Source organism: Mustelus asterias, chromosome 24 (genome assembly GCF_964213995.1).
Source record: "Mustelus asterias chromosome 24, sMusAst1.hap1.1, whole genome shotgun sequence".
In the NCBI taxonomy this organism is placed as follows: Eukaryota; Metazoa; Chordata; class Chondrichthyes; order Carcharhiniformes; family Triakidae; genus Mustelus; species Mustelus asterias.
In genome coordinates this window covers 17,585,388-17,873,745 of record NC_135824.1, presented here as the reverse complement: position 1 = coordinate 17,873,745, position 288,358 = coordinate 17,585,388, and the positions used below count along the sequence as shown (strand labels likewise).

Genomic DNA, 288,358 nt, shown 5'->3' with positions numbered 1-288,358 from the left:
TGTCTGCGTGGGTTTCCTCCAGGTGCTCCGGTTTCCTCCCACACTCCAAAAGATGTGCAGGTTAGGTTGATTGGACATGCTAAATTGCCCCTTAGTGTCAGGGTAAGTAGGGTTATGGGGATTGGGCCTGGGTGGGATTGTGACCGGTGCAGACTCAATGGGCCAAATGGCCTCCTTCTGCACTGTAGGGGTTCTATGTTACTTGCTGCTTTTCACATAGTGGGCATTGTAAAGGCTCTGGAAAAATTTCAGTGCAGGTCCACTGGGTTGATAGCGACTTTAGAAGTCCTAAGTGTCAAGAAGGTTAGAGAATTCAGCCTTTATATCCTTGAAAAGTTCAGATGTGAAGAGATTTTATTGAATATTTAAATTAATGAAGGGACTGGATCCTGTCAATGTGGATACACTATTTGAATTAGATACATTAGGTTAATGGGGGTGATATGCATGTAAATTATGTAAGCATAAACCTGGGTTTGATGTCAGGCTAATGTTCTTTTTGTAGAGTGTCATCAATTTTGGAAGAAGTTTCTGGTTTGTGCAAGTGATTATGAATTTGTTACAAGCGTTCAAAAGAAATCTGAATGAATTCCTGGCCGAGCTGACTTCACTCCTGTGATGATACTGTGCCTTTATAAAATGTATTTTAATCCTGTTTCTCTGATGGTTATTCAAGCAGGTCCAAGTATTTTATTGGCACAGTTTTGTCTGTAACCAGTGTCCTCTAATTGTTACTGAACAGTATAATGGACATCATAGGTGGGATTTTATGGTCTCGCTCATGCCGAAACTGTAAAAGCCCGCCCGAGGTCAACGGACCTTCCCATTGTCCGCCCCTTGCCCGTTCCGATTCCCATGGCGGGCAGGGTGTTAAAATTCCAGTACGTGTTTATTTTTAATCTGAACTAATGCAGTGTCCTGAGGTTTTATGATCCTTTGGGGATTGCTGAGTGGGGTTTGATGTGGGATGACTGACCAGTCAGGTGATGTCTGGGGACAGTTTTTTCCACAGAAAGGACCAAGGCTTTAGTTTCATTTTTCTCAGGTGTTGTTTGGACTTGAGACAGAAAGCAATGTCTCTGTCTGTCTCTCTCTCTCCAGAGGCATGCTGTAAGTTCCAGGACTGGGAAGCCTCAGAGATTTAATCCAACATTGAAAGGATCAGTTCACAGCAGATGTTAAAAATCTGAAAACCCAGCATCACATGAGAATACTTACTTTTTGTGTCAAGTCTAGAAGGAGGTGTATATTTGTGGAATGTTGTTGACTTGGAACATCATAGATAGCGAGCTGTTAAGGTTTATACTGTATTATGTTTGAATCTTGTAATTGGCAAAAGTTATGCTAAATCTTATTATATTTTAACTGTGTTCTTAAATAAACTTTGTTTGATAAAAGCTCTCTAGTGGGTCATTTGAATCATACCCGGAGTGATACACCTTATGCCAAAATCAAATGTAAATCTTAGTGTCTCGGCTAATTTCATAAAACACCTTGGAATTTCTGGCTTGAGTCGTAACACTCCGTACAGAAGGTAATTGGGACACTGGCCAATGACCCTTATTGCCATTGCAATGTCCTGAAACTTGTTCTGATCCTGTCACCTTTTGGGGGGTCAAATAGAAATATCCTACCACCATCCACTCTCTCTCAAGATTGGATCTTGTCCAATCTCCTACCTCACAGTCAGCCACTCCCTCACAGACTGGCTACAATCCCCTGATCAACCACCTTGTAGACGTACGGTGAGTGAGAGACCTATAGAGAAAGATTATTTCTGGGATTTTTGACTTCAAAACCGCCCCCCCCCCCCCAACCCCCAACCCACCCCACCCCCTCCAACCCGACCCCATGGCTCCACCTGTCATCAAACTAATAGCATCACAGAGTCATAGAATCTCTGCAGTGCAGAAAAAGGCCATTCGGCCCATCGAGTCCACACCGACAACAATCCTACCCAGGCCCTATCCCCATAACCCCATGTATTTACCCTGCTAATCCCCCTGACACTAAGAGGCAATTTTAGCATGGCCAAAGAAAAATCTGGAATTAAGAATCTACTGATGACCATGAAACCATTGTCGAATGTCAGAAAAACCCATCTGGTTCACTAATGTCCTTTAGGGAAGGAAATCTGACGTCCTTACCTGGTCTGGCCCACATGTGACTCCAGATCCACAGCGATGTGGTTGACTCTCAACTGCCCTCGAGCAACTAGGGATAGGCAATAAATGCTGGTCAGCCAGCAATGCCCATGTCCCACGAATGAATAAAAAAGATCAACCTAACCTGCACATCTTTGGACTGTGGGAGGAAACTAGAGCACCCGGAGGAAACCCACGCAGACTCCACATAGATAGTTACCCAAGGCTGCAATTGAACCGATGTCTCTGGCGCTGTGAGACAGCAGTGCTAACCACTGTGCCACCCACCGGCCTCATATATCTATCGCTGATTGTTTGAAAATGACCTGAAAACCACCTGTTGATTTCCTCAAACACTGAATTGAGGTAATCACTCAGATTAAAATGTTTCATTTTTGGTCAACGTAACCTTGATATTCTTTCCTCACCCTGATTCTTCCATGGCAATAGGACTAAACACTCTATCTGTCCAGTCCTCCATAACCCTGTCCCATTGCTGCAGGTCAGATATGCCCCAGATTAAGATCCAATGTCAGGCAGGGATCTGTACTGAAACTGGGGATGAAAACAGGGAGCCACCGACCTCAGGTCAGGGTGACAGAGTAGGTGAACAAGGAAGAATGAATTGACTAGTTTAGGATGAGATATTGTAATAAGTCCTCAGAGGCAGAAATCCCTTCACCAAAATCCCTTTATTTACAAGTCTGGCAACAGCATACAGAGTGCTTTCAGTTAGCTGTCTACACTCGGAATCACAGAGGAACTGACACTCATGGTTAAGTACAAAGCAAGAGGCTCCCTGATTGGTCTATCAATTTAGCCCCTAATCAGGGAGTTCATATTCTAACAGGCCCACCTCAATGGCCTGATTAAAGTCGCTACAGATATCTATCAGTTGCAATATTTTATGCAAGTTGGAGTTTGAGAAGGTTGAATAATGTGAGGCCATTGGGGATGCTATTGATGCTACTCAATCTCCCCATTCTTCATTCTCATTTCCAATAACAAGTGTAAAAGTTTCATGGGCTTCTGAAGATTGATATTATCAGTGCAGCTCCTTCCCCTTACTGCTCTCTCTAGATCTCCACCCTGTCCACCTCCCACTCCAGCCTGGGATCTACTCACACTCTACAGATTATGTGCATCGCCCCCCCCCCCCCCCCACCCCCACCCCACCCCCCACCATTGCTCATCTCTTTCATGAACCTCACGTCTTGCTGCCTTGACCCACAACTCTCGATCATTCAACTCCCTTCCAATGGCCCCTGGCAAATTGGCACAATGGCTGTCTTTCCTCGGACCCCTTTCCTGTCACTTTCAGAATTACCGTTGTTATCCCAAAGCTCAAATAGCCCACTCTCAACTCATTTGTGTTCCCCAAATGCAAATCCATCCATTTCCTTTTTTTCATTCATTTGTGGGACATGGCCGTTGCTGGCTGGCCAGCATTTATTGCCCATCCGTAGGGAAGGTGGTGGTGAGCTGCCTTCTTGAATCACTGTAGTCCATGTTCTGTGGGTTGATCCACAATGCCATGAGGGAGGGAATTGCAGGATTTTGACCCAGTGACTGCGAAGGAACAGCGATATATTTCCAAGTCAGGATGGTGCGAGACTTGGAGGGGAACTTGCAGGTGGTGGTGTTCCCATGTGTCTGCTGCCTTGTCCTTCTAGATGGAAGTGGTCATGGGTTTGGAAGGTGCTGTCTAAGGAACTTTGGTGAATTGCTGCAGTGCATCTTGTAGATAGTACACGCTGCTGCTACTGAGCGTCGGTGGTGGAGGGAATGGAAGTTTGTGGATGGGATACCAATCAAGCGGGGCTGCTTTGACCTGGATGGTGCCAAGCTTCTTGAGTGTTGTTGGAGCTGCACCCATCCAGGCAAGTGGGGAGCATTCCATCACGCTCCTCTTCAAAGCAAGGCTGGGGGATCTTTCTCATCCACCTGAGAAAGCAGATGAAGCTTTAATTTAAGGCCTGGTCCAAACGGCAGCACCTCCGACAGCACGGTGCACCCTCAGTACCCCATTTGTGCTGAAGTCCTCGAGTGAGACTTGCACCCTCAATCCTCTGATTCTGAGTCACGAACCGAATCACAGCTAACCCTCAGAAGTAAAGTAAAGACTGCAAAAGCATTCATTGTTTACCGGGGCTGTGTGTGTGGAGGTTACATAACTGAAACAACTGCTTTTGATGCTAGATAATCAGTCCCGAGTAATTTCAATAAAAAGGAAGTGAGTTGATAAGAGCAGCATTTTGGCTGGTTTCTCAGCCTGAACGGTAATAAAGGTCCTGATTACTAAAAGCTTTAACGTTTTGAGTTCCCATTTATTTACACAGACTTTTATCTGGCTGCTTTTAACTCCCAATTCCCAAAGAAATTAATTTACACACGTTGCCATGGTTATTGCTCAGATTGTGTGCAAAAAGCAACTGCCCGACAATTACACTGTGCAAAGCTGTAAGATGGTTCACTTCAGGGCTTTAGACAAACTGATATCTCAGATTCCTGTTTGATTCTCCAAGTTATAGTTTAGACTTGCTTGTGTTTTCTTACTCTGTGCTGTTTAGGGTGGTGCCAATATCTGATTCCCAGTGTTCTCGCCTTGTCAAGTCGTACAGTTCCCCCTTCGATATCTCATTCTGTGACTTGTGATATGATTTACAAACATCACATTAGAGTGGACTTAGTGTCCTCCCGGCTGTCGGACAAAAGCGTCAGTTAACTCGGAGAGAATTTCAGTTGGAACAGATAACTTATTTGAGATGCTGAGATGTGCCATGAAGGAGAAATTGCCCCGGGTTGTTGTTGGGGGGGAGGTGGGGGAGGAGGGGTGGTGACATTGGATCTTCTGCTTTCTTGCCCAATCTCCTTCCCTCACCCTCCTCTGCCGCTTCTGTGCTTTCAGGTATTGGAACCATGATGCGGAGATGCCGGCGTTGGACTGGGGTGGGCACAGCAAGAAGTCTCCCAACACCAGGTTGAAGTCCAACAGGTTTATTTGGATTCACGAGCTTTCGGAGCGCTGCACCTTTTATCAGGTGAGTGAAGGAGCGGTGCTCCGAAAGTTTGTGATTCCAAATAAACCTGTTGGACTTTAACCTGGTGTTGGGAGACTTCTTACAGATATTGGAGCATTGCTGGCTACTTAGTCTCTGCAGCATCATACTGAGAGCAGAGGGAGCGATGAGGAAAGGCAACATCACTCCATCCAAACAGCTGGCGGCTCGGATACAGGCACGGTGAGAACATTAGAGCCCTTTTTTTAGTGTCGCCAGAGTTTCAAGCAGGCCAGGAGGGTGTTTCGGTTCTCGTGCATACTCAGAAGCTGGGGTCGCAGTCCAGTTCTGCTACAGGGGACTTGGGTGAGGACCTCACTGGGGCAGACTATCGGAAAACATTGATGAACTTGTATAGCAAGGTGCTTGGTGCATTGGCAAACCTGCCACACAACCTCCAGCCAAAGATTATGAGCATGGAGTAGTCTGACTCCAATGTGACACTGGGAATCGTACAGAGACTGGAGCACATCATGGAATTGGTGAGCAGCTCCGTGACTGTAATGTCTGGCTGACCCAGGAAGGAGCATCTCTGGGCACTATCTCCACTGCAGCACAGATTGAAGCTACCTGGTGTATCAATGCTCCACTAGCAGCCCAGATAGAGGAAGTGGGATCCTGGTTTGCTGGCATCCAGGCAGACACAGTTTCCCTTGTGGATGTGGATCTCAAAGCTCACCAGGCCACCCCTGGCTCCCGCAGTCATTGTCGGGCAGGCAAAGGCACTCACAAGGCAGCATAATGGGGATGTCCATGGTGATTAGTTCTGTTCGGCAGTAGGGGTGGCACGGTGGCACAGTGGTTAGCAATGCTGCCTCAGAGCACCAGGGACCCGGGTTCGATTCCCGGCTTGGGTCACTGTCTGTGTGGAGTTTGCACATTCGCCTCGTGTCTGCATGTGTTTCCTCCGGGTGCTCCGCTTTCCTCCCACAGTCCAAAGATAGAAACATAGATGTGCAGGTTAGGTGGATTGGCCAATGCTAAATTCTCCCCCAGTGTACCCGAACAGGCACCGCAGTGTGGCGACTAGGGGGTTTTCACAGTAACTTCATTGCAGTGTTAATGTAAGTATACTTGTGACTAATAAATAAACTTTATTTTTATTTTCTCTATTATTAATGCAGTTCTGGATAAAATGCGAAATGTAGAAGGTTTTTGATGTTGGATTTTATTGTTGACCCAGGGCACTTTGTGATGAGAATCATCACAGAATCCTAAAGTGCAGAAGGAGGCCATTCGGCCCATCGAGTCTGTACCGACCACAATCCCACCCAGAACCGATCCCCATAACCCATGCATTTACCCTAGCCAGTCCCCCTGACACTAAGGGTCAATTTAGTATGGCCAATCCACCTAACCCACACATCTTTGGTCTGTGGGAGGAAACCGGAGCACCCGGGGAAGCTGAAAAGCAGCTAACGCATTGGTGGATCAATGTTGGGGTGGAGCAGTTCATTTTAATTGAAGTGAAGCCTCTCTATAAGGCCTCTTCCCTCCATCCTTCTCTTGCTCCTGAGGCGACCTGCAGATTCCTGGAGGTCGGGACTGGGCCCTCAGAATTGTGAGGTTGCGGAGGACGCTACACACCTCCACAGTCATGGAGGACCCCCTCAGGGTAGGACCTTCTTCTGAGGGCCTCCTTTTGCTGTCTTCATGGAGCTTCCTCTCCCTGCATCCTTCTCTTCATGCCCTTCTCATGTTGCACAGCAAGCAATACTGCAGGAGGCAGCGGCACAGTGGAATTATCATTGGACTACCAATCCAGGACCCAGGGTAATGCGCTGGGTTTGAATCCCACCACGGCAGTAATGAAATTTGAATTCAATAAAAATCTAGAGTTAAAAGTCTACTGATGACCATGAGACCATTGTCAATTGTTGGAAAAACCCATCTGGTTCATTAATCTTCTTTAGGGAAGGAAATCTGCCATCCTTAGCTGGTCTGGCCTACATGTGACTCCAGATTCACAGCAATGTGGTTGACTCTCAAATGCTCTCTGAAATGGAGGGCAGTTAGGGATGGACAATAAATGCTGGCCCAGCCAGTGACATCCACATCTCGTAAAAATGAATAAATAAGTTAAATGTTGCTGTATCATGCAACCTATGCAAGGCAATGCAACCATTTGCCTTTTGTGGTCAACACTTCAGCACTCCTCCAGCAGCTCACCACAAAGCGTGCATCAAATCCGCTGAGCACAAGTTAGTGAAAGTCACTACTTGTTGAGTGGGCTTGCAAAAAAACCCCCCGGAACTGGGCTCACCTTGCTTTCTAACACACCTTGATTCTGGAGTGAATAAGGCACATTCACCGACCATGTTTATTATCTGGGTGTTGCTTCAGCCCGTTCACAGCTGAAATGTTGTGATCCCGTTCTTTCGACCTCTTCACAGGTGGACACGGGGGAATGTCCTACACGGTGTCACTAACATTCACCTCACCCCACACAGGCCGCAGCCTGCATTGCCCCTCGGGTTTCAACTCTGCAAACGTAACCTGAATGAGTGCCTGGAACGAGCTGCCAGTGGCAGTGGAGGAGGTGGGTACAATTTTGTCTTTTAAAAAGCATTTAGACAGTTACATGGGTAAAATGGGTATCGAGGGATATGGGCCAAATGCGGGCAGTTGGGACTAGCTTAGTGGTAAAGACTGGGCGGCATGGACAAGTTGGGCTGAAGAGCCTGTTTCCATGCTGTAAACCTCTATGACTAATTAATTGGGTGGCCAGTGATTCTTAACTAAGTTTAAAGTGTCTGCAACATTCCTTAACCTTTTCAAATAATGATCAGTTGGTTCCCCACTCTTTTATTTTCTTGAATAGGATAGGAATAGAGGGATATGGTCCCCGGAAGGGTAGGGGGTTTTAGTTCAGTCGGGCAGCATGGTTGGTGCAGGCTTGGAGGGCTGAAGGGCTGTGCTGTGCTGTAATATTCTTTGTTCTTTGTTCTTTAAATTAGAAATAGATTTGTCTTGTGTTCTCCCTCCACAGATTTATCCATGACTTTCAATCTTTACATCGTCAACCAGGCTCCATGTGAAGGCACGGTGGCACAGTGGTTAGCACTGCAGCCTCGCAGCGCCAGGGACCCGGGTTTGATTCCAATCTCAGGTGACTGTCTGTGTGGAGTTTGCACGTTCTCCCCCCGTGTCTGTGTGGATTTCCTCCGGGTGCTCCGGTTTCCTCCTACAGTCCAAAAGACGTGTGGGTTAGTTGGCTTGGCCATGCTAAATTGCCCCTTAGTGTCCCAAGAGGTGTAGGTTAGGGGGATTAATGGGGTAAGTCTGTGGAGTTACAGGGGTGGGGGGCTAGGGGTGGGGGGGGGGTAGGCCTGGTTAAGATGTTGGAGAGTCGGTACAGTCTGGATGGGCCAAATGGCCTCCTTCTGCGCTGTAGTGATTCCATGATAAGAGAAATCAACCACTTCACCAATGATCAAGTCAGGTTTCCTTAAGTCCTCTCCTTTCTTTGAAACATCTGGATAAAAATTCATCCATCTTATGAAGAATGTTTTTTTCTACCTGTGCTGTGTTGTGTCTTGAACGGCAATGAAGCTAACACAGTCATTTTGTTTTTTTGACCGTAGTTCGACCGCATTTGACAACATGCAATGTAATCCGCTGAGGCCAACGGTAGCTTTTCAAAAAAAAAATTGCTTGGTCTCTTTATTTTTGCACAAAGCTTCCAACAAGCCACAGAGCCTCAGCGCTGATTATAAAACTGGGTCAATCTGGGTGCTTTTGCAGTGCACGCGGGTGGCCTATTTTAACAAATAATCAGTCAGAACAATGAAGAGACTTACAATTATATATTCACATCTGAAATGTTGTGATCTTGCTCTTTCAACCTCTCCAGCCGTACGCAGGGGACTCTGCTACACGGTGTCACTAACATCCACCTCACCCCACACCGGAAAATATCATTATAAACTGGGTCGTTTAGCATGAGGTAAAGGCGCTAGCAAAACCACTTTTGGTATATTTGAAATAGAGGATTTGTTGGATCTGTGGCAAGCAAAAGCGACAACTAAAACACTTAGAACCATAGAGAACCGTAGAAAATTACAGCTCAGAAACAGGCCTTTTGGCCCTTCTTGTCTGTGCCGAACCATTTTTTGCCGAGTCCCACTGACCTGCACTTGGACCATATCCCTCCATACCCCTCTCATCCATGAACCCGTCCAAGTTTTTCTTAAATGTTAAAAGTGAGGAGGGGGGGAGAGAGAGGAGGGGGGGAGAGGAGGGGGGGGAGAGAGAGAGGGGGGGGAGAGAGAGGGGGGGGAGAGAGAGGGGGGGGGAGAGAGAGGGGGGGGAGAGAGAGGGGGGGGGAGAGAGAGGGGGGGAGAGAGAGGAGGGGGGGAGAGAGAGGAGGGGGGGAGAGAGAGGGGGGGGGAGAGAGAGGGGGGGGAGAGAGAGGGGGGGAGAGAGAGAGGAGGGGGGGAGAGAGAGACCACTTTATCCGGCAGCTCATTCCACACTCCCACCACTCTCTGCGTGAAGAAGCCCCCCCTAATATTCCCTTTAAACTTTTCTCCTTTCACCCTTAACCCATGCCCTCTGGTTTTTTTCTCCCCAGCCTCAGCGGAAAAAGCCTGCTTGCATTCACTCTATCAGTACCCATCAAAATCTTATACACCTCTATCAAATCTCCCCTCAATCTTCTACGCTCCAGGGAATAAAGTCCCAACCTATTCAATCTCTCTCTGAACTCAGCTTCTCAAGTCACGGCAACATCCTTGTGAACCTTCTCTGCACTCTTTCAACCTTATTTACATCCTTCCTGTAACTAGGTGACCAAAACTGTACACGATACTCCAAATTCGGCCTCACCAATGCCTTATATAACCTTACCATAACACTCCAACTTTTATACTCGATACTCCGAATAGAACCTTATACTCGATACTCCGAATTGTTGTTTTCTACTTTCATAGAACATTTGCTATTTAACCTCAGCCCAATCACTTTAACCTCAAATGGCAATCCGGGTTTGACTGAGAGAAACTAGATGGCAACTGAGGGAGAAAATAGCATTTAGAATCCACACGCCGGAATTTTACCGACCCGTCCGTCACGGGAATGAGAGGGGGCGAGGGGCGGACCATAGAAAGGTCCATTGACCTCGGGTGGGGTTTTACAGTTTCGGGACGAGCGAGGCCGTAAACCCCCTGCCCATACGCCGGAATTTTACCACCCCGCCCACCACGGAATCGGAGTGGGCAAGGGGCAGACAACAGAAGTGTCCGTTTACTTAGGGAGGAAATTTTCGGTCCAGCACGGAAACAGGCACTTTGGCCCGGGTTTCCAAAACTGAACTAGTCCCATTTGCCTGCATTAGGCCCGTATCCCCCTAAACCTTTCCCATCCATGTATCTGTCCCAAGGTTTTTTAAGTGTTGTAATTGTACCCGCCTCTACCACCTCCTCTGGCAGCTCATTCCATACATGCACCACACTCTGCGCGAAAAAGTTGCCCCTCGGGTCCCTTTTAAATCTTTCCCTTCTCACCTTAAACCCTCTAGTTTTGGACTCCCCTACCCTGGGGAAAAGACCTTGGCTATTCCCCTTTTCAATGCCCCTCATGATTTTATAAACCTCTATAAGGTCACCCCTCATCCTCCTACGCTCCAGGGAAAAAAGTCCCTGCCTATCCAACCTGAATAGAAATTCAAACTATGTCTATTCAGATTCTAGTCAGATTTCATGGGCAGAAATCCACTAGTGCTGTAAGCCCCCCAGTCAGTGGATGAGATTGCCACTTTATGCACCTGGGTTCTGGTTTTCATCTTCTTTCCTTTTACCCTGAGATTCTGTTAGCCTACAGGAAGCGTGGCAAGGTGGAACTTTTGCCAGAACATTGGAATTAGGAGCAGAAGTCGGCAAATTCAACCCTTCGAGCCTGCTCCACCATTCAATCAGATCATGGCTGATCTCTCCCTGGTCTCAAATCCACCTCACCACCTGTTCCCCATAGCCCCTTATCCCTTTTTTGTATTAGAAATATATCTATCTCCTTCTTGAAACCATTAATGATTCAGGCTCCACCGAGCTGTGGGGCAGCGAGTTCCACAAATTCACCACCCTCTGCGAGAAGTAGTTCCTCCCCAATACAGTGTTAAATCTACCGCCTCTCAACCTATACCTGTGGCCTCTTGTTCCAGATTGCCCCACAAGAGGAAACATTTGGTCGACATTTACTTTATCAATCCCTTTTAAAATTTTATATACTTCGATCAGATCCCCTCTCATCCTTCTAAACTCCAGTGAGCACAAGCCCAAACTGTTTATCTCTCCTCATACATCAACCCCTTCATCCCCGGAATCAATCTGGTGAATCTCCTCTGGACTGCCTCCAATGCCACCACATCCTTCCTCAAATATGGAGACCAAAGCTCGACACGATTCTCCAGTCGTGGTCTCACCAACACCCTATACAATTGCAACAACACTTCTCTGCTCTACAATGTCTCCACATTGACCTTGTCTCAAATCCCGGGGATGAAGGTCAATTGTGTAAAGGAGACGAGCTCCTATCCCAGTTACAGAGCACTGCGGTGCTCCCAGGAATTTTGGAACACCGTTTTCAGTTCGGTGCCCCATGCGTAAAGCTTTCACTTTGGCACTGGGTCTAGCAATGGTGTCAAGGTAATGTATACACCACGGGCTGCAAGAAAGGGAGAAGACATCAGATGTCTGGCCAATGATGTAACCCATTGGTCCCACCTCTTCCGGTAATTTTAAAAACATTCACATCTCAGGATGCGAACATCACGGGAAATGTTGACATTTATTCTCCATCCCTAATTACCTTGAGAAGTTGGGGGTGGGTCATCTTTTTGAATTACCATTGTGGTTTGATGCATCTGTATGGCTAGCTTGCCATTTTAATCCATGAGACAGCCATGTTAGAATGAGATTAGAGTTTCCATGTAAGCACAGAAGATCTCTTTCCTTAAAGGGTATCAGTGAACCAACTGGGTTTTTATGACAACCCAACAGCTTCATGGTCACTTCCATTGGTACGAGCTTTTTATTTCCACATTTATTTTTTTGTTAATTCACCTTCTCAAACTGCCTTGATGCTAAGATTTTCCACCATGCTCTCAGGCTAAGTATCTCCATTGGGTAAGTGTTTACGGATATTAAAATGTTCCTGTCCTTTGAATGACTTTTTAAAATTTGTTCATGGGGTATGGGTGTCACTTGCTGGACCAGCATTTATTCTGCAGGGCAGTTGCGAGACAACCACATTGCTGTGGCTCTGGAGTCACATGTAGGCCAGGACCAGGTAAAGACAGCAGGTTTCCTTCCCTAAAGAGCATTAGTGAACCAGATGGGTTTTTACAACAATTGACAATGGTTTCATGGTCATCAGTAGATTCTTAATTCCAAATATTTTTTTACTGAGTTCAAATTTCATCATCTGCCATGGTGGTATTCGAACCCGGGTCCCCAGAGCATTATCTTGGGTCTCTGGATTACTAGTCCAGTGGCAATATCACTACACTACTGCCTCCCCTAGGTGTTCCACACCTAGGCCTCTCCTCCATAGAGAAAATGGCGGACGTGCCCAGAAATTCAAAGTTCCGCTCCGAGCAGGACACCTACCATGTGTGTGGGGGCAGAAATGGATCTGGGTTGGTGTTTGCACATGCTCTGTTCACACGGAGGCAGTTACTCATGTAAATCTGCAGCTGCCTTCACTTGAGTTGGAGTTTGGTCTCAGACGTGTCTGAATCACGACTTAGAACTGGTAGGAGCAGGCCCGAACCTTGCACGTTTCTTTGGATAGCTAGGGTACCCTCTTTGGAGAGGTATATGTGGAATTTGCATTAAACTTTCGGATGGACAATGAACGATACAAGGAGTATCTCACCGTTTGAGCCTTTGAACTCTGGATTCTTATGCGACAGACCGGAGAAGGAAGAAGCCTTCCAAAGCCTCACAACTATGGTCACACCTTTGATCCTGATGACTTTAGCTCAAGATGGACCTCAGCATGCACACCTTCATTATCGCTGGTAAGATAATGCCCTTCATAATATTAACATTCTTTTGGATTTTTCTGTAGTGTACAAACATACACCAAGTCATCTACAAGTGTATTGTAAAATGTTGGGTGTGGTTTGGTGGATCTTATTAAAGTATTTATTAACCACTAGAAACATCTATACATAGGTACAGTAACGGCCCAAGCTAGGAGCTGTCTCCGTGCTTGCTTCTACACACAGCTCTGTCCAATACTACACTGACCCCTACATGCGGATCGTGCGCTTTCTTACATCACTATGTGGTGGTACTGTACTGAATCCTGTGTTAACCCTTGAAGTGTCAGACCCTTGTACAACAGACATGACTTGGCGTAGGACAGGGTATGGGCAGCAGAGATTTTAACCTCTTATTTTGAAACCTAATTCTAGATTCGCCCACGAGGGAAAACATCTTCTCAGCATCTACCCTGTCAAGCCCCCCTCAGAATCTTATACGTTTCAATAAGATTACCTTTCATTCTTCTGAGCTCCAATGAGTATCGGCCCAAAATACTCAAGCTTTCCTCATAAGACAACCCTTTCATCCCAGGAAGCAGTCTAGTCAATCTTCGTTGAACTGCCTCTGATGCAAATTTGTCCCTCCTTAAGGCATCATGGTAAGGCCATGTGCCAAAAGTACAAAAAGTGTCTTCTTCCTAAATTTCTTTCCCATCTTCTGCCATTGATCTAATGCTTATGCGAGATGGCATTCACGATGAATCATCTTCATTCGGGCATTGTAGTAATGGCTGCTGTTGAAGGACCCTGAGCTCCAAAGATTTCTGCTGCTCTTTACGCTGCTTCATGGGGCAGCACAGATTAAAGGAGCAGGTCAACCCCCAGCCCTCATTGTAAAGGCACAGAGCACTTCATTCTGTAGCACAGCCTTAAAAGAATGATAAGCAGCCTTGCAGGAACTGATAGCATTGACCAGATATCCTGCTCAATGTACGCACACCAGACACCGACAGGAAGTAGCCTGATGATGTTCAAATGAGCTGACCTTGCAAAATGAAGCAAAGCTAGCTCCTTCTGTTACCATCTCATTGAAAGTCAGAAGTACATTTATCCCATTTGCACTGCAGCCAGGCTACATAATCAGTCCCATGGAAATCACCCAGGGGTGAACCTAGTGCCACCTAAAGCAGGTCAAAAAAACCTCATGTTGAAGACTTACCTTTGGTGATGATCAAATTTCACATTCAGAGGTACATATCACATGGGCAGTGAGCCCTTGGCACAGATAACTCCATAGCAATCCCTCACCTGTGCCAATACACAGATATCTATCGATGCCCCATACTACATCCGACCGGTTCAGCTGTGACTGGTCACAATCCTCAGCTTCTAGTCATTCAGCGCGGAAGCTTCAAAGCGGAAAATCACCAGGAACCCGACAATCATTGAAAACAGAAGAGTTTTCACAGCCTCAGGAAACCCCACAGCCAATGAGACACGTTTGGAAATGCAGTCACTGTTCCATTGTAGGGATATTGCTGAATCTTAACACCTGTAAGTGGGTGGGTTGAGGTTGTGTCAAAGGTCAAAATACAAAAATTCTGGAACAAGAGTGGAACTTGTCGATTGGTAGATTTTACGTTTTTTACCTCACAAATTGGGATGCCCCATTCTCCCCTTCCTCTGCCCCCCCCCGTCCCCCTTCCTCTGCCCCCCCTGTCCCCCTTCCTCTGCCCCCCTGTCCCCCTTCCTCTGTCCCCCCAGTCCTCCCAGCCCCCCTTCCTCTGCCTCCCCAGCCCCCCATCTTCTGCCCCCCAACCCCCCCTTCCTCTGCCCCAGCCCCCTTTCTCCGCCCCCCAGTCCTCCCAGCTCCCCCTTCCTCTGCCCCCCTGTCCCCCTTCCCCTGCCCCCTTCCTCTACCCCCACTCCTCCCAGCCCCCCTTCTTCTGCCCCCCCAGTCCTCCCAGCCCCCTTTCCTCTTCCCCCCCAACCCCCTTCCTCTGCCTCCCCAGTCCTCCCAGCCCCCCTTCCTCTGCCCCCCCCCACCCCTTCCTTTACCCCCCTGCCCCCCTTCCTCTGCCCCCATGTCCTCCAGGTTGATTCCGGAGATGAGGGGGTTAGCTTATGAGGAGAGATTGAGTAGACTGGGCCTGTACTCATTGGAGTTTAGAAGGTTGAGGGGAGATCTTGTAGAGACATATAAGATAATGAAGGAGCTCGACAGGTTAGAAGCAGCGAGGTTATTTCCACTTACAATGGAACAAGAACTAGGGGGCATAGCCTCAAAATACGGGGGAGTCAATTTAGAACAGAGTTGAGGAGGAACTTCTTCTCCCAGAGGGTAGTGAATCTTTGGAATTATCTGCCCAATGAAGCAGTAGAGGCTATCTCGTTAAATGTGTTTAAGTCACAGATAGATAGATTTTTAACCATTAAGGGAATTAAGGGTTATGGGGAGCGGGCGGGTAAGTGGAACTGAACCCACGATCAGATCAGCCATGATCTTGTTGAATGGCGGAGCAGGCTTGAGGGGCTAGATGGCCTACTCCTGCTCCTATTTCTTATGTTCTTATGTTCTCCCAGCTCCCCCTTCCTCTGCCCCCAATCCTCCCAGCTCCCCCTTCCTCTGCCCACCAAACCCCCTCCCTCACTCCCCCCAGTCCCCCTTCTCTGTGCCCCCAGCCCCCTCCCTGCTCCCCCCCACTCCCTCCTCTCCGTGCTCCCTGCTTCCTCTCCTCCAGTCCTCCCTCCCTACTCCCCCCAGCTCCCCTGCTCCCCCCCCCCACCGCCGTCCCCGTCCCCTTCTATGATTCCATCATGGTTTGTGGCTGAATCGGATGGGTTTGTGACTCAGGATTTCTCTTACACAGGTGTTCAATTCCACTTTGAGCCTGAACTGCACAAAGGGCAGCAACACCTGGCTGCTTTCCACCCACTTCATCGAACTGGCTTCATCAGTAACTTTCCTTATTAAAATTCAAAGTGTGTCTTAGTGTAAATTACAACGGAAATCAGGCCAAAGAAATCTACGGGAATATCATAAAGTAGCCAAATGTGAGGCCAGTGGATTTGGTTTTTTAAAAATCATTTTTAGGATGTAGTAATGAGATCAGATCACTAGATGGCAATCTCACCCTAACTCAGTCTCCAAAGCAGTGACATGAGGGACATTAGGGATGTGAGGGTGGCGGGAACCAAGGTTATGGTCAGGGGAGCTTAGCAGTGGGCCATGGGGTAAGAAGGGGCGGGCGGGGGGTGGTTGATGGGGTGGGGGGTTTGTTGGACATAAGCAAATTTTAAAAATGTCATTTATGGGTTACAGCTATCAAGGGCTTGATTTTCAGCACTATTTTAAAATGGAAAGTCACTAACTGGGGACGAAGGTGAGCATCCAGTTAGTGAGGTCGGGTGTTACACGGATACGGGAACCAGCTCTGGATTGCAACGCTCAAGGGCCAGACAGCAGCCAAGACAGGGCCTTGCCCCTTCCAAAATGGGGCAGGCGGATCAGAGGACCAGTAGCCTCAAGGTTCAGGCATGTGACCAAGTGGTCAGTCAGAAGGTATTTGGCCCATTCTGTTTGAATCACCTTATTTCCCCATTACTTCTATTCATCAGCCACATCAAGATAATGGCTCCCCGCATTGATTCCAACGGGCCGGTGACTGCTGGGCACTTGCTGCAGCAAACTGCTCACAATTCCCAGCCTACACTTTGAAGATCTCCTCCTGGTCTGGTCCTCCCCCAGCTATTTAACAAGCTCTTCAAAGAGCTTTCCTGGCTGTGAATTGGAGGTGAGCGGGTTGCTGGCGCCCCGTCCCTCTTCCTTTGTCCTGAAAATAGCAATGCCTTCCAGAGGCATGGTCAGGCCTTTTACACAGTGAGCCCACATCCAACCCCATCTCTCCGAGGCTGTTCGAAAGTCAAGCCCCAAATGTAAGTGTCATCCCACTCTCTAACAGTGAGTCACTACAGCTTGATACACCTAGAATCACCTCCAACATTGCTGCATGCACTCATATTTATATAGTATCCAAGACTAAAAATGTACAGGTTAGGTGGATTGGCCATGGGAATTGTGTGGGTTTATAGGGATAGGGCGAGGGACAGCACCTGGGTAAGATACTCTGTTGGAGAATCGGTGCAGATTTGATGGGCCGAATGGCCTCTTCTGTGCTGTAGGGATTCTATGATATGCTATGAAAAGCAAGGGAATTGTCGTTTGTGTTTTTTTTCCAAATTGATTTTAAATGTTAATTTTTTATTTCCTTAAAGAATCCTTTAAAAATATTCTTGTAAAAAAACAGGTTGGCAATAACACCATCAACTGGAACTTCCCCTCTAAGCTGCTCACCATCCTGACTTGGGAATATATTTCAACGTCACTGGGTCAAAATCCTGGAACTCCCTTCCGAACAGCACATTGGGTGTACCTACATTACATGGACTCCAGTAGTTCAGGAGGTCGGCTCACCACCACTTTCTCAGGGGCAATTAGGGAGAGGCAATAAATGCTGGCCTAGGAATGGGCGGGTTGTCTTATGAAGAAAGGTTGGAGAGGTTTGGTTTGTATCCACTAGAGTTTCAAAGACGAAGAAATGACTTGATTGAAATCTGTAAGATCCTAAGGCGCATTGACAGGGTGGATGTGGAGAGGATATTTCCTCTACTTTTTCAGAACACGAAGGAAATTTGGCACGTCCGCTATGACTCTCACTAATTTTTACAGGTGCATCACAGAAAGCATTCTTTCTGGTCGTGTCACAGCTTGATATGGTTCCTGCTCTGCCCAAGACCGCAAGAAGCTACAAAGGATCGTGAATGAAGCCCAGTCCGTCACCAGCCTCCCATCCATTGACTCTGTCTATATTTCCTGCTGCCTCGGAAAAGCAGCCAGCATAATCAAGGACCCCATGCACCCCGGGCATTCTCTCAAAGAACAAAGAACAGTACAGCACAGGAAACAGGCCCTTCGGCCCTCCAAGCCTGTGCCGCTCATTGGTCCAACTAGACCATTCGTTTGTATCCCTCCATTCCCAAACTGCTCATGTGACTATCCAGGTAAGTCTTGAACGATGCCAGCGTGTCTGCCTCCACCACTCTACTTGGCAGCGCTCCCTTCCATCTTCCTCCAAGATAAAAAGATACAAAGGTCTGACATCATGTACCAACCGACTGAAGAACAGCTTCCTCCCTGCTGCCATCAGACTTTTGAATGGACTTACCTCACACTAAGCTGATCTTTCTCTACACTCTAGCTCTGACTGTAACACTACATTCTGCACTCTCTCCTTTCCTTCTCTATGAACAGTATGCTTTGTCTGTATCGCGCGCAAGAAACAATACTTTTCACTGTATATTAATACATGTGACAATAATAAATCAAATCAAATCAAAATCTTATGGGAGAATCTAGAACTAGGGGTCACTGTTTAAAAATAAGGGGTCACTCATTTACGACAGAGGTGAGGAGAATATTCCTCTCTCAGAGGGTGGTGAGTCTTTGGAACTCTCTTCCTCAAAAGGCAGTGGAAGCAGAGTCCTTGAATACGTTTAAGGCAGAGGTGGAGAGATTCTAGATCAACAGAAGGGGTGAAAGGTCATCGAAGCAACAGGAATGTGGGATTGAGGTTACAATCAGATCAGCCAAGATCTTATTGAATGGCAGAGCAGGCTCAAGGGGCCGAGTGGCCTACTCCTGCTCTTGGTTCATATGTTCGTATGTTTGTATGATTGTATGTTTGCATGATTGTATGTTTGCATGATTGTATGTTTGTATGATTGTATGATTGTATGTTTGCATGATTGTATGTTTGTATGATTGTATGTTTGTATGATTGTATGTTTGTATGATTGTATGTTTGCATGATTGGATGTTTGTATGTTTGTATGATTGTATGTTTGTATGTGTGTATGATTGTATGATTGTATGTTTGTATGTGTGTATGATTGTATGTTTGTATGATTGTATGTTTGTATGTTTGCATGATTGTATGTTCAAAGCCAACAACATCCACATCCCATTCATGAATTTTTTAAAAAGCACCAAGAACAACAGCAACTGTCATTTATATAGTGCCTTTATGTCATAAAACCTCCCACAATGCTTCACAGGAAGGTTATCATGCAAAATTTGACATTGAGCCCAATAAGGAGATACTAAAACATGTGACCTAAAGCTTGGTCAAAGAGGTAAGCCTCAAAGAGGGAATGGGTCGTGAGGTGGAGTGTTTGGGAGGGAATTTGCATTGTCATAGAATCCCTACAGTGCAGAAGGAGGCCTTTCAGCCCATTGAGTCTGCACCCACTCTCTTATCCAGGCCCTTTCCCCTACCCTATCCCCATAACCCCATCCATTTACCTCACTAATTCCCCTAATCTACACATCTTGGAACACTAAGGGGCAATTTAGCATGGCCAATCCATCTAACCTAGACATCTTTGGAGTGTGGGAGGAAACTGGAGCACACAGAGGAAACCTGCGCAGGCACGGGAAGAATGTGCAAACTCCACACAGACAGTCACCCAAGGCCAGAATCGAACCCGGGTTCCTGGCGTTGTGAGGCAGCAGTGCTAACCACTGTGCCACCGTGCCACCCATAAGTCCAGAGTTTAGGGCCCAGGCAGCAGAATACACTAACTCGTGGTGGAGTGATTAAATTTAAGGATGCTTGGGGGGCCAGGATTGGAGCAGCATAGAAATCTCAGAGGATTACAGGGTTGGGAGGGATTAGAGAAATATGGGGGAGCGAGGGCATGGAGGGATTTGCAAACAAGGAGAAGAATTTTAAAATCCAAGCTTTGCTTGTTGGGGGTGGGGGGGGCAGTGGGGGGCAGTGTAAGTCACAGAGCATGGGCTGGTGGATGAACAAGACCTGGTGCGAGTTAGGACATGGATGATGCTGCGTTTACAGAGGGTGGAATGGGGAAGGCCACGCCAGGAGTGGAGTGGAATAGTTAAGTCTGGAGATACCCATAGGAAAAATTGAGAATTTTAGCAGCTAATAAGTGGAGGCAGGGGTATAGTCAAGAAATATAACACAAATGGGGATGGGCAGTCAAAGTGCTGATGCAGGGATGTGGCCATTTTGTTCCTCAAAGTTACAGCACAGATGGAGGCCATTTGGCCCATCTTGGCCATGTCAGCCTGAGGGCACCCAGGTGCCCTTTCTAATTCTACCTTCCTGCACCTGGCCCATAGCCCTGTAGCTTACAGCACTTAAGGTGCAGATCCAGGTACTTTTTAAAAGAGTTTAGGGCCTCTGTCTCCACCACCATCTTGGGCAGCCAATTCCAGACACCCACCACCCTCTGCGTAAAAAATAGTTCTTCCTCTGCACCGACTGCCACTCATCTCAATGTCTAAGACTTTAAGGTTAAGAACATTTGGTTCAGACTCAGATGATTGCTGGGGGAAGGGATGGAATCAGAAACTAGGGAAAGGAGGTTAAAGTGGGGACTGAAGACAATGGGCGGGAATTTACAACCTCACTCATCCCGAAACTGTAAAATCCCGCCCGAGGTCAACGGACCTTCCCATGTTCCGCCCCTCGCCCGCTCTGATTCCCGTGGCAGACGGGGCGGTAAAATTCCTGCCAATTACCTTGTTTTTCCCATATGAAGTTGGAGAAAATTTCTGTTCCTCGAATATACTGAATGATGGGGGAACAGTTTGAGTCGGAGCAGGGGAATGAGGGACATGTTGGTGAATCAGAGCTGGATGTCATCAGGAACTGAAACAGTTTACAAATGATACTGCCGAGGTGTGCTCCCTTCACCGGTGTGAAGCCTTATTCTCTTGTCCAATTGCAATGGGTTCACCTTGACTGAACTCTGTGGGTTTACTGTTAGAAACATAGAAAAACTACAGCACAAACAGGCCCTTCGGCCCACAAGTTGTGCCGAACACATCCCTACCTTCTAGACCTACCTATAACCCTCCATCCTATTACGCTCCATGTACTCATCCAGGAGTCTCTTAAAAGACCCTATTGAGTTCGCCTCCACCACCACTGACGGCAGCCGTTTCCACTCGTCCACCACCCTGTTGTTGCATTTGAAATGATAAAACCTACACTCTCTTAACACATTGAAACAAGACGTCTAACTCTACCCATTTACAATAACTGCCACTGGTGACTGGAGTTGACAAGCTAATTTTGCACAGTGTGACTGGTTTGACAGCTCATAACTGCCCTTCCCCTTCCATTCCACTCACACTCCCTACTGTATCCTGTTCCAGTTGCTATGCGACTCCCGGTGCTGTGTTAAACTTGGGATCACGTCTGGTGTTGAAACTAAGCACTGAGGGCTTTGGGTCAACACTGCTCTCTAAACTGACACTCCATCCTCCACACTCTACAAATCTCAGCTCACCCAAAACATTTTCACTAGTTTCCTACCAGTCACCAAAGAGTCTAGTTCTGGCTAACCTACATAGAACTCCAGGACCCCTTGCCTTAAATTTAAACGTCTCATCCTCATGTTAAAAAGCCCTTCGTGACTTTGGTTCTCCCTGTTTTTGTATCCGTCTCCCGCTCCGTGCACGACCCCAGCACCTTCCTGCCCTGAAATCCATTTGTCTGATGAACCCCCTTCTCTTCCTTTACGACCCTCCCTAAAACACCAGCTTTTGGCCACATTTCCTGATAGCCAGAATTTTACCGGCATGCCAGCCCCAGAGTTGGATCTTGCAGAATGGCATTCTCCGTTGGCCTCGGGCGGGATCTTACAAGCCTCGGGTGGGCGAGGTGGTAAAATTCCAACCGATACTTCCTTGCTTGTGTCTTTAAGACTATTTTTTTCTCGTACCATTCCACTTCTGAGAAGTTCCCTCGGCAGCATTAACTTGTTAAATTTGTGGAATTATTTCCAAATGTGCTTATTATACTGATTATATTTCTAATAGCAATAAAAACTAATAGGTTAAATAGGTCATGCGCATTTCCAAAAATGTTCAGTCTATTCCAGTTCATCTATCCAGTCTCCAAATCATTGCATCCGCTATTTAACGATTCCAGGGATTTGACTGGTTTTCATTAAAGTTGTTGTTCTGTTTGAACTTGATCAGTTTTCACACAATTTGAAAGCAATTTAAACCAAAAATACCTCATTTAAATTCACACCACATTAATCACAGCAGGAGCCATCAGAATTTTGCTCTGTTGCAAATCTTGACAGTTTCTCCATAGTTTCTTATAACATCCAAAATACAGCTTGACAATAACGTATAGGGGAAAACGGTGGCACAGTGGTTAGCACTGCTGTCTCACAGTGCCAGGAATCCGGGTTCGATTCCGGCCTTGGGTGATTGTCTGTGCGGAGTTTGCACGTTCTCCCCATGTCTGCGTGGGTTTCCTCTGGGTGCTCCGGGTTTCCTCCCACAGTCCAAAGATGTGAAGGTTAGGTGGATTGGGTTGCGGGGATAGGGTGGGGGAGTGAGTCAAGGTAGAGTGCTCTTTTGGAGGGTCCGTGCAGACTCGATGGGCCGAATGGCCTCCCTCTGCACTGTAGGGATGCAGCGGGTTAGGTTGATTGGCCAGGTTAAAAAAAATGTCCCTGAGATGTGTAGTTAGCGGGTAAATATGTGGGGGTAGGGCCTGGGTGGGATTGTGGTCGGTGCAGACTTGATGGGCCGAATGGCCTCCTTCTGCACTGTAGGGATGCTATGAAAACCAGGTGGTGCAGTAACTAGACAATGATTTGCTGTCTGCTGATTTTGACTATCTTGGTGCTGCAGAAAGAGATTTTAAAAAGAACTCAACCCGGTACTGTTGTCTCCAGAAGAATAGATAAACCATCCACTCCATCACCTTGAAGCTTCCCGCTGTAGTGGAGCTAACCTACCGGACAAGCGGGAAACTTTTCAACCTCTGACACCTCCAGGCCAGAACCAAGCCCACTTCAACTACTGTCATGGAACTGCAGAATGCAGACGCCGCCCGTGTGTGCACGCACACTCAAAGCCAAACTACAAACCATCGTCGATGCATTCACCAAGACATATAGGCCTCAGACTAAACATCTGGAAAACAAAAGTTCTCTACCATCCAGGGAGTCAGACACTTTAGGAACATTTAAGCGGTTATTGGTTACAGAGAGAGATTAAATAGGTTGGGACTTTATTCCCTGGAGCGTAGAAGATTGAGGGGAGATTTGATAGAGGTGTATAAGATTTTGATGGGTACTGATAGAGTGAGTGCAAGCAGGCTTTTTCCGCTGAGGCTAGGGGAGAAAAAAACCAGAGGGCATGGGTTAAGGGTGAAAGGAGAAAAGTTTAAAGGGAATATTAGGGGGGGCTTCTTCACGTAGAGAGTGGTGGGAGTGTGGAATGAGCTGCCGGATAAAGTGGTAAATGTGGGGTCACTTTTAACATTTAAGAAAAACTTGGACGGGTTCATGGATGAGAGGGGTGTGGAGGGATATGGTCCAAGTGCAGGTCAGTGGGACTAGGCATAAAATGGTTCGGCACAGACAAGAAGGGCCAAAAGGCCTGTTTCTGAGCTGTAATTTTCTATGGTTCTATGGTTCTATGGATAGGCACATGGAGCACACCAGGATGATAGGGAGTGGGATAGCTTGATCTTGGTTTCAGATAAAGCTCGGCACAACATCGTGGGCCGAAGGGCCTGTTCTGTGCTGTACTGTTCTACGTTCTATGTTCTATCTACACCTTTTATCTGCTAAATGCAGCAAAACCACTGGGTTCAGCTTGAAGAGACCCAAGTTGCCAACCTGCAAGGGCCATACACCCCTCTAGTTTTACTGGACTCTAAGTTGTTTAATCTATCCTCCCACTCTGCCATTTATTTGTATGTGAAATTTGAGCATGTGTGTGTGTTTGTTTTAAAGTTTATTTATTAATCACAAGTAGGCTTACATTCATACTGCCATGAACATAGAACATAGAAAGCCACAGCACAAACAGGCCCTTCGGCCCACAAGTTGCGCCGATCACATCCCCACCTCTAGGCCTATCTATAGCCCTCAATCCCATTAAATCCCATGTACTCATCCAGAAGTCTCTTAAAAGACCCCAACGAGTTTGCCTCCACCACCACCGACGACAGCCGATTCCACTCACCCACCACCCTCTGAGTGAAAAACTTACCCCTGACATCTCCTCTGTACCTACCCCCCAGCACCTTAAACCTGTGTCCTCTCGTAGCAACCATTTCAGCCCTTGGAAATAGCCTCTGAGAGTCTACCCTATCCAGACCTCTCAACATCTTGTAAACCTCTATCAGGTCACCTCTCATCCTTCGTCTCTCCAGGGAGAAGAGACCAAGCTCCCTCAACCTATCCTCATAAGGCATGCCCCCCAATCCAGGCAACATCCTTGTAAATCTCCTCTGCACCCTTTCAATGGCTTCAACATCTTTCCTGTAATGAGGTGACCAGAACTGCGCGCAGTACTCCAAGTGGGGTCTAACCAGGGTCCTATAAAGCTGCAGCATTATCTCCCGACTCCTAAACTCAATCCCTCGATTAATGAAGGCCAGTACGCCGTACGCCTTCTTGACCGCATCCTCCACCTGCGAGGCCGATTTAAGAGTCCTATGGACCCGGACCCCAAGGTCCTTCTGATCCTCTACACTGCTAAGAATGGTACCCTTCATATTATACTGCTGCTTCATCCCATTGGATCTGCCAAAATGGATCACCACACACTTATCCGGGTTGAAGTCCATCTGCCACTTCTCCGCCCAGTCTTGCATTCTATCTATGTCTCGCTGCAACTTCTGACATCCCTCCAAACTATCCACAACACCACCTACCTTGGTGTCGTCAGCAAACTTACCAACCCATCCCTCCACTTCCTCATCCAGGTCATTTATGAAAATGACAAACAGCAAGGGTCCCAGAACAGATCCCTGGGGCACTCCACTGGTCACTGACCTCCATGCAGAGAAAGACCCCTCCACAGCCACTCTCTGCCTTCTGCAGGCAAGCCAGTTCTGGATCCACAAGGCAACAGCCCCTTGGATCCCATGCCCTCTCACTTTCTCAAGAAGTCTTGCATGGGGGACCTTATCGAACGCCTTGCTGAAGTCCATATAGACCACATCCACCGCTCTTCCTTCGTCAATGTGTTTGGTCACATTTTCAAAGAACTCAACCAGGCTCGTAAGGCACGACCTGCCCTTGACAAAGCCGTGCTGACTACTTTTGATCATACTAAACTTCTCTAGATGATCATAAATCCTGTCTCTCAGGATCCTCTCCATCAACTTACCAACCACTGAGGTTAGACTCACCGGTCGGTAATTTCCCGGGCTGTCCCTGTTCCCTTTCTTGAATATAGGGACCACATCTGCAATCCTCCAATCCTCCGGAACCTCTCCCGTCTCCATCGACGATGCAAAGATCATCGCCAAAGGCTCCGCAATCTCCTCCCTCGCCTCCCACAGTAACCTGGGGTACATCCCATCCGGTCCCGGCGACTTACCAACCTTGATGCCATTCAATAGTTCCAACACATCCTCTTTCTTTATGTCCACATGCTCGATCCTTTCTGTCCACCGCAAACCAGCAGTACAACCACCCAGATCCCTTTCCACCGTGAATACCGAGGTAAAGTATTCATTAAGCAGCTCCGCCATTTCTAACGGTTCCGCACAAACTTTTCTCCCTTCACCTTTTAAGGGTCCTATGCCTTCACATCTCATCCTTTTACTCTTGACATATTTGTAGAAAGCCTTGGGATTCTCCTTAATCTTACCCGCCAAGGCCTTCTCATGACCCCTTCTCGCTCTCCTAATTTCCTTCTTAAGCTCCTTCCTACATCCCGTATACTCCTCTAAATCCTTAACACCTCCTAGCTCTCTGAACCTTCTGTACGCCTCTCTTTTCTTATTCACCAGGTTCATCACAACCTTCGTGCACCACGGTTCCCGTACCCTACCAACACCCCCCTGTCTCATCGGAACGTTGTCATGCAGAGCTCCAGACAAACATTCCTTGAAAATCCTCCACTTTCCTTCGGTACTTTTCCCCAAGAATGCCTCCTTCCAATTTACCCGTCTAATTTCCTCCCTGATGACACTGTATTTCCCTTTACTCCAGAGAAACACTTTCCTAGCCTGCCTGATCCTATCTCTTTCCAATGCCATCGTGAAGGAGATAGAATTATGATCGCTATCCCCAAGATGCTCACCCACCGAGAGATCCTCGACCTGTCCAGGTTCATTAGCCAGCACCATAAGACCATAAGACCATAAGACATAGGAGCGGAAGTAAGGCCATTCGGCCCATCGAGTCCACTCCACCATTCAATCATGGTTGATTTCAACTCCATTTACCCGCTCTCTCCCCATAGCCCTTAATTCCTCGAGAAATCAAGAATATAAGAAAAATTTAATTCAGATTCCACCATCTGCCGTGGCAGGATTTGAACCCAGGTCCCCAGAGCATTACTCTGGATTATTAGTCCAGCGAGGAACCACTGCGCCAACACCTGATCAAGTACAGCCTCTCCTCTAGTAGGCTTATCCACATACTGTGTCAGGAAACTCTCCTGGACACACCTAACAAACTCCTCTCCATCCAAACCCCTAGCCCTAGGGATATTCCAATCTATGTTTGGGAAATTAAAATCTCCCATCACGACAACTCTGTTATTCCTACATCTCTCCAGGATCTGTTTCCCCATCTGCTCCTCAACATCTCTGTTACTATTGGGCGGCCTATAGAAAACACCCAGCAACGTTACCGACCCCTTCCTGTTCCTAACCTCCACCCACAGAGACTCCGTAGTCAATCCCTCCACGGCGTCCACCTTCTCTACAGCCGTGACACTATCCCTGATCAACAGTGCCACTCCCCCCCCTCTCTTGCCTCCCTCCCTGTCCTTCCTGAAACATCTAAAACCCGGCACCTGAAGCACCCAGTCCTGTCCCTGAGACATCCAAGTCTCCGTAATGGCCACCACATCACAATTCGAAGCAGCAATCCACGCTCTAAGCTCATCCACTTTATTCACTACACTCCTGGCATTAAAATAGACACATCTCAGACCTTCAGCCTGAGCACTTCCCTTCTCCATCACTCGTCTAACCTCCCTCTTACCCTGTTTACATTCCTTATCTATTTGCGAGCTAACCTCCTCGCTCTCAGTCCCCTCATTTCGATTCCCTCCCCCCAACCTTTCTAGTTTAAAGTCTCTCCAGTAGCCTTAGCCAACTTTCCCGCCAGGATATTGGTCCCCCTGGGATTCAAGTGCCACCCGTCTTTTTTAAACAGGTCACACCTGCCCCTAAAGAGGTCCCAATGATCCAAGTACCCAAATCCTTGTCCCTTGCTCCAGTCCCTCAGCCACACATTCATTCTCCACCGATTCCTGTTCTCATTCTCCCGCGGCACAGGCAGCAATCCCGAGATTACTACCTCTGCATTCCTCTTTCTCAGCTGTCTACCTAACTCCCTATATTCTCTTTTCATGACCCCTTCCCTCTTCCTACCTATGTCAGCAGTACCTATATGCATCACGACCTTCGGCTCCTCTCCCTCCCCCTTCAGGATTTCTGGGACTCGACCAGAGACATCCCGGACCCCTGCACCAGGGAGACAAACCACCATCCGAGAGTCCCGTCTGTGTCCGCAAAAACGCCTATCTGACCCCCTCACCGTAGAGTCCCCAATTAGCACTACCCTCCTTTCCTTACCCTTTTGCACTACTGGGCCAGGCTCAGCTCCAGAGACACTGCCACCGCTGCTTCCCCCAGGTGGGCTGTCCACCCCAGTAGTACTCAGACAGGAGTACTTATTATTAAGGGGCACATCCACCGGGGTGCTCACCATTAACTGAGCTTTCTCCTTCCTCACTGTTACCCAGTTACCCTCCTCCCGTGGTCCCGGTGTGACCACCTGCTGATAGCTCCTGTCAATGACCTCCTCACTATCCCTAACCCGGCGAAGGTCCTCGAGCTGCAATTCCAGTTCCCTAACATGGTCCCTTAGGAACCGCAGCTCAACACACCCAGCACAGATATGGTCGTCCGGGAGGCTAGGAGCCTCCAGGACCTCCCACATCCTACATTGGGAACAACATACTGGCCTCACACTCATAATTGCCCCTTTAAACACACAGGGAAAAAAAAAGTGAATGAAAATTTTAAACTTACCTTTCCTCCTCCTGTTTTCTCCAAAGCCCTGCTCTCACTGGGTCTTTTTTTTTTAGGTTAGAGGAGGAGGGAGGGTGGGATACTCTACAAGTGTAGAGTATCGGGATTCCTCTCTGTTCCAATTTATTGGGGAAAAAAAAAAATCTCTCTCTCCCAGACCTCCCTGCGCGACCACTTCCGGGTTTAGATATTTTTAAAGAAAAAACCCGCGAAAAAGTAAGTTAAAAATAACAGCGCTTACCCGCAGCACTCCTCTCGCGAATCTCTCCCTCTCTGCTGCACTTCCAAGACGCAATGAAGTTACTGTGAAAATCCCCCAGTCACCACACTCCGATGCCTGTTCGGGTACACTGAGGGAGAATTTAGCATGGCCATTGCACTTAACCAGCGGATCTTTCGGACTGTGGGAGGAAACTGGAGCACCCGGAGGAAGCCCACGCAGACATGGGGAGAATGTGCAGACTCAGCACAGGCAGTGACCCAAGCCGGGGGAATCGAACCCGGGTCCCTGACGTTGTGAGGCTGTAGTGTTAACCACTGCGCCATCGTGATGCCCGGTGTGTATTTGTCTGTGTGACAGAGAGAGTATTTTTATCATTTCACTTAGACCTGGTTAAGTGCAATAAAAACTATCCCCTTTTCTTAGTGCAGCTCGGTAGCACAGTGGTTAGCACTGCTGCTTCACAGCGCCAGGGTTTGATTCCTGGCTTGGGTCACTGTCTGTGTGGAGTTTGCACGTTCTCCTCCGTGTCTGCGTGGGTTTCCTCCGGGTGCTCCAGTTTCCTCCCACAGTCTGAAAGACGTGCTGGTTAGGGTGCATTGACCCGAACAGGCGCCAGAGTGTGGCGGCTAGGGGAATTTCACAGTAACTTCATTGCAGCCTTACTTGTGACTAATAAATTAACTTTAACTTTTTATAAACTCAGGGAAACCTGTCTGCATGTGTCTTAAACAGTCATAGCAGATAAGCATCGAAATAATCACTGAATTGGCTCACGTATCCTTTAATGTGAAAAGAGGCAAGCCATTCAGCCCCTCATCATCTGATCAGAACAGGGACTAAGGAGCATACGGTCCAGGGGGGTACATGTGCAGAGGTCATTGAAGGTGGCAGGGCAGTTAATAAACTAACAGCATCGTAGGTTTTATCAATAGAGGCATAAAGTACAAAAGCAAGGCAGTAATGTTCAACTTGTTTAGGACCCCGGTTCAGTCTCAGTTGGAGCATGTGATGACATTAGAGAGGGTGCAGAAAAGATCTCATGAAAACAGTTCCAGAGATGAGGAACTTCAGCTCCATAACTATGTTTGGGATTGACATTCTCGGAAGACAGGAGCTATGATAGAGGTATAAAGAAAAGATGAGGGGATGGAATAGATAGGGAAAAGTCTTTCCAATTGATGGGAGGAGGATCGAGAACATGAAGTGCGCAGATTTAGGGTAACTGGCAAAAGAAGCAATGGAAGCATGAGGAAAACTATTTCACAGAGGGAGTGTTGGGATCTGGAATGCGCTGCCCAAGAGTATGGAGGAGGCAGGGTCAGTCGAGGAGGGAATTGGATTGTTGACTGAAAGGGAAGAATGCGCAGGGTTACGGGGAGAAGACCCTGAAGTGGCATGAGGTAAATCGCTTCTTCGGAGAGCCAGCAGAGACACGATGGGCCAAATAGCCTCCCTCTGTGCTGTAACCATTTTATGATTTCTTCAGAAAAGTGTTTTTGCTGATCTAACTGACCAAAACAATTGCTGGGAGAAACACAAACTCCCAAGTTGAACACGATGTGACTTGATAGAAGAAATTTGGCGGGGGGGGGGGGGGGGGGGGGGGCCTCAGTTCTTGCATATCTTTGTAAATACAAAAGGGCTGTTGTGAAGTGTTCCAAAGTTGCTCTTTGCTCTACTATTTATCAATATGAAAGAAGCCCGTGCCTTCACTAAGCGCCTACACAGGGGCTCAGAAACTTGCAGTATTCACCCAGAGAGCTTTAGAATGAACAAAAAGTATGATTATACTTGGTTGTTTATATAGAAAGCTGCAAATTCTTTGGCACTAAATTCTTTTCTCTGGTATTTATTTGAAATGGGTGATTCGAAGATATGTCCCACACACGCTGCCACTGATTAACACACTCAACAGAGAAAGCAAAGGCAAAATGAACAGGCAGTGAGTAAAGCTTAGATGAAGAGGCACATTCTCACTTTCATCGGGTGCTGAAGGTCACTAACAAGAGAAGGATGGCATTTTCTGAGCACAATTAATAGAAGTCTAACGAACAATTATAACGATACTCTCTCTGTCAGTAACCAGGGGTTGGTTTCACAATAGAGAACACAAGTGACATTATACATTTCTGGGTAAAAGACTGAGCAATAACGTTGGCAGCAAGTTGGATGGTAATTACATGCCAGCAGAATCTGTGCCTCATGCACATAGCTGCAGAAGTCCAGATACTCCATTTTCTTGTCTCTGCAACCCATCTACTGACATCAAGAAGGTAGACCACTCTCAGAGATATTGTGCCCAATAGTCCTCAAAATAGACTGATTCGAGAATTACAGTTCCTCACGGATCAGAGAGCCCAACTGAAGACATTCGATTTGGAACTTAATACTGGAAGTCAAATTAAGTTTTTAAGTTTATCTATTAGTGTCACAAGTAGGCTTATGTTAACACTGCACTGAAGAGGGCGGCACAGTGACACAATGGTCAGCACTGCTGCCTCACAGCTCCAGGGACCCGGGTTCGATTCCCGGCTTGGGTCACTGTCCGTGTGGAGTTTTCTCATTCTCCCCATGTTTGCGCGGGGGTGCTCCGGTTTCCTCCCACAGTCCAAAGATGTGTGGGTTAGGTTGATTGATCATGCTAAATTGCCCCTTAGTGTCCCAGGATGCATAGGTTAGAGGGATTAGTGGGGTAAATATGTGGCGTTACAGGGATAGGGCCTGGGTGGGATTGTTGTCGGTGCAGGCTTGATGGGCCGAATGGCCTCCTTCTGCACTGATTCTATGAAGTTACTGTGAAAATCCCCTAGTCGCCACACTCTGGCGCCTGTTCGGGTGTGCGGAGGGAGAATTTAGCAATGCATCTAACCAGCACGTTATTCGGACTGTGGGAGGAAACGGGAGCACCCGGAGGAAACCCATGCGGACACGGGGGACATATGCAGACTCCACACAGACAGTGACCCAAGCCGGGAATCAAACCCATGTTCCTGGCGCTGTGAAGCACCATGCTAACCACTCTTCCACCGTGCTGCCCCTCATTAATAATAAGTGATAATGTGAGGCTAGATTATTTCTGCATTGATATTGCAGGGGTACAAAACCGATATGATACACCAACCTATAATTTTTAAAAATCATTCATGGGACATGGGCATCACTGGCTGGCCAGCATTTATTGCCCATCCCTACTTGTCTGAGAGCATTTGAGAGTTAACCACATTGCTGTGGCTCTGGAATCACATGTCGGCCAGCCCAGGTAAGGACGGCAGATTTCCTTCCCTAAAAGACATGAATGAACCAGATGGGTTTCTCCGACAATCGACAATGGTGTCATGATCATCAGTAAATTCTTAATTCCAGATTTTAAAAATTGAATTCAAATTCCACCATCTGCCATGACAGGATTTGAACCCGGGTCCCCAGAACATTAGCTGAGTTTCTGGATTAATAGTCTACCAATAATACCACTCGGCCATTGTCTCCCAGTGGCAATTTGGGGTCGATAAATCTCCCCAAATCACCGGGCGGCACGGTGGCACAGTGGTTAGCACTGCTGCCTCACAGTGCCAGGGACCCAGGTTCAATTCTGGCCATGGGTCACTGGTGTGGCACATTTTCCCCGTGTCTGCGTGGGTTTCCTCTGGGTGCTCCGGTTCCCTCCCACAGTCCAAAGATGTGTGAGTTAGGTAGATTGACCATGCTAAATTGACCCTTAGTGTCAGGGGATTAGCAAGGTAAATAAGTGGGGGTTACGGTAATAGGGCCTGGGTGGGATTGTGGTTGGTGCAGAACTGGCCTCCTTCTGCACTGTAGGGATTCTAGGAGATTGTTTATGGTCTATTTAAAATGTCAGCTTTGTCAGTATTTCATCTGCTGGCCAATCTGTAGCATTATTGGTGTGGAGATGCCGGCATTGGACTGGGGTGGGCACAGTAAGAAGTCTCACAAGACTAGGTTAAAGTCCAACAGGTTTATTTGGTATGACGAGCTTTCGGAGCGCTGCTCCTTCATCAGGTGGGTATAGAATTCACTTGATGAAGGAGCGGCGCTGCGAAAGCTCGTGATACCAAATAAGCCTGTTGGACTTTAACCTGCTGTTGTGAGACTTCTTACTGTAGTATTATTGCATGAGGCTAAAGACTGGGGAAAGAGAAGGCTGTCGTTTAGTATTTGGCATACCAAAGGTCGCACCGATTGTGCTGATTTAGGCGGAGGGGCCAAGAGAAACTGCATAAATGCTTTATTGGGAGATTTATTTTGAATCAAAATATTTTCCATTTGAACTTGGAAGGATTGATATTGCTGAAGAGCTATCAGTCCCTCAGAATCAGGCGCCCATGGTGCAAATAAACTATTATCCCAGCAGAATGATGAGGGAATGAGTGACATTTGATTTCACAGACCATTATTACTGGAGCACTCCAATGTGTGCTAAAGATTACCAAAAAGCTGAAAGCACTGTTGTATACAAGAGCAATAGTCACAATAAAAGCCAGGCAGGTCAAAATAACAGTAAGCACTCCGCCTGAAGATAATTATTTCTATTTTTTACAGATCAGCAAGGCTCAACCAGCGAAAGCCATCAGCACATTTATCTTTAGGCTCGTTCAGTAACTAGTGCAATGACAAATCTCACTTCAAGTTGGTGTAAATTCTGTCAGCAAATGTCATCAGGCCTTAAAAAACATCACCATTTTGTTGCTTGCAATGTGATGATAGCTGGGCCTTCTGGGATGTTTCCTGAAATGGTAACATTCGTTGAACCAAAGATCCATCTTTAGAAAGAAGTTTTTGACTTTCAGGAAGCCAGTTTTTTTGCACTGGGTCAAAGCCGAGAACAATATTCTTGTATTTTTTTTCTTTTGGATTGCTTTTAATCTACTCTACGTTGTGCGGTAATCTGCAGGGTAAATGGCCACAACACACAAAGCAAGGAGGACAGTGTGGTATCTTAGCAGTTTCCAGTTGCACTTGGTAATTAGTTAACTTGCCAATAATTAGAGTCATAGAATCATAGAATCCCCACAGTGCGGAAGGAGGCCATTCAGCCCATCGGGTCTGCATCGGCCACAATCCCACCCAGGCCCCATTCCTGTAACCCCTCATATTTACCCTGCTAATCTCCCTGACACTAGGGTTAATTTAGCATGGCCAATCAACCTAACCCACACACCTTTGGAGTGTGGGAGGAAACCAGAGCACCTGGAGGAAACCCACGCAGACACAGGGAGAACCTGCAAACTCCACACAGGAAGTCTCTTCCACGAATGTTAATGGAAAGGTCAGCATGTATTTATTCAGCTTTTACCTAACGCTGACTTTGTCACTGACATTAGAGAAAAATATACAAAAATATACACCAAGTGGTTGATGCAGAATGCCATTCATGATTCAGAACTCTTCCTACTTACAGTGGAATGTCAACTCTGCTTGAATATACTCCCTATCATGACATCTCGCTCTTTTGACCATCCAGAGCCTTCAAGCTTGCAACCCCCTGCCTCCTCACACCAAGAGTAGATGAAGAGACTCTTTGCTACTCAATTGGATGATGAAAGAATTGGTAGAGGTCTTACAATGTCCTTGTTCCACTGACAACCATTTACATTTGCTGTTGGCGCTGCTTATGGACCATCCTTATGGGCTTCTCTTTACTAACTCTGTGTCATTTATACCATGGCCCTGATAGCAATCACTGCACTGAGGGTTGAAGGGTACACAGCTTACAGTTGAGGCATTATTTTCTCCACAGAGACTGTCCATTTAACCGATGTTGAAGATATAACTGCAGCCCCCATAGCACTTACAGCCGTAGCAATTTTTTCTTCCGAGCCGGACTACCTTGACAAAATGCTTTCTTCCATTTCTCCACATTTGTATATTTAGCTTTGTTTCAGCATCTCTGCTGCTAAAAATCCTCATCCAAGACTTTGCTAGCTCTGGACTCTCCTATTCCCAGCCACTGTTGGCTTTTTTTCCCACATTCCACCCTCCATAAACTTGAGATTATCCGGGGAGGCAGTGGCCCAGTCGTATTGTCACAGGACTGATAATCCAGAGACCAGAGTAATCCCATGGGAAAGATCTGGGGATCCAGGTTCAAATCCCACCATGGCAGATGGTGAAATTTGAATTAAATAAAAATCTGGAATTAAAAGTCTAATAATGACCATGAAATCATTGTTGATTGTTGTAAAAATCCACCTGGATTTAGGGAAGGAAATCTGCCGTCCTTACCTGGTCTGGCCTACATGCGACTCCAGAGCCACAGCAATGTGGTTGACTTTCAACTGTCCTCAGGGGTGGGCAACAAATGTTGGCCATGCTAGTGATACCCACATCCCACAAACAAATAAATATATATATTCTATTGACCATATCTTAGTTCCCTGTGAGTCCTGTTCACTTATCATCCATATGTTCCGCCGGTTAAGAAACATCTGGATTTTAAAATTTCATCTTGTTTTCGAAACATGAATGAAGTTAAATGCACTCCATACAACAGGGCTGCACTCACGTCCAACAAACCTAACTCCTGAGCTCTGATATTGCGCAAAGACACAAAGACAATCACACAACTGCACTACCCGATTTAGCACAGATGGAATTGGCACAGCAAAGCTGGACGCTGGGAAAGCTGCCCATCGCTTTGGAAAGCAGAAGTCAGTAAATGGAAATTGCCTCTGTCAGGAAAAATACAGTAGCACCCATATAATTAACTCATTCGATGAGAATTCACTGTGGAATGAAATGTCCACCAGTTAGCTTTCTATAAATCAATTAATATCAGAACCCACACTCTGATAGGCTTTTCACCTCTCATTTAGTCTGCCAAATGAACCAGGAACTGAGTAGGAAGAAGGACTGAGGAAGTTGACATCATGTCCTAAAAGATCAATTAGTGTTATTGAACAAGATGCCACCAGCTAAAGGTTTCAATGGTCAGTAACTTGTCTTTTGCTATTGTGCTGCTAAATTGGAAGTTGCTGATTAGCAAACATTTTTTAAAAATTATTTACGGGATCGTCGCTGGTTTGGCCGGCATTTATTGCTAGTTGCCCTTGAGAGGTTGGCGGTGAGCTGCCTCCTTGAACCGCTACAGGCCCTGAGGTGTAGGTATGCCCACAGTGCCGTTAGGGAGAGAGTTCCAAGATTTTGACCTAGGCACAGTGACTGAATGATGATACATTTCCAAGGCAGTATGGTGAGTGATTTAGAAGGAAATGTCCAGGTGGTGGTGTTCCCAGGTATCTGCGACCCTTGTCCTTCTAGATGGGAGCGGTTGAGGGTTTAGGAGGTGCTGTCAAAGGAGCCTTGGTGAGTTGCTGCAGGGCATCTTGTAGATGGTACACGCTGCTGCCAGTTTTGTCGGTGGTGGAGGGAGTGGATGTTTGTGGAAAGGGTATCAGCCCAGCAGGCTTTGTCCTGGATGGTGCCGAGCTTCTTGAGTGTTGTTGGAGCTGCACTCATCCAGGCAAGTAGCGAGTTTTCCATCATACTCCTGACTTGTGCCTTGTAGATGGTGGACAGGCTTTGGAGAGTCAGGAGGTGAGTTACTCACTGCAGCATTCCTAGCCTCTGACCTGCTCTTGTAGCCACTGTGTTTATATGGCTAGTCCAGTTGAGTTTCTGGTCAATGGCAACCCTCAGGATAGAATCACAGAATCACAGAAATCTTACAGTGCAGAAGGAGGCCATTTGGCTCATCCAGCTTACTCCAAGAACAATCCAACCCAGACCCTATCTCTGTAACCCCACCCATTTACCCTGCTAGTCCCCCTGACACTAATGGTCAACTTAGCATGGTCAATCAACCTAACCCGCACATCTTAGGAAACCGGAGCACCCGGAGGAAATCCACGCAGACACAGGGAGAACGTGCAAACTCCACACAGAGAGTGACCCGAGGCTGGAATTGAACCTGGGTCCCCGGCGCTGTGAGGCAGCAGTGCTAACCCACTGTGCCATCGAGCTGCCCATTGTTGATAACAAACAAAATTATAAACTGCATATTAAGTACACTGGGTATTATTCCTCTTACGATATTATTTAGCTTTGATTCATATAAGATAATGTGCCATAAAATTCTAACCAAGCTGGGTACTTCAAAGCTTTGAGCAACAGCCATTAGTTTGAGACCTGCCTGAGGTCATTTGTACATTTTTAATGTTTTGCGTCTCTATCCCACATGGGAACTCTAACACAACATGGGAATCAAGTGGAGTTAATCATGCTGGAAGTTGACCAGATTCATATGAAACACAGCCACTCGAATAGCTCATAAGGAAAGACATTTGGATCAGGTTAAGGATCGTATGAGTGGAACTATTATGTTCTTTTTAGACAGACTCAGTGTGGATCAATTGGAAAACTTTCCTATCCTTGCCGCCCCTGTATATTGGCCTCTTTACCAGCTCGTAGCTTGCAATGTGCTTCTTTTTACTCCCAATGTGTTGGATTCACAGTAAAGCAGTGTTAATGCTGAGCATTGCAACAATCCGTACCCAGCTGTAGGACCATCTGTTTGTGTGAACACAGCAATCAGTACATCCTTATATATCATGATGGAGTTATGCATCCAGTATGTACTACATGACGCAGACTTACTTTAGGAAGTTCATGGAACCTTATTGGTTCTCATTTCCCTTATAATCTCTTCAAAATGAAAAATTATTTGCCCATGAAAATTACTACTGATTTCAAGTAGTACTTGGCCAAATCATTTCACATAGAAAGTAGCACACAGAAACAGAAGCATTTGGCTCAATTAGTCCATGCTTATCTTGATGTTCCACACATGCCCCATCTCAGCTTATTTCGGTTCGCCCCATCACAGGTAGCAGGTATAATTTTTTTCATTTGTGGGACATGGGTGTCACTGACTGTCCAGCATTTATTGCCCATCCCTTGTTGCCCTTGAAACTGAATGGCTTGCTAGACCATTTCAGAGGGCAGTTGAGAGTCAACCACATTGTTGTGCCTCTGGAGTCACTTGTAGTCCAGACCAGGTAAGGACGGCAGATTTCCTTCCCTAAAGGACGTTAGTGAACCGTATGGGATTTTCCAACAATCGACAATGGTTTCATGGTCATCAGTTGATTTTTAGTTCCAGATTTTTAAAAATTGAATGCTAATTTCACCGGGATTCGAACCCGGGTCCCCAGAACATTAGTTGAGTTTCTGGATTAAAGTTTATTTATCAGTGTCTCAAGTAGGCTTACATTAACGCTGCAATGAAGTTATTGTGAAAATCCCCTCGTCGCCACATTCTGGCGCCTGTTTGGGTACACTGAGGGAGAATTTAGCATGGCCAATGCGCCTAATAAGCAGATCTTTCGGACTGTGGGAGGAAACCAGAGCACCCGGAGGAAACCAATGCAGACACGGGGAGAACGTGCAAACTTTGCACAGTCATCCAAGGCCAGACTTGAACCCAGATTCCTGATGCTATGAGGCAGCAGTGCTAACCACTGTGCCACTGTGCCACCCAACACTTTGACACTGAAAAGAATGGACTCCAATCTCTGTGCAAAGCCCTGTGCCATGTTACATAAGAACATACGAATAAGGAGCAGGAGTAGGCCATTCAGCCCTCGAACCTGCTCCACCATTTAATAACAATGTGGCTGATCAAATCTGCATCCCGCCTGTCCCCAATAACCCTATCACCCGCTTATTTACTAAGAATCTCTCCACCTCTGCCTTAAAAATATTCAAAAACTCTGCTTCAAGCCCCTCTTCAGAAAGAGAGTTCCAGAGACTCACAACCTTCTGAGAGAAAAAAATTCTCCTTATTTCCTTATTCTGCTTATAAAAATTTCTCCTTATTTTTAAATGGGAGACCCATTATTTTTAAACAATGACTCCTTGTTCTGGATTCTCCGATCAAAGGAAACATCCTCCCTATATTCACCCTCTCAAGACCCCTCAGGATCCTATCATAGAATCATAGAATTTCTACAGTGCAGAAAGTGGCCATTCGGCCCATCGGGCCTGCACCGACCACAATCCCACCCAGGTCCTATCCCCGTAACTCTACACATTTACCCTGCTAATCCGCCTGACATTAAGGGGCAATTTAGCATGGCCAATCGACCTGACCCGCACATCTTTGGACAGTGGGGGGGAAACTGGAGCACCCGGAGGAAACCCACGCAGACACGGGGAGAACGTGCAAACTCCACACAGACAGTAACCCGAGACCAGAATTGAACCTGGGTCCCTGACGCTGTGAGACAGCAGTGCTAACCACTGTGCTACCGTATATGTTTCAATCACGTCACCTCTTACTCTTCTAAACTTTAGCGGATACAAGCCTAGCCTGTCAATCCTTCCTTCATAAGGCAAGTTGGTGCTCGGCTCTTCCTCATTGACACTGACCTTCTGGTAGGTTTCCCAATACCCATCAGTCTTGTTCAGTGTACTCCCCAACTGAATTGCCCATCTGACTTCTCTGCAGCAGAATTTGTCTGCAACTGCACGCTCTGGTGAGGTGGCATTTATGTTATCCTTATCTTCTTCACTGATTGAGGTTGGGTGGCACGGTAGCACAGTGGTTAGCACTGCTGCTTCACAGCTCCAGGGACCTGGGTTCGATTCCCGGCTTGGGTCACTGTGGAGTTTGCACATTCTCCTCGTGTCTGCGTAGGTTTCCTCCGGGTGCTCCGGTTTCCTCCCACTGTCCAAAGATGTGCGGGTTAGGTTGATTGGCCGTGCTAAAATTGCCCCTTAGTGTCCTGATATAGGTAGGAAATTAGGGATTAGCGGGTAAATATGTTGGGATATGGGGTAGGGCCTGGGTGGGATTGTGGTCGGTGCAGACTTGATGGGCCAAATGGCCTCTTTCTGCACTGTAGGCTTTCTATGATTCTATGACTTGTGCCTGGTCTCTTACCATGTGCAGATCTGGCCTCTTGTCTATCTTTAAAATGGCTCACATGATCAGCATCTGAGCTGTTGGCTGTAAGTATGAATTCAAATGATTGTGCAGTGTCTTCAGCATCGCTCTCTGCTGTTCCTCCACTGTCCGACCAAGTTGCACTTCTTGGTAGCTGTCAAGAGAAAGGCACAGTGATGTGGGGAGGATGCCAGGGAGGATGTTTACATCTTCTGCAACTCGTAAATCAAAAAAGAGCATGGGCTGATGGGTATGTGGGGTCATGAGTACGTGAGGTGTTCGAATCTCGCCACGGCAGCTGGTGGAATTTGAATTCAATCAAAAATATCTGGAATTAAAAATCTACTGAACCATTGTCGATTGTTGGAAAAACCCATCTGGTTCACTAATTTCCTTTAGGGAAGTAAATCTGCCATCCTTACCTGGTCTGGCCTACATGTGACTCCAGAGCCACAGCAATGTGGTTGACTCTCAACTGTCCTCTGAAATGGCCTAACAAGCCACTCAGTTTCAAGGATAGTTAGGGATGGGCAATAAATGCTGGCCAGCCAGCGACGCCCATGTCCCACGAATGAATAAAAAAGCAAGGAAGGAGGATTAACTATGGGGATACTGCCAATCTTGACTGTTTCAGTGCCTCTGCTGGCCACCAACTCAGCAATGGACATCCCAATAACGGTCAGCCTTGCCAGTGGTCAGGATATGCAGGTGCAGCTGTCTCCAGCTGGTTAGTTCCTGCTGCCTCCCATTGTGCGCCATCTTACTCTGCAAGAGAGACAGATGTGCCAGTGATTGTGGCCCAATCGCCTTGGCTGATGTGGCTGTCATAGTTAAATAGCTGGTGGCGTGTGAAAGTTGACAAGTAGGCTAAGGGCATGCAGAAGGGCTAAGTGCGTGAGGGCATGGTGCAACATATGAATGTCAAGTGTGGGCCTTGTGTTGGCCGGTGAGCAACAAGATTATGGTGAAGTGAAGTGTGTGAGGCTGATGGTGCAGATGGTGGAAGATGGCATTTGAATCAATCACTGACCTTGGCCATTCATGCAAGGTAATTGAGCCTCCTGCAGCACCGGATCCTTGGGTTTAAACTCCCAGTCAGGAGGGTTTAAAACATCTGCATGGCTGGATCAAGCTCGCATTAAATTAAATCTACTTGTAGCATATGATACCGTAATTAATTATTCAAGAAGCATTTGTTTTGTTCTCTTTAGATAATGATCTTAAGCGTTAGATTAACCTCTTGCATTGAAAGATCCTCAGTGGCAGCTCAATGGTCATTTTACAGAATCACTTGGATCTCACTCATGTTTGCTCAGTTTATTATCTTCGCACTCTAATGGATAAAGACACACCAGTGAAAAAGGTACGTGTAATCCTTTACAGAATTTCCATCTGCTCATTTATATGTTTTCTGAACTGTTGTGAAGCGAATGTTTAAAATGAAAGGATTGTTTCCTGTACAGTTACGCTATTGCAGATCACACAAATCCCTGGCTTTTCATTACTACGAGAAACTGAGATGTGTTTTTCTTCCACTCATATTTGGGTAGAGTACAAGTATATCACTGAAGAAGAGGCAGACACCACAAGAGTATAGGACAGCACATTGGCACAGTTGTTAACACTGCTGCCTCAGAGCACCAGCAACCTGGGTTCAATTCCGGCTTTGGGTGACTGTGTGGAGTTTGTATGTTCTCCCCGCGTCTGCATGGGTTTCCTCCGGACGCTACGGTTTCCTTCCACTGTCCAAAGATCTGCAGATTAGATTAATTGGCCATGCTAAATTGCCCCTTAATGTTAGGGGGATTAGCAGGATAAATACTTAAGGTTGCGGGAATAGGGCCTGGGTGGGATTAGAGTCATAGAGATATACAGCACGGAAACAGGCCCTTCAGTCCAACTCATCCATACCGACCAGACTTCCTAAACTTAACTAGTCCCATTTGCCTGCGTTTGGCCCTTTTCTCTCAATCTTTCCTATCCATTTACCTGTCTTTTAAATGTTGCAATTATACCCGCCTCTACCATCTCCTCTGGCAGCTCATTCCACACACGCACCACCCTCTGTGTGAAAAAGTTGTTCCTTGGGTCCCTTTAAAACTTTCCCCTCTCACCTTTAACCTATGCCCTCTAGTTTTGGACTCCCCTACCCTGGGGAAAAGACCTTGGCTGTTCACCTTATCGATGGCCCTCGTGATTTTATAAACCTCTATAAGGGCATCCCTCATCCTCCTACGCTCCAGGGAAAAATGTCTCCATTTTGCCTCTCTTTATAATTCAAAGCTTCCGGTCTCAGTAACATTCTTGTAAATCTCTTTTGCACCCTTTCCAGTTAAGTAACATCCTCCCTAAAGCAGGGTGACCAGAATTGTACTCAGTACTCCAAATGTGGCCTTACCAATGTCTTGTACAGTTGTAACATAACGTCCCAACTCCTGTACTCAATGCCCTGACTGATGAAGGCAAGTGTGCCAAATGCCTTCTTCACCAATCTGTCTACCTGTGACACTACTTTCAAGGAACTATCTACCTGCACTCCTAGATCTCTCTATTTGTCTCAGGGTCCTACCATTAACTGTGTAATTCCTGCCTTGGTTTGTCTTACCAAAATGCAACACCTCGCATTTATCTGAATTAAACTCCATCTGCCATTGCGTGGCCCTCTGGCCCAGTTGATCACGATCCCATTGTAGTCTTAGATGACCTTCTTCACTGTCCACTATACCACCAATTTTGGTGACAACCTCAAACTTACAAACCATGCCTTCTACATTTTCATCCAGATTGTTTACATAAATGACAAACAACGGTGGGCTTAGCACTGATCCCTGTGGCACACCGCTGGTCACAGGCCTCCAGCCTGAAAAATAACCCTTTACTACTACCCTCTACCTCCCACCGACTAGCCAATTTTGTATCGAATTGGCTCGTTCTGTTATTGTGGGTCCAGGCTTGATGGGCCGAATGGCCTCTTTCTGCACTGTAGGGATTCTGTGATTCTGTGAACGATACTGGAATAGTAAAGAAGAGCATGTTAAATCTATAATAGCCTCCCTCTCACTTCAATAGAAGTTACTTGAACCATGATACAGATTCTCTCTTCATCATGATATTTTTTAATATTGGAGAAATTGTTTAAATTTCACTGATGAAGTTGCAAAAGTGATGTTAAAAGGTTGTGCCTCAGTGGGTAGGGCTTTCGCCTCTGAATCACAAGATTTTTGGTTTGAATCTCACTCCAAGGCTTAAGCACAAAAACTTACCCTGGCATTCCAGTGCAGTACTGGGGGAGTGCTATATTGTTAAAGAAGTCATCTTTTGTGTTAAATATTAAGGTCCCCATCTCCTTGCTCAGTGAACATAAAAAGACTGCACGCCACTATTCTGAAGAAGAGCAGGAAAGTCCTCCCTTGTTGTCCTGGACAATATTTATCGCTCAATCACTGTCACAACCAAACTAATTATCTGGTCATTATCACATGTGGGAGCTTGCTGTGTTCAAGGTGGCTGCCACGTTCTCTACATGGGTGGCACAGTGTGTGGTGAACCACTGTTACTACATGTATGTGCCTGGACACACCCATGCTGCACCTGGCCCGAGACTCCTCCCTTCCCACCTGAGACTCCTCCCTTTCCACCCAGAGTGGGGTATAAAGGTGATGGTCCCTCCTCCTCGCCTCAGTCTAGACCAGGTCAGCTACAAGGGCGTACTCCTGTTCTCTGTGAATAAAAGCCTATTAGTTTCCCTCACTCACAGGAGTCTTCGTGTCATAATTGATAGTGCATCACAGTGGCACAGTGGTTAGCGCTGCTGCCTCACAGTGCCACAGACCTGGCTTCGATTCCAGCCTCGGGTGACTGTATGGAGTTTGCACGTTCCCCCCGTGTCTGCGTGGGTTTCCTCCCACACTCCAAAGATGTGTGGGTTAGGGTGATTGGCCATGGTAAATTGACCCTTAGTGTCAGGGGGATTAGCAGGGTAAACACATGGGGTGACGGGGATAGGGCTTGTGTAGAATTGTTGTCAGTTCTGGCTCGATGGGCCAAATGGCCTTCTTCTGAACTGTATGGATTCTATCGTTACAACAGTGGCCACACTTCAAAAGTCCTTCACTGACTGTAAAGCACTTCTGACATGACCGGTAATTGTAGAAAGTGGTAGACCAAAGCATGTCTTTCTTCTTTATTCGTACCTGCTCTCAAAGCTTCTCCAAGATAATACTCTGCCCAAACATGTATTGAGAATGTTAATTAAGGGTTTTTTTTAACATAAAGCACTGTCAGCTCTGTCAGCCATTGATAAGATTTGATTGAGTTTCTTCAGAGAAAGCCACGGATCCACAATACAAAGGGGACATTGATTTTGCATTTCACTTGCATTCTGCACAAACACTGGGCCAAAGGTTTATTTTAAGCTGATTATTAAAGGGTTGCTAAATTGCTGGCACTTTTGCTTATTTTAGTAGAACACACAAAGCAGCTTTTGGATTTCAGGGCCATGGAGTAAGAAAGGATTGTGGCCTGTGTAGGTTGCGGCCTGTTTAGTATGTATTCAAAATTACATAGCAATTGAATGAAGTGTCCCTAATAGAGCTTTGTAAAAACTACAAAATGTCAAAACATTTTTGTATAAATGTTACTCAGTATGTAAAAATGTTGAGCTGTCTAATTTCTGTGTGTAGCTCACTACCTTTTTAATAGGCTGTGTCATACACAGGCGGCACATTGGCACAGTGGTTAGCACTGCTGCCTCACAGCGCCAGGGCCCCAGGTTCAATTCTGGCCTCGGGTCACTGTTGGTGTGGAGTTTGCACGTTCTCCCAGGGTCTGTATGGTTTCCTCCGGGTGCTCCGGTTTCCTCCTACAGTCCAAAGATGTGCGGGTTAGGTTGATGGACCATGCTAAATTGTCCCTTAGTGTCAGGGGGATTAGTAGGGTAAATGCATGAGGTGATGGGAATAGGGCCTGGGTGGGATTGTGGTTGGTGCAGACTTGATGGGCCAAATGGCCTCCTCCTGTGCTGTAGGGAGTCTGTGATTCCATGATACTGGCTCTGTCTCATATAGCGTTTAGCGATGAGGTTCTATGATATATATCTTTGGATGTAAGCACTGCCCTTCTAATGGCTAATTTTCAGTCTAGAAACCAATGAGTGGTAATGCCAAACATTTAATCATAGAATCTTGCAGCACAGGGGTGCATTAGTCAGTTCTCCTAAGTCATTGCAAGTAGCAGAACAGGTAGAGAGCGCGGTTAACAAAACATACAGCATTCTCGGCATTAGGTGCCATTATGAGCAGCATGGTGGCACAGTGGTTAGCACTGCTGCCTCACAGCGCCAGAGACCTGGGTTCAATTCCCGGCTTGGGTGACTGTGCGGAGTTTGCATGTTCTCCCCATGTCTGCGTGGGTTTCCTCCGGGTGCTCCAGTTTCCTCCCACAATCCAAAGATGTGCGGATTAGGTTGATTGGCCATGCTGAATTGCCCCTTAGTGTCCCTGGGTGTGTACGTTAGAGGGATTAGCAGGATAAATATGTGGGGTTACGGGGATAGGGCCTGGGTGGGATTGTTGTTGGTGGGAATGGCCTCCTTCTGCACTGTAGAGATTCTGTGATTCTTGTAACTCTCAGGATGGCGACGCCAGTCTGTCGCTGTCGCTATCCTTAAAATTCTCCTCTAAGCGTTGGGGGGGTGGTTGGGCGTGTGGAGAAGCGTATCAAACTAAAATGTTGCACGATCTGCATCTGACACATTCGCAGAAATGACGGAGAAACGTGCCACGGCCAATGCATGCACAGAGATGAGTTAGAAACAAAGAAACATAGAAAACTACAGCACAAAACAGGCCCTTCGGCCCCACAAGTTGTGCTGAACATATCCCTACCTTTTAGGCCTACCTATAACCCTCCATCCTATTAAGTCCCATGTACTCATCCAGGAGTCTCTTAAAAGACCCTATTTAGTTTGCCTCCACCACCACTGACGGCAGCCGATTCCACTCGCCCACCACCCTCTGTGTGAAAAACTTCCCCCTAACATTTCCCCTGTACCTACCCCCCAGCACCTTAAACCTGTGTCCTCGCGTAGCAGCCATTTCCACCCTGGGAAAAAGCCTCTGAGAGTCCACCCGATCTATGCCTCTCAACATCTTATACACCTCTATTAGGTCTCCTCTCATCCTACGTCTCTCCAAGGAGAAAAGTTAGAGCACAAATTGGGGACAAAATCCACCCTGGGAAGATCTGACCACAGGACATGGGACAAAAACTCATGTTCTGGGTCGATCCTGGGGAATCTGGGTCAGTTGGTCACCCTGCATGCAGCGTACATGGTTCACAGCAGCCCAAAATCAGGGCTGCAATAAAGGAAGTCAATAGAGGGCCAGCTCCATTCTAAAATATCTTAATAAGTCTTCAGCAACCTTTGAGAGACTAAGAGAGAAGAAAATACTGGGTGCTTGCAGAACAGTTTATAGAATGATTATCGCAACGATAGCAGGAAAGTCTAAATTGAAATTGTCTGTAATGTGATATATCGTATTCAACTGAGCAGCCTGTTCTGTCAACAGTCAGGGCCTCATGGTCTATTTACCCACAGTATTTTTTTGCCATTAAGTATTTTAACAAGATATATGAGAACTTTGCATTTCTTGTTTGATGTTATGCAAGTTGCCTGAACATCTTTGTCGTCTCTCTCTCTCACACCTACCACCCATTTCTCCTCATCTCAAGGATGTGACCAATCAGCCTTGCTTGATCTGCTTTAGCTGGGGCAACTTCAACCTCAATTTCATTGAAACCTACAGAATACTGAAAGGACTGGATCGAGTGGACGGCGGGGGGGGGGAAGATGTTTCCATTAACGGGAGAGACTAGGATCCGAGGGCGCGGCCTCAGAGTAAAGGGACGACCCTGAAACGAGGGGGAATTTCTTCAGCCAGAGGGTGGCGAATCTGTGGAATTCATTGCCACAAAAGGCTGTGGAGGCCGGCTCATTGAGTGTATTTAAGACAGCGATAGATAGGTTCTTGATTGGTAAGGGGATCAAAGCTTATGGGGAGAAGGCAGGAGAATGGGGTCGTGAAACCTATCAGCCATGATTGAATGGCGGAGCCGTCTTGATGGGCCGAATGGCCTAATTCTGTTCCTGCATCTTATGATCTTATAATCTAACTCCAACTAGAACCAATGTGAAACTCTTCCAGTAGCGGATCCTTTGGAAGGTTGTGGCAGGAGTTCCTCTGCGCACCTCGAAGATGCAAATCTATTTCCTTCTCTAGGAAGTTAGTCACCTTAGCATTGCATTCAGGTGCAACCTTCTACTGAACCCATACCCAATCTGAGTGACCCTCAGCTAAATTTTAGATACATGTAAATGCGTCATCATTTATTTCACTCCGTTACCTTGCCTTGGGCTCCTCATGTCATGCGTCATCAAAACTGTTCAATCTCTTAACAGTTGAATAGAATTGTCCCATTATCTTTAAGAGCAAAGTTCAGTGTACATCACTATTGTTTGTATTTCCGCTTCTTTCACAGTTTAGTCTTGTGAATTCCACAGTGAGAAATCCCTGTCTGTACATAATATTGTGTCTACATGTAACAAATGTCGACTATAATCTTAACCTTTAGCCTGCCCCGTACAGATTTATCCTGTGCCACCCAAATAGATCTCCTAAATCATAAATCCTTTACAAAGGTCACTTCTCAAATAATGTGCAGACTTCATCCACGTGTTGCAATTTTATTAAAGGTCTTGTTCACGTTTATCGAAAAGTAACATTTTATACAAATGGATGGAACTTGGCTGCTTTGAAGAAGTGTTTCTCCAATTCGACAGTAGTGCGTTGTGTTGTATCAAGTCGACAGCACAGAGGTGTCATTTTGCCCGTTTGGCCAATGCTGCCATTTTGGCTGTGTACCAGCCTCCTCATACCCATCTTCATCTGATCCCAGCTGCGATTATTTACATTCATATGAAGACTCAAGACTCAACCTCTGTCCCATTCCCACCTCCCCCCAACATCTCCATCTGTCGCAGCTTACAGCTTCTCTGCCGTTTGGCCATTCACACCCTTTATTCTCTCCGTGGACAGCCATTAGCAGTCTTTTCCCCTGGTTTCTATGGCTATGACTCATCTTTCATTCCATCCCTGCAGTATAAATATCTCCCACTTTCTATGACTTTTAGCTTTGACAAAGGGTCATCTCGACTCGAAACGTCAGCTCTTTTCTCTCCTTACAGATGCTGCCGGACCTGCTGAGATTTTCCGGCGTTTTCTCTTTTGGTTTCAGATTCCAGCATCCGCAGTAATTTGCTTTTATTTACATTAAAGACTCAAGACATGTGTCCGGAATCCTCCCAAAAAAATTCTAAATGTCTAACTCATGAGAAAACTGCAATAATTCACGCTGTTTTTTTCAGTGGGAGTTCAGAGAAGAATCTCCCACACTCTGTGCACTGCAGAGTGCGCTAGCATGAATATCATTAAAATTCAGTGGGTGAGTCTATTCCTGCTGGAGAGGCTGGCAGCAGAGCGCTGAGTGGGCCACTGCGCATGCGGCAATCTGTCAGCGCCGAGATCGGCGCATGCGCAGTAGCCCCGCACTGTCAGTCTCCCAATTGCTGGCCAGCCCCACAACCTTCACAACGCAGGCACTCCGCACACCGCTCCCGCCCCCCCCCCCCCCATGCCTTCCTCCCCCCCACCACCGCCCCCCCGACCAACAGCCCGATCGCTGCCCCCCCAACCATGTAAGAAGTTTAACAACACCAGGTTAAAGTCCAACAGGTTTATTTGGTAGCAAAAGCCACACAAGCTTTCGAGGCTCTGAGCCCCTTCTCTTCTGAAGAAGGGGCTCAGAGCCTCGAAAGCTTGTGTGGCTTTTGCTACCAAATAAACCTGTTGGACTTTAACCTGGTGTTGTTAAACTTCTTACTGTGTTTACCCCAGTCCAACGCCGGCATCTCCACATCATGACCCCCAACCATTCCCAGGCCAGCCCCAAACAACCCCTTCCCGGACCGCCCAATCTCCAGCCCCCCATTCCCCACCCCCGCAGTCCCGACCACCCCACCCACAGTTCCAACCCCCCCCCCCCCCCACAGTCCAAATCCCCCCCCGCCCCGCAGTCCTGACCTCCCCAGCAGGCTGACCCTCCCCCCACACCCTCCAGCCCGCCCCGATCACTGACCTCCCTCTTTCCTCTATCGATTCTGTCTGCAGAGTGGCAGCAGGACCCCCTACCTCCACCGATTGCCCCACAAGGTCATGTCCCCATCAGGCCCTGCCCCTAGGTCACGCCCCATCAGGCCCTGCCTCCTAGCCCCCCCAGGACCCGCCCCATAGGCCCCACTCCATTGGCACTGCCCCATGCCCGATGGAACTGCCAAGATGCCAATGCCCAGGTGCCACACCATTCCCTGCCGCCTGACCCTCTAGGGGGCCCTGATTGCCCCCCCTTCACTCCAGCAGGGGCAGGCCGCCATCTGCCCGAAAGTGAGGAGCTACTGTACATCCCGCTGGGGTGAAATACTCCTGGCAGAGTGGGAAATGCTAGCAGGCCCGGAGACTTCAGTCCTAGGCCCGCTAATCACATTTAAATGATATTACAATGACCATTTAACTGGTCTTTGAGCCTCCCTGCCAATTTCCAGCATAGAGCTGACGCCGCTGGAAATCCGTCCCTGGGAGATGCTAGCGGGGTTCGAACCCACGCGCGAACCCCGCCATCTCACAGGTCTCTTCATTACCAACATCCTGTCCACATTAATTCTTGCAATTGTTTTATATCTGCTTTTCCACACACATATACTTCAGCTCTGTATTCTGAGAGGAAAGGTGACATTTTAGGTCAATGATCTACCATCAGAAGTGGAAAAAGTTAAGAGCTGTAGCAAGTGGGCGGCACGGTGGCACAGTGGTTAGCACTGCTGCCTCACAGCGCCGGGGACACGGGTTCAATTCCCGGCTTGAGCCATTGTCTGTGTGGAGTTTGCACGTTCTCCTCCGGGTGCTCCGGTTTCCTCCCACAGTCTGAAAGGCGTGCTGGTTAGGTGCATTGGCCATGCTAAATTCTCCCTCAGTGTACCCGAACAGGCGTCGGAGTGTGGCGACTCGGGGATTTTCACAGTAACATCATTGCAGTGTTAACGTAAGCCTACTTGTGACACTAATAAATAAACTAATAAATAAACGTAGAACTGTTCACAGTATTCCAGGTGTGGACTTCCATAGAATACATCAAACTGATCCTAGAGTTGTACAATTTGCTTGGCTTCCACAGAACAACAGCTCAATCCTTTAACCTGGATCTGCGGAGGGGACAATTGGAGACCACAGCAGCTCTTGCAGGAAATACCCACCCACCCCCAAACCTCTGGAGCTACCCCTGATGATGTGGAGATGCCGGTATTGGACTGGGGTAAACACAGTATAAGTCTTACAACACCAGGTTAAAGTCCAACAGGTTTATTTGGTAGTACAAGCCACTAGCTTTCGGAACGCTGCCCCTTGGCAGCGCTCTGAAAGCTAGTGGCTTGGGCTACCAAATAAACCTGTTGGACTTTAACCTGGTGTTGTGAGACTTCTTACTGTATCGACTCCTGATCACCAGAGGAAAAGCACAATACGATGAAGGGATACTGCAGGACAGCATTGGGGATGTAATGAGGGTGTTACAGCAGCTGTGATCACAATAGTTTAACGTTTATTTATTAGTGCCACGAGTAGGCTTACATTAACACTGCAATGAAGTTACTGTGAAAATCCCCTAGTCGCCACACTCCGGCGCCTGTTCGGGTACACTGAGGGAGAATTTAGCACGGCCAATGCACCTAACCAGCACGTCTTTCGGACTGTGGGAGGAAACCGGGGCACCCGGAGGAAACCCACGCAGACATAGGGAGAACGCGCAGACTCTGCACAGACAGTGACCCAAGCCGGTAATCGAGCCCAGGTCCCTGGCGCTGTGAGGCAGCAGTGCTAACCACCGTGCCACCCTGTCGCCCAGGATATTAACAGAGTTGTAGCAGTAACAGGGGGACTGCAAGATAAATTGAGAAATGCAATGGGACAATATAAGGAATATAGAGGGATATGATTGGGGAATATCCTAGAATATTACCCCTGTGTGTGCGTGGGTTTCCTCCGGGTGCTCTGGTTTCCTCCCACAGTCCAAAGATGTGCAGGTTAGGTGGATTGACCATGGGAAATGTGTGTGGGGATACGGGGTGCAGGGGTGGTGGGGGACGGTGCGGGGGCGGGGGGGGAAGCCTAAGATACTCTGCCAGAGAGTCGGTGCAGACTCGATGGACTGAATGGCCTCCTTATGCACTCCAGGGAATTGTAGCGAGCGAGACAACACCAGGCAAAGGTCCATTGACCTCGGGTGGGATTTTACGGTCTTGGGGCGAGCGTGGCTGGAAAAACCCACCCTCTATGATCCTATGATTACCAGGTTTAGAACAGAATAACCAGGGGTACTGGAGGACATCCCGAGGAAGAGAATGGGTTATGACTGGAGATACAGGAGCACATTATCAGGGACTTGCTTCTTGTTAATTTGCATCAAATTCTTTATTTCAGAGAAAGGAAAGAACAAATGCCTCATTCCTGTGATTGGAAGTTGTGGAAGTCTAATTTGTCGCTGTGGCAATACATTGCACAATCTGACTCTGGTTGTCTTGTAAATTTTAGATGTTAGTCACTCCCTTGTCCACTGAAAGTCATGTTTGGAACTCTTGTGCATGGGACATGAATGAAATGAATATGATTAACCTCGCAAGCAGCCAGAGAATTGGAAAGGGCAAAACATGTAAATCAGGCATCAGTCAAAACCCATAAAATTCTCTGCTATCAGAGGGTTGAACATTGGGCGAGTTGGAGAGTTCCGGAAGTGTTTCTTCAGTCTGAGGGTGATTTTGGAGGGATTGATCAGCCTGGGAGGGAATCCAATCTCCCTGATCTCCCCACCCCACCCCCACCCCAACCCCAGGGGGCATTGAAAGATGACTTTGCAGACAGGACCGCAGAGCTCAGTGAAGTGGACTGTTTTCCATTTGGGAGTCTTGTTGCTCACTCTGTTAAACTGCGCTGCGCTGCTCTACCTCTTTGTAGGGTCCAGCAGCCTGAGGTCCCAGCTGGAAGAGGTGCAGGACCGCCTGCAGGAGCTCTCTGACTCTGGGACCTGGCCTGTGGACCTCCTCCAGAGCCTGTCCCAGGACCAGACCGAGCTGAGCGAGCAGAGGAACCGCAACAAGCGAAGCCACCTGGAGTCGAAGAGCCGGGAGGAGGCTGAGGACACCATCATGATGATGACTTACTCCAGAATCCCGGTAAGCACAGTGACATTTTAATCACATTGACCGCGCTCCCCCCACCATCCCCAGCCCCTTCAGAAAGAAAGTAGAGTTAACCAAATAAACCAGAAATGCAGAAAACAAGTAGCTGTGAAAAAGGCAGCATATTAGCTCTGAGCAAGAATCATTCTAACTCGAAACGTTGGCTCTATTCTCTCTCAGTAAGAAGTTTAACAACACCAGGTTAAAGTCCAACAGGTTTATTTGGTAGCAAAAGCCACACAAGCTTTCGGAGCTGCAAGCCCCTTCTTCAGGTGAGTGGGAATTCTCACTCACCTGAAGAAGGGGCTTGCAGCTCCGAAAGCTTGTGTGGCTTTTGCTACCAAATAAACCTGTTGGACTTTAACCTGGTGTTGTTAAACTTCTTACTGTGTTTACCCCAGTCCAACGCCGGCATCTCCACATCTATTCTCTCTCCACAGAGGCTGAGGTTTTACAGCATTTCTATTTTTGTTTCAGATTCTCGCAATAATTTGCTTTGAGCAGATTATGTGATAACTGAGGAAATGGAAACGCTAAATTCTTACCCCCAATGTTTATTTTTACTGTATTCTTTAATGGAATGAGTGTCCCAGGTATTTGTTGAACATCTCTAATTGCCCTGCTGGATCACTTCAGAGGGCAGTTAAGAATCACAGAATCCCTACAGTGCAGATGGAGGCCATTCGGCCCATCGAGTCTGCACCGACTCTCTGACACAGTAGCCAGAATTTGAAGTTTTTAAAAGTTTTTTTTTAAAGTTTATTTATTAGTGTCATAAGTCTGCTTGCATTAACACTACAATGAAGTTACTGTGAAACTCCCCTAGTCGGCACACTCCGGCACCTGTTTGGGTACGCTGAGGGAGAATTTAGCATGGCCAATGCACCCAACCAGCACGTCTTTCAGACTGTGGGTGGAAACCGGAGCACCCGGAGGAAACCCACGCAGACCCGGGGAGAATGTGCAGACTCCGCACAGACAGTGACCCAAGCCGGGAATTGAACCCGGGTCCCTGGCGCTGTGAGACGGCAGTGCTAATCACTGCGCCACCCTGCCGCCCATTTACCGTCCCGCCTGCCGCTGGAAGTGTAGCAGGCGGGACGCGGACCATGGAAAGGTCCATTGACCTCGGGCGGAATTTTACAGTTTTGGGGTGAGCGAGGCCGTAAAGGTTTTGCCCTGTGTCTTACCCAGGCCCTTTCCTGCACCCTATCCCTGTAACCCCACACATTTGACCATGGCCAATGCACCTAACCTACCCATTTTTGGAGTGTAGGAGGAAACCGGAGCGCCCAGAGGAAACCCACACAGATACATGGAGAACGTGCGGATTCCACACAGACAGTAACCTGAGTCCGGAATTGAACCCGGGTCCCTAGCGCTGTGAGGCAGCAGTGCCAACCACAGTGCCACCGTGCCGACCTTTGGTATATGAAATAGACAGAGCAAATTTCCTCTTGCTTAATTATCTCGTGAACATTTATGATTTTACATCCCTTACTCTCTCTGTTCCGTTGCCCAACATTCTCATCTGCCCATCACAAGCAGCTGTTAACACTGAGTCAGCTACACTCAATAGCTGAATATATTCCATATGTGGATATTCAAGGCCACATTTAGCAGCTGATTGTTTAACATTGGTACAGTAACGCCGCAGTATAAAAATAATCCAACAATTGTTTGCCTAAACTCCTGAAACAAAACCTGTAACCCGGAATGTTCCGGCCATTTTTGCCGGTGGAATCTTCCAGTCCCGTCGCAGGAGAATTCCCGCCGCGGGTTTCCCGGCAGCAGGCGTTGCATAAAATGGGGAAACCCCATTGACAGCGGCGGGACCAGAAGATCCCGCTGCGGCCAATGACGGGCCGCGTGGAAAATCCCATCCTCAGGCTTTGAGCTGCAGCTGAAAAATCTCATTAAAAGGTCCGAGGATATTGATCACAAATCATAACTAGCATCATCGTGAATTTTACAGAATTGTTACAGCACAGAAGGAGACCATTCGGCCCATCATGTCTGTCCCAGCTCTCCAGCTGTGCATTATGACTTAGTGCCAATCCCCTGCCTTTTCCCCGGACCCCTGCACATTGCTTCAATTCATCATCTAACTCCCTCTTGAATGCCTTGATTGAACCTGCTTCCAACACACTTCCAGACAGTATTGCCGGAATATTACCGGCACGCCCGCCCCGGCATTCTCCGTTGGCCTCGGGCAGGATCTTACAAGTCTCGGGTGGGCGAGGAGGTAAAATTTCAGCATATATTGTAATCCTGAACCACTCATTGTGTGAATTTTTTCTCACACTTCAGATTTGATTCTTTTGCAAAGCATCTTAAATCTGTGCCTTCTCGTTCTTGATCCTTTTACAAGAGGGAATAGTTTCTCCCTATCCACTCTCTCCAGCCCCCTCATGACTTTGAACATTTCTATAAAAATTCCTCTTAGCCTTCTTCTCTCCAAGGTGAACAGTTCCAATCGCTCCAATCTATCCTCATCACTGAAGTTTCTCATCCCTGGAAGTGTTCTTGTAACCCTCTTCTGCACTCTCTCCAATGGGTTCACATCGGAGCTGCATGGTGGCACAGTGGTTAGCGCTGCTGCCTCACAGTGCCAGGGACCTGGGTTCAATTCCTGGATGGGGTCACTGTCTGTGTGGAGTTTGCACATTCTCTCCGTGTCTGCGTGGGTTTCCTCCGGGTGCTCTGGTTTCCTCTCACAGTTCCAAAGACGTGCTGGTTAGGTGCATTGACCTGAACAGGTGCCGGAGTGTGGCCACTAGGGGAATTTCACAGTAACTTCATTGCAGTGTTAATGTAAGCCTTACTTGTGACTAATAAACTTTACTTTATCCTTCCTATAGTGCGGCGTCCAGAACTGTACTCAATACTCCAGCTGAGGTGTAATTAATATCTTATGTAAGTTCAGCATAACCTCCTTGCTCTTGTACCTTATGCTCTTATTAATAAAGCCCAGTATACTGTATGCTTTAATAACTGCTCTCTCCACCTGTCCTGCCAACTTCAATGACCTATGCACAGATACACCCAGTTCCCTCTGCTCCTGCACTCCCTTATTTTATATTGTGTCTCCACGTTCTTCCTACCAAAATGCATCACCTCACATTTCTCCACATTGAGAGTTGGCTAGTGTTTTGAATATTAGAGTAAGAGTTTTAACAACACCAGGTTAAAGTCCAACAGGTTTATTTGGTAGCAAATACCATTAGCTTTCGGAGCGCTGCTCCTTCGTCAGATGGAGTGGAAATCCATCTGACGAAGGAGCAGCGCTCTGAAAGCTAATGGCATTTGCCACCAAATAAACCTGTTGGACTTTAACCTGGTGTTGTTAAACCTCTTACTGTGTTTACCCCAGTCCAACGCCGGCATCTCCACATCTTGAATATTAGATGCAGGAGGTAATTAAGGGTGGGGTTAGTACAGAGCTGAGGGCAGCATATTTAAGGCACTGAGATGGGGCCAGACTTTGCTGAATTGATAATGTTTGAACACTGTATGCCACTATTAATTCCCAAATTGTCTAGTAGCCTGTGACAGGCCAGCATTGCTCCTGAACTGTCCCACATTGCCAGACACTTTCTGCTGCCTTGCTGCTAGCTTTGTGAAAACGGAATCTGACACTTAACCTTGCCGCAATATTCGCAAAATTGCTGTATTTGCATATTAATTGTATTTTAAACGTATCACAGAAACTCAGTAATTATCAGTGTGAGTAACCTTTCAGTCAGTGATTATAGGGGACATTCACTCATCTTATTTTCCTAATATACTAATTACTGTGTTCCTCACCACAATCATTGATGCAATATGATTTCAGTTGGGTATACTTTGGAACAGAGATTGTAAAGAAGAGTGCTTCAAGGAGTTGTAAATGCTGCCTAACAATCTGTTAAATATTCCTCCCAGCTGAAGCACGGTATATTTCAATGTATACCAATCAGAAAATAACCAGTATGTTTTATTAATAAAAAGTGCCTGACACGTCTCATTCAGTTTGAGACATTGACACGAGATGCGCTTTGACACAACGCCAATCATAAACAAAACGGAAGCATTAAATAATTGCGACTGCCTGCAACAAAGTTCACTGAAAGTAGGAAGGGCTGAAGATTTTCAGAATCTGCAGTATTTTGCTTTTAGAACATAGAACATAGAACAGTACAGCACAGAACAGGCCCTTCGGCCCACGGTGTTGTGCCGAGCTTTATCTGAAACCAAGATCAAGCTATCCCACTCCCTATCATCCTGGTGTGCTCCATGTGCCTATCCAATAACCGCTTAAATGTTCCTAAAGTGTCTGACTCCACTATCACTGCAGGCAGTCCATTCCACACCCCAACCACTCTCTGCGTAAAGAACCTACCTCTGATATCCTTCCTATATCTCCCACCATGAACCCTACAGTTATGCCCCCTTGTAATAGCTCCATCCACCCGAGGAAATAGTCTCTGAAGGTTCACTCTATCTATCCCCCTCATCATCTTATAAACCTCTATCAAGTCTCCCCTCAGCCTCCTCCGCTCCAGAGAGAACAGCCCTAGCTCCCTCAACCTTTCCTCATAAGACCTACCCTCCAAACCAGGCAGCATCCTGGTAAATCTCCTCTGCACTCTTTCCAGCGCTTCCACATCCTTCTTATAGTGAGGTGACCAGAACTGCACACAATATTCCAAATGTGGTCTCACCAAGGTCCTGTACAGTTGCAGCATAACCCCACGGCTCTTAAACTCCAACCCCCTGTTAATAAAAGCTAACACACTATAGGCCTTCTTCACAGCTCTATCCACTTGAGTGGCAACCTTTAGAGATCTGTGGATATGGACCCCAAGATCTCTCTGTTCCTCCACAGTCTTCAGAACCCTACCTTTGACCCTGTAATCCACATTTAAATTAGTCCTACCAAAATGAATCACCTCATATTTATCAGGGTTAAACTCCATTTGCCATTTTTCAGCCCAGCTTTGCATCCTATCTATGTCTCTTTGCAACCTACAACAGCCCTCCACCTCATCCACTACTCCACCAATCTTGGTGTCATCAGCAAATTTACTGATCCACCCTTCAGCCCCCTCCTCTAAGTCATTAATAAAAATCACAAAGAGCAGAGGACCAAGCACTGATCCCTGTGGCACTCCGCTAGCAACCTGCCTCCAATCCGAAAATTTTCCATCCACCACCACCCTCTGTCTTCGATCAGATAGCCAGTTACCTATCCAATCGGCCAACTTTCCCTCTATCCCACACCTCCTTACTTTCATCATAAGCCGACCATGGGGGACCTTATCAAACGCCTTACTAAAATCCATGTATATGACATCAACTGCCCTACCTTCATCAACACACTTAGTTACCTCCTCAAAAAATTCAATCAAATTTGTGAGGCACGACTTGCCCTTCATGAATCCGTGCTGACTATCCCGGATTAATCCGCATCTTTCTAAATGGTCGTAAATCCCATCCCTAAGGACCTTTTCCATCAATTTACCAACCACCGAGGTAAGACTAACCGGTCTATAATTACCAGGGTCATTTCTATTCCCTTTCTTAAACAGAGGAACAACAGTCGCCACTCTCCAGTCCTCTGGCACCATCCCCGAGGACAGCGAGGACTCAAAGATCAAAGCCAAAGGCTCTGCAATCTCATTCCTTGCCTCCCAAAGAATCCTAGGATATATTTCATCAGGCCCAGGGGACTTATCGACCTTCAGTTTATTCAAAACTGCCAGGACATCCTCCCTCCGAACATCTATTTCCTCCAGCCTATTAGCCTGTAACACCTTCTCTTCCTCAAAAACATGGCCTCTCTCCTTGGTGAACACTGAAGAAAAGTATTCATTCATCACCTCGCCTATCTCTACTGACTCCATACACAAGTTCCCACTACTGTCCTTGACCGGCCCTAACCTCACCCTGGTCATTCTTTTATTCCTCACATAAGAGTAAAAAGCCTTGGGGTTTTCCTTGATCCGACCCGCCAAGGACTTCTCATGTCCCCTCCTAGCTCTCCTCAGCCCCTTTTTCAGCTCATTCCTTGCTAACTTGTAACCCTCAATCGAGCCATCTGAACCTTGTTTCCTCATCCCTACATAAGCTTCCCTCTTCCTTTTCACAAGACATTCCACCTCTTTCGTGAACCATGGTTCCCTCACTCGGCCATTTCCTCCCTGCCTGACAGGGACATACCTATCAAGGACACACAGTATTTGTTCCTTGAAAAAGTTCCACTTTTAATTGACGGGCAAATGTGTTCATTTCCATCAGTAATATAATTTGAATTTGAAAGTGGAATTAACAGGTTAATTTATGAAGTATAAAATCTGTGATGATTCTGGGTTGTTAGATGTACATTCTTATGTGCACTTTATTTGGGAGTGTATATTATAATCAATTGTTCAAGGCAAGGCACCAAATTTTCAGAAGGATGCAAAGGCATTAGCAGGATAAATTCAACATAATTCTTTGCTTGTGTACCCTCTGCCCCTATTAATAAATCCCAGAACACTATATACTTTATTAACTGCTCTCTCCACCTGTCCTGCTGCCTTCATTGATCTATGCACAGATACACCCAGTTCCCTCTGCTCCTGCACCCGTTTAAGAATTTTACCCCTTATTTTTAGGGTGGCACAATGACACAGTGGATAACACTGCAGCCACATAGCGCCAAGGACCTGGGTTCAATTCCGGCCTGAGTGACTGTGCGGAGTATGCACGTTCTCCCCGTGTCTGCACGGGTTTCCTCCGGGTGCTCCGGTTTCCTCCCCCAGTCCAAAGATGTGCAGATCAAGTGGATTGGCCATGCTGAATTACCCCTTAGGGGAGAAAATTTCCCATTCTGTCTGCCATGGGAGGAACCGTAGCTGGGGGGGTGGGGGAGGAGGACCCCGCTCTTAGTGCCCCAAGATGTGTTAGTTAGATGGATTCGCTGTGGGAAATGCATGAGATTACAGGGATAGGGTTGGGGAAGAGCCAGGGTAAAGGTCAGAAAGAGTCAGTGCAGACTCAATGGGCCGAATGGCCTCCTTCTGCACTGTAAGGATTCTATGATGTGAAACAACGTATTGTGGAGAGATGGGAGAAGCTGAGTTTATCCTCCTCTGCACAAAGGAGCTTAAAGGAAGATTTTAACAGAGATGTTCAAAATCGTGTTCCATTTTGATAGAGCAAATAAGGTGGCTCAGTGGTTAGCATTGCTGCCTCACAGCACCAAGGACCCAGGTTCGATTCCCGGCTTGGGTCACTCTCTGTGCGGAGTCTGCACGTTCTCCCCGTGTCTGTGTGCGTTTCCTCCGGGTGCTCCGGTTTCCTCCCACAGTCTGAAAGATGTCCTGGTTAGGTGGATTTGGCCATGCTACATTTTCCCTCAGTGTACCCGAACAGCGCCGGAGTGTGGCGACTAGGGGATTTTCACAGTAACTTCATTGCAGTGTTAATGTAAGCCTACTTGTGACACTAATAAAAAAATTTTTTAAATCCCAGGCAACATCCTGGTGAATCTCCTCTGTGGGGGTGGAGGCAGTGAGGTGCGGCATCAGAAATGAGCAAGATTTTTTTATTTTCTCCTAATAGTTATCTATGAACCTATATTGGACATTGCTTGAAGGAGAATTTGGCTTAGCTGTATATACACCCAGTCTCAATAACCTGCTAACATGTGGGGCAGAATTCTCTGGCTGCGCTGGTCTAAAAGCCGGAAATTCTTGTCCGACCGTCAATGGCGTTTCATATTCTCCACAATCCGCCCACGAAAATTCCAGTGGCGTGTGGGATGGGAGAATTCCGGTCAAGGAGTGACCACTGAGGTGCCAGTGGGTTCTGGACACTTTAGATTTGTTTCTCATTCAGAGTCAGTGCCTGTAGACATCGGCGGGACTGGAACATTCCACCAGCCGCCAATGATGACATCCCCCTGCTGCTGGAAAAATCGCTGTGGGATGGCCGGTAAATCCGGCCCATGATGTTCCAAATAACTGGATCATTACAGAAGGATTCACTCTGGATATTATGCTGCTGTTTCTGTCCGAGATTGGCTTCCTTGATACTTCAGCAGATGTTCTGACAGGATGTTGTCTTTATGATCATGCCATTCGTCACATTTCAAAGTGGATACTTTCAGATTTAGCACCAGTTAATCTTCTTCAGGTCGCGTCATAGAGCCATGGAGTCATAGAGGTTTTCAACATGGAAACAGGCCCTTCAGCCCAACTTGTCCATGCCACCCAGTTTTTAACCACTAAGCTAGTCCCAATTGCCCGCATTTGGTCCATATCCCTCTATACCCATCTTACCCATGTAGCTGTCTAAATGCTTTTTAAAACACAAAATTGTACCCACCTCTACTGCTACCTCTGGCAGCTCGTTCCAGACACTCACCATCCTCTGAGTGTACCTCATGTAGTCGAAAGAACTGCTCCCAAGTCTGGCTATCTATTCTAAATTCCTGTCCGAACGCCAATGGCGTTTCATATTCTCCACAATCAGCCCACGAAAATTCCAGTGGCGTGTGGGATGGGAGAATTCCGGCCATGGAAATTGCCCCTCTGGACCGTTTTGTATCTCTCCCCTCTCACCTTAAACCTATGCCCATATTTCCACTCCCCTTTGTGTGGAAACAAGCTTCCTCAAATCACCCCTGAAGAGCTGAGCTCAAATTTGAATGTCACCCTTCCTTTTTCTGGGCGTGTAAAGAGAAAATAATTTCTCTCCACCTGTCCTACCAAATCCTTTAATTATCTTAAACACCTTATTAGCAGTCCACATTGCACCCTTTCCTTTATGTCATGTTGCCTCAGCTACAGATAGAATAGATAGCCAGACTTGGGAGCAGTTCTTTAGACTACATGAGGTACAGATTCCCACTGGATATCCTGTTGACTTGCCTCCTCTCAGCCCACCATTTCTTGCCTTGGTTAATCTGAGGGATGTCAAGTCGGAGTTCAGTCTGTGACTTTGCTATGGGATAGAGTGAGGAGGCATCTGCCAAGTCTCCCGCAACCAGAACAGCGATTGAACCCTCTGCTTTATTCTCAACCACAAGCTCAGCCATCTAACCATCTGAGCTAACTGGCTGCGCACTTAATAATAACCAACAAATACACTACCTTAGAGGTGGTCTTGTGGTGCAGTGGGTGATGTTCCTACCTCTGACCCTGAAGCTGTGGGTCCGAGTCCCACCCCAAGACTTGATGGCCCAGGGAGGTGCGTTCATAACATGGCTGAACAGGTTAAGTGTGTCAGCTCCAAATCCTTCCAACACACCAATGGCTGGCGGTACAACTAGGAGAGACTCCTGGTCAGCCACACTAGCTGTGGAGTGGCGCCCTTCAAGCTATAAGCCCCTGGCGACAGACTTGTGACCTGTTCCGGGAATGACTAGCTATGGAAATAGAAGAAATCTGTCTTACTGCGCCACTGGGTGCGGGAAGGGAATTGGAATTGGAACATTACCTTAGACAAAATATAACTTCCGTATGGAAAATCATACTTCCTGCTTAGATTGCCAAAGAAAGCAAAGTCACAGGCTGAAATGAACGGGATAGATTTTAGTTTTCACTGGTTGATGGTAATCAAAAGGGGGGAGAGGCAATGGTCTCGTGGTGTTATCGCTAGATTATTAATCCAGAAACTCAGCTAATGTTCTGGGGACCTGGGTTCGAATCCCATTCTATCCCATAGCAAAGTCATAGGCTGAAGTTAAGGTTCAAAATCTGTGTGGATGTTGTTAAAATAGAAAAATTCAATCATTATCCTTGTTTGTTATGTTGGACCCACATTTCTAGCTTTCTTTAAGCAATTAAATATTACTACTGAACTTCTCCTCACTACTATCAACCACCATACTCAAATGTAGAACCAATCTTTGATAATGCCATGTGGAGTGAAGATCGGGTGGACTGTAGAAAGGGCAGGCGATCTGCCCTATTTGATTTTTTTTCATTCATTTGTGGAACATGGGCATTGCTGGTTGGCCAGCATTTATTGCCCATCCCGATTTGCCCTTGTGCAGAGGGCAGTTGAGAGTTGACCACATTGCTGTGGCTCTGGAGTCACATGTGGGCCAGACCAGGTAAGGAAGGCAGATTTCCTTCCATAAAGGACATTAGCGAACCAGATGGGTTTTTCTGACAATCGACAATGGTTTTGTGGTCATCAGTAGATTCTTGATTCCAGATATTTTTTATTGAATTCAAATTCCACCATCTGCCGTGGTGGAATTCGAACCCAGGTCCCCAGAACATTAGCTGAGTTTCTGGATTAATAATCTAGCGATAACACCACGAGACCATTGCCCCCCTCCCCCCTTTTGATTACCATCAACCAGTGAAAACTAAAATCTATCCCATTCATTTTAAAGAGACAGTGAGGCAGTAAAAAGAGAGAAAGAAAGGCTTATATTTATATCATTCATTAAATAACCTCAGGAAATGGCTAAATGCTTTACAACCAAGTAAGTGAAATAAAATGGATTTTGCCATAGTCCCAGGTGACCATAGGCTGCTTTGAGGGGGAGAGCTGATTGGTGGTGATTTAACCTGAAGGATCACCACACCTCAGGCAAGGGGCAAGGTTGAGAGGGCAAGGTTCATGAATAACCTCAGCTGGTACTGGAGTTGAACCCACGCTGTTGGCATTTCTCTGCATCACTAAGCTCGGGGGGGCGGGGGTGGGGGGCGGGGCGTGGCCTAGTGGTATTACCACTAGACTATTAATCCAGAAACTCAACCAATGTTCTGGGGACCAGGGTTCGAATCCAGCCACGGCAGGTGGTGGAATTTGAATTCAATAAAAAAAGAATGGAATTAAAAATCTACCGATGACCATGAAACCATTGTCGATTGTCGGAAAAACTCATCTGGTTCACTAATGTCCTTTTGAGAAGGAAATCTGCCGTCCTTACCTGGTCTGGCCTACATGTGACTCCAGGGCTACAGCAATGTGGTTGACCCTCAACTGCCCTCCAAGGGCAACTGGAGATGGGCAATAAATGTTGGCCAGCCAGCAACACCCATGTCCCACAAATGAATAAAAAAAAGTAACCAGCCAACTGAGCTAACCTACCCCCAGGGCCGAACTTTCCCGTCATGGGAAACGTAGCAGCCGGGACAGAAAATTCGGCGGACCATGCAAAAGTCCATTGACCTCGGGTGGGAATTTCTGGTCTTGGGAGGAGCGCGGTGGAAAATCCTGCCCGTAATGTCTTTGGAAGTGTAGTTTCTGTTGTAATACCATAGGCAATTTGTGCAGGGCATGGTCTCACAAATAACTGGGAGATAAATGATTAGCTAATCTGTTGGATTTGATATTGGAGTTTGCAAAACATTGGGAAAGCGTGCATTTATAAATTTGGAAAATATATCTATTCAGCATTGAAATTCTTCCCCCAAGTTTGTCATTCTTAATGCACTTCAGTGGTTTCTGGATACAAAACAAATGTTACTGCCAGCAAAACAAGTCAGAATGTAACCCTGGCACATGGAAATATTTGTGCATTTTTTAGCTATTCAAACTACAACTTTTGTTTGCAATTATAATGATGATTCAGGCCAGGATTATACTTTTAACAGGAGCCACAAGAAGCAAATGCCCCGTAACAAGCTGTTTCGTCAACACACATTGGAATTGAAATGGCACTGTGATATTTTAACACAAAACCATTGGTTTTACTCAATGAGCATTATTGCTCTTATGTTAATAACAGTTCTGTTCTCCCCAAACATCTTTCTGTGGGTGAAGCGCACAGAACCAACTTTTCATATGCTTGAACTAAGCTTTTAATTGTCAATATAACACAGATGCAAATTCCACTGGTTAATAAGAGAAATAAAACCAACGCATTAGCACCATTTTAACCTGACCAATTTGGCTAGTTTTGAATTCTCGTCAATTACCTTACCAGATGCTCCTGCTTAACCCACCACCAAATGACCACTGAATGCCTGAAGAGGTTTAAAAACCAGATTATCACACCAAAAAGCTGTATTTTATAACTGATTTAAATACTGATACTTCAGATCCAAGGAAAAGGAAATATTCGGAGGTGTAATTGAGAAAAGTACCATTTTCATAGAATCCCTACAGTGCAGAAGGAGGCCATTCAGCCCATCAGGTCTGTACCGACCACAATCCCACACAGGCCCTATTTCTGCAATCCCCTTGACACTAGGTTCAATTTTGCATGGCCAATCAACCTAACCCGCACATCTTTGGACTGTGAGAGGAAACCAGAGCATCCGGACGAAACCCACACAGACACAGGGAGAACGTGCAAACTCCACACAGACAGTCACCCGAGAATGGGATTGAACCTGGGTCCCTGGCGCTGTGAGGCAGCAGTGCTAACCACTGTGCCACCATGCTGCCCTTAACATGTAGTAATCAAGGACACATAAGAGGGAGCCACAAGTATGACTAGATCTCAATGTTTAAGGTACATTTTGTATTGTCACAATGGAATAAGAACTAAATATTATCAATGTAAATATTAACCGATGTTTTGCATCTTTGTCAATAATGAATATTAAACATCGCAAGCTGATATAGAAATTAATGATGTGGAGATGCCAGCGTTGGACTGGGATGGGCACAGTAAGTAGCCTCACAACACCAGGTTAAAGTCCAACAGGTTTATTTGGTAGCACGAGCTTTCGGAGCGCTGCTCCTTCATCAGGTGAGTGGGAGTTGGGTTCACAAACAGGGCATATATAGACCTCTTTAACCTGTGATTAAACCTTTCTCCACTCGCATTGTCTATACCTGTAAAGACTTGATTACCTGTTAAGACTCGCATTCCATCCATTATCTTGTAATTGAGTTTGTGTCAATATATGCCCTGTTTGTGAACCCAACTCCCACTTACCTGATGAAGGGGCAGCGCTCAGAAAGCTCGTGCTACCAAATAAACCTGTTGGACTTTAACCTAGTATTGTGAGACTTCTTACTATAAAAATTAACATATTGCAAAGCGTGACTGTTGGTTTATGGCATAAACCAAGCAGTAAATGAGCAAATATAACTTGTTTAAAAGTGACTAGGATTAAAATGCTGTGGAGCTGGAGCTTCGCTGTACACTGAAGTTTAATGTCTGTTGAGGAGAAACTTCTCAAAAGTTCATTGATGCACCAATTTGTGGCTGTGTTCTTTCACTTTGATATTTAACTGGGTGTCAATGTCACATTTATTGTACAAAGCAAATTCTAAATACCACCAAATGTTAATTAACCCTGCAACAACAGATCTTCCACGTCATTTATAGACCACTGCCTTTAATGTCTGTTTAAGAATAGCATTAACACTCAATTTCCAATTGCCTGATACACAAAATGTTTTCTTCCTCTAAGCTTCCCTTGTCACACGGCAGAAACGATATTCTTATGACGATGAATTGATTCTGATTGCTCGTGTGTCTTCCAATATCTTACCTCAGGAAATATTTTCCCAAAGGCAGTGGAACGCTGAAACTCTTCTTCCCACAGTGGCGCATGGCGGCACAGTGGTTAGCACTGCTGCCTCATAGCACTAGGGACCCGGGTTCAATTCCCATCTTGAGTCACTGTCTGTGTGGAGTTTGCATGTCTTCCGTGTGTCTGCGTGGGTTTCCTCCGGGTGTTCCGGTTTCCTCCCACAGTCCAAAGACGTGCGGGTTAGGTTGATTGATTGGCCATGCTAAATTGTCCCTTAGTGTCAGCTAGGGTAAATGCATGGGGTTATGGGTGGGATTGTGGTCGTTGCAAACTTGATGGGCCAAATGGCCTTCTTCTGCACTGTAGCATTCTATGATCGTATAAAAATGCTGAAAATTTCAAAACCGATTAATACATTTTTGTTGGGAAGTTTGTTTTATTAGGAATGGCGATGGAACCAAGACAGGTAGATTTAATTCCTGATTACAGGAATTGGGACGTCTTGTTGAAGTTGTACAAGACATTGGTAAGGCCTCACTTGGAATACCGTGTGCAGTTCTGGTCACCCTATTATAGAAAGGATATTATTAAACTAGAAAGAGTGCAGAAAAGATTTACTAGGATGCTACCGGGACTTGATGGATTGAGTATAAGGAGAGGCTGGATAGACTGCAACTTTTTTCTCTGGAGCGTAGAAGGCTGAGGGGTGACCTTATAGAGGTCTATAAAACAATGAGGGGCACAGATCAGCTAGGTAGTCAATATCTTTTCCCAAAAGTATGGGAGTCTAAAACTAGAGGGCATAGGTTTAAGGTGAGAGGGGAGAGATACAAAAGTGTCCAGAGAGGCAATTTTTTCACACAGAGGGTGGTGAGTGTCTGGAACAAGCTGCCAGAGGTAGTAGTAGAGGTGGGTACAATGTTGTCTTTCAAAAAGCATTTAGATAGTTATCATCGGTAAGATGGGTATAGAGGGATATGGGCCAAATGCAGGCAATTGGGACTGGCTTAGGGGTTTAAAAAAAAGGGAGGCATGGACAAGCTGGGCCGAAGGGCCTGTTTCCATGCTGTAAACCTCTATGACTCTATGGCTGTAATTAAAATATAGATCTAATTGAATTAGAGGGGCTGAATGGCCTGAGCCAGTGCTTGTGTTCCTATTTGCTAATCGCCAATAGTTGAGATTTACGGTATGATGAGGAGGAATAACCTTTAGATAACTTGATGAACATAACAGCGAACAAGTGAAAATTGGAGGGAAATATGTCTCAGAATTAAATAATAGATGATACTTAGGGGGGAGTTTTTCCGTCCCGCCCACCACGGGAATCGTAGCAGGCAGGGGGCAGACGATGCAAAGGTCCGTTGATCTCGGGCGGGATTTTCCAGTTTTGGGACGAGCGCGACTGGAAAATCCCACCCTTAGTGTAGAAACATAGAGGATAGGAGCAGGAGGAGGCCATTTGGCCCTTCGAGCCTGCTCCGCCATTCATTATGATCATGGCTGATCGTCCAACTCAGTAGCCTATTTGATTTGATTTAATTTGATTTATTATTGTCACATGTCTTAACATTCAGTGAACAGTATTGTTTCTTGTGCGCTATACAGACAAAACATACCATTCATAGAGAAGGAAACGAGAGAATGTAGTGTTACAGTCATAGCTAGGGTGTAGAGAAAGATGAACTTAATGCGAGGTAAGTCCATTCAAAAGTCTGATGGCAGCAGGGAAGAAGCTGTTCTTGAGTCGGTCGGTACGTGACCTCAGACTTTTGTATCTTTTTCCCCGAAGGAAGAAGGTGGAAGGGAGAATATCCGGGGTGCATGGGGTCCTTGATCATGCTGGCTGCTTTGCCGAGGCAGCGGGAAGTGTAGGCAGAGTCAATGGATGGGAGGCTGGTTTGCGTGATGGATTGGGCTTCATTCACAACCTTTTGTAGTTCCTTGCAGTCTTGGGCACAGCAGGAGCCCATACCAAGCTGTGATACAACCAGAAAGAATGCTTTCTATGGTGCATCTGTAAAAGTTGGTGAGATTCGTAGCTGACACGCCAAATCCTGCTTTCTCCCCATAACCTTTGATCCCGTTCACCCCAAGTGTTGTATCTAGAATAAAACTGACTGGACCCAGTTAGTCACAGACTAGCAAATTTAAACTGGGCAAAGCCATCCCTAAAAGGAAACTAAAATAAACCTAACAAACAATTCAACACTCACCTTTCTGGCAATTTCTGTAAATGAATGCAAGAAGAGTCCTGAGAAAACTGGAGAAACCCTAATTGCAATACTGTTACCCAGGAATGAACACAGGGCCAAGATACAATTGAACCATAAAACATACTGTGCATTATTTTGACATTCATCTGTCTGCTTAATATCAGTGCTTCTTTTAATTGCCTCAAATTCACATTACTTAATGGGTTAACAAAGCTGATAACATTATAGAAGTGCAGTGGTTCCCTTGGTGTAGTTGAAACATCAGATCCAGAGCTGATGGTTGGAAGGAGGGAGAAAGACTTTCAATTTGTCTTCACACTTTGGCATCAACTTATGTTTCTATGCGTCGAGATCGCGCTGCTGTTCACGCTGACGGGGTCTTATGGTTCTGTCGATGGTGCAGCCCAGCCCCGGAGGCGAGGGGAGGGGTGAACTCAAAGGGAAACCCCGTTAACAACGGCGAGACTGTAAGACCCCGCCACCAGTGAGCGGCGCACTGGCGCTCGCCACCGCGAAACGCGCCGCGGAGAGCGAGGAAAATCCCACCCGTTGTGTTGTCTTGCATTTAAAAAAAAGATTTAAACTTGATGTGAAAGGGGCTGCAGAGTCACATTCTTAACTTAAATCGTAGAATCATAGAAGCCCTACAGTGCAGAAGGAGACCATTCGGCCCATCGAGTCTGCACCGACCACAATCCCACCCAGACCCTATCCCCATAACCCCACATAGTTACCCGCTAATCCCTCTAACCTACACATCTCGGGACACTAAGAGGCAATTTAGCACGGCCAATGCACCTAATCCGCACATTAACACTGCAATGAAGTTGCTGTGAAATTCCCCTAGTCACCACACTCTGGCATCTGTTCGGGTCAATGCGCGTCTTTCTGACTGTGGAAGGAAACCGGAGCACCCGGAGGAAACCCACACAGACACAGGAAGAACGTGCAGACTCCACACAGACAGTGACCCCATCCAGGAATCGGACCCAGGTCCCTGGTGCCGTGAGGCAGCAGCGCTGACCACTGTGCTACCGTGCCGCTATGTATTGTGGAAATCTGAAATACAAAGAGAAAATGTCAGATAAACTCAGCAGGTCTGGCAGCGCCTGTGCACTTGCTGCATTGGTTAAATTTCACTTTGAAGGAAGAAGGCAGCAATTTCCTTCCCATTCCCAAATCTCACCGTCATTTTCATTTTGTCTTTGGGCAGAATCGTTGCAATTTAGTGAGTATTTTACACACCACTCATCTAATTGTCGATCGATGCCTCCAGTAGGCCCTTGCGGTGAATCAGCGGAGCGCTGAGCAGCTGCTGATATTGTTAAAGGCACCCACTCATTCCCACACACAAACACTCTGCTGTTCAACTGCTGAACACCGCCTGACTGTTAATGGCAGCTTTTATCAGAAGGGAAGATTGTTATTGAGGATGTATTTAGGGGCTGGCTACTTGAATCAAAGCCATTGTGGTATCTCAGACAAATCTTAGCCGTTGGAGACGAGGCAATTCTGAAAGCGCTTTAATGTTTTTGTGACATTTTTATTTCAGATTCGAATATTCACGGATTTGTGTAACAGCTCCAAGGGAATATGTTTAACAGGTATGTCTCTGGAGGGATTTTCACTTTGTGTGGAATATTACAGATGAAAAATGAATTAGATTGAGTTTTTACAATCTCCGAGTTACTTTTTATTGTTATAAATCGAGCGAGTCATCGTTAAGAGTTGTGTTGTGTGTTGATAATTTTTTCAGGAATTGTATTGAGGCTAAATTCAGGCTTCACAAGTTACCTGTGGCATTTCTTCAGCCGATACACATCATTTCATTGGTTTTAGTCTGAGAAGCTTAATGGGATTGCTGTGTGGCAGTGGGCACACTCATCCTTGCACACCCACCCCCGCACACTCACCCTTGCACACGCAACCTTGCACACTCAACCTTGCACACTCACCCCCACCCACTCACCCCCGCACATTCACCCTCGCACACCCACCCCCGCACACCCATCCTCGTATACTCACACTCGCACACCCACCCCCGCACACCCACCCTCACAATACTCACCCTCGCACACTCACCCCCACCCACTCACCCTTGCACACTCACCCTCACACACTCACCCCCACACACTCACCCCTGCACACCCACCCTCGCACACCCACCCCTGCGCACCCACCCTCGTGCACTCACCCTCACCCTCACACACTCACCCTCGCACACTCACCCTCGCACACTCACCCTCACACACTCACCCTCGCACACTCACCCCCGCACACTCACCCTCGCACACTCACCCTCGCACACTCATCCTCGCACACTCAACCTCACACACTCAACCTCGCACACTCAACCTCGCACACTCAACCTCGCACACCCACCCCTGCACACCCACCCTCACAATAAGCTCCCTCGCACACTCACCCCGCAAACTCACCCTTGCACACTCAGCCTCGCACACCCACCCTCGCACACCCACCCTTGCACACTCATCCCCGCACACTCATTCCCGCACACTCATCCTTGTACACTCACCCTCGCACACTCACCCCGCATACTCATCCTCGCACACTCACCATCGCACACTCACCCCTGCACACACATCCCTGCACACTCACCCCGCATACTCATCCTCGCACACTCACCACCGTACACTCACCCTTGCACACTCAGCCTTGTACACTCATCTTCGCACACTCACTCTCGCACACTCATCCCTGCACATTCACCCTCACATGCTCACCATCCCTCAAACACTGATCCTCCCCCGCACACTCACCCCCACACATTCATCCCTGCACATTCGCCCTCGCAAACACACCCTCCCTCACACACACACCCCTGCACACTCACCCTCGCACACTCATCCCTGCACACTCACCTTCCCACACTCACCATCGCACACTCATCCCTGCACATTCACCCTCGCATACTCATCCTCCCCCGCGCACTCACCCTCCCTCGCACACTCAACCCGCACACTCACTCTCGCACATTCACCCCCGCACACTCACCCTAGCACACTCGGCCCCGCACACTCACCCCTGCACTTTCACCCTCCCCTGCACACTTACCTCCAACACATCCTTGCACACTCACCCTCGCACACTGACCCCCGCACACTCACCCCCAAGACATCCTTGCACACTCATCCTTGCACACTCACACCAAACACTCACCCTTGCACACTCATCCCCAGCACACCCTTGCACAATCATCCTTGCACACTCGCCCCCGCACACTCACCCCTGCACACTCATCCCCGCACACTCATCTTCACACACCCATCCTCACACACTTGCCCCTGCACACTCATCCTTGCACACTCACCATTGCACACCCACCCTTGCACACTCACACCCACACACACCCGCACACTCAACCTCGCACACCCACCCCTGCACACACACCCTCGCACACTCACCCTCGCACACTCACCCCTGCACACTCACCCCTGCACACTCACCCCCGCACACTCACCCCGCACACTCACCCCCGCACACTCACCCCCACACACTCATCTTCACGCACCCATCCTCACACACTTGCCCCTGCACACCCACCCTTGCACACTCACCATTGCACACCCACCCTTGCACACTCACACCCACACCCGCACACTCAACCTCGCACACCCACCCCTGCACACACACCCTCGCACACTCACCCTCGCACACTCACCCCTGCACACTCACCCCTGCACACTCACCCCCGCACACTCACCCCCGCATACTCACCCCCACACACTCACCCTTGCACACTCACCCCCACACACTCACCCTTGCACACTCAGCGGTGTACACTCATCTTCGCACACTCACCCTCGCAGACTCATTCCTGCACATTCACCCTCGCACACTCACCCTCCCCCGCACACTCATCCTCCCTCGCACAGTCACCCTAGCACACCCAGGCCCGCGCACTCACCCTCGCACACTCACCCCCGCACTCTCACCTCCGCACACTCACCCTAGCACACTCGGGCCTGTACACTCACCCCCGTACACTCACCCTTGCACACTCGGGTCCGCACACTCAACCCTGCACTCTCACCCTCCCCCGCACACTCACGCCCGCACACTCACCCGAGCACACTCAGGCCCGCACACTCAACCCTGCACTCTCACCCTCCCCCGCCTACTCACCCTCACACACTCACCCATGCACGCTCATCCCCGCCCACTCACCCTCACACACACACCCCCAACACACCCCTGCACATTCACCCTTGCACACTCACTCTTGCACGCTCACCCTCGCACACTCACTTACCCCGGCACACTCATCCCTTCACTCTCACCCTCCCCCGCACACTCACCCCCTCACTCACCCTAACAAACTCAGGCCCGCACACTCACCCTCCTCCGCACACTCATACCACCCACTCACCACCGCACACTCACCCTCGCATACACCCCCAACACACCACTGCACACTCACCCTTGCACACTCACCCTTGCACGCTCACTCTCGCACACTCAACCCGGCACAGTCAACCTGGAACACTCTACGTGGCACACTCACCCTTGCACACTCACCCTTGCACGCTCACCCTCGCACACTCAACCTGGCACACTCAACCTGGAACACTCAACCTGGCACACTCACCCTTGCACACTCATCCTGGCACACTCGCCTTCACACACTGACACTCGCACACTTACCCCCGCACACTCACCCTTACACACTCACACCAACACCCCCCCGCACACACGCCCACACACTCACCCCTGCACAGTCACCCCTGTAGATTCACCCTCGCACACACACCCTCGCACACTTACCCCTGCACACTCACCCTTGCACACTCACACCCACACCCCCCCCGCACTCACCCCCGCACAATCACCCCTGTACATTCACCCTCGCACACTCACCCACGCACACTCACCCCTACACACTCACCCTCCCTCACACACTCACCCTTGCACACTCACCCTCCCTCGCACACTCACGCCCACACACTCACCCCACACTCACCCCTGCACACTCACACCTGCACACTCACCCCCACACACTCACCCTCACACTCTCACTCCTGCACACTCACCCTGTACAGTCACCCCCGCACACTCACCCCCGCACACTCACCCTCCCTCACACACACACCCTTGCACACTCATCCCCGCACACTCAACCTCACACACGCCCCCTCACCCCCGCACACTCACCCTCGCACACTCACCCTCGCACACTCACACCCGCACACTCACACCTGCACACTCACCCCCGCACACTCACACCCGCACACTCACCTGCACACTCACACCCGCACACTCACCCCTGCACACTCACCCTTGCAGGCACACCCCCGCACACTCACCCCCGCACACTCACCCCCGCACACTCACCCCCGCACACTCACCCCCGCACACTCACCCCCGCACACTCACACCTGCACACTCACCTGCACACTCACACCCACACACTCACCCCTGCACACTCACCCTTGCAGGCACACCCCTGCTCACTCACCCGTGCACACTCACCCTTGCACACTCACACCTGCATACTCACCCCGCACACTCACACCTGCACACTCACCCTTGCACACTCACCCTTGCACACTCACCTTCGTACACTCACCCTTGTACACTCACACCTGCACACTTGCACCTGCACTCACCCTCACACACTCAGCCTTGTACATTCACCTTTGCACACTCACCCTCGCACACACAGCCTCATACACTCACCTTCGCACACGCACCCTTGCACACTCAACTCCGCACACTCATCCCTGCACATTCACCCTCGCATACTCACCCTCCCCCGCACACTCACCCTCCCTCGCACTCACCCCTGCACACTCACCCTAGCACACTCAGCCCCGCACACTCACCCCCACACATTCACCACCGCACACTCACCCCCAACACAGCCCTGCACACTCACCCTTGCACACTCACCCATGCACGCTCAACCTCGCACACTCACCCTCCTCTGCGCACTCACCCCCGCACACTCACACCTGCAAACTCACCCCTGCACACACCCTCGCACACTGACCCCCGCACACTCACCCATGCACGCTCATCCCACCCACTCGCCACCGCACACTCACCCTCGCACACTCACCCCCAACACACCCCTGCACACTCACCCTTGCACACTCACCCTCGCACACTCACCCTCGCATACTCAACCTGGCACACTCAACCTGGCACACTCACCCTTGCACACGCATCCCCGCACACTGACCCTTGCACACTTGCCCCTGCACAGTCACCCCCCCACACACCCCGCACTCACGCCCGCACACTCAACCCCGCACAATCACCTCTGTACATTCACCCTCGCACACTCACCCACGCACACTCACCCCTACACACTCACCCTCCCTCACACACCCACCCTTGCACACTCACCCTCCCTCGCACACTCACGCCCACACACTCACCCCGCACTCACCTCTGCACACTCACACCTGCACACTCACCCCCACACACTCACCCTCACACTCTCACTCCTGCACACTCACCCTGTACAGTCACCCTCCCTCACACACACACCCTTGCACACTCACCCCCGCACACTCACCCCCGCACACTCACCCTGTACAGTCACCCTCCCTTACACACACACCCTTGCACACTCACCCCCGCACACTCACCCCCGCACACTCATCCTGTACAGTCACCCTCCCTCACACACACACCCTTGCACACTCATCCCCGCACACTCACCCTCACACACGCCCCCTCACCCCCACACACTCACCCTCGCACACTCACCCGCGTACACTCACACCCGCACACTCACACCCGCACACTCACCCCCGCACTCACCCCCGCACACTCACACCCGCACACTCACACCCGCACACTCACACCCGCACACTCACCCCCGCACACTCACACCCGCACACACACCCCCGCACACTCACACCCGCACACACACGCCCGCACACACACACCTGCACACACACCCCCGCACACTCACCCGCGCACACACGCCCGCACACACACACCTGCACACTCACACCCGCACACTCACACCCGCACACTCACACCCGCACACTCACCCCCGCACACTCACACCCGCACACACACCCCCGCACACTCACACCCGCGCACACACGCCCGCACACACACCCCCGCACACTCACCCGCGCACACACGCCCGCACACACACACCTGCACACTCACCCGTGCACACTCACACCTGCATACTCACCCCCGCTCACACACCCCCGCACACTCACACCCGCACACACACACACCTGCACACTCACACCCGCACACTCACCCCTGCACACTCACCTGTGCACACTCACCCTTGCACACTCACCCTCGCACACTAAACCTGGCACACTCAACCTGGCACACTGACCTTCGCACACTTGCCCCTGCACAGTCACCCCCCACACACCCCGCACTCACGCCCGCACACTCAACCCCGCACAGTCACCCCTGTACATTCACCCTTGCACACTCACCCTCGCATACTCACCTCGCTCACTCACCCCTGCACACTCGCCCTTGCACACTCACCCCTGCACACTCACCCTTGAACACCACCCTTGTACACCCACCCTTGCACACACACACACTCCTGCACAATCACACCCACACACACCCCTGCACACTCACCCCCGCACACTCATCCCCGCACACACATCCCCGCACACTCATCCCCGCACACTCACCCTCGCACACCCATCCTCGCACACCCACTCTTGCACACTGATCCTTGCACACTTACCCTTGCACAATCACCCTCCCTCACACACTCACCCTTGCACACTCACCCCCGCACACTCATCCCCGCACACTCATCCCCGCACACACATCCCCACACACTCATCCCCGCACACTCATCCCTGCACACCCACCCTCGCACACCCACCCTCGCACACCCACTCTCGCACACTCATCCTTGCACACTTACCCTCGCACAATCACCCTCCCTCGCACACTCACCCTCGCACACTCACCCTTGCACACTCATCCCCGCACACTCACCCTCGCACACTCACCCTCCCTCACACACTCACCCTCGCACACTCATCCCTGCATACTCACCCTCACACACTCACCCCCCTCATGCACCCACCTGCCCTCATGCACTCATCGCCTCACACACTCACCCCCCTCACACCTACACATAGCGTAGAGCTGAGTGGGGTCACTGCGTATGCGCCGATCTGTCAGAGCGGAGATTAGCGCAGTGGCCTCGCTCTGCAAGCCGCCTGATCGCTGGCCAACCCCGTGACTCTGTGACCCCCCCTCCCACTCCCCGATCGCCGGCCTCCCGGACCTCTCCGGTACAGGCCTGATATTCCGCCCTCACTGGCTAGTCCCGATCTGCTCTTCTCTTCCTCTGCATACGATCCTCTGGCAGAGTTGCAGCGGGAACCCCACCCCCACCGACCAGCCCTCCCCGACAGACCCCCCTCTGTCCCCATATTGGCACTGCCCGATGCCTGGTGGGCAGTGCCAGGGGGCCAGGTTGGCATTGCTCAAGGGGCACCCCCCTTACCCTCGACCTCCTGGAGGGTGGGCTCTCTGGCTTCTGTTCCCTCCAGCGGCGTTGGCCGCCTGTTCCCGTTAATGGGGAGCAGGAATAAACCCATTGGAGTGAAAAACTCCTGGTTGGGGGGGGGGGGGGGGGGGGGGGGGGCGGGGGTGGGTGGGGGGGGGGGTGGGGGATGGGGGGGGGGGCGGGAGGGCGGGGTGAGATGCTAGCAGACCCAGAGACTTCAGTCCCAGGCCCGCTAATGAAATGGTATTGGGAATTTCAATATTTAAATCAGAAATCGACACAGAGCTGATTACTCCAAAAATCTTGGAGCCGGAGACATGGGGAGGCCATGACGTCCAGAGGGAAGCCCGCTAAATGGCCTCCGCTGACATCTCCTGGCCCATTGCACTGCGAGAGCTTGCAGGAACTGGCAGGTGGTGGTGTTCTCATGTATCTGCTGCACTTGTCCTTCTAGATGGCTGAGATCCACTATTTATTTTGTGGTTAGTTTAAACTGCTAAGTTATCCTTTATTAGGAAGCACCTGGATGCTCTGGTGTACTTACATTTAATACACTTTAACCTTTCTTTAATTAACTATGTCTAAATTCTCTAAAATAGGACCACCAGGACCAGCTGGACCACCAGGTAAGAGTTACTAACAATTTCCATCAATGTCATTCTTTAGGAGAGCTCTGGTGGCACAGTGGGTAGCATTCCTATCCCTGGACCAGAAGCTTTGGGTTCAAGTCCCACTCCAGGACTTGATGGTCATGGATGTTGTGTTCATAACATGGCCAAACAGGCCAATTATCACCCTGTAAATCTTTCCAATACGCCTGACGGCAGGCGGTAAGAACGGGAGAGATTCCTGGTCAGCCATACTGCAGAAGGCAACGGCAAACCGCTGCACTGCTTTGCCAAGCGTAATCATGGACCAATCCAATCAAAATCCATGGTTGCCAATGTCCTCTTAGAGCCATAGGCCGGAGTTTTACCGGCATACTCACCCCGATTCTGGGGGCGGGCGAGGCTCGGAGAACGGCATTCTCCGTTGGCTTTGGGCGAGATCGTACGAACCTCGGGCGGACGTGCCAGTAAAATTCCACCCATAGAATCGTACAGCACTTTAAAGGCCCTTCAGCCCATCGAGCCTGCACCGACAATATCTACCATTTTCCTGCACTTGTCCCGTATCCTTGAATAGTATGATGTTTCAAATGCTCATCCAAATACTTTTTAAAGGTTGTAAGGTTTCCGACCTCCACTACCTTCCCAGGCAGTGCATTCCAGATTCCCACCACCCTCTGAGTGAACTTTTTGTTCTCAAATCCCCTCTGAATCTCCTGCCTCTCACCCTAAAACAAGGCCCCCTCGTGATTAACCCCTCAATCACGGGGAACAGCTGCTTCCAGTTCATCCTGTCCATACTCATCATAATCTTATACTCCTTCGCCCCCCTCAGCCTTCTCTGCTCCAAAGAAAACAATCCAAGCCTATCCAGTCTCTCCTTATATCTCAAACGCTCCGTCCCAGGCAACATCCTGGTGAATCTCCTCTGTACGCCCTCTAGTGCAATCACATCCTTCCTACAGTGAGGTGACCAGAACTGCACACAGTACTCCAGCTGTGGCCTAGCCAATGTTCTGTACAGCTCCAACATTATCTTCTTGCTCGTGTAAGGTCTGCCACAACTGATAAGAGCAAAGGTCTCATCTGCCTTCTTAACTACCCTATCCTCCTGTTCTGCCACCTTCAGGGATCTGTGAATAAGTACCTCATCTGCCTCCCAGTGTCCTGCCATTCATGGGAACACTACCTGGAGGAGGAGGATTATTCTGTAAAACATCTTAGAAATTTTGGCCAGCCTTTGTTACTAAGGGCGGGATTTTCCGGTCCTGACTGTCCCGGGACTGGAAATCCCTGCCTAAGGTTAATGAACCATCCAATGGTCTGTCAAATTGTCCGTTGCACCCACGACAATTCCCGTGGTGGTAAAGCTGGAAATCTACCCTTATATAGATTTGTGATCTTATGTATGTGAGAGATGGATGCATTTAATTGATTTCTCTCTCAGGTTCTCCAGGGTTAGATGGATTACCTGGGCTGAATGGCTCAGATGGGCCGATTGGACTTCCCGGACCACCTGGAAAGGAGGGCAAACGGGCGCGAAAGGGTAATGAATCTTCCGAGTGACTGCAGAATTCAATAGCCTGTCACAGAGGCAATCTTCTTCCTCATTTACAACGTGTAAACTTCGCTGAGAAAAGGTTGGACAATGGAAGCATGTGGAACATTGTTCTAAGCATTTAGAATAGAATAGAATAGAATCCCTACAGTGCAGAAGGAGGCCATTCCGTCCATCGAGCCTGCACCACCAACAATCCCACCCAGGACCAGACCCTATCCCCATATTTACTCTGCTAGTCCCCTTGACGCCAAGGGGCAATTTACCATGGCCAATCAACCTAACTCCAAAGGTGTGCGGGTTAGGTTGATTGGCCATGCTAAATTGCCCCTTAGCATCAGGGGATTAGCAGGGTAAATATGTGGGTTTACAGGAATAGGGCCTGGGTGGGATTGTGGTCAATGCAGACTTGATGGGCTGAATGGCCTTCTTCCGCACTGTAGGGATTCGACGATAACTCGCACATCTTTGGAATGTGGGGGAAACCGGAGCACCCAGAGGAAACCCACGCAGACACGGGGAGAATGTGCAAAATCCACACAGACAGTGACCCAAGGCCACTGTGCCATCCTTTGTTAGTTATTATCCTGAAAACTAAATTCCAGCCTCATAGAGTCCCTACAGTGCAGAAGGAGGCCATTCGGCCCATCAAGTCTGCACCGTCCACAATCCCACCCAGGCCCTATCCCTATAACCCCATCATTTACCCTAGCTAATTCTTCTGACACTAAGGGGCAACTTTGCATGACCAATCCATCTAACCTGCACATCTTTGGACTATGAGAGGAAACCCACGCAGACACAGGGAGAATGTGCAAACTCCACACAGTCACCCGAGGCCGGATTTGAACTCGGGTCCCTGGCATGGTGAGGCAGCAGTGCTAACCACTGCCTCACCTTTCCTATTTGAAGTATTTGTTCACGTGAAGTTCTTGAAATGATCTCGTGCGTAAATAAGAAACTTGCTGATGGCGGGTATCAATAGTTTGATCAGCAACAAAACATTTGATAGGCTACTTAGTTTAATATTCCGAATGGCGGGTTAAGTTTAATCATCAGTCAGACGTTAGTCACTCAGGGCACCGGCTGAGAACGCTTTGGGTTTTGCGAGCGTAAAGCATTATTATTCACACGTTATTTACTATTATTAGCATCCATATTCAAAACAAATTTCCTTTTCACATCACAGCTGCCCCAGGACAAAAAGGGGAACCTGGAGATTTGGGACCAAAAGGAGACAAGGGGGACCCAGGCCCTGGTTCAGATGGGCTCCCAGGTCCGAAAGGTGAACCTGGCCCAAAAGGCGACCGAGGAGAACCTTACAATGAGATCATTTTAGAAGGTAAATAATCAAGTTGTTTGGATATGAGCTTGAAGCTTCACTGCTGGGTGTGAGATAGACAGAATCTCTCCTTAAATGTTATCCCCTTATCTGTAGTAATTACACTTATGAAAATCTGTTAGCGGAACTCCCTTCCAGTTGGATCTGTCCAAGACAAGGTGTTGCAGAATAATTACAGTACCACATTGCAGAATGGGTCTGAACCGCTTCCCTGCTCACCTGGTAAATGAATGGCCACCCATTTCGAATTGGCTGAGCGTCCAATTCTCTGTCCACACTGGCAGAGGTGGTGGGGTGAGAACGGCTGGAAAATGTCTGCCGGTGTGATTTCCGGCTGGGGCGTGACCACTCGCCACTTCCCGGAATTGGCCAGCTCTAGCGGGCACCTGCTCACTTCATCAGTGCCATGTTAATGAGCTCCAGGTCTTCACACTGGCACCGCAGGGGGAGGGAGGTGGGGGGAGGGTGGGGTGGGGGTTGCTGGGTAGTGTGGCAGGTGGGTGGGGACATAGAGACATAGAAAACAGGAGCAGGAGGAGGCCATTCGGCCCTTCGAGCCTGCTCCGCCATTCATTATGATCATGGATGATCATCCAACTCAATAGCCTGATCCCTCCTCTCCCCCCTCCCCGTATCCTTTGATCCCCTTCACCTCAAGTGCTATATCTAATTCCTTCTTGAATACATACAATGTTTTGACCTCAGTTGCTTTCTGTGGTAGTGAATTCCACACGCTGACCACTCTCTGGGTGAAGAAATTTCTCCTCATCTCTGTCCTAAACCGCCTACCCTGTATCCTCAGACTGTGACCCGCAGGTTTTGGACACCCCCACCATCAGGAACATCCTTCCTGCACCTCGCACTCCCTTAACTTTCCACTCGCTTTGGTCACTACTTGAAAATAACCCCAGAGCACCGATGAAAGTTACTTTAATAGCTTAGCAATCAAGAATTCTTCACTGGTTAGTTTTTATGGTGTAGAATTTTACATGGCGGGGGTGTGTATTAGAGATTCCAGCAGGGGGCAGCTTGTCATAGAATCATAGATTCCCTACAGTGCAGAAGGAGGTCATTCAGCCCATCGAGTCTGCACCGACCTCAATCCCACCCAGGCCCTATTCCCGTAACCTCATATATTTACCCTGCTAATCCCCCTGACACTAAGGGGCAATTTAGCATGGCCAATCAACCTAACCAGAACATCTTTGGACTGTGGGAGAAAAACGGAGCACCCGGAGGAAACCCACGCAGACACAGAGAACATGGATAGTGTTCTGAGGCCAGAATTGAACCCACTGTGAGGCAGCAATGCCACCCCATTGCCAGTTGCCACTGGGAACATTCCACGGTGACAGAAAGATGTCAGGTTCCCTCCCAAAAACCTTCCGATGTTATTTTACCAAAACCTATCCACCTTGGTAAAATCCTAGGCATTCATTTGCTGCAAGGATAATAATATATTTTCTGATATTTCCAGAATTTAAGAAGCACATGAACTAGTAACCATTATGTGAAAACAGGCCTTTGAGGCAGGACTAAGTAGAAAGTGTGTTAATGCTTGAATGTGAAAGGTCTCCTCACTTCAACAGTGGGAGACTTGAAGTAGTTAGCGTCTTTGTTAAAACAGCGGACAGAGATCTAATGGCTGCTAATGATGCACAGTGTGAACCCTGCAAATGAAGAAAGAACTCTTGCAATTATATCACACCTTTTACACTCTCAGGTTCAAGAGCACTTTGGAGTTGATGAATTAATTAGATTTGCTGGTTAGGTGCATTGGCCGTGCTACATTCTCCCTCAGTGTACCCGAACAGGTGCTGGAGTGTGGCAACTAGGAGAATTTCACAGTGACTTCATTGCAGTGTTAATGTAAGCCGACTTGTGACTAATAAATAAACTTTTACTTTATAATTTTCAAGTGTAGTCACTGTTGCTGTGTAGACAAAGGCTGCAATTAATTTTCCATGGAGTTCCCCACCTGGATATTGGTAAAAGCCTTAGCGAGAAGGCCTAAATGGCCGTTTCCCTAGATTTCCACCAACATTCTCCCAAAAGTGCGACAGGAGACTGGGAGAACCCCACAGTAAATCTTCCCTTTTGCGTTTAAGTGTCACATTTCAAGCTCATCGACTTATCAGTTTGAGGTACCGTTATGGTATTATTTACTGCTTGGTGATCATCTGAACTCGGGCAATACGATGTCAGCAAGGTACTAATGGCTCAGGGATTGATTCAGTAATCTTACCGCTATATTTATGCTGTCTGTCTGTCAGAATGACTTAAAGGGGTTTATCGCAGGATCCCAGTCAGAAAAAAACAATCTCTGAAATCTTGCTGCCATTCACACTGGCGGGATAAGACCATAAGACATAGGAGCAGAATTAGGCCACTCGGCCCATCGAATCTGCTCTGCCATTCAATCATGGCTAATATTTTTCTCATCCTCATTCTCCTGCCTTTTCCCCATAATCCTTGATCCCCTTATTAATCAAGAGCCTATCTATCTCTGTCTTAAAGACACTCAATGACCCGGCCTCCACAGCCTTCTGCGGCAAAGAGTCCCACAGATTCACCACTCTCTGGCTGAAGAAATTCCTCCTCATCTCAGTTTTAAAGGATCATCCCTTCAGCCTGAGGTTGTGCCCTCTGGTTCTGGGTCATAGAATCATAGAAACTCTACAGTACAGAAGGAGGCCATTCAGCCCATCGAGTCTGTACCGGCAACAATCCCACCCAGGCTCTATCCCTGTAGTCCCACATATTTACCCTACTAATCCCTCCAACCTACACATCCCAGGACACTAAGGGGCAATTTAGCATGGTCAATGCACCTAACCTGCACATCTTTGGACTGTGGGAGAAAACTGGAGCACCCGGAGGAAACCCACGCAGACATGGGGAGAATGTGCAAACTCCGCACAGACGGTGACCCGAGCCGGGAATCGAACCCGGGTCCCTGACACTGTGAGACAGCAGTGCTAAACACTGCGCCACCGTGCCGCCTGGATCTTAAAGTCCTGCCAATGATGCACCTCCGTCGTGGATTTCCTGGTGGTGAGGGGATGTTGAACAAGAATCCCCGTTGACAATGGCGGGACCAGCGAGCAGTGTGCCGTCCCCCGCCACCGTGAAACACACCACATAGGGGGAGGAAAATCCCAGCCAGTAAAACAGGGAAATCAGAATGCTGGTCTGAACTGGTCTTGTATATTTTAAAATGAAACGCCAATAAAACGGGGAAACAAGAACACTGGTCTGAACTGCTTGGTTCCTTCTGGGATAGCTCACGTATCCATAGGTTTCAGTCAATAGATGTAAATTAGAATCCTACAATATATATAGGACCCTGATTGTCATGCAGGTGGGAGTGTACACTACCTACTTCACTGGCAGCACAACCAGAGAGGACCGAAAAAGGTACCTTTTAAATTAGGTTCACTGCAGTCTTTCCCTGGGCTACACAAAAATCAATGTGGTGGCTGGCACCCCGCACTGTCCTGAGTATTGTGCTAGCCCGAATCTGGCCTATTTGGGCAGGCGGCTCACAGTTCTATTTAAACAAAGAGGCCCTGACCTCTTTGCTGCCAGATCAGGCCAGTAAGACTCTCATTCAGCTGCCTGGAAGCTGGGATCTCAGCTGTGGTTCCATTGATTGTGGGTTCAGGATGAAATTCCATTTCAGGAATTTGACGAGGGGGGTGGAATCTAAGCCAACTCCTGCACTGCAATGCCTAGGAAGCCCTGAACAGTGGAACTCCCCCTCTTTAACATGAAACAGGAGACTGACACCACCTGACCTCAAAGATTCCACAAAACTGTTTCAACAGGGGACGCGATGGCCTAGTGGAATTATTGCTAGACTATCAATCCAGAAACTCAGCTAATATCCTGGGGGATCCAGGTTCAAATCCCGCCATTGCAGATGGTGGAATTTTAATTCAAAAAAAAAAATTGGAATTAAGAATCTACTGATGACCGTGAAACCATTGTTGGAAAAACCCATCTGGTTCACTGATGCCTTTTAAGGAAGAAAATCTGCCGTCCTTACCTGGTCTGGCCTACATGTGACTCCAGAGCCACAGCAATGTGGTTGACTCTCAACTGCCCTCTGAAATGGCCTAGCAAGCCACTCCATTGCATCAATCGCTCAACAAGGCAGCTCACCACCATCTTCTCAAGGGCAACTAGGAATGGGCAATAAATGCTGGCCAGCCAGTGACGCCCATGTCCCGCAAATGAATAAAATAAAGGAGGCAGGATTCTCCCCGATCTCCTGGGCAGTACTTATCCCCCAATCAATATCACAGGAAACAAGTATCATGATCACATTGCTATCTGTGGGAGTTTGCTGTGGCAAACTGGCTACTGTACTTCCTGTATTACAACAGTGACTACACTTGAAAGATACTCCAGCAGGCTGCCATGTGCTTTGGGATGTGCTCAGGTGGTGAAAAGCACAGTCTAAATGCAAGATATCTCTCCCCATGTGTGAGTGACCGTACCAGGTTCAAATGCAGCATCTTTCGTGGATTCAACAATGCAGTCTCCATTCACAGCTCCAGTGATGACAAACACCAGTAAACAGATTGTGGTTATCTTTCACATCAATTAGTATGGTATCCACAGTCATTATCTTCCTACTTTGATTTAATTTATTATTGTCACATGTATTAACATACAGTGAAAAGTATTGTTTCTTGCGCGCTATACAAAGCATACGGTTCATAGAGAAGGAAAGGAGAGAGTGCAGAATGTAATGTTACAGTCATAGCTAGGGTGGAGAGAAAGATCAACTTAATGCAAGATAAGTCCATTCAAAAGTCTGACGGCAGCAGGGAAGAAGCTGTTCTTGAGTCAGTTGGTACGTGACCTCAGACTTTTGTATCTTTTTTCCGACTGAAGAAGGTGGAAGAGAGAATGTCTGGGGTGCGTGGGGTCCTTGATTATGCTGGCTGCTTTTTTGAGGCAGTGGGAAGTGTAGACAGAGTCAATGGGTGGAAGGCTGGTTTGCGTGATGGATTGGGCCACATTTACAACCCTTTGTAGTTTCTTGAGGTCTTGGACAGAGTAGGAGCCGTACCAAGCTGTGATACAACCAGAAAGAATGCTTTCTATGGTACATCTGTAAAAGTTGGTGAGAGTCGTGGCGGACATGCCAAATCTCCTTAGTCTTCTGAGAAAGTAGAGGCGTTGATGGACTTTCTTAACTATGTAGTGTTGAGCTCCTGTAGATCATTAGTGAAACTTTACTGAATGGATTGACATTTTGAAATGCAATTTTCTCTTCAGGTCAGAGAGGCCCTCCGGGTGCCCCCGGACCAAGTGGGCCTCCGGGTTCTCCCGGTCCAATGGGACCCCCTGGCCCACCTGGTTCCAAAGGAAAATCCCGAAATCATCAGAACACTGTCAGTTACGGTAATGTATCTCCAAATATAAATCCTCAGCAGAAGTATGACTTTTGATATTTGATAAGAATGCCATTATCAGGTCAAACCTGTGTTTAATTATTAATTGTATTTAAATTTAGATGAGGCCCACGCTGTCCCGAATGATGACAGTTTAATCAGAAGGACGTCTGCACAAAAAGCGCTGAGTTCCTTTTCGAAGAAATTTGGTACTGTTTCATTCCAATTCTGCCTTAATTTTGAGATTGAATTTTGTAGTCATTATTATTAATTAAGCATTTTAGGTGGACTAACCAGGCAAGGGAATACACAATGAATGGTAGGATGCTACAAAGTACAGAGGAGCAAAAAGACCTTGGGGTGCATGTCCATAGATCCCTGAAGGTAGCAGAACAGGTAGATAAGGTGGTTAGGAAGGCATATGGGGTACTCGCCTTTATTAATTGAGGCAAAGAATATAAGATCAGGGAGGTTGCGATGGAGCTGTATAAAATGCTCGTAAGGCCACAGCTAGAGCACTTTGTGCAGTTCTGGTCGCCACATTATAGAAAGGATTTGATTGCACTAGAAAGGGCTTAAAGGAGATTCACCAGGATGTTGCCTGGGTTTGAGCATTTCAGCTATGAAGAGAGGCTGTTAGGCTGGGATTGTTTTTCTTGGAGCAGAGAAGGATGAGGGGGGCGGGGGGGGGGGGGGGGAGAGCCTGACTGCGATGTGCAAAATGATGAGGGACATAGATAGGGTAGATAGCAAGGAACTTTTACCCTTAATACAGGGGTCAATAATCAGGGGGCAGGAGATTTAGAGGGTATTCGAGGAGACACTTTTTCACCCAGAGGGTGGTGGAAATCTGGAACTCACCGCCTGAAAAGGTGGTAGAGGCAGGAACCCTCACAACATTTAAGAAGCATTTAGCATACACAACTATGGACCAAATGCTGGAAAATGGGATTAGAATGGATAGGTGCTTGATGGCTGGTGCAGGCACAATGGGCTGAAGGGCCTCTGTAAAACCCCATAACTCTGACACATTGTGAATGGAGGATATATGAGAGAAATGGTTTGATGTGCGCCTGATATAATGTAAAACCCGATGACTCTATAAACAATATCCTTTTTTAGGACGTATCGTAAAATCAGTGGATGGCCCTGACAGTGTGACAAAGATAGAAAACACATTCGGAGCATGGATGAAGGACCCGGCCTCGAAGAACAATGAACAGATTTGGGTTGTCGAGCACTTTTCAGGTTTGTTACGAATATCCAAACGCAAACAATTGGGACTAGCTTAGTGGTTAAATAAAAGGGCAGCATGGACAAGTTGGGCCGAAGGGCCCATTTCCATGCTGTAAACCTCTATGACCCTGGATGACGCTTCGTCAGAGCTCTCTCCACAGATGCTGTCAGACCTGCTGAGTTTTTCCAGCATTTTCTGTTTTTGTAATCAAAATGAGTTCTGGAAATCAGTGACTATGAGATATAGTATATACCCAACTTTCCACACGACTTTTGTGTGCACTGTTAACAACTGCGCAATGCGTGTCCAGCTCCTTTTTGAACTTTCTATGGACAACACGGTGGCACAGTGGTTAGCACTGCTGCCTCACAGCACCAGGGACCTGGGTTCAATTTGACCTTAGGTCACTGTCTGTGTGGAGTTTGCACGTTCTCCCCGTGTCTACGTGGGTTTCCTCCCACACTCCAAAGATATCCAAAAAAAATCGGACCTCTCAGGGACAAAAGTGGGGACTTATGCTTGGAGCCCAAAGAAGTAGGGGAGATCCTAAATGAATACTTTGCGTCGGTATTCACAAAGGAGAGGGATGTGTTGACTGGGAGTGTCTCGGAGGGGAGTGTTGAACCGTTGGAGAAAATCTCCATTACAAAGGAGGAAGTGTTAGGTTTGAGAATATAAAGACTGACAAATCCCCAGGGCCTGATGGAATCTATCCAAGGCTGCTCAGGGAGACGAGAGGTGAAATCATTGGGCCTCTGACGCAAATCTTTGTCTCGTCACTGGACGCAGGTGAGGTCCCAGAGGATTGGAGGATAGCTAATGTGGTCCCGTTATTTAAGAAGGGTAGGAAGGATAACCCGGGTAATTATAGGCCGGTGAGCTTGACGTCCGTGGTGGGGAAGTTGTTGGAGAAGATTCTTAGAGATAGGATGTATGCGCATTTAGAAAGGAATAAACTCATTAACGATAGTCAGCATGGTTTTGTGAGAGGGAGGTCATGCCTCACTAACCTGGTGGTGTTTTTTGAAGAAGTGACCAGAATGGTTGACGAAGGAAGGGCCGTGGATGTTGTCTATATGGACTTTAGTAAAGCGTTTGACAAAGTCCCTCATGGTAGGCTAGTGAAAAAGGTTGGATCTCATCGGATAAAGGGGGAGGTGGCTAGATGGGTGGAGAACTGGCTTGGTCATAGAAGACAGAGGGTTTTTCCGGCTGGAGGCCTGTGACTAGTGGTGTTCCGCAGGGCTCTGTATTGGGACCTCTGCTGTTTGTGATTTATATAAATGATCTGGAAGGAGGAGTATCTGGGGTGATCAGTAAGTTTGCGGACGACACAAAACTGGCAGGACTTGCAGATAGTGAGGAACATTGTCAGAGGCTACAGAAGGATATAGATAGGCTGGAAATTTGGGCAAAGAAATGGCAGATGGAGTTCAATCCTGATAAATGCGAAGTGATGCATTTTGGTGGGAATAATGTAGGGAGGAGCTACACAATAAATGGAAGAACCATAAAGGGTGTAGAGACGCAGAGGGACCTGGGTGTGCAAGTCCACAGATCTTTGAAGGTGACGTCACAGGTGGAGAAGGTGGTGAAGAAGGCATATGGCATGCTTGCCTTTATAGGACGGGGCATAGAGTATAAAAGTTGGGGTCTGATGTTGCAGATGTATAGAACGTTGGTTCGGCCGCATTTGGAATACTGCGTCCAGTTCTGGTCGCCACACTACCAGAAGGAGGTGGAGGCTTTGGAGAGAGTACAGAGGAGGTTTACCAGGATGTTGCCTGGTATGGAGGGGCTTGGTTATGAGGAGAGATTGGGGAAACTGGGGTTGTTCTCCTTGGAAAGATGGAGGATGAGGGGAGACTTAATAGAGGTGTATAAAATTATGAAAGGCATAGATAGGGTGAACGGTGGGAAGCTTTTCCCCGGGTCGGTGGTGACGTTCACGAGGGGTCATAGGTTCAAGGTGAAGGGGGGGAGGTTTAACACAGATATCAGAAGGACATATTTTACACAGAGGGTTGTGGGGGCCTGGAATGTGTTGCCGGGCAAGGTGGTGGAGGCGGACTCACTGGGAACGTTTAAGACTTATCTAGACAGCTATATGAACGGAGTGGGAATGGAGGGATACAAAAGAGTGGTCTAGTTTGGACCAGGGAGCGGCGCGGGCTAATTGTTCTTTGTTTCTCGTTTCAAGGCTTCATTCTATGATCATCTTGCTGGTGCCAGTACAGAGCGAGACTGCGGATAGTTGGGAACCTGTCTCGGGGGCAGGGAATTCAGATGGTGTTCGTAAAGCAGAAGTGGAAATGAATAGGGTTGGGAAGCATTTTCTGATCAGGGCCAGTGTGATCTCCTGGACTCGTTTCGATCGCCACAGGGGGTCGGAGAGGAATTTCCCAGATTTTTTTTCCCCATATTGGCCCTGGGGTTTTCACTCTGGGTTTTCGCCTCTCCCTGGAGATCACATGGTCTGGAATGGGGGGGTGGGGGTGAGTTAATAGGTTGTGATGAACAAAGCATCGTAGCTGTGAGGGACAGCTCGGTGGATAGGATATTAGGATGTAGATAGGCTGGAAAATTGGGCGGGGATCCTGGATTCAGGATTCAATCCTGGACCGGGGAGCGGCGCGGGCTTGGAGGGCCGAAGGGCCTGTTCCTGTGCTGTATTGTTCTTTGTTCTTTGTATATGTAGGTTAGGTGAATTGGCTATGCTAAATTGTCTCTTAGTATCCCTAGATGTACAGGGTAGATGGATTAGTCATGGTAAATGTATGTGGGATTATAGGGATAGGGCGGAGGAGAGGTACTCTAAGAGAGTCAGTGCAGATCTCATGGGCTGTATGGCTTCTTCTGCACTGTATGGATTCTATAACTATAATATTGGTCCAGTATTATCACTAAAAGATAGTGAAATTCGTCTCTACAATCTATTGTGTGTCCATATCTATGTGACTGAAACTGAAGACAGCATTCTTACCTTTTAGTTTTACATTGTCTGTGACTTCCCTACAACGTACAGCATTTTGATTTTGTCTACGATTAGTTTACTTCCGAGCCACACTGCTTTACTGACTTTCTTCTGAAGGCTTGTTATCAATTCTTAAATTTTACAGGACTAACAGTTAAAGAATATGAAAACCTCGCAGCACTTAAACTTGGGAGCGACTTCAAGACGATAACGTTGGCACACTTTTTTCATGGCTGCGGACACGCCGTGTACAATGGTTCAATCTATTATCACAAAGGAGGATCTGATAATATTATAAAGTAAGTTTATTATTTTGCACTGTTTCTTATTGAACAATGTTGGGTATAAGCTGAGCATTAATGGCCTTCATTGGTTGGACAATGTCAGGTATTCCAGCTGCCTGCAGCCAATGGAATTCCATTGAAGATGAACTGGACATCATCTTCATTTCACCTGAGCTGTATTAACCAACTCCGAGTGCAGTTTTGTGACTTATGTTTTTAATATATATAGATTATAAATTAATGTGTTCTGTGAAAAGTCATTGTTGTTCCTTTACAATTTTTAATGAGGATAAATGAATTTGCTTGAATAATTTCTACAGATAAAAGTCATCAATTTTAGTTTAGTTTATTTATTAGTGTCACAAGTAGGCTTACATTAACACTGCAATGAAGTTACTGTGAAAATCCCCTAGCCGCCACACTCTGGCACCCGTTTGGGTACACTGAGGGAGAGTTTAGCACGGCCAATGCACCTAACCAGCACGTCTTTCGGACTGTGGGAGGAAACCAGAACACCCGGAGGAAACCCACGCAGACGCGGGGAGAACGTGCAGACTCCACACAAGATCTTATTGAATGGCGGAGCAGGTTCGAGGGGCCGACTCCTGCTGCAAATTGGTATGTTTGTGATTGCAGCAAAGCACACTCATGTACTTGTTTTCCCTGTTTGCTTTAGATTTCCACTTGATGGGAAACAACCCCAGCGCATGAAAGTAGAAAATGCTTTGCACAACAATCGCAATTACCTCTTCCAAAACGCAAAGACTTATTTTGACTTGACTGCAGACAAAGATGGACTTTGGGTAATCTATGCTTCGAGTTATGATGAAAACATAATCGTTGGCCAAATTGAAATCAACGAAGAATCGTTCTCCATTGTTCAGAATATTAACACCACATACCCCAAATCCAAGGCCGGCAATGCATTCATAGCGCGAGGGATTCTCTACCTCACAGATACTAAAGACATCAAAGTAGTTTTTGCATTTGATTTGTTGAAAGAGAAACAGCTTGAAGTAAGTTTTGATTTACGATCATCAAATGATACACTTACAATGCTGTCCTATGATCCACACGATCGCACTTTGTATACATGGGAAAATGGCAACTTAAAGAAATATGGTCTATATTTCTTACCAGTTGAATAAATGCGAATGATTTCACAATAGAGGGCGGTTACTCACGCACGTGTAACTGGTACAGCTACTAATTTGCAATGTGCTCATCAGAAGAAATTATTTTTTTCTGTAATGCAATATTGGCATTTTTATTTGAAATTACATTTGCACAGAACATGTCTAACATTTAAAATAATACATGCAACTTCTGTAATGCATTATATTGCATTTTATTTTATTACCTTTTCCTTTCTTTTAAGATTGAGATCTAGTTAGCATCAAATTGGATTTAAGCAAATTTCTTAAATTAGATATGGGTTATATGACAATATGTGCCTGTTTACAATATAATGTAAAAGTGCTCAGCAGAGTAAGGGTTAATGTGCGACTGGAGAGTAGCACCACCCACAGTGTGATGGATGCAGTCACAGGGTCAGAGAACAGTCTAGAAGAACATACTGTCAGCAGCTAAACTGCATGGTGGAAACAACACCATACCTGGAATGTAAATAGTTAAAGCCTACCAATAAACGTCTCAACACAGAAGCCTCAAGATCTCATCAATGAGTCACCACCACTGCAACATAAAGAACCAATATTATGACAGGTTACATTTATACTATAGTTTTGATGCCACTGTCAAAATAACTTCCATTTTGTCGTGACACAAGTGCAATTCTGGGTTCAGGTCCTATCAGACTCTGGAGAGGAATAGTGACAGATCTCTGCCCACTGCCACAACATGGTGTGGCACAGTGGTTAGCACTGCTGCCTCACAGCACCGGGACCCGGGTTCAATTCCCAGATTGGGTCACTGTCTGTGCAGAGTCTGCATGTTCTCTCCATGTCTGCGTGGGTTTCCTCTGGGTGCTCTGGTTTCCTCCCGCAGTCTGAAAGACGTGCTGGTTAGGTGCATTGGCTATGCTAAAATTCTCCCTCTGTGTAGCTGAACAGGTGCCGGAGTGTGACAGCAAGAGAACTTTCACAGTAACTTCATTGCAGTGTTAATGTAAGCCTACTTGTGACTAATAAATAAACTTATAAAACTTAGAAACACCACATGCCACTATGTGAAGGCAGTCTTGCAACTCCAGTGCAGTGTCAAATTTCATTTATAAAGTGCTAAATGGGATCCCTTTGACCACTCCACTCTTCGAATTCCCCAGACCGCAATTAAATACAACGCGCAGACACGCCCACACTCTTAAGAATCATAGAATCCCTACAGTACAGAAAGAGGCCATTCGGCCCATCGAGTCAGTACCGACTACAATCCCACCCAGGCCCTATCCCCATAACCCCACACATTTACCCTGCTAATCACCCTGACCCTAGGGACAATTTTAGCATGGCCAATCAACCTAACCCGCACATCTTTGGATTACTGGCAGCCATGTTATAAATGAACCCATACATAAATACCAAACAATTCACCTACATCTAAAGAAACTACCAGTATAAAAATCTTTGGAGTATATTGCGGTTGCGTAATCTTACATGCACATGGGACAGAAGTATATTTACATATACACTTGCTAAGGAACGTACATTCGCACACAGGAACTGTTCAAGTCTTGTGCCTTTTTTGAATTTGGGGAGCCTAGTTTCCCATTGCTTTCTCCCTGGCAATGCCTCAGCCAATCAGAGTCAACTCGCCAACCAATCAGCACTGTTTTCTCCAGTAGTATAAATTGTGGAGATCGTTTGAAATTTGGCATTCTTGCATTTGTCCTGATAAACATAAGGATATAAGAACTAGGAGCAGGAGTAGGCAATTCAGCCCCTCAAGCCTGTTCCACCATTCAACACGATCATGGCTGATCTCATCTCAGCCTCACCTCCACTGTTCTGCCTTCATCCTGCTACTAATTAAAAACCTATCTAACTCCTCCTAAATTTATTTAGTGTTCTCACGGTCCACTGCACTCTGGGGTAGAGAATTACACAAATTCATGATCCTTTGAGTGAAGTAATTCCTCCTCATTTCTGTTTTAAATCTGCTACCTCTTAGCCTGAAATTATGGTCTCTTGTTCTAGAATGTCCAACGAGAAACACCCACTCTACGTCTACCTGGTCAATCCCTTTTAGCATCTTATACACCTCAATTAGATCGCCTCTCCTTTTTCTATATTCCAGCAACTCAATCTCTCTTCATCAGACAAGTTTTTCATCCCTGGAATCAATCTAGTGAACCTTCTCTGAACTGCCTCTAGTGCATTTATATCCTTCCTTAAGTAAGGGGACCAAAACTGCGCGCAGTACTCCAGATGCAGTATCATCAATACAGTTGCAACGGCACCTCCCTAATTTTATACTCGAGTCTTTTCCATTAGCAATGAATGCCAAAATTCTATTTGCCTTCTTTATTACCTGCTGCACCTGCATACTAACTTTCTGCCATTCATGCACAAGGACACCCAGATCCCTCTGTACCAAAGCATTTTGAAGTTTCTCTCCACTTCGATAACAAGTTGCCTTTTTATTCCTCCAACCAAAATGGATAATTTCAGACTTATCCATGTTAAATTCCATCTGCCAAATTTTGGCCCACTCGCCTAACTTTTCCATATGTAAATTTATTTTCTCATTGCAGCTTGCTTTCCCATCTACTTTAGTGTCATCTGCAAATTTATCTATAACACATTCTATTCTTGCATCCAAGTCATTAACAAAGCTTATAAGTAGTTGGGGCCTGAGTCCCGAACCCTGTGGCACACCGCGAGTTACAGCTTGCCAACTGGAGAAATATCCATCCCAACTCTCTGCTTTCCATTGTTTAGCCAATCCTCTATCCAAGCTAATATATTATCCCCAACCTTATGTATTAACATTTTGTATGGCACCTTATCAAATACCTTCTGGAAGTCCAGATACAATACATCTATAGGACCTCCATTATCCACTTTGCTTGTTACATCTTTGAAGAACTCCAGCAAATAAATCAAACATGATTTACCCTTCATAAAACCATGCTGACTCTGATGGATTGCATTTTGACTTTCCAAATATCCCATTACTTAATTTCAAGTGGTTGTCCTCATAGAATCCCTACAGCGCAGAAGAGGCCATTCTACACATCGAGTCTGCACCAACTCCCTGACAGAATATCCCACCCAGGCCCACTTCCCTGCCCTATCCCTGCAAATTTCCCTATGGCTAATCCATCTAACCTACATTGGGACACAAAGGGGCAATTTAGCATGGCCACTAGATTGGCCAATCAACCTAACCTGCACATCTTTGGACTGTGGGAGGAAACTGGAGCACCCGGAGGAAACCCATGCACACACAAGCAGAAGGTGAAAATGCCACACAGTATCCCAAGGCCAGAATTGAACCTGGATCTCTGGTGCAGTGTGGCAGCAGTGCTAACCACTGTGTCACCATTTTCCCCCAGACGTTATTATCAAGCTGTATTTTGGTCGTTATAAGAAACTGTAGAGTAGCTGTCAAGATTTGCAACAGAGAAAAATTCTGATGGCTCCTGCTGTGATTAATGTGGTGTGAATTTAAATGAGGTATTTTTGGTTTAAATTGCTTTCAAATTGTGTGAAAACTGATCAAGTTCAAATAGAACAACAACTTTAATGAAAATCAGTCAAATCCCTGGAATCATTAAATAGCGGATGCGATGATTTGGAGACTGGATAGATGAACTGGAATAGACTGAACATTTTTGTAAGTGTACATGACCTATTTAATCTATTAGTTTTTATTGCTATTAGAAATATAATGAGTATACTAAGCACATTTGGAAATAATTCCACAAATTCAATAACTTAATGCTGCCCCTACTGCTTTCTTAACAATGGATTCCAACAGTTTCCCAACCAGAAATGTTAAACTAACTGGTCTATAGTTTTCTACTTTCTGCCTTTTTGAATGTGGGCGTTACATTAGCCTTTTTCCAATCCACTGGAACCTTTTCAGAATCCAGGGAATTTTGGAATATTATAACCAATGCCTCCACTATCTCTGCTGCCATTTCCTTTAAGACCCAAGGAAGTAGGCCATCAGTGCTCAGTATATGTTCCCTAGTGATTGTTTAAAGTTCCTCCTTTTCAACAACCTCTGCATTATCTGTTACTATTCAGATGGTTCTAGTGTCCTCTGAGACTGAGGCAAAATATTGATTTAGTGCCTCTGCCATTTTTGTATTCCCATTATTAACTCCAGTTTCATCCTCTAAGGGACCAACAGTGACTTTAGCTACTCTCTTCCTTTTTATATACTAGTAGAATTTACTTATAATAAGTTAATAAATTAACCTTTTTAGTAACCCTCTGTTGGTCTTAAGTCTGTAAGAGTTTTAACAACATCAGGTTAAAGTCCAACAGGTTTATTTGGTAGCAAATGCCATTAGCTTTCGGAGCGCTGCTCCTTCGTCAGATGGAGTGGATATCTGCTCACAAACAAGGCACACAGAGACACAGGTCTTAAGTCTCCCATTTCTCCAGCCTGCCATTGGCCTTTGCAATATGGCATGCCTTCGTTTTTGCCTTTATGTTATCTTTTGCATAAAGCTTAGCAACAGATGCATTTCCCCCGCTTACAATCTTCTATCCTCGCTGGAATATATTTCAGATGGGAGGAATTGAATATCTCCTTAAATGTCTGCCACTGTTCAACAACTGTCCTACCTTTCAGTCTTTCTGTCCAGTCCACTAGGGCCAAATCTGTCCTCATGCCTATGAGGGCAAGGCAAAAGCTTCATCAACATGTCTCTCTTTTCAAAATCAAAAATAAATGTTAAATGCATCAATATACCTTTTTAACAGATGTTTTATCTTAAAGGATAAAGGACTACATCAACTGCATGTGATAGAATTTGAATTACCAGAGCTTAATGAAAGTTTTGAACTGCTTAAAATGCCACCTGTATGATGCTGTTGATTTAGTAAGAAAGGGATTATAGTAGTTCAATAATTACACAAGATGTCACAAAATTGGCTTTGCAGTTTTCCATGTTGTCATAAAATAGAATCCCCACAGTGCAGAAGGTGTCTATTCAGCCCATCGAGTTTGCACTGACTCTCCAACAGAGCATCTTATCCAGGCCCTGTCCCTGTAACTCCATGTATTTATCCCACTAATCCCCCTAACCTACATATCTTGGGACACTAAGGGGCAATTTAGCATGGCCAATCAAACTAATCTGCACATATTTGGACTATGGGAGAAAACCGGAGCACCCGGAGGAAACTCATGCAGACACGGGGAGAATGGGCAAACTCCACACAGCCACCCAAGGCTGGAATTGAACCCAGTTCCCTGGCACTGAGGCAACAGTGCCAACTACTGCACTGCTCCTTGTGCCACTGTGCCATGAAAAGTATTTTCCAGTCCCAATGGAACGTGTGAAAAATTTCTTTGCATGTTCTAGGGTTGTTTTCTCTGGAGTAGCAGAGGCTGAGGGGATACCTGAAAGAAGTTTATAAAATTATGAGGGGCATAGATAGGGTTGACAGTCAGAATCTTTTTCCCCCAGAGTTAAAATATCTAATAGTAGGGGGCATGCACTTAAAGTGAGTGGTGTAAAGTCCAAAGGAGATTTGAGGGGCAAGTTTTCTTACAGAGTGTGGTAGGTGTCTGGAACACACTGCCAGGTGTGGTGGTGGAGGCAGATACGATAAAGGCGTTTAAGGGACTTCTGGATAAGCACATGAATATGCAAGGAATAGAGGGATATGCAGAAGAGATTAGTTTAATTTGGCGTCATGTTCGGTACAACATCGTGGGCCGAAGGGCCTGTTCCTGTGCTGTACTGTTCTGTGTGCTATTTATGTGTCTGGCCTGGAGTTTTGGTCGTGTCATGAGAACAAGCTATAAGTGTTACAGACAGACCCTCTCATGAAATTGACCCTTGTGTGGGCCAAGAACACAAAAGACCCCAGGGGAACCTGTGCTGACGTGGCAGATTGCAAGTGTTAAAATTTCTAAAGGCAATTTTATTTAAAGGGAGTGCCACTAATGGTAGATGTGAGGCTATTCCACCTGTTGACAGCATTCAGATCAAGTTCATCGTCCCAGAGATCCCACAGCTTTGGAGTTTCACATTTTCGTGGGTCCCACAAGTAGGATTGTCACTTCCATCTTTTAACAGCAAGATTCTTTCCCCAGGATGACAATACTAGCAAACATGAGAGACCGTCTCAAGACTACCTTTTGAGTGTCACTCTGGGACTGTGGGCTGAATTTTATGAGAATTTGGCAGACTGTCAGTTCTGGTGAGAAAACTGGTGCTGAACTCTCCAGCTCACTTTACCCACCATGGAGGCATCTGTGGCCTCCCCCCACCCCGCCCTCCCCACTTGAACCCCGGCATCCCCATCATCCCACCGTCCTTCCCGGACATCGCCGGCATTCCCTCCCCCAAAACCGGTCATCGCTGGGATCTCCATCCCCGTGTGCTCCCCCCCACCTCCCAGCGAGGGTCCCCCTAGTGCCTTCCAGATTGGTACTGCCAGGGGGCATTGCCAGGGCACTGTCTGGCCATGTCCCTCCCTCTCCCCGGGGCTTATACTGACCTTTGCATCCCTGGGGGGGGGGGGGGGGGGGGGGGGGGGGATCCCCATGACAGGTTAGTGTCTGGGTGAACCTGTTGTAAACCTTGCTGAGAGCGAGGAGGGTCTTTAATTCGATTTAAATTTATTTATTGTAATCAGGTTCTCGCCCATTACCGGTGAGAACCTGATTACGTTGCTGCTGAGATTAGCGATTCCCGGATTTCACCAGACCTTGAGCCCTGCCAGTGAGCTTGCAGAGTGCGGCTCAAGATTCCGCTCGATATATCAATTTTGAATTCTCATAAATTAGTACTATTTTCAATAATACAAAAATAATGCAGCAGACAATTAGCTACACACATTAAAAATAATTTATTTGACTTACAAAGGTAAGCACAACTATTGTTTTAAATACAACTTCAAGCGCAGGATGTAAAATTCATTTCTTGCTCAGTTCACAAAGAAATGCAATGAGTTTGTTACAGACACGGACACTAATAAGCAGAAGACAACTTCACAGACAACATGTCAAAATATTGATTGAAGGTCCTCAAATTTTACTTACCATATTTGTTAGCAACATGTACATACTGAAAACATAAAAATACAATAAATTAAACTGTATATTACAGGCAAAAAAGCAGACAATACACAGCAATGATTACAAGTTATGTTAATTCACAGATCAAAATAACTTAATTGGTCATAATATTACATAAAATGTTGGGCCTGTTAAGCCAGACATTCATCTAAGGAAATGCAACCTTTACACATCAATAGAATTCTTTTTTTAAAATACCACTTCATAGATTCCTTTTAGTTAGAGTGCAATGTTCAGATTTAATGGATAAATTAATCCAAAATGAACAAAAATAAAATAAAAATCCCATCTGGTTCCTTTGACTTTCAAGTATAGATAAATAATGCCATTGTTTCACTGTGCCACACTTTATAATGTAAAGGGAAACAGTTTGTAATAGAATTACAACAGTCTTGAAGAGGCTTAATAATTGTGCAAAAAGACAGATGCCATAGCTGTTACAATAGCTTTAACGTGTTGAGTGATCAAATTAAAATTTCAGAAATAACAATAAACTGACATAATTAATCTGTACATCTTAATGACTCAGAATCCCATTTTTTGCAAACACGTTTTTTTGCATCGTAGCTTTCAGGTAAGACCATCTACTTGCTCCAATTGAAAATTCCATCTGAAGAAAAAGAAAATAATGAATTCAAATTTTAAAAATCAACTCACGCCATCATTACATAAGGGATTTCCCAATACAGCGATGATGGGATTTTAACCATGGGCACATTTTTTTGTCCATTACACTTACAGTACACCAAAAGATTTTGCATTGTGTTCACAAAGCATTACCAACATTCTGCAACTGCATTGCTTTTAAAAGAATAATACAGTACATGCATGTCTGTCCTCTGGGTTTACAATATGAAATTCAATTCTTCATACCACAACGCCACACTTCACTTCTTCAAATAACTTTCTTTTGCTTCATATACATTTCAAATCTGCTCAGATCCACTGCTCATAAAAAACTTCTGCAAAAAGCTGAACCTTGGGTCCCTTCCCATTCAAACACAACTCACTAGCAGCTTATGCACTCCCACAGCATATGTGAGATGCCCATGTTTCTTAATAACCAGAAACCAAGACAAGCAAGCCCAGTAAACTACAAGATGTCAAATATTCCAGCAGGGCTATTAAAATAGTCTGGCAAAACTCGTGTCTTCAAAGTTCCATCTGCTCCGCAGGAAAAGATACGATTGGCTGGCCCGATTTCCAGCTGCACAACTCCTGCACCAATGTTCCGAAAGATTGACTGTTTGGCATGTTCATTGGTAAATGAATGAATTAGTCCATGACCTGTTAACCTAAACACCTGCAAAACAAAGAGCTGTATTGTTAGGAACGAGGCTTGATAAGAGCACTGATAATACTCTTAAGATCATTAATTAATATTAGTTCAAAATCACTGAAAATGTCCATTTATTCAAGACACCAGTTCTTCATTTAAAGTTGGCAAAAAGAGTGATTTATAATATGTACTTAAACTTTTACATGAGGGAAGGCTGTGACCTAGAGTTAAACTTTTATGTTTACTGATTGCTTCTTTAAAAAAAAATCAGGTATTTAACTCACTTTAAGCACGTTATTTGTGGAAATCTACCAACATTGAGTGATTGGTCAGAATTTTACTGCCCCGCGGATCAGAGCGGGCGAGGGGCGGACAATGGAAAGGTCTGTTTTACGATTTCAGGATGAGCGAGGCTATAAAATCCCACCCATTGTATCTGGGTTTAGAGGCATCAGATTCGAGACGCAAGTGTTTCAGAGGCAAGGGATGGGGAAGAGATAGTGAGAATGAGAGATAGACAGACAGAAAAATTGCTCAAGATCTGGGCAGTGAAGCAGGAGGGAGACAACTGTGCAGGGTGATAACCGAAAGGACCTGAGAACAGTGCTAACTGCCAAGTTCACAGCTGGGGTACGAGGATGATAGAAAAGAACAGGCAGAATCCTGGCAATAATACTGGTATACAAAGCGGTGCAACAAGACTTGTTGTTGGGTCTGATAATGGATGGTAACACTGACAGCAAGGTGTCACCATTTTATTTTCCTTAACAATGTTCTGTGACTTTATGCTCTGAACTACAATCTCAGGTAATCCCGATCTTTGGTCCACAATAAGGTGCCAGGTTGCATCACTAACAATCTTACTTCTATAAATACAAGTATTAAAATACTGATGGTATATAATACTTTGCATCATTATTCTTTTTATATAAAACTGGTCCCAAAAGTTTATTAAAATAAACCATTCTATTCACAGACAATTTAATCTTAGGAGGTGCAAATCTAGAGTACAAGCTACTTCACAGTTGCTCACAAACCTGTGAGTCAATGGTCCCATATGAGACCGAAATACATACTGCTGCAGTAAAAAGCTCCAATTCCAATTTTGTCTTAAGAAACATTACTGGGAATTGGGGCAGGCGCGGCCCGCAGAATGGAATTCTCCGTTGGCCTTGGATGGGATTTTACGAGCCTCGCCCGAGTGAGGTCATAAAATATCGGCTCCCATATCTGACTAGGAGTTATTAGATGCTGAGAATAAGTCATGGTACGGGCACAATGCACGTAGCCGGATATGTTTGAAATTTTAGAGTCTTGCCTTGCAAATAGCATGCAACTCAAATATAAAAGGACAGCAGCCATGAAAATCTAGAGGCTGCAATCGCAATGGTAACAATAGAATCGTATCCACTGGTGTCCCCCAGTGCTGACGTTATCAGATGCAAATTCTCAACTTGTATAACCAACCTGCAAGGGCCCCTATTCAATTGATCTTTTTCTGTAGGGTGAGCTTAGAAATAAAATGGATGTAAACTATTTTAGTAATCTAGATCTGAACATTAAAATGTAGCCTTGGGTAGATATTAGTGAGTATTGTTAAGTAGAACTTTTGCCCGAAGCCTCACCTTCATATTCCCTTCCGATGAACCTGTAATGAAATAATCTTCTGTGGAATCCAAAGCAAGGGCTTTAATAGCAGAATCATGTGCCTGAAATGTGTGTAGCAACTGCCTCTGCCTTATGTCAAAAATGCAGACAAAGCCTTTCCTGCCTCCAGAAATTAGAAGTTGTTGCTTCGGTGCATACTGAAGCACTGTGGCACCATTGTCATGGCAGACAAAACCTAATGGGATTAAAAGAAAAGAAAAACCTTCAGTTTCAAAGGTTACTGTTAGCAGACCATAAAAACACAATGTAACTGCACAAAAAATGTTTTATCTTTGTTCTTTCATGGGAAGTGGCGTCACTGTCCCTAACTAACCCCGAACTGGGGTGACCACATCTTAGCGAAAAGAATAAGCAACATTTTGCCATGGGAGGGTGGGGTGGGGGGTGATGATAGCAAGTCCATGATAGCTGGACTGGGTGTGCTGGTGAGTCAATGAGAGAGTGGGGGATGCTGGCAAAGGCAGCTGTTGGCGAGTCTGTGAAGCAGAGTGAGGCTGTGGACATGGTCACAACTCTGGGCTGAGAAAATAAAAGACACTTTGGAGTTGGGGTGGGGTGTGGGAGGCGTTTGCTGCTGAGGCTGTGGGAAAGGAAGGGGCACTCAATGGACAGTATCAGAACATTTGCACAAAAAATAAATCCCTGTTTGAGAGTTTAAGAATTTAAGAGTTTGTACAAGTGGTTCAACAATCCCACTGGAAGTTGTATTGGTGTGACCTTCCTGAGATCTAGATCTATTATTCAGGTGTTCTTAAATTGTAGGTGTATTGACATATTGTGTATTGTCAGACTGTGGATTTCCTGGTTGTCTTCCCCAGTTTCACTTTCCAAGCCCATCTCTGAATGTGCTTTGGGCATAATTGGATTGCTAGATGTTATCTGGTTGTACAGTTCCCTTAGCTGGCTTCTGTTCCTTCTTAACATCACTCCTACATTCAGACAAGATAGTTTCAAACCTGCAATGCGGTCGTAAACTGACTTCATTCTCCCTTGTTTGCTGAGAAGATCCTCCTGTCCCTTTGAGAACCTGTCTTCTGAACATGTTTTCTGTTGGTGATGGTAGGCCCATGTCTAAAGGTGTTGCTTCTAAATGTTAGATGACAATACATAGATTTTCTTTTGGTTTTCTGTGTCAGCCATGGATGCTTGAGGTATCTGTCAAACGTGTTATAATTGGAAACTTGGAAAAGCAGTCAGTGGAGAAAGTCGTCGCCATGAATAGTGAATAAATCTGTTATGATTTTAGACCAAGGGTATGATAGAACTTTGTGAGGGTAGTAAAGTTCCTTTGTGACAGAGGTCTCTGGCATGCTTTTCACGTCATCATTGTCTTAGTGATATCATGGTTGTTCCCTAGGTAATACACAGTATACCTATAGCTTGTTCTATGCTCATATGCTCCTGATGTAACTGTGACAATATGTCCCTTAAAAATTATGCCTCTGGAAATACCTAATTCACATCTGCATGGTCAAAAACATTGGAAGATGTCTGGCATTTCTAGTACCGTATCAGGCCAACCTTTTACTCCCTAATGTCTTCAGTCGTGGATCATTTGCTTTTTCCTCCTGAAGTTGGCTGCACTGGTGTTGACCAAATTTCATTAGATCGACGTCAAGCACATCTTCTACGCCCTTTACTTTTAGGCCCAGTGAGACATTCACAGTTTTTTTCAGATTGGATAACCTACTCAGTGTGACTGAAGTAATCATTCTGCTATCAGGTTTGTAACAGACTTCGAAGTTACAGCCCTGTATTTTTATCACAAGTTGTAGTCTGGCTGTGCACTTGTCAGCGGCTTGTGCCAAATCATTTAACATTTCCAATGGTTTGTGGTCAGTTTTCAAATGAATCCTTTACCTTGGTGGAACCTTGTGACACTGAATAGCAGAACAATGCTCTACGTTTAAATAACTGGATTGTGCTTGTGATAAATGTTTGGAGCGAAACACAATTGGTTTGCCAGCTTGCTTAATGCATGCTCCAAATCCTTTGAGATACGTCGACCTCCAAGATTGTCTCCTTTCTTGGGTTGTAGTACTGCAGAATGCATGTCTCCCCTGACATGGTCTGTTTAAATTACTTGAACACATGTTGATGCTCTCCCTGCCATATGGAACATCCTTCCACAGCAGCACTCGCATGATGCTCTGTTGCAAAGTTGTACATCTATGGTGTTTAGTAGTAAAAATCTGAGGCAGCTCTGCAAGTCCTCTTTGTTCTGGGGAGTAGGCATGTCTCATCGATCCTGGATCTTGAAAAGATAGAACCAGAAAGGTTTATCTGGCCCCATTTACCTGACATTCCTTGCTGCTGAAGAAGAGTCCTTCGTAATAAGCAGCTGCCAAAAGTAAATGTAGATTACGGTCATACTCTTCTTTGGTTTTGCCCATCACCACAATATCATCGGTGGTACATATATATCCAAGAATACTTTGTGATTCTGTCCATATGCTGCTGGAACAGATTGTGACTGATGGATAAACCAAAGGGCAACCTCTGGCAACAGTATCCTTCGAATGGAGTCCTGAAAATAATGATTTTTAGAAATCCCTCTGCTAAATGAACTGACCAACATCAGTGTTTGGCATCCAATTGGAGAAAACCTTGCTCCTGAGAATTTAGGATTCAATTCCTGAAATATTGGAATCTTGTATGGGCAACTCTTTAGAGTGAGATTTAAATGTCTTGGGTCTAAGCATACCCACATTGTGCCACGTGGCTTTGGTATGCACATGATGGATAATGCTGTTATGTTCCATGTCATCTAACTCACTCTTTAGCTTTTTCTGTATGTTCACACAGTAGCTATCTCGGAGGGTCATTTGATAGAATTGCGTCTTGACTAGGCTGTAGTACAGCATCGCCTCTTAGATTCCCCATGGTGATGAATCGGTCTGGTACATCTGTTGAATGTCATGGACTGATTCTTGGCCTCGTCTGCTGCAATTGGTATTTTGGTGATCTTGTGTATGGTCACGATGTTGAGTTCGGTAACTCTGGTATTGCTGGTCACTCGTATCCACCAGGCAGAATACCTGCAGTTTCCACTAAGACTTGCCATAGCTATATTTCAATGCCAACATACCTATGCCATGAATGGACGACTCACTGTATGCAGTTAGTTTGTCATTGATTTCCAATAATCCTGATACCAGTCAGAATTCTGAAGGATTTTATATAAGATATTCGTGCTTGCTCCCATGTTGACTTTGGCTGTGAATGTGTTTACCACTTTTTATTGGATGTATAATGCGGATTGTAACAAAAACTTGCAACTGTTTGATTTCATCCACACATTGCATATTCACAATGTGGAGAGCCTGTTCATTTTCCAGCGAAAGGCCTTTCCACTCCGCATTTTCATCCTGGTCTGTCTTGCCGCTAATCTTGTGCACGTGCTTCCATTATGTGGACTTATGGTGCATTCCATGGTGTTGCTGTAAGTACGCTGCACATACCTTTTGTTTGATTGTATTTCACATTTGTTCACACCTCCAGAATGAGATTTCTTGCATAGGTAAGCCCAATTTCCTTCAACATTACATTTTTGCAAAGATTTTGGAACACAGGACAGCTTTGGGGTCGATACAGCAGACCGCACTCCCCACATAATGTGCTTGCTTTTTGTGTCCTGGCTACCATGCCAATACTGGTAGTTGCAGCTAATGTTTTCAGGTGTTTGTTGTCCAGCTACAACGGTTTAATATTTTCTGTCATCTTTTAGCAGAGTGTTAATATTGTGACCTTTTTTCTCCAAAAGATCTTTTTGGAAAGCTTCAATTGGTGTTGAAGTTACAACCAGTTTCATTATTCGTTCAGGCATTGCCCTGATCACTATACCTGTTGACAAACTGATTGTTTCATTGGGGCTGTTATCTGTAAACCATCAGCTCTGAACAGTTTACTCTAAAGGTCAACCTTTACACAAAGCTGATTTGTCAGAACATTCCACCGCTTGGCCCAATCCTTCTGATCCTCCTCATACAGGCTTGAAGTGTTGACTTGTTGGGCAATCCCTTGTTTTCAGTTGACTATCTATATTTTCACTGCTTGCTTATCCAGTTCTGTGAAGGATAGATCTAAAAAGCATAGCTCCATTCTTTGATTAAAGAACCTAAATTTGGAGAGGACATGTATGGCCTTCCGGTTCATGCCAGGTCAGCTTCCTGATGCTTCCTGTCTTTTACAAATGCTGTTGATGTGTGGGGATTTGTAGCTTCTCTACTCTGTAGGGAGATTCAAGCTGTTGTGTGGTTTTGTTTTTCTCTCATTCATTTTGGCTGCAGCTCATCCACCTAAGGATGTTGCAACGGTGCTGCAGCTTGTACTGTCTGACGCAATATTGACTTCCCAATTCACTGCTGATCTGGCTAGCCCACAAATCAGATATTCATTGCTCTGTGAAACACTGCCTATAGAGGGACTCTGCCACCTGGAGTCTTTGGTGTACACAACCTTCGTATGGCACAAGATCTTGACTAGCTTTTCCTGTGATCTTCAAATCTTCATCATTTTGTTTCAGAGGAACCACTGCTGCTCACCACGTTATATTTCTATGTTTGCCAATCTCACACAGGACTGGTAAACCAAACGTAGGTTTGGTTTATTTGAAGACAAGCAAAACATCTTTTCAGAAGTCCAAATTGAGTTCTATTTCAGAAAACAGGCTAAAAACACCCAGAGATTAATCTGCAGCTAAAAGGGCAACCAGAAACTAACCTGGAATTAGTGAATGATCCTTTCAAATTGCATTGCTGAAGGGTCCTTCCTTGTGTTAGCAGCACAAATTGCTAAACAAGTTTATCATGCAGCAAGTCAAAGGGTGAGGTTGGCCAGATCAAAAAAGTATCCTTATTTACATATTTAATTAATAGTTTTACATATTTCTCACACACACCCTTAATGCCCATGCAGCAGCAAGTTCCACTATGACAGGTGGTGCCCTTTTGATGCTGAGTGAGCACATAATGCCCAGACAAATGACAGAACGATCCAGTAACAATCTCTTGCAGAGAGATACTGCATAAGTTTGTGACTGGGACGGCTACCTTTGCACACTGCAGTATACCATTCTCAAATTTAAATACTGCAAGTCCATGTTTATTATGGGTGAAGTGGGTCAAAGCCCTCATAAATGGCAGGTGAAACTTTGGTGAAGGTGATCAATCAGTAATAAAAATAATAATAATAACAACAGTTCTTGATCACCTGAATATGTCTTCTTTCCTTCAGTACCAAATAAAGCTTCAATTGGACTATTTCTGAAGAGTTATTTAGCATAATGATTAGTTAAACATTCACATATTATATCAATGTCACAGGAGTTGTGAATTGTGAATTCAAAATGGCCTCTACCATCATGGCATCTGCCAAAGTGAGGCAATTTCACCTCAATAGGAGTGCATGGACCAGCTCCCTGGCCAACTGCTCTGCCAGGCACTGCTCTGTTCAGAGAATTCCTACTTGGAAAGCCTTCATTGCCATTACAGGGAGCTGAAGACAAAAAATAAATCTGGTACAGAGGATCATGAAATCCAGCAGGAAAAATAAAATCAAACATAAATTCCAGAAAAGGTCAAAAAACATATTTAAGTGACATCCTGCCTGAAGATCCAACCCCAGCAATTCTGGAAAGCAGCCCCTGGATTTCTTCAGAGACACATGATCCTCTCACCATCAGTCTGGATGGGAACAAAATCTTTGTTCCAAAACTGAAGAGGCCAATGAATAAACCAGTACACCACTGAAGTCCATAAAAGGTTTTTTAAAAAAAATATTAGAACGCAGCGGATCGAAGAACACCATGGCTTCTGACCATAGGTTACTGATAATGCTTGTACGTGTGGAATACTATTGTATTTATAGACAGAAGTCAAAATAAAGTAATCTTTTAATAGAAAATGCTCTGCATGAATTCTCAAAAAGGAATATCGTCATAGATGATTATAATGGAAAAACAAATGCAAATTCATAGAATAGTTTTATTACCGACAAGAATTTTATTAAGTATTACAGTGGTCTTACCATGCACAAGGCTATTGTGTGGTGAAATTAGTGTATCCCATAAGCAAACATTTCTGGAAGAAAGAGAAAATGCCAGTCAGCACACAAGCTAACACCCTCGACACCATGCTAACATTCAGGGAAGACGGATGTAACAATTTCCCAGAGATTTCAGTCAGTATAAGGGCACATTATTCATTTCCCAAAACTGGTTATTGAAGTCTTCTCCCCCACTAGCCCCACCAAGCTACAGATACTGAATGTGAACTCCACACCAGGCACACTCTATCTTTGCTGCTGGAGGTTCCTTTTGTCAAAAAATTGAATGTTATTTTAATCTTGTTTTTAAGAATAACAGAACGCATATCTATTCTAATGTACAACAAAAAAATATTTTAAATGGCAGCATGAGGGATTCAGGTAAATGATCTGGGTCAGAGCTCAACCCCAGCCATGCACTACAGGATTAGTTGACAAGTGGCACGGGGCCACAGCTGCTGCCTCACAGCGCTAAGGACCCGGGTTTGATTCCCAGCTTGGGTCACTGTCTGTGCGGAGTCTGCACCTTCTCCCCGTGTCTGTGTGGGTTTCCTCCGGTTTCCTTCCACAGTCTGCAAAACGTGCTGGTTAGGTGCATCAGCCATGCTAAATTCTCCCTCAGTGTACCCGAACAGGAGCCGGAGTGTGGCGACTAGGGGATTTTCACAGTAACTTCATTGCAGTATTAATATAAGCCTACTTGTGACACTAATTAATAAATATACAACCCAGAAAAAAGTTACAGGAATGGTTAATTAAGTCAAAAATTATGAAGAAAATATGTTAGTACTTAAATAGATTGGGTTGATTTTTAAAACAAATGGATTTTGGAAATGTCCCTTTTTACATCTGGCAACACTTTTTCTCAAATGTCAATAGCTCATTGCAGTTCATTGTACCTGCTGTCATTAGATTGTCCTGCTGTGGTTATGAGACTTGAGGAGGTTACGAATGCAAAGTCACCAGCAGCTTTACTGTGACACTGCCAGCTCTGCAAGTGAACAAGTAAAACATTCTTATATTAACACAAAATTATAAAATAAATTTTAACCAACATTTCCTTTGTCAAACTTTGCTTTCTGAGGTGACAGTTCATGTTGTTACAAATTACTGTATGAACTGGGTGGCACAGTGGTTAGCACTGCTGCTTCACAGCGCCAGGGACCCGGGTTCAATTCCCGGCTTGGGAACAGTCTGTGCGGAGTTTGCACATTCTCCTCGTGTCTGCGTGGGTTTCCTCCGGGTGCTCCGGTTTCCCCATACAGTCCAAAGATGTGCAGGTTAGGTGGATCGGCCATGCTAAATTCTCCCTCAGTGTCAGGGGGACGAGCTAGGGTAAATACGGGGGGGGGGTTATGGGGATAGGGCCTGGGTGAGATTGTGGTCGGTGCGGACTCGATGGGCCGAATGGTTTCCTTCTCCACTGTAGAATTCTAATAACTCTGTCCTTGAAATGCCATAAATCACCACACATTTATCAGCATGTTTGGCTGAAGTTAGACTATTAAACTCATCCATAGAAGGCACTTAGAAATACGGAACGTGTTTTTGGCACGTCTGCAATGTCTTCAAAGAAGTTATTTATTTCAACAAACACAAGAAAAGGCATGTGTTCTTAACAAATTACAAGACTGTTTATATAACTTACAAGATAAGGTTTAGGATTAGATCCAGTTTGGTTGACTTGCCAAAGACTCAGGAAACCTTCTCCATCTGCCACTCCCAACTGTTAGGAAAATAAAAAAAAAATCACTTTGATAAGATAGTCATTAAAAAAACCCAACTTAGTTGAAACCCTTTTCTCTGGTTACAGTCTTCTTTAGAAAAAAACATATTGAATGTTATGGAGCAACCAGTTATGCAGTCAAAGGGTGCTGTTGTTAACAAGAAAAGAAATGCTGTTCTTAAAATCTGGTCAAGCTAGCAGAATAAATGCCATATCCTTTCAGAGATGTTACACAATTATTAGAGTTGTTAGTATTGATTTGCTCTTATTATTTATCAGAACAGACATGTTGAAAATCACCTTTCTAAGAAGCAAAAGTAGAATATCAAAGTTAAAGTGGCTGAATGGAGAATAGAAAGAATGAACTGAGCCAATACTGATAATTCTATATCAGTATGCCATTTTCACAATCTACATTTCTCTAACAAGCAAAAATAACAACAACAATCACACCTATAGTTAAACAAATGCAAAACTCCGGTGAAAACAACTGAAGTATTCAAAATCAATGAAAATTAGTTTGAATATAACTGGATACTGTACCCTGATCCTTGATAAGCTCTGAATATTTTCCTCCTGTGTTAACGACAGTGTGTTAGTGTTCACGAAGCCTAGTGAAGCTCAGTCAGATTTCTTAGTTTTAAAATTACTCCAGCGTTCAAACATCTTATTGAGTAAATCTTAAGGACTGTTTGAAAATAGCTACTGAGGAAAAATACGGGGGGGGTTGTAAGGAATTTTTTGTTGCTTTTTCATTCCTCACGTCCTATGGGATTTGTTTAAGTTTTCCTTTTTGTCCTTACATATAGTTTAAAAGGAAAAAAATAGTTCTCAATTTCATAACATTTTGATCAAGACCATTATCTGTACAGTTGATCAGTTTAAAAAAATGATAGGTAGGTTGGCTTGCTCTACATGGGGAACTACTCAATAGCATAAGAAGTCCGGATACCAAACCTTCAACAGAACCCGATTGATATGATAAAGATGACAAAGCTCATTAAAAGGTAACCTATCCTGCGCACTTCAGTCCAAGCTCAGCCCATAAAATCTGTGCCGCCACAACTTGGTAATCAAATCTTCTTCTTCCTGTTCTACCCCCAAAAATCTTCCAATCCAGGTATCATGTTGCCAGCATGACTGCAGACAACAAACCACACACCGAGGTGACTTGGATTGAGTTTTCAGCTTCTAAGTAACACAATCATTGATAAGAAAAGGACCAATGGATTACCTACATCCTATTCTCTTCAGTGTGTTACTGTCATACAGTGTTAAAAATAAGGTACTACAACAAGCAAGGCCCGAAGTCAGCATTTTGTTTGGTGCTAAGAGCTGAAAATAGAACACAAAGTCAAAGAAACATCGCTTTAAAAGAGGCAAAAAAAATTAAAGTAAGCTGCTTTCCAACTTAAAAGATTGATTTTATATCCACCAACATTGGAGTGATTTAAAGCAGAGATGAACTTGAGGCCAGAATTGGAGGACTGCAGAGATCTTGAAGGTTGTAGTGCTGGAGGAAGCTGCAGAATTGGAGTGGTGAAGTAACGGAGGGATTTGAAAACAAAGATCAGAATCATAAAATGTCAGACAAGGTACCAATAGAGGTCAGCAATGATAGGTTTTAAGAGGACTGGTGCGAGTGAGGATACAGGTAGTAGAATTTTGGATGAGCTGAAGTATATGTACGGTGGAAGATGGGGGGTCAGTCAGGACAGCATTGATATGAGATAACAAGCATTCATGTGGATTTCAGCAGATGAGCTGAGGCATGGATGAGTTGAGCAATATAACAGGATGTGGAAGTAGGTGGTTTTGGCGAGAGTGGATACACAGTCGGAAGCTCATTTTGGTGTCAAATATAATAGCATGGTTATACATGGCCTGGTTCAGCCATAGATGATTGCCAGAGAGAGAGAATTGGTAACTAGGGAACAGACAATGGCTTCAGTTTTCCCCAAGATTCAGTTGGGAGGAAAGTTCAATTTATCCAGTACTGTATATGTTGGACAATTGTGAGAAATCAGAGACGGTGGATAGATTGAAAGAGGTGGTAGTGAGTTAACGAGGATGTCGTCGGCATGGAGGTGAAACCTGACATGTTTATGGTTGTTGCCCTCAAGGGCAGCATGTAGATGAGAAGTTGAATGGGGGCCAAAGATAGATCTTTGGAGAAATTCAAAGGTAAAAATGCAGACGGGAAGACACTGTAGTTGATTCTGTGGGTAGAACTGGTCAGATAAAAACTAAATCAGGCAAAGGCAGTTCCAACCACTGGCATGTTAAAGAAGAGACTTTGGGAGGAGAATGCTGTGGTCAACCGAGTCAATGACTGGAGGCAGGTCCAGAAAGATGAAATGGGATAGTTTACCACGATCACAGTTACATAGGGTGTCATTCGTGACTTGGCTAAAGGCTGTTTCATTTCTCTGAAGGGGAGGAAACCTCTGTGGAGCTATTCAAAATGGAGATCTGGAAGAGATGGGCACAAATCTGGAAGGGGTCAACATGTTCAAGGATTTGTAAAAGTGAGAGAGAGGTTGGAGATGAGATAGTAGTTTGCAAAGACAGGGAGCTCAAGGGTGCGTTTTCGAGGGAGAGGATTAAAGTTTCCTTGAAGTTATTTTAATCTTTGGGATCAAGGATAATTGCGAGTGCCCTTTAGATTGTAAATTAATATATTGCAGCATCTTCTATCATTATTTTCCCTCCAGCTGACTTGCATTCTCACTGTGTGCACCCCTCTCCTTGATTTTCCTACATTTGCAGCATCCAATTTTCCCTCTAAGCTGCCTGAGCGTGTGGCCATGCAGCAACCAGGAATGTGCCAGGTAGGGGACAAACAAGCTGTGCACAAGTGGCGTTGACTTTAAGATCTGCACAGGTGCATCCTTGTGCAATTTTAAATGGACTGTACAGTGCAATAAACCAGGGAAATATTGACTGCACCAGAGTTCTCAAATCAAGAAAATCTACTCTCTAAAATTTGAAAGCTTTTCAAAAGTTAAAACGTTATGCAAAGCAAGACTCTTGCATCTGAGGCAAAAGGTTGTGTTCAAGTTCCACCCCAGAAATGTAATCGCACAATCCATAAGTATCCAGGGAGTGCTGCACTGTTCAAGATTTTTCGGACGAGATGTTAAACTGTGGCTAAGTTTGCCATTTCAGTTAGACACAAAAGTTCCCATAACACAATCTGAAAAAGTGTGGGACTTTTTTGTGGGATCTTGCTATAAGCAAATTTACTGTTGTCTTTCTGACAGTGATCAAGCACTTTTGAAATCCTTAGATTTTGAAAGAATTATGGAATACGGCACAGGATACTGCTAGTTGAACTATTACGTGGGTTCTTTGAAGATGAAAAAGGCACTGAAAGAAGCCATTCGGCCCATCAAGCCCATGTTGCCTCTCTCTACAACAATCTAATCAGTCCCACTCTCCTCTTCCATCTCCAAGCATATTTTCCTCAGGTGACCATCCAATTCCCTTTTGAAACTATTGATCATATCTCCTTCCACCACTCTTGTAGTTAGTGAGTTCCATGTCATTATCACTCACTGTGCAAAAATGTCCTTGCTCGAAACCTTAAAACCTTATGGGCAGCGCGGCACGGTGGCACAGTGGTTAGCACTACTGCCTCACAGCGCCAGGGACCCTGGTTCAATTCCGGCCTCGGGTCACTGTTTGTGTGGAGTTTGCACGTTCTCCCCGTGTCTGCGTGGGTTTCCTCTGGGTGCTCCAGTTTCCTCCAACAGTCCAAAGATGTGCGGGTTAGGTTGATTGGCCAAGCTAAATTAACCCTACCGTCAAGGGGATTAGCAGGGTAAATATGAAGGGTTATGGGAGTAGGGCCTGGGTAGGACTGTGGTTGGTGCAGACTCGATGGGCCAAATGGCCTCCTTCTGCTCTGTAGGGATTCTACGGTCTGTGTCTTTCTAGTCCTTGTACTAATGAGAACAGCACCCTCTCCCTGGCCCATTCTTTCACTACAACTTGCAATGGTGCTATATAAATCTAAGTTTGTGTTTTCTTTATAGAATTATTCCTTGCTGCTAAACAGGGATTAATTCTATATGTTGATTAATGTCTCGGCTGGATTTGCACTGAAGTTTATAGAGATGTATATACACCGAGATGATCAAATATTATAGGAGACATTTCGGACCTTGGCACCTTTGAGCTGCACGTAGTTAAAATTGAATAATGTACAACTAAATACATATTCTGCATTTTCATTTCAGCACCTTTGAAAAACCACAGAAAATAGTTGCATAACCTACCTCAAAAATTGAATAAATTGGATAGAATGGTAAAGTAAATTTAACCAGGTCCGTGGAACGAAAGGGCTGGAAACTGTATTTATTCCTCATGTTTATCTTAAGTTAAATCTTAAGAGAGATTGCATCAAATACTAACCTTATTGCCTTGTGAATTGAAATGCAGTCGTGTAACCCTTGCATTGCCAGCTTGCCGGAAACATATAACCTGTTGTGGCCGATTCCATTCAAACATTCGAACACTTCCATCTTGTGCACCTGTAAGATCTGATTGACACAAATGCAACAAGTAAAATCTTAGTGTGTGGGCCAATCAACACGTGTTTAATAAAAATTCAAAAATATTTTGTTAAGAAAAAACTTCTCGTAATATTTTTCATCAAGGCTTAAATGGTGACTGGGTTGTCGCTTTAAATTCAATCAATTATTTCTCACCATGATAGTAAGTCCCCATTTTAGACTGCCCCATTCTAAGTTGTTCCACTTTAACATCACTCAGTTAATTAGGCCCGTATTCATATTTGGTATTGGGAGTTACAGGAAAAAGATAGAGAATCTGGTAAACTGGTATGACAATAATAATCAATGTCAACTAAACGAAGGAGATAGTCATCGACTTCAGGAAGCATATTGGAGCGCATGCACCTGTCTACATCAATGGGACGAAGTAGAAATGGTCAAGAGCTTCAAGCTTTTAGATGTCCAGATCACCAGCAACCTGCATTGGTCCCTCCATGCAGACGCTATAATTAAGAAAGCCCACCACACCTCTACTTTCTCAGGAGACTAAGGAAATTTGGCATGCTTGCTACAATTCTCACCAACTTTTACAGATGCACCATGCATTATTTCTGGTTGTCTCACAGCTTGGTATGGCTCCTGCTCTGTCCAAGACCGCAAGGAACTACAAAGAGTTGTGAACAAAGCCCAGTCCATCACTCAAACCAGCCTCCCATCCATTGACACTGTCTGCACTTCCCGCTGCCTCGGAAAGGCAGCCAGCATAATCAAGGACCCCATGCAGCCCGGACATACTCTCTTTCACTTTCTTCCATCGGAAAAAAGATACAAAAGTCTGAGGGCATGTACCAACCAACTCAAAAACAGCTTCTTCCCTGCTGCCATCAGACTTTTGAATGGACCTATCTTGCATCATGTTGATCTTTCTCTACACCATAGCTATGACTGTAACACTTCATTCTGCACTGTCTTTCCTTCCCTATGCTTTGTCTGTATAGTGCGCAAGAAACAATACTTTTCACTGTATACTAATACATGTGACAATAAATCAAATCAAAATCAAATCAAGTGATCAATTCAGTGCCACTGTCCCATGCACTAACTCTCCTGATCACTGTTGACCTTCTCTCTTCTGCGGGGCAGGCTCGAGGGGCTAGATGGCCTACTCCTGCTCCTATTTCTTATGTACTTCCCGATTCTCCCTCTCGCCGCCTCTCCAGCTTGTGGTTTACTTCAGCAACACGAAACTGCTCTTCCTGTCTCTCACTGCTCATTTCACAAGCAGTTCAGCAAGAGGGATGGTCCAGCGAGCATGGGCGAGGTGGCAAGGCAGTGGATCATGGAACAGGAAAGATAGCAAGCGAGATGGCTGGGGATTGGGAGAGGCAGTGAGCCTGAGCTAAGTAAAAAGAACCAACATATTTCTTTTATATTTCAAATTTTATTTTATTTGAGAAGTTATTTCATTTACGAATATAGGAATTTAGCAAGGTGAAGTATTTCAGCTCACTGGGTATAATGTTTGAATGTTTTTTCCTGATGAGAAAGGTCCTATGGAACCTAAAAACAGCTTTTACATTGGTTTTAATGCGAAAATCTGATTTGTTTAAGATTATGTCATTTAGAGTTGCATTTTTTCAGAATGCAACTATAACTTTAAACTAGGAATTACTGTAATTAATCAGATGAATGTGCCAAATGCAAATGCATGTTATGTGCTATGCATGTGCTACGATTTTACCGACTCACTCCACCCATCTTTGGGCAGAGCGAGCTGGTAAAATTGCGCGAGAGCCACAGGAATCAGGATCGCACCCGATTCCTCATCTCTTGCGATCTTACCGGCACCAGATTTCTGGCGCGTTCAGCCAGAGGCTGAATAATTTATTTAAATAGTGATTTGCATGGCATTAGCGAGCCCGGGACTCAATTGTCCAGGCTCACTTGCCTTTGTGGCCTCACCGGGAGAGGTTCTCTTCAGTGACATAAACACCTCCTCCCCACGAATAGGAAACAGTTGTGCTGGCCTCGCCGCTAGAACCGAAGGCCATTGAGGGCTCCTGGGGAGTTCAAGGGTGGGGGGTGCCCCTTGGGCAGTGCCAGCCTGACACCTTGACACTGCCAGCCTGGCACCTTGGTAATGCCCACTGGGCAGTGCCAGGGGCAGGGCGGGCAGTCCAATCGAGAACAGCCTGTCACTCTGCCTGTGATCAGTGTGTGAAAGGGGGTGGGGGATATTTTCTGAGGAGGGGGACTGGGTTGAGGCTATTGCGCATGTACAGCCACAAGGTCTGCACATGCACAATAGCTCCCTCTGCTGATCAACCTGGCTGGCTAGTTAAGCCCCGCCCACTGGCTCCAGTAGCTAGAAATGGTGTAGCCGATTCATGCATAAAATTGGGAGTAAAGACTCGTCCAAAAATCGGATCTGCAACTCTCCCATTTTCACGCTGGCTGGACAATTAGAATTTTTCTTGTAAAAGCACCCCTATTGTGTCTCCAAAACTTGATCCTGCCATTAATTTTAGAATTAGAAATTAATCATTTAAATGTTACCAATGTGCAACATCAGACTCAATTGTGTTTTTTTATACAATGTTATGTTGAAACTAGCCAATGAGTATGTGCAAAAGTGACCATAGATGGTTTTGGAGCTATGCAGTATTGTATTTTATATCTGTTTGGTAATGTCTTAAATGTTTGTGCATTTTCCTTCTTCAAAGTAAGCAAGTCCTTTGTGCGTACACAGTTTCTGTTGACTTTTACTGAAAGATGTCCAGGCAAAGGGCTCAGTGAGCACTTAGTTCATACACTTTAGGTGAAACACCCTACTGAGTGTTACAGCATGCAAATACTTTCTGTTATAAATAGACAATTTTATTTTTACCAGTGTGTCATTTCTTAGAACTTCCTTTTATATCAAAACACTTTTTAAATTGCACTTCATTTCCCAAAATGTAACTGTACATGTGACACAATACAGATGATACTGTAAAAATTGAATACAATGTTTTCTGGAGCTTGTTCATTCCACAAAATAACAATCAGCTCTTTATAACTTGTCACTTTGTCGTAGCATTCTTGCTACTAAATTGGAAGATTAAGAGACTCGAGCACATAATCTGGGCCAACATTTCAGAAAGTGAGGGAATGTCTTTCTAATTAAACATCGAGACCTCGTGAGATTGAACTCCATGATTTTTTTTTGAAGACCAGCAGGCAGTTCTCCCAGTTTCTTGACCAGTATTCTGACTTCATCCAATAACCACAGAACTATGTGATTAAATGGGAATTAATTTAATTCACTGTTCATTGGAACTTTGTGAGCAATTTGCTTCAACATCTGTCCAACAAAACAACACTTAAAAACCAGTTTGTCACTTATAAGGTTCTTCTTTTCTGTTATGAGAATCTATATAAATCTAATGACAATCACCCATCACGTAGTTTGTATTTTTTTCTTTTTATCCTTCTCTCTGGAAGACAGTGACTCAATAAGAGCTTTGTTCTTTTTTGGTGTTAGCAATACTCTGATAGTTTGCCCAAGGATGGAATATTCTAGTTAGATCAAAAATACATCAATACGTTATATAAATCCAGAATCCTGTATAAGCCATAAATTAAAATACTAGTATTCTCTGCTTTTAATCAGTGATTAGCTCTAGACTTTGGCAGTGATAGTGCGCAGAATTATGCCACCCTAGTTTTTAAATGGAAGGTGTCTTAATTTCCAGATCTGTAACCTGGAGGTGAAGTGGAATGCTTTCAGGTTCAATCTTCCAAGAAGGTGTCCAACTAAGAACCTGCCTCCAGGATTGCCATTGAATTAGTGGGTTAAGGAGGCAGGGCAGTAAATTAGCAGTGATTTAAAAGGTGGCTAGCAACTTTCACTTTGGCTGCAGTAAGATTGCTGCTGAAGAGACTGATGCACAAGGCGGCAGAGCATAATGGATGCAAAATTAAGCTGAAGGAGCAGCAGGCATTTTGTCACTGAGTACCAAACATGACAGCGGTTTCAGTAAGACAATACTGCAATGGCTCGCCTCCACCTATTGATGACTTCAGGCGTCCTATCTTTCTCATTTAAACTACAGATTTTAATACAGCTCTGAGCTGAGTTGACGAATTGTGCGCTGCTGGTTAATTCAATTGCCCTTGAAAAGTGGCTCTTAATTGCTTTCCAAACAGCCTCAATTGCCTTCCCACTGCTGACTTGCGGATTACCAACATTGTACTCAGCCTGCCCTGGGCAAAGCGGCCAGAAGCAGAAACACATCAGCAAACTTGCTTGACACTTTTTCCCCAGATTTTCTCAGTACCCCTACCTCCAGATCTACCACCAAGGTATTGGGGAAAAAACCTAATGAAGATAGAACCAAGTTAAAAATAACTCAGAAGAGGAAAAAAAAAAGAATGAGAAACAAAACCAGCTAAATCTTAAATAAATAAAAACAGAAAATGTTGGAAATACTTAGCAGGTCTGGGCGCATCAATGGTGAGAGAAACAGAGTTATCGTTTTGAAAGAAGTGGAAAATGTTAGAGAGGTAACATGTTTAAAGCAAGTAGACAGGCAGAGAATGAGGGGTGGGGCAGAAGTGAAGGAAAGGTTTGGGATAAGGTGGAAGGCAGGAGAAATGACAAATGGGATGATGGTACAAAATCAGCTTAATCTAATTTCAGTACTCACAATACCGGTGAGCTGGATGGGAAGTCATCCGCTTCACATTATTCAAGTTCCTTTTTATGAGCTACCGTGGAGAAAACGACAATATCCATTTATAAAAATAGTATCACAGATTTAATTTTTTAAATGTCAAAGTATTGTACAGAAAATGAATGCAATTGTTTCTTTATTAACTTGGCATCAACATTTCTTCTAATTTATCCGATGCTATTTTTTTAAAAACAGGGTATTCCAGCTCTGTGGGGATTGCCATATGCTTTACGTTCTACTGATCAAAACAGTTTAAATTTGAAATGATAAAATTAATTTTAATAATATAATTATTGCATTTATTTTGTCAACAAAGAGAAACTGTTCTAGTACATTATCACATTATTTTAAAAAAGTACAACAACCAAAATAATCAGCTGTTGAGATATTGAAAGAAATGAATGTTAACTTAATTATAGTCATTTTTAAACTGTTGCTAATTTTTCTATCAGTTTCCTTCCCTCTTTTGAAGGCATTGACTGCTCGCTGGAATAAAGCTCCATAAGTGCATTCTGCCCTGCAGTATCTTACCCTGGCCCTGAGACCAATGTTAGCATACTTTAGCTGATTTCAGCCAGCACACCCAATGAAACATGAACAGGGACCCAAGTTCAATTCTGAGATCTTCCTTACATGGAATGCTCAGTTATTTGTTGGATAAATGTAATGAGCAGTTGGGGAATGGGATTTGTTTCACATCAGATGTAAATGCCCAATTCTACAGAGCAAAGAGAATTTAATAGATTAAAAAAAAACAAAAGCCATTCTTAGATCAACCGCTTTTGATTGGCAAACATTGCAGGCACAGATCTGGCGAATAGGTAGAAAGTGGGAAAACGTGAGTCAATTTTAACAAGAGAATAAAAAAAGCATATTATCAAAATGGCTAGAGATTATACAGCTCTGAGGTGCAGAGGGTTATGGGGTCCCACAGCATAAATCACAAAAGGCTGGTATGCAGGTACAGCAAGTAACTAGGAAAGCGAATAGAATGTTATCATTTATTGCTGCGGAATTGAATACAAAAGTTGGGAAGTTATGCTTTAGTTTACAGGGCATTAGTGAGATCATGTTTACTGTGTACAGTATTGGTCGCCGTATTTAAGGAAAGATGCATTGGAAGCAGTTCAGAGAAGGTTTACCAGGCTAATACCTGGTTGTCTTATGAGGAAAGGCTGGACAGGCTAGGCTTGTGTCTGTTGAGTTTAGAAGAGTAAGAGGTGATTTGATTGAAACATATAAAGATCTTGAGGGGTCTTGGCAGGGTGGATGTGCAGAGGATGATTCCTCCTGTGACAGATTCTAGAACGAGAGGCTGCTGTTTAAAAACCAAATGTTGCCCATTTAAAATGGAGATGAGGAGAAATTGTTGCACGCAGAGGGTTGAGTGTCTTTGGAACTCTTCCTGAAGCGGGGCTGGAAGCAGCGTCTTTGAATATTTGTAAGGCAGAGGTGCAGAGATTCTTGGTAAGCAAGGGGATTGGTGGATGGGATGCAGATTTGAGGTTACTATCAGATCAACCGTGATCGTATTAAATGGTGGACAGGCTCAAGGTGCTGAATGGTCGACTCCTGCTCAAGATTCATATGCCTTATAAATTCATGCTATATTGTTTGAATTGTACTTTTTTGCAGAATTGAATTTGCATAAATAAGTAGTTCAAGTTTTACGAAGCCATGAATAATTTAAAATTGGACAGGAGAATATAGAGACAACAGGAGCGATTTTCTACTCTGGTTTTTGAGGAGTGTGAACAGCGGACTGGACAGTGAATTGAGTAGGAATCCCAAAATGGTTTTTACGCCGGCGGGATTTCCCTGCTCCATTGTTCCCACTCCACCCCCGCTGACAACATAACGGGAATTCCAATTTTAAAAGTCAGGATTTCCATTTGCATCTATTTAACAATGCATATCAGGATTTGTCTGCCTGCTAATCCCCTCCCACATTAAATTGTCCATTCACATCGATAGGAATCACAACAGGTCTCCCACGATATACACCTGGCTATCAGAACCCAACAGAGGTGCACAGGTGGGTATAGCCCCGGAAAGCAGAGTGTTACGCCCAGGCAGTACCCTGACGCCACCAGTGGACAGTGCTGGAGGGGATCTCATGGGGAGATGCAGGGATTGAGGGAGATTTCCACATCGAGGAGTGCCCTCGATCCTTTAAAAGCCAAAGTTGCTGGCAGCCCACCTCGCCAGCGTGATATCGTTGGACCCACCCCTTAGATTTATTTTGACAGGATGTTTAAAAATATGGTGAGAAAACTCGGTGTAGCCAAGTTAAAAAAAGTCGGTAAATTCTGCCCCTTTTGTATGAAGACATTACAAAAATGAGAAGTGGTCTAAGAGAAGGATAAGGAAAACAAAAATTGGTAGTGCATAGTGAAGCTTAAAGCTTATAAACAGTCTGTTTAAAAAAAAGCACTGTTCATTGGGAACCGAGTTCTGGTGGAGAGACGATGGCATTAGTAGGGGATACAAATTCTTTGCATTTTGCTTTAAACTCCTTCATTATTTATCTCCTCCCTAATATCCTCTCCTGGACACAATTGGAGAGAAGGCAATCCTAAATTTGTTTGAGGCAAGGCGAGGGATGTCAAATTAAGACAGTGGGCAATTTTCCGGTCCCATTCCCGTTATGGCGGGAAATTCTTACAAGAGGGCCGTGACGGGATTTGTGCCAGGGAGGCCTCAGAATATGGGGCGGGATTCTCTGGCCTCCCAGCCACGTGTTTCCCGTCGGCGGGAGGTGACACATTGTTTGCTAGCGGGGGAATTCTCTGGTCCCGCTGCTGTCAATGGGAATTCCCACTGACATCACCCCATGCCGGCGGGAAACCCGTGGGCGGGGGTGTGCTGCCGGCGTGAACGGCTGGAGAATTCCGGCTGAGATCTTCCCTGACCCTTGCCAGTGATGTCATCAGGCCAAGCAAAAAGGGAGCCCTGATCTGTGTGGAGTTGGGCTTGCCAGTGTCTTTAGGTCCTGCCCCTCACAATGCTGGCGCAAAACACACCATCCTATTTTAAAATGGGGAGAAACACAGAATACTACAGTGCAGAAGAGGCCCTTCGAGAAACACACCAGTTTTCTGTCTGAACCTGACACTTCACCATTTTTTGGGAAAATTCAATCCAGTATTAGAGGAATTGGTTGTTTGTTTAACTCTGGACATACCACAGTGGCTCCTGTACTGGTTTGCCCACTTCCTAGCCAAGGCATCGAAGAGGAAGTAGAAAGCTGACTGGATCCGAAATGAGCCGTACTAGTTTGGCCAGTGCTCACTGTTGAGCGATGGTCAAGATCGTCGGAACTAAAAACAAAATCATTTTGACTGCGTTACAACTTTGGATAATGCAAAAATTGCAATTCAAATTTAATCAAGAATCTGGATGTATATTACACTTAAAAATCACTTCACTGGATTAAATAAAGCTGTACCTTCTTGATTCTCTGTCTGAATCTTCACCAATCCAGGTATAAGGCTGAGCAGCTAGAATCGCAGATACATCAAGTTCTTGCACATCATGCGTTGAAGCCAAAACCATCTCATTGGAATTTGCCTTTTACAGGGGAGGAAAAAAAACTAAATTCAAGCAAAAACAAACCAAAGTACAGAAAAAGTCTGTATAAAAAACCATGATCAACCGTGATCTTTATTACAGGTCGATGTGCATAAAAAGAAAAAACTGGAAAATGCTGGCCATCTGAAACAAACCAAATATTTATGGAAATGCAAAGCTTGATATTGGTTTGAAAACGGTGAGGAACATAGAAACATAGGTGCAGGAGTAGATCATTTGGCCCTTCGAGCCTGCTCTGCCATTCATGACTGATCTAGCTGTGGTCTCAGTTCCACCTTCCTGTCTGCCCCCCAATAACCCTCGATTCCCTTGCCTAACAAAAATCTAACTCTGCCTTGAATAAATGTAAATACCCAGCCTCCACTAATTTCTGGGGAGCAGAATTTCACAAACCAATGACCCTGAGAGAGAGAAAATAATTTTCCTAATTTCTGTATTAACAGGGAGATCTTTAACTTTCAACCAATGCCCCCTAGTTTTAGTCTCCCCCCCAAAAAAGTCCCCTCAGGATCTTATATGTTTCTCTTTCTTCCCGTCTCCAATGGATATAGGCCTAACCTGTTCAACCTTTCTTTAGAAAATAAACACTTCGTCCCAGTAACGAGTCTCATAAATCTTCTCTGAAGGGCTCCGAAAGCAATTCTATCATTTTTTTAAATAAGGGGGGGGGGGGGGGGGGGGGGGGGGGGGGCGAATCTCGCAGCCTGCTGCGCTGCTTTAGCTCAAGCAGAGGCTGTGTAGCGGGCTTCCTGCTGGGTGCCATGGCCTCCGTGAGCCGCCAGATTTCCGGTGCTGTCAGCTCCGTGCCGATTTCTGGCACGGAGCTGCATAAACTATTTAAATTATGATTTCAAACGCATTAACGGGCCCGGGACTGAAGTCTCCGGTCCCACTAGAGTTTCCCCCAACCTCCCCCTGCACCCCCCCACCTCCTCCCTCAGGAGTGTTTCACTCCAGCGGGGTCTACAACAGCTCCCCACTTGCGGGGAGCTGGTAGCCCAACCCCGCTGGAGTGAAAGGGGGGCCATGGAGGCACCCCGGAGGTCAGGGATAAGGGTGGGGGTGTCCCCTGGACATTGCCAGGTTGGCAGTGCCAGCCTGGCCCCCAAGGAGAAAATGGCAATGCCCAAGGGGGCACCTTGGCATTGCCCACCAGGCATCAGACAGTGCCAAAGGGGACAGGGCCTAATGAGGGCAGGACCTCGGTTGGGGGGTGGGGGGGTCCCGCTGACATTCTGCCGTGACAGAGGAAGGGAGGCCAGCGACGAGGCGGGCTTGTACGGCTACTGGTGCAGGGCTGACCAGCAATCGGGAGACTGGCAGTGGGGGGCTACAGCGCATGCACCGATCTCCACTGTGATGAATTGGTGCATGCGCAGTGCACTACTCAGTGCTATGCTGCCGGCCTCAGAAAGGGAACAGGCCCTGCTAATGACATGCTAGCCTTCATAGCAAGAGGATTTGAGTATAGGAGTAAACATGTCTTGCTACAGTTATACAGGGCCATTGAGAGGCCACACCTTGACTATTGTGTGCAGCTTTGGTCTCCTAGTCTGAGGAAGACTAGCTAAGGTTCACCAGGCTGATTCCTGGAATGGCAGAACTGATGTGTGAAGAAAGACTGGATCGACTGGGCTTGTACTCACTGGAATTTAGAAGAATGAGAAGGGATCTCAGAAACATATAAAATCCTGATGGGACTGGACAGGCTAGATGCAGGCAGAATGTTCCCAATGTTGGGGAAGTCCAGAACTAGGAGTCACAGTCGAAGAACATGGGGCAAGCCATTTAGGACTGAGATGAGGAAGAAAACTTCTTCACTCAGAGGTGTGAACCTGATGGAAGTTGGAATTCTCTACCACAGAAAGCTGTTGGGACTAGTTCATTAAATATGTTCAAGAGGGAACTGGACGTGTCCCTTGGGCTAAAGGGATCAAGGGGTATGGAGAGAAAGCAGGAGTGGGATACCGAAAGTGCATGATCAGACATGATCACACTGAATGGAGGTGTAGCCTCAAAGGGCCGAATGGCCTACTCCTGCACCTATTTTCTATGTCTATGTTTATGTCGTAACCTTTGATATGGTACCTTATTGAATGCCTTTTGGAAATCCAGGTATACCACATCTACAAGTTTCCCTTTGTTCACCTTGAATGGTACTTTGTCAAAAAACTAAGATTCACAATTTTCCTTTCACAAAGCCATGTTGATTTTGCCTGATTAAATCATGATTTCCTAAGAATCCTGCTATAACCTCTTTATTCATGGATTCTAGCACTTTTCCTATGACAGATGTTATGCTCAATGGCTTATAGTTCCCTGCTTTCTGCCTCCCTCCTTTCTCAAATAAAGGTATTACATTAGCTATTTTCTAGGCTAGCTGCTGGTCAAGTGGGAAATCCTGCACCACAAAACTGCAGCTGAACTGGGCTCAAGAGAAAGGAATAATAGTGTGGGGACGGGAGAGTTTGTAATTGTAGTGGCAGCAGAGGGTGGTACGTTGTTTGGTCAAGGTGGAGTGGCAATTGTGCAGTTGGGGTCCAAAGGCAGTTGGGGAAGAGTGCGGAGTTAGCAGATGATGGTTGGGGAGCAAGTGCAGGGTCAGACAGGGGAGCAGCCAGAAATTGGTGGGGAGAAGGTTTTTACAGTAAAGCTTTTTGTACCTGGAGTAAACACACCTGATCCTCCTGGCCCATAAGCAGTACTATAAAGACACTTACCTTATGTACTCAGCCTTTCATGCATCCTTTCACTTGTTGGGTTACCAGTCACCTGGGAAACCCAGGCTACTATGTTTAAAAATGGAATCACTGTTAAAGCGAAGGCACACAGCCTCATTAAAATATTTCACCAAGTATTGAAATGACCAACCCGCCTCTGGAAAGTGGATTGGTTGCCTGTCCCTCATCTCCCTGTCATTAAAACTGTTAGTTGGCAGGTTCAAGGCACACTGGGTTCCTGACTCAGTTATCAGGCTTTAAACATCCCACCCGAACCTAGCCCATCTGCTCTTTCAGGTTAAAATCTCCTTCAACAGAGTTGATCAGTCTGCATCTGTAATGTGAAGTGGCAGGTTAACATGTTATTAATGAACCTTTATCAGAGTTGAAAACTGAAAAATAACCACGGGCTTTTATGTAGGGTTGGAACAGATAATAAAATTGATGAGTAAATTTGCTGATTGAGTGATCCAATTCTCAGAAAATAGATGACATGAAAGAACTTCTCAGTGAGGCAATGGAAAGACATTAAAACAGAAGAATATGCAAACAGGTGTGAAAAGGTATGGGAGATCTATTGAAGGAAAGGAGGAAGGAAATAGGGGAAAATTGGAAAAATAAAACAAAAATGCAGGAGGGCTGAAATTAAAACAGCAAGTGCTGAAAACAGATCATTGGAACCCTGGAGTGCAATTTCCCTGAAATTACACAGTGGAAAACTGTGTGAAACTTGACACTTTTCTTCCGTGATTTAACAGCATTCTGTGCAATTTCAAAGCACTGTCGAGGATCTTACAGCCAGCTGGAGGGGCGGGGCCTAAACACACTGGCAGGCAGCAGGATAAAGGGCACCCCAATCTCAAAGTTAAATTTCAGGCCCCCTCCTACTGACATCGGGACTCCCCCACCAATTCCACCCCCCCACCCACCGTCATCCCAGCCAGAACTCCAGGGACAGTGCCTAGCCTTGTCCCATGGGGCCTACAGGTGCCTCCATGCCCCTGGCACGGTGTCAGCACAACTAGTTTTCGCTTTCAACAACAAGTAGTGATTTGTGCTGGCATAACGTCATGTCGCCGGGTGAAACGTCACATCACTAGGGGGATGGCCTTCACTATGTTTGGGCAGTATGGCATCAAGCCCTTTAATAATATGTTAAAATATAATAATGTATGGAAACCAGGTTCACGGCCTGATCATGTCTCCAGCGGGGGGGTTGGGGAAGATCTCAAACTGGGATCTCGCTGATGCAAATCCAGTTTTTGGCCGCTCATGAGGTTTAGCAGCCATTACGGGATTTGTAACTGTTAGATTGCAGCCCTGGTACCAAAAACAGAAAGAGATTAACACTCCAGATTTAAAATGTCTTCTGCCCTTGGAAAAAAGTTCTGAAATTGGTTTGACATCCAAAAATTAACCTGTTTTTTCCAGAGGCTACCAGACCTAAAACACGTCATCAGTAACCTAAAAGAAAATGAAAGACGTTTGGGTCTGAAGTTACCCCAAATCCTCCTTGTGTATGAGAAATCCGTTTATCTCTACTACCTCCAATCTAGTTTGCCGTATTTGCTTTTCAGAACGGGCTTTCCTCTACACTGGTGAGACCAAATGTGTATCGCTGAACACTTCCACTCCCTGAACTTGTCATTTTTGAACACCCCCTTAAAGCGGCATTTTGAACTCTCTATCTTTTTGCTTCTTACAATGTTCCAACCACGTTCAATGCAACCTTCAGGGACAGTGCCATATCCTTCCCCTGAGCAACTTAGGAATGGAACTGATCTTTGCAACATTATATACAAGTTTGGACACTATCTTTTGGAGAGCTGAGCTCAGTGCATAAGCCTAAACACTTCTGTTCTTGCTTGTACAAGATCCAGCAAAATGTGCATTTGTGGTTCACTAAGTATTTGGGATACACATCACAATTTATGGCTAACAGTCTTCACGCCTAGGTCTAATAATATGGCAGCTATGGTATATCAAAATGCCAAAAAAAGAGATTAGAAATTATACAAAAATGACAAGATTGATTCCAAGCGATTGACAGCGTCGTTTGCAACATATTTCATCTGATGGATTACAAGGGACCCAGAGATGGAAAGCTACATCTTTCTTACCTTATTAATTGCAAATGCCATTATGGCATCAGAATCTTTGTGAATAATCTTTGCTTTTCTACCTGGGTAGCCCATTTCTGTTTCAACCTAAAAGATATTATTACACATGATAAAAGTATTAAGGTTATTCGTATACCTACACATCTTAAAAGTTGATGGTGTGCTTTGCCTTTAAAAAGTGGAAATAAAACACACAGCAAAAATTTAAAAATCACCAACATTACTATCTGTTTAATGGTTTTAGCAATGCAGCAAACAGCTGTATATAAACTAGCAATATAATCTTTTTGAATTCACACGGAATGGTATACTTGTGCTTGCACTGCAACCTCCACAGACATAACAACTATGAGATGGAGCTCTGCACGTGTACAATTATTTACTTTCACACGCCATTAAACAAGATGTTGAAGCTAGTGCATTTATAATAGCTGCTAAAGATGAGCGGGTGGGTAAGGGATGCTACCTTGTTGCTTCCACGGTGGTCCGCTACGCAGTTTTGTTTGACTTGGTCCACATGGTCTTCTACTGACTACACAACACAGCACACAGTCACAGCACATTACACATGCACAGAAATAAAAAAAAACGAAAATGAATAAAATGCTTTTACTGAATTAAAAAAAATGAAGCCTTGGCAGTATTACATTGGCAAAACAACTTCACAAGATTGAACAAATTGACTGATGTCTTACCGATAAAATTCATTCATTGAATTTTGCCTTCTCTCTCTATACCAAAAGGGTTTCAACCTTCATCTTCTTATGCAGATGAGGCACATTTACCAACTGTTCATCAAATAAGTTAATACATTTGAAGCATAAATCCAGGTAATGGGTTTCTAAATGTAGATTTGTGGCTCAACAATTAGAACCAGGAGAGGCAGTTCAAAATATCCATATTGCAGAGATCATGCTGGTTGTGTACAATAAAAGGATTTGAATTAAAGCTACATGAAGAACAGTCACACAACAGGGGAAAGTGGGGATGAGAGACAGAGAGGGGGGGGGAACAACAGACAATGGAAGTGGGAAGGAAATGAGTCCAACATACTCCCATGCCCAAGGCTAAAGAACAGCACTGAAAACTGGAAAGATGAGTCAAGTAAGACGAGTGTACTGTCATCCATAAAGCAGAAATTAGCTCTAAAATCAAACTTACTTCCCCATAATAAAATAAATGATTCAATGAATTGACACTGGTAAAACTAGAGGCCAAACTAATATCAGTAAACATCAATGGGTTCCATTATGGGAGAAGCAAAAAGACAAGGCAAGGACATAACTGATATATGACATTGATCATCAGCCAGAATATTAGTAAATTCTGATAAACCCTATAACAGTATAACCCAAAAAGATTAGCCAACTGGAAACCTTCCCAGATGGGCTTGACAATCCTAACGTCTCCCAACTAAAGTGTTTGTCTGAAAGAATGATCAATTCAGAATGGATCAAACATCATTTAACAGTATAATGGGGCAAAACACTCTCCAAACAATGTTCAGTACCCAATATATGTTAGTACTACTCTAGTAATTTTGCAGCAATGCAGGTACTTTCAAGTCTTATGATGGGCATGGGGAAATGTTCCCAGACTCACTGAACAATGTGGGCATCAGACAGAGCAGGTAACACTATTGGAAACACTGTACAAAACTACTAGAGGTGAAGGATGGTCTTTGCACACAGCTATTTACGGGATATTTGGATAATGCATTGACAAGAAAAATACAAAAAAATATCCTCAATCATCCTAGGTCAGATCACTGGTGGTCGCAGTGGTAAGGTTTGGAAAAGATACAGGCCAAGATTTATCCACCCCACAGTGACGGGACCTGCCGCGGGGGATGCACCAACTTTCAGTCCCAGCAGTGGATAGGGCCAGAAAATGCCACCCATTGTAAATGTTGTTGCAGCACATCGTTAGTTATTTGGGACTACTAACTAAGTTCAGATCATCAATGGACCTCTTTCATAAGTTAAAAGGTATGATCAACTGCCAATACACAAGAGAATTGTCCATAATACGTTTGAAATGGTTGACTTTCATTATGAAGTAGGGAATCCCTGGGCCTGCTGAGTGACAGGTTGTACAAGTGACTAAGAACAAGGAGAATTTATTCCTCAAGTCTACAATGATGATCCTGATGATGAACGTGGCCATCTCCCAAACAAAATCTTAATTGTTTCATACTTCTAAGTTTGAAGATGAATTGATCAACAAAAATGGCTAAACAATCCTCCTCACTTGCCACCAGGCAAAATATGTAAAATTTTGAGGGAATAAAAAGTTCATAATAAAATAAATTCTGCAGTAAATGCAGTTCCCCAAAAAAGTCAATGTTCTGCGAAGTTAGGTGAGGAATCGTCATGAAGAACCAGAACTTCATGACAATGTTTTTGAAGTCACCATAAGGTCAGAAGCAGCACTAAAGTGCACCTTTAGTTTACAAAACTTTTGTGGAAAAGTTTGCCGTTTACAGAGAAAGGTGAAAGGCGGTTGATTTTCTTTGTAGAGGGAGATTATCCACAGCCTTTGTTACAAGATTCAAATCATAATGTGACTGGGGAGCAATGAAATATTTATTTTTTGATTTCTGAAGAGCCTTCTCACAGTCTGATAGGTACATTTAGAAACCCCAGTGTTATGTGCAGAGAAGGCAAAAAGGATACAAACCACAATTCCAAATAAACTGGCAATATGTAGGTCTAGATGAACAATACTGCCAGGACTATAAAACAAGGAGGCAAGCAGTAAATTGATGATGTGCGTAACTTATTCAAGGTAATTCAGTGTGCATTTCCTTACGCTAATATTAAAACAAATTGGATTAGCATTTAAGAAGTAATTAAGTTGATTTTTTTTTGATAATAAAAGATTTTTAAAAAATAACTTCCCTCCAGTTAGGTTGACATGGAAGATTAATTAAGGCTGGGATTTTCAACTGCTAGTTGGAATTGAGAATTGGTGTGGAGTGTGGCACTGGGTCCTCCCCACCTCTGGAACGTGATTCAATTTTCAAAAGAATGAGAAGCCTGCTCACCTCCAATTAATAGCTCATTTAGGTCCTTGAGGAGTTGTTAAAAGGTTGGCAAGGGTGAGATTTGCAAAGTTGAAATTGCTGAACTCGAAAAATCTGGGTCATGTTAGTCCACAGCTGTGGGGTTCAAAGCAGGCAGGAGTTAAATTTTTTTTCTTAAATTGGGAGCTGGGGGATCTTGCACTGCATTGAGTCCTTTTCTTTTGTATTTGGCCACTTTTGTGTTTGTTGAGCCTATTGGCCCGGAGATGCTACCTGCTCTCTTCTCCAAGGCAGAAGCAGGCCCCATTATGGTTGCCATCTATCTACCTTTGCCGCTGGTGCTCTGCCGACAACACCCGCTTCCTGATAACATAACGCTGAGCTTGCATCTGGCCCAGTTAGGGCATTTACATTTCAAGATCATGTTGCATGAGCAATGAAGCTGCGGTGTGGAGTCGAGATCCACAAATTTTCCAAGCGTTTTTTTCCCCAACCTCAATTTGAAAATACAGCCCCAAGTCTGTATCTACTGTAACAACTGAGATTGCACAATAATAAATGTAATTTCTGTACCCACACGCTCCACTCCTATTTTTTCTTTTTCCTACTTTCCTCTCCTGAAGCTGGGTCATACTTCACTAGCACTAACTCAAAACTCAAGCATTCTTTATACAAAGCTCCAGACAGACTATGTTATGGGCAGGTTTATGACTATGGAGGGGGAGATAGGAGGCAATCACACTCACTCAATGTACAGACAGATGACTACCTTTCCAACAAGGTTCACCGGATACCGTAATCATTCTTAGCATGGTTTATTTCTGTACCCTGCAATGCAATTACCTAGCTCCTTATCCAATTCTTAAGCAATACAAAGTTGCTAATAGAAATGCAAAAATTTAATCTAGTGAAACCTTTTCCATTAGCAGAAGTTAATAAATATGGATGCAAAAATACTAGGTGCAAGTTAATATAGAATAGTACAGTACGATGAATAGAAAGACAATGTGCAAAATATGCACAAAGCAAGTGTATATAGGAACTGAATTTCTATGCCCTTTCTGATTTTGAGTGATATGATTAGTTAAGTTAGAGGTTTGTGCTGCAAATGGACATTGAAAACCCGAATTTCACTGTTAGAGTAAGGTCTGGGCAATTTTAATTCCTGTCCTGAGGGATACATGAGGCATTGGGGGATGGGGTGTGGGAATGCAAATTCTGGAGTTGACCAGAGAGTCAGAAGAAGGGGAGTGCAGAAGAAGCTCAATGATTTCCCTCTAAGGCTTGAGGAGCACTCCTGTTCTTCTTCTCCCACAAGGAAATGGTAGAGAAAATTACAAAGTACCGTAATCATTGGGCATCTTACAGATTGCTTGACTTTCACAATCCAGAGTAAAACCTGCAACCGAGTTTTATCTGAGTTTATCTGCTGGTGGTGCCAAAAATCCAGCAACTGAATTGATGGTAGTTGGGAGCATTTCGGAAACGCAGCCAGAAGCTCCTGACCATCATTTTAACCAACCAATCGCCCCAATGGACAGGCTTAATATCATTCAGGCTCTATTGTTAATACTAAACTGATTGCTTCAACTGAATTAATACAAGTTGACACATCATCATTCGCATCATTTGTGTTAAGCTTTAAACAATCATACCAAACATGTGTCAGATCTTTAAACCTGAAGTACTAATTCCAGAGATAACATTTTTAAAAAGGCAATAACTTTTGTCTTTACCCCCATTTACCTCACTTTGCTTCCTTTTCTTTGTGAATATAAATCTTATGAATGTGTCTTGCAGAATTTCTTGTTTGACCAAAAAGTGCCACAGCCTTTTAACAGGAAAGGTGGAATAATGCCTTGACCTGAAGTAAAATAAACAAATGTGACTTTTGTACATAATAACCAAAACTAAGCCAATAAATTCGGAGTCTAATTTTATTGCAAAAAAAAATTATTGCAACTGTTATTTTATCAGGAATTTCATGATAAGAAATGATTTGTAAGCTAGTTCACTAAACATTTCATGTAAATGCATCATGATTAGAGTACTTACGTTCAGCTTCAAACTGTCAAGGCTGGGAACCCCGGCAGAATTTTATGAGAATGATTCGAAGTGTACAGCTAGAAATGGGAGAGTTGCAGATCTGTTTTTGGGTGAGTTTTAATGCCCAATTCTGTGTACAGAGTGTATGGAAAAATGGTCTAGAACATTTCTAGCTGCTGCAAGCAGTGGGCTGGGCTTAATTTGCCAGCCAGTCTGCAGAACGAGCTATTGCACATGTGCAGACCTCTGATTCTGCACATATGCAATAGCAGAGGTCTGACAGACAGGGAGAGCGCTGTCTGGCCTCTACTGCTGCAGCCAGCCTGAACACAGTCCCTCCCTCACAATCACAGGGGATCACTGTTGATCGCGAGTCCCACACCGCCTGGCAATGCAGCCCCCAAACGATCGAGCACCAGGCTCACTAATGCCATGCAAATCAAAGTTATAATATATTTAAATAATTTATTTATCCTCTCACCCATTTCTGGCGAGAAGCTGACCTCGCCGGAAATCTGGCTCCCGTGAAGTCACGAGAGCTGAGAAATCGGGCATGATCCTGATTTCTTGGCTCTCGTGCGATTTTAGCAGTTCGCTCTGCCCATCAATGGGCAATTTTACTGAACCAGTAAAATCCCGGCCTCCATCTTATTTTCCCTTCCCTAACGTAAGATGCTGAATACAATGGAGCATCCCTACAACAATCAGGTTGAGGACAACTAACTCTGCACAGTACAAGGTCAAACCTGGCTTACAAGGCTGAGACAAGCACTGGATAATTAGACCCAGGAGATTCACTAGTTCAGTATTTGAAGCATTATTTAATGTGGACTATATATTGTGTGGCGCTCAAATTACAAGTCAGAAAAGAGGACTGGTAGCTTTTGGTAGATAAGTCATTAAAATGGCCTGTTCAGTGTTAGCGTGGGCTACAGAAATCAATTGAAATGTTGAGTTATGGAGCTAAAGGTGTCATTCATAATTCTAAGCAGGTAATGTTGAAGTTGTATCGGATCTTGATAATATTGCACCTGTAGGTTTGCTTTGGCCTCTGTATTTCAGGAAAGATCTCGAATTATTAAAAAGTCAGAGCATTATTCCTGAGCTGAGAGCATTGAGTTAGGAAGAAAGACCATTTTCCCTGGGACAGACTCTGGAGACTTGACAGATAAGGTTTTTATGAATTTGGAAAATTTAGATCCAGCAAATTAAATACAAACTTTAACTAGAACTATTCCTGGGATGACAGGGTTGTCCTGTGATGAGAAGCTGAGTAAATTGGGTTTATATTCTCTGGAGTTTAGAAGAATGACAGATGATCTCATTGAAAAATACAGATTATGAGCAACTTGACAGGGTAGATAAGGTCCCCCATGGTCGCCTTATGATGAAAGCAAGGAGGTGTGGGATAGAGGGAAAGTTGGCTGATTGGATAGGCAACTGGCTATCTGATCGAAGACAGAGGGTGGTGGTGGATGGAAAATTTTCGGACTGGAGGCAGGTTGCTAGCGGAGTGCCACAGGGATCAGTGCTTGGTCCTCTGCTCTTTGTGATTTTTATTAATGACTTAGAGGAGGGGGCTGAAGGGTGGATCAGTAAATTTGCTGATGACACCAAGATTGGTGGAGTAGTGGATGAGGTGGAGGGCTGTTGTAGGCTGCAAAGAGACATAGATAGGATGCAAAGCTGGGCTGAAAACTGGCAGATGGAGTTTAACCCTGATAAATGTGAGGTGATTCATTTTGGTAGGACTAATTTAAATGTGGATTACAGGGTCAAAGGTAGGGTTCTGAAGACTGTGGAGGAACAGAGAGATCTTGGGGTCCATATCCACAGATCTCTAAAGGTTGCCACTCAAGTGGATAGAGCTGTGAAGAAGGCCTATAGTGTGTTAGCTTTTATTAACAGGGGGTTGGAGTTTAAGAGCCGTGGGGTTATGCTGCAACTGTACAGGACCTTGGTGAGACCACATTTGGAATATTGTGTGCAGTTCTGGTCACCTCACTATAAGAAGGATGTGGAAGCGCTGGAAAGAGTGCAGAGGAGATTTACCAGGATGCTGCCTGGTTTGGAGGGTAGGTCTTATGAGGAAAGGTTGAGGGAGCTAGGGCTGTTCTCTCTGGAGCGGAGGAGGCTGAGGGGAGACTTGATAGAGGTTTATAAGATGATGAGGGGGATAGAGTGAACGTTCAGAGACTATTTCCTCGGGTGGATGGAGCTATTACAAGGGGGCATAACTGTAGGGTTCATGGTGGGAGATATAGGAAGGATATCAGAGGTAGGTTCTTTACGCAGAGAGTGGTTGGGGTGTGGAATGGACTGCCTGCAGTGATAGTGGAGTCAGACACTTTAGGAACATTTAAGCGGTTATTGGATAGGCACATGGAGCACACCAGGATGATAGGGAGTGGGATAACTTGATCTTGGTTTCAGATAAAGCTCGGCACAACATCGTGGGCCGAAGGGCCTGTTCTGTGCTGTACTGTTCTATGTTAGATATTGTGGTGTTGTTTCCCCTTGCTAGGGAATGTAGAACAAGGTGACACAGTTTCAGGATAAAGGATTGATCATCTAGGGCTGAAATAAGCAAAAGGTTCTTCAAAGGTTTGTGATTCTTTGGAATTCTCTACCCTGAGTTGTGGACGTGCCATTATTAAATATATTTAAGGTGGAGATAAGTCAGATTTTTGGTATCTTCGGGAATCAAGGGACTTGGGGAGCAGATGGAAAAGTAGCGTTGAAGCCCAAGATCAGACGTGGTTACACTGAAAACCAGAGCAGGCTCTACGGCCTGTATGGTCTTCCTTTGCTTCAATTTCTTTGCTGTCTCCTAAAAAAAAAGGACTACTTTTCTATTTCTTTAGCTAATCTGGCAACCATCTATGGTCCAAATCTTCTGATCAGCATCATGACCATGGTGGGACCACTGCATCTAATGCGGATCGGACAGAAATCTGCCCATTTACCTGATTAAAAAAGACCTAAGTTCCAGAAGAATTCCCTCAGTGCAGGAATCCATGCAAAGGTCTGCAAAGATGATCAGTGCAGAAGGCATACCCCCTTTTATGGCATTAGCCGCCATATTCTGGTAAATATTTCAAAGTCTTTTAATGAATTAATCTGGATTAGTGAATGGATGGGTAGGTAGGTGAGGTGGGTGAATGGTAGATGGTTGAGTGGCAAGTTGGGTGAGGTGGGTAAGTGGGTGGTCGGGTAGGCTAGTCAGTTGGTCGGGGGGCAATTGGGTTGTTAGGTCAGGTTGGTGAGGTTAGTTGGTTGGTTGGGAAATTGTCAGATGCAGTCGGGTGGTTGGATTGGGATGGGGTGGGGGATGGATCTATTGTGGAGTTATCCATGTATTATACTTGTTAATCGGCGTTATTTTTCTGAGTAACTATCCAGGTATGTTCATGAATCTGTCCAAAGTCATGCAGGGTCCCAAGCATCAGGGGAATCACCCATTGGAAGCTAAAACTTCTCGGGCAATTCCCAGATAGGTCCAATCATCAGGATTTGTGCAGAGTCCAGATGTGCATCTTCTGTTATACATCCGATTCCCATGATCCAAAGACCGGATTATTATAGCAATTATTTTACATCCTGTGGCCTGTTTCTTTTTCCAGGGATTTAGGACAATAACATCTAATTCTCAATGTTTTGAAAATACCCTAGTGCATTTGTTCTATGCAGAAAGTTTCAGGATACACACTGAAGTTATAGGTAATCAGAGTTATCAAAATATGCATTTGGCTTCACAGAAAGTACTCGGTCATCTTTCCTGTTTGTTCTCTTACTTGAACGGAGTGTTTTCTGGTTCAAGCATTGCTTTGTGCCTCAGAATGGCTGGTCCACCAGCTGCAGAGAAGTCACTCGGGTAGGTGTTAATATAATTTGGAGGTGGGCCTTCAAAGTCTTCCATTTTCGCCTGAAGTAATTGTTGCCAATTTTCTAAAGTCTGAATAACAGCATTACCCAATGGTGATGTCACTGGGAGATCTGTGAACAAAGGGACATTTACTTTGAAGAATACAAAATTGAAAGTCGCTTTTTAAAACTATGTTCACTTCTGATGTAAATATTAGTCTCATAATACAAAGAACAAAGAAAATTACAGCACAGGAACAGGCCCTTCGGCCCTCCAAACCTGCACCAACCATGCTGCCCGACTGAACTAAAACCCCCTACCCTTCTGGGGACCATATCCTCTATTCATATCCTATTCATGTACTTATCAAGACGACCCTTAAAAGTCACTATTGTATCTGCTTCCACTACCCCCCCCGGCAGCGAGTTCCATACACCCATCACCCTCTGTGTAAAAAAAACTTGCCTCGTACATCGCCCTTAAACCTTGCTCCTCGCACTTTAAACCTATGCCCCCTCGTAAATTAAGTAATATTTTGTTTTTCAAGATCAAAGTGAATACTCTAAGGGTGAAATATCTAACTTATTATTCCAATTTTCTGAATGTTTCTTTTTGTTAAGCAGTTTAATCTACATTTTGCAAAATTGCATCTTTATTGTGAAATAATGAACAACTATTAAATAACTTCTTTTAATTTTGCACTTTTCATAAATATTTTGAGTAAATGCCTCGGAGTGTCAGCATAATCTCCATTTGTATTAAATAAAGCTCTTTCCAGCCAGTTTAATCCATGAGATCATTCAAATTGTTTGTTTACAGTAACAATAAACACGCGCAGTGTGTGGTGAACAATAAGCAAGATAAAAATAGGCTTCAAAATGATAGAGCGAGGCTGCTGGAATATGGGCTTCCACCTGGCAAAGTAAATTCAATAAGAAGTCTCACAACACCAGGTTAAAATCCCAACAGGTTTATTTGGTAGCAAAAGCCACGAGCTTTCGGAACAGGCTGTCCCTTCGTCAGGTGGGTGGGAGTTCTGATTACAAACAGGGCACAAAGACACAAACTCAATTTACATGAATAATGATTGGAATGCGAGTCTTTACAGCTAATCAAGTCTTAAAGGTACAGACAATGTGAGTGGAGGGAGCATTAAGCACAGGTTAAAGACTCAGGTTAAACCTGTGCTTAATGCTCCCTCCACTCACATTGACTGTACCTTTAAGACTTGATTAGTTGTAAAGACTCACATTCCAAACATTATTCATGTAAATTGAGTTTGTCTCTTTGCGCCCTGTTTGTAATCAGAACTCCCACCCATCTGACGAAGGGACAGCCTGTTCCGAAAGTTAGTGGCTTTTGCTACCAAATAAACCTGTTGGACTTTAACCTGGTGTTGTTAGACTTCTTACTGTGTTTCCCCCAGTCCAACGTCGGCATCTCCACATCAAAGGAAATTCACAACAGAAAAGCATGAGGTGATACATTTTCATAGGAAGAATGAGGAGAGACAATATGTACCAAAAGTGCAATTTTAACAGGGGTGAAAGAAGGGAGAGACTTGGAGTGTTTGTGCACAGATCTTTGAAGGTGACACAACAGATTAACAAAGAAAGGCATTGTAAATAGAACCAGGAACATATGCCAAACCTGTACAAAACGTCTGTTCTGCTGAAGCTGAAGTATTGTGGCTAATCCTGGGCACACTTTTAGGAAGGACATAACATTTTGGGCGAAGGTACAGCACAGATTTCCAAGAGCGATTTCAGAGATACGGTATTATGGTTATGTGGATAGAGCTGTAGAAGCTGGGATTGTCCTCCATACAGCAGGGAAGCTTTGATGGAGCTGTTTATAATAATTAAGGTATTTGGACAGGGTAAATAAAGAGACACCGTTCCCCTTGGCTGAAGGGTTGATTACCAGACAATACAGATTTAAGACGTTTGGCACAAAAGGTATGTGACATGAGAAAAGCTCTTTTTTAAAAAAATGAAATGAATGGTTAGGACTTGTAATGTACTGCCTTACAGGGTGGTGAATATAAATTGAAAAGCAGTCTCTAAAAGGGAATTAGACAAACACTTGCTGGAGAATAAAATTGCAGGGCAATAATGAAGAGCGGGAAACTGGGACCAACTGGATTGCTGTTCGAAAGAGTTGGCACAGCTCGGATCGGCCGAACAGCCTTCTTCTATACTACAATATTCTATGATCCTATACAAAATGATGAATGTATTAACAATTATTCTTAACAACTGAAAGATGTGCAGATTAAATCTGAAAACTTAATAAAACAAATTTGTCAGAGGGAAATGTTTTTTGATTTTTAGAAAAATGAACTGCACATCATTACAGGTAATGTTTTCCTTTCCTCCCCAAAAGAAAAAAAAATCAGAGTATCTCTTTACCCAAGTAACACCTGAAGGAAAACAGATGCTTTCTACACCTGATTGGATTTCTGTCCCCCTTTATAACTCCAGTAGAAGGTGTAGATGTCCAGGACCACAAACGTCAGTATGTTAGTAGCCGATTATCCTAGCTACATACACCTCACGTTACTTGATGCCCGTAGACAGAATTGAGAGCTTTCAAGGTAGAAAAGTGTTTTAATTCTTTATAACTGCTGAACATTGCAAAGGAGTCATGCATTTGGATTTTGGCAAGATTAAAACTAGCAGTTGCTTTATGGATTGTAAACGTTTACTACTTTGCTATGAAATAAACAGCTTTTAAAATCTGTTCCCAATACTTCAAATTAAGCTGCTTTCAAGTATTAAATCATGTTATAATTTTACACCTATCCTTAAATGTTTAAAAATCATATAATATAACCATAGATAAAATACTTTAAATCTTTTAATAGTTCAGTATTACCTTCCTCCACACAAAGCCCTTTATTACAAAAGGAGCAATAAGTTAAATACTAGTTGCTCAAGAATTGTAAATAGTAATCTTTTAAAGCTTATTAAACTCAAGATTATGGTTTTGTTTCATATGTAGGTTAATTTGTTCTAAATTTTACACCATAGCTCAACAGAGAAGTATCATACCTGCAAACTCCAATCCTGCAATAGGAAAGAAATTCCTCACATTGTTCAGTGCAAGCTTGACCATTCCTAAGCGTATCAGTGCCCAACTGTAAAGTAAATGCAAACGGTTTGACCAGATACAAGCTTCTTTTACAAACATCAACACTGGGGCTAAAAGGAGAATCCCAACTAGATCCATCCTACCTGCTGAGTAACTCAAATTAAGTAAATTATGGAGAACTTTTTTTTTAACGTGGATCCACTGTAAACAATAAGAGGACACAGGTGCATCTTTAGTTGAGTTTTAGGGTTGGGCTCACCCAGCTGAATCCATTTGGCCCTGGGAATCTCCTTTATAGCGTTGCAAATTCTTATCTGATAAACGCCAGCACTTATAAGTTTCTGGCTCCAACTCCACCAACCTTCCTGGGTGCCTGATCAAGTCACAGTAGAGGTACAAAGCTTTACTCTAGGGCTCAATAATAAGATGAATTCACTATTCTACATTCAAACATGAAGCCTCTGGAACATTATCATGTCCCTATCTTCCATTTTCCTCGCTGCTTAAACCCCAATTGCTGTCAGTGTAGAGGCCTAGGAAATAGGAAGGGTATCAAGATTCACAAAGTTAGTGACTGGTGAGAACATCATTTACTTGTATTAGAAGGGGGAAACACTTGAATGGAAAGAACAAAATAGGAAGAACTCCCCTACATTTCATTCACCCCAAAACTGATTTGTGAAATACACATTGTATAAACATAGCTATTTTAAGCAGCTAAACAAACAATTCTGCAGTGACTTGCTGTCTATTGGTTTATAACACCAGGTTAAAGTCCAACAGGTTTATTTGGTAGCAAAAGCCACTAGCTTTCGGAGCACTGCTCCTTTGTCAGGCGAGTGGGATTTCAGTTCACAAACAGGGCATATAAAGACACAAACTCAATTTACAAAATAATGGTTGGAATGTGAGTCTTTACAGGTAATCAAGTCTTAAAGGTACAGACAATGTGAGTGGAGAGAGCATTAAGCACAGGTTAAAGAGATGTGTATTGTCTGCAGACAGGACAGTTAGAGAGATTTTAGTGAGACAAAATCTCACTAACTGTCCTGTCTGGAGACAATACACATCTCTTTAACCTGTGCTTAACGCTCTCTCCATTCACATTGTCTGTACCTTTAAGACTTGATTACCTGTAAAGACTCGCATTCCAAACATTATTTTGTAAATTGAGTTTGAGTCTTTATATGCCCCGTTTGTGAACTGAAATCCCACTCACCTGACGAAGAAGCAGCGCTCCGAAAGCTTGTGGCTTTTGCTACCAAATAAACCTGTTGGACTTTAACCTGCTGTTGAGAGACTTCTTACTGTGTTTACCCCAGTCCAACGCCGGCATCTCCACATATTGGTTTATAATGCATAGATTTAAATATCTGTTGAAGTATTTGTACTGCATAAAGGATCCTTTTAACTAACCTGTAAGAGTTGGGGTCTGAATGCTCTTGTAGCTGAGTGTCAGAAATAAAAGCATCATCTTCATCGTCATCATCATCACTAGGGATACTTTCATCAGAGTCGTACATAAATCCACTCTCGGATGGATGTAGGAATGGCTTAAAGCACAAATACAACAAGGGATTGAAATAGCATTGGGGAAAGAATGTAGAAAGCATGGCAGTTAACAGTATTTGTGCTCTCTTGGTTAAATTCAATAATTATGGCTTCAATGAACTTTTTGCTCTACTATTCTGCGGCTGCTTTTATACAGTCAGAGACATTTGGGCGGAGAAATCTATTGGTGTAGCACTACTTCTGACACTACGCAGGTAGCAGCCCTGGCCTGGGGTGATGGAGCACTAAGCAGGCTTATCTTTATTATGAGAAGGCTGAAATAAACATTCATGGTATGATAAATCAATCAAAATTTTAGTGGATTGTCAGAGAAACTGGTGGCATAGCGGTACTTTCACTGGATTAGACTCTGGTAATGTTCTGGGGACCAGGGTTTGAATCCTGAATTTGAATCTGGAATTAAAAGTCGAATGATGACCATGAAACCACTGTCGATTGCCCTCAACTGGTCTGACCTACATGTGACTCCAGACGAACAGCAATGTAATTGACTCTTTAATGCCTAGCAAGCCACTCAGTCGTAGCGAGCTGGTGAAAAGTATCAAAGGAATGAAACCAGATGAACCACCTTGCATTGATCCAAGCACCAGAACGACAATGGCAAACTCAGCCCTGTCAACTCTGCAAGTTCTTTTTACTAACATCTGCGGACAGCTGGCTCACAGACTAATCAAGCAACAGCCTGACATAGTCACCCTCATGGAATCACACTTCCAGACAATGGCCCAGACAGACAGATCCAGCAGAGGTGGCGGCGCAGTGGCTTGCAGTCAGGAGGAAGTTGCTCTGGGAGTTCTCAACATTGATTCCGGACCCCATGAAGTCTCATTGGTAGGAGGAAAAATGTGGGCAAGGAAGCCTCCTGCTGATTACGATGTAGCACTCCTGCTCAACTGACGAATCAGTATTCCATGTTGAACATCACTTGGAGGATGCACTGAGAGTGGCAAAGCCATAGAACGTACTCTGGGTGTGGGACTTCAATGTCCATCACTAAGCATGGCTTAGTAGCACCTCTTCTGACTGAGCTGGTCAAGTCCTAAAGGACATAGCTGGTAGACTGGGTCTTCAGCAGGTGGTGAAGCAACCACAAGAGAGAGAAACATACTTGACCCCATTGTCATCAACCTCCCTGCCGCCGATACATCTGTCCATGATAGTATCAGTAACAGTGACCACCGCACAGTCCTTGTGAGACAAAGTTGCATCTTCACATTGGGGAATACCCTCCATTGTGCTGTGTGGCACTACCACCATGCTAAATGAGAAAGATTTCAAACAGATCTAACAGCTCTAGAGTGGACAACTACGAGGTGCAGTGGACCATCAGCAGCAGCAACAGAATTGTACTCAAAGACAATCTGTAACCCCATGGCCTGGCACATTTCCCACTCTACCATTACCCCAAACCAGAGGATGAACCCTGGTTCAATGAAGAGTGCAGGAGGGCATGCCAGAAGCAGCACCAGGCATACCCTAAAAATGATGCATCAACCCAGTGTAGCTACAACACAGGACTACTTGCGTATCAAACAGTATAAGCAGTAAGTGATAGAGCTAAGTGATTCCACAACCAACAGACCAATCTAAAGTCTGCAGTCATACCATGGTGGTGGTGGACAATTAAACAATTCATGGGAGGAGGCTCCACAAATATCCCCATCATCAATGATAGGGGAGCCAAGCCCTTCAGTGCAAAAAATGAAGCAGAAGTGTCAAGTGGATGATCCATCCCGCTTCTTCCAGAGATGTCAGTCTTCAGCCAATTCAAATCAGTCTATGTGATACCAAAAACTGGCTGAAGGCACTGGATACTACACAGGCTGTGGACCCTGACAATAATCCTGCAAAGTACAGAAGGCTTGTGCCCCAGAACTACCCGTGCTCCTAGTCAAGCTGTTCCAGTACAGCTAGAACACCGGTATCTACCCAGCAATGTGGAAAATTACCCATGTAAGTGATACACAAAAAGCAGGACAAATCTAACCCAGCCAATTACCTCCTCACCAGTCCACTCTCAATCATGAGCAACGTGATGGAAAGGGTCATCAACAAAGCTATCCAGCGGCACTTTCTTAACAATAACCTGCTCACTGACAACTCAGTTTGGGTTCCGCCAGGGCCATTCAGCTCCTGAATTACAGCCTTGGTTCAAACATAGACATTGAGCTCCAGAGGCCAGATGAGAGTGACTGCCCTTGACAATCAAGACTGTATTTGACCAAACGTGATATCAAGGAGCCTTAGCAAAACTGGAGTCAATGGGAACTAGAGGGAAAACTCTCTGTGGGTTGGAGTCACACTTAGTACAAAGAAAGACGGTTGTGGCTGTTGGAGGTCAGTCATCTCAACTCCAGGCCATCACTGCAGGAGTTCCTCAGGGTAGTATCCTAGGCTAAACCATCTTCAGCTGCTTCACCACCTTCCTTCCATCAAAAGGTCAAAAATAAGGATGTTCACTGATGATTGCACAATGTTCAGCTCCATTCACGACTCCTCAGATACTGAAGCAACCTATGCCCAAATGCAGCAAGACCTGGACAATATTCAGGCTTTGCTTGACAAGTAATATTTGTGTCACCTACATGCCAGGCAATGACCACCTCTAGCAATAGATAATCCAAACATCACCCCTTGATATTCAATGGTAATACCATTCCTGAATCCACACTATCAACATCCTGGGGGTTACCACCGACCAGAAACTGAACTAGATTAGCTATTTAAATACTGAGGCTACAAAGGCAGGTCAGAGACTAGGAATCCTGAGGCAAGTAACTCACCTCCTGACTCACCAGAGACTGCCCACAATCTACAGAGCACAAGTCAGGGGTGTGATGGAATACTCTTCCCTTGCCTGGATGACTGCAGCACCAACAACACCCAAGAAGCTTGACGCAATCTGTAATGTCCCAACTATGTTAGAGGTTGTGGGTTTTACCAGAAAAGAAAAAGACGTTTGCACACGTGGATTCAAACTAACAAACAGGTTTTATTAAAAGAGATGTTCTCTGCTCTGCATAGAATACAAAACTAAATATAAAAAAACAGCCTGCGGCAACAGCCTAATGACATCACCATCAAATCACGTGATCAACTCTTAAAGCAACCTGCAACCCCTTTAAATATATAACACAATCCAGGATAAAGCAGCCTGTTTGATTGGCACCGCATCCACAAACATTCACTCCTTCCACCATCAATGCACAGTGGCAATGGTGTGTACTATCTACAAGATGCACTGCAGCAACTAACCAAGGTTCCTTAGACAGCACCTTCCAAACACCACTACCATGCAAAAGAACAAGGGCATCCGAAACATGGGAACACCATTGTTAGAGGGATTCAGAAAACCCTGGGATTTAAAAATGAATAAGATAACTAAAAAGGGGAAATTAACTTAGAATAAGGACCACAATGTGCCTTATACTTATTTTATACAAAAGGTACTACTTGCAAAGACACACACATAACTCCTGTCATAGAAATTAAACATGCATTTTAGATTTAAACAAGTATTTTTGAATGTATTGTGCACCTTGGTCAAAATGAAACTGCCCTGGAGCATAATGGGAAGAGAATTAACACAGGCCAAATTCTTTGGGAACAATCAGCCACAGAATTGTTATGTTATCAGAAGAACATCATTGAGAGTGCAAATTCTCATACTTTAGAAAATGAATAGAAGTATTCACAAAGTATTCAATTCCTACTGATAATAAGGCAGAACAAGACAGTGGGAATGTCACCTTTTCAACTCTGTGGCTTACGGTGAGAAAGCAACCTTTGAACCTTATGGATTTACGTAAGTGATGTTGCTTAGTAACAGTGGGTAGGAACTTCCGGGTCCTATTGACCAATGAATCCCTAATTCTGCTAGAAGAGAGGAAGCAATTGGCCAAGGTAAATGTGTACTAATGCGATTGGAGCATCCAGTTAGGATGACAGGGCAGGCGGGAGAAGTGAATTCCAAAAAATGTATAACCATTTTGCCACTGCATTGTAAACTTCAGAAAGGCGTTTTCGTGTCTGGCTACCTTTCTCCTGACATGTGTTGGTCAATAAAAAACGTCTTTAACCAGCATAATGTCTTTCGCGAGTCTTTGTATTTAGCTGGGTTCAGCTCAATACTTTGCATCTGAGAGAAAACACCCGCTTCAACCACCACTTGGAAGTTCCTCACCATTGTAACTTGGAAATATATTGCCATTCCTTCACTGCCTGGGTCAAAATCCTGGAACTCCCTCCCGAATAGGTGTACCTACACCACATGGGCTGCAATAGTTCAAGGCGGCAGCTCACCACCACCTTCTCAAGGGAAATTACGGATGGGCAGTAAATGCAGCCTATCCAGCAACACCCACGTCCCTTGAATGAATTAAAAATATAATAAAATAGCGACAGTACATTTAATTATGTTGCTTTTACCTTGGCTACAAAATAATCCCACATACTGAGCTCAGGTGGGATAAATTTTTCTTTGTATGATGGTCTCTCTGCAGGTACAGGTGGTGGCGCTGTAGTTTCCTTTACTGGTCTACCAGGAACCAACATCTTCATGTTAAATCTCCGTCGATATCGATCAATGTCCTCCGGAGGAACTGTTCAGAGCAATGTGATAGATATGCTGAGAGAAATCTTTGGCTGTGTGGTTGCCTTTATAGATAATAATGGCTGACCTAAACGCAAACAGCTCAGTTTAGCACTGTCCACTCAAGATCCTTGGATTAGTGTCCAAAAGAAAAACACTGGACTGGTGTCTCTGTACCAGACATTCAACAGGCTTCGTTAAAACTTGACCAGTACCATACTCAAATGTAGGTCTAAGTTGTACATCGTCCTAATTATAAATACCGTTTATTTCAATCCCATAAACACAGGATTTATTCAAAATAAATCAGAAACTTTAAATGTGATCATACATAGAAAGCAGGAAAGTAAGCAAATGGTTCCACACAAATCTTCCTTCAAGTGTGAAAGGGGAGCATGCATTGATCAGTTGATGCAACAGCTGATAAGCAGTGTAAGTTCAATTAAAATCTTTATTTTGCACAAATTCAAAAATCTACACAGCTATATTTGAAATTCATTTATATTGCTTATATCTTGAGTGCGGTCTCAAAACTTATTCCAGTATAAAAATAAACTTTAAAGAAGGTTTATCAACATTTCAAAGTTGAAATCAGCATTACATCAGTAGTTAAAACTTGAATTAATGGAGAGTAAATTTGGAATGGCTGTCGTACCTGTATTTGACCCAATATAGCCAGTTATCTGCAAGTGGTGTTAAAATTACCCAGCGAATTTTAGTTTACAGATCACAGCAAAATTGCATGTGTTTATAAAACAGCGAGGTTAGATAATTTTGTTAATTCATTATAGCTCTGCTATTATGATCAAGCACCACTAAATCTCTCAATTAGGTCAGCCTTGCACTACACTCCAAATTATGCTATTTTTAATCTTATGTTAATTACAGAGTGATATCTTTTTCCAAACGAGATATGAAAAGCTAATCAATAAAGTGTATTCTTACAAGAAAATGCAGCTTTGAGATTAGACACCAGCTTTAGGGAAGTTTAAATCTGTTACCATTTTTCTGAAATGTAGCTTTATTTACAGATCTACAGCATGTTTGGGAAGAGGAAAAAGGAAGAAGAAAGTTACTCACAGGGCAGGAAATGTTCAAAACGAAAAGAAAAAGCACGCAAAACTCCACAGCAACCAACACTATGCTACCACTCACCATCCAGTCCTGGTGTGTGTTGTGTCCCAGTCTCACAGCTGGGAGACACAGGCACAGCTACAGGTTCTGTCTTCAAGGCAACAATTTGATCCAAATTGGGTACAGCTGAAACATTTGGTTCACCTGCACCATAAATTAAGCTTTTATTTAAAAATACCTGCTACTCAAATTTAAATGGCAGTTAATTCCACAAAGGTGGTGCTGTGACGGGCGTTATATTTGCCAAACAGTACTTGGTAACTGAAGAATTTTTGTTTTAAATGACAAATACATTTAATAATGTTCATAGAATTCCTACAGTGCAGGAGGAGGCCATTCAGCGCATTGAATCTACACCGACCACAATCCCACCCAGTCCCTACCCCCATAGCCCCACGTATTAACCCTGCTAGACCCTCTGACAATAAGGGCCTGATTTTACCATTTTGATTCGAAGTGCTGAATCTGGGCGTAATGCAGATCCGACTTAGAAATCTGCTTTCAGGCGACCCCATACGCACTTGGCCTGAAAAACAATCGCAGGTCCCATTCGCGCTGTGGGCGGGGCTTAGCGCGGCCGAAACGGTCGGAGCTCTGAACTGCGCATGCGCAGTCAGAAAGAAATTTGAAAAGGCGCGCCCGTGTCAGATCGCTCCCGGGCCGCAGAAAGCGGAGAAAGCGGCCCAAGAACGAAAAGCGGGAACGATGGCCCCCACAGACATCACCCCACCACCACAACATAACTGTCCCCCTTATCCACCCACCCCACTGCTACCCAGACCGATCATGATCCCTGCCCCCTTCCCCCTGCCACTGATCGCCCGCAGAGTGGCAGCGGACCCCCCTGGCCCCCTCCCCCCCACCAGAGATCCATCTGCCCCCCCCACCAGAGATCCATCTGTCCCCCCCACCAGCGATCCACCTGCCCCCCCACCAGAGATCCACATGCCCCCCCCTACTGATCGCTAACAGAGTGGCAGTGGATCCCCCTACCAGAGATCCATCTGCCCCCCCCCACCAGAGATCCATCTGCGCCCCCCCCCACCAATCGCCCACAGAGTGGCAGTGGACCCCCCCGCCCACCCCTCCACCAGAGATCCATCTGGCTTCCCCCCCAGCAGTGAGCAATCAGGCCTCTCCCCCCCCCCCCGACTAGAGATACATCTTACACACCTCCCTCCTCTCCCCCGCATCCCCCTGAGAATGGTCTGGCCTCACTCATTCTCCCCCAGAGAATGGTCTGGCCTCACTCATTCTCCCCCAGAGAATGGTCTGGCCTCACTCACCACCAACCCCCCCCCCCCCCCCCCCGAGGAACATCTGACCCGCCTCCTCCCCCCCCCCCCACCACCAGACAACGATCGCCCCCCCCCTCCCCCAGAGATACATCTGACCCGCCTCCTCCTCCCCTCCCCCCCAACCAGACAACGACGTGGCCTCACTCCCCTCCACCCCCCCCCAACCAGAGAATGATCTGGCCCGCCTCCCTCCCCCCTCCACCACTGATGAGAGTCAGGGAGCCGTTGGAAGCACTGAACGCGCCTCTTCAGCAGCTGGAGCGCCCGATTCAGACTTTTATTTAGCAGGTCCATTACGGCGCGGTTCCGGATCAGCAAACGCAGTGGTAAAGGGGGAAATGCTGATAAAGTTGGGCCGGCAGTTCATTAATTCAATTGAAATGCATGCAAATGCATTTAAATCACCATTGTGCCCGTTTCGAGCGCGAATCAGATCGCCGTCATTCCCGGGTTTCGGTAAAGTGGCAATCTGTGCGGATGTGGATCGCGTTAATGGCCTCACACCTGACTTTACCACGTTTTCGCGCCTACCATGGCCAATCAACCTAACCCGCACATCCTTGGGCTGTGGGAGGAAACCGGAGCACCCGGAGGAAACCCACGCAGACACGAGGGGAATGTGCAAACTCCACACAGACAGTGACTCATGGCGGGAATCGAACCCAGTGCCCTGGCGCTGTGGGGCAGTAGTGCTAACCATTGTGCTACCGTGCCGCATTCAATGTTACACTGAATGAAGCTAAACAACTGTACCCTTTTAAAAGAGAACCTAAAAAGTCAATGGTTATCTAATCAATAAATACTGTTCATTATTAATGGATTGGGCTGAGGAAGGGTTGAAGGTTATATTGTTACTCTGAGTATAGATATTTTCATATTGGAAAAACATGTGAAACTCACCATCACAGATGTGATTTAGAAGCTATAGGCATTGGAAATTAAGTATTCTATGTAAAAGAATCTAAAAAGGCAAAATAAAGCGCAAGGCTTGCTTTCCCAGAACTGTAAAAATAATCTCAAAAATTATAAATAATGTACAATTATAAAACATTCAGCACCATCAATAGCAATGCAACAAATGAAACCCAGTAAGGGGCATAAAATAATTAAGTACCGACATTCATGGATCTCCCCCATGTTAAGAGTGCATGAAGAAAGGGAGGACAGAGTATGCTGAATACGACTAATATACACTTGGATGTGGTGCAAGAATCAAAACCTAGCAACATAAGACAGAACCCTGTTACCCCCTGCCCCTCCGCCACCAATTAATCGCAGTTTTAAAATTAATAATTGATTTTTCAATTGCCTTATTTATTTAAAGTTTATTTATTAGTGTCACAAGTAGGCTTATATTAACACTGCAATGAAGTTACTGTGAAAATCCCCTAGTCGCCACACTCCAGCGCCTGTTCGGGTATACCGAGGGAGAATTTAGCATGGCTAATGCACCTAACCAGCACATCTTTTGGGCTGTGGGAAGAAACCGGAGCACCTGGAGGAAACCCATGCAGACACGGGGAGAACCTGCAGACTCCACACAGACAGTGACCCAAGCCGGGAATTGAACCCAGGCCCCTCGCACTGAGGCAGCATTGCTGACCACTGTGCCACCGTGCCGCCTCTCGAGGATTTGAGGACGAGGGTTGGACGAGTTTTCCAAACATTTGATGTGGACAAGGGTTCCAAACATTTTCCATGTTAAATGTGCAATATAAACGAAAGTTGTGTTGCTGATATTTTACAGGAACTTGACTTACCTGGTGTAAGTTCTGGTCGTTTTTTAGGCTTTATTATTGTTTTCGCACCTCCTCCAAATACAGCCGCCCAGGTTCGATTATTTAGTGGATGAGCAACTAATCGAAAAAGCTCTTTGCTATCTTGAGTTGCAAGACCGTGGATCAAAAGACTTAGATAGACACCAATCACTGCCTCACAAAGCAACACGTTCAATTTGGGTTGATCTTCTTCCTGAGCGGTTCCAAGAAGATTAATCAGTGATGAAACACCTGAAACAAACAAATTATACATTTTATTAAATAGTTAAGTGGGAATAAAGCATTCTAGTAGATTAATGGAGTAGATGCCATCTTGTTCATACATATCTAGAAGGGAAAATACAAGGTTTGTCTTTGATTAAGGTTTTAATCTTGTACCACATTCTTCCATCTTACCAGGCCAATGTGAAGGTGAAGAATTTGGAGTCACATGCTCTTCGATGCTTTCAGTCCGCAGTCTACGTCTTTCACCTAACAGAAGTCCCTGATAAACCATTCCTGTAAACAGGTTTGTAGCTGTTTGACTGTTAAAAGAAAAACATAATTTATAAAGTCCTGTCCATAAACATTTAAAAATGTTTTATTAGTGTCACAAGTAAGCTTACTGTGAAAATCCCCTAGTCGCCACACTCCCGCGCCCATTCAGGTACACTGAGGGAGAATTTAGCATGGCCAATTCACCTAACCAGTACGTCTTTCAGACTGTGGGAGGAAACCGGAGCACCCGGAGGAAGCCCAGGTAGACATGGGGAGAACGTGCAAACTCCACACAGTGGCCCAAGCCGGGAATCGAACCCGGGTCCCTGGCACTGAGGCAGCAGTGCTAACCACTCTGCCACCGTGCTGCCCTGGAGACAAACGTCTGTTTGTCCATTCCAAAATCACTCCTATATAGAAACCAACGTGATGATATTCATTGAAACTCTGATTATAGATTTTGATTAGTCATGGAATAGCATAGATCAGTTAATTAGATCACAGAGAAACATTATCTTTTGAGAAGATGTCTTGCAGTAAAACCTATTTAACCATTCTACCGCCACTATATAGTTTGAAGAGCATCACTACAATGAATAAATTTACCTGTAGCTGTGGCTATCACATAGAGATTGGTAAATACAGGCTGAAAGTGAAGCAGCCAAAGTGTGCAGAATGAAAACCTAATAGAAAATGCAAAATGTTCAAACGTTATAAGGGACAACTGGTGGAAACACTTCACATTGATTTAACTACGGCTTATATTGCATTATCAGCCGCGATTCTCCCAAAAGCGTGGAATCGGCGGGAAAACAGTTCTAGATCCCGACTGTTTTGTCAGTTCAGCTTCTCACACGAATCTCCCCACTCTGTGCACTGCAGAGGTCCCAATCATGAATCTCATCAAAAATCTGGGAAGGTGGGGCCTATTCGCTCCAGAGTCTGACAGCTCTGGAACTCTGCGCATGCGCAGTGGTCCCGATCTGTCAGACTCCCCGTTTGCTGGCCAGCCCGGGGCCCCCGCAGTGCTGCCCTTCCAGCCCTCCCCACAGCCTGACCGCGGCCCCCACAATTCCCGGGCCAGCCCTGACACCCCCCACCCCAGAGGCAGAGACACCCCCCCACCCCCCAGCAGACCACTCCCTCAGCCCACCTGAATCGCTGCCCTCTCCCCATCCCAGACCGAACCTATCTGCAGAGTGGCAGTGGGACTCCCACCCCCAACCCCACCCCCACCAATCACCCCTAAGCTCCGCCCACAATAGGCCCTGCCCCCTTGGCACTGCCCGATGCCCGATGGGCAGTGCCCCCTGGGCATGGGCGCTTTTCCCCTTGGGCAGTGCTGGGGGCACAAGCTGGCACTGCCAGGGTGTCCATGCCCAGGGAACACTACCCCTCTGCCACCCGACCCCCTGGGGGGCCCCCCCGATTGCCCCCCCCCCTTCATTCCAGGGGGGTCTCCCGCTAGTTCCCAGAACGTAAGAAGCTACTCTAAACCCCGCTGGAATGAAGTACTCCTGGCGGGGTGGGAGATTCAATCAGGAACTGAAAAGTCCTGATAATTAGATTTAAATGACATTTAAAACATATTCAAAAAAGATTCAAATTACTTACCTACCTTTCCACCGGTTTCCAGCGTGGTCTGACCGGCAATTGTTTGCCGGCTCTGGGAGATGTGCACGCGTTCTCGGCGCATGCGCAAATCCCGGAACAAGCCGGCAACACGCATCCCTCACCCCGACCCGCCAGAAAAGTTGTGGGTTGGGGTGGGAGAATCGCGGCTATCATTTCTGAAAGTATTGCTTTATTTACCAAATGCAATGCTTAAAAACAAAGTTAAGTACACAATGGAAAAACTAAAGGTTAATGATCCCCAAGTATGCTCAGAGGTATAATACTAGAATTAAACCAATTAAAACTGTACAGTTTATCAGCCCACAGCTAATTTAGTCAGGAACAACTTACATAAGGCAGTGGTTTATTTTTCAAGCTAATTTGAGTCAAGTGGGAAGAATGTCAGCTTGCAGTAATAAAGCAACCTTTCTCACACCCACTAATGAGCCAAACTCTTTGGACAGTCAGCAACCATGCTGTTAAACACTACAGACCTATGTGGCTCAGATAACCGACACTAATTTTTCAGTGACGATTAGCTTGTTTCCTAAAGCTGAGATTCAATTCATAAATAATCTAATGATTTAACCAACACTATTAGTGTTTTCAAAGACAGAAAGCCATAATAGAATTGTTACCTTTTCATTCTTAAGGTCTGGAAGAGGTGGAAATCCCATCTGGACTACTGTGTACAAGACATCATGGATGTGGTTACTCAAATGCATGACAGGGTTGGCTATCACAGTTTTGGTTGAAGCAATGCTTGCAGAAAGGAGGGGCAAAGTGGTAGGTAAAGGAAGTGGAGACTGAAGCTGTTTCACAGTAGTTTCCTAGCAGATTAGTAAAATCAGTATTAGACATAATCATGTGCGCAGACATATAAAAATGGATTTACATTACACCCAAACGCTGTAAAAGTTTCCTAGTGATAGAGACTGAACACTCGCTCATGGTGATGAAAACACAATGGAGAATTACTTATTCCTCGTTAATAACCTGCTTAGTAAACCCGATGTTGTACAAATGTGACATAAAATTTGTGGCAAAGTTCCACACAAACAAAAAAAGCTCAGAAAAGCTGAGAGTCCCAAAAGAGAGCAATTGAAAAGCAGCTCTCAACATGGGTCTGTGACAAATGGCACTTTTCCAAGGTAACAAAATAACCTGAATTCCTTTCCTTCACCATTGTATTTCACCATTACTATTAGTGTCTTGGATCACATTCATTTACTTTCTATCGTGAAGACTAAAATCAATTGACCTCATATACAGCATACAGAAAATAGTGATGATGGGAGCGTGCGGAGCTACGTGTCTGTTTAAACAGCAGTTACAGTTAATAGCCAAGATATATATCATAGGCTTCTAAATAAAAGTGCACAAAAGTTTAATTTTTATTTAGTTGGATTTATAATGGACAGAATTTCCCACCCCCCCCCCACTCCTGCCGGTGGGATCTTCTGGTCCTGCCAAGTTTTGAATAGCTGGCAGCATTTCCTGCCCCCACCGTGACAGGGCTGTAAAATTCCACCCAACATTTTTAAAAAGAGTGAAGTGAGAAGGGAGTGGTACACAAAGGTAAAAGGAAGATAACTGGGTGGATTCTTTTCTAATACCCATTACGTGCAAGATTACCTTGCTTTAAAAAAAAATTAAAATGGAGGCCATAAAAATCAGCCCCATTTTCTTTCCTTTATGGGGAATAAAAGAACAAAAAGAAAAAGCGAAAAGTTAGAAGTCACCTTTACCCAGTTCTATATGAGAAATGCGTAATGGCACCAAGTTTGTTAGTTCATCAGCTGGACTTCTAGAATCTCACCATTAAAACCTTATGGCTGGATTTCTCTCTGCTTCATTTATTGAGCAGTTCTTAAGTCCTTTACCTGCTGTGATTCTTGTAATAGAAAGATAAGTTCCATTCTGACCGAGGCTAAGCCACCGCCCTGAGCTCCATGCAAACTGCAGTAACTTAGAAACACTCTGAGCAGAGCTTGATTTTTCCGCAGCCACCACTTTCGTCTTTCTGCATGTTCTTGCTTTGCTTGTAGCCTCCGCCGATCAATCTGATGCCTCTCATATGACGCTCCTTCTGTGTTCTCAGCTAACTCTTCCTGGTCAAACGAACCGCTAGTCTTTTTATCTATTTCAATAGCAGAATCTGTAGCTTCAGTTTTATAATTGCAGATTTGATGCATGGCAAAGATCTCTTTTTCCAACCAGTTGTACAGTTGAAATCGGAGTTTCCCTCCATCTACTTCATATCCTGTAGCCAATGTCCTAAGTTCAGTCATTAGAATTTTCAAGCATGCTCTGAATTTTAACTGTTCTGCTATAACATCAACCCGAGAGTCAGAGGAAGTGGAATCTTCTTTCAGGAGAGTTTGAGACTCTTCAGGAACATCTTTTTTCTCATCTTTAGCCACATGCTCCGCTTCTGTATCTTTCATGGTCAATCCACCAGCATCCTTCTCTTCAAATTCGTCTTCTTTGTCATCATCCCACTCGAGTTTTAGTTGTTCTTCAGAAAATGTCACTACTGGTGCACTCCAATCAAAGCCAGCAGCATTGCTGGTTCCCCAGTCCAGACCAGAAGAACCTGCTACAGTCTGTGGCCAGTCAGTAGCTTCAGTTTTTCCTCCATGTTTTGTGGAACCATTTTGGTCTTGTACACTCAAACTACCGTCTTCACTTTTGAAGGATGTTTTCGCTTTCTTCAGGACCTTTGGTATTTTAGACAGCACCTCAAGAGCCAAGACAGGGCAACCAACCTTAAAATGAGCATTTGCTGTGGAGAAAAATAACTTCCTCTCAATAAGGTTGATTTCGTCTTCACTGCTTTTCTCTGTTGCAAGTCCTAATGTAGCTAAAGAGCTGTCGGGGGTAGCAAAATGTCTTCGCATCAGCAAGGGGTGGGCTCGAAGATAATTGTAAAAGCTGAACACTACTGGATTGCAAGATTTTATGAGAACTCCTGAAATGCAACAGGAAAACATGTTTGCAGTGGTTACTATTTAGAGTTACAAGGTTAGACATAATCAAGTTGACATTCAGCAGCAACACACCGTGCAGTGTGGTTACCCTTCACACAAATGGTGAGGTACAAGGAGCCTCACATTGAGCGTTGGACTTCATTAGAATATAGATGACACTGCAGGAGGCACTCTAAGTGCAGTGATTTGGAATGCTGACAACGCAATAGTAAGTGATGGCCTTGCAGGAGGCAGTGTCAATCACTGGGTGGGGTGGGAATGGGTTGAACATAGATCTCAGGATGAGTGATCAGTGACAGGAGGTGATAAGTGTCAGCCAGCAGCAGCCCACGTGATTGGGGCCTGGAGGTTTGGGTGTAGAGTCTGGGGAAAGGGAGATCGGACTTTAGCGCCAGGGCCAGGCTTCGTAGGATAGGGAGTCAGAAGCAGTAACAAGTGATGCTTTTTCCTTTTGCATGTGATCTTTAGAAAATGTGATTTCCCCGAGAGTAGACCATGATGGTGCTAGTTGCCTCAAGGCAAAATGGTACTGCACATCAGGAACCTGAAGCAAGCACTTGATCCATTGCTTGCACAGTTAATGGATATTTTATTTGTCTTTACCAAATATGGTGGAACTGCACATTCCTAGTCAGAATTATTTGCCTTTAACCGGCCCCCATTTCGAAGACTTAGAAGTCTGTCTTATTTACTTGTTTGTTCATAAAATGTGGGTGTCATTGGCTAGGGTAGTATTTACTGCCCATCCCTAATTGCCTTTGAGGTGGTGGTAAACTGCCTTCTTGAAGTTATGCTACAGTCCATGTGGTGTAGGTACATCCACAGTGCTGTTAGGAAGGCAGTTCTATGATTTTCATACCTTGACTGTAAAGGAATGGTAAAATAATTCCAAGTCAGGAAGGCGTGTGGCTTGGAGGGAACTTTTAACACGTGGCGGTATTCCCGTTCATCTGCTGTCCTTGTCCTTCTGGGTGGTAGAAGTCACAGGTTTGGAAGTTACTGTTCATAGAATCCCCACGGTGCAGAAGGAGGCCCATTGAGTCTGCACCAACTCTCGGAAAGAGCATCATACCCAGGCCCACCCATGGACTGTATCCCTGTAATCCCACGCATTTACCATGGTTAATCCATCTGATCTATACATCTTTGGACACTAAGAACAATTAGCATGGCCAAACCACCTAACTTATTGAAGGAGCCTTGGTGAATTGCTGCAGTGCATCTTATAGATGGTACACACTACTGCCACTGTGCATTGGTGGTGGTGGGGGGGAGTGAATGTTTAAGATGTTTGTTGGGATGCCAATCAAGCGGGCTGCTTTGCCCTAGATGATGTTAAGTTTCTTGAGTGTTATTGCAACTGCACTCAACCAGGCAAGTGGAGAGTATTCGATTATTCTGACTTGTGCCTTCCAGATGGTCAACAAGCTTTGGGGAGGGGGAGGCGAGTTACCTGCCGTTAGACGTTGACCTTCTCTTGAAACAGTGTTTATACGGCTGGTACAGTTCAAGTTCTGGCTATTTGTGACCCACAGGATGTTGATCATGGAGTATTCAGCAATATTAATGACACTGAATGTCAAGGGGAGATGCCTGCCTCACATCCACAACTCAGTGAGGGATTTCTGCAAGTTGCTGAACAGGAAGTCCAACACTCAGGAACTGTCGGCCAATCTGACTGGTTGGCAATTTCCGCAGTCCCAAAAGTGCCAAGAATGTTTTAGTGGGCACTGCTGGGACTGCAAGTAGGCCCAAGAAGAAGGCCCCTAAATCCTGGAGCCAAGTAAGTCCAGGGTCATGGGCACGGGGGGCTTGAGCTGAGCATTTTAATAAGGGGGGGGGCGGGGGGTAAGATGGGGTGCTTTATGAAGCAGATTGGTAGGAAGGGGGTTCTATCTTTGGGTGGCTCCCTATCTACAAAGGATATTTCCTTTCCCGCACCCCGCTTCCCCACGTATTATGGGGGTGAACCCTCAGGGGTAGGTGAGAAAGTGGTGTATGGGCACCCACCCAATTTCACGTGCCCCCTCACCAAAAATACACCGAGCAGGGACACAAAGTGCAACCCCAGGAGTTGCTGCATATGGACACAGACTGTTTTCGTATCTGAGGAGTGCTGAACATTGGGCAATGAACATTGTTCAGGCACGAAGCACAAAGAGCGCTACTTGACTCAATTGCGAGCATGTGACTAAAATCTAGACACAAAAATGAAAATCACCCAGCATATGCAGATAAAATGCCTCAAAATTAAAGTCCATGAATAAAACGGACAATGGAAGCATGGATATGAATTTAACTGATTGATTGCTAACAAAGAATAGCATACTCTTCATTTGATTGTTCATACCTGGATGCTCTTCACTACCTTTTGTAGGCTGTTCCAGTAGTGTATCCAATGCCTTAGAGTAATCCTTCAGAGTCCAATATGCAATACTTCGCAGAAATGGATCTGGATGTAGTTGGCTTGGCACAAATTCAGACCCATCTGCCTTACAACCAAGAACTTTCTCATAAAGGATAGATTTGCAAGTAGAGGATGTTTCATAGTCAGATTCATACAATCTTGCAATAACCATGGCCAATTGAATATCATCCATTTTTTCTAGACACACCTGTCAAGACATGGACAAAAACCCTGCCTTTGAGTAAATTCAATAAAAGTCAGAAAAACATGCACAAGCACTGAGTAAATCATTGTAAATCACTGTACAGGAAAAACATTGGCCCGGATCTTCAGGTTGCTGCTCTGCTAAATTTTTCCTCACCGTAACACTGCTCTGCTTTTCTTGCCAGGTTTTCAGAGCCTGACTTTCCCAGAAACTCGGAGTGCAGCATCCCTCTGGGGGCTACATTGCAGTGCCGTAGAATTGGGGGACGACAGGACAGTTTTTATAGCACCAGCTGCCACATGGTAAGTTTAAAGGTCCTGTTTCAATGTCAGTGAATGGGTGAGTGGCTGAATGAGTGAATGGATAAGGTGGCAGGGTGGGCAAGGCAAGTGGGTAGGATGGCAGGTGGGTAGATCGGGGATAGTCAGGTGGGGTAGGCAGGTCAGGAGCTAGTCAGATCAGGTCGGTATGGGTAGTCAGGTCTGGTCAGGGGGAGGCTGCTGGTTGGTCAGGGAGCACAATCAGAAGGGATAGATGGTAGTTGGGTTGGGTCAGGGTAAGTAATGGAGCAGTCAGGAGAGGTGGTCGGATGGTGGGGGTGTCAGGGTAAATAATCAGGAGTGATTGGGGGCAGTTGCTTGCAAAGTTACCCAGGATTTAGACTAGGTTTTTTCTGTCTAACATTTCCTGGGTAACTATCCAGGTAAGTATATCAGACCGGTCTAAAGCGTCTGGCCCTAGCTCAGAGTTGGAGACGTTTACAGGGGGTCCCCAGAAGTTGCCCATCAGAGGTTGAAACTTCATGGGCGATGGACAGCGTTTCAGGGATTTCTGCAAGGTCCTGGCGTGCATTTTGAGGCATTCGTCTGGTCTCCGATGATCCGGAGACCAGGAGATTTGGGCCATTACATTCCGTATTGCAACACTTTACTCTTTGGATATTAAAAATAAGGTAAACCATATTTTCTCCCAAAAACAAAAAATGACAAAGCTTTTAACGTTAACTGAAACTTTAAATACTGTTATCTATTAGCTTAATAGTCTTGACTTGTTAGACACATTTTTACAAAGCTGAAAACAACTTCACAGCTTCAGCTCTAAATAGTTATCAGCTACAACAGTTAAATATTATTACTAATGAAAATACTGTTTAGACTAACTGCTACCTTGAAGAGTCAATTATGATTTGAACAAGGAAAAACGACATTACCTCAATAGCATCTTTTAAAGAACCAGCCAAAAGAAAAAATGCTGCAGACTGTTCGAAACGCTGTTTACCCAGCAAAGCAAATGCATTTTTCAAAGCTGCTTTACGCCATCTGTCTTCACTAAAATTGTGTTTGAAAAACTCGGTCATCTTTTGATCGTACTGAGATCTGGAAAAAACCCCACAAATTTGAAATGTGATCCTTCTAAATTTGTGCATATGCAGTTGCATCAATACTTGTAATTGGATAAATAAAAGGCAGATCATCAACTTTGTATGCTCTTCTTCATTCTTCAAATGTTACGCAGTGCGAAACATCTTTGGGATGAGTTGGTACATCTTATTGGTTCTGCAGGAACCATGCCCTTTAACACGTGCATGGATATGTTTTCAAGATGTTGTATATAGGCGGTACTGCATGCGATTTTCTATATTGCACACCAGCTCTTTTTTGCCCAGTAAAAAATACTCTAAATAGCAAGATGTTTTATTGAATAAAAACGTAGGAAAATTGTACCTTTTTGTTGAGATCCAGATCTTTACGAATGCACTGAAAATCAGCTAATTCAACAAGACATAGGCAAAACAATAACCCAAGGTCCAATGGTTTGTCAAAATTACAATCAATATCATCATGTACCTCCACCAACTTTCTGATTTTTACAAATATGCCACAACTTCAGTCTAAAGTAACAAAAAGTAACACCAAATGTTGGACTTTTGAGTTCACAACTAAAGCAAAAAGGCTATTATTGAAACCAGAGTACTTTAATAGAGTTTCCAGTAGTCATGAGTCTGAGGTTACAACCATCCATTCAAGGCAAAATGCTAAATGCCCTTCTAATGCTCTCCTCAGAGCATTAGCTGGAGGTAAAATGTAGAGTAGCAATCAACCTTTTCATTATGTACTTATACCTTCATCAGAGATTCTTGCCAAAAACAATAAAACGATTCTTCAATTTGGCAGTAGAAAAGTATCTACGATAAAAATAAATTTGGTACAACTGGCGTCATAACACAGAACACAAGTCCTATATAAATATTCAAACTAGCTGAAGGACAGCAAAGGTTGGAACTTTTGTGAGAGATTATCACATAGGAATGCATGAAAAGCAGTCTGCACTGTGAAAAGTATCACTGAGGATTTAAAGTTAACTGTGCCCAAATCATCCAACTGACTAAAACACCCCATCATGGGTTCATGGTGGAAACTTGGGATAGACCATCAACATAAGAGACGCATGGGGTGGGATTTTGCGGCTGCAATTGCCCCAAAGCAGGAAAATCCCACCCTAGGTCAACGGACATTTGCGTGGTCCGTGTCCCGCCCGCTACAATTCCGCAGGGCGGAAAAATTCAGCCCATTAATTCTTTCCAATTAACTAAATTAAGGAGAGGATCCAATGTTTGAGCAGAAGTTAGGACAAACTAAAATACTTCTTGTGTATTCAAAAAAATGATGGAATGAAGGGGAGGACATCATTAAATGTGAAAAAATTCTCAGACCAACTTAGTCATACATAAATGTGGAAGGGTGCGCTTCTGAATGGAGGGCTGTGACAAGTGGTGTTCTTCAGGGATCAGTGCTGGGACCTTTGCCATTTGTAATATATATATAAATGATTTGGAGGAAAATGTAACTGGATTGATTAGTAAGTTTGCAGACGACACAAAGGTTGGTGGATTTGCAGATAGCGATGAGGACCAGCAGAGGATACAGCAGGATATAGATCAGTTGGAGACTTGGGTGGAGAGATGGCAGATGGAGTTTAATTCGGACAAATGTGAGGTAATGCATTTTGGAAGGTCTAACACAGATAGGAAATATACAGTAAATGGCAGAACCCTTAGTATTGATAGGCAAAGGGATCTGGGTGTACAGGTACACAGGTCACTGAAAGTGGCAATGCAGGTGGAGAAGGTAGTCAAGAAGGCATACGGCATGCTTGCCTTCATCAGCCGGGGTATTGAGTTTAAAAATTGGCAAGTCATGTTGCAGCTTTATAGAACCTTAGTTAGGCTGCACTTGGAATATAGTGTTCAATTCTGGTCGCCACACTACCAGAAGGATATGGAGGCTTTGGAGAGGGTACAGCAAGATGTTGCCTGGTATGGAGGGCATTAGCTATGAGGAAAGGTTGGAGAAACTTGGTTTGTTCTCACTGGAGCGACAGAAGTTGAGGGGAGACCTGATAGAAGTCGACAAGATTATGAGAGGCATGGACAGAGTAGACAGTCAGAAGCTTTTTCCTAGGGTGGAAGAGTCAATTACTAGGGGGCATAGGTTTAAGGTGTGAGGGGCAAGGTTTAAAGGAGATGTACGAGGCAGATTTTTTACACAGAGAGTAGTGGGTGCCTGGAACTCATTGCCGGGGGAGGTAGTGGAAGCGGATACGGTAGTGACTTTTAAGGGGCGTCTTGACAAGTACATGAATAGGATGGGAATAGAGGGACGTGGTCCCCGGAAGGGTAGGGGGTTTTAGTCAAGTCGGGCAGCATGGTCAGTGCAGGCTTGGAGGGCCGAAGGGCCTGTTCCTGTGCTGTAATTTTCTTTGTTCTTTATATCAGATATAGAAGAAATACAAACAGACAGCCTTATCACTGGAGTTTACGAAAGGACAATGTTTTTGCACAAGAGGTATCTTGCTCGTGATTTTCAATACTCGGGGTTAGCACTGTGTGAAAGACACAACTTGTGGGGAGAAATGGGAAAACCTCAGTGTTCTATTTGTCCTAAATTACCTTGGCATGAATCTTTTATACTGGACTTACCTGAACAAGCCCCAGAGTACAGCCTTTTTCTTTATAGCCAGATAAAATAAAGCAGCATCCATTGCAGAATTGTTTCTTTGGAAAGCAGCTTTTGCAACCTATGGATATGGAAAAAAGAGAGAAAATAAAACAGTTTTCAAAATCTGTCATTTCAATTCTGTACAATTGGAAATTAGAGTAATTGATTCAAGTAGAAAATTGTGACATAACAGTTACAGATAAAGCATGATTGCAGTTGAGTCAGGATTGGAAATGATATAGAACTGGGCATCTCACTTTGAAGGGAACAAGCATAGTAATAACGTAGCACTAAAGCATGAGGGTTTAAGCAGGTGGGTGGCCTAAACAGACTCCCTTTGGATTGAGCTGACCATAGAAAGGGGTCGGTCACACATACTGCTTAGAGCATATTTATAGACTGGCAAACTATGGAAAGGAAATTAGAGATAAATCTGTAGGCTAATTGGTAAACAGAACTTTAGATTTGTCATTTGAAATATTTAGAAGAGGTAGAAGTGCAACATAAATTCCAGTCAGGAGAAAAGGGAAGAATCGTGAAGACTAAAGTTCCATAAATATAAAGATTAATCAGAAATTCATAAAGGTGGTTGACATACTTGATCAAAGAGGTGGGTTTTAAAGAAGAGAGGGAGGTGGTAAGACAATGGAGTGCGGAACCCAAGTGGCTGGAAGCATAGCTTCCAATGATGGAACAAAGAGAAGGGAAATACACAGGAGGCCAGAGCCACGGAAGGTAATGTCAATGGATGGGCAGGTTTGGAGAGGTTACAAATAAGGATTGGTGATTTTATACAGGGATTTGAGCACACTAGTAACCAATGTAGGATGAGGCGCAAGGAGGGGTTGTGAGTTGAGTGCTGATCTTAACTTGGCCTATGTGGTGAAAATGGGCCAGTAATGGAGTTAAAAGCAAATTACTGTGGATGCTGGAATCTGAAACCAAAAATCTCAGCAGGTCTGGCAGCATCTGTAAGGAGAGAAAAGAACTGACGTTTCGAGTCCAGATGACCCTCGGTCAAAGATAAAAGGCATAGAAAAGTGGGAGATGTTTATACTGCAGGATGAAGGAATGAAAGATGAGTCATAGCCACACAAACAAGGGGACAAGACTGGTAATGGCAGTCCATTGAGAGAATAAAGGGTGTGAATGGCCAAACGGCAGAGAAGCTAAAATGAGGGTAAGCTGTGACAGATGAAGATGTTGGTGGGGGTGGGGGGAGGGGGAATGGATGGGAAAGAGGTAAAATTTGGAAAAGGGGAAGCAAAGGGGGAGAAAAGGGAAGGGAAGGGGGATAAAGTAGGGGGAAAGAGTGGGGATGAAGAAAGACAATAAAGAAATAAAAGGTAGAGAACAGTAAAAATTAAAATAAAATAAAATGAAAACAAAGGGTTCGAGGTGGGTTTGAGCAAATCATCTGAAGTTGTTGAATTTGAGGTCGAGACCGGAAGACTGTAAAGTGCCGAGCCGGAAGATGAGATGCTGCTCCTCCAGTTTGTGTTGAGCTTCACTGGAACATTGCAGCAGGCCAAGGACAGACATGTGGGCATGGGAGCAGAGTCATGTGTTAAAATGGCAAGCAACCGGAACGTCAGGGTCCTGATTGCTGAGCACCTTCGGTCTGTGCGCAAAGTGATCATCCAGTCTACGCTTGGTCTCTCCGATATAAAGGAGACCACATTGGAAGCAGCGAATGCAATAGACCAAATTGAAAGAGATGCAAGTGAAATGCTGCTTAACCTGGAATGAATGTTTTGGACCTTGGATGGTGAGCATAGAAGAGGTAAAGGGGCAGGTGTTACATCTTCTGTGATTGCATGGGAAGGTGCCATGAGTGTTGGGAGATATGTTGGATATAGTGGAAGAGTGGACTAGATTATCCAGGAGGGAACAGTCTCTGCAGAATGCTGACAGAGGGACTGAAGGGAATATGTGTTTGGTGGTGGCATCACGCTGGAGTTGGCGAAAATGGCGGCGGATTATGCTTTGCATGCGGAGGCTGGTGGGGTGAAATGTGAGAATAAGGGGGACTCTCCTTGTTCTGGATGGGAGGGGAGGGAGTGAGGGTCATAGCGCAGGAGATGGACTGCACGCTGTTGAGGGCCCTGTCCTCGCAACGTGCAATGGAGTTAAAATTGCTATAGAATCTATAGAAACCCGACAGTGCAGAAGGGGGCCATTTGGCCCATCGTGTCTGCACCCACTCTCCAAAAGAGCACCTTACACAGGCCCATTCCCCCCACCCCTATGCATTTACCATGGCTAATCCACTTAACCTACAAATCTTTGGGCACTGAGGAACAATTTAGCATGGCCAATCCACCTAATGAGTAAATCTTTGGACTGTGGGAGGAAACCGGAGCACTGGGAGGAGACCCATGCAGACATGGGGCGAGCATGCAGACTCCACACGGACAGTCACTCAAGGATGGAATCAAACCTGGGTCCCTGGCACTGTGAGGCAGCAGTGTTAACCACTGTGCCACGGTGTCACCCACTTACAGTCCAATTACCACTCTGTCACTATTTTTACCAGGATCTTACACTGGCAGCCCACTCGGCAACTAGAATTACAAATCAAGAGTTTCCTTTTTTTCTATACCTACAGTAATTTTAATTCATATTTTATGTTTGGTTACTAAATAAGTAATGACTCTATAAAAATAATTCCACCAACATAAAAAGAGCATACAATAGTGCAGCCTGAAATGTCACTGATAATGAACATCGTACAATTTCTGCGTTGACAATCCTCAGATGTACTGTTATTATTTCAAGTTCCTCTTCTGAAAGAAGCAACTCGTGCAAGGGTGTCACTCATGGACACTGGCAGTTCTCCAAAAATAGCACCCAAATGGTATCTTTCATCTATGAGTCCAGGCAGTGCGCTCCAGCAAGTTATTTAATTAGCCATCATGGGAATCATGGTTAAACTTAATCTTTCTGTCAATCAGACTCAACCAGTTACATAAGCACACAATGAACTATTAGTAATTTGCAGCAATTAAAGGATCCTTCCTCCCCTCCTCTGGCTTCCTCCCATCCTTCAGTTGAGATAAGACAACTCAGCATTGACTAAAATCAAAAAAGGTATGATTTTTGTCCACATAATTCTATTCACATCTTTGGCAGTACATATTCACTGAATTATCAGCAAAGTCCAAAAGCCACTTAAAATAAATCTAGTGGTAGCTTAATGATGAAAACAGTTAACGATTTTACTGTCTATCTTAAATGCTATCTAACTTTTTGTAAACTAAATGAGTACAATTTGACAAGAATTGTACAAAATGGAAGTTAGCTACTTACTACCAAACTAAGGCATAACCTCAAAACTAGGATGCTCCCTGGGATGAAGGAGCAGGTTGGGCCTATATTCATTAGAATTTAGAAGAATGAGAGGTGATCTTATTGAAACATAAAGTATTTTGTGAGGACTGACAGGGTAGATGCTGAGAGAATGTTTCCCTTCGTGGGGGAGTCTAGAACTAGGAAGCACAGTTTCAGAATAAAGAGTCACCCACTTATCACAGAGCTGAGGAGGATTTTCTTTTCAGAGATGTGAATCTTTGAAACTCTCTACCCAAGCCAGTTGTGGAGGTTGAGTCATTGAATATATTTAAGGCTGAGATAAACAGACTGTTGAACAATAGGTGAGTCATGTATTATGGGAACAGGCAGATTAGTGTGAGTTGAAGACAAAATCAGATCAGCCATGATTTACTGAGTGGCGGAGCAGGTTTGGGTGTGGGGTGAGGTGGGGGTAGCAGTATGGCCTAGTCCTGCTCCGATTTCTTATGTTTTTTTAAAATTTGATTTGATTATATTTTTATGCTATTAGAGTTGAGCACAATAATGGAAGAACTTGCATTATTACAACCAGTTTATGCTGTGAAGAAGTAATAACAAATCATGAAATGTAATATTTTTATTTTTAACTGAGAAATTTTCAGCTAACACTTTAGAGTGCAAAATCTATGTCAACAAAGCAAAACACTTCAGACAAGTTGCAAAAACAAAATCCTCTTTCAGATGAATACTGGAGCACGTTAGTAATGTTTCCTCCAATGTCTTACGCCCAAAATGTGTGGGACTTCTATCTTATTCTAATGTATGTTTTTATCTACCATTCTAATGTACTCTTACGTGTGAATTCCTAAAGTATAATTATAATTGGAATACCTTCTCAATAGTCTTGCGGAGTGTAGTAATGTTTCGAACCCACCAGCCTACTCCCATGGCCTTCAACTCAGACCACTGAGGATCTCCTTTCTGCATGGCAGGAATCATATTGAGCAACTCTTCCTCAGCTTCAGAATGAAAGGCCCAGGCAAAGTGGCATGTAGACAAGCCTACAAACACAATAACAATTTCCATGTCCAATGAAAGGTTATACTGCTTCAAGTAAAAATTTAAATACATCAAGCATAATCACACATTGAAGATTTGTAAAAATGTTAGACACTCCATGATAGAACAGCTTAAATGCAGCAAAAACATGACTAAGTAATCTATATGAAGAAAGATATTAACACAGGGAACATTAAGTACATTTTCTACTAAGCATGTTTAAGAATTCTGATATAGGTACTAATTAAAAGTTTAAAGTTTTAAAAAAAGTTTATTTATTAATGTCACAAGTAGGCTTACATTAACACTGCAAAGAAGTTACTGTGAAAATCCCCTAGTTGCCACATTCCGGTGGCTGTTTGGGTACACTGAGGGAGAATGTAACATGCCAGTCCACCTAACCAGCACATCTTTCAGACTGTGGGAGGAAACCCACGCAGACACGGGGAGAACGTGCAGACACCGCACAGACAGTGACCCAAGCCAGGAATTGATCCTGGGTCCCTAGTGTTGTGAGGCAGCAGTGCTAACCACTGTGCCACCGTGCCATGTGTCCACGTAACACATATATTCAGATAAAGAGAAATGAATGACAATCCCTTTACTCCATTACTTCTTATAACCCAAATATGTGCTCACCTTTCCCATAATTTCCTATTTGTATCCCAGCAATTTGAATTCTTTCTGCCCATTGACTGAGAGGGTTAATATTACCAATGGCATCCTCTGCAATTACAAACTTGTTCCATGACATTTCCTTGTCCTCTGCAAGTTGCTGTGCATTACTCCATCCTCCTCTATTACCTTTTCCCTGTGGTCTCCCGCTATATAAATATGTTTTAGTTTCACTTCCACTTGTCCCAGCACAGCCTGCACCTGCATGCATAGTCATCCCTGAAGTACCCAGATTTTCATCTTTGACCCCTCATTTTATCATTTACATGTTGTCTTTCAGAGATGTTATCCATAGGAACTGGCTTAGTTGCCAAAATATTATTATAAGGACTCCCACTGCTCAACTCTATGGGCGGGTGCGCCCAACCTGGAGGCATGTGACATTGCAGAAGATGACGTAGAGTGCACATCCTGACGTTATTGTACACTCGAGCGATATTTCGGTCGGTGGGTGCAAGCACAGAGTGGATACATGCCTACTAATAATTAGGAAGTTCATTTAGATTTAGTGCTATTGACCAGGCTATTGAGCCTGTGTGATCTTTAGGTTGGTGCACGGAAACACGGATAGGCGGCTAACCTGCTTATGTCGTTTTATTCATCCAACTGTGGGATAAAATGGAGCTGAAGCAAAGGCAGGCTGAGTTGGAAGCAATTTTTCTAAATTTGGTTTGCAGTATTGTGAGCACTTTCACTGCTTTTTTTTTGGAGGTTTATGCAGCTTTGAGAACATGCCAGTCTTGTGACATCTGAGATTTACATCTTTCTGGTGCCCTCCATGCAGGGGTCAGCCCCATTAACATTTCTGCAGATGGGTATAGTATACTCAGCATGGCGCACCTTCTTCTGAGGAGGAAGACGGGGGACAAGGAGAGAGGAGGTCAGATGGTTGAAGGCATCACCTCAGAGCAGAGGTGCAGGCACAGGGTGCTCAGGGCCAGCAGGGAGGACAAGGAGGACCTCCCTGCAGAAGACGTACTAACCAGCTGCCATGGTCTACAGGCAGCGATCTAACTATCCTGACATGACAGAGGTCCAGTGCCGTAGGAGGTTCTGGCTTTCAAGGGAGGCCATCACAACCATCTGCCAAATGATTGGCCTGGACATAGCCTCTAATCGTGTAGGTGGACACCCACTGCCCATGATTCTCAAGGTCACTGTTGCACTTAAGATTTATGCCTCCAGATCTTTCCAGGGCTCAGTGGGTGATCTTTGCAAAGTTTCACGGTCAGCTGCATACAGATGTGTCAAGCTGGAGACTGACACACTGTTCAGGTGGGTGAGAACATTCATCCATTTCAGGATGGATCAAGTCAGCCAGGCTGAGCGGGCCAGATGCTTTGCTGCCTCTGTGGAGGAATGCACTGCTCAGAGTTCTGATAAGCTCTAGAGAATAGAATATCCTAAGTTGATTCTTAGGCAATTCTGAGTTAGCAGAGTAAGATGCTCTGTCAAAGAGTTGGTGCATACTCAATGGGCCGAATGGCTTCCTTCTGGTGAAGAGGATGTCAAGAACATCATGGTGACTTGGTCAAGTTGAGTGGATGGGCAAATACTTGGTAGATGCTGAACAACATGGATAAATGTGAAGTTATCCACTTCAGATGGACAAAGAGAATGGTAGAGTATTATTTAAATAGTGACAGATTGAAAAATGTTGATGTACAAAGGGACCTGGGTGGCCTAGTACACCGGTCACTGAAAGCAAGCATGCAAGAACAGCAAGCAGTTAGGAAGGCAAATGGTATGCTGGTATTCATTGCAAGAGGACTTGAGTATAGGAGCAAGGATATCTTATAGCAGCTGTACAGGGCCTTGGTGAGACCACATCTGGAATATTGTGTGCAGTTTTGGTCTCTTTATCTAAGAAAGGGTATACTTGCCATAGAGGGAGTGCAGCGAAGGTTCACCAGACTGATTCCTGGGATGGCAGGATCGTCATATGAGGAGAGATTGGGTCAACTGGGCCTGTATTCACTGGAGTTTAGAAGAATGAGGGGGGTTACATTGAAATGTCTAAAATTTGGACAGGGCTGGACAGACTGTATGCAGGGATGTAGTTTCCTCTGGCTGGAGGATCTAGAACGTTGAGTCCCAGTCTCAGGATACAGGGTAGTCCATTTAAGATTGAGACGAGGAGAAACTCCTTCATTCAAGAGGGTGGTGAACTTATGGAATTATCTACCACAGAAGGCTGTGGAGGCTAAATCACTTAAGGAGGAAGCGGAGAGATTAAACAGATTGGGTCTGTACTCGTTGGAGTTTAGAAGGATGAGGGGTGATCTTATAGAGACATATAAGATAATGAAGGGGCTGGATGGGGTAGAGGTGGAGAGATTCTTTCCACTTAGAAGGGAAACCAGAACTAGAGGGCACAGCCTCAAAATAAGGGGGGGCCGGTTCAGAACAGAGTTGAGGGGGAACTTCTTCTCTCAGAGGGTAGTGAATCTCTGGAATTCTCTGCCCATTGAAGTGGTGGAGGCTTCCTCGTTGAATATGTTTAAATCACGGGTAGTTTTCTGATCGATAAGGGAATTAGGGGATATGGGGAGCAGGCGGGTAAGTGGAACTGATTCGCTTCAGATCAGCCGTGATCTTGTTGAATGGCGGGGCAGGCTCGAAGGGCCAGATGGCCTACTCCTGCTCCTATTTCTTATGTTCTTATGTTCTTATTTCTGGACTCAAAGATGTCAAAGGGTATGGAGAGAGTGCTGGAGTATGGCATTAAGATAGAGGATCAGCCACGATCATGTTGAATGGTGGAGCAAGCTTGAAAGGCTGAATGACCTCCTCCTTCTCTATTTTCTATGTTTCTAATTGTGACCAAATAAAAGTTTAAGTTAAGCACGACACAAGCTTATGCTGATTGAACAAAATATTTTTACCACAGACCTGGCACTGTAATAGTTGTTTTAAAAAGATCTCGCTGCTATCAATTGTTTCAAATAGTAATTGTGTTTCAAAGAACAATCAGAACTTAAGAGCATTTCATTTTAGACTAAACATTTTTAATCACAGTTTCATTATTTTCCATCTTGTAGCTTCCCAACTACAGACAGCATCTTCCTGATGCTGGACAACAAGAGATGGCACATATCACTGTCATAATAGTTTCCCAGCTGAAAAATAAAGTTCACTTCTTTTTGTTTCTTCATGCAGTTAAGTGGGGCAACAGCAACTTACATCTCGGTAATGCTGATTACCTACAAAGGATGGGTACGGAATGGACATTGAGCAGGATGGAATAAAAAAAAAAGAGAATGAGGAGGGGGATTAAAAAAAAGAGAATGAGGAGGGTGATATGTATGTATGAAGACAAAGATTTGTAAAGGCAAGGACGGAGATGCAGGTAGCGATGGTGAGGGAACTCTAGAGGGTAGGGGCAAGATGGCTGAAGGAGTAGAATCAGAGGGTGTAGAGGACCACAGGGCTGGTTGAGATCATGGAGTTTGGGAAGTCCAGAAGGGAATTGGTGGTAATAAAGAGAATCTTGAAATTTATTCATTGGGACCCAGGAAGCCAGTGGTGCTTGGTGAGGGCAAGGGCAATGGGGACATGGGCAGAGAGTGGATTTGCAATTTAATCCAGTGCTTAGTTTGAGTGCTCGAGGCTTTTTCTGAGGGAATTTAAAAAGAAATGGCAGATCACATTGCTAGTTTATCATCTGAAAACACAGTCTTAATTATACCACCTATGGGAGCTATATAAATAAGCAGAATAAAGCTCACTATTAAATTAACCAATGATACTTTCCCCACGTCTCATACCTTGATGCAAGAGTTGAAGCCTATAGACTGGAGGCAGAGATGTCAGGAGACATGTATGCAAGCGCATGGCAAGCAAATAACGTAATCCACATTCATCCAGCGTCTCACCTCCTACAAAAAAAGGACAAAAAAAATCAAGAAACATTCTCATTTGCCAACAAATAGGACAAACCAACACAAAATGCTTACACTCTGTCTGCAATTACATTAGCTTTCACTGCATTTACTCTTTGCATCAGAATTACAAATATTTTAGAATGGTGCCCACACTTGTGCGATTGTACAGCTGTTTAATGCAAATACAATTTCACCCGTGTTAACATTTGTACTATTTAGAGATAATTCTATTAGTTGCATGCAGGTAAAGATGGTTAAAATTAATGTTACAGTCAACATTACAAGTATATAACATTGATTATATTCAAGGTTAAAGGAAGAGAAATTGAACACTGCACACCCAAATGTCACAAGGTGGGAGAGAAAAGCAACTCACATATTGAGGGCTGCAATAAAAATGATTTACGTTAGGTACAAATTTTAAAACTTGGAAGTTTTACAGGCATTCCTTAGGTTACTGATGTGTTTTATGTTGAAAGAGCAGCATTCCTCAAAATATTTTCCTCGCCCAAATAAAAGAGAAAATTCTTATTCAACAAATTAGGGAATATTGATTACTTGACCTAGCAGGGATTTTCAATTAAAACCTAAATGTATTACCAATATGAGCTTCAGTTCAGAATATGTCATTTTTAATGTGAAAGATCCCATTTCTTTCTGTCACCTTAACAGAGAGGCAGATTAGTACCAGGAGGAATTGATATATTGGATTTTATTGAATTGGTGAGCTCATCCTGAAATTAATGAGCCAGGCAATGGAACTGTTATCTATACCAATTTGGCACAGAAGTTAATTTTCATTTAGTTTCAGACATTTCTAGTAGGTGATCACCCGAAATGGTGGCAAAAAACGTTTTAACTAGGGTCGGTAATTTAGGGGATCCCACATCGTGAACCCTGGGTGATTTTAATTCCTGGACTCCATTTGCATACTCTAGCACTGACATGAGCCTGAAGCTTTTGGGAGGGGACGGGCGGGGTTGTTGGTTGTGTGTGTGGGTGGGGTGGTGAAGTCATTGCTGGAAAACAGTCACCCGCAAGAAAAGTTCAGGTTTGAGGGGAGGGAGCAAATCTACGATCACGGGAAGCACTCTTGTTCCTCCTGCCCCACAAGGAATCTTTAATCATTTCAGGCAGAATAAATTACTTTCCAATGATTTCAACAGAAAGTAAAACTGGACGGGTGTAAAACAGGCAACTAACTGATGAGATTCCGACCAAACAGGTTAGATAAAGAATTTCCTCTCTTTATACTCATCAGAAAATGACATTAAATATATTTAATATACCAAAATATTACTAAGAATTTAACAGTCTAGAATGATTTATTAAACTGAACAATGTACCAATCATCTAACGAATTATGATCATTAGTTTTTGCGCTTCTTAAGCAAATCCAACATGGTGCTTACAAAGTTAAATTATTTGTAAATTCCCTCTTCCTTTGCTATGGTACAAATATTTAGGATTGTTCTAATACTATTCAACGACCACATCTTGATTTAGAAAATATTTTAACAAAGTTAGTATATACATACCAGAGTAGTTTTTGTCCCTATTTTCATCAACTTCTGTGCTTGTGGTAGCCACTGTGTCAGCCAAAGCTACAAGGAACATCTGTTCTAGTCGTGTAAGCCCTGGCAAACTTGAGTGCATCAGGTGACTGGAAAGCACACGGGCATGTTCTGGCCCAAAATATGTTGGTCCATATTGAGACAAATTAATGACTTTCGATCTAGATTCCTTCTTTTCGATTACAAAGTCAACAAAGTCATCTGTGGTTACACTTGGAGACTGAAACAAATCAGCATACTGATCATCCGTTTCCTTTTTACTTCGAGTTCGTGAACCTTTGACTACCTTAGGAGTTTCGTCAACAATTTTGTAGGATGCATCCTGATCTGCAGACAGCAATGCGTAAAGTGGCAGTGGTGGAATTGAGTCTATCTCAGTATAATCACGTGTGCCTTCTCTTCCTGCTATAATTGTATCCTTTCCTGTACTTCCACTTACGCTGATGGTTCGCGAAAGGTGACGTCTAGGCCCCCCTCCCTCTCCTGGGTCTTTATCCCTAAAAACTGCGACTTCTCCAGCAATACATTTAACTAAATGTGAAAGAATTGCTTTAGCTCTGCGCACCTTGCCCAAATCCATAAGCTCCAAAAGCTGAGTGGGGTGATACTGAGGAAGAGTAGGAGAAAGAATGTGAGCAGCTTCGAACAATCCACCATCTTGGACCATTCCTGGGACTGCAAATACATCGTCTCCACCAGTGGTTGTATCAACAACACTGTGCCGCTTTGAAATAATTTTAGCCTCAAATGGGGAAGCGTCAGCTAAATCTTCAAAAGATGACAAGCTCCCACCGTCAGCGTCATTTAATGGTTTTGTAGAATGTTTCCACTGTGCATACACATGCATTTCACAGTCCATCCCAATTACCAGGATCCCATCCCTCACCCAGGAGAGAGAAACTGGAAGTGAAGGAGTCCCATCAACTGAAGACACCAAATCCACACATCTCAATAATACCCATTTTGATTTGGTTCCTTGTTTGATACTTCCCCCTAGTGGCAAAGTGATAACAGCCAGTCCATCTTTGTTACTGCCTTGTTCAGTTACAATCCCGGACAGCCTTCCATACATGAGAATTTTGGAACCGACTCCCACTGTAAGCACATGAGAGCCATCTTCTTTTGATACCCAGTCCAAGTGCACTAAATGTTTTATGTTCGATGTCATGTGGTTGCCTTTAAGGTAAAGGTCTGATTTATTATACACAAATAAATTGCTATCCACACTAACCCGAGAGTCCAGGACACCTCCAACCTTTCCTATACCGTCTAAGTGAACGGTCTGTTCCAACACCCACTCAGATCCTCCAGTTGATTCACACTCAAATATGGAGACATGCATTGTGAACTCTTTTGACGTAATGCCATTGGGCTGTACAGGCTCTTTATAGGCTACAGCCAACCGTCCCGTGTATGAACAGCTCACAGCCACTGGTCGTCCAGTAACACTCACTGCACTGTTACTCTGTTCTCCTTCATCATTCATCAAAGGCCAGGTTTCCCACTGATAAGCATGTACCTTCTCTACATTTTCAGAGTTTGAATTTTTATCTACAGTACATCGCCAAAATCTCACTTTGCCATCAGAGCATGAAGTCACTATTAGATACGGTGCGAGGCAGACTGGATAGATTGAAGATGAACTCAAGTGACCTAAAAGAAAAGAGAACTATTATAACAGTGAAACATTAGAGATTAAATGTTTTTTTTAAAAAACCTATCCCTGATCCAGGCTTAAAGTTTTTTTTTAAAGTTTATTTATTAGTCACAAGTAGGCTTACATTAACACTGCAATGAAGTTACTGTGAAAATCCCCTAGTTGCCACATTCCGGCGCCTGCTTGAGTACAGTGTGGAAGAATTTAGCATGGCCAACACACCTAACCAGCATGTCTTTTGCACTGTGGGAGAAAACCGAAGTACCCAGATGAAACTCACGCAAACACGGGGAGAACATGCAGATTCCGCACAGACAGTGATCCAATCCGGGAATTGAACCTGGATCGCTGGCGCTGTGAGGCAGTAATGCTAATCACTGTGCCACCGTGCTGCCCTCCAGTCTGGGCCTAGTATGTTTATCACAGACAGGGTTAGGGTCTCAGTGTCCCCTGGTTAAGGTGTGGGGACATGAAAGTACAGCCAGAGTTGCTCCTTCTGAATACTATTTAATAGCCCTTGCTAGATGGTTCAGGTGTATGGTTCTTCATCTTATCTACTTGTAACAACTGATGTTAGCATGGCTAAGTTTTTAAATGGTCAATGAAACAATTTTGTGTATATACACACGGTACAAAAAATGCTGATAATATTCAGCAGATCGGGAAGCCTCTGTATAGAGAGAAACAGAGTTAATGTTTTAGGTTAATGACCTTACATTAGAAACAGAAAACATAAGAGATCGAACTCTTTTTTAAAAATAAGCAGCAGGGAAAACACAGGAGGGATGAAAGAATAAAAGGGGTCTGTAATATGGTGAGAAGCAGAAGAGATTAAATGGCAAAAAGGAAGATGGTGCAAGGCAAAAGGAGACGCTAATGGTAGGACAACTAAGAACATAGGACTTAACAGCGGGAACAGGCCATTAAGCCCTTTGAACCTGGTCTGCCATTCAATAAGATTATGGTTAATCTGACTGTGGTCTTAAATCCATTTCCTGTCTACCCCCATAACCTTGGACTCTCTTGTCAGATATAACCTCTTGTTCTGGTATCATTCTAGCAAATCTTTTTGCACCTTCTTCAGTAAGCTTATATATGTTTTCTATACAATAAAGCCCAGAACTCCTCAGGTAGTTCCAAGTTAACGCTTGAAACAATAACAAATGTAGTTAACAAGACATACAACTTCCTCTACCTTTTTAAATTTTAGTAAAGGAATTATCCTTCCACATGTCTGCTCTCAAGTAGCATTTTAATTATCCCCTCATTTCATGTTGGTTTCCACCATGCATTTCTGTCACAATTAAACTTATTTATCCTCTGATTGAGTGGGGGCAGCACGGGTGGCACAGTGATTGGTTAGCACTGCTGCCTCTCAGTGCCAGGGACCCAGGTTCGATTTCCTGGCTTGGGTCACTGTCTGTGTGGAGTTTGCACATTTTCCCTGCGTCTGCGTGGGTTTCCTCCGGGTGCTCCGGTTTCCTCCCACAGTCCGAAAGATGTGTGGGTTAGGTGAATTGGCCATGCTCAATTTTCCCTCAGCGTACCCGAACAGGTGCCGGAGTGTGGCAACTGGGGGATTTTCACAGTAACTTCATTCCAGTGTGAATGTAAACCTACTTGTGACAAATAAATAAACTTTACTTTACAAAGTTGGTCTCCAAGATTATTAGAATTGTGATTTACTTACCCTTCGTTATTCCGAGCTGTGTCTCCAAGATAGATAATGCTGATGCTCACCACATCACCACCACCTTGGATCTACCATCATTTGCTATATTTTCCCTCCTCAATGCAATCTCAATACTTACTGGATCTTTCAACACCTGGTCCAACTCTCAAAACTCAACCATAGCCACCCGATCTCCACCCACGTCAACCCCACCCAACCCAAGCCAGCATCATGCTTTCAAGATACCTTCTCTGTAGTGCTATAGGTGTGTCCATGGCCACTGCTGGGATTGTGGTTTATGACACCACTAGAAGCTTGGATCTTGAAATCATATTGGATATGCATGCAAACTTACAGATTATTGGAAAGTAAAAGACTTTCTGTACATTAAATACCAGAAACAGTTACCTGCAGAAGGAGTTGCTCGGATTACTTCCACTCCCTCAGGTACATCTAACTTCTGACTGTAGACTAATTCAGAGCTAAGTATCAACTTGCTAGCAGTCTGAAGATTAGCAACTGATGCAGATCGTGGAAGAGGACTTGCAGAAACATTCGGAGATAGGCTGAAAATCTTTTCCTCTGGTACAGATATCTGATTATCTGATGTACTCACTTGTATCATATTAGTTTGGTCGTTAGGAGAAAGAAAAAGTACAAGAATTAAAAATTGCAATGTTGACGTTTTTTTTTAAACTATCAAAGATGGTTCATCCACAACCCGTGGACTTATGGGCTAAGAGTGAAATGTCAGCAAGAGCATGATAGGAAAAGAGGTCAACTTTGCACAAGAATGAAAACAGGAAGAACAATAAACAAAGAGGCTATCAGATTCCATAATTGGCTAGCAGCTGGTCAGACAGCAGTGTTCAAGAGGACAATGGGATCTTGATTAACTTAACCTGGTTAAACAGGAGTTTTATTCCTATTCATGAGTTTAAGTCTTAATGAGACAATAGAACTCGGGCCAGGTGTGTATGTCTACCATGACTCAGCGACAGCAGAACCTGGATTAAAAAAAGGAACATCTGAGACATCGGTAGCATCAACCTGCGGTGCAACCAACATACGAAGGAAGGTCCCCGAGTCCAGGATTTGGAGGAGAATATTGGAATTCAAGCCATGAGCCCTGTATTTTGTTGTAAAAAATAATCTGTATTTTATCAAAAATGGAGTAAAAAACAAAAGCAGTTCAATTGTTCAATGGGTAATCGGCATTCCAGCAAGTTAAGGAGCGTTCACTGAGTGTTTCTTTTAGCCCTAATAAAGTTGAGTTACACAAAATATTCTGTGTAAGTGTTTCTTCATCCACCACATCAGTTGATGCCATATTCTGAGGGCCAACAAACCCATTATCACTGGGGGCAAATGCACTACTCTGTCTGGTACAAAGCACATGGTCAAAGATGTCTCAGGCTCAATTGGGCCTGAAAATTTCATACCATTGAGTCATAGAATCGTAAAATCTCTACATATAATTTCAATATATCCCAATTCCAAAATATAATTTGTTCTTCAATAAAGTGATTAGTAAGCCAATTTCTGTACTATATTTGCAAATACCTACCCACGCGAGGTTGTACGGATTTCAAATGGAGGTGCCACATGTGAAGAACCGATTGCCGCTTGTCTCTTTCTATCACCACAAGGTAGAACTTTTCAGAGAATGATGGTGCACGATATCCTTAAATGACAGAAGTTCAAATAACTCAAAAAGCAACCAAAATTCCCACTGCAATCAAGGAAAATATTACAGTAAAATTCTGTGCCTGACAATCATTTATGAAAATCCAGCATAAGTATAGAAGACTGAAAACAAAAGAAAGGATTTCTATTTACAAAGCGCGTTATCATTTTCTCAGTGTGTTCCAAAGTGTATGTGAAGTACATTGACTGTTATTTATGAATGGAAACACGGCAATCAATTGCACACAGCATGATCCCACAACAGCAAATATGATAAATGCTCAGTTAATGGAGGACCATTGGGAAACTTCCTGCGCTTATTTTCAGTATTACCATAGGATAGTTTTACATCACTTAACTTGAGCTTTTAAAATAGCATCCAAATATTAGCACCCCATCAATGCAATGCCCCTGCAGTGTTGCACTGATATGTTAGATTATAGGTTTAAATCCTGGAATGCGACTGGAACCCAATTATTTGTCATGTATGTGCCAGCAGGTTACAAGCCACCAGCATTTCAAGAAGTATTTCACAGGGTGTGAGTCCCAGTAATGAGGTTAGAACCCTCCAGTACTTCAAAAGGGATTTCACAGGATGTTAATCACAATTACATCATAAACAGTTGTAGTCAGTCCAAAACATATAGTCATGCTAAGAAGAAATTCTTAGGTGGTAGATGATGGTACCATTCAGAGGAGACATACATATGTTAATGTTAAAACTAACAGAAGTCGAGGGGACGGACAGCCAAATATACAGAGTATCTTCAAGGGGAAACAATGATATAGTTGGCAATAGTTCTGTGGAAACAGGAGGCAGTATCCATCGAGCAGCCTGAGGCGTAGAGTCCAGCTAGCAGCCTGTAAGCTGGTGCTAGTTAGAAGACCAGAAGCAAAGAACAAAGAACAGTACAGCACAGGAAACAGGCCCTTCGGCCCTCCAAGCCTGTGCTGCTCCTTGGTCCAACTAGACCAATCGTTTGTATCCCTCCATTCCCAGGAGTGAAGAGTACTTTTGTGGAGGCAGTTAAAACCCATATCTTTGCTGAACCAAGAAGAGACGTTCCCCAGAATGGCTACTCAATTACATACACTGTGGTAACTATAAGCTGGCCTTTACTTATAAATCTATTGGATTGGATTTGTTTGCAAGGTGGGAAGTCCTGAAAGAGTTCAGATCTTGTAGATATACTTTGGATTAGAAGGGTAATTCCTACTTAAGCTGTGTGGGTGTGTTTAGTAGTCTTGTACGTAACTGTCTTAGATCACTTAGATCTTGTATATGTGTTTTTTTATTGTAATAAATAGTCTTTAATAAGTGTTATACCACAACTGGGCTGGTTACTGTTTGCACCAGATATCACATGTGGCCCCTTACACAGTTCCTGCAAACAAAACTATACACCAACACAAGCCGGTGTTTCCAAGTTGGGACACCCTTAGTTAACATCGGCTAGGTTCGTGGCACTTCAAACTTGCAGGCAAAAAGTACTACCAAAATCCCATGTTAAATTGACTTTGCATACCTTGGGCAGGTTGACCGAGAGAACATTCTTGCTCTTTATTAATTTCTTCTTTCTGTGGTTTATATCCCAAAATAAAATCTTCTTGGAACACGTGAAGTAATTGTGTGTTTGAACCACACTGTTCCAGAAATAAAGCAAGAATTGGTGTTAGTCACATTTCTGAATAGGAAAATGTCACTTAAAATCTGACGGTTATTTGTAATTTAATCTGTGTGTTAGGTCCCAGAAGTCTCATGCTAGCACCCGTGTCACCACAGTTTGATACAGGGCTGTACCAAGTTACAATTCATGTTATGTTGCTGGCTCTGCTAAAGGAGCCTGCCTAGTAGGCAGTCTGCGCTCTCCTCACACTGAAAGCCTGTAAATTTTTTTATTTGGTTTTGCACTGAGGTGGAGTTGATTTATATCCAGTATGAAGCCAAATAGGCGGCACAGTGGCTAGCACTGCTGCCTCACAGCGCCAGGGACCCGGGTTCGATTCCCGGCTTGGGTCACTATGCGTGTGGAGTTTGCACGTTCTCCCCGTGTCTGCATGGGTTTCCTCCGGGTGCTTTCGTTTCTTCCCACCGTCCAAAAGATGCGCTGATTAGATGCATTGGCCACATTAAATTCTCCCTCAGTGTACCCGAACATGCGCCAGAGTGTTGCGGCTGGGGGAATTTTCACAATAACTTCATTGTAGTGTTAATGTAAGCCGACTTGTGACACTAATAAATAAACTTTAAAACTCAAATGGTAAGAACTACTGCCTGGAGGTGATCTCATGCCTCTTGCCCTAATTGGGCCCCGGAGTAAGTTTAGCGATCTGATTTTGGAGTGCTGAAAATATAACAATAATTGTACTTCAAAAGAAACTCATTGGTTAGAACGTACTTTGGATTGTCCAAACAGTATGATAAGGCACAAAATCAATAATGCACTTTTTAAATAGAAAACAAAAGTTAGAAAAGAACATAGCAGCATGTCAAGAAAAGAAGCAAATGACCAGCAAAATGGCATTCACAGCACCCAATGATCTTGCGGGTATTGTCTCGAAACTGACACATTTTACCATGGTAAAACTTACATTTTCATCTGTCAGAATCATATTACGATGTTCAGCAATTATCTAAACCAAAAGCATTTCCACTAAAGGTATGTGTAATAACTTTATTATTGCTGCAGATGTAACTTCAACCACTGAAATCTAGAAATTAGAAACTAGAAATTAAGAGGTTTCAAGATGATTTAGGCAAATTGACCGCGTGGACAAATATATTGCAGATGCAGTATAATGTGCATAAATGTGAAGTTATCCACTTCAGCTGGACAAACAGAATGGCAGAATATTATTTAAATGATGACAGATGGAAAAACGTTGATGTACCAAGGGATCCGGGTGTTCTAGTGCATCAGTCACTGAAAGCAAGCATACAGGTACAGCTAGCAATAAGGAAGACAATGGTATGTTGGTCTTCATTGCAAGAGGACTTGAGTACAGGAGCAAGGATGTCTTACTGCAGCAGTACAAGGCCTTAGTGAATGCAGTGTGCAATTTTCACCTCTTTATCCAAGAAAGGATATACGCCATAGAGTGCAGCAAAGGTTCACCGGACTGATTCCTGGATAGCCGGATTGTCAAAAGAGGAGAGATTGGGTCAACTGAGCCTGTATCCACTGGAATTTAGAAGAAAGAAGGGGGTCTCATTGAAACATCTAAAATTCTGAGAGCTGGACAGACTGAATACAGAGATGTTGTTTCCTTTAGCTGGAGGATCTAGAACATTGAGTCACAGTCTCAGAACATTTAGGACTGAGATGAGGAGAAACTCCTTCATTCAAGAGGGCTGTGAACCTATGGAATTCTCTACCACAGAATGCTGTGGAGGCCAAATCACTAAATATATTTAAGAAAGAAACTGATCGATTTATAGACTCTAAGGACGTCAAGGCGTGTGGGGAGAGTTGGCTAATGGCACCGAGATAGAAGATTAGCCATGATCATATTGAATGGTAGAGCAGGCTTCTATGTATACTATGAACCCATGTTCACTAAGAAAATATAGCTAGATTTTATAATAATTCAAAGTCAATGGTCGGAAAACTTTCAATGGCTGAAAAAAGATTTACAGCTCATTATCCTGGGATTTGACTTCAACTTTGCCTCTTGAACTTATGTTGCTTAAAGTATTGTCCCACTGATGCTATGGTTTCAATTCCATCTATGCTTTCAACATGATTATCAAAAAGAGTTATGAAAGAATGAAACTACTGTAATTCTAATGTTAAAATGCAAGGGTTTTTAAAATTGGTATTAAAGGTTTCTTAAAATTGTAGACGGAGAAAAAATGACTACAATGATTTTAACTACAATAATGGCAATATTAGCTTAAAAAAGCAATTGTGTAACTGAGAGTTAAGCATGCTGGGATTTTTGGTCAAAATGTAATTAAAAACAGATGCTAGTGGTAGAGTTGCTGTGAGCCATGACCTGGTCTGGGAACTGTGATCTGAAGCTTCCTCTGTTGACCAAATATGGGGAATTGTTTAGCTGGAGTTAAGACTCTATGGCACCAAGGTTTATGGGTTCTATGTGAGCTACATGCTATCTGAACCAAGTATTATGGAGTCATTTACAAGTAATTCCATTGGCTGTTCGAGCAATGTGGTCAGTTTCTGGTTACATCATTGTCTAGGTGCTAGAGAATCTTCTGGAAAGTTGAAATAATTTGCGGATAAAAGACATGTTCCAGTCCTTGGTCTCCAGCGATTACTTTAGAGATCAACCATCGCAAGATGAAGTGGCCTGAAGAATACCTTCAGAGGCCATGAGGATAGATTCTACATCGGGAATGGATCTGGCCATTTTGTTCTAAATCTATTTCAGTTAAAGAATTAGAGTTAATGTTCTGTTAAAGAGCTAATTTTCAGCGAGGAGTTATAAAGTTAAAGTTCAGTAGAAGAGTTTTAAAGTATTGCAACTGTTGTAAGTTTGAGTTCAGTACCTAAACTGTTAAATAAAGGAAGATTGTTAAGAGAATTAAGAGTCGAATCATGTCCTTGTTTGTCACATTAAACTGGAATGCTTGAAAGAGGTTGAATTAGTAGCGGAATAATAAAATAAACTATAAATATCCCTCACTTAGCACTCAATGTGTTCCTAAAAATGGTGTGGTAAACGAAAACGTGTTAATTGAAAATCACTTTCCCATAATAGAGCATGCAATAAGGGTGGGTTACATTCCTGACAAATAATTTTTATATTAAAATCCTATTTGCTGTCTTGAACCTAACTGGCCCAAAATCTCTCTTACTAACTTAGCAGTCTTACTAACTTACATAGAACATAGAACATAGAAAGCCACAGCACAAACAGGCCCTTCGGCCCACAAGTTGCGCCGATCACATCCCCACCTCTAGGCCTATCTATAGCCCTCAATCCCATTAAATCCCATGTACTCATCCAGAAGTCTCTTAAAAGACCCCAACGAGTTTGCCTCCACCACCACCGACGTCAGCCGATTCCACTCACCCACCACCCTCTGAGTGAAAAACTTACCCCTGACATCCCCCCTGTACCTACCCCCCAGCACCTTAAACCTGTGTCCTCTCGTAGCAACCATTTCAGCCCTTGGAAATAGCCTCTGAGAGTCCACCCTATCCAGACCCCTCAACATCTTGTAAACCTCTATCAGGTCACCTCTCATCCTTCGTCTCTCCAGGGAGAAGAGACCAAGCTCCCTCAACCTATCCTCATAAGGCATGCCCCCCAATCCAGGCAACATCCTTGTAAATCTCCTCTGCACCCTTTCAATGGCTTCAACATCTTTCCTGTAATGAGGTGACCAGAACTGCGCGCAGTACTCCAAGTGGGGTCTAACCAGGGTCCTATAAAGCTGCAGCATTATCTCCCGACTCCTAAACTCAATCCCTCGATTAATGAAGGCTAGTACGCCATACGCCTTCTTGACCGCATCCTCCACCTGCGAGGCCGATTTAAGAGTCCTATGGACCCGGACCCCAAGGTCCTTCTGATCCTCTACACTGCTAAGAATGGTACCCTTCATTTTATACTGCTGCTCCATCCCATTGGATCTGCCAAAATGGATCACTACACACTTATCCAGGTTGAAGTCCATCTGCCACTTCTCCGCCCAGTCTTGCATTCTATCTATGTCTCGCTGCAACTTCTGACATCCCTCCAAACTATCCACAACACCACCTACCTTGGTGTCGTCAGCAAACTTACCAACCCATCCCTCCACTTCCTCATCCAGGTCATTTATGAAAATGACAAACAGCAAGGGTCCCAGAACAGATCCCTGGGGCACTCCACTGGTCACTGACCTCCATGCAGAGAAAGACCCCTCCACAGCCACTCTCTGCCTTCTGCAGGCAAGCCAGTTCTGGATCCACAAGGCAACAGCCCCTTGGATCCCATGCCCTCTCACTTTCTCAAGAAGTCTTGCATGGGGGACCTTATCGAACGCTTTGCTGAAGTCCATATAGACCACATCCACCGCTCTTCCTTCGTCAATGTGCTTGGTCACATTTTCAAAGAACTCAACCAGGCTCGTAAGGCACGACCTGCCCTTGACAAAGCCGTGCTGACTACTTTTGATCATACTAAACTTCTCTAGATGATCATAAATCCTGTCTCTCAGGATCCTCTCCATCAACTTACCAACCACTGAGGTTAGACTCACCGGTCGGTAATTTCCCGGGCTGTCCCTGTTCCCTTTCTTGAATATAGGGACCACATCTGCAATCCTCCAATCCTCCGGAACCTCTCCCGTCTCCATCGACGATGCAAAGATCATCGCCAAAGGCTCCGCAATCTTCTCCCTCGCCTCCCACAGTAACCTGGGGTACATCCCATCCGGTCCCGGCGACTTACCAACCTTGATGCCATTCAATAGTTCCAACACATCCTCTTTCTTTATGTCCACATGCTCGATCCTTTCTGTCCTCCGCAATCCAGCAGTACAACCACCCAGATCCCTTTCCACCGTGAATACCGAGGTAAAGTATTCATTAAGCACCTCCGCCATTTCTAACGGTTCCGCACAAACTTTTCCCCCTTCACCTTTTAAGGGTCCTATGCCTTCACATCTCATCCTTTTACTCTTGACATATTTGTAGAAAGCCTTGGGATTCTCCTTAATCTTACCCGCCAAGGTCTTCTCATGACCCCTTCTCGCTCTCCTAATTTCCTTCTTAAGCTCCTTCCTACATCGCGTATACTCCTCTAAATCCTTAACACCTCCTAGCTCTCTGAACCTTCTGTACGCCTCTCTTTTCTTATTTACCAGGTTCATCACAACCTTCGTGCACCACGGTTCCCGTACCCTACCAACACCCCCCTGTCTCATCGGAACGTTGTCATGCAGAGCTCCAGACAAACGTTCCTTGAAAATCCTCCACTTTCCTTCGGTACTTTTCCCCAAGAATGCCTCCTTCCAATTTACCCGTCTAATTTCCTCCCTGATGACACTGTATTTCCCTTTACTCCAGAGAAACACTTTCCTAGCCTGCCTGACCCTATCTCTTTCCAATGCTATCGTGAAGGAGATAGAATTATGATCGCTATCCCCAAGATGCTCACCCACCGAGAGATCCTCCACCTGTCCAGGTTCATTAGCCAGCACCAGATCAAGAACAGCCTCTCCTCTAGTAGGCTTATCCACATACTGTGTCAGGAAACTCTCCTGGACACACCTAACAAACTCCTCTCCATCCAAACCCCTAGCCCTAGGGATATTCCAATCTATGTTTGGGAAATTAAAATCTCCCATCACGACAACTCTGTTATTCCTACATCTCTCCAGGATCTGTTTCCCCATCTGCTCCTCAACATCTCTGTTACTATTGGGCGGCCTATAGAAAACACCCAGCAAAGTTACCGACCCCTTCCTGTTCCTAACCTCCACCCACAGAGATTCCGTAGTCAGTCCCTCCACGGCGTCCACCTTCTCTACAGCCGTGACACTATCCCTGATCAACAGTGCCACTCCCCCCCCTCTCTTGCCTCCCTCCCTGTCCTTCCTGAAACATCTAAAACCCGGCACCTGAAGCACCCAGTCCTGTCCCTGAGACATCCAAGTCTCCGTAATGGCCACCACATCACAATTCGAAGCAGCAATCCACGCTCCAAGCTCATCCACTTTATTCACTACACTCCTGGCATTAAAATAGACACATCTCAGACCTTCAGCCTGAGCACTTCCCTTCTCCCTCACTCGTCTAACCTCCCTCTTACCCTGTCTACATTCCTTATCTATTTGCGAGCTAACCTCCTCGCTCTCAGTCCCCTCATTTCGATTCCCTCCCCCCAACCTTTCTAGTTTAAAGTCTCACCAGTAGCCTTAGCCAACCTTCCCGCCAGGATATTGGTCCCCCTGGGATTCAAGTGCCACCCGTCTTTTTTAAACAGGTCACACCTGCCCCTAAAGAGGTCCCAATGATCCAAGTACCCAAATCCTTGTCCCTTGCTCCAGTCCCTCAGCCACGCATTAATTCTCCACCGATTCCTGTTCTCACTCTCCCGCGGCACAGGCAGCAATCCCGAGATTACTACCTTTGCATTCCTCTTTCTCAGCTGTCTACCCAACTCCCTATATTCTCTTTTCATGACCCCTTCCCTCTTCCTACCTATGTCAGCAGTACCTATATGCATCACGACCTTGGGCTCCTCTCCCTCCCCCTTCAGGATTTCTGGGACTCGACCAGAGACATCCTGGACCCCTGCACCAGGGAGGCAAACCACCATCCGAGAGTCCCGTCTGTGTCCGCAAAAACGCCTATCTGACCCTCTCACCGTAGAGTCCCCAATTAGCACTACCCTCCTTTCCTTACCCCTTTGCACTACTGGGCCAGGCTCAGCTCCAGAGACACTGCCACCGCTGCTTCCCCCAGGTGGGCTGTCCACCCCAGTAGTACTCAGACAGGAGTACTTATTATTAAGGGGCACATCCACCGGGGTGCTCACCATCACCCGAGCTTTCTCCTTCCTCACTGTTACCCAGTTACCCTCCTCCCGTGGTCCCGGTGTGACCACCTGCCGATAGCTCCTGTCAATGACCTCCTCACTATCCCTAACCCGGCGAAGGTCCTCGAGCTGCAATTCCAGTTCCCTAACATGGTCCCTTAGGAACCGCAGCTCAACACACCCAGCACAGATATGGTCGTCCGGGAGGCTAGGAGCCTCCAGGACCTCCCACATCCTACATTGGGAACAACATACTGGCCTGACAGTCATAATTGCCCTTTTAAACACAGGGAAAAAAGTGAATGAAGATTATTCCTCTCTGTTCCAAATTATTTCTACCAAGGTACCCGGAGAAAAGTAACTTATAAATAAAATTTTTTAAAAATAAGAAACTCACCCCTGCTCGCCCTTTCTGCCTAAGCCCGATGAGCCAAAGCCCCTCAGTTCTCACTCAGCTCCGTCTCACTCCGCTGCCCGCTCCCAACGCTGCCCGCTAGATAGTGGGACCTGCCTTTTAAACCTCCTGTGCACTAAAAAAAAAACTCAAGAGACCCTTCCCAGTAAACCCCGCGGCCACTGCCGGTTGCGCGCCAAAATTGAAAACTAAATTAAATAAATAAATAACACCCGCGGAAAAGTACTTAAAACTAATTCTTACCCCAAAAATCCTGTCACCAGTCACAGCTCTGCCTTTCTCCACTCCTGCTCATTGCTTTCTGCCATCCACTCCCTTCAACTCGCCACTTCCCTCTCTTGACTTCCTCACTCCCTCACCCAAGAGGGGCAGTGAGAGGGTCAAGGCAGAGCTGATGTGTGGGGTGAAGTGAGTGGGAGGGGATAAGTGAAGCAGCAAGTAAGAGGTGGGTAAGGGGTCAGAAAAGGGAGCAAGCAAGCAGGAGGGTACAAGAGGAGTTGGGGAGAGGGAGGAGTTGAGCAGGGGGAATGAGAGGGTCAGAAGAGGTGGTGAGCACGAGGAAACAAGAAGTTCAGGAGAGGTGGCAAGCAGGAGGGTGCAAGAGGGTCTGGAAAGGTGGCGAGCAAAGCAGCAGAGGGTTTAAAACAGACAGAGCATATGCATAAATGCATGAAAACAAGAATGAATGCACTACCATTTCTGTTATTTACAAACCATGCTATTAAAACATGCTTTAAATGGGGGATACCTATCTTAGGTCTGGGATTGATTTGAAGCTTGTTTTCACCGATTCCAAAAATCAAAACCTGGGGTTGTAACAGGTAGTAGGAAGGACAAAGGGAGTAAAATATACAAGTAAAATTCCACAACAGTCCGAACATATCTAACCTGAGCTGTTATTACATCCAGTTCAATAATGCAACCAGGTCGAGCTGTTGATTGCTGGCTTACTATGTTGAACACTTCTCCAACGAATTTCTACAAGAGACATAAAAATATTAAATACAACAATTGAAAAGACAAATTATACAATGTGAGAAAAGCGATTCCCTAATGCCTCATTAATTTTGGTTAAAATATTGGTAAATATTTAACTGCTCACATCAATTTAGCAACTTGGAACAATGTGGCCTTGAAATTTCTGGACTTAGGAGGTAAACAAAGTTGCAAGCTGGGCTGGGGACTAGAATTTTGGGCAAGTCTCAAGTCCATCACATCAGTGTCCTTTTTTTAAAAAATGGGAGGGGACAAATGTCATAAATGTGGAAACAACATCGTCGCCCTGAGTTTCAATCTTAGTGCCATATAGGGAATGATGGAAATGTATTTACAACATAGGGTGAGAATTTGAAACCTAATGCTGGCTTCCCAATGGCAGTTGATCACAGACATTGGGAAAGTAATGCAATAGAAATTGGCAGCGTCCTTCTGTAATTTGGTTCTTTTGCCTAAACTGGTGGCCTCTCCCTCCTGATAAAGCGGTGGAATGAAGTTCCAATATTCATGACCTTCTGTAGGGCAGATACCCAGGAGACACTATAGAGGATGCTGGCACCCAACTCTGCGTCACAGATGATCCATTCTGTGGTGGGAGAAAGGGGCTTAGGGAATTTTAGGCTCTAAGCTCTTTTGAAAAAGCGATACGACTAATTCTATTGGATCAGACAGCATATGTGAAGAGAGAAACAGTTAACATTTTGGGTCAATAACCCTTTGTCAACAGGAGTCGTACATAATCAGTACACAAAATACAGTGCACATTGCCAATTGTGCTGCAATATTAGATAATATTTCACATCATCAACCTGAAGTGTTAACTCTGTTTCTCCCTGGGGATGAGTGCAGCTAAACATCAAAGTTGGTACAGTGATAACAGCCTTCATTAGGAATTTGCAAAACTAATAATTGTGGATGGCTCCCCAAAGAATAGGGAGCTCCAACTTGAAGGTTAATGTTGGGAGTCTTTCTAGCCAGGACCACATGGATGCAAGAGATTTAAAAAAAAGAATCAGGTGCAAATTGAACGAGCTGATCAACAAAAGAACACACTATAAAGTACACAAATAATGAAACCAATACTTAAGAAAGTCAAGTAAGATTAGAGAGTGGCTATATATTGTGTGAATGGTGAACCTTACTCAGTAGCAACACATAATGGCCAGAATCATTCCAAAATGAATTAGTGTCAAATAAATTATGTGGCATAAAAATATTAAAATTCACATTCAGTGCACATGCTGCCGAAATGCTCATTCATATCATGATTATTCTAAGCTCTGCTCATTAACATCCCATTTTCTACCCTCCATAAACTTCAGCTCACATTAAACTCCATTGCCTGTATTCCATCCTGCACCATATTACATTCAGCCAACATCAATGTCCTTGCTGACTGACATTGACTGTCGAATTTAAAATTCTTATTGTGCTTAAATTTCTTCACGGCCTGACCATCCCCATCTCCAAATCATCCTCCAGCTCTACAACTCCCACCCCAAACTCTCCACTTCTCTGATTCTTTTCCCCTCTCCTTGCCCACCATTGGCAGCCATACCTTCAGCCATTTAGGTCCAATAGTGAAATTCTGCTTATAAACTGCTTTGCTTCTGCACCTTTCTCTAAGACTCTTCAAACAAGCCACCTCTTTCACCAAGTATTTCATCATCCTGTCTAATACCCCCTCTACATAGGAGATTTAATTTTTTTTGCGAATTTGCAGTTTCTAACCTGCTACAGTATTTATATGGCTTGCCAAGTTCAATTTCTGGTCAATGGTATCTTCCAGGATGTTGATAGTGGGAAAGTCAATGGTGGTAACTTCACTGAATATCAAGGGAGGATGGGTAGAATTTCCCTTGTTAGAGATGGGCATTGGTGAGGTGTAAATAGCACTTGTCACTTAACAGCACAAGAACATTTTATAATGGTGATATAATTCTTAGTTTGTATAGCCATTAACCTACCGAGATTTCGGGATCGGAAAGTTCATCCAGAAGTTTTCTAGCATCAACCACAGCCTGATAAAGCCTGAGATTTTGACCATCAGAAGCAACAAAACAAGCACTGGCAGAGTTGCAGTAGGTCCCTAAAAATTGAAGTGAAGTATAATCAATTATAATCACTTCACAAAATAGTAGTAAAACTTAATTTTAATAGTCAAACATATTAAATAAAGTAACAATTTAACAGTTAACTTTATAATGTTTGTTCTTGTATATTTGAAGAAAATTCAACCAGTGAACAACATTTGGCTGTGTATAAAAACTTAAATAGCATTTCTTTTACTAAAGTAGAGCGAGTTGGTACAGTAATTCTTTTAAAGCTTTGCACAACCAAATTTAATCCAATATTTTCAAAGCTACTACTCTGAAAATTCTTTTGAATACAAAATTCAGTAAATTAGTCAAGATAAAAAACAACACCTACTCAGACTGCAAATGATAAAGTTCTTGTTCTGTATGCTACCAAATCACCCAGATACAATCATTGTGGTTTATGTGACACTATAAATTTGTTAAAAATACATTATATATTTCGGTCTCAAGGTTCAAAAATACTCTGGAAGGCAACCCTGATCCTGGGTCTGGGGCATGATTTTGGACCAAAATGTCACTTAATAAGTAATAGATGACAAAGCAAAAGTCTGGTTCAAATCTAGGATTCAACACTATTTTAACAGATCTACATGCAAGAGCACCGACATGATCAATAAATATTTGCAGCAATATTGTGAGCCATTTTGTTTTGTGCAGATTGCCTTAAATAATGAACATTAATCAGCCAGAAAATAATTTATAACTTAGCAGTGCTATATTTGAAACAGACATTTTGGCCCCAGTAAATTAGATAGGTTGGGCCACTTAGCACACTGTCTTCTCATCTCTAGACTCCAGATTTGAATCCAACTCAGGTTAATGGACTTGCATCTTCTTATTTTTAAAGATTTATTCTTTCAGGGGATGTGGCCGTAGCTGGCTAGGACAGAATTTGTTGCCTATTCCTAACTCCCCTTCAAAAGTGGTGGTAAGCCACTGCCTTGAACCACTGCAGTCCATGTGGTGTAGATGCATCCATAATGCTGTTAAGTAAGTTAGTTCCAGGATTTTGACCCAGTGACAGTAAAGGAATAGTGATATAGCTCCAAGTCAGGATGGTGTATGGCTTGGAGGGTAATCTGCAGATGGTGTTTCCTTGCATCTGCTGGTCTTATCCTTTTAGGTATTGGAGGTTGTGGGTTTGGAAGGTGCTGTAGGAGGCTTGATGAGTTATTAAGTGCGTACGATATATCGTACATGCTGCTGCCACTTTCTGTTGGTGGTGGTGGTAGTAAATGTTTATGGTGGTGGATGTGTTGCTGATCAAGTGGGCTGCATTGACCTGGATGGTATCAAGCCTCTCAAATGTTATTGGAGCAGCACTCAGCCAGGGAAGGGCGGAGTATTCCATCACACTCCTGACTTGTGCCTTGTAGATAATGGACAAGGAGCCTCAGAATTTGCAGTTTCTAACCTGCTACAGTATTTATATGGCTTGTCCAGTTCAATTTCTGGTCAATGGTATCTTCCAGGATGTTGATAGTGGGAAAGTCAGTGATGGTAACTTCACTGAATATCAAGGGAGGATGGGTAGAATTTCCCTTGTTAGAGATGGGCATTGGTGAGGTGTAAATAGTACTTGTCACTTAACAGCACAAGCCCGAATACTGTCTAGGTCTGGCTGCATGTGGATATGGATTGTTAGTGTCGGAGGAGTTGAAAATAGTACTGAATATTGTGCAAACATCAGCAAACATCCTCATTTATGATCTTACGACCTTGTGCTGGAGGGAAGATCACTCAAAGTAGCTGAAGATGATTGATTCTGGATAGTACCAGACGGAGATGACTGACCTCCACCACAACCATCTTCATTTGTGCTCAATTTGACTCCAACCAGCGGAGAGTTTCCCTCCTGATTCCCTTTGACTCAAGTTTGGATAGGGCTCTTTGATGCCACATTTGGTCAAATGCTGTCTTGATGTCAAGGGCAGCGACTCTCACCTCACCTCAAGTTCAGCTCTTTTGCCCATGTTTGGACCAAGGCTGTAATGAAGTCAGGAGGCGAGTGGATCTGGTGGAATCCAAAATGAGCTCCAATGAGGAGGTCGTTACTGTGTTGAGTGCTGTTTGAAAGCATGGTTGACGACACCTTCCATCACTTTGCTAATGATCAAGTATACTGATGGCACAGTAATTGGCTGAGTTGGATTTGTTCTACTCTCTGTGAATAAGACTTATCTGGGCACTTTTACACACTGTTGGGGAGATCCAATGATTTTTTGAAATAATTCCTTTAGGCGATGTGCATGTCTGGCTTAGCCAGCATGTATTGCACATCCTAATTGCCTTTGAGAAAGTGTGATGAACTGCCTTCTTGAATCGCTGCAGTTCCTGAGGTGTAGGTACAGCCAAAGTTAGGGTGTTCCAGGGTTTTGATCCTAGCGACAGTGAAGGAACAGTGATATAATTCCAAATCAGAATGGTGAGTGACTTGAAGGGGAACATCCAGGTGTTGGTGTTCTCAAGTATCTGCTACCCATGTCCTTCTTAGATAGTAGTGCTCATGGGTTTGGAAGGTGCTGCCATAGGAACGTTGGTGAGTTCCTGCAGTACATTTTGAATATGGTACACATTGCTGCTCCATTGGTAATGGAGGGATTGAATGTTTGTGGAAGGTGTAGCAAACAAGCGGGCTGTGTTGTCTTGGATGATGTTGAGCTTCTCGAATGTTGTTGGACTGCACTCATCCAGCAAGTGGAGAGTATTCCATTACACTCCTGACTTGTGCCTTGTAGGCGGTGGACAGGCTTTGGGGAATGAGGTGGTAAGTTTGCCACAGAATTCCTAGCCTTTGACCTGCTCTTGTAGCCACAGGATTCATATAGCTGGTCCAGTTCAGTTTCTGGTCAATGGTAACCCAGCATGTTGATAGTGGAGGATTCAGCAATGGTAATGTCATTGTGGGAATTCAACAATGGTAATGTACTAGAATAGTGAAGTGGCTAGTTCTGGAGCACAAGTCTTCAATATTACTGCCAGAATGTTGTCAGGGCTCATAGTCTTTGTAATATCCAGTGCCTTCAGCTATTTCTCATCAAGTCATGAAGTGAATAGAATTAGCTGAAGACTGCCATCAGTGATGCTCAGCACTGCAGAAGGGAGGGTAAGATTGGTGATCCACTTCTGGTTAAAGATAGTTTTGCATTAATGAGCTGGGCTGCCCCATTATTGAGGATGGGGATTTTGTGAAGCCGTCTCCAGCTGTTAGTTGTTTAATTGTCCATCGCCATTCACGATTGGATGCGGCAGGACTGCGGAAGTTTGATCTGATCTGTCGATTGTGGAAATGCCTCGCTTTATTGCATGCTGTTTCGCATGCAAGTAGTCCGGTGTTATAGCTTCACTATTTGACACCTCGCTTTTACCTGATGCTGCTCCTGTCATACTCTTCTACACCCTTCATTGAATAAGGGTTGATTTCCCACTTGATGGTAATAGCGATAGGCCAGGCTGTGAAGTTACATATTGTGGTTAAATACAATTCTGATGCCACTGATAGTCCACAGCATCTCATGGAAGCCAGTTTTCTACTGCCAGATCTGCTCTAAAGCTATTCCAATTAGCACAGTAGTAGTGTCACACAACATGATGGAGTGCATCCTCAATGTGAAGATGGGACTTTGTCTCCACAAAGACTGTGGTCACTCCTACCAATACTGTCATTTTCAAATGCATGTGCAACAGGTACACTACTGAGACAAGGTCAAGAGTTTTTTTTCCCTTCAGCATTTGGCACAAGCCTAGTCTAGTTCCAAATCAGGGTGGTGTGTGACTTGGAGGGGAACTTCCAGGTGGTGGTGTTCCCATGCCTTTGCTGCTCTTGTCCTTCTAAGGGGAAAGAGTTTGCGGGTTTGGGAGATGCTGCCGCAAGATGCCTTGGTGAGTTGCTGCAGTGCATCTTGGAGATGGTACATACTGCTGCCACTATGCGTTGGTGATTGAGGGATTGAATGCTTATTGTGGTGAATGAATGCCTATCAAGCTAGCTACTTTGTCCTGGAGGGTGTCAAGCTTTTGAGTGTTGTTGGAACTGCACTCATCCAGGCAAAGGGAGAGTATTCCACCACACTTTCGACTTGTGCCTTTGGGGAGTTAGAAGCCGAGTTATTCTTTGCCAGGTTCACAGCCTCTGACTTGCTCTTTTAGCCACAGTATTTATATGGTTGGTCTAGATCAGTTTCTGGTCAATGGTAAGTTCCAGGATGTGAACAGTGGGGGCTTTAGCTACTTTATCAACCCAAGCCTGAATACAGTGCAGGTCTATATGGACACAGACTGTTTCAGTATCTGAGGAGTCGTGAATAGTGCTGAAAGTTGTGTAATCATCCATGAACATTCCCACTTCTAACCTCATGATGAACTGAAAGTCATTGATGAAACAGCTAAAGATGGTTGGGCCTAACACTACTCTGGGAAATTCCTGAAGTGATGTCCTAGGGGTGAGATGAATGACCTCCAACAACCACAAGTTCTTTCCTTCATGCTGGGTATGACTCCAACAAGTGGAGAGTTTTCCCCTTGATTTCCATTGACTTCCATTTCACTAGGGCCTCTTGATGCCACACTTTGTCAAAGGCTGCATTGATGACAGGGGCAGTCACCCTTGCCTCACTGATATGATTCTGATGAATGCACAGATTAAAGAAAAAAGGTAGATCAGGGAGCTAATGAGTAGAACAGACTCTGAAACGAGTGAGAATCCTTCTAATTTTCCATGATGGATTATCTATTGCCCTCCCCGTGTCTGCGTGGGTTTCCTCCAGGTGCTCTGGTTTCCTCCCACAGTCCAAAAGATGTGGTGGTTAGGTGCATAGGCCATGCTAAATTCTCCCTCAGTGTACCCAAACAGGCGCCGGAGTGTGGTAACTAGGAAGTTTTCACAGTAACTTCATTGCAGTGTTAAATGTAATCCTTCTTGAGCCTACTTGTGACACTAATAAATAAACTTTAAACTTAAACTATCTTACCAAGGAAGAGTGACGATTATGATGCTTAATTAGGAAAACATGATAGCTAGGAAAACATGATAGCTAAGAAAACAGTTTGAAACTACAGCAGCATGATAAAACATTCAAACATTAATTTCTAACTAGCATGCCCACAATCAACTTCTTATTAAATATTTTAACTGTATAAAAACTGATTTTAAACAAACCCACCAAGGCAATAGCTTGGGATCAAGGTTGGAAGCCAGGCCACATTCGAAAAAGCGGAAGTATGCAAGGAATTGATACGTGCCAGCTCTGAAACTCCCCCAGAATATGACAATGGTCCTATTGGATCCATACGCCAAAGTATCAGTTCACTGTAGATAGCATTGGGGTCATGAAACATTCGGGTAGCTGCATTTTTAACCTGCTGCGAAGTTGGCCCTTTTAAGGACTTTGCAGATTCTAACATAAGCTTTTCCTTTTCAACAAATTCAGCTTCAGGAGTCATTAGCGCATTGTGGTGTGAAGAGGTTAGCAGCAATGGTAGCACTGAATGACAAGCCAAGTCATTTAGATGGAAACGATGTCCACAATATCTAAACTTGTGCGACACGATTAGAACTGTGGTGAAAGCAGATTCTTCAGCAAAAGTTACTGCCCACTGATTTAGTGATCCATCAACGTGTTTTGAAATCATCATAACTGCTGGAGTGATGATATTTAATTTTGAGCTACTCGCACAATAGGTCATCCCATTGATATTTGGATCATTATCTGGAAGGTTCTTAACATTTTTAACAGTACATGCATACATCATGATATTTCTGCTGAGTGAGTTTGCATCGCCAGTAGGAAAAGCAACAGGAATCCGAGATGAAAATGCAACCTAAAATGCAAAGAGAATTGAATATTTTTAGTTAACATACATTACTGTTTCTGCATGGTTTGAAAATTATCCTCTTCCTAGATTAAGTAAAAATATTTACATCTGCAATTAACCTTTGAAGTATCTCAAATACCTTCACACAAATGAACAAAGGTGTCAAGCAAAGGAGGCAGCTAAGTTAAGGGAGCTAATCAAAGGCAGAGCTAAAGAGATAGCTTTTATGGATGCTTTTAACAGAGAGGCCCGAGGTACAAGGTGGGGGATTCAGGAAGGAGTTCCAAAGTTGGAATCAAGCAGAAATTTGCCTAAATACATCGGTCACTTTACACAGGTTGTCCTCCCCCCATGGCCTCTCAAATCCTGGCCCTCTTGCCCCCTCTTCAACCCATCGCTGCTGACCCCTCATCACGCAAATGCAGTACCAGTAGAGGCCACCACTTCTGCTGGTGCTACCTCAAGAACTGCTAGCTTCAGATTGGCTGGTAGCTCTCAGAGGTGGGACTTCCGGTCTGTGGTGACCAGAAATCCTGCCTCCAGCCTGTAAATGGCTACTGAATGTGACTGGGGGAATCTGCTCCTCCCCTGCACTGGCTTAACCTAGTGGAATAACGGTAACTGGAACCCTGGTGAACAATAGGATCAACAGTCTTCCTTTTTCACAAGAACAAGGGAAACTGGAAAAACTTAGCAGGCCAGCCAGCATCTATCAGGAAAGAAACACAATTAACATTGAGTCAAGGACCCTTCGTCAGAACTGAAAGGGGAAAGAATTCTATTCTTGCTTCAGATTCCAGCATCCTCGGTATTTTGTTTATTTTAGTCTTTCTCTTGAATCAATTAAATTTAAAGATTGAGAAAGATGCAGAGGAAGAACATAGAAGGGTGAATTAATTAGAGCCAAATCGGATACAGAAATAAATAAAGAGATGGAAAGAATACATGGATTAAGAAAGGGAGAAAAAAGGAAAAGATAGAAAAAACTATTATTTTTTTAAAATTTAAAACAAGGTCCAACCAGCAATTAACTGAGTGCAGGAATGGAATCCCAAAGTTTCAACTGTTATCTCTCTGGGCTGGAAAGGTTAAATGACATTACGGAAATATAAATCTAATAAAAAGGGTCTTATGTCATTAAATTTAAAGCCTAACATTCTGGAGTGAGTTTTTAATTAGTTTTAACAATGCAGATGCAGCAATTTTTTGAAACCCCTGGAGAAATTTATGTGCACTCCCATTCCTGCAAGTCAAGCAGCAGAGTGGCACAAATCATTTAGCAGAGTGGGGCAATTTTGAACAAGGCACATCTCTTCTTCGGCACAAATTGCTGGGTTATTTCCACATTAATAACGGTGTGCCTGTTTAAGCTCCTTGTTATTTTTCCCAAAAATATCTGAATTAGTGCATGGTTTCAATTCAATCCTGAAATCATCTACTTCTGAAGCACTACACAGAGCTTTTCCAGATCTCATCATTGGAGTTGTTGCTGGCACTTAACTTCCAACACACCAGACAGCTGACCAAAAGCACTATACTTCAAGCTCTAGTGAAGCGGGAGGACGTTTGAATTCAATGAGGATAAACATTGTTGAAATTAAACTTGAGGAAAACATAATTTGTCTTCATTTTATATCATGCACTGTTTGGCAACCAATTGAAAAAAATACATAACGATTAATAAATTTAAAGCCAACAAAAAGGTGCTGGTTTATCGTAAGCCCTGGGATTTGTAGTAGGCCCAAATGCCTCAGTAGAAATCTTCTGGAAATAGAAGGGACAACTTAAAATAAAAATCTAGTGACATTCAAATGCCCAGGAGTAGAAGACCAGAGCTAAGGCATACATTAGTAAGGCAGTCAAAACGCCATGTCATATATATTACACTGGAATCCCATTTTGAAAATACCGTCAAATTGTTTTGTAATTTAAGTGCAAGATGCTGATTATCCTCAAGTGAAAATTTTTCTAACAATTTTGAAGAAAACAAAGGAGGTGATGAGTATTTTTTAAATAATTGATAATACAGATCCAATACATGTTTTAATATCCCCAGCTGCTCAATTCCCTATGGAGCTTTTATTACAATTTTTAAGCATACATCACTATGTATCAAAAATTTATAGGAATGTTGTCTGGCCTTGAAATTTGTAGCTATGAGGAGATTGGATAGGATAGGGTTGCTTTCCTTAGAAGAGAGGAAGCTAAGGAGTGAACTAATTGAGCTGTACAAAATTATGAGGAGTCCAGATAGAATAGACAGAAAAGACTTGTTTCCCCTCGCTGAGGGATCAATTACCAGGGGACATAGATTTAAGGTGATTGGTAGAAGGATTAGAGGGGGCATGAGGAAAAACTTTTTCACCCAGAGGACAGTAAGGGCCCGATTTTACCATCAAGTTGCACCCGTTTTCTGGCACGAAAACTTGGTAAAGTCGGGTGTGAGGCAAGTAGCACGAACTGCGCCCGCCTCTGCGCCTGTTCCCCCTTTAGCAAAGAACGAAAATGGCCGCCATCCGGACCACGCCCGAAACGGGCGCGACGTCAATTTAAATGCATTTGCATCCATTTAAATTGACTTCATGGGCTGCACGCCCAAACGTACCGGCGCTTCCCCCTTTACCACCACATTCACCCGCCCAGATTAGGCGTGAAACAGACATGGTCCGCAAAGGTCCGATTCGGGCGCTCCAGCTTCTGAGATAAGTTCAGAGCTTCCGACGGCTCTCTGACTCAGATCGGTGGTGGAGGGGGAGGTGATAGAGGGTCAGTTATGTTCTGGGGGTGGGGCAATGCCTGTGGGGGCCATTATCCGGCCCGGGAGCGAAGTGGCAGAGGAGCGTTTTTCTATTTTTTTTTTACTGCACATGCGCAGTTGAAGGCTCCAATCGGGGCTGCAGTGTTTCGGGTGCGTTAAGCCCCGCCCACAGGCTTCTGCAGCGCGATTCCGAATCGCTGCTATTTTTTCAGGCAGAGTGCATACGGGGACGCCTGAGAACGGGTCTAAAAGTTGCATCTGAAACGCTCTCAGTTTCAAGTCCGCCCAGCACTTCGAATTAAAATGGTAAAAGAAGGCCCTAAGTGTCTGGAATTCAGTGCCCAAGTTGATAGCTGAGGCTTAAATGTTCAATTCATTGAAAAGGTACCTGGATCTGTATCTGAAGTGCCTGCAAGGCTATGGACTAGATGCTGGAAAATCTCTTTTTTGGCTAGTGCAGACACAATGGGCTCAATGGCCTCTTTCCACACCCTAACTTTTCTATGGTTCCATGGTTCTAAATGAACAATGGCTTTTGAAATGTACATTTTTTTTCAACTGAAAGCAACAAGTCTTTTTGCACGTACCTGGACTTGTCTGAAGATTCCTGGGTGATACTCATCTAAATACTTCACATGCCAAACTAAAAATGAACCATCTATAGGATGGATTGTAAACAGCATATCAGCATTTCTGTTCCACTCTGTTTGCAGCGTCTCAATTTTTCGATCTAACAACATGGTGGGCAATGGAATCCCCGCAGAGGATGGTGTAGATATTTTGGTGCTCCCATCTTGCTCTACCTCCTCATTCTCGTACTCTGATCCTTTCTCTGAAGTTTCATCTTGTTCTGTGACAAAGTAGAAATAATACAGCACGGAAAAGTGTGTGCAACTTCAAACAAACCTAGTATATTTAGAGTAAACATGCCTTATATGTTTATTGATCTTCTACAGGAAGTTATTTTAAAGTGCAAAGTTGCTCCAAAACATAGAATATTTGTACTAAGCAAGAGAATCTCTCGATTTAAGCAAAATGTCCAAAGTATTTTCATTCATTGCATTTCTTTTTAACCTCACCCAATATGATTCTGTTAGCAATTGATCTTGCATTCAAGCCATTGCACAGACTGCAGGGAGTGAAATTTCTCTAAACAGCAAGTAGAACAATGCTAGTTTCTTTGTAACCAACGGTCCAATGACAATAAGAAATTTTACTTTACAAAGCTGCACTTCCCACAACTTCCTTAGTAGGTCATTAATTAGAAGAAGAAAGATTTTACATTCCAACAGATATCTCAAGCCTAGTTCTTTGCAGGCAATGAACAAAATATGCGGTTCTATTGTTACGCTCCTTACATGTCTTTAAAAAAGACAGTTTTAAAAAAAACTTTTCAGTATTTTTCTGAAATTCATACCAAGAGAAGAGTGCGAGAGATTGAAAAAAGCGTGAGTGTGCAGCGAGAAATCTGAGTGCTAGCTTGGAATTTGGAGCTCCTGAGATGACATCAAAAGTGACACAGGCAAGCAGCTGATTGGGTGAATACAGTCAGGTAAGTATTTACTACTTTGTAAGGTCTTTATTTTGTAGTTTATAGTTTGTAAGGGCTATATTCTGTAATAACGAGGACCAGGGAATAAGGGCCCTAGAATAATTGATATTATTTGATTTTAAATACCCTCCAAAAGATTTAATTTAAAGGGGTGAGTCATGGTAGGAGTGTTCAAAGTCATCATGTGCTCTTCCTGCTCTATGTGGGAAGCTTGGGACATTTCCAATGCCCAGGGCCAGCGTGCATGCAGGAAGTGTCTCCAGCAGAAGCTCCTGGAAGCCTGCATTTTGGAGCTAGAGCAGCAGCTGGTGAAACTGTGTGGCATCCGTGAGGCAGAGCGTATTGTGAGAAACACATATAGCGAGGTGGTAACACTGAAGGCCAAGACTCCACTGGCAGGAAGAGAATGGGTGGCCATCAGGCAGAGCAAGAGGACTCGGCAGGTGTTAGCAGTAAAATTAAAGTGCTTTGAATTGGGGGAAGTGGATTAAGGTGAATAGAAACTGGTTGGCAGACAGGAAACAAAGAGTAGAAATAAACGGGCACTTTTCTAAGTGGTAGGCAGTGACTAGATAGACTAGGTACCACAGGAATCAGTGCTAGGATCCCAGCTATTCAGAATGTATATTATGATTTAGGTGAATGAACCAAATGCAATATCTCGAGATTTGGAAATGACACAAAGCTGGGTGGGAGGGCGAGCTGTGATTTGGAAGAGTGAGTGGGCAAATGCATGGCAGAAGCAGTATAATATGGATAAATATGAGGTTATCCACTTTGAGTGCAAAAAAATGAAGGCAGATTATTATCTAAATGGCTATAGATTGAAAGAGGGGAATGTGCAACAAGACCTGGGTGTCGCTGAAAGTAAGCGTGCAGGTGCAACAAGCAGTGAAGAAGGCAAATGGTATGCTCTTCATAATGAGAGGATTAGAGTACAGGAGGAGGTTAGTCTTGCTGCAGTTACACAGGGCCTTGGTGTGACCCCCCCCACACTTGAATACTGTGTGCAGATTTGATCTCCTTACCTGAGGAAGTATGTTCTTGCTATGGAGGGAGTGCAGTGAAGGTTTACCAGTGATTCCTAGGATGGTGGGACCAACGTATGAGGAGAGATCGAGTTGGTTAGGATTATATTCGCCGGACGTTAGAGGAATGAGAGGGGATGTTATATAAACCTATAAAATTCTTAACAAGACTAGACAGGGTAGATGCAGGGAGGATGTTCCCAATGGCAGGAGAATCCAGACCAGGGCTCATAGTCTGAAGCTCTGGAGTAAACCATTTAGGACTGAGAGGAGCAATTTCTTCACCCAGATTGTGATGAGCCTGTGGAATTCTGTACCACAGAAAGCAGTTGAGGCCAAAACATTGCATGCTCTCAAGAAGGAGTTAGATGCGGCTCTTGGGGCTAAAGCGATCCACGGATATGAAGAACAGGTTACTGAGTTGGATGATCAGCCAAGGTCATAATGAACAGCTGAGTAGACTTGAAGGACTGAAAGGCCTACTTGTGCTCCTACTTTTTTCTGTTTTCCGATCCACAAGTGTTGCAAATCCATTTAGTACCGCATCTCATTTGAAAGATTTTGATCATTAATGTAAAGCAATTATGCCTTTGAAGAAAAAGCACCAACGAGTAAGTAGCTGAGCTATGTGACCAGGGTAGCCTAGTCCATATAAATAGTTGCTATTTAACCACAAGGTTATAATTCCTATGAAACTGTACTTCAGGAAGGAGGCAATAACTGCAGGGATGGGCTGAGGGGAAAAAATAATAACTTGAATACTGTGTGCAGATTTGATCTCCTTACCTGTCTGCCAACCAGTTTCTATTCACCTTAATCCACTTCCCCCAATTCAATACTGTACTACATTTAAGTGAAAAGCTCAGAACATGTTTTCCAACTCTAATCTATCATCTTCTTTCTTCTCCCACCAACACTCACATTTTAGATATGCCTCCCATAACCATTACCCAACCAGAATGAACAATAGACTATCACATAAAGGTTGAATAGTGCAGGACAAGAACATGGGATCACAACCTCCAGGCCTTGAGATAGAAAGCAGTTGCGACTGACATGATGAAAGACTCTAATTATAGCTTCATGGGATTCCGTGTGATACAAGTCTGACCAATCTCAACACACTGCCATGCAAACATGAAGTGAAAGCATAAACGGCTTAATATTCCGAACCCAGATACAGTGCAACAACAGCTGGTTGAGAAAACAGAAATACTACTAATGCAGCAGGATTTGCTCTGCTGAGGTATAATTAACAGATTTTGTAGTAGTGCAGAGCGGACTTTATCGAAGATAATATTTGACCTAGACAACTGGAGCTAGGACAAAGATTTATACAATTGTGACATGAATAAAAATGACTTTAACCATTTTACAGCTAGCAGCATGTTGACTTACAATTGCTTATTTTTAAAAAAACTGAAATTGCTATTAAAATGAAAACTGACTGCCTCTTCCCCCTGGCCACATGGGTAGATAAACCTGAACACAATGCACAGATTAGTTAAAAATCAAATCCTGCAGCAGATTAAATTGTGCCCACCTATTTCACTGAACACAAACATTTTATTTGCCATGCTTACCGGTGTCGAGTTTCATTTTCAGTCCACTCTGACTAGCAGTGTCAAGTTCATCTTCCATCTGCTGATCCGTGAGCTTTCTCAATTGCTCCATGAATATTTCCATAGATGATGTAAAATGCAGCTCTTTATTGTTCAGCCAGTGAACCACAAAATTTCCACCTCCATCTTCTATATTAAAAGCTGTGCCAGCTAGTGCTGGTGGAATATCTGTACATAACAATGGAAAAACATCAGAACATATTAATCTGAGAAATATTTTCATCGCCAATTGAATAATGTTATGTGTCAAATCAAACCAAACCAATTGGCACTGTGTTCTTTTTAAGTCTATCAAGATTATGTTCAAAAAGATTCGCTATGTCAGTAACCTCAAGCAAACTGTAAACAACCAACTTTTCTATTTAAAACTCCAATTTGTGCCTGCAACCTACATTCTAAATATTTCCAAACAAACCCAAATCTTTCTTACTAAGGTAGTAGAAGCATTAAATGACACCTTTATAAAAGGCGTCTCTGGATTAAACTCAATGGTTGACCTTTGAATATTTCCTGCATTTCATAGCTAAGTGGAACATGCACCATTCCTTGGCTACATTCTGGCAGAAAGGTGGGCATAGAAAATCCCTCACTGACCACATCACCTATTAAAACATTGGGCCACGGCTTTTAGATTCATATTTGGCCACCACCAGCTCACAAATGAGGGACCCAGCTGACATCAAAGTTGGTGCAAATAAAGTGGGTGGGAACTAAATGCTTTAGGGTTGGAAAACTGACACAGCTGATAGTAAATCCTCCCATTTACGGTTCCCGCCAGATATGCAGAATTTATATCAATTCTAGCCGTAAGAAAATTAGTCACTTTTCAACATTCAATTAGTTTGTATTAAAAATGGGTCTGATTATCTTTGTATGGTAAAAGCGATTACAGGCTTTTTTCTATGGGCGCATGGTGGCGTAGTGATGTTGTCACTAGACAAGCAATTCAGAGATCCAGGATAATGCTCTGGGGTACTGGGTTCGAAACCCACAACAGCAGCAGATGGTAAAATTTGAATTAAAAGTCTAATCATGACCATGAAACCATTGTTGTAAAACTGCCACTGGTTCACGAAAGCCCTTTAGGGAAGGAAATCTACATGAGACCTACAGCTATATGGATGCCTGAAATGGCCTAGCAAGCTACCTAGCTGCACAAAATCAATAAAAAGGAATGAAACCTCTCAATCTTGCAAAGTTCTCCTTACTAATATCTGGGGGCTTAGACCAAAGGTGAGAGAGCTGTCGTATTGACTAGTCAAGTTCCTCAGGGAAGTCCAAGGCACAACCAGCTGTTTCATCAATGAGTCAGAAGTGGGGATGTTCGCCGATGATTACACAATGTTCAGCACCATTTGCAACTCCTCAGATACTGAAAAGGGCGGCATGGTAGCACAGTGGTTAGCACTGCTGCTTCACAGCTCCAGGGACCTGGGTTCGATTCCCGGCTTGGGTCACTGTCTGTGTGGAGTTTGCACATTCTCCTCGTGTCTACGTGGGTTTCTTCCGGGTGCTCCGGTTTCCTCCCACAGTCCAAAGATGTGCGGGTTAGGTTGATTGGCCATGCTAAAAATTGCCCTTAGTGTCCTGTGATGTGTAGGTTAGAGGGATTAGTGGGTAGGGCCTGGGTGGGTTTGTGGTCGGTGCAGACCTGATGGGCCGAATGGCCTCTTTCTGTACTGTAGGGTTTCTATGTTTCTATGAAAAGCAGTCCATGTCCAAATGCAACAAGATCTGGACAACATCCAGAATTAGGCTCACAAGTGGCAAGTATCATTCGCACCACCCAAGTGCCAGGCGATGATAAGCTCAACAAGAGAACCTACTATCGCCCCTTGACTTTCAATGGCATTACCATCAATGAATCCCTCCACTATCAACATCTTGGGGTTTACCTTTGACCAGAAACTCACTGGACTAACGTTACAAATACTGTGGCTTATACAGGTCAGAGGCTAGGAATTCTGGCAAGTAACTCACGTCCTGACTCCCCAAAGCCTGCCCATAATCTACAATACAAGTCAGGAGTGTGATGGAATACTCTCGTCTTGTTCAGATGAGTGCAGCTCCAATACTCAAGGAGTTTGACACCATCCAGGACAAAGCAACCATCCACAAACATTCACTCTCTCAACACCGACACAATGACAGCTGTGTACACCATCTACAAGATGCACTGCAGGATCTTACCAAGCCTTCATAGACATCATCTTCCAAACTCATGATCACTACCATCTAAAAGGATAAGAGCAGCAAATGCAGGAGAATACCACCACCTGCAAATTCTCCTCCAAGGCACTCGCCATCCTGACTTGGAACTATATTGCTGTTCCTTCACTGTCGCTGGGTCAAAATCCTGGAATTCCCTCCCTGACAGTGTATGGATGTACCTACACCACATGAATTTCAGCAGTTCAAGGAGAGAGCTCACCCCCACCTTCTCAAGGGCAACTAGGGATGGCCTCGTCAGCGAAGCGCACATCCCTCAAATTAATTTTTTTTAAATTACTAATCCTAACCTGTATTAGGATTAATGCTTGCTGCAATATGAAAGTGACAGAGTGCATTAGCATAGTGTGAAATTTGTCTGTGGACTTCATGTGATCCCAGTTGGCTTGGCAAAACTTCCATATGGGCAGCCAGAACTGAAGATCTGCGGCGACTTCTTAGATGTTTCAAATGGTGAATTGTCTGCAAAACACAATTAAGCCATGCACGAATATTTATTCTTGTAGTAGATTAAGAGTATTCGTTTTAAACTTCCAGGCACAGACCATTACAATTTTAAAATAATTAACGCAGTTTTTCCTCGAGGTATTAACTGCTGGAAAACTAGGTTTTGTTCATCAAATTAGCCACATGTAACATTTTCTCCACAAAATCTTATTCATTGCATTGTGCTATAAAGACTTTGAGGCAAAGTGATTTATAATAGTACAAGTTGATGAGAAATGCATACAAACAACAATTTTATATTACTGATTGTAACAGCTTCTCCTATACGTATCTATTCTATGCCTGGTGCTAATTGAGAAATCTATAGGATTAATAAATTTGTGGCTAGCGTACATCAGACATTAAGATCTTCCACTCACAAACTATCACTTTTCCAATTTCCTTCACTAACATTTCCTATTTAACTGAACAATACTGACTTGCCAATCAGGAAAAGAAACATACCATCAAAATATCTGGAATTAAGAATCTACTGATGACCATGAAACCATTGTCAACTGTTGGAAAAACCCAGCTGGTTCACTGATGTCCTTTTGAAAAGGAAATCTGCCGTGCTTACTTGGTCTGGCCCATATGCGACTCCAGAGCCACAGCAATATGGTTGACTCTAAACTGCCCTTTGAAATGGCCTTGCAAGCCATTCGGTTCAAGGGCAACTAGGGATGGGCAATAAATGCTGGCCAGCCAATGACACCCATGTCCCATGAATGAATTTTAAAAATATTCAATTCTTTATTTTTCTCAACAATATCATTCTGGCAGTTGCAACCTTTGACAATGAACCAATCCTATTACTTTCTTTTTAATAAACTGTAATCTGGTCTTTTGACCCAGAAGAATATATATATGGGCATGAATAAATAAGACCATTAAAAAATTAAATAATTCAGGAGGGATAAAATATTAAACCTTTACTTCAGAAATCTCTCTCATACCCCACAGAGGCCTGACCCTTTCTTTAGGATAGTTAAAGTACCCGGTTTGCATTGTACACCCTGACTTTATCTGAATGAAAAGGTAAGGACCCCTACACTAAAGTAACTTTGTGCGCACCATACTGCTGAATTAAAGTTCCAAGAATACAGCATTGTCATTATGCACGTCACTTCAATCAATAATACCTACTAGATTCCAGATCAAGTTACTAAATTTGCTGAATCTAAAACAGTATAGGACCAAAAAATAAGAGAGTGGCATAAAGAAAGCTGCAGCACACAGTGATGGGGCACTTACAATACTTTGAAGTCATACCTATTAAACAAAATAAATTCTTCCAGAATCCTGCCTTCAAGTTGCAAATCAGAGCCAGGAACAAAATAACTCCCACAAAGCAATTCACATCTTCAGCAAATAAAAACAGGAATATCATTACTTGTCTCAGTCTCCAACGCTTTTAATTTGAAGATTCTATCCCATACTCCCCAGCACTATCACCATTGCAATCTATTCACAGAGTAAGAATGTACCTACATGAAACATCACAACTATACGCCGAACCATTGAACAGTGCCATTCGAAACTCAAGTACATGCCAGACTAACAAAGGTATGGTATCTGTAAGCATGTTTGATTTGTAGAAACCAACACTGACGTATTTAAGGCATATAGAGGTAAAGTTTGCACAGCTTTGTCTGCAAAACCCCACTGGTGGCATGGGACTTCACAAAATTTACCTCCCAGTTCTTCAAAAATGCATCAAATTGGAATTACAAATTACTGCATTTATTTCAAAATTACCACTGACAAAGCAAAAAGACATTTCCTTCTTTTAGCATACTGATTCAGATGGAAGCGGTGTTTTTTCTTACATATGTAGTAACTATCAGTACTACGAAGGGCCAAGTTGGCACAAGTAAACTTAATTTATATTGATTAATTGACAAATTAAACAAAGCATATTCATTGTTTAGAATTTCACTTTAAACTCTTTCTATTTGAAGGCTTTAGGAATGAGTACCTCCAGGGCATGTTGAATTTTGTCTTTCTGACTTCCACCATGAGGAAGAGTGCTGGTCGAGGTACTAATGGTAGATTCTGTCATTTGTCCTCCAAGAAGATCATCTTCTGGCAATAAGGTTTCAGCCCACAGCCGGCAGACACCATCTTGACATGAAGTCAGTACGACATTGCACACGGAACTCCTGGATATAGAAAACATTGGAATCTCATACACTCCAAAGTCTCTTCTATTCTACTACAGCTATTTTGCATTATACATACTCAAGAGGGATAAAGGCAATAATAAGCTTTGCATGACTGTGGATTACAACGTATGCACAATAGGATTTTGTAAGTACTTTTTGACTTGGCTTCATCAAAAGACCAACTATATTTTGCACTTATCATTAGAAATCTAAATTACGTAAAAGACTCCAGGGCCTTACTTGGACAAGCAACGTCACGCTTTTTTCAAAGATTATTATTCAGTACTTCGGCATTTACTCTAATTCCTCTCTAAACACATGAAATCATCCACAGAAATGTGCAAAAGTTATATAAACACTGCAGGCAGGTGTCATTCACAAGTCAAACCCAATATGTAATATGTCCTGCTTGAACATTGTAGGTTTTTTTCTTTCCAGTATCTTCTTTCATCTTTAATTGACAATTTAAGGAAAAAGAGGCACACATTAGTTGTATTTTTTCTCCAATTCAAAGCAACTTTGTTGGGACACAGTTCTGCATATACCAGACACTTCCATTAGATGACTCAAACTGCGATTGTTCACATGTGAATCTTCACGGTGAGTGTCAGTAAGCTGTTCGACTACAGGGGAAATCACATTCAGGTCTAATCCTGTTCTCAACTCATGTCCACACTATTGTGATGACAGTAGTGACATATACTTCTTTAAGGGGAATGTTTAAAAATTCAGCTCTATTCGACAGGCAGTCCATATGTCTGGCAAGAATGCAGCTCAGATTTTGGGACAGCAGGATAACTACTCATTTCAGCCTTGCAAGTGTTTATTTTAAATAGAGCTAATTGACTTTAATTTACTTAAGTTCCCTTGAGATTTCTGATTAGAGTGACTGACGGGGTCATGTGATGATGTAGTTTATATGCAAAGCTTTTACAGAAAGTAGTTAGTTGCAACTGAAGCTAGAAGGTTTTTGAAGGTTCCTGGAACTCACTCTCTCTTTGAAACCAAGTATGCCTGGGTTTCTGAGCTGTATTTATTTAAAAGTGAATTCAGTTTATGCATGAATGTGGCTTATTTGGAATGGGGGCAGTAAAATCTAGAAAGTATAAGTTGCTTCCTTTCATTTTAAAATATTTTTCAATTGTTCATGGTTAAGCCTATTCATTTGTTAGTTATATATAAACTGTATTATTAAATAAAGTTTGTTTTATTGAAAACGATCCATACTGTGTTAGTCCTATTCTCGATGCCAAGAAAAAAATGTTGGGGTCTAGTCTGGCTTCCTAATGTAACTTGGGGCTCTGGTCCAGAACCCTAATACTGTGCACCTTAATCTAAACTCAAAAACAGTCCTCTGCAGTGTTACAGCATTTTAAAATTCATTGCAGCCCTATGTCTTTCTCGGTAAAACCAATAATTTGGTATAATCTGTTAATTCAATACACACTCAATAGCTACTGACCCATTAAAGGGCTAATTTGCTCTTCAGACCGCTCAACTTGTTCAGAAGCCAAATACCAAATGTTCAATCCTAACTGGCGTTTACTGTGAGAAAAGTGAGCATGTCACTAACCTTGGCATATATTTACTCGTTTTCCGCCATGAAAATCCTGTTACTGCACGAGGATGTGCCAGATACACAAAGGAAAAATGCACAGCTGTGGAAGCAGTTTTTTCCCCAAATGTTTCTGCGCCTATAACTGCAGACTTCCAGCTAGTGGTAAGATACCATACTTTCAGAAGGGAATCATCCTGCACAGAAAAACAAAAAAATAATTGCTTATGGTGATAGAACTAGAAACAGTAAACATTTACAGAAGTATTTCAAATTGAATTTAATGTTTCAAAGATACAGCTAATAACCTTGGCCGAAATTCTTCAGCCTTGCGTGTCCTGTTACTGCTGCCAGCGAGAACGGAGAATTTGGCGCTCAGCCGAATCTCCATTCAAAGCACGGGAAGCAGAGAATCCCAGCCGCAGGTGAGGTCAGAGAAATCTGCTCCTTAGTTTTGCAGTAATAATTTTAAATTATTTGATTTCAACTTTTTAAACAAACAGTTGATGCTAAAACAAAATAAATGCTTGCTCAATTAGCCAATTCAAAATCTTACTTTTCCTGCTGTTGCAAAGTACTCTCCATCAGGGGACCACTTCATGAGATATATTGGAATAGCAGTCCTAAATGGAGAGAATGAAATATTTTAATGTATGTTCACACAGGTCAGGTTTTAATTGACTGAAGTGTTCTTTTTACTAGTTATGTAATGTTATCACTCGTCTAAAGGTTAATTGTACCAACAAGACATGGAATTTTTGGAAATGTATTAATTCAATTATAACAAATTTACTTAAAACAAGCAAATTTCTTAAGTGCCAAACCTGGCTAAGTGGTAACAATCCCAGCTCTGAGTCAGAAGGTTATGGGTTCGAGTGCCTTTCTAGAGGATTGAGCACATAATTTCAGTGCAAGGAGTGCTGCACTATTAGAGCTGTCACCATTAGGAAGAGATGTTAAACTGAAGTCCCACCAGTTCTCTCACATGGTTGTGAAAGAAACAATGGCACTATTTGAAGAGAAGCAAGGGACTTTTCTCCAATATTTTCCCTCAACAAACCTCATGAAAAACAGATTATCTGGTCAATTTTTAATATATGTTTGCAGGACCTTCCTGCATGCAAATTGACTACTGCATTCCCTGCAAAGTCTATGCTCCAAAAGTACTTTGTTGGTTGCACTGCATTTCATGATGTCCTGACATCATGAAAAGGGTTACATAAATACAAGTTGCAGAATACAAATAAACATTTTAATTTTCTTCCAATATCTTACATGATTACAAGTTTTAGCCAAAATGCTTCTCAGTATTAAAATAATTGCATGAAATTTACTTAAAACACCTTGTTACTGATTTGACTTAATAAAAAAAGTCAAGTCAATATACTATATTTCTCTAGAAAACAGATTTAAAACTACTAGTTGTAAATGGTTTGTGAATTCAGCAATCTGTCACAATAGACTGGCAATCCAGACATTTGCTGGCGATGTCTTCTAGTAAAATATTTCTTTCTTTCCTTTCATTTAAAGGGATCCAAAAACACCTGCTGACAAAGCCAAACCATGAATGTGAGAGAAATGTGCAGTACTAGTTTTAAATAATCAAATCTTAAGTAACTAACCACTAATATTTTTTTAAAAATAAACATTTCCAACCACCCATGTCAATCACAACTATTCAGTTGTGAATATTCATTACCAGGTAATACTATGTCAAACTGTGACCATTATTTGTCAGTTTGGCATGCTTGGGTGCAGCCTAGCAAACAGCCACCGAAAATGTGGGTTTTATCTATAGGTTTGATGTAGTGTCTCAGTAAGAAGTCTCACAACACCAGGTTAAAATCCAACAGGTTTATTTGGTAGCACGAGCTTTTGGAGCGTTGCCCCTTCATCAGGTGAGTGGAGGATTTGGTTCACAAACAGGGCATGTATAGACACAAACTCATTTATCTCCACATCATGATGTAGTGTCAGGAATAGGAGTAGGACTGCTCCACTTGGCTCCATAACAATCTTGAAACTGCTGCAGGTTCCTAATGGGCTTCCCTCTTTCAGGCTATACGTGATGAGGCAAACAGTCTAACATGGATTTATTCAAAATAGGTGAGCTGCTCGTGAATCAGACCTGATGTTGGGTCAACCTCAGCTCTCCTAGTTACAATGTACAAGGGGGGAAAGCAGAGATCCTGGAGGATGGCAGTTGGTGACAGACAAAGTATTGCTTTTCAATTAATAAAAATAACCTTGACCTGACATATCCCAAGATTTCAGGTATTTCATAACTGTTGTAAAATAAAAATAACTTCAACCAAGAATTCAGAAACACAGTACAATAAAACTCAGAGAAGGCAGTCTGGACACAAAAAATGTCAACCTTCCAAGAAAACCAACGAAATATGATTGTCAGATAAGACACCATCATACAAAAGTCCAGCCTAGAGCCTTTTAAAATGGTGAACATCATTCCATTATCTGGAGTAGACAAACCTACCTTACTCATTTTGCATGGATCACAATGAAAGAATAAAATTTAAGAAATTTTTTTGATGGATTCTTACTTGCACTGCCAGATACATTTCCAATCATTTAAATCAGGCTGCAATTTAAATTCCTCAGCGTGACTACTTTCTTCCTCTAGGATGTCACTAGAAGGAGGTGACCATAACTGTAGGTGATCCGTAGCTGTCAATAATTGGTTACCTACAAAAGGAAGAAAGTTACGATAAATGTAAACCTAATTTAGCAATAATGCTGGAGACTATAGATTAGTGACTGCACTCTTTGTAGAGGTAAACAGGTTTCTTTGGATCACTGTAGTAAATGTGAAAGTGAAAACTCAGCTTCAAATCTACTCTGTGGCAGATACCTGAACCAGACAGGCATACAACACTGCCAGATCCCAATGGAACCCTGATAGGCAAACCAGTTACTGACCTGAGATCCTTCCCATTTGTTTCCAAGGAATGTGAAAGGTCCTGCTCAACAAGTAGGACGCTCCTATCTAGGCAAGTAGCAGGTAACTTACCTGCTCTGTGTTTTACATTTTTAAACCCTAAGTGTGCTCTTGCATAACCTTTGGGGCTTCCTGAGACTTAGTACTGTCAAATAATACGCAAGCTGTTTATACTTAGATAACCAGCGTGTGCACTTTGGATTAGATAAACAAAATTTCTGCAGCTACAGAATACCAAGTATCTTGAATCGGTGACTGTTAAAATTCCAACTGTTAAACTGCAGGGTTTCAATCCTAATATACAATCTGTCACCAAGATATCCTGGTTCCACCTGCAACATGGCCTGCCTCTGCTGCATGTGCTCAATGTATTTTCCAGCATTTCCCTTAAAGCACCAAAAGATTATCTTTCTGAAGTCGTGCATGTTTTTTTTTAGGTGATCGCAAGGGGAAAAACAACAAATGCAAAAGTTACAAAAAATATATTTTTAACTATAACAGTTTAGGATTCAAACCTTTTTTAAGCTTAAATAAGCTTAAATCTGGCTGAAGACTGTATTTCAACAATTTCTACCTACATACTTACTTCAAACAAAAACAAACAACATTTCACCGTAGATTCATTTACCTTGCGGGTCCCAAGCCAGGTTGTATGCCATAGACTGAAGAAAAAACTGTCCCGTCTTTTGCCATTGATAGTTTAGGACCTGCAGTTTTCAATAGATTTAAAAACAAATTAAAGCAGTGTTATTTCTACAAGGAAATAAATGAAGCCTATCAAACAAGATTTGAATTTCAATTTTGTTAATCTGTGTTCACCCATATGCATTGAAAAATTATAGGAAATTGACTTTCACAGGTGGCAACGCTTTCTAAAATTCTGTATGCATTAAAAGAGAAACTGACTCCAAAATGCAAATGAATAAATGTTAACCAAAACTCGACTGCCAAGAGTTGGACCTATTATGATACACTATTCTGTTGCACTGCACAACAAGTTTATTTTTTAAGAAACTAAGCAAATTTTGACAGAAGTACCAACATAGTTCTGTCAAACTGCACACCTCATTTATAGCAAGATTAAGGTACTCATTTAAGGTCTGGAAAATACTTTGTTGTTTTGCCAATATCCTGGAAGGGTATGCAACACAAATAAATACAGAACGTGACAACTGCACTATTATACTGCTAAGACTAGGTGCCCTGCCATTTGATAACATCTATATTATTCTCCATCACTCAATCCACAAATTGATTTGAACAACAAGTCATGTAACTGAGCTCTCTGCTCTGACACAAGGCTATGTTGACCTTCAGCAGCTAGAAAGAAGAAATTATGGTAACCAGTCATAGACAACACACCTAATGTACTTTCTTTCTGTACTGCCTTGGTGCCTGTATCTCAGCAATGGCCAACACTGGGCCAAGCTATATTAATTCTCATGCTACAGGTTGAGTGCATTTCAGTTGGAACAATTTCCAGAAAATTTTAGGTAAAAATGATTTCAGGACATCTACTTATGTAAAATAAGTTTTATTTGAAACTGATCAGTAACTTTTAAGATTCAGCAAGATAGAATGTGGCTATAATTCTACTCTTCTACTAGCTTCATTAGTGCTACTTATCATAGAATCCTACAGTGCAGAAGGAGGCCATTCGGCCCATCGAGTCTGCATTGACCATTATCCCACCCAGACCCTATCCCCATAACCCCATGCATTTACCCTAGCTAGTCCCCCTGACACACAGGGGCAATTTAGCATGGCCAATCCACCGAACCCGCACATCTTTGGACTTTGGGAGGAAACCAGAGCACCCGGAGGAAACCCAAGAATACACGGGGAGAATGTGCAGACTCCACACAGACAGTGAGCCAAGCCAGAAATCGCACCCGGGTCCCTGGCGCTGTGAGGCAGCTGTGCTAACCACTATGCCGCCCTCGCAGGTTATGAATGTAGATTAGCAGTGTTGTCAACTGCCATGTCATAGTAAAAGAGAACATAACCATACATAAAATTATATAGATGAATGTGTGGCTCAAAGACCGGTATGGGAAAAGTGGGTTCCAATTCATGGGGTGCTGACACCAGTAATGGGGAAAACGGGGCTGTTACCATTGGAACGGTCTACACCTGAACTGTGCTGGGACCTGTATCCTAGTTAGCTGCATTACCGAGTAAAGGAGAGAGGGTTTTAAACTAAATAGAAGGGAAAAGGAATCAATTTAGGAAGGTGTAGCAAATCAAAGAGTAGAATCAGGAGTCGTATATGTTCTGGATAGGGGGATACCGGTGATGTACTGTACTCAGATTTCCAAAAGGCATGAGAAGGTGCCACATCAAAGGTTATTGCAAAATAAAGCTAATCGTGTAACACGTTAGCATGAAAAGAAGTTTGGCTGGCTAATAAGAGATGCCGACGTTGGATTGGGGTAAGCACAGTAATAAGTCTCACAACACCAGGTCAAAGTCCAACAGGTTTATTTGGTAGCACAAGCTTTCGGAGTGTCGCTCCTTCTTCAGGTAAGTGAATTTGGAAGGCAAACGATATGTTGCCTTTCATTCTAAGATTTGAGTTCAGAAGAAGGGATGTCTTACTGCAGTTATACAGGGCCTTAGTGAGACCACACCTGGAGTATTGCATGCAGTTTTGGTCTCCCTACCCAAGAAAGGACATACCCGCCATAGAAAGAGTGCAGCAGAGGTACACTAGACTGATCCCAGGGTTGGTGGGACTGTCCTATGCGGAGAGATTGGTTTGACTGGGCCTGTATTCATTAAAGTTTAGAAGGATGAGAGGAGATTTGATTGCAACGTATAAAATTCTAACAGGGCTGGAGAGTCTAGACGCAAGGAGAATGTTTTCCCTGATTGAGAAATAGAACCAGGGGACAGTCTCAGGATATGGGGTAGGCCATTTAGGACTGAGATGAGGAAAAAAATCTTCAATTAAAGGGTAGTGAACCTGTGGAATTCTCTACTACAGATAGCAGTAGGCGACATTCAGGTCACTGAATGTATTCAAGAAATAGACAGATAATTTATTTCATTTTAATGACATCAAGTGGTATGGGGAGAGGGTGGGAATATGACATTGAGATAAAGGATCAGCCATGATCATATTGAATGGCGGAGCAGGCTCGAAGGGCCGAATGGCCTACTGCCGCTCCTAGTTTCTATGAGCACTGTAAAAGAAACCTATTGGAAGTAACAGTCTAACAGATCATCTTTCTCCCATTCTTAAGACGACTAAAATGTCAAAAGAGCAGCTGAGTACACTTCATTAAGATCAGTTCCATTTGTTTTGAAACAACGATTAAATTGTCTCAGTGTCAGCCATAAATGATCTGGACCGGAACATCAGTTGAAGTATGATACTTTGAGTTATAGCACAGTAGGAATGAGTCTGCAACTAATGCATTCATCACAGGGCTAAAACTCATTGTCACTGGTACAATTTGTTCAGATTTATCATTATCTTCATTTTCTGCCTCAGAACTCTGTCATTTCAGGGACCCAGCCTCTCTGCTTTAGGCAGTCTATTGCACAATGCAATTAACACAAAGATCCAGGACTCTGTTTCAGATTTGAACATTAGTCAGTGCATAAACCTTGCTGGCTGTTCTTTTCTCTTATACAGCTCTAGCTGGAGGTTACTTGATTTGGAGTAATGGTGATATATCTCACTCAGAATTTTTTCATAAAATTTATTCCAAACCCTTTTTAAAATGAAAACAACATCTGCAAACAGCAGATTTTGGCTCAGAGGAAAATTTTGACTGAACTGGACTCACTAAATCTCTTTTCCCATTGCTTTTTGGAAGGTTCCTCTTCAGGAGGTTTGCTATCAGGAAGAGGTTTGTGTGGTCTCGGCTTACTTCTCATTTACCCATGATTAAATTACAATTTAAACTACAATTCCCCATTCCAGATCTGCCCTTTTCTAAGAAAATTCAAAGGATATAAAGACTTTCTACTGACTTGGTAACACAACTGGTTTAGATCAAAATATAACCTTAAAACTAAGAGTGGAACTGCTAATTTTCTGTATGTATAGTTCTCTATTTTCCAATCTTGCCACATATATGAAGAAACCATAGCTGAAGATAATGTATGATAATATATAATGACAGTTTAAACTTACAGAAAGTTAACTGATAATAACATAACACTTAAATGTAAATTAACAAAAGGATTGCACTGCACTTTTCTTTAAAGGAATAGTTGGGAGTAAGTGGGAATACTTACAAGTTTTCTTTTGTAATGGCTTACAGGTACTGGCTCAAAAATGCAAACAGTGTTCCCATAAGAAGCAGCAATCTAAAAATGACACAATTAAAGCTATTTATTCACTGATCTCACATAATCCTAGTCATGTGCGCTTAAGAGGTCACGCCAATTTCTAGCATTACAATTTCACATCAGTATGCATGGTATGAAATATCACTGAGGTTTAAGATGTGAAATAATCACACATTCCTTATATCTATTTCAAATTAAACTTTCAATGATTCACTCTAATAAACAGTAATTATTTCATTAAGAGAAAAAAAAACATCAGATACTGTGCGCGTTTCTCGTTTGTACTATTGTATAACTGATCAGGAGATAACAGCTGCTGAAAGACATTTCTTGGAGACTTAGCGTGAGAGCACATGCTCATAAATGCAAAGGTTTATATTTATCTTGATTAGGTTGAAATGAAGCAAGCTAAAATTGCAACTCCAATTCCTGGAAATATCATTCAATGCAGAATATCCATGCTGTTGCCAGCAGTATCATGGCAATGTACTCCTACATTTTATGGTAAATTGGGCAGCTCACCATGCTGCTTATAAGGAAAGCCCTTGTACCTGTCACTTGAAGACGAGCCGGCATGATGGTTGGCACTGCTGCCTCACAGCGCCAGGGACCCGAGTTCAATTCCGATCTTAGGTGACTGGGTGGAGTTTGTACGTTCTCCCTGTGTCTGCATGAGTTTCCTCCGGGTGTTCTGGTTTCCTCCCACAGTCCAAGACGTGCAGGTTAGGTTGTTGGCCATGTTAAATTGTCTGAAGATGTGTAGGTTGTGGGGATTAACGGGGTAAATACGTGGCACTTCAGGGATAGGGCCTGGGTAAGATGCTCTGTCAGAAAGTCGGCACAGGCTTGATGGGCCGAATGGCCTCTTTCTGCACTGTAGGGATTCTGTGATAGAAAAGCCGCCAGCAAGGAGGCAGACACAAATTCTCTTTAGGGTGCTAATGGGTCCAACATGATAGAACTGGTGATGGAAGCTATGGTGCAAGTCAATCCACCAGGACATAGCACTCCTGTCTCTTAACATTGAGTGCCCTTTAAAAAGGACATCATGATCCCTGTAGAGCTCGCCTCTCCGGCGTCTTCAGACCCCACCCCTCAAGAGTGACAGTGCAAAACACGCCTCTCCCCTGCTTTTTTTTAAAAACAACATTCTCTTAATGAAATAATTACTGTTTATTAGAGAGAAGATGTGGAGTGAAAACCAGGCTATTTTTCTGGGGAGAAACACGCCGGTTTTCATTCAGAACCCAAGACTTTGCCACTTTTTGGAAAAAGTCTGACCTGTATTTCTTAGATAAAACACAATCATAAAATATACATCAATGAAAATTTAACTGGATTATGCGCTGCATTTAGTACACGTAGAACAGTTCTTTATTACAAAAACCCAAAAACATGATATAACTCTCCATCAATACATTACTGGGAGTAATTTAAAAAAAAACATACCCTGCCTTGCTGAAGGGAACATTCCACACAGCCCACTTGGATATTTCCATGCTTAGCGCCAGGGATGATCTGAACACATTCAAAGTCACTTCCAAGAATCACTATGTCGCATCCCGAGGCATATGCCTAGGAAAGCAGAAATAACAAGGGACAATGAATGAACCTCATAATGTTTGTTATCTAAATGAAAGCTTCGTGAGATCAAGGGAGAAGCTACAAGTGAACAAACAGAATTAATTTAACAACAGGAAACAGGATTGCGATGATAACTGAAGTTAATCACAATGACAAGCCACACTTAGTATTTACAAAACTTTCAAAAAATTAAATTGGAGACATATTTCTGAATGTGTGTTGTTATTGGTACACTCGATACATATGCTGATCAAATCCCTATGGTGTAGCTCACAGATAAAAATACAAGGTAGGTCTCTTCCCCACACCTTCTTTCAATTTCTACCAACTTTACATTTTTTTTGTCCTTCAGTTCGCCTCTCATGATTTATTCTATCTTTTCATTGGCTTTCACACAATTTCTCTTGTTCATCTCTCTGCTATAACCATTTTTTTCTAACAGTTATCTCTTTCTGTAACTACCCTTTTTCTTCTCCTCAATCACTATTGTATTCCCCACTACATCTGTACGCTTCTAACATTGGAGTAAATTTTCCAGTCCCTCCCGGCACGGGAATCATCACAGGTAGGACGGACAATTTGACATTATTTAAAGGTCCATTGACCTCAGGTGGGAATTAGTCTCGGGGCAGGCACAACCGGAAAAATTCCACCCATTAAGTTTTCAGTAAATAGTCAGCAAGTCAGACTGCATATGTAGGGACTGAGTTACCTTTTCAGGTTGTTGATCTTTCATGAATGTGAAATATTAACCCTGTTTTTCTCTCTCCACAGATGCTGCCTGATCTGCTGAGTACTTCCAGCAATTTTTGTTTTAATTTCAGAGTTCCAGAATGTGACATTTGTTTTATCTTGTTTTCTGATTTACTTAGTTTGCAACTTCTACATTTTAAAAGTAACTGGAGCTATATTCAACAAATGGTTAATCTACCTGTTCCAAAGTTGAGCAAGACTATCCTTTATTTAAATCTATAGCTTTTGAAGTCTCCAGCAACCTGTTATGCTGGGAAAGATGACATGGGGTAAGGTCTGAAACCAGGGAGAGTGTTATTTTAATCAGCTTAGAATCATTGAAAATATACTTCAGAACATCAGTAAAGAGTGAGAATAATGCACCAGTTCATATATAAAAAGTATTTTAAAGCACAAATATTCAGCTTAAAAGAAATACAACAGTAAAGACCCGTTATTAGATTTGCCCAGTACTTAGTTGCCAGCTGTTTGCAAAATATCTACTTTTCCCATCATTAATTATTGTGCAAAATTGAACTGTAAATTAATCTGACATATAAATGATAGTGTTATATACAACCCCAGTAATTTTATACAGCATCCTAAGACACACATAACACTACCAAAACACATACAAATATTGTTCCTCATCCAGATCAGTTGCTGCACCAATTTTAAGCAAAGATTCAAGAGGAACAATGCTGTACGGATTCTTGGCAGCAGACCATAACTAGCTCTCTTCAGACCAAGAACTGCAAAGTTAATTTATTTGTTACAGTCAATAAGCTGCAAACCTTACCCAAAAGACTTCTTATGGCCCTTCAACAGAAGTATACAACATTAATTCTGTGGCAGGTTATACAATACCAGTGATTCAGGAATGATGTCAACAATACAAGGAGCTGGAAAATTGCCAATCCAACTGATGTGTTTGGAATGTAGACCTGCATTTAACAAATCCTAACTTTAATTTAATGCAAATGGGATACAATCGCACATCATATTCCATATAAACAAAACACAAACATACGAATTAGGAGCTGAAGGCCACTCAGCCGTTCAAACCTGCTCCATCATTCAATAGGACCATGGCTGATCTGATTGGAACTTGAACCTTATATTTTTGCCTTTCCCTTTCACAAGAATTTATCTAGCTCTGCCTTAAAAATATTCAAGACTCTACTTCCTCCACCTTTTCAGGAAGAGAGTTCCAAAGATTGTCATCCCGATGAGAGAAAAAAAATTCTCATCTGTTTTAAATGAGCAAGCTCAAATTTTTAAACAGTGACCCCCACCTCCACAGTTCTAGATTTTCCCACAACCACCCTGTCAAAACCCATCATGATCTTAAAGGTTTCAATCAAAATCACCACTTACTCCTCTAAACTCCAGTGAATACATGCCATCCTTTCCTCATTAGACATTCTTCCCATTCCTGGTATAATCTAGTAAATCTTCTCTGAACTACTCCGAACACATTTATATCTTTCCTTAAATAAGGAAAGCATTACTGTACACAGTACTCCAGATGCAGTTCCCCCAGTGTCCTGTTCAAGGGAAGTTTAACCATCCCAATTTTACAAACAATTCCCCTCACAATAAACGATAGCATCCCACTAGCTCTCCTAATTAATTGCTGTACCTACATATTAGCCTGTGATTTGTTCACTAGACACCAAGGTCCCTCTGAATCTAAGAGCTCTCACCATTTTTTTTATTGACAAAACAGACTATTTCACATTTGCCCACATTATACTCTATTTGCCAGATATTTGCGCAATCACTTAACCCATTTCCCATTGTAATCTCCTTATGTCCTCTTCACAATTTATTTTCCTTCCTACCTTTTATGTTGTCAGCAAATTTAGCAACCAGACCTTCTGTCCCTTCATCCAAGTCATTTATATAAATTGTAAGAAGTTGAAGGCCGAGCACTGATCTTTGTGGTACACCACAAGTTACATCCTGTCAACCAGAAAATAATCAATTTATGCCTTCCCCCCATTTCCTGTTAGCTTGCCTATCTTCTATCCATGCCAATACATTATCTTTACACCATGAGCTTTTAATTTCTGCAACACCCTTTAATATCACCTTATCAAATGCTTTCTGGAAATCTATGTACAGTTCATCCATCGGTTTCCCTATATTCACAGCACATATGATTCCTTCAAAAATATTGGTTTAACATGATTCCCCTTTCACAAAACAATGTTGACTCTACCTGATTATCTTGACTATTTCTAAGTGTTCTGCTATAACAATCTTATTAATAACTTTTAACATTTTCCCTATGATGAATGTTAAACTAACTGGTTTAGAATCCCTACAATGCAGAAAAATCTTCTCACCTGCCACCCACTTTTGTGCACTTATATCCTTTCTCTTTCAGTTTGATTACTGTCTCTAACTTTTTTCGTTAACCATGGATACTGGGTCCTCTCCTTGGAATTTTTCCTTCTCATTGGAATGTATCTATTTTGTATTCTGAAATATCTCTTCAAATGTCTTCTACTGCATTAATGATGCAATCCTTAAACTCTTTAATTTGCCTGTTTATTTCATGCCTCATAACTGCCTTTATTTACATTTAAAATAATAGTCTTGAACCACTTTTTCCCCCTCAAACTGAACGTAAAACTCAATCATATGTTTGTTACTACTTGGTATGCTTTAGTATGTGCTTAAGAAGGTATGCTCATGTCAAGTATTGATTTTCACCCATCAGCTGGAAACAGGAATTGGGTATTTTTGAAAAGACAGATCTTTTGAAACAGACTGAAGTGAATTCAACCTACATCAAGACAGCTGACGCCAACTTACATTCCAACTCCATGGCAGAGACAGCAAGTCTACAAGTACATCACAATGACACTTCCTGAGATTTGGGAGCAATCTTCCTTCCTGTCCTATCATCGAGGCCTATGGAAGCAACCGACGGTATTCAACTGCTGAAGTCTAACCACTCAAAAGATTAGTTGCTTGTGTTAGGGACCAGATCAGAAACTCCCAAGTATATTATGAGGATCACCAGAACCTAACGTTTACATTTGGTTTTGGCAGTCAGGTGAGCATAAGGTATTTCACTCCACGTATGAATCAAGTGACCCATTAAAAAGTTTTTATCAAAACAAACATTATTTAAGAACACAGATAGAACATAACAAAAATAATTAGCATAACTTTGCCAATTAAAATATTTAAACATGACAAAGTATAATTCTTGACAGCTAGCTATCTCTATTGTTCCAATATATAGATATAAATCCCTTCTTTAGAATCAGTAAATATAGAAAACCAAATATGCTTACGTGGCTACTAGATTTCTGGCCTTTTGACACCCGAGTGATCCAGGCAGATACTTGTCTTCTAATTCTCATGCAGCAACTTCTGGAGAAAGTTCAACCCCCAAGCAGCAGAATCTCAGAGAAAGAGATTTCTTTCCAGTCTCCAGTTGAGACTCCAAATGACCAACTATTGAACATCTTTTATTTCTTGCAGACTCTAAATTGGCCAACCTATCCACCCCTACTTTGTAATCGGTATTTGTATGTGTGAATTTCGAGTTTGTATGTGCATATTTACGATCAGAGCATGTAAACACAGTTAAGTACTCATGAATTAGCAAATGTAATCTTTTCAAACAAAAACCCTGTTGCAGTCAAATGAGGGGGGGGGGGGAGAATTTACACTCCAGAGAAAAAGGGAAGCCATTCGACCCCTCCGACCCCTCCTCATCTGGTCATAACAGTATGCGGTAGACAATGTCCTCAAAAATAAGGTTTATAGAGTCAGGCGCACTGCTACCTTTGAGACTGTCTGTACTTCCTACGTGCAAAGCTAACATTGCTGCAGGCGGTTGTACAGACAATCAACATTAGGAGCTATATTCAATATAGTACAGAAACAATATAATTAAATTCAGCACTACACATTAAACTGCACTATCCATTGAATCAATTCCTCGCACAGCGCACTTGAAATTCCTTTTAAACGGTTGTGCATAATAGATCATCGGTGGTGGGAGGAGTAAGAAATTGCACGTTTAGTGCAAATAACAGGTCATTGCTGAATATTAGATGTGTCTTGGGTGTTTAACCAGAGTAAGAACAAATCAATTTTTGCATTTTAAAAACATACACAAAATTTAAGAGAGGCAAGGGAGAATGATAAATGTTAGCAATATATCCTTCCAAAATGCTGAATAACAGCCTTAATGTTCTACATCATTTCCACACTGATTTCAATTCAATTCTCTTCCATTAATATCAAATTCCATTTGGCATTAATAACACTACAGGCTAAGGACATTGACACAGCGGCACAGTTGCAACTACAATTCCAGCTGCAATTGGGGATTGGGGATTGGCTATCCGACAGGAAGCAGAGAGTCGGGATAAATGGGTGCTTTTCTGGTTGGCAGATGGTAACTAGTGGCGTGCCGCAGGGATCGGTACAGGGGCCTCAACTATTTACCATTTATATAGACGATCTGGAGGAGGGGACTGAGTGTAGGGTAACAAAGTTTGCAGACGACACAAAGATAAGTGGAAAAGTGAATCATGTGGAGGGCGTAGAAGGTCTGCAGAGAGATTTGGACAGGCTGAGTGAGTGGGCGAGGATCTGGCAGATGGAGTACAACGTTAACAAATGCGAGGTTATTCACTTTGGAGGAAATAATAACAATTGGATTATTATCTAAATGGAAAAAAATTACAACATGCTACTGTGCAAAGGGACCTGGGGGTCCTTGTGCATGAGACGCAAAAACCCAGTCTGCAGGTGCAACAGGGATCAAGAAGGCAAATGGGATGTTGACCTATATCGCAAGGGGGATAGAATATAAAAGCAGAGATGTCTTGCTGCATCTGTACAGGGCATTGGTGAGGCCGCAGCTGGAATACTGTGTGCAGTATTGGTCCCCTTATTTGCGGAAGGATATATTGGCCTTGGAGGGAGTGCAGAGAAGGTTCACCAGGTTGATACCGGAGATGAGGGGTGTTGATTATGAGGAGAGACTGAGCAGATTGGGTTTGTATTCATTGGAATTTAGAAGGCTGAGGGAGGATCTTATAGAGACCTATAAGATAATGAAGGGGCTGGATAGGGTAGAGGTGGAGAGATTCTTTCCACTTAGAAAGGAAGCTAGAACTAGAGGGCACAGCCTCAAAATAAAGGGGGGTCAGTTTAGGACAGAGTTGAGGAGGAACTTCTTCTCTCAGAGGGTGGTGAATCTCTGGAATTCTCTGCCCACTGAAGTGGTGGAGGCTACCTCGTTGAATATGTTTAAATCACAGATAGATGGATTCCTGATCGGTAAGAGAATTAGGGGCTATAGGGATCAGGCGGGTAAGTGGAACTGATCCACTTCAGATCAGCCATGATCTTATTGAATGGCGGGGCAGGCTCGAGGGGCTAGATGGCCTACTCCTGCTCCTATTTCTTATGTTCTTAATTTCATCACAGGTTAGAAGGAAAGATCTCTGTCCCTCACCTTCAGGATTCCTATTCCTCAAGCACTTTTCTGACAATCTTCAACATCTTTTGCTCCAATGAAAAGCCAACATGTGACGACCAACATATGAGCTAAATATTGCAATTGAGGAAAGTTTACAAACTTCGAGTTATACTGGATGGATATCATCACAGCTCATCAATCTTAGTTATTGGTCAGAACTTAAACTTTAGTGGAAGACTAAAACAGAAAGTAGTGGATTGCCCACCCATTACGCATCCTGCTCAATTTTACCCTTCCTTGTGGTTGATTGGCAGGGGTGGGGGGCAGACCAAAGTTGAAAGTTCCGCTCACCAACTAAGACTCAATTTTCAACTCAGTTCAAATTTTAACCATATCACACTGAAATAATTTGACTGCACCTCGTTTCAGCAAGGATGTTAATCTACTCTTAATCTACTCTCGCAAAATTAAATCATCAACATAGATAATATAATTACTTTAACACAAATGAATGCTGCGAGATCAGAGAACGGCCTGCAGCAACATTTCAAGGCTCTTTGCTGAAACCTTCAAAACACATGACTTCCAACACCTAAACAGACAAAGGCAGCAGGTGAATGGAAAACACTCTCACCTCCAAACTCCCCTTCAAGTCATAACACCATTCTCACCTGGATATATATATCACCATTCCTGCATGATTGCTGGGTCAAAATCTTAGAATCCCTATTTAACAGCATTGTGGGAGTACATTCACTGCAGTGGCTGAAGGCGGCACTAATCACTATCTGTATAAGGGCAACTAAGGATGGACAATAAAATTGTGACATTGCCAACAAAGATAAGCTGAAGTTTGATTTGATTTATTATTGTCACATGTATTAACATACAGTGAAAAGCATTGTTTCTTGCACGCTATACAGACAAAACATACCATTCATAGAGAAGGAAACGAGAGTGTGCAGAATGTAGTGTTACAGTCATAGCTAGGGTGTAGCAAAAGATCAATTTAATGCAAGGCAAGTCCATTCGAAAGTCTGACGGCAGCAAGGAAGAAGCTATTCTTAAGTCGGTTGGTATGTCACCTCAGACTTTTGTATCTTTTTCCTGAAGGAAGAAGGTGGAAGAGAGCATGCCCAGGGTGCATGTGGTCCTTAATTATGCTGGCTGCTTTTCCGAGGCAGTGGGAAGTGTAGACAGAGTCAATGGATGGGAGGCTGGTTTGCGTGATGGATTGGGTTACATTCATGATCTTTTGTAGTTCCTTGTGGTCTTGGGCAGAGCAGGAGCCATGCCAAGCTGTGATACAATCAGAAAGAATGCTTTCTATGATGCATCTGTAAAAGTTGGAGAGAGTCGTAGCTGACATGCCAAATTTCCTTAGTCTTCTGAGAAAGTAGAGGCTTTAGTGGGCTTTCTTAACAATAGTGTCAACATGTTTACAGAGGGGTGAAGATAAGAGACCAGCTAGGGGAACATTGGAATATTTAATAGTTGGATGAATGAGGGCAGATGAGCTGAGTTACACATGTCGGTGAATAGTTTTAATTATGTAAAGGAAGATGGGATTGGAAACTCAGCCCAAATAGAATGCTGAGGTTGCACCCTGATTCAGCAGTATCTGGAGCAGGAACTGAAGATGATGGCACTGGTCATTTCAATGTTGAGATGTAGAAAATCATGTCTCATCCAAGGCTGGATGTCAGACAAGCATGTTTAAAATACAAACGTCAGTGGGGGAATTGAAGGAATTAGTGGTGTGTTTGAGCTAAGTTTCATTAGTTACACAGAGTCTACAGGACAAAGCCATTTGACCCAACAGACATATGCTGGCATTTGCGTTCCACACTACTTTCTCCCATTCCTCTTTATTGAACCTCATCAATATGTCTTTCTACCCTTCTAGTTTTTGACCTCAAGTACTCTCTGTAGTTATGCATTCCACATGCTTACCAATCTCTGGGTAAAATGTTTCTCCTGAATCTTCTTTTGGATTTGTTACTATCTTATATTCATGATCTCTGGTTTTGGACTCCCCACGAGTGGGTCATTTTCTCCATGCCTACCCTAGCAAACCACCTTCCTTATCTCGAGGACTGCCAACAGGTCAACCCTTTCAGCCTTCCCTTTTCTGGAGAAAAAAGCCATAGTTTGTCCAGCTTTCCCTAGTAAGTATATATTTTCAGTTCTGGTATCATCTTTCTGAATCTTTTTGGACCTTTAACAAAGCTTCTTTTTCTTAAATGTTAAAAATTTTAAAGTTTATTTATTAGTGTCACAAGTAGGCTTATATTGACACTGCAATGAAGTTACTGTGAAACTCCCTAGTCGCCACACTCCGGCACCTGGGGTACACGGAGGGGGAATTTAGCATGGCCAATGCACCGAACCAGCACGTCTTTCAGACTGTGGGAGGAAACCGGAGCACTCGGAGGAAACTCACGAAGACATAGGGAGAATGTGCAAACTCCACACAGTCACCAAAGCCAGGAATCAAACCCAGGTCCCTGGCGTTGAGAGGCAGCAGTGCTAACCACCGTAGACCAAAACTTAGCATAATACGCTACAAGTATGGTCTAACCAAAACTCTACACAAGGTTAACATTGCCATCCATCTAGAAATAAACAATAGTGTTTCTTTTCGCATTTTTAATGGCCTTATTTATTGCTCATCCTAGTTGTCCTATTGCAACTGAATTGCTTGCCAGCAACTTAAAAAGACAATTAGGAGTCAACCACACTGACATGGGACTGGAATCGATATAGGTCATACTGTATCAGGACAGCAGGTTTCCTTTCCTACAATCACATCAGTAAACCAATTGTGGTTCAATGACAACCCAACTTCATGATGATTTTTGCTGAAATTGGCCTTTTACTTGCAATTTTTAAAGCTAAGTTTAAATTTTCAAATTGTGAAGAGATTTTATTATTAATCTAAGCTTCTAGGCTACTAGTTCAATCCTTTGAGTAGCTGTGCAATATATTTTTAAAAAATCATATGTTTAAAACATATACATTAAGGTGTATGTTTTTGTTAAAACAATAGTCAAACTCTTGAGACACCCAACTAAGTCAAGCTTAGATGTCCAGGAATTGCAGATAAGCCTCCTTTTTAAGCATTGATGCTGAGTTATCCATTCTGAACTGTATTAACCTACATTCTTCTGTGTACATCACCCGACCCCCTCATTATGCCTTGTCCAGCTTACACCATCATAATGGGCTTCCCACCCATCCTTCTCTTTGTAGTCACTTTCTCCCATCGTCATCGATCCAGCCACCAGACCCATCACCCTTACACTCATGCAATGTTGCATCCTCCTCAGTCACCCTCATCCGTGAATGGATGAACACACTCATTCATCCCTCCCTTTATTCTCTCCTTGCAGGATAAGAAAGGATAGATCACCAAAGGAAGAGGAGGAAGAGAGGGGCCATCCATATGACAAGGTTGACAACTGTACAAAAGCTTACAAAACAGGACCAGGAGTAAACTGTATTGACCTTTGAACATGTTCCCAAATTTAATATAATCGTGGCCGATCTTTCGCCTAAACTCCATTTTCCTGCCCGCTCAGAGAATACACCATCACAGGATTCACGTCGACCATGCGCCAGCTTAAATACTAACTTTGATGGAATTGGTAAGGCAAAGAGTTGGGTTTTTACCTGCTGACTCTCAATTCACAGCTGAGCAAGAGCAGGTGGTGGAGACATGGGAGGGCCCACTTTGGAGGGCATAGCTCTCTCCGAGCTCTGCTCAGCTGGACACAGACGTTGCACCTCGAGAGCCATCGATGAAGACGCGAATCACTGAGCATAAGATAATGTGCAATACACTGGTAGGCCTTCAAAGCGGACTCAGCATGATTGCAGATTTTTGTGCAGATCAGTTCGAGCATAGATCCCTCCAAAGTAGCCTCCAGCACAGCATTAACACTGAAGGGCACACTTTCTGCCTTGTCTCCCAGTTGCTGAGTCTGCCCCTGCACGTGCAGCTGGAGCAGTCTTTGGTGGGACCATCATACACTCATGACATCAGCCTGGAGCATCTCAGCAGTCAGAGCAGCAATCTCAGCAGCCTGCTTTTACCCCTGCTGAACGAAGCCACACAGATTGCACCACTTAGGAGCAGCAGAGAATGGAAAAAGTTAGGCTTAGTACGCAAGGACTATGTACATGGGTGTCTGAGAAAATAATGTTTTGGTAAGTTTCTTTTTAATCAATCACATAAATATTATTCATTTAAATAATTTCCCCATCTTGTCGATTCTTGGATGCTGCATGGTCAAAGTGCTCTTCTGAATTGTTTGTTGATTATTGGGAGGACATGAATTGATTGGGCCCAATGAGGGATTGAGAAGAGATAGCTGTTGGGAGAAGAGAGAGCAGGGAGAGAATGGTATTTGAATTTCTGTATGGCATGGGCCCACTAGTGCAGCCCAAATTAACCTTATGTGAATAAAGCCATCCCTAGCATCAGGGCGGCAAAGTGAGTGGCAATGGGTACATTGCCCCAATTACCCTTCTCCTCCAACCACTTCCTTCTCCCTCTCCCTATCGTCCAAGGAGAATCTGAGCTTTTCACTTTGCTCCTCCTGCAGGTCCAAGCCTCGCTTTTGCTCAATATTGTGCAGAACACAGCCAACCACAACCATTCTGGACATCCTACCTGTTGCAATACTGAAGGGCTCCTCCAAATCTGCCAAGCATCTGAAGTCTACCTTCAGCATGTCCGATGGCTTGATGGGCGGCACAGTAGCACAGTGGTTAGCACTGCTGCTTCATAGCTCCAGGGACCTGGGTTCGATTCCCGGCTTGGGTCAGTGTGTGTGGGGAGTTTACACATGCTCCTCGTGTCTGCGTGGGTTTCCTCCGGGTGCTCCGGTTTCCTCCCACAGTCCAAAGATGTGTGGGTTAGGTTGATTGGCCATGCTAAAATTGCCCCTTAGTGTCCTGGGATGCATTGATTAGAGGGATTAGCGGGTAAAATACGTAGGGATATGGGGGTAGGGCCTGGGTGGGATTGTGGTCGGTGCAGACTCGATGGGCCAAATGGCCTCTTTCTGTGCTGTAGGGATTCTAAGATTCTAAGATCAAGCTAACATCTGGTAATATGGCATTCATTGGAGCACTGCTGAGCTTCAACTCTCAGGTTTCTGATAGATATCCAGTTTGTAGTAGGTACCTCTCATCAGCTAGCAGCCACCCATGAAGTCTGTTTCCAAGTCCAATGTGATCAGGAACAATTGCATCACGTCAGCTGCCCAGGAACCTTAAGTGAAAACTGATGTTTTTTGTGGTTGCACTATTGTACATTGAAAGAGTGGCAAACACATTTGATTGTTCTGGTATTGTTGGACACCAAGTGACCTCCTTCTGTCCTTTGACAATTCTGTGATTCTAAAATATGTGTGTGCAGTTAATGCCATCCTGCACTTATGGAAAGTTATCCGGAGCCATAAAAAAGTTGGCCACATGCTCATTCTAACTGATATCAACACCGACAAAGTTGGCATAATTGCCATAAGTCAACTGATTTCCATTTGTGGGCAGCCAAATGTAAGATTCAGGTTTTCTATATAGCAGAGCCCTGGAAGGATCCAGAGACATAAATACGGAAGTTGATGGTGACTGAGAGCCATTGATAATATGTGGTCATGAGGTTCAGGAAGCAGCAGGCCTCCCTCTAGGATGCCGTGGATGTCTCCACCATGTGGCATGACATGCTGAGCCTTATGTGACACTGATGTTCAGACAAGGGATCTCAATCTCTGACTGCAGGCCCTGTTTTGGAAGTTATGCCTCCTGTGAGCTGTGCCTCTGCTATGGAGCTATAGACTTGTGACCAGCAAGGTACTACTGGGGCTTTTCTGGTCCATATCTGAGGTTCATTCTAAGGCAATATAAGCAGCACACATCCTGGTGTGGCAAGCAAACCGCCAAAGTGCAAGAAGTAACCGGGGGGGGGGGAAAGAAACGTGGCATAGTCAGCATTGGGTATGACTTGGAGGGAAACTTGTACCCTTGTGTTTCTAAGTGGCAAAGGTTAGGGTTTGAAAGATACTGTCAAAGGAGCCTTATGGAGTTGCTGCAGTGCAGATGATGCACATGTCACACTGTGTGGGTGATGGAAGGAGTGAATGTTTGTGGTGGTGGATAGGGTGATGATCAAGCAGACTGCTTTGTCCTGGATAGTGTTGAACTTTGAGTGTTGTTGTAGCTTCATTCATCCAGGCAAGTGTAAAGTATTCCATCACACTCCTGACCTTCATCTTGTGGATGGTGAATGTGCTTTGGGAGTCAGGAGGTGAGTTATTTGCTATGCTCTAACAGCTCAAATATTTATAAACAGTAGCTGGTCCAGATTAATGTTTTTTAATCGTATCTTCACACTCACACTGACTTTGGTGTGTGCGCGCGCGCAATTCCTGAACTCACTACCAGCCCTTTGAACCACATTGAATGCTCCTTCCGTGGTCAACAAGTCCTGGCATTGGACTTGAACTTGGAGCTTCTGGGTCCAGCAGTAGGGATGCGACTACTGCGCCACAAGGCCTCCTTGATCAATGATACTCCTCCCCATATGCTGATGGAAGGAGCTTCAGCTCCAATAACACCATTAATTGTCATGGGGAGATAACTACATTCTCTCTTGTTGGAAATGGTCCTTGCTTGGCAATCGTGTGGGAAAAATGTTATCATAGAATATCATGGAACAATACTGAAGGAGGTCGTTCAGCCTGCCATGTTTGTGCCGGCTCTCTGCTAGATCAACTCACCTGGTCCAGTTCCCCTGCATTTTCCACACACAAGCCTGCAATTCTTTCTCTTCATATAAGTGGTAAGTTGAATATAATCAGCATCATCCCAAGCCTGAGTGCTGCCCAGGCACAGAATACTTTAGTATCTGTGGAGCTGCAAATGGTTCACCTATTGGCCACTTCTGGCTGAAGACCATTGAAAATTCTTCATTCTTGGCTTTTGCACTGATGTGCTGAACTCCCCCCGTCATTGAGAGTATGGATGTTTCTGCAATCTCCTCCTCCAGTTAGTTGTTTAATTCTTCTTCTCTCCCCCCCCAATTCATACTGGGACGTGGCAGATATTGGGACATGGCAGGGCTGCAGAGAACTGATCCGGTGGTTGTGGGATTTTATTTTGTCACATGTATTGGCATACAGTGAAAAATATTGTTTCTTGCGCGCTATACAGACAAAGCATACCGTTCATAGAGAAGGAAATGACAGAGTGCAGAATGTAGTGTTACAGTCATAACTAGGATGTAGAGGAAGATCAACTTAATGCAGGTAAGTCCATTCAAAAGTCTGACAGCAGCAGAGAAAAAGCTGTTCTTGAGTTGGTTGGTACATGCTCTCAGACTTTTGTATCTTTTTCCCAGTGGAAGGTGGAGGAATGGAATATGTTCATGATGCATGGGGTCCTTATGCTGACTGCTTTTCCAAGGCAGTGGGAAGTGTAGATGGAGTCAATGGGAGGAGACTGGTTTGCGTGATGGACTGGGCTACGTTCACAATTCTTTGTAGTTTCTTGTGGTCATGGTCAAAGCTAGAACCACACCAAGCTGTGATACATCTGGAAAGGATGCTTTCTATGGTGCATCTGTAAAAATTGTTGACAGTCGTAGCTGACATGCTGAATTTCCTTAGCCTCCAAAGTAAAGACATTGGTGGGCTTTCTTAACTATAGTGTCAGCGTGGAGGGACCAGGACAGGTTGTTGGTGATCTGGACACCTAGAAACTTGAAGCTCCTAACCATTTCCACTTCAGCGTCATTGACGTTGACAGGGACATGTCCTCCACTACGCTTTTTGATTTGAGTTATTATTGTCACATGTATCAGCATACAGTGAAAAGTATTATTTCTTGCACGCTATACAGATAAAGCATACTGTTCATAGAGAAGGAAAGGAGAGAGTGCAGAATGTGTTCCAGTCATAGCTAGGGTATAGAGAAAAATCAACTTAGTACGAGTTAGGTCTATTCAAAAGTCTGACGGCAGCAGGGAAGAAGCTGTTCTTGAGTCGGTTGGCTCGTGATCTCAGGCTTTTGTATCTTTTTCCCGAAGGAAGGTGGTGGAAGAGAAAATGTCTGGGGTGTGTGGGGTCCTTAATTATGCTGGCTGCTTTGCCGAGACAACGGGAATTGTAGACAGAGTCAATGGATGGGAGGCTGGTTTGTGTGATGGATTGGGCTACATTCTCGACCTTTTGTAGTTTCTTGCGGTCTTGGGCAGAGCAGGAGCCATACAAGCTGTGATACAATCAGAAAGGATGCTTTCTATGGTGCATCTGTAAAAGTTGGAGAGAGTCGCAGCTGACGTGCCAAATTTCCTTAGTCTTCTAAGAAAGTAGAGGTGTTGGTGGGCTTTCTTAACTATAGTGTCAGCATGGGGGGGGACCAGGACAGGTTGTTAGTGATCTGGACACCTAAAAACTTGAAGCTCTCGACCCTTTCTACTTCGTCCCCGTTGATGTAGACAGGGGCATGCTCTCCTTTACGCTTCCTGAAGTCGATGACTATCTCCTTCGTCGTACTGGCATTGAGGAAAAGATTGTAATTGCAACATTTCACCAGATTCCCTATCTCTTTCCTGTACTCTGTCTCGTCATTGTTTGAGATCCGACCCACTACTGCGGTGTCAACAAACTTGAAAAGGAGTTGGAGTGGAATCTGGCCATGCAGTCATAAGTGTATAAGGAATGGGTGGCAAGCACTGCTGCCTCACAGTGACAGGGACCTGAGTTCAATTCCCGGCTTGGGTCACTGTCTGTGCAGAGTCTATACGTTCTCCCAATGTCTGTGTGGGTTTCCTCCAGTTTCTTCCCACAGTCCGAAAGACGTGGTGGTTAGGTGCATTGGCTATGCCGAATTCTCCCTTTGTGTACCTGAACAGGCGCCAGAGTGTGGCGACCAGAGGATTTTCACAGTAACTTCATTGCAAGGCTATTTGTGACAAATAAATAAACTCTTAGTATAGTAAGGGGCTGAGGGGACAACCTTGCAGAGCACCGGTATGAAGGATAATCATGGAGGTGTTGTTGTCTATCCTACTGATTGAAGCAATCCACAGTGCTCACTCATGCTGCTTTGCAATGTTTGTAGTCTGTTTTAGTTTCACCAGCTTGGCACCTCATTTTAGGTATGTCAGATGCTGCTGCAGGCATGCTCTCCTGCAATCCTCACTAAACCAGGATTGGTCCTCTGGCTTCATGATAATGATAGAGTGAGGCACATGGTGAACCATGGAGGTCAAGTACATTTCCATTGCTGGTCTCGCTCACCACTGCCCAGTTTTGAGCTGTTAGATCTGTTTTAAGTCGATCGAATTTATCACTATGGTAGTGCCAAACAACATGACGGAGGGCGCACTCAGTATGAAGACATGGATTTGTCATCCAAAAGGACTTCCGTGATCATTCATACCAATACTGTCATGGGCAGATGCATCTGTACAGGTAGGCTAGTCAGGGTGAGGTCAAACTTGTTCTCTCACCATCTGCCACATGATCAGGCTGGTAGTTATATTCCTCTGCACTCAGCTAGCATGATTAGAAGTGGTGCTATCACGACACTCTTGGTGATTGCCACTGAGGTTCCCTATCCAGAATACATTTTGTAACCTTGCTACCCTCAGTGCTTCTTCCAAGTGACATTCAACATCCAGGAATACTAATTCACCACCTGAGGGAGGGCAGTAGGTGATAATCAGCAAGAGATTTCCTTTCCTGTGTTTGACACGATGTCATAAGACTTCATGTGGTTGAGAATTAATGTTCAGGACTTCCAGGTTTTCCCCTCTTGATTGTATACCATTGTACTGCCACTCTGATGAATATGTCCTGCCAATGAGACAGAACGTATCAAGAGATGCTGCTGGAGGAGTCCGGGACATTAACTATATGGTATGATTTGTTAAGCAGACTATGTTTGGCTGTTACTTGACTCGTCTGTGAGACAGCTTCCTGATTATGGCACAAGTTTCCAGGTGTTAAAGAGAGCAAAGCCGACTGGACAGGGTGTGACTTAGTCACTTCAGGTGCTTAGGTCAATGCCGGGCGGTACATCCGGTTTAATTCTTACTCAACTTTTCTGTAGTGGCTTGATACGAATTAGTGATGTCAACTGACAACTCACATTTCCTGTGCACAATATAAATGCAGAAGTTGCTGGGTTGGAGTCAGTTTTCAAATGCCCAGCTTTAACCCCACTCCAGCCTCACACACCCTAAACTCATGGTGCCCTTCCAGGATAAAATTCAACCCCTTGAAACTATGGGCCCAATTTTACCATTGCGTGACGCCCGGAAAAGGCCTTGGTAAAGTCGGGCGTGAGGCGATTAGCGCGATCCGTGCCCGCTCAGATGCCCACTTTACCAAGGCCTGAAAATGGCCACGATCCAAACCGCCCCGAAATGGGCGCAATGGTGAGAGGATTGAGGGAGGCGGGCCCAATCATTCTTTGGTGGGGGGGAATGGAGGGAAGCAGGCCTGATCGTTCTCTGGTGGGGGTGAGGGGGGAGGGGGAGGCCAGATGGATCTCTGGTGGGGGGGGCCACTGCCACTCTATGGGTGATCGATGGGGGAAAGGGGGGCAGAAGGTTGCGATCGGTCTGAGTAGCTGGGGGGGGGGGGGGTGGATAAGAGGGACAGTTATGTTGTGGGGTTGGGGCGATGTCTGTGGGGACCATCGCCCTCGTTTTTTGCTCCCAGACTGCTTTATCCGCTTTTTGTGGCCCGGGAGCGATGTGACAGGGGCACATTTTTTTTACTGCGCATGCGCAGTTCAAAGCTCCGATCGGAGCTGCAGCATTTCGAGCACGATAAGCCCCGCCCACAGCACGATTTTCTTTTTTCAGGCTAAGTGCGTATGGGGGTGCCTGAGAGCAGTTTTTCAAGTCGGATCTGAATTGCGCCCAGATTCAGCACTTAGGGCCCGATTTTACCATTTTGATTCTATGTGCAAATATTACGGGAGGTCGTGTCTCACGAACTTGATCAAGTTTTTTGAGGAAGTGACGAAGATGATTGACGAGGGTAGGGCAGTGGATGTTGTCTACATGGACTTCAGTAAGGCCTTTGACAAGGTCCCTCATGGCAGACTACTGCAGAAGGTGAAGTCACATGGGATCAGAGGTGAGCTGGCAAAGTGGATACAAAATGGCTCGGTCAAAGAAGACAGAGTAGCAGTGGAAGGGTGCGTTTCTGAATGGAGGGCTGTGACAAGTGGCGTTCCTCAGCGATCAGTGCTGGGACCTTTGCTGTTTGTAAATATATATATATATAAATGATTTGGAGGAAAATGTAACTGGTTTGATTAGTAAGTTTGCGGACGACACAAAGGTTGGTGGATTTGTGGATAGCGATGAGGACCATCAGAGGAAACAGCAGGATATAGATCAGTTGGAGACTTGGGCAGAGAGATGGCAGATGGAGTTTAATCCGGACAAATATGAGGTAATGCATTTTGGAAGGTCTAATACAGACAGGAAATATACAGTAAATGGCAGAACCCTTAAGAGTATTGATAGGCAAAGGGATCTGGATGTACAGGTACACAGGTCACTGAAAGTGGCAATGCAGGTGGACAAGGTAGTCAAGAAGGCATACGACATTGAGTTTAAAAATTGGCAAGTCATGTTGCAGCTTTATAGAACCTTAGCACTTGGAATATAGTGTTCAATTCTGGTCACCACACTACCAGAAGGATGTGGAGGCTTTGGAGAGGGTACAGAAAAGATTTACCAGGATGTTGCCTGGTATGGAGGGCATTAGCAAGGAGGAGAAACTTGGTTTGTTCTCACTGGAATGACGGAGGTTGAGGGGCGACCTGATAGAAGTCTACAAGATTATGAGAGGCATGGACAGAGTGGATAGTCAGAAGCTTCTTCCCAGGGTGGAAGAGTCAATTACTAGGGAGCACGGGTTTAAGGTGCGAGGGGCAAGGTTTAAACGAGATGTATGAGGCAGATTTTTTTAACACAGAGTAGTGGGTGCCTGGAACTCGTTGCCGGGGGAAGTAGAGGAAGCGGATACAGTAGTGACTTTTAAGGGGCGTCTGGACAAATACATGAATAGGATGGGAATAGAGGGATATGGTCCCCGGAAGGGTTGGGGATTTTAGTTCAGTCGGGCAGCATGGTCGGTGCAGGCTTGGAGGGCCGAAGGGCCTGTTCCTGTGCTGTAATTTTCTTTGTTCTATTCATACTGTTACAATTGCAAAAAGGATTTTTTCAAAGCTGAGAGACTTTCAAAGACATCTCAACTTCAATCCATTGTAATCCATGTGATCACGAATTTTCAAGTATATATTTAGCATGCAAACTACATTTAGATGGAACCTTCTGGGCTTCACTATGTTAAAATTATAAATGAATCATGTTTTAAGCAAATGGATTTTCAAAGTTTCAAATACACTACGCAGAACTTCTGCACTTTGTAGCTCAGCAGAATAATAAAAAAGCAAAGAAAGTACAATCAAAACCTGCAAATCATGAACAGAAGCAAGGAATTGAGTGTCCAGTCTTGAAGCTTCTCATGTACCAAACCAAACCTATGCTCCATTTTAAGCAATGAACTATGTTGAGCAACTTACAAACTTTTGTGCCAAGTAAAATGTAAACTTCACTACCAGAATATCAATGAGTTTAAGTCACAAAAAAACCAGAAGAACCTCATTTGTTACAATTATGGATTCTTCATAATAATAACTGGTGCAGAAAAGAAGGAACCAAAAGTTGCAAAAGGGAGAATTCAGGGCTGTATGGCAGAAAACCGACAGCCTAGAATTATTTCCAAAATAGACAGCATGATTTATTAACCAAAGAAGTTAATTATTTAACATAAATATACATTTTTAAATTAAGCCCCGAGTTAGTACCCTCGTCATAGTGAAAGCCTTCTGAAAGTTACAAAAGATGAATCCTGACTCATTTAAATCAAAACATTTCCTTCTTTCTCTCTTCCCCACGAGGGTATAGTTCCAGACTAGCTGTCACCCAAATGGTTCACGGGAGCCAATAAAATGACTATTGGCAGGCTGGCTATTTGACCATATGGAAGTGCGACCTTGTCCTTTCCAAATGCCCACATGCACTTTTCAACTGCAAATTTTCTCATCCTTTGCTGAAGGTCATGGAAGCCAATTGTTGCATGCCTGTGCATTGACGCAAATCAGCTCCCTCCATACAATCCAGGATCAATTTTACGGGCTTCCAGTTTTGTGTTCCTCAATAATAACAACAAGCATTTATGTGGCACCTTCAACGTAGAAAAATGGCCCATGACCTTCACAGTGTAAACGGTGGTTTCAGCAGCAGATGTGTTGAAACAGGGGCAGAGACAGGCAATGATACAAAGGTGGAAGTTTGCAGTCTCACATTCATTCCTTTCCCCTTTAGGTCTGCTGTCATCACCCCTCTCTTTACTCCACAGTTTACAAGGACAATCTCCAACTTTCCCTTCCTCTCCAAATGCCCATCATTCCAGGAATTTCGCATTCGAATCCCTCTAGTCAGTTTTCTGCCCCACCACAGAATTAAAACAACTCTTATGCTTTTATAAAAATTACTAAGAACGTCCTACATAACTGTGCCAAAGGCAAACTAGCCCTTCTCATTCTTCTCAACCTGTCTGCAGCCTCAGCAATGTTGAGCACACCATCCTCCTCCAACGCCTCTCCACTGTCACCCAGTTAGATGGGATTGCACTCGTCTGGTTCCATTCTTACCTACTTAGCCAAAGAATTATCATTCCTATTTTTCAATATATAAAGTGCCTTGGAATATTTTATTATCTTGAAGATGATATATAATTAGAAGTTGTTGGTCGTGCCTTGGTGATGGAGAACAGTATTAGGCAGGAGCTAGGGAATGTAGACTGGGGGGGCGGCTGTTTGAGGGTAAATCCACATCCGATATGGGAGTCTTTTAAAATTCAGTTGTTAACAATTCAGGATAAGTATGTCCCTGTAAAAATGAAGGATAAAGATGGCAAGATTCGGGAACCCTGGATGATAAGAGAAATTGTGAGGTTAGTGAAACAGATGAAGGAGGCATATATAAATTTCAGTAGATTGAGAACGGATAAGGCTCTTGAGGAATACAAAGATAGCAGGAAAGAGCTTAAACAGGGACTTAGGAGGGCAAAAAGGGGCCATGAAATGTCCTTGGCAGGCAGGATTAAGGAGAATCCCAAGGCTTTTTATGTGTATACAAGGAGGAAAAGGGTAGCCGAGGAAAGGGTAGATCCACTCAAGGGCAGTGGAGGGAATTTGTGTGTAGAGTCAGATGAGGTCCTTAATGACTACTTTGCATTAGTATTCATAAAGGAGACGGATGTGGTGGAGAGTGAGTGTCGAAAGGAGGACGTTGACATTCTAGGACATGCTGAGATAAAAAGGGAGGGGGTATTGCAGGTTTTGAAAACATTAAAAAGGTGGACAAATCCCCAGGATCAGATATCCCAAAATACTGAGAGAGGCGAGGGAAGAAATTACTGAGGCCTTGGCCAAAATCTTCGCATTCTCTTTAGCCACAGGTGAGGTACTAGAGGATTGGAGAGTAGCTAACATTATTCCTCTGTTTAAGAAGGGGAGAATAGACAATCCAGGAAACTACAGGCCTGTAGGCTTTACATCAGTGGTGGGGAAATTATTGGAGAAGATTCTTAGGGACAGGATGTTTTCATATCTGGAAGAGAATAGGCTCAGGCAGCATGGTTTTGTGAAGGGGAGGTTGTGTCTCACAAACTTGATTGAGTTATCGAAGGAAGTGACAAGAAAAATTGACCATGGCAGGGCAGTGGATGTTCTATACATGGACTTTAGTAAAACCTTCGATAAGGTTTCTCATGGCAGGTTGTTACAGAAGGTGAAGTCATATGGGATCCGAATTGAGCTGGTAAGATGAATACAAAACTAGCTGGGGCATAGAAAACAGAGAGTAGCAATAAGGGACAATCTAACCACCGCCCCTTGACATTCAATGGTGTTACCATCATTGAATCCTGTCAACATCCTTGCGGTTAAACTCAACTGGACTTGCCACATAAACACAGTGGCTACAAGAGCAGATCAGAGGCTAGGAATACTGTGGCGAGTAGTTCACCTCCTGACTCCCCAAAGCCTATCCACCATCTACAAGGCACAAGTCAGGAGCGTGACGGAATACTCCCCACTTGCCTGGATGGGTGCAGTTCCATCAACACTCAAGAAGCTTGACACCACCCAGGACAAAGCAGCCTGCTTGATTGGCACATCCACAAACATCCACTCCTTCCACCACCGACAGTCAGAAGCAGCAGTGTGTACTCTCTACAAGATGCACTGCAGAAATTCACCAAAGGTCCTTAGACAGCACTTTCCAAACCCATGATCACTTCCATTTGAAGGACAAGGGCAACAGATACATGGGAACACCACCTGCAGGTTCCCCTCCAAGCCACTCACCATCCTGACATGGAAATATCTTACTGTTCCTTCGCAGTCGCTGGGTCAAAATCTTGGAATTTCTCCCAAACAGCATTGTGGATCACCCACAGCATATAGACTGCAGTGTTTCAAAAAGGCAGCTCACCACCTTCTCAAGGGCAACTAGGGATGGGAAACAAATGCTGGCCAACAAGCAACACCCATGTCCCACGAATGAATACAAAATAGGATAAACAATGTGCAAACAGCCCCACTTCTGACTCATGACAGAGGGAAAGTCATTGATGAAATAGTTGATGATACTTAGACCTAGGATGTTGCCATGAAGAACTCTTACAGAAATGTCTTGGGCTGGGATGATGGCCCTCCACCAACCACAACAATCTTCTTTTGTGCTAAATAGGACTCTGGCCACTGGAGAGTTTTCTACCTGACTTCACTTTTATTCGGGCTCCTTTGTGGCACACTAGGTCGAGCTATCTTGATCCCAAAGGAAATGGCTCTCACTTCTGGAATTCAGCTCATTCCCACAACTGGAGCAAGGCTTTAACGAGGTCTGGAGCCAGGCTTTAACGAGGTCTGGAGCCAAGCAATCCTGGCAGAATTCAAGCTGATAAACTTAGCATTGATGAGTTGTTTATTGGTAAGCAAGCGCCACTTGATAGCATTGTTGATGACTCCTTCCATTTCGCTGATGATTGAGAGTAACCTTAATGAGTGATATTCAGAAAGGTTGGTTGGGACATTGATGCCATTGTTGTGGCTGTAAAAGAACAAAAAAGATGGGAAACCCTGTATTCTTCTTCAAATACTTCACCTGAACTGGCAGACAAAGCTTTGGTTTAATGGATCTCCCAAAAGATATCACCTCCATCAACAACAACCTGTATTTGTTAAGTACCTTTAATAATGGCAAAAAAACCTCAAGGCCCTTAAAAGGAGCACAATCAAAAATGAATCTGTCGCTAAACTACCTAAGGAGGTGTTCGGATGGATGACCAAAAGCTTGATCAAAGAGGCAGGTTTAAATAAACACCCTAAAAGGGAGACAGAAAGTCAGAAAGGGGAATTCCACATAGGGACGGTGAGGTCATGGGAGGGATATGAAAACAAAGATGTGAATTTTAAGACTGAGATGTTGTTTAACTGGGTGTCAGTGCAAGTCAGCAAGCACAGAGGTGCTGAGCAATTTGGTGCAAGTTAGGACACAGCAGCAATTACTTCAAGTTTACGGACAATAAAAAAGTGGGAGGCCGGCCAACATTACACTGGAATAATCAAGTCAGGGGGTTTCAGCAGCAGATAAGCTGCAGTCGGCAGTCAGGCAATGTTACAGAGGTGGAAACAGGCTGTGGTAGCAATGGTGCAGTTATGTGATCAGAAGTTCATCTTGCGATCAATTATGATACCAAGGTTGCAATCTGTATGCTGCAACCTCAGAAAGTTAACAAGGGTGGGAATCAATTGTTAGAAAAAGGCGTCTGTGGCATTCACTCAGCACTGTACAGAAATATTGGCCTGGAATATGCACTTAAGTCTGAACCTTGAATTCAAGGCAAGAATGCTGCCAACTCTTATTGAGCTGGCACTTATATTTCATACTTTGTATCTTATATCAGAAAAAAAACACAAGAAAATTTAGTAATCAAAGTGCTACAAAGTAAAAAGTGGCAGTTGCTTCCAAAAAATATATAACGCAACACCCTGGCATCCGTTGGCCCAAATCTACCGATCAGTGTCAGAACCGTTGGATCCCCAACAGAGGTCTGTCAGAAAACTGCGCACTTACCTGGTTACGTTCAAAAGGGTCCCACTTCCGACGCAGCATACAGAATAACTCCCTCATTGCAGGAATCCATTCAGTCATGCTAAGAGGATCAGCGCATAACAGCCGTTCTCCCCACCCCCCGCCTTATTAATCTGCAAAAGCTGTCATGAGGCAAGTTCAAAGGGTCAGTTTTAATGTTAGTGAATGAATGAGGGTGAGGGGCAGGTCATGGCGACGGGGGTGGGGGGACTAAATTGGTTCGGATGTTTGGGGGTCGGCTTTGTAGTTAAACAGATAGACGCTAGATTAGATTTTAATCTAATATTTAGTCTTAATATTTCCTGGGTGACCAATTCAGCGGATCTCTCCCAAGCCTGCGGCGAGTCCCAAGGTGCAGGGGAATTACCCATCGGAAGTTGAAAGCCGGGCAATTCCGCACATCAGGACTTCCCCAAGGTCCCGAAGCACATTTCAGTCACACACAGGGGATGGGAAATTCCGGCCGCGGTCTCGGACAGTCTGGAGACCGGGAGATTTGGTCCATAATATACAACGCCGACTGCAACTCCTGCAAGGAATGATGCAGTAATTTAAACAGCATTGACTTGGGAAGAAGGTCCTTTTGCGTTTAAAATAAGCAGGGAGTCGTGTAGGAATTCACTCCCCGGAAAAATCAACAGAACGCACCGAAATGATGAACAGATCTTTTTATTGCGTCTGTGTCGAAGGCTCGCTTCTCAATTGCAACAGTGCAAGGGAGCTCGATTTCCAATGGGTTCGCTTGCAACCCGTGTGGCTGAGATTCCTCCTGTGTTCCCCTCCAATTGTTAGTAAACACAATCATCGTGCAGCTTCCGAAATATCAGCTCCCGTTTGAGTTGACAGGCCCTGGCAAGGAAGGAAGGGGGGGGGGGGGGGAGATAGCAATGCCACAGCAAACTACCTGTTGGAAATTCTCAAGGACGACACCGTCTGTCAGTTTCAGCACCATGATTTATTAATGCCATGGAGCCCAGCAATCAACCAAAAAAAAAGCCAGTGCAACCAACCTCCCCCCTCAAGCCACAGCAAAGAATTTCATGACAGCACCTTTCCCACCAAACTGAAATCCAAATGCGATGTGCAAATAAACAACTACGGTTTACTATGATTTCTTCTATTCCGTGATAAATATATTTTTGTGCTGATGCTCACCGTTTGGTACCAGAATCATGCAGGACGAGGGGTGAAGGGGGGTGGGGGGTGGGAATGAGACAGCTAAGCAAGTTCACTCCCATCCATTCGATCGCTGACGGTTAAAGGAGCCTGGGGAAGAATTAATGCCAGCAGCAGCCAGGCATGCAGCAACCCACACTGTCAATACAAGTTAATTCAAGCTCCAATATCCCCCCCCCCCCTTCCCTATCCCCATCTGATCAGGCAACCTGGCTGCACAATGAGGGGAGGGAGGAGGAGGAGGGGAGGTTAATTATATATATTTATATTAATGCGTTGACGGGGAATCCCGCACATTTTGCATTGCTGCTCGCATCACCGTAAAGCAAAAAGGGGGTCATTAGGCCTGGAGCCGCAATGCATCTGAAGCAAAGGTGTCCCCCCCATCCCCCCCTCCATCATCTCCACACACTCACCGTGAACGGGATGTCAGCGACGCCCCCGACCGAGTAGCAGTTGTCCCCGAGGTTGACAGCTCCGGTCAGCACCTGATGGAGATGCATCCTCCCTCTCTCTCTCACACACACAGGGTCCGGTCCGGTCAGCTCCGGCCGCGGCTCCCACACATCCCTGGACTCGCCCTCTCGCTCTCACACACCTGAATTTGAAAAGGGAGGGAGGGGTGTTTTGTTTGGTTTAAATTATTATTATTTCTATTGGAATGAGGCGGGTTGGCAGCGGCACCGCCGCTTCGCTTCCCCTCCCCGGCTCCCGCTCTCCCCGGTGGAAAACCGGCTCCGGCGCTCGGACGCCCGCTTCGGTTGACTTTAAAAATGCCCGGATCAGTCGGCGGCGTCGCGCAGGCGCGTTCTCCCCCTCTCCTCCTCTCCTCGCCAGCGCGCGCCACGCCTCCCTCCCTCAAGCCGCGCGTGCCCGCGCCCCCTCCCGCGCACGGGTGTCCCTCCGCCTGCCCCCCCTCCCGCGCACGCCTGCCCCCTCCCGCGCACGCCTGCCCCCTCCCGCGCACGCCTGCCCCCTCCCGCGCACGCCTGCCCCCTCCTCCTCCTCCCGCGCACGCCTGCGCACGCCCCTCCCCCACCCGCGCACGCCCCTCCCCCACCCGCGCACGCCCCTCCCCCACCCGCGCACGCCCCTCCCCCACCCGCGCACGCCCCTCCCCCACTCGCGCACGCCCTCCCCCACCCGCGCACGCCCTCCCCCACCCGCGCACGCCCCTCCCCCACCCGCGCACGCCCCTCCCCCCCTCCAACCAATGCGTGTCCCTCCTCCTCCCGCTCCGAGCCCCTCCCTCTCCTCCTCAGCTCCCCTCCCGCGCACGCGCGCCTGTCCCACCTGCCTCACTCACCTCCGTCGCCCCTTGGGAAGGCAGCGGATGACGTCACCACGCCCCCCCCCCCCCCGCCGGACTGGTGAGCGAGGAGGCCGTGACATCACTCCCAGGCGGCAGGCTGGCTGACGTAGCCCCACCTCCCTCCACGTGCTGCATCATTCCCTGCTTTGCAACATTCAGTTCCCACACTTGGGCAGTCCAACTCATGGAGGGAAACCACTGGAGTTTTAAAAGTTTATTTATTAGTCTCATAAGTAGGCTTACATTAACACTGCCGCTGATGTGGAGATGCCGGCGTTGGACTGGGGCGGGCACGGTAAGAATTCTCACAACACCAGGTTAAAGTCCAACAGGGTTAATTGGAATCATGAACTTTCAGAGTGGCTGCTCCTTCATCAGGTCAGTGTTCACTCACATGAATACTCACCTGATGAAGGAGCGGTGCTCCGAAAGCTCGTCATTCCAAATCCAAACTGTTGGACTTTAACCTGGTGTTGTGAGAATTCTTACAATGCCAATGAAGTTACTGTGAAACATTCCCGGTCGCTACACTCTGGCATTTGTTTGGTTACACTGAGGGAGGATTTTAGCATAGTCGATGCAGCCAACCAGCATAAAAGCAAAATACTACGGATGCTGGAATCTGAAACAAAAACAGAAAATGCTGGAAAATCTCAGCAGGTCTGACAGCATCTGTGGAATAAAGCCAACACTTCAAGACTCAAAACCTATTCTCTACAGATGCTGTCAGACATGCTGAAATTTTCCAGCGTTTTCTTTTTTTGTTTCACCTAACCAGCAAGTCTTTTGGACTGTGGGAGGAAACTGGAGAACCCGGAGGAAACCCGTGCAGTCACGGGGAGAAGGTGCGGACTCTGAACAGGCAGTGATCCAAGCTGGGAATCGAACCCAGATCCCTTTCACAGGCACCAATTCTTTCCTCTGGGTGAAATGTCTTTTGCTGCCACTTGGAAGAAAATTTGATTTGATTTGATTCACCAGTGTCACATGTATTGGGATACAGTGAAAAATATTATTTCTTGCATGCTATCAGACAAAGCATACCGTTCATAGAGTATGTAGGGGAGAAGCAAGGAGAGGGTGCAGAATATAGTGGTACAGCCATAGCTAGGGTGTAGAGTAAGATCAGCTTAATACATGGTAGGTCCATTCAAAAGTCTGATGGCAGCAGGGAAGAAGCTGTTCTTGAGTCGGTTGTTACATGATCTCAGACTTTTGTGTCTTTTTCCCGATAGAAGAAGATGGAAAAGAGTATGTCGGGGGTGCATGGTGTCCTTGATTATGCTGGCTGTTTTTCCAGGGCAGCAGGAAGGGTAGATGGAGTCAATGGATGGGAGGTTGGTTTACCTGATGAATTGGGCTACATACACAGTCCTTTGTAGTTTCTTGCAGTCTTGTTCAGAGCAGGAGCCAAACCAAGCTATGATGCATCCAGAAATTATGCTTTGTATGGTGCATCTGTAAAAATTGGTGAGAGTCGTAGCGTACATGCCGAATTTCCTTCGCCTCCTGAGAAAGTAGATGCTGGGGGTAAAAAACTCAGCAGGTTCTGGCAGTGTTTGTGGAGAGAGAAACAGAGGCCGGAATTCCTTGGTCTCGTATGCCCTGCCACCGCTGCCAGCGAGAACAGAGAATTTTGCACTCAGCTGAATCTCCACTCATGACGCGGGACTGGAGAAACTATCCGAGGGCAAGGTCGGAGAATCCTAGCCATGGATGAGGTCGGAGAATTCTGGGCAGAGTTAACGTTTCTAGACTGTACACTCTTCTTCAGAATTATTTGTTTTTATTTTAGATTTCAGCATCCTCTGTATTTTGCTTTAATTACGTTGGAAGAAGTAGGATTTCCTTGCCCTTCCAATAGAATATCTCCTTTCAACTCTCATTCATTGACCCATTCTACAAGTGTCTATTTTTGTCTTGCTAAGGTCGTGTCTGTCCCATATATCCCTTTCCTCCCTACTAGAGAAATGCACACTGTCGCCCCTGAGCCTGACCAGGTGTACAGGGTGTTTGAGTTTGAAATGCAATCAGTTTTACCTGTTCTATCTGGCTTTCTGTAATCAGGTGGCCTTTGCCATAGGGAAATCATTGTAGAATTAGTTCAATAAAGACCTCTCACTGAGAAGACACTGATAGATCATTGCTGTCTTTAAACATGATATCAGGAAATGAGGATAAAACCAAGTTTTAGAATCCTGAAAATACTGCAGCTAAAATCTGCTAAAAACTGCCAAAAAAAAGGCAAGGAAAACCGAACACAAACTGAAGACTATAAGTAAAATTCTGAGTGAGTAAAGTGGCTGTTGAAAACGTTACCATCTCAACGCCTGTTAAAATGAAAGGTGATATGGGACCGAATTTGCAGTTTTTTCTCTTGCAATGGCAAAAACTACACAGCTAGCAACAAAATTAATTAACAAGCCAGAACCGATAAGAGTAGCCATACTACAAACTCTGTGGGGAAGGAACTACTACAAAGTGTATAACTTAAATGTAACGAATGAACGGAGAAAACAAATGCTTTGCACTCTGAGTGAATGTTATTTATGAATGCTATGTATTCAACACTAGAGCTCAAGGTGAAAAGGAAACCATAAATTAGTATATGATTGCTGTGACACAGCTTGCAGAATCATGTGACTTTGGACAACTAAAAGGTCATCTGATTAAAAGTAGATTAGTCATAGAACGAACAATAAAGAACAGTACAGCACAGGACAAGGCCCTTCGGCCTGTCAAGATTTCGCCAACACATGATGCCTTTCTAAACTAAAGACCTTTTGCCTCTACGGTCTGCATCCCTCTATTCCCTGCCTCTTCATGTGTAATGGGCGGCACGGAAGCACAGTGGTTAGCACTGCTGCCTCACAGCTCCAGGGTCCTGGGTTCGATTCCCGGCTCAGGTCACTGTCTGTGTGGAGTTTGCACATTCTCCTTGTGTCTGCGTGGGTTTCCTCCGGGTGCTCCGGTTTCCTCCCACAGTCCAAAGATGCGCGGGTTAGGTTGATTGGCCATGCTAAAATTGCCCGTTAGTGTTCTGAGATGTGTAGGTTAGAGGGATTAGTGGGTAAATATGTAGGGATATAGGGGTAGGGCCTGGGTGGGATTGTGGTCGGTGCAGACTCGATGGGCCAAATGGCCTCTTTTTGCACTGTAGGGTATCTATGATCTAATGGACCCCTCCGTGAGAACAAGCCAATTGAAAGAGGAGAAACTTAAACTCAAGGAAGCAATTGACGTGTGTAAAAATGCGGAAGTTGTAAAACGTCAGCTGGAGCATATGCATGGCAGAGTAGACCAGGAGAAACATTATGCTCAGGGACATTTGAGGCTGAAAGAGCAGAGCAATCGCAGACAAAGGGCGAGATGTGAATACTATGGAGGACATCATTCAAAGGAAGAGAAGGAAAACAGTGTTTTAAGTGCAACATACAGAGTCATTTTGCACATTAGTGTTTTGACCAGAAAGAAGCAAAACAAGCCTATGTAGATGGCCATTGGAGAGACATCAGCAGAAGAGTCTGATAATGCACTATACACAAAACAACTGATTGATTCCATCAAGTCTATAGTGATAAATGGTTTGTGTCTGTTAGATAGATGACCACAGCAGGAGAGTATCAGGCAAATAGACACTGGTGCTTCATGCAACATCATGACCTTCACAGACCTGTGCAAAGTAGCTCAACAGGACAATCCAAAACAGCACTCAAAAGTAAGATTGAGTCTAAAGGAAGGCACGATACACATACTGAAAGGACATCATTTAGTATGAGAACTCTATGAAATAGCAAGAAAAAAGATCTGGAGTTCCAGATCATAGATGGAATGCAACGGCTACATATCTCACCTAGAGTAAGTCTCAAGCTTGGACTGGTAGCCCTGAATGTGCCAACAGAAGTTTACAACATGTGGCAGCACACAAATCCATTGATTACTGTTCAGATCCTAGAGGAGTTCAAAGATGTGTTTACAGGGTAAGGATGTCTAGCGGGAGAATGTCATCTAGAAATAAATGAGTGTAAGACCAATTCAGCATCTGCCGAGAAGAGTTCCAGCTGCCCTCAGATCAAGCTTAAACAACAAGATAGAAAAGCTGGAAAAGACGGGAGTAATCAATGATTAGCAGCGTGGTTGCAGTGAAACAATCTTAGATCCAAAGGACTTAAAACGCTAAAAGGACCTCACTACCACATGCCAACCATCAAAGGAATTTTGCCACAACTTGCCAAGACAAGTACCCGAGTGTACCCTAGATGCAAAGAATGGTTACTGGCACGTGAAGGTTGATGAAATCAGCAGCTTTCTAACCACATTCTGGATACCATTTGAGAGGTTCAGATGGTTGTGCATGCTGTTTGGCAGTGCCACAGCTGCAGAGGGTATCAACGTTGACAGCATGTCAGTGATCTTCCCAGATTGGAACCCAAAGTGGATGATCTACTAGTCTAGGGGATTTTCACAGACAGTAACTTCATTGCAGTGTTAATGTAAGCCAACTTCTAATAAATAAACTTAAACTTACGTGGAGATATAAAGGAAGAAGCCATAGCGGAACAATTTAATATGACTGCTGGAGAGAGCTTACCAGATGAACTTGAAGTTGAACAAGAGAATATTGCGACTGTAGGTGCCTGACGTCAAGTACATAGGTCATGTCCTGAAGGCAAAAAGGTCTTCCCTTGAATCCTGATATAGGGAAAGCTGAAGCAGCGAAACCGCAACAAACAGATGTGAAAGCAATGGAACAATTTGTTGGATTTATGAAATATATAGCAAAATGTCTATCATCAGAGCGTGAAACGTTATGCAAACTCACTGCCAAGGAAGTGCAAGTGGTATTGGAGAACAGAACACGGTGTTCACTAAAGTGAAACGACTAGGGATGACATCGCCAGTGCTGAAGTATAATTGTGTCAATGATGAAGTCACCTTGCTGCATGATTGCCAGTGAGACGGGTCTGAGAACGACAATAATCCAGCAAAGCCAGCTAGCATCCATCCAGGGCACTAATACACATGGAACAATGCTATGCTCAGATCAAGAGTGCCTGGCTATTGTTTTTGCTTGCGAACAGTTTCGTCAATACCTGCTCAGGCGAGACAGTGATAGTGGAGTCTGACCACAAACCACTTCAAAGCATTTTTCTCAAACCGCTATTATCTTCTCAAGGCATCTGCAAAAAATGTCATTTCGTTTACAGAGATAACATCTGGACTTGACAAGGAAGGGAAACAGATGTCCATCGCTGACATGCTGTCGGGAGCAGCGCTTCCTATGAAGAAAGTTGAGGAGGCTGCAACAGAATGTGAAATTTTCCAGATTCAACGTGAAGCAGCTAATCGACATAATCTGGAAGTCATCAACCCAGCAGCGACAGTGAACCTGACAGACAAGTGCCTTGCTCAAATCAAGCTGAACTACACAACATGATGCAAGAAGTTAGAAATGGAAGGATGGCCTGAGAGCATCCAATACATACCTGTGGTCAGAAGACCATGTTGGACATACCAAGGTGAAGTGACAGCCCAAGATGGCATCTTGTAGAAAGGAAATAGAGTTATCATCTCTAAGGAGATGAGAGAAGAGATAAGCGCATCCATGCAAGTCATCAAGGAATTGAATCAACCTAGGAAAGGCAAGAAAGGTACTCTACTGGTCGGACATGAGCATTGAAATTAAAGATCACATAGGCCAATGCAATGCATGTGATGAGTACCAAGCTAAACTAACTAGAGAGGCATTGATGATGCATGAAATCCCAGACAGATCATGGATGAAGCTGGGAGTAGATCTCTTGACTATAACAGGAACTGATTACCTTGTCACTGTGGACTACTATTCTGACTACTGGGAGTTAGACCAGCTGATTTGAATGACGGCAGGAGAAATAGTAGAATACGCGAAAGCACGCTTCAGCCATTATGGCATTCCAGACCTTGTGATGGGTGACAATGACCTGCGGGTCACGAGTGAAGAATTCCGCCATTTCACAAAGGATTGTGAAATTCAATACTGTATGTCATCTCCGCACTATCCCAGTCAAATGAAAAAGTTGAGGCAGCAGTGAAATTCGCCAAAGGAATCAAGCAAATCTAGCACAGATGTATATAAGACAATCGTGGAGTGGAGAAACACACCAACTGAAGGCAGAGAAAGTAGTCCAGTACAAAGGCTACTGTCTCGCCACATGTAAACTATTCTTCCAATAGCAAAAAGGCTATTTAAACTAGAAGTAGTAACGGAAGTGCATGAAAATAGTAAGGTGAAAGGGCAGAAAACCAAATTTCAGTTTGACAAGACTGCCAGACTATTATTATCAGAGCAGAACATTGAGGAGCCAGACAGGGTACAAATCTTCAACACACTCCAGAAGAGTCATTCCATGTGGAAACTTGGGACATGTAGTCACCTTGATCGTATGGAAGTGAATGATCAAATATACCAGTGCAATTGCAGGCACATACACGCAACTAGCAAAGCTGCACCTTCTCAGCACAACTGTTCTTTCACAGCAAGCGGTTGGTCAAGAAGAAGGGATCTCATCAGCTGCACTGAGGACTGAACTGAGTACATCAATCCCAGAGGTCCATGTGTCCCCAACAACCGCAATGGAATAACAGTTACCATGGCAACAAATGCCATGGGAATGACATTCTCCAGACAAGGAACATCACCCAGATGAACAGCCAATATCGATGCATACTCATTCCATTAAGAGATATTCATAGTTCAAGGTATATGTGCGCAATGCATGCACAGAGGCTGACTAGTAGAACAAACAGTTGTTAATGCAGGAGAACAATGGGTGTATAGTAAGTAACTTAGGTAACTCACAGTTGCACATGATCGTGCATATAAATTTGCTTTTGTTCACTGGGAAAAGAGGGATGTATGTATCTTTTCTCGGTGTGAAATGGGGTTTGGATTTAAAAGGCTGTCAGTTTTATGTGTTCCATCTGGCTTTCCATAGTTGAGTGAGCTCTGAAATGGAACAACCTCTGTTAGCTGCCATCTTAGAATGAGTTCAATAAAGACTTCTCACAGACAATACACTGATGAAGCAACACTGTCTTTAAACATGAAACAACAGGTTCCAATCATTAGCTTAACCTGATCCTTAACAGGATCCACACTCAGACCTGAGCAGCAGCAACAGATCTGAGGTCTAATTGCACTGACCATAAACAACAGCCAGAAGGCTTATATACTAAAGATCCTCATGACAAAAAAGGCTACGGTGCCCTTCTGAGACTTCCCAAAGTGACTTGGACTTCAGTGCAAGGATTATCAACAACTTTTTCAATAAATGCTCTTAATGGGCACCCAACCAGCATACAGGAAGGAAAATTAAGTGCAGTTATGCCTCTCCCCTCATTGTTACTGCCATCACAAACTGTATGCACATTGTTCCTATCGACTCACCACAAAACCATCCCTCTCCTCCGACACCCCACACTTCACCAGAAGACCCAGAAATATGAAAACAACATAAAAGGATAAAAATCCATGATCTCAGTTTGCCCCTCTCAGCTCTCTGTGCCTTAGAGGTCCATTAGATTCTTTATTTTCTCAGAAATTCATGAAATAGATTGTAATCTATTAAAAGAATACTACCATTCATTTGTGAAAAAGATTGATAGGGACAGAAAGGGGAGGCGGCGGTGGCACAGTGGTATTGAAGATTAATAATGCAGAGAGCCCGGATAAGATCTGGGGACCCAGGGTTCAGATCCCATCATGGCAGGTGGCGATATTTGAATTCATTAAAAATTTGGAATTAAAAGTCTAATGATGACCATGAAATAATTGTCGATTGTCATAAAAACCCATCTGGTTCACTGGTGTCCTTTAGGGAAGGAAATCTGCTGTCCTTACCTGGTCTGGCCTACATGTGACTCCAGATCCACAACACTGTGGTTGACTCTCAAATGCCCTCTGAATTGGAGGACAGTTAGGGATTGGCAATAAATATCAGCGACACCCATAACCTTTAAAATAATTTTTAAAAATTGATTTTTATTTGCCTATTTTCTCATCTTATGTTTTGTATTGCCAGAAACAGCAACTAAGGAGTAAAAGTCAAGATCACCAAGGGTAATTCTCTAAAAAAGACAGTCAGGTTCATTGCAGTGGTGTATGTTACTAAATTTGGTGTATGTTACTAAGTTGGTGTGTGTTACGAAATTGATGTATGTTGCCAAATTGGTGTGTATTTCCTAAATGGCCAGAACCGTTTATTCAGTCATGAGTTTGGCAATCCTTTCAGTGTTTGTGAGGTAGATCTCTGTGGATGACTGTTGATTTAATGTTGTTATAAGAGTTGGAGCCACCCATTGTTTCAGCACAGCTTCAAATAAATTGACATCAACTTCTGTGACTGATTCTGCCTGAGAAAGCAGTCAGTGTCAGCTATTCAGCCCAGTAAGAAGTCTCACAACACCAGGTTAAAGTCCAACAGGTTTATTTGGTAGCAAATACCATAAGCTTTCGGAGCACAGCTCCTTCGTCAGATGGAGTGGATATCTGTTCTCAAACAGGGCACAGACACAGAAATCAAGTTACAGAATACTGATTAGAATTCAAATCTCTACAGCCAGCCAGGTCTTAAATGTACAGACAATGTGGGTGGAGGGAGCATTCAACACAGGTTATTGTCTCCAGACAATACACATCTCTTTAACCCGTGTTGAATGCTCCCTCCACCCACATTGTCCGTACATTTAAGACCTGGCTGGCTGTAGAGATTTGAATTCTAATCAGTATTCTGTAATTTGATTTCTGTGTCTGTGCCCTGTTTGAGAACAGATATCCACTCCATCTGACGAAGGAGCTGTGCTCCGAAAGCTTATGGTATTTGCTACCAAATAAACCTGTTGGACTTTAACCTGGTGTTGTGAGACTTCTTACTGGGCTTACCCCAGTCCAACGCCGGCATCTCCACATCATAGCTATTCAGCCAACAGGTAACAAGATTCCCTCCTTACGTTTGTGCCATATATATAATTATTTATTCATTAGTCACAAGTAGGCTTACATTAACATTGCAATGAAGTTACTGTGAAAATCCCCGAGTCGTCACATTCTGGCGTCTGTTCGGGTACACCTGAGGGAGAATTTAGCATGGCCAATGCACCCTAACCAGCACATCTTTTGAACTGTGGGAGGAAACCGGAGCACCTCGGAAGAAACCCATGCAGACACGGGGAGAATGTGCAGACCCTGCACAGACAATGACCCAAGCCGGGAATTGAACTCGGGTCCCATGGCACTTTGAGGCAGCAGTGCTAACCACTGTGCCACCTATATATCTAGAGAGTAAGGGCAGATAGTATTAGTCCACACTTAGGAAGAGAGTTATATCTGTTATTTTGTATATCACGGGGGAATAAAGAAATGCATGATTTATTATTTACATGGTATACTGTGGATTTACCTGTGTTATTTAAATAAAACCTTTCCAGACACTTAATTCCCAGTTGGATTGGATGTATATTCAGTTTGCCTTTCAAAGAAAAGAATCATATGGTGGCACGTGACACATCCCAGCAGTTGACACACACAATAAGGGCTCTATTAGCCTCATAGAATCCACACAATGCAGAAGGAGGCTCTTCAGCCCGTCGAGTCTGTACCTATTCTCTCTGATGTGGAGATGCCGGCATTGGACTGGGGTAAACACAGTAAGAGTTTTAACAACACCAGGTTAAAGTCCAACAGGTTTATTTGGTAGCAAATGCCATTAGCTTTCGGAGCGCTGCTCCTTCGTCAGATGGAGTGGAAATCTGCTCTCAAACAAGGCACAGAGACACAAAATAACTTAACTTAACTGGCTGTCTTGTCTGGAGACAATACACATCTTTTTAGCCTGTCTTGATGCTCTCTCCACTCACATTGTTTTGTTTCTTAAAGACTTGATTAGTTGTAAGTATTCGCATTCCAACCATTATTCATGTAAATTGAGTCTGTGTCTTTATAAGCTCTGTTTGTGAACAGAATTCCCACTCACCTGAAGAAGGGGCTTAGAGCTCCAAAAGCTTGTGTGGCTTTTGCTACCAAATAAACCTGTTGGACTTTAACCTGGTGTTGTTAAACTTCTGACTGTGTTTACCCCAGTCCAATGCCGGCATCTCCACATAATGTATTTAGCAACAGCATAATGTGTTAGTAACAATTTTCCTGCTACCCATTGTAAAATTAGAATTTGGATAATGGTTAATCTGCACCTTTTCTTCACTGACAAGCCTTTGCTTTTTAAACCTTGATGCTGTCACCAAAAACAAGCTTCATCAGAGATAAAGGCAAAGAAAATCAGACAAGATTTATAACTATAAAGGTGGGGGACTGTAGTCCCCTAACACTATACCTTTGTTCTGCCATTCACACATTCCAATCACTTAATGGATGCTTTTAGCACCTTTCTTAGCCTTTATCATCACCATTTAAATTTCCTCCATCCAATTATAGCAACCCCTCCTCCCCCCACCCCCCCACCCACCCCCCACCCCCCACCCACCCACATAGTATAAATCTTATCTGATTTTCTTTGCCTACAGCTCTGACGGTGTGTCACCCTGACTTGAAACGTTGGCTCTATTCTCTCTCCACAGATGCTATCAGACATGCTGAGTTTCTCCATCCTTTTCTGTTTTTGTTTCAGATTCCAGCATCTGCAGTATTTTGCTTTACCAAAAACAATCTATCAAATTACTCCTGAAAATGTTAATGCATCTATAATCCAGAGGTTTGGGATGGAGTTCCAGCTTTCCACTACCCTTCCTGTAGATAAAAAACCCTTCTTGATTTCACTCTTAAACAATCTAATTTTAAGATTGCAACCTTTTGTTTAGGATATCTCACTGGAGGAAATGGTTTCTCTGTATCTACATCATTGAATCTCCAAATCATTTTAAATGGTTCATTTAAATCCACTTGATGGAAATTAGGTTTCTGCACCCTGGTCTTGGAATTGGGTGGTGGCAATTATATCCGAACATACGAATTAGGAGCAGGAGTAGGCCCTTCGATCTTGCTCTGCTACTTAATAAACTCATGCCTGACCTAATTTTAAACCTCAGTTTCACATTCCTGCTTACTTCCAATAACCTTTCAATCCTTTGCTGATTAAGAATCTGTCTACTTCTGCCTTAGAAATATTCAAAGATTCTGCCTCGACACCTTTTTAGGAAGAGAATTCTAAAGTCTCAAAACCCTCTGAGAGAAAAATGTTCTCCTCAAATCTGTCCTGTATGGGCGACCCCTGGTTCTGGATTCTCCCACAAGAGGAAACAGCTGTTCCACATCCACCCTGTCAAGACCCCTTTGGATGCTTCATGTTTCAATCAAGGTGCCTCTTACTCTTCCAAACTCCAATGGATATAAGCCTCGCTTGCCCAGCATTTCTTCATAAGAAAACCCACCCATTCCAGTTATTAATCTAATAAACATTCACTGAATTGCTTCCAATGCATTTACATCTTTCATTAACTGAAGAGACCAATACTGTATGCAGTACTCCAGATGTGTACCAGAATTTTACTGTCCCACCTGTCTGCCACAGGGGAGCAGACAATGCAAAGGTCCATTGACCTTGGGCGGGATTTTCTGATTTTGGGGTGAGCACGGCTGGAAAATCCCACCTGTGGTCTCACCAATGCTGTGTATAACTGAAGTATAATCTCCCTACTCTTGTATGCAATCGCCTTTGCAATAAATTATAACAGTCGATTAGCTTTGCTACTAAGCTTTTGCAATTCATGCACTAGGACACCCAGATCCCTCTGCATCTCAGTACTCTCACCATTTAGATAACATGCTTCTTTATTATTTGTCATGACAACATTAACAATCTTATATTTTCCCAAATTATACTCCATTTGCCAGATATTTGCCTCCTCACCTAACCGGACTATCCATTTGTAGCCTCCATCTGTCCTCTTTGCAACTACTTTCCTCCCTATCTCTATGTCATTAGCAAAATTAGCAACCATACCATCAGTCCCTTCATCCAAGTCATTGATATAAATTGTAAAAAGATGAGGCCTCAGCACTGATCCCTGTGGCACACCACCCATCACATCGTGCCAACCAAAAAATGATCCATTTATACTTACTCACTGTTTCCTGTTGGCCAGCTAATCTTTCATCCATGCCAATATGTTACTCCCTACCCCATGAACATTCATTTTCCACAATAACCTTTGACGAGGTTATTGTCATACCAAATGCCTTCTGAAAATCAGTACATCCAGTAAAATAATTCAGAAGAGTGGAGCTCTATGGACATTGGTTCAAATCCAATCCCATCACAGCAACTGGTAGAATTTAAATACAATTCATAAATCTGGAATATGACACTAGTCTCAGTAATGTTGACCTTGACAACCATCATCAGTTTTTGTAAAAACCCATCTGGTTCACTAATGCTCTTTAGGGAAGGAAATCTGCCATCCACACCCAGTCTGTCCCATGTGACTTCAGATCCACAGAAATGTTGTTCATTCTTAATAACCCTCTGAAATGGGGATGGGCAAGTAATGCTCATGGTACCAGTATCCCATTAAAGAAAACATATGCAGAAAGCTCTGGTTTAATTATGGTGCATCTATTTCGTACTCTTTCAAGGCTAATATATTTATCCTGACTAAATGCAATACTCCAGAGTACTGCAACTGAAGCATGTACATGGGTAATAAAATCTCTTTATTCTTCTCCTACTAGTCTTTCAACATTAAGAAAATATTCCAATCTGCTGGCCGCAGATTCTTCAATTATCCCCCCACAGCTGCTAACAAATGATAGGTTAGATTGAGCATTTAGCAGATCCTGAAGTGTTCACCCCAAACCCCTGGTGGTCAATCCCACTAACCCCCTCCAACCCTATAACATTTTCCAATGCAACACCCCACTAGGAATTCACCTAAGGGACAATGGCTGCGGCACCTTTGATCTTAGTGTTTTTGTGGAACTTTGCTGTGTAACAACTGAGTCAAAAAAACTTAGATCTCTCTTCCAAACAGCCATGTGGATGTATCTACACCAGAAGAGGTTTATTCAAGGAGATGGCTCACTATCACCTTCTCAAAAGTGACTATACAGATGGGAAATAACGGCTAACCTTGTCAGCAACACTCACATCCCCATAAAAGAATAAAAAGAACTTGATTGCTATGTGTTAATCAACAAAAGTGTTTGTGTTTCAGTAAGTAATTCATGCATTGCCCGTGAAATGTTTTAAGACATTCTGAAGGTGTAATGCGAGCTTTCTTCCTTCTGTTGCCTCACAGATCAGGGCCAAGAGACTTCAACCAAGCTCTTAAGGAATGTAGGAGGAAATGTGCTCCAGCTGAAGAAGTAAAGAAGAAGCAGTCATTACATCAAGTCTGACCTTGCGACCCTTGGCCAATTACCCTATCACCAATATCCCTTATTCACCATCCTCCCCTTCCTCATTACTGGGCTTTTCAATATGCGGTACAACATAAGCCTCGGGAAAATGTGGGCTGATACTTGGTGCTTACACAAATGACAATGTCTCATTTTTCCATTATCTGTGCGAGGAGACGAAGCTACTTTTGTGAGAGGGTTAGTACACTTCGCCAATTCATCTTTAAAATTGTCATTGAAAGCAATGATGTGGAAAACTCATTATCCGGGTGACAACACTCATGCTCGCTGCTGTACAAATCAGAAGCTGGTATGAACTTGGAATGCGCTAGCTACTAAATATCTCTTAATTCTCAGCTCCCCAATAGGTGTGCCTTCTACTGTCCCTGTTTGGATTTTCATCAGGATCCTTTATTAGGGAAATATCCACCACCATGCTATTTTATACCACACTTCTCAGTGAAAGAAATATCAGTCGACATTATGGGTGAGAGCTTTTCTTTATAATTCTGATATGCAACACAAATATTATGAGACCTCATCACAACAACATTTCACAACTAGGAACATAGGACATAAGAAAGAGGAGCAGGATGAGGCCATTCGGCCCATCAAGCCTGCTCTGCTATTCTATTAGATCATGGCTGATCTTCTACTTCAACACAATTTTCCTGCACTATCCCCATATCCCTTGATGTCTTTATGATCTAGACACCTATCAATCTCTGTCTTGAACGTTTTCAGTGACTCAATCCACAGCCGTCTGAGGTAGAGAATTCCAAAGAATCACCACCCTCTGAGTGAAGAAACTCTTCTTCATCTCAGAGCTAAATGGCTTGCCCCTTATTCTGAGACTGGGGGCAGAAATTTATGGTTGCGCTCTCCCCAAAACTGGAAAATCCCACCCAAAGTCAACGGATCTTTGCATTGTCCGTGTCCCACTCGCTGCGATTCCCATGACATGCGGGATGGGAAAATTCTGCCCTGTGTCCTTGGTTCTTGGTTCGAGGTCACCCCCCCACCGCCCCCCCACCCCCCCACCCCCCAAACCAGTCAGGGGAAACATCCTTCCTGTATCTACCCAGTCGAGCCCTGTAAGATTCTTGTATGTTTAAATAAGATTTCCTCTCATTCTTCTAAATTCGAGCGAATACAGGCCCAGTCTCCTTACTCTTTCCTCACAGGACAATCCAGCTATCCAGGAATCAGTCTGGTGAACTTTGTTGCACTCTCTATATGGCAACCATATCTTTCCTTAGATAGGGAGACTAAAATTGTATGCAGTACTCCAGGTGCAATCTCACCAAAGCAATTGCAGCAATACATTTTTACTCCTGTAGTCAAATCCTCTTGGAACAAAGGCCAATGTATAATTTGCCTTCCTAATTGCTTGCTGCAACTGGATGTTATCTTTCAGTGACTCATGAACAAGGACACCCAGGTCCCTTTGGACATCAGCTCTTTCCAACCTCTCACCATTTCATAAATTCTCTGCATTACTGTTTATTTAACTAAAGTGGATAACTTAACATTTTTTCCGCATTATACTGTATTTCATTTTCTATGTTCTTGCTCACTACTTAGAACAAAGAACAAAGAAATTACAGCACAGGAACAGGCCCTTCGACCCTCCAAGCCTGCACCGACCATGCTGCCCGACTGAACTGAAACCCCCTACCCTTTCGGGGACCATATCCCTCCATTCCCATCCTATTCATGTATTTGTCCAGATGCCCCTTAAAAGTCACTATCGTATCTGCTTCCACTACCTCCCCCGGCAGCGAGTTCCAGGCACCCACCACCCTCTGTGTAAAAAACTTGCCTCGTGCATCTCCTTTAAACCTTGCCCCTCACACCTTAAACCTATGCCCCCTAGTAATTGACTCTTCCACCCTGGGAAAAAGCTTCTGACTATCCACTCTGTCCATGCCCCTCATAATCTTGTAGACTTTTATTAGGTCGATAAAGTATAAGCTAAGTACCTGATACTTAGCTTATTTATAAAAATGGTGTATGAGAGAAAGTTAGCTAGAAACATGTAAGACATTCTATAGATAATGTTAAAAGGGAAGAGGTAACAAAATTAGCATTTGCCCTATAGACAGCGGGCGGAATTTTCCCATCCCGCCCGCCACAGGAATCGTAGCGGGTGGGATATGAATCATGCAAAGGCCTGTTGACCTCTGGTGGGATTTTCTGACCTTGGGGCGAGTGCGGCCGGGAAATCCCACCCAGTGAGTCTGTGGCACTAATGATAGAAAATAAGTTGCTGGCGGATGATTTAAGCAGGTATTTTGCATTGGTCTTTACTATAGTGGATACAAGTAACATCCCAGTAATGGTTGTAAGTCAGGACTTGGAAGGGAGGAAGGCCGAGAATATTACAATTACCGAGGAAGTGGTATTGAGCAAATTGTTGGAAATGCGGGTTGACAAGTCCCCAGGTCCTGATGGATTTCATTCAAAAATCTTAAAAGAAGTGGCTGGTGAGATAGTTAATGCATTGATTTTAATTTTCCAAAGTTCACTAGATTGAAAAGAAAGAGGGAGACAGGTCGGCCAGTTGGCCTAACATCTGCCATACCAAAAATATTAAAAGCTATTATTAAAGATGTTACAACAGAGCAGTTAGATCAATTCAAGGTCATTAGGCAGGGTCAACATGGTTTTGTGAAAGGGAAATCATATTTAACCAATTTATTGGAATTCTTTGAAGAAGTAACATGTGCTGTGGAAAAAGATCCGGTGGATATTATAGTACCTGAGTTTCCAGAAGGTGCCTCATCAACATTTATTACAGCAGCTAACAGCTCATGATGTAGGAGATAACATATTGGAATGGGTAGAAGATTGGCTAGCTAGCAGGAAACAGAACGTGGCCATAAATGTTCTTTTTCTGGTTGGCAAGATGTGATGAGTAGCTACAGAGATCAGTGCTGGGGCCTCAACACGATATAATTTATATAAATGATTTGAATGAAGGGACTAATGGTATGGTTGATAAATTTGCCGATGACACAGATAGGTAGGCAAGTAGATTGTGAAGAAGACCTAAGGAAATTACAAAAGGAAATAGATAGGTTAGTGGGCAAAGATCTGGCAAATGGAGTGTAATGTGGGAAAATGTGAAGGAGTCCATTTCTCTGGGAGGTTTTTTATACCTTCCTCCATTAAAACAGACATAATGGGCGAGATTCTTCGGCCTCCCAGCTGTGTGTTTCCAGGTGATGGAAAGTGGCATACTGTTCACTGGTGGTGGGATTCTCTGGCCCCGCCCCTGTCAATAGGACATCCCATTGATGTCACCTCAGACTGCCCCAAAACCCGCGGGCGGGGGTGCGCTGCTGGCAGGACTGGAGAATCCCACTGGCATGAATGGCCGGAGAATTCCAGCCAAAGAATTTGTTTAATTTTTCTGCCATTTCCTTATTCCCCATTATAAATTCCTTTCTACATATCTATTGAAGTTTTTACTATCAATTTTCATGATTCTTGCTATTTTACACACACATTCAACTTTCCCTTTCTTGAGCAGTTTCTTGGGTCCTTGTTGAATTCTAAAAACATTTCAATCCCCAAGCTTACTTTTTTTTGGCAAGTTCATAAGCCTCTTCCTTTGATCTAACACAGTCTTTAACTTCTCTTGTAAGGCGGGTGGCATGGTGGCACAGTGGTTAGCACTGCTACCTCACAGCGCCAGCGATGCCGGTTCAATCCCGGCCTTGGGTCACTGTCGGTGTGGAGTTTGCATATTTTCCCTGTGTTTGCGTGGGTTTTCTCCAGGTGCTCCGGTTTCCTCCCACAGTCCAAAGATGTGGGGGTTAGGTTCATTGGCCATGCTAAATTGACCCTTAGTGTCAGGGGATTAGCAGGGTGAATATATGGGAATAGGACATGTGTTTATCTCATCTTTTATTAACAGCACTACCCCACCTCCTTTTCCTTTTCATTGATCCTTCCTAAGTGTCAAAGTGTCAAATCCCCTTGAATATTCAGTTCTTTGCCTTGGTCTCCATAACGGCAATTAAATCATATCCATTTATTTCTATTGTGCCTTCAATTCATGAATGCTGCATGTATTCAGATAGTGTTTCTTTAATTTTGCCTTTTTAACATTTTCCATCTTTTGACCCTATTTGATGCCATCCTCTGTTTCCGCTATTTCCAATTTTGCTTACTAATTTTCTTTCTATCCTTGCCAGCTTTGTTTCTATCTTTCTATTTCTGTACTCACTACTATGTGGCACTGTGGCATACTGCCTTTGAAGCCCTGCTTTATAATCTTTTTCCTAACTCCCTAATATCTGCTTTCAGGAGTACAGGAAAGAGATAGAGAATCTGGTGAAATGGTCTGACAACAATAATCTCTCCCTCAATGTCAATGACATGAAAGAGATAGTCATTGACTTCAGGAAGTGTAGTGGAGGACATGCCCCTGTCTACATCAGTGGGGATGAAATGGAAATGGTCGAGAGCTTCAAGTTTCTAGATGTCCAGATCACCAACAACCTGTTCTGGTCTCTCCAAGCACGCTATAGTTACGAAAGCCCACCAACGCCGCTACTTTCTCAGAAGGCTAAGGAAATTTGGCATGTCCGCTATGACTCTCACCAATTTTTACAGATGCACTATAGAAAGCATCTTTTCCAGATGTACCACAGCTTGACATGGCTCCTGTTCTGATCAAGACCGCAAGAAACTACAAAGGGTTGTGAACGTAGCCCAGTCCATCACACAAACCAGCCTCCCATCCATTGACTCTTCCTGCTGCCTCAGGAAAGCAGCCAATAATCTAGGACCTCACACACCCGGATATACTCTCTTCCACCTTTTTCCGTTGGGAAAAAGATACAAAGGTCTGAGATCACGTACCAACTGATTGAAGAACAGCTTCTTCCCTGCTGCCATCAGACTTTTGAATGGACCTACCATATATTAAGCTGATCTTTCTCTACACTCTAGCTATGGCTGTAACATTATATTTTGCACTTCTCCTTTCCTTCTCCCGAATGTACTGAATAAATACTATGTTTTGTCTGTATAGTGTGCAAGAAACAATACTTTTTACTATATACCGATACATATGAGCCATGGATGACTCCAATACATGACTCTATCGCACATTTTGATTGGAGGATATATGAGAGAAATGCTATGAAGTGCACCTGATATAATTATCATCAGCTCTTTTAGTTATCAGTTTTCTCTGTCCTCTGTATCTTGGGAGCATATAGGATCACTGTTATTTCCAGTAACTGTCTTAAGGTTTTATGCTCTCTAAGAGTGATGAAAACATAGACTTCTCTTTGTACTATGCCCCTTGTTAGCATGTAACCAATGATAACATTGGATCTGTTGTAGTGCGACCAATGATAACAAGCTGTAAGGATCAGCTGACCCAGTAAACCAAGTAACCAATGAGAAAATGATGTGATGGTCACTGACCAGCTGACTCAGTATAAATAAGAACCTGCTGGGGAGTTTGGAATGGCCCAGGGTGAGGCCTCAAGTGTGGGAATAATGAAATTTTTAAATTAAATCTCATCCTTTGTTTTATCTATTGGAGTAAGTTCTGTTTCATTTTATTGCCTGTAACTGAAGAGTGCTTTCTGCTGGATGAATACCCCTGTCCATAGGAGGTGTTATTTAATTCAAACTTACATGACTATTTATTTTACAAAAGACATAAAAGAATTAAAAATACAAACCTGCTTAAAATATTGATAGTTTTCTTCTTACAAAAAGAGGTCCTGAGTAGAAAGACACATTTCAAAATTATGAGCATTGTTACACCACCACATAAGCTATGCTTCTGAGTATTCGCTGCTGAGAAGCAGGGCAAATAATTCTTGCCTGGAGCAGCCAAGTGCAATAAACACTGTTTGCAATTGAACCTTTCTCATCAGCCATTCAGATTGTGCAGAATTTTCAAGAGACAATGGTTTGCTCAAGATGTTGGCCGGAATTCTCCGACCACTTTAGGGGTGGCACGGTAGCACAGTGCTCAGCACTGCTGTCTCACAGCGCCAGGGACCCAGGTTCAATTCCGGCCTTGGGTGACTGTGTGGATTTTGCACATTCTCTGCGTGGGTTTCCTCCAGGTGCTCCAGTTTCTTCCCACAGTCCAAAGATGTGCGGGTTAGCTGGATTGACCATGCTAAATTGCCCCTCAGTATCAGGTGGACTAACAGGGTAAATAAATATGTGGGGTTGTCGGGATAGGGCCTGGATAGGGTTTTTGTCGGTGCAGGCTTGATGGGCTGAATGGCCTCCTTCTGTACTGTGAGGATTCCATAGTTCTATCATAATTCTTGCCTGTGGCTGAGATTCTCCAGTCCCACTGCTGTGACCGGAGATTTGGCTGAGTGCCAAATTCTCCGTTCTCGCTGGCAGCGGATGCAGGGCATACGAGACTGGAAAATTCCGTCCATTGTCTCCTTTATAATGCCTTTTGTTTGTTGCATTTTATCTTTACCCGATGAATAAAACTAAATTATGTCAATTGTGTCATTCTGTGATTCTGAGCTTTACCATATGTCTATGTCCAAAAGTGAATGTGTTTGATTATCTAGCGGTTCCCATTAAATATAGGGATAATTGGGGAGGCAATGGTCTAGTGCTATTATCGCTTGGCTATTAATCCAGAAACACAGCTAATATTCTGGGGACCCGGGTTCAAGTCCCGCCATGGCAGATAGTGGAATTTGAACTCAATAAAAAGTATCTTGAATTAAGAATCTACTGATGACCATGAAACCATTGTCAATTGTTGGAAAAACCCATCTGGTTCACTAATGCCCTTTACGGAAAGAAGCGGCATGGTGGCACAGTGGTTAGCGCTGCTACCTCACAGCTCCAGGGACCTGGGTTCGATCCCTGGCGTGGATCACTGTCTGTGTGGAGTTTGCACGTTCTCCTTGTGTCTGAGTGGGTTTCTTCCGAGTGCACCGGTTTACTCCCACAGCCCAAAGATGTGCGGCTTAGGTGGATTGGCCACGCTAAATTGCCCTTTAGTGTCAGGGGGACTAACAGGGTAAATGTATGGGGTTATGGGGATAGGACCTGGGATTGTGGTCGGTGCAGACTCAATGGGCCGAATGGCCTCCTTCTGCACTGTAGGATTCTATGAATCTATGAAATCTGTCATCCTTACCTAGTGTGGCCTACATGTGTCTCCAGAGCCAGATGTGGTTGACTCTTAAGTGCCCTCTGGCAACTGGGGATGGGCAATAAATGCTGGACAGCCAGCGACGCCCATGTCCCACAAAATGAATAACAAAAAAACAAAAAAATGGGAGTTATATTTTCACATTGGTATCTCTGCAGTGAATGAGAGTTTGCAATCCTTCAGAGGAAACTGCATGATTTAATGCGCATATTTTCATATTTGATCACTTGGAACTTAAAATCAACATTGATGAAACTTGGATGCCAGTGAAATAAGAAAGACAGGCAATCTTTTCCTCTGGCCAGTTAGGAGGAGCAGTCAAGACTCTTCAAGTTTTCTGTTACTCCTTTCAAGGATCAGCATTTATTTCATCCCATCGAGAACAAAGTCAAAGGCAGAGAAATGTTGAAAAGGGGAGTATTCTGTTTTACTTTCAGATATCACAGTTATAATGCTGGTTGTCAGGGTATGTTCGCTATTATTGCTGGCACTGCAGTTATAGCTTTGAAGTATCCAGACTGGTATTGATGGATATATCTTCTCACATATCTACGGTATCATTTTGACAAAGCGTTTGAAACACTTTGATCATCTAACTGCATGTCTACTTCAATGGTCTGTGGAAGGGCTTCAGCTGTCAATATTCCTTCAATTTGCATTTTATTCTCAAACGCTCAGGTTTTAAAAAAAATCCCTTTCTATTCTTGCTGGTGCTGTTCATATTTTGCCTCAATGATCATCACAGGATGCATTCAGAGAGTTCTATGCAAAAGCAAAGTGATGTGACTTGTTTGATTTAATTTATGCTCTGGAATAAATCAAATTACATGCATTAAGTAATAATATTGTCGGTCACAGGTTCAGAAAATACCATTTGGTGAAATAATGGGACAAAATGATCAAACTGCAGATGATTTTCATCGCCGATGTATTCCATCCTAAACAGGGCATCTTGCTAGGTTTGTGCATTTGCATTTTATATGCAGCTCTATTAATAAACATGTTTAATATTAATAAGAAATACTCAGCTTGGAATGAACAATGATAATCAAATTAAGCAGCAAAAGGAAAATAGTTGGCAATTGGTTTTCTGCAGCATCATAACGTTCGCAATCGAGCACATTATGCAGTTTCTTGAGAAATCTTCAAAGACTGATTAATGCAATCCCGATTAATGATCCAGAATGGGATCAAAGACAAGGTCAAGTTCTACTCTCTCTGAGTGCAGTTGAGCATTATTTTAATTATCTTAATTTACTTCCTGGCAAGCAGCGCTGAGCAACATAATCTTTGCGGTTCAAAGCTGGTCAGAATTATCTGCTCTCTTGAAAGTGGATAAACAGCGACTTAGCGTGTCACAACAGTGATTACTCTTCAAAAGTACTTCATTGTTGTAGAGCACCTTGGGACATCTTCAAGGCACAGAACGTGTGGTAAAAATATGAAACTTTTAATGACATAGATTAATTCCAGGAATGGTTGGGTTGTCTTGCAAGGAAAGGTTGGAGCGGTCATGTTTGTGTCCGCTGCAGTTTGGAAGCGCAAGAGGGTGGCACGGTGGCACAATGCCAGGGTCCCAGGTTCAATTCCGGCCTTGAGTCACTGGCTGTGTGGAGTTTGCATGTTCTCCTCGTGTCTGCGTGGGTTTCCTCTGGGCGCTCCGGTTTCCACCCACAGTCCAAAGATGTGTGGGTTAGGTGGATTGGCCATGCCAAATTGCCTCTTAGGTTCAGGGGGATTAGAGGGCAAAATGCATGGGGTTACGGGAATATGGCCTGGGTGGGATTGTGGTTGGTACAAACTCGATGGGCTGAATGGCCTCCTTCTGTACCATAGAGATTCTATGATTCTATGACTTGGACAGGATGTTTCCTTGTATCGGAGAATCTAGATCTAGGGCCGGAATTGTACTGGCACGCCCGCCAGTACAATTACTTACGCTCGTAAGATTGCGCCCAAGGCCAACAGCGAATGCCATCCTGCGAGCCTCGCCCGTCCCGAAATGGGGCGGGCATGCCAGTAAAATCAGGGCCGAGGGGGTCACTGTGTAACAATACTCATTTCCAACAGAGATGAAGAGAAATATTTTAGAACATAGAACATAGAACAGTACAACACAGAACAGGCCCTTCGGCCCACGATGTTGTGCCGAGCTTTATCTGAAACCAAGATCAAGCTATCCCACTCCCTATCATCCTGGTGTGCTCCATGTGCCTATCCAATAACCGCTTAAATGTTCCTAAAGTGTCTGACTCCACTATCACTGCAGGCAGTCCATTCCACACCCCAACCACTCTCTGCGTAAAGAACCTACCTCTGATATCCTTCCTATATCTCCCACCACGAACCCTATAGTTATGCCCCCTTGTAATAGCTCCATCCACCCAAGGAAATAGTCTTTGAACGTTCACTCTATCTATCCCCTTCATCATTTTATAAACCTCTATTAAGTCTCCCCTCAGCCTCCTCCGCTCCAGAGAGAACAGCCCTAGCTCCCTCAACCTTTCCTCATAAGACCTACCCTCCAAACCAGGCAGCATCCTGGTAAATCTCCTCTGCACTCTTTCCAGCGCTTCCACATCCTTCTTATAGTGAGGTGACCAGAACTGCACACAATATTCCAAATGTGGTCTCACCAAGGTCCTGTACAGTTGCAGCATAACCCCACGGCTCTTAAACTCCAACCCCCTGTTAATAAAAGCTAACACACTATAGGCCTTCTTCACAGCTCTATCCACTTGAGTGGCAACCTTTAGAGATCTGTGGATATGAACCCCAAGATCTCTCTGTTCCTCCACAGTCTTCAGAACCCTACCTTTGACCCTGTAATCCACATTTAAATTTGTCCTACCAAAATGAATCACCTCACATTTATCAGGGTTAAACTCCATTTGCCATTTTTCAGCCCAGCTTTGCATCCTATCTATGTCTCTTTGCAGCCTACAACAGCCCTCCACCTCATCCACTACTCCACCAATCTTGGTGTCATCAGCAAATTTACTGATCCACCCTTCAGCCCCCTCCTCTAAGTCATTAATAAAAATCACAAAGAGCAGAGGACCAAGCACTGATCCCTGCGGCACTCCGCTAGCAACCTGCCTCCAATCCGAAAATTTTCCATCGACCACCACCCTCTGTCTTCGATCAGACAGCCAGTTACCTATCCAATCGGCCAACTTTCCCTCTATCCCACACCTCCTCACTTTCATCATAAGCCGACCATGGGGGACCTTATCAAAGGCCTTACTAAAATCCATGTATATGACATCAACTGCCCTACCTTCATCTTAGTTACCTCCTCAAAAAATTCTATCAAATTTGTGAGGCACGACTTGCCCTTCACGAATCCGTGCTGACTATCTCGGATTAATCCGCATCTTTCTAAATGGTCGTAAATCCCATCTCTAAGGACCTTTTCCATCAATTTACCAACCACCGAAGTAAGACTAACCGGTCTATAATTACCAGGGTCATTTCTATTCCCTTTCTTAAACAGAGGAACAACATTCGCCATTCTCCAGTCCTCTGGCACCATCCCCGTGGACAGCGAGGACCCAAAGATCAAAGCCAAAGGCTCTGCAATCTCATCCCTTGCCTCCCAAAGAATCCTAGGATACATTTCATCAGGCCCAGGGGACTTATCGACCTTCAGTTTATTCAAAACTGCCAGGACATCCTCCCTCCAAACATCTATTTCCTCCAGCCTATTAGTCTGTAACACCTTCTCTTCCTCAAAAACATGGCCCCTCTCCTTGGTGAACACTGAAGAAAAGTATTCATTCATCACCTCGCCTATCCCTACTGACTCCATACACAAGTTCCCACTACTGTCCTTGACTGGCCCTAACCTCACCCTGACATCATGCCGTACCACTTACAACAAGTTCCTCAGGGTCGTAAAGGTAAGTTTAGTGCCCAGGGGAGAGGAACATGGCCATGCTGTGGCTGGGCAATGCCCCCTGACACTGCCCCTTAACACAGGTTGGCACCATGCCACCGTGCCACCCCTCCCCCCATCAAACTTAGTTCGATAAAGGTTCTCTCGTGGGTCAGTTGAATTATACTTGAAGTGAAGCATCTCATGCCCACCCTAGCCAAATTCAAATCGCAAAACTTACGATCCAGGCATAGTTCATAAAACACTTTGAATTTTCTGACCTGAATTATAACAGTAGATTTTCACCTTAACTGCCTGATGGTAATCTGGTGGAATGGATCACCCACCCTCTCAAGAATATGTTTGATTATGATTCAGTTCAAATGAATGGACTGATAACCAGGCAGGTTTTATGATAGGTGGACAATGTGCTCCACCAGATTACTCCCCAGGTACTGGAGATGAAAGCCCATCCCCTTGTGTGGTATCGGGTACCACATACATAGTAATTCCATGTTTGCTGTAATGACCTCATGAGGCCCATGAGATTGGCCTCTTGGAGTATGAGCTCTCTGATTGAGGTAATGATTGCCTGCCCAATCAGGGAGTCTCATCTCTGTATATAATGAGGTGTGTCAGGTCTGGCACTATTGACTCTGACTTTGTACCTGAAGCTATTTGAGGAGTGGAGATAAGTTTGTAAATACAGGGAATCTGGTGAAGGGACACCAGCCTCTGAAGAGTTATTCCATTTGGTTTGGGGATGTGAAGAGTTGGCTATTCCAAGGCTGTTGGTTAGAGGAGTGCTACAGTTAGCTTCAGCATTCCTGAAGTTGGCAAAGGGGAGACACCAGCCAGGATTCCTCCTTGGCATTGGCCTCTCTTGACCACACACTGACCCTGAAACAGGTGTAGATTATATTTGAGAATGCAACACCTGCGTTGCATCCTTAAAAAAATATAATTCTGCCCCCCCCCCTGCCCTCCCCACCCCTCCCCCCCTCCCCACCCCACCATCTGGATTTATGCTCAGAATGGCTTTGTGGGTGAACCCTCACTGCTGTGGAACAGTAACCAGCATGAGTCTCTGCCTTGAGGGTGGTGTGTGTGTGTGCGTGTGCGTGTGCACATGTGTGCGCATGCACATGTATGTGTGTGTGTGCGTACGCATGTATGTGTGTATGTGCATGAATGTATGTGTGTGTGCATGTGCGCATATGTGTCTGTGCATGTACATGTGCGTGCATGTGTGTGTGTGTGCACGCGTGTGTGTGTGTGAGTCTATGTGGGGTGTGTGTGTGCACATGTATGTGTGTGTGCATGTGTGTGCATGCTTGCGTATATGTATGCATGCGTGTGTGTGTGTGTGTCTGTGTGTGTGGGTGTGTGAAGGAAATGTCTTGGAAATGAGCACCGTATAATTAAAATACTGTGGGAAATAAAATCAGTCATTAATAACGAAAAGTAATAAAATTGGGCATTTACGAAATGACTAATTGTGATTGCATGGCATTTATTTCAAGCTGCAGCGTCTGATGTTGTGATTACTTCACACAAATAAATTATTCCTATTGCAGACATTCATATTGTAGCCCTGGCTTACTTTGGCAGGTTAAAATAACAGAATCAAGCGCAATGACTGAAAGGTTAACTGAACCATTACACTGAATAAGGAAGAATGTTAGCTGTAAGTACACATTTGCAATTAGATATGGAATTATTGAATTCTCCAGGGAGGACAAGATGCTGCCTCAATGCACAAGGAAGAAAACCAGGTTGGGGCAGGCTAGGGTTGCAGGCTCGAGAAGATATCAATGCAAAAGTAAACTTTGAAGAAAACCAAAAATTTGAAAAGAATGTTCCAGTAACGACATGTCAAGCACCATACTTTACCCAAATGAAGTCGTTAAATTGTGTGGCATGGTGGCACAGTGGTTAGCACTACTGCCTCACAGCACCAGGGACCTGGGGTTCAATTCTAGCCTTGGATGACTGTAGAGTCTGCACGTTCTCCCCGTGTCTGCATGGGTTTCCTCCGGGTGCTCTGGTTTCCACCCACACTTCACAAATGTGCAGGTTAGGTGGATTGGCCATGCTAAATTGCCTCTTAGTGTTCCAAGGTATGTAGGTTAGGGGGATTTGCAGGGTAAAAATGTGAGGTTACAGGGATAGGGCCTGGGTCAGATGCTCTGTCAAAGAGTTGGTGCAGACTCGATGGGCTGAATGGCCTCCTTCTGCACTGTAGGGATTCTATGATTCTAAGAGTTAACACTATCCCCATCCCTTTCTGAGATAATTGAGATTAAATGTTTCAAAGTTGTTCATATTGTAAGTTTAAGTTTATTTATCATTGTCACAAGTAGGCTTACATTAACACTGCGATGAAGTTACTGTGAAAATCCCCCTAGTCACCACACTCGGCACCTGTTCGGGTGCACTGAGGGAGAATTTAGCACGGCCAATGCACCTAACCTGCAGACTGTGGGAGGAAAACAGAGCACTCGGAGGAAACCCACACAGACACAGGGAGAAGATGCAAATTCTACACAGATAGTGACCCAAGCCGGTAATTGAACCTAGGTTCCTGGTGCTGTGAGGCAGCAGTGCTAACCACTGTGCCACCACACCACCACGTGTAACATGTACTGTTATAACTTACTGAGAGGCTGACATCAAATATCTCAGCATTAATTGCAGGAGTTGGAATGACATTGAATTTCAGAAGGGATATGGGCCCAGCAAGACCTTCAGATAATATTTTCGGCCAAGGTTATTGATGTAGGGTAATATGTTTTTCCAAAGGCCTAGTTAGCATTTTATTTCCTGACAGACGATTCAAAGTTGCAGCTTTAATCAATGTTTCCATTATCAGTTCACCAGATCATCCTTGGGTGATGTGGTAATTGCGATTATCCCTGAAAAAATTCCGTTTCTGTCTGCTTCTCCTTAAATGATCATGTGAAAATTCACCTCGTTGCTTGTAATAAGACGGAGCTACTATGGTCAAGTAAAATGATTTGTGTCTTTGTCTGAGCACTCTTCCAGCCTCTGTCTTCTAAGCTTCTCTGTGAAGTCAGCAAGCTGCGTTTTGAAGACTCTCTAATGTTGCAAACTCATTGTTAGTCTGAGCAAAACATTAAGATTCATCTCACGCCAGGTAAAATGACTGAAGGCAGTTCACCATGTCATACCTGTACTTAACCTTGCTGTTAGGGCACGATCTTTAGAAGGACCCATTGCTGCACCATATGTTGTGTTTTTATAATGATAGGAAGCAGTGGTGGGCAACCAGGTTTCTGACAGAGTATCTTACCAGGCTCTCTTCCCCGCCCTATCTCACTAACACCACACATTTCCCATAGCTAATCCACCTAACCTGCACATCTTTGGACTGTGGGAGGAAACCGGAGCACCCGGAGGAAACCCTCGCAGACACAGGGAGAATGTGCAAACTCAGCACAGTCACCCGAGGCTGGAATTGAACCTGGGTCCCTGGCACTGTGACGCAGCAGCGCTAACCCACTGTGCCACCCGCCGAAAATGGTAATCACAGAGTTGCCTGAAATCACCATGCCAGCGGCAGTCTTCATGTCTGCCAGGGCTGGAAGAGGCAGTCTCGCCACAAGACCACAATCCCAGGAGAGAGTGGCAAGGTCAGTCTCTGGGCCCCAGCCCGGGCCCACCCAACCCTCAAGATCATGGGAGACCCTTCCTCTGCAGCCTGACAGAGGCAGAGGGGCAAATGGCCCGAGCTCCTTAAACCCTTTTGGGATCCAGCATGGGGCAGGGTGGGTGAATCCCAATTGTCCTTATGGGAATCCCAATTTATGGCTGCCGCCCCATTCAGCGGGGCATTGGGATACCCGCTGGTCATCAGATGAGGTTGTTGAAACCCTCCTATTGATTCCACTTAAATCTCCCACACATCCTTTGCCCACACTTAGTCAAAAAATAAATAATGCCAAATATTAAAAGTAAGCATGTCCATATTTAGCATTTTAAAGGCAGGGAATAATAAAATGCAGGGAATAATAAAATAGTTTAGGAATTTTATTGAACTAGAAAGAATGCAGAAAAGGTTTACTAGGATGCTACCAGGCAAGTTTAAAGTTTATTTATTATTGTCAAAGTAGGCTTGTGCAATGAAATTACTGTGAAACTCCCCTAGTTGCCACGCTCCAGATCCAGTATACTGGGGCAGAATTTAGCACGGCCAATGCACCTGACTGGCACGTCTTTCGGACAGTGGGAGGAAACTGGAACACCCGGAGGAAACCCACGCAGACATGGGGAGGATGTGCAGTCTTTGCACAGACAGTGATCCAAGCCGGGAATCAAACCCGGGTCCCTGGCACTGTGAGGCAGCCATTCTAACCACTGTGCTGCCCAACATGGGACTTGATGGTTTGAGTTATAAGGAGAGGCTGGATAGACTGGGACTTTATTCCCTGGAGCATAGAAGGCTTAGGGGTGATCTTATTGAGGCCTATAAAATAATGAGGTGCATAGATAAGTCAACACCTTTTCCCAAAGGTAGGGGAGTCTAAAACTAGAAGGCATAGATTTAAATTGAGAGGGGAGAGATACAAAAGGGTCCAATTTTTTCACACAGAGGGTGATGAGTGTCTGGGAACGAGCTGCCAGAGGTAGTAGTAGAGGCGGGTACAATTTTGTCTTTTAAAAAGCATTTAGACAATTAAATGGGTAAGATGGGTATAGAAGGATATGGGCCAAGTGTGGGCAATTGGGACTAGTTTAATGGTAAAAACTGGCTAGCATGGACAAGTTGGGTTGAAGGGTCTGTTTCCCTGCTGTAAACCTCCATGACTCTATAACTGAGTATTGGTGTAGACAGCTAACTGCCGGGCAATCAATATTAATTATGTCTATAATTGATTACTTGTTTTAAGTTGTCCCACACTGGCCAAATGCATCTGAGGAATTAATCAAACTTATTGCTGGGCAGAGACATAAATGGATATTGGATCTTCCCTCAAGGATCAAATCCCACTCCAGGCAGATAGGTGTGGAATACATTACATACAGCTGCTAAGACCAATATAAAGGAGTGCTCGCTGGCACAGTTATAATCATCCTGCCTCAGAGACAGATGGTTGTGGATCATTTGGAACTTGCCCATAAATTCTAAGATGCCAGTCGAGTACCATACCAAGGAAGCTTTGCATTGGCATGGTGGCACAGTGGTTAGCACTGCTGCCTCACAGCTCCAGGGACCCGTGTTCAATTCCGGCCTTGGGTCACTCTCTGTGTGGAGTCTGCACGTTCTCCCCGTGTCTGCGTGGGTTTCCTCCGGGTGCTCCGGTTTCCCCCCACAGTTCAAAGATGTGCGGGTTAGGTTGATTGGCCACGCTAAGTTAACCCTAGGGTCAGGGGGATTAGCAGGGTAAATATGAGGGGTTATGGGGATAGGGCCTGGATGGGATTGTGGTCGGTGCAGACTCGATGGACTGAATGCCCTCCTTCTGCACTGTAGGGATTCTACGACATAAAGGATGCCTTAAGACCTCATCTAGAAGAATAGGGATTCTACCTGAATGTCCGAGCTACTCTTTAAAGGTTCTTTATTAGTGTTACATGTAGGCTTACATTAACACTGCAATTAAGTTGCTATGAAAATTTCCTAGTCGCCACACTCCAGCGTCTGTTCACTGAGGGAGAACTTAGCATGGCCAATGTACCTAACCAGCATGTTTTTTGGAGTGTGGGAGGAAACCGGAGCACCCGGAGGAAACCCACGCAGACACGGGGAGAACATGCAGACTCTGCACAGACAGTGACCCAAGCCAAGAATCGAACCCAGGTCCCTGGCACTATGAGGCAGCAGTGCTAACCACTGTGCCACCATGCCATTCCTAAAATAGCACCATCAGAATGGATTAGCATGTTCTGTTTACTGAAATTTGCTGTGTGAAAACTGGCTGCTGCATTTCCCGACAAAAAGCAGAACTGAAGTTCAAAAAACAATTAACCACTTGTGAAGCAGTTCACAAGATTTGAGAATGCGAGAGTTTCCTCACACAGTAAACGTGCTAGTTGTGAACTGACGAAACACCAGGTCTGATTTACACTTAAAAAAAACAGAACCCTAGGCTGACCTGTAAGTTTATGTAAAACTTTAAATAATCGAGAAGTTCTCTGAATTAGGACCAGGTGGGGTGAGCATGGGGGGCTGGTTAGCTCAGTTGTCTGGACAGTTAGTGTGTGGTTTAGAATAATGCCAACATCATTGAACAGGTCTGATTTCCCCAATCTGGCTAAGGTAGACTTGGGGCCCACCTCCTCGTCCTGTCCTGGAGCAAAATCATGGCATAAGCTGTGGTTTGGTGACCCTCAAAAAACTGAGGGTCCGACATGGAGAAGAAGAAGGGATGAGAGTAATGTTGAGATTAAGGCAACTCAAATAATAAAACAGCAGAAAGCAAGATGTCCAAGGGTGTGCGGATTAAGTTGAGTGGCCATACTAAATTGATCCTAGTGTCAGGGGCTTAGCAGGGTAAATATGTGGGTTACGGAAGTGGGGCCTGGGTGGGATTGTGGTCAGTGCAGATTTGATGGGCTGAATGGCCTCCTTCTGCACTGTAGGGACTCTATGATTCTATTCTATGATTCTATGAAGATGTGGACAACATTCAAGCATGGGATGATAAGTGGCAAAAGAACATACGTGTTGCTTGAAGTTCCAGGCAACGATTAACACCAACAAGAGAGAATCTAACCATCTCCACTTGACATACGATGGCATTACTATCGCTGAATATCTCCAACATCCCAGGAGCTATCACTGACCACAAAATTAACTGAACCAATGACATAAATACTGTAACCACAAGGCCACACCTCATCCTGACTTGGAACGATATCATCTTTCCTTCACTGTCACAAGGTCAAAATCCTGTAATTCTGTCCTTAACTGCACCTGGGTATATCTACACCACAAGGATTGCTGCTGTTCAAGGAAGCAGCTTATCAGCCCTCCTCAGGGGCATTTAGGGATGGACAATAAGGATGGGATTTTCTGGCTGCGCTCGCTCCAAGACCGGAAAATCCTGCCTGAGGTCAACGGAACTTTGCATGGTCCACCCCACCGCCCGCTCTGATCCCTGTGGTGGGTGGGACAGGAAAATTCTGCCCGAAGTGTTGGCCTTTCAAATGACCTCCACCTCCCATGAATAAATAAAAAAGGACTTATCTTTGCTGCCTGTCCAACTCTGGTCTTCCATTTGGATGTGGAAATGCCAGCGTTGGACTGGGGTAAACACAGTCAGGAGTCTAACCTGGTGTTGTTAGACTCCTTACTTCCATTTGGAAACAGGTTTAAAGCACCAAGACCCGCTGTTACTTCACTCTGCACTATTGCCTGGAGTGGAAAATTATAAGTGCTGAATTTATGTAAAAACTGGAGTAAATCCCGCAGCTTTTTTCAGCAGGATTTTCAAAATGTATCACCCACATTCTGTGCATCGCAGAGAACCTTGACGTGAATCAGGTTGAAAAGCTGTGGGTGGGGCCTATTCCTGCTGGAAAGGCTGGCAGCACAGCACTGAGTGGGCCACCGGGCATGCGCCAATCTTTCAGTAGCCCCGCACTGCCTGCCTCCAGATCGCTGGCCAGCCCAGCGACCATGCAACGCCGCCCCTCCGACCACCCCCCCTCTCCCCCCACCCTCTGATTGCTGGCCTTCTGGACATCTCTGAGCCAGCCCAGATCTCCTCCCATCCCTGGCGCACCCCCACCGCCACCCCTCCCCCCCCCCCTCCAAGCCCACCTCGATCTACACCCCCGCCCCATGGCCTGCCCCGATCGCTGTCCTCCCTCCCTCTGCCAACGATCCCAAAGTGCAAAGTGGCAGCGTGCTACCCCCCCCACCCCTTTGATTGCCCCCAGAGGCCGCACGCCAATAGGCCCTGCCCCCTCTGGCCCCACCCCCTTGGCACTGCTCGATACCTGGTGGGCAATGCCAAGGTGCCCCCTGGGCATTGCCACTTTGCCCCTTGGGCAGGGCCAAGTGGCCAGTCTGGCACTGCCAAACTGGCAATGCCCAGGGCACACCCCCTCACCCCTGACCTCCTGGGGGCCTCCATGGCCTCCCTTCACTCCGGCGGGGTTGGGTCACCAGCTCCCTGCAAGTGGGGAGCTATTGTAAGCCCCGCTGGAGTGAAACACTCCTGGTGGGGAGGCGGGGAGGGACTAGCGGGCCCGAAGACCTCAGTCCCGGGTCCGTTAATGATATGCCAATGTTTATTTAAATAATTTATTCAGCCCCATGCTGATTTTTGGCATGGAGCTGATGACCCTGGAAATCTGGCGGCCGGAGGTGCGCAGAGGCTGTGGCGCCCAGCGGGAAGCCCGCTACACAACCTCCATTATGTCGCTCGCCAGCTGGCAGTCTGAGGTGAGGTGAGGAGAAATTTCTTCACCCAGAGGGTGGTGAATGTGTGGAATTCACTCCTACAGAAAGTAGCTGAGGCCAAAACATTGTGCGATTTCAAGAAAGAATTAGATGTGGCTCTTGGGGCTAAAGGGATCAAGGGATATGGGGAGAAGAGGGGATCAGGATATCGAATTCGATGATCAGCCATGATCAAAATGAATGATTGATTGATTGATTTATTATTGTCACATGTATTAACATACAGTGAAAAGTATTGTTTCTTGCGCGCTATACAGACAAAGCATACTGTTCATAGAGAAGGAAATGAGAGAGTGCAGAATGTAGTGTTACAGCCATAGCTAAGGTGTAGAGAAAGATCAACTTAGTGCGAGGTAGGTCCATTCAAAAGTCTGACGGCAGCAGGGAAGAAGCTGTTCTTGAGTCGATTGCTACGTGACCTCAGACGTTTGTATCTTTTACCTGATGGAAGAAGAGAGAATGTTCGGGGTGCATGGGGTCCTTAATTATGCTTGCTGCTTTGCCGAGGCAGTGGGAAGTGCAGACAGAGTCAATGGACGGGAGGCTGGTTTGCGTGATGGAATGGCGGAGCAGGGTCAAAGGGCTGAATGGCCTACTCCTGCTTCTAGTTTCTATGTTTCTATGTTTGAATCAATATCCACAGGGTCAAATGATCATATTGCTGTTTGCGGGACCTTGCAGTATATGTGCAAATACACTGCTGTGTTCCCTATTTACAACTGCGACTGCCCCTTCAAAAAAACCTCTTGGCTGAACACTTTGAGATGTCCATTGAATGTGGAAAGCATTATCTGAAAAAGTCTTTCTGAGTTTGCTGTGCACTATTTATGCTGTTTTGGGGGGGGTCTTTATCTGGCCCAGCAGCATTAATGCATATCGTTTCAGAATGAACACATTTGTAAATTGGCTTTGCCACATTGACATTGTCGAAATTGGAAAAACTAAAGCTCTGCGTTCCCGATCATGTATGAAAAGGGGAGAAAACTTATTCTTTATCTGCCAAGAGGCATTTTATTCCCAGAAGGCAGAGACAGGGCATAGTTGTGTGGAATGTGCACTCTTCATTTGAAATACACCCAAAAAGAATAAAACAATTTGGACCCGAATTCTTACTTCCCAGTTTTTACTAGTGTTCCATTTCAAGGTATCCAATCATCGAATCCCTACAGCGCACAAGAGGCCATCTGGCCCAGCGGTTCTGTACTGACTCTTCACCCAGGCCCGCCCCTCTGCCTATCCCCATAACCCCACTCATTTACCATGGCCAATCAACCTAACCTGCACATCTTTGGACTGTGGGAGGAAAACAAATCACAGAAGAAAACCTGTGCAGATTTGAAGCGAATGTGCAAACTCCACACAGACAGTATCCTGAGGCCAGAATCGAACCTGGGTCCCTGGTGCTGTGAGGCACCATTGTGCCACCTTGCCACTGTATGATTGTAGTCATGTTACTCAATGACAAGCATAAAATTAACCAAATTAAATAAATTTAATGGAATGCATTTGTCAAATGAATTTATTTAAGAGGCTGTGACAACTTTAAATGATAGCAAATGAAAACATTTATAGTTTGATTAGCTATGGATCAATTCGAACCAGTATTGCTAATGGTGGCACTATGGTTAGCACTGCTGCCTCACAACGCTGTAGACCAGGGTTCGATTCCCAGCTTGGGTCACTGTCTGTCTGGAGTCTGCATGTTCTCCCCGTGTCTGCATGGGTTTCCTCCGGGTACTCTGGTTTCCTCTCACAGTCCAAAGATGTACGGGTTAGGTTGATTGGCCATGCTAAATTGCCCCTTAGTGTCAGGCGGACTAGCTAGGGTAAATGCATGTTCTCCCCGTGTCTATGTGGGTTTCCTCCGGGTGCTCCGGTTTCCTCCCACAGTCTGAAAGACATGCTGGTTAGGTGCATTGGCCATGCTAAATTCTCCCTCAGTGTACCCAAACAGGTGCCGGAGTGTGGCAACTAGAGGATTTTCACAGTAACTTCATTGCAGTGTTAATGTAAGCCTACTTGTGGCTAATAAATAACATTTTACTTTAACCTTTACTGTTTTTCCTTCTGGACTACAGAAAATGGCCTTGATTCGACTGCAAGATTCTGCCAACAAAAGCATTTGAGTTCTTTGGCCAAAACATTTATCTCTTCATCATTGCCATTACTATCAATTACTCGATCATTCATCTTGGAACTTTTTTGTGGCATTTGCAATGTGCAAAATATCATCTGCATGTGCTTACATCATGTCACAGAAATATAGCACTGGAAAAACACTATTTAGTCCAATTTATCGAGCCCCCTCAATTATCTTCTCACTCAAATATCTATCCAACAGTTACTTCATTTCAAGATAATTAATAACTGGGGACTGATTTCATCTGTAAGTAGTGACGAGCCGCTGCACAAGTGTAAAATTTTCTTCCTTTCAAACCTTCAAATATTCACTCATGATATTATGCACTTTGAAGAAATAGCTCATTACAAGTGAAGTGCATTAGTTTATTCTGAGAAATGTGAAGGACTGCAATATAATAGTCATAGAGTCAATAGAGGCTTCCAGCATGGAAACAGGCCCTTCAGCCCAACTTGCCCATGCCGCCCTTCTTTTTTAACCACTAAACTAGTCCCAATTGCCCACGTTTGGCCCATATCCCTCTATACCCCTCTTACCCATGTAACTGTCTAAATGCTTTTTAAAAGACAAAATTGTACCCGCCTCTACTACCACCTCTGGCAGCTTGTTCCAGACACTCACCACCCTCTGAGTGAAAAAATTGCCCCTCTGGACCCTTTTATATCTCTCCCCTCTCACCTTAAACCTATGCCCTCTAGTTTTGGACTCCCCTGCCTTTGGGAAAAGATGTTGACTATCCACCTTATATTTGCCCCTCATTATTTTATAGACCTCCATAAGTTGAAGCTATTTCTTTTGTGCATTTACTAAGGCACGTATCTGTCGTTTACCAGCTTGGTAAATTCTTTCCTTGAACCATTGTAGCTAATCAAACTATACATGTTTTCATTTGTTATCATTTAAAGTTTTCACAGCCTCTTAAACAAATTCATTCGACAAATGCATTCTATTAATTTTATGTAATTATGTAAATTAAGGGTATGTTTAATTTTATGCATGTCTTTGAGTAATGAAAGCTTATAGCTCACTGAGGATTCAACACTGCATAGGTGAAGATGGTGACGTAATGGTATCATAGAACCATAGAATCCCTACAGTGCAGAAGAAAGCCATTCAGCCCATCAAGCCTGCATTGACAACAATCCCACCCAGGCCCTATCCCCCTAACCCCATGTACTTACCCTCCCAATCCCCCTGACACTAAGGGGTAATGGGTGGCATGGTTGTACAGTAGGGACCTGGGTTTGATTCCCGGTTTGTGTCACTGTTTGTGTGGAGTTTGCACATTCTCCCTGTGTCTGCGTGGCTTTCCTCTGGGTGCTCCAGTTTCCTCCCACAGTCCGAAAGATGTGCGGGTTAGGTGGATTGCTAAATTTCCCCTTAGTGTCAGGGGGACCAGCCAGGGTAAATGCATGGGGTTATGAGGATAGGGCCTGGGTGGGATTGTGGTCGGTGATGACTCGATGGGCCGAATGGCCTCGTTCTGCACTGTCGGATTCTATGATTCTAATTTAACATGGCCAATCAACCTAACCTGCACATCTTTGGACTGTGGGAGGAAACTGGAGCACCCGGAGGAAACCCACGCAGACACGGGGAGAATGTGCAAACACCATACAGACAGTCATAAATGTCACTAGACCTGCGATCCAGGTTAATGCTCTGGGGATATGGATTCAAATCCCAGCTGGAGGAACATGAATTCAATTTAAAAAATTGAGTCAGTCACTCTTTCTCCTCAGGGACAAATGGGAAGGAAATCTGCCATCCTTCCCTGGGCCGGCCAGCTGGCTAATTTGGTACGTGTGAGACATTGTGGTGTCAATGTTTAAATGTAGTAGGCTCTTCATGCCCCATGGGAAAAGTTGTGCCTCTGTTGCAAGTTGTTTTCAGGTTTCATGGTGCAGCCATGTAGTTGTACTTGTAACAGCCACGTCCTTTATGAAGTGAGAGTTTATGTGTTCAGGAAATACTGCCTGGATTAGTAAATGCAAATCATTTCTCGATTTGAACTGAGATATGGGTGGCTGCGTACAGGACTAATGTGTTACAACCACCACGGCTTTTCTTGCCCCTAAACCTGTGAGCAGTGTTAAATCCCCAAGGGACCTCTTTTTTTCCACTCCGCCTTCTGCAAGTGAAGCAGCAGCCGGAAGCAAGATGCTTAGAAGAAATGGAGTTAGAAATGAATATTTTACAATGCACAAAAAAAATCAGAAAGGAGCAGCGATAAAAATAATTGCACCAGTAAAAAAATGCAGATAAAACATCGTAATAATAACAATTAATCTTGGCAACTCAAATTAAAAAGTAATGTTCATCTTTAAGGAGTCTAATCCTTTAGTACGTGGCATCCACATTGTTTGCAGATGACAGGGCAGGAGAAAGCCACAGGAAGATTTTGCAAGCATGGGGGAGCATGAGGCAGGTTCTGGACCACAAACGCACAAAACACACTTTCTGTGTCACGCAGTACAGCTGACAATATAGTTCCCAATGAGACTCCGCACCTCAACTCTGGCTAAAGTTTACTTTTTGCTCCATGAGAAGCCTGCAACAGGGATACAAGTAAAGTTTAAGGTTTATTTATTAGTGTCGCAACTAGGCTTACATTAACACTGCAATGAAGTTACTGTGAAAATCCCCTAGTCGCCGCACTCCGGCGCCTGTTCGGGTACGCTGAGGGAGAATTTAGCATGGCCAATGCGCCTAACCAGCACGTCTTTCTGACTGTGGGAAGAAACCAGAGGAAACCCACGCAGACACGAGGAGAACGTGCAGTCTTCGCACAGACAGTGATCCAAGGCCAGAATTGAACCCGGGTCCCTGGTGCTGTGAGGTAGCAGTGCTAACCACCATGCCACTGTGTCACCCAAGTATTGAAGGAACAGGGTATATTTTGTTGGGAAATTTTGGGACGTGCTACCCCACTCATGTTTTGTATTTTTAATGCTTTCCTCAGCTCCCCCAGCTTTCCCCTTTCTCCAAACCACACAAAGAGTCTGCTTCCTAATTCCTAACACCCCTGCCCCACCCACACAAAGCCCCAACTTCTCCTGCCCAGGAACACTGTTCAATTTCTTCTGCCTCCCAAACATTGCAACAAGCTCTGTGCCTCCTGACGCCTTGGATTCCGTGGATTCACAGCATTGCAGGAAATCCCACCCAAGGTGCAATGCAACGATCTCTTTGAGCTGCAGTTCCAAAGGTAGAAGCTCCATAATAGTTTTCTGAGGAATGTCTGGTCCATTCCACAATGCCACCCGGCTTTGGTGGAGGAAGTACGCTGCACTCCGTAATTCTAGGAAAGCCAGGCTCTGAAGATTCCTAAAAAATGTGGAGCAGCATCAAGTTGGGAAAATGTTCGCTGGCCATCGAGTGGGGGTGTGGGGATGGGGGGGGAGGGATGGTGAAGAGGGTTGGGCTGGCCTGAGGGGGGGGTTTGTAAGCCAGTGACCAGGGGGAAGGTTTAGGTTGGGAATGCCAGCGATGGGGGGGTGGGTGGCAGGAGGCCAGCGATCGGGGGTTGCGAAGACCAGCGATCGGGGAGGTGGGGGGTGGCGATGGGGTGGCCTGTGCACATGCCCCGATCTCTGCACTGACGGATTGGCGCATGCATAGTGTCCCGCTCAGCGATATGCTGCCGGCCTCTCGAGCAGGAATAGGCCCTGCCCCCACTTTTCAGAGTGAATCACGCTGAAGCACTCTGCAGTGCAGAGTGTCGGAGATTCATTCTGGCAATTACACCCAAAAAAACAGACGGGACATATTCCGATTTTCCCGCCCATTGGGCACTTAGTTTTGTTTTTGGAGAATCTTGGCTTAGGTTAGCTCATTCCTTTAAAGACTCAAAAACTCAACAGTTCTTTACATTTAGTGAATGGTAACTTAACAGGAACATGTCATGTAAATAGTTATACTTCTTTGGAAGGGGGGATGAGTATCCTTCAAAAGAAGGGGGGATGTTGTAATATGCCTTTAATGGATGGCAGCTTGCCAGCACCAGAAGGGAATTGTGTCATGTGATCCAGTTTCACTCTCAGTGTTGCCTGTGAGCAGAACGCAGTGGGTAGCACTGCTGCTTCACAGCTCCAGGGACCTGGGTTCGAATCCCGGCTCGGGTCGCTGTCTGTGTGGAGTTTGCACATTCTCCCTGTGTCTGCGTGGGTTTCCTCCGGGTGCTCCGGTTTCCTCCCACAGTCCAAAGATGTGCGGGCTTGGTTGATTGGCCATTCTAAATTGCCCCTTAGTGTCCTGGGATGCATAGGTTAGAGGGATTAGTGGGTAAATATGTAGGGATATGTGGATAGGGCCTGGGTGGGATTATGGTTGGTGCAGACTCGATGGGCCAAATGGCCTCTTTCTGTACTGTAGGATTCTATGATTCTATGATTCTAACACTGCAAAGCTCTGATATCTTCAAGCTTTCTGCCTTTGGATTACTGTTCTTATGTGCCTAGTCTAACTAAATGAAACCACAGTATGATTACTCAATACCTTATGAGTGATTGGTGTCTTAATGTCATTGTAAAAACACAACATCTACCCCCTTACCCAGCTCCCTTGGAATTGCCAATTTTGTCAAAATATACTGGATATTTTTATATTAGGTCCTGAAGTTTGATTTGATTTATTATTGTCACATGTATTAACATACAGTGAAAAGTATTGTTTCTTGCGCGCTATACAGACAAAACGTACCGTTCATAGAGAAGGAAATGAGAGAGTACAGAATGTAGTGTTACAGGTGTAGGGTGTAGAGAAAAATCAACTTAATGCAAGCTAAGTCCATTCAAAAGTCTGACAGCAGCAGGGAAGAAGTTGTTCTTGAGTCGGTTGGTACATGACCTCAGACTTTTGTATCTTTTTCCCGAAGGAAGAAGGGGGAAGAGAGAATGTCCGGGGTGCATGGGGCCCTTAATTATGCTGGCTGCTTTGCCGAGGCAGCAGAAAGTATAGACAGAGTCAATGAATGGGAGGCTGATTTGCGTGATGGATTGGGCTACATTCAGGACCTTTTGTAGTTCCTTGCGATCTTGGGCAGAGCAGGAGCCATTCCAAGCTATGATACAACCAGAAAGAATGCTTTCTATGATGCATCTGTAAAAGTTGGTGAGAGTCGTAGCTGACATGCCAAATTTCCTTCGTCTTCTGAGAAAGTAGAGGTGTTGGTGGGCTTTCTTAACTATAGTGTCGGCATGGGGGGACCAGGCCAAGTCGTTGGTGATCTGGACACCTAAAAACTTGAAGCTCTCGACCCTTTCTACTTCGTCCCCGTTGATGTAGACATGGGCATATTCTCCTTTTTGCTTTCTGAAGTCGATGACAATCTCCTTCATTTTGTTGACATTGAGGGAGCGATTATTGTTGCCGCACCAGTTCACCAGATTCTCAATCTCATTCCTGTACTCTGTCTCGTCATTGTTTGAGATCCGGCCCACCACGGTGGTGTTGTCAGCAAACTTGAAAATCGAATTGGAGGGGATAGGAGTGAGGTGATAGGAGTAGTTTCTGAAATTGATTGGCCATGGAAGGTCTTACTCATTCGATGGATTGTCACTGGTGTAAGGTTATGTCATGGCATGCTGGTAAACCTACAACCAGTGGGCCTTATAGAAAATCTATGACACCCAAAAGAATTGATTGGACTTGCATTCTAGGATTATTAGTCCTCACATGGACTTAGTGGACAGTGTTCTCTAAAAGTTGCGTAATTTTTACCATGGCCTTCAATGCCTGTGGATACATGTCTCTTAGACTTCGTAGGGGGTAGTATGTTGGCACTTGGCCCTGAGTCAATCTTGGCAAATAACAAGTATTTGCCAACTTTCTTAGAACAGATTTTTAGATCTAGGCAAACACTTTGAATAGTGTGATGGTGTCTTTTGTCTTTCACAGGATTCACGGTGTGAAACACCTGTTCACTGCTCTTTGCCGTTTGTGCACATTATTGTCATTTTTTAGTTTGTCAATTACCTTATGTTTATGTTTCATAGAATGTCTCATAGAATGTTCCAAGTCTCCAAATCTAACCCAGAGTCCCGACATATACCTCAGTCATACATGTGGCTTCCAAAAATGCAAAGACTAGGAGATTTGGGCCTGTTACTGATTGTAGGTTTACAGCAGGCGATGATGTGACCTCACACTAGTGACAATCCATCGAATGAGCAAGACCTTACATAGCAGATCAACCTCAGAAACTACTCCCATCACCTCAATTCCGCCTGTTACTGCTGCAGGACATATAAACCCCCAAATACACAATCAATAAAATGTAAAGAGCGGTGAGGTGAAATTCCAGTGTTTTCACTTTTGTTTACTTATAAATATAATATATAAAAAATTGTAATTTGCCTTGAGAAGGGACTGCAATGCTACAGTACGGCATTGTGAATTCTGAAGTCAAATGATTCTCTGCAGCCTCTGTTGGACATTGTTCCAGTGAAGCTACAGTTATTAGCATATGTCTCACTGACCTCCAGCTGTTTTCATAAAATGGAGAATCATAGGAGAGGCCGTCATTGATTGACTGTACTCGCACGGTTGAATAACTCCATTGTGCTCAAGGGATGTTCTATAAGGTTGTTCAATTCCGAAAGTGTGGCACTGGCCAGGGACAGCGCAGAACATTGATTCTTGGGAGCCATGCGAAAAGCAGCAACAATAAAAATCAGCCTCCGGGGAGGAATCGCATGGGGAAAGGACAAAATGTATGTTTTTGTGAAAGGAGACTGTGCTGAATAATGACATTGGTCGAGGGGCAGTGAATATTATAATCGCGCAGAACAGACATTCACTTGAAAGCAGATGTATTTCGCTCCTTTGGTGCTGTGGCTATCTTAGGTTCGCAATTTATGGGGCGGCACGGTGGCAGAGCGGTTAGCACTGCTGCCTCACAACGCCAGGGACCCGGGTTCGATTCCCGGCTTGGGTCACTGTCTGTGTGGAGTTTGCCCCGTGTCTGCGTGAGTTTCCTCCGGGTGCTCCGGCTTCCTACCACAGTCCAAACATGTGCGGGTTAGGTTGATTGGCCATGCTAAGTTGCCCCTTAGTGTCAGGGGTACTAGCTGGGGTAAATGCATGGGGTTATGGTGATAGGGCCTGGGTGGGATTGTGGTCGGTTCAGACTCAATGGGCCAAATGGCCTCCTTCTGCACTGTCGGATTCTATGATTCATGAAGATCATTTATTAAGTTTGTGGTGACCCCTGGAATGCTCCGCCTGCAAGTGTGGTGAGGGCAGGTTCGATGGGGGCATTCAAGAGGGCATTAGATGATTATCTGAATAGGAACAACGTTTAGGGGTGCGGGGAAAAGACAGGGGAATGGCACTGCATCATGATACTCGATAGCAAAGTCGGTGTAGATACGATGGGGGTGGTTTTGAGTCTGCACTCTCCGTGAAGGGGATCGGTGGCGCCTTTGTGATATCCAGAGAGACTTGGAAAACATGACTTGCGCCAGCGAGTTTCCGAGTTCCTATCTTCCAGCCCCCTCGCTGGCGGAGTAGCGTGAAACACGTCACAGGACCCCAGGAACCTCACCTTAATACCTCACCATGTCATTTACAAGCTCTCTCTCCGGAACTTCCCCCCTCACCGGATATTCAGTGAGCTTTAGCTGGCGTGACACCAGCAGCATTTACAACAGCTCGATATAAGCGTGAATCTGGCCCCTTCACCTCCAAGGGGGATTTGGGAGGTGAGCGCTCAGGCAGACATCACCCTCCAGGGTGTTCACTGCTCAGGCAGCACTGAAGAGGATGCCGGAGTCCCAGAATCGCCATCCTGGGGAGGGGTCCACAGAGGTCATTTGCCTTGCCTTCCCTTCCTGTTGGGGTGCCCCTTGCTTTGAAGGGGTTGTGAGGGCTGGTATGTAGGCAGCGCTTCCCATGCTCTCCGCCCGGGGCTCCTGTCCATATTAAGAAGTCTAACAACACCAGGTTAAAGTCCAACAGGTTCATTTGGTAGCAAAAGCCACTAGCTTTCGGAACAGGCTGTTCCTTCGTCAGGTGGGTGGGTGGGAGTTCCACCCACCTGACGAAGGAACAGCCTGTTCCGAAAGCTCGTGGCATTTGCTACCAAATGAACCTGTTGGACTTTAACCTGGTGTTGTTAGACTTCTTACTGTGTTTACCCCAGTCCAACGTCGGCATCTCCACATCATTCCTGTCCATATCGCAGCTGAGGGAGTGTCCTTTCTTAATGGGAGCTGGCAAGAGGGTGGAAGAGCTCGAAAACTGGCTGGGAGTGACTGTGAGTTAACCTGGGTGGGTGCTATGAGAGGCTGGGCTGTCAGGGCGCAGTGGGGGGGATACAGGAATGGGGTACATCTCCCCTCCTGTGGCCTGGAGGGCTTTGCACTCGGGGAAGGATGTCTGCAGTGTGATTGGAACCCACACTCAGGCAGCGGTATGAGGACAATGGAGAGATGCTGCCCGCAAAACCAAACCCAATTGTCAGCGGTGCTTGCGTGTAACAGTGCATCTCAATAGGTCATGGAGGGCTGCTCAGCTCTGCACCCGTGGTGAGCTGGGAGAAACAGGCTGCCTTCTGGGAATGCGCTGGACATGTTCATTGTCCTCACGATTCAGCTGTGCCTCTCTGCCACAAGAGGAAGACACTTCCCTGAACAGCCACCCCAGCCTCCCCTCAATAGAGGTTACGCCAATAAATTCTGTGCAGCCAAAAATCACCGCCACTCATTGGAGGCCACATTTGAACCCTCTGAAAGTGAATGTCCCAGGCACTGAGCTAACGTTCCCAGTAAGGCGGCAACATTTTATTTATTTATTTATTTGTTAGTCACAAGTAGGCTTACTGCAATGAAGTTACTGTGAAAATCCCCTAGTCGCCACACTCTGGCGCTTGTTCGGGTACACTGAGGGAGAATTTAGCACAGCCAAACCACCTAACCAGCACAACCTTGTGGGAGGAAAGCGGAGCACCCGGAGGAAACCCACGCAGACACGGGGAGAACGTGCAGACTCTGCACAGACAGTGACCCAAGCCAGGAGTCAAACCCGGGTCCCTGACGCCCTGAGGCAGCAGTGCTAACCACTGTGCCACTGTGCTGTCCCACATCACACAGACAACACTGATGTGTACCTCTACGCAAGACTTATTGGGTTGCCGGTGTGGGAGGGACATAGCTCTGGCATTCTCACACTCTAAGAAGTTTAACAACACCAGGTTAAAGTCCAACAGGTTTATTTGGTAGCAAAAGCCACACAAGCTTTCGGAGCTGCAAGCCCCTTCTTCAGGTGAGTGGGAATTCTGTTCACAAACAGAGCATATAAAGACACAAACTCAATTTACATGAATAATGGTTGGAATTATGAATAATGGTTCCAACCATTATTCATGTAAATTGAGTTTGTGTCTTTATATGCTCTGTTTGTGAACAGAATTCCCACTCACCTGAAGAAGGGGCTTGCAGCTCCGAAAGCTTGTGTGGCTTTTGCTACCAAATAAACCTGTTGGACTTTAACCTGGTGTTGTTAAACTTCTTACTGTGTTTACCCCAGTCCAACGCCGGCATCTCCACATCATTCTCACACTCCACAGGGGTGAAGCGCTGAGTGAGTGCAGTGGTTCCCCAAACTCGGTGGCATTAACAGACAGGGTGGAGGCTCTGTAGATGGACAAAGTGAATTTTAATGACAAACATTTAATACAATGCTGACCTATCTACACTAGTGCTTATATTGATGCGTGCCCACTAAGTGCCTACACTTTCTTAATCTTCCTCATCCTCTCGTGTATCCCCCCGATCCAGCTGAGGTTGAGGTGGCCTGCTGACTTCCATGTTTTGTTGCCTGAGTTGACCTTGGCAGACGTCCAGTGGAGAGCTGAGACCTTAGGCGTCCATGCCTGCTTTCAGGCAGCACGGGTGTTTGACTGCTGCCCTCCTTGGTGTCAGGGGCTGGTGATGCGTCGCTCACAGGGAAGGGGGTACCAGACGGGCTGGAGAGGCCCGGGGTCATCAGGGTGGAGGGCCCAGGGCTGTATTCTTGCTGATCCTCTTCACTTCGAGTTCCTGGGGGCCTCTGTGCTCCACCGTGGGATGGAGGGGCAGCTGGAGTGAGATCCAAAAGCCCCGCCGTCCTCTGGCGCTGACACTCCTGGATTCCCACCAGTGCGTGCACCATGCTGTTGAAGCCTTGCACGATGGAGCTCACATCCTCAGCGATGGAGGTTATGGGCTGAACCACGATGCGGACATCCACTGCCATGGAGTGCATTCTGGTGAGGGCTCCCTCTGAGAAGCGAGTTGCGGAATTGTTGGCTGCCATCCCCTGCAGTTGATCTGGAACAAGTGCTGGGGAGCCGTTCATATGGAGCTGCCCAGTGATTAAGTTGTGGTGGGGCGGGCCAATCAGGGGGAAAATGCTGCCAATACAGCGTGATTCTCGTGGGCATAAAAATTTTCATTAATGAGGCATAAGGGTCAATCCAAAACCATGGTGGCGCCGTTAGTGGAAATCACTCTGTTTTCCGCACTGGAACAAACACTCTGGCATTTTCTGGTACGATTCCACCCAATGGGTCTCTTCCTGTTTTGCAACCATTCTGTGACTTTGAAAAGAAACCAAATTATTGATTTAATTTGTGGCAGATATTTTTGTCATTTTTAATTAAAGCAGTTGGCTAAGAAATGGTAAATTTTGGCCTTTCATTTTTTTTTTAGACCTTTCTATTATTCAAAAGCTCAAATATTCTGTTCATTGAACTACCTGAGGTCAATACTCGGGTATTTACAGAGAAGCTTTTCTGGATTTTTATCAGTAAAATGGGAAATGTTGTGCTATTTCATTTCCTTCGGCAATGAACGACAGGTATTTTCAATGCTCTACCCCTGAAATATTCAAAAAGAATTTTTTTTAATAGATGCTGACGCATATTCTAAGCATTTTCAATTTTTATTTCAAATTTTCAGCATTTAAAGTCCTTTTTCCCAATTTTTGTCTTTACTTTCAGGAGTTTCTTTGCCACACCAGTGGGACATGGGCAGCACGGTGGCACAGTGGTTAGCACTCCTGCCTCACAATTCCCCACCTCGGGTCACTGTCTGTGTGGAGTTTGTACATTCTCCCCATGTCTGCGTGGGTTTCTTCCGGGTGCTCCAGGTTTCCTCCCACACTCCAAAGATGCACGAGTTGGGTAGATTGGCCGTGCCAAATTGCCTCTTAGTGTCGGGAGGATCAGCAGGATAAATACATGGGGTTACGGGCATTGGGCCTGGGTGGGATTGTTGTCGGTGCAGACTCGATGGGCCAAATGGCCTCTTTCTGCACTGTAGGGATCCTATGATTCTATGACAGCAATACGGTACACAAATGTTAAAGCCAACAGGGTTTAACATGCAGCAGAAAGACATGGCACATTCCCTGAGTTGGTGTTGAGTGTATTAAGGCTGGAAGGCACTCGAATACACGGCCCTTTAAAATTTACCAACAAAATAGGCAGAAAATAAAAATCTTTGAAGATATCCTTTACCATCAAAATCAGAAATATTTTCAGTGAAACGATATCTACTTGCTGTTATTGGTACGGATTATCATGCTTATTCTGGAAAATTCCTCTTACAATCATCATGGATTTAATTTACCATTATTGTAGGAATCATAGAATCATAAAATTCCCACAGTGCATTCAGCCCATTGAGATTACACTGTCTTACCCTGTAACCCCATGTATTTACCCTGCTAATCCCCCCCAACCTATATATTTTGGGACACTAAAGGGTGATTTAGCATGGCCAATTCACCTAACCAGCACATTTTTGGACTGTGGGAGGAAACCGGAGCACCCGGAGGAAACCCACGCAGATACGGGGAGAATGTGCAAAATCTGCAC

The 288,358-nt window shown here is 44.4% G+C and overlaps 2 protein-coding genes across 5 annotated transcripts; one reads left to right on the top strand and one right to left on the bottom strand.

Annotated features, from left to right (window-relative positions):
- Positions 1 to 51,263: 51,263 nt before the first annotated feature.
- On the top strand, positions 51,264 to 91,508 carry gldn (gliomedin). Its single transcript, XM_078241351.1, has 10 exons — positions 51,264 to 51,769; positions 68,962 to 69,013; positions 76,494 to 76,520; positions 77,950 to 78,048; positions 79,250 to 79,402; positions 84,692 to 84,817; positions 84,930 to 85,016; positions 85,930 to 86,055; positions 89,164 to 89,317; positions 89,979 to 91,508. The coding sequence occupies exons 1-10, from the start codon at positions 51,443 to 51,445 to the stop codon at positions 90,448 to 90,450; spliced, it is 1,623 nt and encodes a 540-aa protein (XP_078097477.1). The 5' UTR covers positions 51,264 to 51,442; the 3' UTR covers positions 90,451 to 91,508.
- Positions 91,509 to 97,280: 5,772 nt separating this feature from the next.
- Positions 97,281 to 240,974, bottom strand: dmxl2 (Dmx-like 2). Of its 4 annotated transcripts, XM_078241350.1 has the most exons (45): positions 240,597 to 240,974; positions 215,420 to 215,545; positions 213,917 to 213,988; positions 210,297 to 210,375; positions 209,274 to 209,415; positions 207,269 to 207,335; positions 206,731 to 206,909; positions 204,971 to 205,154; positions 202,797 to 202,968; positions 200,239 to 200,445; positions 196,663 to 196,925; positions 192,666 to 193,323; positions 187,372 to 187,493; positions 185,297 to 185,386; positions 177,027 to 177,144; positions 175,382 to 175,498; positions 174,223 to 174,429; positions 170,450 to 172,138; positions 168,795 to 168,905; positions 164,185 to 164,354; positions 159,984 to 160,081; positions 157,215 to 157,380; positions 155,743 to 156,007; positions 152,286 to 153,373; positions 151,041 to 151,232; positions 149,395 to 149,471; positions 148,708 to 148,835; positions 148,294 to 148,542; positions 145,257 to 145,379; positions 143,939 to 144,111; positions 139,355 to 139,491; positions 137,899 to 137,984; positions 134,775 to 134,976; positions 130,681 to 130,798; positions 126,376 to 126,441; positions 125,910 to 125,996; positions 120,927 to 121,048; positions 120,663 to 120,798; positions 117,452 to 117,512; positions 112,663 to 112,790; positions 108,169 to 108,246; positions 107,420 to 107,511; positions 106,503 to 106,555; positions 100,433 to 100,650; positions 97,282 to 98,831 (listed from the first exon to the last, which is right to left on the bottom strand). In XM_078241350.1, exons 1-45 carry the CDS (start codon positions 240,681 to 240,683, stop codon positions 98,622 to 98,624), a joined length of 9,213 nt encoding a protein of 3,070 aa, XP_078097476.1. In that variant the 5' UTR covers positions 240,684 to 240,974; the 3' UTR covers positions 97,282 to 98,621. The 4 variants fall into 4 exon arrangements, with proteins under 4 accessions (XP_078097473.1, XP_078097474.1, XP_078097476.1 ...); XM_078241347.1 differs by lacking the exon at positions 145,257 to 145,379 and having other exon boundaries at positions 97,281 to 98,831; XM_078241348.1 differs by lacking the exons at positions 126,376 to 126,441; positions 145,257 to 145,379 and having other exon boundaries at positions 97,281 to 98,831.
- Between the last annotated feature and the right edge of the window lie 47,384 nt (positions 240,975 to 288,358).

What these genes read in the sequence shown, in the direction of transcription:
- gldn (XM_078241351.1), top strand. Translation starts at nt 51,443, where the DNA reads ATGACTTTGCAGACAGGACCGCAGAGCTCAGTGAAGTGGACTGTTTTC. An exon ending in TTCCTTTTCGAAGAAATTTG is followed by an intron (nt 85,017 to 85,929) that starts GTACTGTTTCAT and finishes ATCCTTTTTTAG; the next exon opens with GACGTATCGTAAAATCAGTG. An exon ending in GGTTGTCGAGCACTTTTCAG is followed by an intron (nt 86,056 to 89,163) that starts GTTTGTTACGAA and finishes TAAATTTTACAG; the next exon opens with GACTAACAGTTAAAGAATAT.
- dmxl2 (XM_078241350.1), bottom strand. Translation starts at nt 240,683, where the DNA reads ATGCATCTCCATCAGGTGCTGACCGGAGCTGTCAACCTCGGGGACAAC. An exon ending in AGGTAGTGAAGAGCATCCAG is followed by an intron (nt 153,374 to 155,742) that starts GTATGAACAATC and finishes GTTGCATTTCAG; the next exon opens with GAGTTCTCATAAAATCTTGC. An exon ending in TGCAGGATTGGAGTTTGCAG is followed by an intron (nt 134,977 to 137,898) that starts GTATGATACTTC and finishes CTTTGTTCACAG; the next exon opens with ATCTCCCAGTGACATCACCA.